At 42.0% G+C, this 248,720-nt stretch overlaps 5 protein-coding genes, 1 non-coding gene and 1 pseudogene across 9 annotated transcripts; 1 reads left to right on the top strand and 6 right to left on the bottom strand.

Moving 5' to 3' along the window:
• Window positions 1-13,843: 13,843 nt before the first annotated feature.
• NOXRED1 (NADP dependent oxidoreductase domain containing 1) lies at window positions 13,844-33,344 on the bottom strand. Of its 3 annotated transcripts, none has more exons than XM_041759487.1 (6): window positions 32,575-33,344; window positions 29,906-30,099; window positions 26,111-26,291; window positions 25,356-25,504; window positions 23,841-24,063; window positions 13,844-14,397 (listed from the first exon to the last, which is right to left on the bottom strand). In XM_041759487.1, the coding sequence occupies exons 1-6, from the start codon at window positions 32,727-32,729 to the stop codon at window positions 14,220-14,222; spliced, it is 1,080 nt and encodes a 359-aa protein (XP_041615421.1). In that variant the 5' UTR covers window positions 32,730-33,344; the 3' UTR covers window positions 13,844-14,219. The 3 variants fall into 3 exon arrangements, with proteins under 3 accessions (XP_041615421.1, XP_041615419.1, XP_041615420.1); XM_041759485.1 differs by having other exon boundaries at window positions 25,425-25,504; XM_041759486.1 differs by lacking the exon at window positions 32,575-33,344 and having other exon boundaries at window positions 25,425-25,504; window positions 29,906-30,201.
• A 2,439-nt stretch (window positions 33,345-35,783) lies between these two features.
• On the bottom strand, window positions 35,784-62,446 carry VIPAS39 (VPS33B interacting protein, apical-basolateral polarity regulator, spe-39 homolog). Its single transcript, XM_041759022.1, has 20 exons — window positions 62,315-62,446; window positions 58,758-58,850; window positions 57,996-58,098; window positions 55,928-56,074; window positions 55,072-55,110; window positions 54,659-54,723; window positions 53,893-53,949; window positions 52,323-52,415; window positions 51,392-51,425; window positions 50,786-50,888; window positions 49,229-49,256; window positions 46,412-46,485; window positions 44,199-44,274; window positions 43,617-43,751; window positions 42,534-42,575; window positions 41,904-41,993; window positions 40,579-40,665; window positions 39,903-39,992; window positions 39,386-39,490; window positions 35,784-38,647 (listed from the first exon to the last, which is right to left on the bottom strand). Exons 2-20 carry the CDS (start codon window positions 58,848-58,850, stop codon window positions 38,627-38,629), a joined length of 1,482 nt encoding a protein of 493 aa, XP_041614956.1. The 5' UTR covers window positions 62,315-62,446; the 3' UTR covers window positions 35,784-38,626.
• A 425-nt stretch (window positions 62,447-62,871) lies between these two features.
• Window positions 62,872-70,764, top strand: AHSA1 (activator of HSP90 ATPase activity 1). The gene is made up of 9 exons (XM_041759023.1): window positions 62,872-63,105; window positions 64,451-64,641; window positions 66,406-66,488; window positions 66,879-66,996; window positions 68,086-68,174; window positions 69,010-69,138; window positions 69,610-69,711; window positions 70,202-70,253; window positions 70,373-70,764. The coding sequence occupies exons 1-9, from the start codon at window positions 63,026-63,028 to the stop codon at window positions 70,543-70,545; spliced, it is 1,017 nt and encodes a 338-aa protein (XP_041614957.1). The 5' UTR covers window positions 62,872-63,025; the 3' UTR covers window positions 70,546-70,764.
• A 3,977-nt stretch (window positions 70,765-74,741) lies between these two features.
• Window positions 74,742-90,488, bottom strand: ISM2 (isthmin 2). The gene is made up of 4 exons (XM_041757984.1): window positions 90,302-90,488; window positions 81,432-81,674; window positions 79,389-79,743; window positions 74,742-76,321 (listed from the first exon to the last, which is right to left on the bottom strand). The coding sequence occupies exons 1-4, from the start codon at window positions 90,425-90,427 to the stop codon at window positions 75,804-75,806; spliced, it is 1,242 nt and encodes a 413-aa protein (XP_041613918.1). The 5' UTR covers window positions 90,428-90,488; the 3' UTR covers window positions 74,742-75,803.
• A 5,076-nt stretch (window positions 90,489-95,564) lies between these two features.
• LOC121493999 lies at window positions 95,565-95,666 on the bottom strand. The gene has a single exon (XR_005988647.1). It is a non-coding gene; the product is annotated as a U6 spliceosomal RNA (small nuclear RNA).
• Window positions 95,667-96,263: 597 nt separating this feature from the next.
• SPTLC2 (serine palmitoyltransferase long chain base subunit 2) lies at window positions 96,264-206,812 on the bottom strand. Of its 2 annotated transcripts, XM_041758800.1 has the most exons (12): window positions 206,598-206,812; window positions 181,599-181,793; window positions 170,030-170,184; window positions 168,017-168,165; window positions 165,999-166,123; window positions 160,064-160,157; window positions 156,451-156,556; window positions 155,484-155,703; window positions 152,609-152,735; window positions 110,758-110,893; window positions 107,156-107,285; window positions 96,264-101,810 (listed from the first exon to the last, which is right to left on the bottom strand). In XM_041758800.1, the coding sequence occupies exons 1-12, from the start codon at window positions 206,733-206,735 to the stop codon at window positions 101,691-101,693; spliced, it is 1,695 nt and encodes a 564-aa protein (XP_041614734.1). In that variant the 5' UTR covers window positions 206,736-206,812; the 3' UTR covers window positions 96,264-101,690. The 2 variants fall into 2 exon arrangements, with proteins under 2 accessions (XP_041614734.1, XP_041614735.1); XM_041758801.1 differs by lacking the exons at window positions 96,264-101,810; window positions 107,156-107,285; window positions 110,758-110,893 and adding an exon at window positions 142,637-143,379.
• LOC121493276 lies at window positions 125,792-128,104 on the bottom strand (annotated as a pseudogene).
• Window positions 206,813-248,720: the final 41,908 nt, after the last annotated feature.

The following is a 248,720-nucleotide window of genomic DNA, read 5'->3' as shown; positions in this document are numbered from 1 at the left end:
TCGGCGTGAACCTGGAGTCCTGGGATCCAGTCCCACATTGGGCTCCTTGCAGGGAGACTGCTTCTTCCTCTATGTCTCTGCCTCTCTCGGTGTGTCTCTCGTGAATAAATAAATAACATCTTTAAAAGGGGGGGTGGGGAATAGTCCAAGATGCCAGAGGAGTAGGAGACCTTAGTTTCATCTGGTCCCAGGAATTCAGCTAGACACCGGTGAACTCAACTGGAGATCTAAGAAAAGAACAGCTGTAACTCTACAAATAGAAAAGTGAGGGGATCCCTGGGTGGCTCAGCGGTTTAGCGCCTGCCTTCCGCCCAGGGCCTGGTGGTTCTGGACTCCCAGGATTGAGTCCCACATCAGGCTCCCTGCGTGGAGTCTGCTTCTCCCTCTGCCTGTGTCTCTTATGAATAAATAAATAAAATCTTAAAAAGGAAGGAAGGAAGGAAGGAAGGAAGGAAGGAAGGAAGGAAGGAAGGAAAAGAAAGAAAAAGAAAGGAAAGAAAGAAAGAAAAGAAAGAAGAAAGAAGAAAAAGAAGAAAGAAAGAAAGAAAAAAGAAAGAAAGAAAGAAAGAAAGAAAGAAAGAAAGAAGAGAAAGAAAAGAAGAAAGAAAGAAAGAAAGAAAGAAAGAAAGAAAGAAAGAAAGAAGAAAGAAAGAAAGAAAAAGAAAGAAAGAAAGAAAGAAAGAAAGAAAGAAAGAAAGAAGAAAGAAAGAAAGAAAGAAAGAGAAAGAAAAGCGACCACTCTCTGCAAGGTAGGAGGTGCGGCCACTCTCTGCAAGGTAGGCAAAGCAGGGGCAGAACCCTAGGTGGTTCGCCCGCGGTCTCAGGATCCCCAGGGTCACAGGAAGACCGACAGAGCTCCCAGGCATCAGAGGGAGGAAGCGAGCTGCCATCAGTGAGCCCAGGAGGGGGCTCTCAGCTCGGGTGGCCACAGGCCCGGAACAGCACAGTCTGCGCAGCTGCAGTCAGGCAGGGACCCCCCCCCCAAGCAGCGGGACCGCAGTGAGACCCCCACCCTCCCCCGGGAGGAGCGGCACGGGTGCGCAACGCAGGAGTCTGCAGGATTTGGGGACCTGAAACAGGGATGCGTGCCCGAGATAGAAATGCTCAATCACAGGCTGGGTGAGCTCGGAGTGCAGATGGGGACCAGGGAGACAGGAGGGATGGACCGCTTTTCCTGGAGGGCACACTGAGGAGTTGGGCGCCGAGCTTTCCGCTCCGGGGCTGGAGTTTGGGAGGCCACCATTTCCGCTGTCATCCTCTAAAGCTTCGAGGGAAGCCTCTAGGGGCAAAAGCCATCTAGAGCAATCTGGAGCAGATTACTTAGCCTGGACCCTGGCAAGGGTCATGCAATTCTCCCCGGGGGCAAGGATGCCTGAGAATCAGGACAACGGTCCCCTCTCCCAGAAGATCAGCAAGAACAGGCAGCCAAGAGGAAGTCTACTGAACATTGAGAACTGCAGAACTCCAGCGCTGCGGGAAAATAGTATATAGATTCATGCTTTTCCCCGTGATTCTTTAGTCAAGTTTTAATCTTTTTCTATTTCCTTTTTCAACCAATTTCTTATTTTATCAATTCTTTTTAAAATTTTTAATTTTCAAAAAAAATTAAAAAAATAAAATTTTTAATTTTCACTTTTACAGTTACATCCTATCCTTTCATTGTATTTAATTTTATTTTTGTACATATAAAAGTTTTCTTTCTTTACAATTTTGGGATCTAGTTTTCTAACAGACCAAAATACACACAAGATTCACTGTATTGCTCTGTTCTGTTCACCTCTCTGATTATATTCTCTTTTTTTCTTTAATTTTCTTTTTTTCAGTTTCAGGTCTCTTCTGACTTGTTTAGTGTATATTTCTCTGGGGTGGTTGTTGACATTTTGTTCTCTCATTCATCTATTCTTCGCTGGACAGAATGACAAGATGGAAAAACTCACTTCAAAAAAGAGAACAGAAGGCAGTACTGACTGCCAGGGACCTAAGCAGTGTGGATAAAAGTAAGATGTCAGAACTAGACTTCAGGACAGCCCCGGTGGCGCAGGGGTTTAGTGCCGCCTGCAGCCCAGGGCGTGATCCTGGAGACCCTGGATTGAGTCCCACATTGGGCTCCCTGCATGGAGCCTGCTTCTCCCTCTGCCTCTCATTCTCTCTCTGTGTTTCTATGAATAATAAATAAAATCTTTTTTAAAAAAAAAAGAACTAGAGTTCATAATAATGATTATAAAGATACAAACTGGGCTTGAAAAAAGAATAGAAGTTACTAGAGAATCCTTTTCTGGAGAAATAAAAGAACTAAAATCTAATCAAGTCAAAATAAAAAAGGCTATTAATGACATGCAATAAAAAATGGAGGCTCTAGCCATTAGGATAAATGAGGCAGAAGAGAGAATTAGTGATTTAGAAGACAAGATGATGGAGAATAAAGAAGCCAAGAAAAAGATAAACAACTACTGAATCATGAGAGGAAAAGTCAAGAGTTAAGTGACACCATGAAGCAAAACAATATTAGAACAATTGGGATCCTAGAAGAGGAAGGGAGGGGAGAGAAGGTATATTGGAGCAAAATATAACGGAGAATTTCCCTAATCTGGGGAAGGAAACAGGCATTCTAGTCCAGGAGGAACAGAGGACCCCTCTTAAAATCAATAAAAATGGGTCAACACCCAAAATATAATAGTGAAACTTGCAAATCTCAGAGACAAAGAAAATCCTGAAAGCAGCTCAGCACAAGCAGTCCATAATCTATAAGGGTGGAAACATTAGACTGGCAGCAGACCTATCCACAGAGACCTGGCTGGCTAGAAAGGACTGGGATGATATATTCAGGGTGCTAAATGAGAAGAAATATGCACCCAAGAATACTTTATCCAACTAGGATGTCATTCAAAATAGGAGAGAGAAAAATCTTCCGGGACAAATAGAAACTCAAAGAATTTGTGATCGCTAAACCAGCCCTGTATGGAATATTAAAAGGGATCCTTTAAGCAAAGAGAGAGCACAAAATTAACAAACCAGAAAGGAACACAGACAATATACAGAAACAGTGACTTTACAAGCAATACAATGGCAATAAATCCATATTTTTCAATAGTTACTTAGAATGTAAATAGGCTAAATGCGGTATCAGATTAGATAAAAAGCAAGTCCCATTGATACACTGTGTCCAAGAGATTTGTTTTAGATCCAAAGACACCTCCAGATTTAAAGTGAGGGGGTGGAAAACCATTTATCATGCTAAGGGACATCAAAAGAAAACTGGGGTAGCAATCCTTATATCAGATAAATTAGATTTTAAACCAAAGACTGTAATTAGAGATGAGGGAGGACACTATATCATAATTGAAGGGTCTATCTAACATGAAGATCTAACAATTGTGAATATTTATGCCCCTAACATGGGAATACCCAATTATATAAATCAATGAAAAAAATTAAAGAAACACATCAATGATAATACAATAATAGTAGGTGACTTTAACACCTCACTCACTGCAATGGACAGATCACATCTAAGCAGAAGATCAGCAGGGAAAACAAAGGTTTTAAAGGACACACTGGACCAGATGGACTTCACAAATATATTCAGAGCATTCCAACCTAAAGCAACAGAATACACATTCTTCTCGAGTGCACATAGAACATTCTCCAGAATAGATCACATATTGGGTCACATATCAGGTCTCAATTTGGTATCAAAAGATTGGGATCATTCCCTGCACACTTTTTTTTAAGATTTATTTGTTTATTTATTCAGAGAGAGCAAGAGAGAGGCAGAGACATAGGCAGAGGGAGAAGCAGGCTCCATGCAGGAAGCCCAATGTGGGACTCGATCCTGGGTCCCCAGGATCACACCCCGGGCTGCAGGCGGCCTAACCGCTGTGCCACCGAGGCTGCCCTCCCTGCACATTTTTAGACCATAGTGCTTTGAAAGTGGAACTCCATCACAACATTTGGAAAGAACTCAAATGTGGAGGCTAAAGAGCATCCTACTAAAGAATGAATGGGTCAGCCAGGAAATTAAAGGAAAATTTAGGGGTACCTGGGTGGCTCAGTCAGTTAAGTGTCTGCCTTCAGCTCAGGTCATGATCCCAGGATCAAGTCCCACATTGGGCTCCCTGCTCAGCGGGGAATCTGCTTCTCCTTCTCCCTCTGCCTGCCACTCCCCCTGCTTGTGCTCACTCTCTGTCAAATAAATTTTTTAAAAATATATTTTAAAAAAAGAATTTTAAAAATTCATGGAAACAAATGAAAATGAAAACACAGCTGTTTAAAACCCTTGGGACGCAGCAAAAGTGGTCCTAAGAGGGAAGTATATAGCAATACAAGCCTTTCTCAAGAAACAAGAAAGGTCTCAAATATACAACCTAATCTTACACCTAAAGGAGCTGGAGAAAGAACAGTAAATAAAGCCTAAATCCAGCAAAAGAAGAGAATTAATAAAGATTAGAGCAGAAATCAATGAAATATAAACCAAAAGAACAGTAGAATAGATCAATGAAACTAGGAGCTGGTTCTTTGAAAGAATTAATAAGATTAACAAACCCCTGGTCAGACTTATCAAAAAGGAAAGAGAAAGGGCCCAAATAAAATCATGAACGAAAGAGGAACAATCACAACCAACACTGAAGTTTTACAAAAAATTATAAGAACATATTATGAACAACTGTATGCCAAATTTGGCACTGCAATAAATTCCTAGAGATGTATAAATTACCAAAACAGGAAGAAATAGAAAACCTGAACAGACCCATAACCAGAAAGGAAATTGAAGCAATAATCAAAAATCTCCCAACAAACAGGAGTCCAGGGCCAGATGGCTTCCCAGGGGAATTCTACCAAACATTTAAAGAAGAATTACTATCTATTCTTCTGAAGCTGCTTCAAAAAATAGAAATGGAAGGAAAATATGCAAACTCTTTCTAGGAGGCCAGGATTACCTTGATCCCAAAACCAGACAAAGACCCAACCAAAAAAGGAGAATTACAGACCAATATCAGTGATGAATACAGATGCAAAAATTCTAAGATACTAGCCAATAGGACCCAACAGTACATTAGAAGGACTATTCACCATGACCAAGTGGGATTTTTTCTTGGGTTGCAAGGGTGGTTCATATCTGCAAATAAATCAATGTGATACACTACATTAATAAAAGAAAGGACAAGAACCATATGATCCTCAATAGATGCAGAAAAAGCATTTGACAAATTACAGCATCCTTTCTTGATTAAAACTCTTCACAGTGTTAAGGATAGAGGGAACATACCTCAATATCATAAACTCTCACTCTTCGCAGATGACATGATACAGCATGTGGAAAACCCAAAGGATTCCACCCCAAAATTGCTAGAACTCATACAGCATGCAATTCAGCCAAGTGGCAAGATATAAAATCAATGCACAGAAATCAGTTTGCATTTCTATATACAAACAATGAGAGAGAAGAAAGACAAATTGAGGAGTCAATTCCATTTACAATTGTACCAAAAACCATAAGATACCTAGGAATAAACCTAACAAAGAGGAAAGGGATCTAAACTCAGAAAACCATAGAACACTCATGAAAAAAATTGAGGAAGACACAAAGAAATGGGAAAACATTCCATGCTCATGGATTGGAGTAACAATTATTGTCAAAATATCTATGCTACCTAGAACAATCTATACATTCAATGCAATCCCTATCAAAATACCATCAGCTTTTCTCACAGAACTGGAATAAATAATCCTAAAATTTGTATGGAACCAGAAAAGACCCTGAGTATCCAAAAGAATGTTGAAAAAGAAAACCAAAGCTGGTGGCATCACAATTCTGGACTTCAAGTTCTATTGCATAAGCGATAATCAGAGACAGTACAGTACTGGCACAAAAATAGACACATAGATCAATGGAACAGAATAGGGAACCCAGAAGTGGACCTCAATTCCATGGTCAACTAATCTTTAACAATGCAGGAAAGAATATCCAATGGAAAAAAGACAGTCTCTTCAATAAGCAGTGTTGGGACAGCCACATGCAGAAGAATGAAATGGACCACTTCTTACACCACACACAAAAATAGACTAAAAATGGATGAAAGATCTATATGTGAGACATGAATCCATCAAAATCCTAGAGGAGAACACAAGCAGCAACTCCTATAACCTTGGCTGCAGCAACATCTCACTAGACACTTCTCCAAAGGCAAGGGAAACAAAGGTAAAAATGAACTATTGGGACTTAATCAAGATAGAAAGCTTTTGCACAGCCAAGGAAATAGTCAACAAAACCAAAAGATAAATGACAGAATGGGAAAAGGTATTTGAAAATGACATATCAGGGATCCCTGGGTGGCACAGCGGTTTGGCGCCTGCCTTTGGCCCAGGGCGTGATCCTGGAGACCCGGGATCGAATCCCATGTCAGGCTCCTGGTGCATGGAGCCTGCTTCTCCCTCTGCCTATGTCTCTGCCTCTCTCTGTGTGTGTGTGTGTGTGACTATCATAAATAAATTTTAAAAAAATTAAAAAAAAAACACCTTGAAAATGACATATCAGATAAAGGGCTAGTATCCAAGATCCATAAAGAACTTATCAAACTCAACACCCAAAGAACAAATAATCCAATCAAGAAATGGGCAGAAGACATTTCTCCAAAGAAGCCATACAATGGCCTACAGACACGTGAAAAAAATGCTCAATATCACTTGGCATCAGGGAAATACAAATCAAAAACACCATGAGATACCAGCTCATACTAGTCCGAATGGCTAAAAATAACGAGTCATGAAATGAAAATGTGGGTGAGGATGCAGAGAAAGGGGAACCCCCTTACACTGTTGGTGGGAATGCAAGCTGGTGCAGCCACTCTGGAAAACACTATGGAGGTTCCTCAAAAAGTTGAAAATAGAGCTACCCTACGACCCAGCAATTGCATTACTAGATATTCACCCCAAAGATACAAATGTACTGATCTGAAGTGACAACTCTACCCCAATGTTTATAGAGCAATGTCCACAATAGCTAAACCATGGAAAGAGCTCAGATATCCATTGACAGATGAATGGTAAAGAAGATGTGGTATATATATATACAATGGAATACTACTCAGCCATCAGAAAAAATGAAATCTTGCCATTTGCAACAACATGGATGGAACTAGAGGGTATTATGCTAAGTGAAATAAGTCAATCAGGGAAAGACAATTATCATATGACCTTACTCATACGTGGAATTGAAGAAATAACACAAAGGATCGTAGAGGAAGAGAGGAAAAATAAAACAAGATGAAATCAGAGAAGAAAACAAACTATGAGACTCTTAATCATAAGAAACAGCAGCCCTGGTGGCTCAGCGGTTTAGCGCCGCCTTCAGCAGGGTGTGATCCTGGAGACCCGGAATCGAGTCCCACGTCGGGCTCCCTGCATGGAGCCTGCTTCTCCCTCTGCCTGTGTCTCTGCCTCTCTCTCTATGTCTCTCATGCATAAATAAATAAAATCTTTAGAAAAAAAAAAGAAACAAACTGAGGGTCACTGGAGGGGAAGGGGGTAAGGGGATGGGGTAACTGGGTGATGGCCATTAAGGAGAGCACTTGATCTAAAGAGCACTGGATGTTATATAAGACTGATGAATCACTGACCTCTACCTCTGAAACCAATAATACATTATATGTTAATTGAATTTGAATAAAAAACTTTTAAATAAAAACTTTTAAATGGGAAGAGCTTTAAATAAGATAGTTCCAGAATAATCATATATAACTGAAATAAGCATGAAATGAGCCATAATTCACTTAAGATTGTTTACCACACATTTTATTTTTTTATCCAAAATGTTAGGAAAATCGAGCTGTATCATTTTTCAGTTACACATTGCTACAGGAAAACAAGCTGCAGTATGTACTGTCGAATAATAACATAACTTCTCAAATTTAGCTTTTAGAAGAAAGATCATTTATATTAACATGGCTTTCCTGGGGAAGCAGCTTAAGTGTGTCAGGTTATATAGTTTAATTTGGTTGCTTCCAAAAGCCAGACATACCCAAATATACTGATGGATAAGACCTCTTGCTTTATTTTATATTTCAAAGAACCATTAGTATGGTTTTCTAATTCCTTAATGCCCAAACATGTGGCAAACCCAGTGCAGTTACATGATTCCCAAAGTCAACTGTGATAATCTGGCTACAAGCATTGTGGAGGGGAAAAAAAAATCCGAGTTTCTGAGGTCTCTTCTCTTATTTTGAGGAAGAGCTTGTGGAAACCCCTGGCTGCTGCTCTTTGATTAAGGAGATACCAAACAAATCACAGTATAGATAGGTAAGGTGGTCCCTGAAAGCAGTACTGGTTGAGAAACGCTGAGTAAAGGGAGTTTCCTTGAGTTGCACAGCAGTCAAATCAAACCAGGGGAAAGGCCTGGAGTGGAAAAAAAAAATACTGTTACTTTTTTATATCTGTTTAACACATCTGATTTGGCTGTTAAACATTTAAAGAAAGTTTTCTGACAATTGGAAACACGGTTCTTTATTTTCTATATCAAATTAATTAAAATTCGTAAACATTCAGCTACAACTATTCACTATGTAGATTCAATTGTACTTATGCATTTTGTACATATGTATATTTTCTAAAACGATTTTATTTATTTATTCATGACAGACAGACAGAGAGGCAGAGACACAGGCAGAGTGAGAGAAGCAGGCTCCATGCAGGGAGCCTGAGGTGGGACTCGATCCCAGATCTCCAGGATCACACTCCAGTAGAAGGCGGCGCCAAACCGCTGGGCCACCAGGGCTGCCCATATGTACATTTTCTAAGTACATTTGGGATGGAATTCATAATTAAAGAATGATTATAATAATGACATTGACATCCTTTTCAGTATATTTTCCTTTGAATTTAGAAATAGAATATATAAGGGGTGCCTGGGTGGCTCAGTGGGTTAAGCATTAAACTCTTGATTTCAACTCAGATCATGATCTCAGGGTCATGAGATTGAAACCTGCATCGGCTCCGTGCTGGGTGTGGAACCTGCTTAAGATTCCCTCTCTCCTTCTCTCTCTGCCCCTCCCCCCCACTCATATGTGGGTGTGTGTGTCTATGTGTCTGTGTGTATACACATGCATATGCTCACTCTCTCTTAAAAAAAAAAAAAGAAAGAGAAAAAAGAAATAGACCCATAAGATAATGGACATTAGGAATAGAAAAGATCAGGGGCACCTAGTGGCTCACTTGGTTAAGCATCTGCCTTCAGCTTAGATCATGCTCCCTGGGTCCTTGGGCTTCCTGCTCAGCAGGGAATCATCTTCTTTGTCTCTTGTTCTCTCTCTCTCACCCAAATAAATAAATAAAATCTTTTTAAAAATTTAAAAGAATGGTAAAGATCTGGGTGGTATGGTCAGTTAAGCATCTGACTCTTGGTTTCCACTCAGGTTGTGATCTCAGGGTCATGAGATCAAGCCCTGCATTGGGCTCCATGCTCAGTGCAGAGTCTGCTTGAGAATCTCTCTCCCTTTCCCTCTGCCCCTTATCACCCTACTTCCTCACTAAAGTAAGTAAATAAATAAATCTTTTTTTTTTAAATAAATCTTTAAAAAATAGAAAAGATCTCATTTATTTTAAGATATCCCTTCAGGGGTGCCTGGTGGCTTCTTCCTTTCCCTCTGCCCTTTCCCCTGCCTCTTGCTCATGTTCTCTCTCTCTCTCTCTCTCTCAAATAAATAAATAAAATATAAAAAAGAAAAATAAAGATAACCTCTTCAATTGTATAACAAAAGTAGAAGGTAATACGCAAATAAAACAGAGCAACATTAAGTATTACTTTAGAGCAGAATTTAAGTTAAATAGTATTAAGATATAGGATCAGAGTAAAGGCAAGGATACCTATACTCACCCTTCTTATTTAACATAGTACTAGAAGTTGTAGACAATGCAATAAGGCAAGAAAAGGAAAAAAAAAGCATACGGACTGAAAAGACAAAATGAATCTGTCCCTACTTATAGGTAACATGATTGTTTATGTAGAAAATTCCAAAGAATCTATTTTTAAAAAGTCCCAGAACTGGGATCCCTGGGTGGCGCAGCGGTTTGGCGCTTGCCTTTGGCCCAGGGCGCGATCCTGGAGACCCGGGATCGAATCCCACATCGGGCTCCGGTGCATGGAGCCAGCTTCTCCCTCTGCCTATGTCTCTGCCTCTCTCTCTCTCTGTGACTATCATAAATAAAAAAAATAATAAAATAAAATAAAAAATTAAAAAAAAAAAAACAAAATTCCAACTTTAAAAAAAAAAAAAAAAAAAGTCCCAGAACTAATAAATGAGTTCAGCAAAGTCACGGGAAACAAACGATACAAAAACCTATTATATGTATATTATTATATATATAATATATATTATTTATATATATATGTAATGAACTCTTGGGCATCAAAATTAAAAATGCAATTCCATTCACATACACACAAAAGTAATACTTAGATGTAAATCTAACAAAACACGTATAAGAGTTGCATATGGGAGTGCCTGGGTGGCACAGTTTGTTAAATAGCCAACTCTTGGTTTTGGCTTAGATCATGGCAGGGTTGTGAGACTAAGCCCTGCAACCAGCTACAGGCTCAAGTGGAGTGTGCTTGAGATTCTTTTTCCCTCTCCCTCTGCCCCTCCTGTTCATGTTCATGCTCTGTCTCTCTCAAAGAAATCTTTCTTTAAAAAAAAAAAAAAAGGTTTTATTTATTTGTCTGAGACAGAAAAGTGAATTAGGGAGAGAGGGAGCATGAGCAGTGGTGGGGCAGAGGGAGAAAAAGACTTCCTGCTGAGCAAGGAGCTCAGTGTAGGGCTTCGATCCCAGGACCCTGAGATCATAACCTGAGCCGAAGGTAGATGCTTAACTGACTGAGCCACCCATGCAGCCCAATAAGTAAGTCTTTTAAAAAAAAGAAGAAGGGGATCCCTGGGTGGCTGAGCGGTTTGGCGCCTGCCTTTGGCCCAGGGCGTGATCCTGAAGACCCAGGATCGAATCCCACGTCGGGCTCCCGGTGCATGGAGCCTGCTTCTCCCTCTGCCTATATCTCTGCCTCTCTCTGTGTGTGTGACTATCATAAAAAAATAAATAAAATAAAATAAAATAAAATAAAATAAAATAAAATAAAATAAAATAAAATAAAATAAAATAAAATAAAATAAAAATAAAAAAAAGAAGAAGAAAAAAGACATACTGAAAACTACAAAATGCTGATGAACTAAAGAATATCTAAATAAATGGAGAAATACTGTGTTCGTGGATGGGAAAACTCAACATAATAAAGATGTCAATTCTAAAAAAATTTAAAAAATAAAGATGACAATTTTCCACAAATTGATCTACAGATGTAATGGTAAAACAAAAATTAGTGACAACACCAAATGCTGGTGAGGATACAGAAAAATTGGATCATACATTGCTAGTGATAATGTAAAATGGTACAATCATGCTGAAAAAGTTTGGCAGTGTCTTTTTTTTTAAGATCTTATTTATTCATGAGAGAGAGAGAGAGAGAGAGAGAGAAGGAGAGAGCAGAGACACAGGCAGAGGGAGAAGCAGGCTCCGTCCAGGGAGCCTGACATGGGACTCGATCCCCGGTCTCCAGGATCATGCCCTGGGCTGAAGGCAGCACTAAACCACTCTGCTACCCGGGCTGCCCTGGCAGTGTCTTAAAAAACAAACAAAAGCAAAAACCAAAACAAAACAAAAGCATGCAACTACCAAATGACCTAGGAATTGCAACCATGAGCATTTATCCCAGAGAAATGAAAATTTATCTTCCAAAAAGACCTGTGCATGAATGATCATAGCAACTTTATTCATAATAGCCAAAAACTGAACAAAAACAAAAACAAAACAAAACAGCCAAAACTTGGAAACCACTCAGGAGTCCTTCAACAGATGAATGATTAAAGTATGGTACATCCATGCTAAGAATACTACTCAGCAATATGAAGAAATAAACTATTAATATACATAGAAACTTGGAGAAATCTCCAGAGAATTATGCTGAATGAAAAAGGACAATCCCAAAAGGTCACATACTCTATGATTCCATTCATATAACATTCTAGAAATGACAAAATATGGAAATAGAAAACAGAATAACAACTGTGAAGTTGAGGAGGAGATGGTCACTCAAATGAAAGATCACTCAGTAGTAGACCTGTTCTAGATCTTGACTATATCAGAAATGCCTATCGCTCTAACAAATCATCTGATGAAAAGGAATGTAGAGCAGCATTTTTCCAACCTTGATGTGGTTATCACTTGGGATCTTGGAAAAATGCAGATTCTGATTCCATATAACTGGAGTGGGGCCGCAGATTCTGTGTTTCTAAACAAATTCCCAGATGATGGCACAGATCCCAACTAGTCTGAGTAGCAAGGATATAGTGGATTTGAATAACACAGGAACTTTGTGCCCAACAATGTCATTTTCATTTTGAAGACCACATAGCACATAGCTATTTGAACAGCACATAGCTAAAGAGGCTAGATGAGAATTCTTAGCTCTTACTATTTTTATAGTAATAGTGTAATTGAAATTAAATGAGCCATAAATATTCAAAAGCTAAGAAATAGAGCCACAAAATAATTCAAAAGAAAGGAGGAAGGAACTGATTAGTAAAGATAAAAGTGGAAATGCTTAAATTAAAAAATTGACCAGTCAGAATGCCTGGGTGTCTCTGTGGTTTAATGTCTGCCTTTGGCTCAGGTCATGATCCCGGGGTCCTGGGATCAAGTTCTGTATCAGGCTACCCGCAGGGAGGAAGGGAGTCTGCTTCTCCCTCTGCCTATGCCTCTGCCCCTCCCGCTGTGTCTCTCATGAATAAATAAATAAGTAAAATAAAATAAAAAATCTTCAAGAAATTTCTAATTTCTATGTTCTGTTCCAGAACATAAAGGCTTCCTAATTCTATAAGTTTAACACAATATTTTTTTAAAATTTTATTTATTTATTTATGATAGTCACAGAGAGAGAGAGAGAGAGAGAGAGAGGCAGAGACACAGGCAGAAGGAGAAGCAGGCTCCATGCACCAGGAGCCCGACGTGGGATTCGATCCCAGGTCTCCAGGATCATGCCCTGGGCCAAAGGCAAGCGCTAAACCGCTGCGCCACCCAGGGATCCCAAGTTTAACACAATATTAATACCATATTTGAAAACTACAGACCAATTTTATTTTTTTAGTATAGATGTAAATGTCTTAAATAAAATATAACCAAAACAGATCTGGAAGTATATTATTAAGTAGAGTTTATTTTAAGAATTCAATGAAAGCTTAATATTAGGAAATCTATTTATGTTGTTTACAATGTTAATTAAAGAAACAGCAGCCCTGGTGGCTCAGCGGTTTAGCGCGCCTTCAGCAGGGTGTGATCCTGGAGACCCGGAATCGAGTCCCACGTCGGGCTCCTGCATGGAGTCTGCTTCCTCCCTCTGCCTGTGTCTCTGCCTCTCTCTCTATGTCTCTCATGCATAAATAAATAAAATCTTTAGAAAAAAAAAGAAACAAACCTGAGGTCACTGGAGGGGAAGGGGTGAAGAGGAACGGGTAACTGGGTGATGGCCATTACAGGAGAGCACTTGATCTAAAGAGCACTGGATGTTATATAAGACTGATGAATCACTGACCTTACCTCTGAAACCAATAATACATTATAGTTAATGAATTTGAATAAAAACTTTTAAATAAAAACTTTTAAATGGGAAGAGCTTTAATAAGATAGTTCCAGAATAATCATATATACTGAAATAAGCATGAAATGAGCAATAATTCACTTAAGATTGTTTACACACATTTATTTTTTTATCCAAAATGTTAGGAAAATCGAGCTGTATCATTTTTCAGTTACACATTGCTACAGGAAAACAAGCTGCAGTATGTACTGTCGAATAATAACATAACTTCTCAAATTTAGCTTTTAGAAGAAAGATCATTTATATTAACATGGCTTTCCTGGGGAAGCAGCTTAAGTGTGTCAGGTTATATAGTTTAATTTGGTTGCTTCCAAAAGCCAGACATACCCAAATATACTGATGGATAAGACCTCTTGCTTTATTTTATATTTCAAAGAACCATTAGTATGGTTTTCTAATTCCTTAATGCCCAAACATGTGGCAAACCCAGTGCAGTTACATGATTCCCAAAGTCAACTGTGATAATCTGGCTACAAGCATTGTGGAGGGGAAAAAAAAATCTGAGTTTCTGAGGTCTCTTCTCTTATTTTGAGGAAGAGCTTGTGGAAACCCCTGGCTGCTGCTCTTTGATTAAGGAGATACCAAACAAATCACAGTATAGATAGGTAAGGTGGTCCCTGAAAGCAGTACTGGTTGAGAAATGCTGAGTAAAGGGAGTTTCCTTGAGTTGCACAGCAGTCAAATCAAACCAGGGGAAAGGCCTGGAGTGGAAAAAAAAAATACTGTTACTTTTTTATATCTGTTTAACACATCTGATTTGGCTGTTAAACATTTAAAGAAAGTTTTCTGACAATTGGAAACACGGTTCTTTATTTTCTATATCAAATTAATTAAAATTCGTAAACATTCAGCTACAACTATTCACTATGTAGATTTAATTGTACTTATGCATTTTGTACATATGTATATCTTCTAAAACGATTTTATTTATTTATTCATGACAGACAGAGAGGCAGAGACACAGGCAGAGTGAGAGAAGCAGGCTCCATGCAGGGAGACTGAGGTGGGACTCGATCCCAGATCTCCAGGATCACACTCCAGTAGAAGGCGGCGCCAAACCGCTGAGGCCACCAGGGCTGCCCATATATACATTTTCTAAGTACATCTGGGATGGAATTCATAATTAAAGAATGATTATAATAATGACATTGACATCCTTTTCAGTATATTTTCCTTTGAATTTAGAAATAGAATATATAAGGGGTGCCTGGGTGGCTCAGTGGGTTAAGCATTAAACTCTTGATTTCAACTCAGATCATGATCTCAGGGTCATGAGATTGAAACCTGCATCGGCTCCGTGCTGGGTGTGGAACCTGCTTAAGATTCCCTCTCTCCTTCTCTCTCTGCCCCTCCCCCCCACTCATATGTGGGTGTGTGTGTCTATGTGTCTGTGTGTATACACATGCATATGCTCACTCTCTCTTAAAAAAAAAAAAGAAAGAGAAAAAAGAAATAGACCCATAAGATAATGGACATTAGGAATAGAAAAGATCAGGGGCACCTAGTGGCTCACTTGGTTAAGCATCTGCCTTCAGCTTAGATCATGCTCCCTGGGTCCTTGGGCTTCCTGCTCAGCAGGGAATCATCTTCTTTGTCTCTTGTTCTCTCTCTCTCACCCAAATAAATAAATAAAATCTTTTTAAAAATTTAAAAGAATGGTAAAGATCTGGGTGGTATGGTCAGTTAAGCATCTGACTCTTGGTTCCCACTCAGGTTGTGATCTCAGGGTCATGAGATCAAGCCCTGCATTGGGCTCCATGCTCAGTGCAGAGTCTGCTTGAGAATCTCTCTCCCTTTCCCTCTGCCCCTTATCACCCTACTTCCTCACTAAAGTAAGTAAATAAATAAATCATTTTTTTTAAAATAAATCTTTAAAAAATAGAAAAGATCTCATTTATTTTAAGATATCCCTTCAGGGGTGCCTGGTGGCTTCTTCCTTTCCCTCTGCCCTTTCCCCTGCCTCTTGCTCATGTTCTCTCTCTCTCTCTCTCTCAAATAAATAAATAAAATATAAAAAAGAAAAATAAAGATAACCTCTTCAATTGTATAACAAAAGTAGAAGGTAATACGCAAATAAAACAGAGCAACATTAAGTATTACTTTAGAGCAGAATTTAAGTTAAATAGTATTAAGATATAGGATCAGAGTAAAGGCAAGGATACCTATACTCACCCTTCTTATTTAACATAGTACTAGAAGTTGCAGACAATGCAATAAGGCAAGAAAAGGGAAAAAAAAGCATACGGACTGAAAAGACAAAATGAATCTGTCCCTACTTATAGGTAACATGATTGTTTATGTAGAAAATTCCAAAGAATCTATTTTTAAAAAGTCCCAGAACTAATAAATGAGTTCAGCAAAGTCACGGGAAACAAACGATACAAAAAACCTATTATATGTATATTATTATATATATAATATATATTATTTATATATATATATGTAATGAACTCTTGGGCATCAAAATTAAAAATGCAATTCCATTCACATACACACAAAAGTAATACTTAGATGTAAATCTAACAAAACACGTATAAGAGTTGCATATGGGAGTGCCTGGGTGGCACAGTTTGTTAAATAGCCAACTCTTGGTTTTGGCTTAGATCATGGCAGGGTTGTGAGACTGAGCCCTGCAACCAGCTACAGGCTCAAGTGGAGTGTGCTTGAGATTCTTTTTCCCTCTCCCTCTGCCCCTCCTGTTCATGCTCATGCTCTGTCTCTCTCAAAGAAATCTTTCTTTAAAAAAAAAAAAAGGTTTTATTTATTTGTCTGAGACAGAAAAGTGAATTAGAGAGAGAGGGAGCATGAGCAGTGGTGGGGCAGAGGGAGAAAAAGACTTCCTGCTGAGCAAGGAGCTCAGTGTAGGGCTTCGATCCCAGGACCCTGAGATCATAACCTGAGCCGAAGGTAGATGCTTAACTGACTGAGCCACCCATGCAGCCCAATAAGTAAGTCTTTTAAAAAAAGAAGAAGGGGATCCCTGGGTGGCTGAGCGGTTTGGCGCCTGCCTTTGGCCCAGGGCGTGATCCTGAAGACCCAGGATCGAATCCCACGTCGGGCTCCCGGTGCATGGAGCCTGCTTCTCCCTCTGCCTATATCTCTGCCTCTGTGTGTGTGTGTGACTATCATAAAAAAATAAATAAATAAAATAAAATAAAATAAAATAAAATAAAATAAAATAAAATAAAATAAAATAAAATAAAAATAAAAATAAAAAAAGAAGAAGAAAAAAGACATACTGAAAACTACAAAATGCTGATGAACTAAAGAATATCTAAATAAATGGAGAAATACTGTGTTCGTGGATGGGAAAACTCAACATAATAAAGATGTCAATTCTAAAAAAATTAAAAAAAATAAAGATGTCAATTTTCCACAAATTGATCTACAGATGTAATGGTAAAACAAAAATTAGTGACAACACCAAATGCTGGTGAGGATACAGAAAAATTGGATCATACATTGCTAGTGATAATGTAAAATGGTACAATCATGCTGAAAAAGTTTGGCAGTGTCTTTTTTTTTAAGATCTTATTTATTCATGAGAGAGAGAGAGAGAGAGAGAGAGAGAGAAGGAGAGAGCAGAGACACAGGCAGAGGGAGAAGCAGGCTCCGTCCAGGGAGCCTGACATGGGACTCGATCCCTGGTCTCCAGGATCATGCCCTGGGCTGAAGGCAGCACTAAACCACTCTGCTACCCGGGCTGCCCTGGCAGTGTCTTAAAAAACAAACAAAAGCAAAAACCAAAACAAAACAAAAGCATGCAACTACCAAATGACCTAGAAATTGCAACCATGAGCATTTATCCCAGAGAAATGAAAATTTATCTTCCAAAAAGACCTGTGCATGAATGATCATAGCAACTTTATTCATAATAGCCAAAAACTGAACAAAAACAAAAACAAAACAAAACAGCCAAAACTTGGAAACCACTCAGGAGTCCTTCAACAGATGAATGATTAAAGTATGGTACATCCATGCTAAGAATACTACTCAGCAATATGAAGAAATAAACTATTAATATACATAGAAACTTAGAGAAATCTCCAGAGAATTATGCTGAATGAAAAAGGACAATCCCAAAAGGTCACATACTCTATGATTCCATTCATATAACATTCTAGAAATGACAAAATATGGAAATAGAAAACAGAATAACAACTGTGAAGTTGAGGAGGAGATGGTCACTCAAATGAAAGATCACTCAGTAGTAGACCTGTTCTAGATCTTGACTATATCAGAAATGCCTATCGCTCTAACAAATCATCTGATGAAAAGGAATGTAGAGCAGCATTTTTCCAACCTTGATGTGGTTATCACTTGGGATCTTGGAAAAATGCAGATTCTGATTCCATATAACTGGAGTGGGGCCGCAGATTCTGTGTTTCTAAACAAATTCCCAGATGATGGCACAGATCCCAACTAGTCTGAGTAGCAAGGATATAGTGGATTTGAATAACACAGGAACTTTGTGCCCAACAATGTCATTTTCATTTTGAAGATCACATAGCACATAGCTATTTGAATAGCACATAGCTAAAGAGGCTAGATGAGAATTCTTAGCTCTTACTATTTTTATAGTAATAGTGTAATTGAAATTAAATGAGCCATAAATATTCAAAAGCTAAGAAATAGAGCCACAAAATAATTCAAAAGAAAGGAGGAAGGAACTGATTAGTAAAGATAAAAGTGGAAATGCTTAAATTAAAAAATTGACCAGTCAGAATGCCTGGGTGTCTCTGTGGTTTAATGTCTGCCTTTGGCTCAGGTCATGATCCCGGGGTCCTGGGATCAAGTTCTGTATCAGGCTACCCGCAGGGAGGAAGGGAGTCTGCTTCTCCCTCTGCCTATGTCTCTGCCCCTCCCGCTGTGTCTCTCATGAATAAATAAATAAGTAAAATAAAATAAAAAATCTTCAAGAAATCTCTAATTTCTATGTTCTGTTCCAGAACATAAAGGCTTCCTAATTCTATAAGTTTAACACAATATTTTTTTAATTAATTAATTTATTTATTTATGATAGTCACAGAGAGAGAGAGAGAGAGAGAGAGAGAGAGAGGCAGAGACACAGGCAGAAGGAGAAGCAGGCTCCATGCACCAGGAGCCCGACGTGGGATTCGATCCCAGGTCTCCAGGATCGCGCCCTGGGCCAAAGGCAAGCGCTAAACCGCTGCGCCACCCAGGGATCCCAAGTTTAACACAATATTAATACCATATTTGAAAACTACAGACCAATTTTATTTTTTGAGTATAGATGTAAATGTCTTAAATAAAATATAACCAAAACAGATCTGGAAGTATATTATTAAGTAGAGTTTATTTTAAGAATTCAATGAAAGCTTAATATTAGGAAATCTATTTATGTTGTTTACAATGTTAATTAAAGGAAGGGAGAGGGCAGCCCAGGTGGCTCAGCGGTTTAGTGCCACCTTCAGCCCAGGGCCTGATCCTGGAGACCTGGGTTCAAGTCCCACATCAGGCTCCCTGCATGGAACCTGCTTCTCCTTCTGCCTGTGTCTCTGCCTCTCTCTCTGTGTGTATCTCTCATGCATAAATAAATAAAATCTTAAAAAAAAAAAAGGAAGGGAGAGATATGAAACCAAGTCTACACATACATTTTGGTTAATGTAACTTTTTTTTAAATAATTATTTATTGATCTGAGAAAGAGACAGCATGAGCAGGGGGAGGGGCAGAGGGACAAGCAGACTCACCACTGAGCAGGGAGCCCAACACTGGGGCTCCATCCCAGGATCCCAAGATCATGACCTGAGCTGCAGGCAGATGCTTAACCGACTGAGCCACCCACACACTCAGCTAATGTGACTTTTAAGTCCTTTTCTTTTTTATTTTATTTTTATTTTTTTTTTATTTTTTATTTATTATTTATGATAGTCACACAGAGAGAGAGAGGCAGAGACATAGGCAGAGGGAGAAACAGGCTCCATGCAGCGGGAGCCCGACGTGGGACTCGATCCCGGGTCTCCAGGATCGCGCCCTGGGCCAAAGGCAGGCGCCAAACCTCTGCGCCACCCAGGGATCCCGTCCTTTTCTTTTTTTTTTTTTCCGTCCTTTTCTTTTTTAATCTGTAAGTTCCCCTTCCTATTTTTTTTTTCTCTTGCAGTTCACTTGCTGAAGAAATTGGGTTGTTTATCCTCTAAAAATTCCCATATTCTGGATTTTGCTGATTATATCTCATGGTCATTTAACACTTTCCTAATTCTTGAATTTATGTCTATAGTTTTGCTTGAATTCAGGTTTGCCTTTTTTTTAAAATAAGACTATTTCATATGTGTCTATTTTTTAAAAATCTATGTCTATTTTTATTCAGAAACACAATGTCTCTCCCTCTGCAGTGTTAAGTCTGATTAATGGATTTCATCTGATCTATTAATTATAAAGTTCTCCTATCAACTTTTCACCTAATGTTGGCTAGATTCATTATTTCATTAGAGATTACAAAATGATGATATTCTATCACTCCTTCATTTTCAATTTGATAGACAATGCCAGAAGCCAAGAACAAACATCCTACTCAGTGATTTAACATTAAAAAAACAAAACAGCCTATTTTCAAGTTCATTTGTCACAGCAGATATTACTAGCAGTTACCTCTGGAGAATGGGATTTTAGGGAGGTGCTTTCACTTTGTTTGGTACATTTTAGTTGATATCTTATTTACTACAAACATGTTACTTTCTAATTTTTAAGGTCATTTTTTAAAAATTCACATGAAAGGGACCCTTGGATGACTCAGGCAGTTAAGCATCAGCCTTCAACTCAGGTCATGATCTCAGAGTCCTGGGGTCGAGCCCCAGAGTCAGGCTCCATGCTCAGTGGGGAGTCTGCTTGTCCCTCTGCCTCTCCCTCTGCCCCTCCCACTGCTGGTGCTCTGTCTCTCTCTCTCTCTCAAATCAATAAATAAATTTTTTTTAAAAATTCACATGAAGAATAAAAGTGTAATAAGGGGGCAGCTCCGATGGCCCAGCCGTTTAGCACTACCTTCAGCCCGGGATGTGATCCTGGAGACCCGGGATCGAGTCCCACACTGGGCTCCCTGCACGGAGCCTGCTTCTCCCTCTACCTGTGTCCCTGCCTCTCTCTCTCTCTCTCTCTCTCTCTCTCTGTCATTATTAAACAAATAAAATCTTTCAAAAAGTGCAAGAAGGATTAAGATTCTGGAAAATAATATGAAGAGGACTTGGTCTACCAGATACCAAAATATAGATACACATTATAGCAATTAATCATAGCATGGGAATAGAAAAATAGGTCTACAGTTCAGAATACCATCTAAAAATATATCCACAAATATCTTATAGTTTAGCAAATGATAAAAATCATATTTCAAATTGATAGAAAGAAGAATGGCTACTCTATAAATAATGTTAGGACAATTGGCTTTCCAAAATGAGTAGAAGATAAAATCCCAAACTGATTAAAGATTTAAATATTTAAAGAAATAAAATACGAGAAGAAAATATAGAATATTTTAGGATGAAGAGGTTCTTAATAAGTATGACTTGAAACTCTAAAGTCATAAAGAAAAGATTTGATAATTTTGACTACAAAAATTAGAATCCCTGAACAGCAAACGTTACCAAAAAGAAAAAGAAAGAAAACAAAACAAAAAGAAAACGAAATATGAAAACTGTTTCTAATATACATAACATATTCCTACTAAAAATCTTTCATAAAACAATAAATAAGAGCAAACAATCCAAAAGGAAAATAGGTGAAGAATAAAATAAGAGAGAACACAAGAAAAACAAGTTGAAAGCTGGAAAAAATATGGAAAAATAATCACACTGAGATGAATCTGAAGTCAGCAACAGGAAAAACCAAGACACTATCCATTTACATCATAGAACCCACAAAAGACTCAGGAAGTACATCAAGAAGTAGAAACGAAATGGGGCTAAAAGTAGGACGATGGGTTGAAATTTTTAAAAAAGGAGAGAAACCTTCACAGCACCCTACCCAATGCTGTACAGTCCTCCCCAACAGAAGATTTATTCTCTGGAAGGGTCAATGAGAGCATCTCTGAACAGGGGGACAAAAAAAGGATTTACCGAAAAAAGGGGAAATAAAGTAAAAAAAAAAATCTAGTGATAAGACCACCCTTCTTCTTACATACATATACAGGTTTCTTCCCCAATTTAGGCCCCAAATGCTTAGAGATACCAAAATTCAAGGTTTCCCAAGGAAACAGCTGATCAAATCACTCTGTAGTAAAGGCCACAGTAGCAAACACAGAGTTTCCAAAAGAGGGTATAGCTCAGGGGTACAGCATTTGACTGCAGTTTCCAAGCAACTTTCTAGTACCAGGATCTTAAATATGAGCAGTCAAAGTTCTCCATATACTTGTCTAAAGGTCAAATGAAGGATAGAGACCAAAACAAATGATCAGAAAATAGCCTAAAGGAAACAGGTTCCTCACACAAGAAAAAAAATTCTCTCATTTACATTCTCAAAGGGATAAGAGATAGTACTGCACAGTGAAATGACAATAGATGCTACATAAAAAAGAAATATTTAGAGACTTTTTAAAAATCACTGAAAATATTCAAAATAGGGGAACTCTGGGCAGTTCAGTTGGTTAGTTATCTGACTCTTGTTTTCAGCTTGAATCATAGTTTTGCGGTTGTGGGATTGAACCTTATGTTGGGCATGGAACCTGCTTGGGATTCGCCCCCACCCACCCTCCACCCCCTGCTCTGTGCTCTCTCTCTCTCTCTCTCAAAATAAAATCTTTAAATTAAATTAAATTAAGTGTCCAGTGAATTTAGTGGCATGGAAATTACTGGTAACAAAAGCAATAATTTTTCCCTTTTAGCTTATTAAAGATTAAAGAGATTGATTCTGGGCACCCCGGGTGGCTCAGCAGTTTAGCACCGCCTTCAGCCCAGGGTCTGATCCTGGAGACCGGCAGTCGAGTCCCATGTCGGGCTCCCTGCATGGAGCCTGCTTCTACCTCTGCCTGTGTCTCTGCCTCTCTCTCTCTCTCTGTCTCTCGTGAATAAGTAAATAAAATCTTAAAAAAAAAAAAAAAGATCTTATAGTAATCAAGCTATAGAGAAATGGCGCAATGGTGGAAACGTAAATAAGCACCATGTTTGTTTTTTTTTTTTTAATTTTTTAATTTATTTATGATAGTCATACAGAGAGAAAGAGAGAGAGGCAGAGACACAGGCAGAGGGAGAAGCAGGCTCCATGCGCCGGGAGCCTGATGTGGGATTCGATCTCGGGTCTCCAGGATCGCGCCCTGGGCCAAAGGCAGGCGCCAAACCGCTGCGCCACCCAGGGATCCCAAGCACCATGTTTTTGATAAGTAATTTGGGAATACCTATCAAACGGAAGATAGATATAAACTTTGACCCAGAAATATTCTTCTAGATATTCAGCCAACAGAAATATTGGTACAAGTTTGCAAAGTAAGTATGAGAATGCTCAGTTGCAGCCTCTTATTCAGAATTTAGGGCATGGGAAAACCACATTGCCATCAAGAAGAAATAAGATAGGGATGCCTGGGTGACTCAGTGGTTGAGTGTCTGCCTTTGGCTCAGGACATCATCCTGGGGTCCTGGAATCAAGCCCCGCATCGGGTTCCCCTGCATGGAGCCAGCTTCTCCCTCTGCCTGTGTCTCTGCCTCTCTCTCTGTGTCTCTCACGAATAAATAAATAAAATCTTTAAAGAAAAGGAGAAATAAGATAGATAAATTTGATAAAATAATGTATCTAATGGATACCTATGCAGTTGTTCATAAATGAAACAGTTATGATTGTACTGACATAGAATGGTGTCCACAACATAGCAAGTGAAAAATCAGTATCCATAGTCCCCATGTTTCTAAAATGTACGGATATGGATATGCATACGTGGTCAAATACCATCACAATATAAATATATGTTTGTAAATGCGTAGATTAAGAGACAAAACATAAAATCCATTGGAGGTAAAGTCTATGAAATGGTGTTTGGGGGGCAAAAGAGGGCTTTTACTTTTCTAGTAGTTGCATTTTTGACAAGAATGTAGTATTTTTATGAAATTTTAAAGGTAACATGAAAGGAAAAAAAGGAGGGAAAAAGCACCTGCTAAGACAAGTGTGGTAGAAGTTAGAATAGCCAGCCAGCTGATGCCTTACCTTTGCTGAGGCAGGTTCTTGGTATAGACCTGGTCAACAAAATCATGTAATTGAAATTTGGGGCAAGATGCTTCATCTTTCTCACAGTCTTCAAAGTGCACAGAGAGGAAGAGTTCATTCAGAAGCTGCAGCACTTGTAAGTGGGGCATGTCCTTTGCGGTGCAAATGTTTAGTACGGCATGAAACACTCCCTCCAACCACTTGATATTGAGGATTATTCCCCCTACATGTTAATGGGAAGGGAAATACCAATTAGCACCACCAAAAGGGTTTGCCTAGAACATAAGACAAACCCTAGACAGTGAACAGCTAAGTAACTTTTTTCCAAGACAGACTGGTCATATGAACTTGAAGGTAAGCAAACACTCCTCTTTGTAAGCCAAGAGCTCTAATCGTGCCCATTATAATAAATCATGTGTTAACCCTACCACAGTAGGACAGGTATGACCAATGTATTACATTAGTACATTGTACATTAGTACATGTACATGTCCATTAGTACATTAGTACATTAGTACATTGACATTGCTAATGGCAAAAGCATCTTTAGAAGTCTCTAGAATGATCATTCTAGCAAGGAGAAGAGACCACGGAAAAATGCAAGATTAGAGCAGGGAAAAGCCATTTGGTGCCAGACATCACATCCTACGTTTTTTTTTTTAAGATTTTATTTATTCATGAGAGAGAGAGAGAGAGAGTCAGAGACACAGGCAGAGGGAGAAGCAGGCTCCACGCAGGGAGCCTGACGTGGTACTCAATTCCGGGTCCCCAGGATCACGCCCTGGGCTGAAGGCAGGCACCTAACCACTGAGCCACCCAGGGATCCCACATCCTACTGTTTAAATCGGCTCTTACCTCTGGCTGTTTCTAGTTCAGCCTTAACCGGTCCAAATACTCTCAGATTTTTCTGCTTTCCCTGTAAGACATCTGCTTTTTGCCACCAAAACTGTTCTCATTCAAACGCTAAATAGCTGAGGGGTGCCTAGGTGGCTCAGTTGGTTGAGCATCTGCCTTTGGCTCAGGTCATGATCCCAGGGTCCTAAGATCAAGTTCCATGTCAGGCTTCCTGCTCAGCAGGGAGTCTGCTTCTCCCTCTGCCCCTCCCCCCACTTGTGTGCTCTGTCTCTCTCTCAAATAAAATCTTTAAAGACAAAGCAAAACAAAAAAACTTAAATAGCTGAGAACAGCTTGCACCCCCCCCCCATGCACATACCCAAGACACACACACACACATACACACACGCACACACTGGGATTATAAAACAGCTCCAGGCCGAAAGGAAAGGAACTTTCAAAAGAGTTCCAAAGGGATACCTGGGTGGCTCAGTGGTTGAGCGTCTGCCTTTGGCTCAGGTTGTGATCCTGGGGCACTGGGATTGAGTCCCCCATCAGGCTCCCTGCAGGGAGCCTGCTTCTCTATCTGCCTGTATCTCTGCCTCTCTGTGTGTCTGTCATGAATAGATAACTAAATAAATCTTTTTTTAAAAAAGTGCTAAAAACATGGCAAGCCATTACCAGCAGCACTGTAGGGGCAAGTAGCCTGAAGAATCACAGGATCTTGGAGGGCAGCTGTGATGTCCTTACCAGCCCCCCAGATGTTGACATTTTCAACACACTGATACTGAGGCCGCAAGATATTGGTGTGGTTCAGTAGGAGTTTCAACCTGAAAGGAAAGTCCCCAAGACATGGAGTGCAGAGCCAGGACTCCCATAAACCACTACAGGACCCACCGGGTTGGATCACATCCCACCCTGTGGACCTCCTGCCCTGCATAGCACCGCCCAGAGGCGAACGTGGGTGGAGGCAGGGCTGAGGGCACTACTTCTTAGCTGCCTTGTTCTGCATCTACCCAACTGACACTTAGTGAATGTTGTCTCTTGCCAGGCACTCTCCTGGACAGTAGAGGTACAAAAATAATATTTGACACATACTGTCAATCACTTTTCACATTGCTGATCTATGGTCTCCCTTTCCCTTGATGCACAAGAGGAATACTGGTCAGCGTGGAGTGGTGGGAAGCAATGCTCCATTGCAGTTCTAAACATTGTCACATCGAAGAGAATGTTCCACCCCATGAGAGCTGTTTATGGAGAAGTGGGGAAGACACGATCAGCAAGGCTGGCTGGCTGTTGCTGATGAAGCTGCTTCCACCTCATTACCGGGAACAACCAAATCCAAGGGGTGGGGAGCTGGGGGATGTGGGGGGGAGGAGCCAGGTATTAGGGGCCAGAGCAGTCCTGCCAGCGCTATGCTCACCCTAACAGGATACCTGGCTATCGGGACAGCAGCCACGAAGCTGTACACGATGCAACCTTTCTCTAGGTGGGTTTGAATTTCTACGCAGATATTGGGCAGCTGAGACGGCAGGCAGCAGAGGAATAGCACGTTGGCCCACTCCACCAGGTAAGGGTTGTGGTAAAAACACTGGATTCCCAGTTTCTGGAATTCATCTGGGAGGGGTAAAAGAAGAAAGAAAAAGATCACGGGACAAAGGAGTTTGATCTAAACATCAGCTGTGGGAAGAGGATGCCAAGGATTTTTTCTCAAGTCCTGTTTCCACATACATCAAAGATACATCCTCGAATCTTCTAAAAGACATGGGCCATGCCCTAACCCAATTATCAAAGAAACCAGTGCTCCTGCAGCAGCATTTCAGATTATAATTCATCCTTATCTTACTGTGAGACCAAATGCTAGACTTTTTCAGGTATGTGTGTTTGTTTTTTGGAACAAAAAAATATGGAAGAAGTCTTCCTACTCTATTTACTGAAGGTTTATCACATTCCAGGTAGTGTACAAAGTACTTTGCATATATTTTCTAAGGCAATCCTCACAAGGACCTTCTGAGGCAGAGACTACTATTATTCCTATATTATGGACGAGGAAACTGAAGTTTCAAGATATCATGTAGTTTGAGCTGGTAGGAAAGGCTGAGAGAGTGGAAGAGTATAGGGCAGAGGCTGGGAAGAGTCTGGAAAGATATACTTACAGTTTCCATAAAGTCTATGCAACTTACCATGAACAAGATAGTTTTAAATGTTCAGAGAAATGTAATGACTCATGTATTTCCATTCAGTCACTGGCAGTTAATCATTTAGATTTATTCGACATGGGTTTCAAAAGTAAAAATGTAAACTCACATAGGGTAGTGTGTTTTAAGGGTTTTTGGAAAACAGGATATTACAGACATTGGAAAAGTGAGTTCTTATTTCAACCACCAAGAGTACATGATATATTTGACACTGATGTTATCTGGGCACTCAAAAACCTGGGAGATGGATGGGACAAAGAGGAAGCTTAGAAAACATGCATGTTCATTCTTTCATGGATTGTTCTCAAAAGTGTATAGAATTTGATGCTAAGCATTTTGAATTCTTGCTTCCTTCCACAACATGCAGTGATATTCTTTTTTTTTTTTTTAAGATTTTTTATTTATTTATTCACGAGAGAGAGAGAGAGAGAGAGAGAGGCAGAGACACAGGCAGGGGGAGAAGCAGACTCCATGCAGGGAGTCCGACGTGGGACTCAATCCTAGGACTCCAGGATTCCGCCCTGGGCCAAAGGTGGCACTAAACCGCTGAGCCACCCGGGCTGCCCTTCAGTGATGTTCTAAAACTATAATTTTATTATTAATAAGCATAGTGCTTTCCAAAAAATATATGCAACTTTAAAAAAAAATATTTTATTTATCTGACAGAGAGAGAGAGAGCACAAGCAGGGGGAGTAGCAGGCAGAGGAAGAGGGAGAAGCAGATTCCCCACTGAGCAGGGAGCCTGCTGTGGGTGTTGATCCCAGGACCCTGGGGTAATGACCTGAGCCAAAGGTAGATGTTTAACCAACCAAACTACTCAGGCACCCAGAATATATGCATCTTATTGAAACATATATACTAGTCCTACTGATGAAATCTGAGAAATTTGACTTGTATGAGAAGGTTTTTTTAAAGTTTAATATGGAAAGCATGTTTACAAATTAGTAAGAAAAATTCAAGCACTCCAACAGTAAAACTAGAAAAAACGAACTCAAAAAAATGAAAGGGGGGTGCCTGGGTAGCTCAGTTGGTTAAGTGTCTGCTTTTGGCTCAGGTCATGATCCCCAGGTCCTGGGATTGAGCCCTGCACTGGGCTCCCTGCTCAGCAGGGAGTCTGCTGCTCCGCCTGCTTGTGCTGTCTCTCTGTCAGATAAATAAATAAAATCTTTTTTAAAAATGAAATAATAATAAAGTTATGAAAAAATTTAGATCTTCTAGTGATCAAGGGAAAATATATTAAAACAAGAGAAATTTAAAAGGCATATTAAATGGTGATTAAGGGACACCTGGTTAAGCATCCAACTCTTGATCTCCGATTGGGTCATGACCTCAAGGTAAAGAGACTGAGCCCCCAGGTCAGGTCCTGTGCTCAGCAGGGAGTCTGCTTGAGATTATTCCTCTCCCTCTGCCCCTCCCCATACTGCATGTGCTCTCTACCTCTCTCTAAAATAGATCAATCTTTTTAAAAAAACGATTAAAGAAAAAAAAGTGTTCCCCTGAAATAAAAAGAGTATAATGAAATGGATATTCGTCCACAATTTTGGTGAAAGTGTGCGTCTTTTTTGGAAGTTGATTCAAAAAATTATATTAGAAGTTTCTAAAAAAAAAAAGAAAAAAGTTTCTTTTTTTTTTTTTAGAAGTTTCTTTAAAAACAAAAACAAAAACAAAAACAAACTGACCATGGTACCCACCCATTCCACTTCCAGGTGTTTACCTAGGAGAAGTTGAAGCATTTGTCCACACTAATATTTGCACACAAATGTTCATCGTAGCTTTCTGTATAATAGCCAAAGCCAGGGAACCACCTGTTTGTCCACCAACAGATGAACTATGGAATACTCATGCAGTTAAATACTCAGAAATATAAACATTTTCATCTCCCTAGAAAGTCTGCTCAGGCCCCTCCTCAGTCAGTCTCCCCAGGAGCAACCACTGTTCTGATTTCTAGCACCGCAGACTAGTAAGTGGAATTATTATAAAACGTTTTTTAAATTTAGTAATTTTTATTTTTTAAAGATTTTATTTATTTATTTATTTAGAGAGCATGAGCAGGGTGAGGGGTAGAGGGAGAGGAAAAGGGAGAGCTTTTTTTTTTTTTTTTTTTGAAAAGGGAGAGCTTTAAGCAGACTTTGCATGGAACGCACAGCCCCACGTGGGGCTCGATCTCACATTCATGAGATCATGACCTGAGCTGAAATCAAGAGTTGGACACTCAACCAACTGAGCCACCCAGGTGCCCCAGTAATTGTTATTTTTAAAAACACAAGGTCAAGTGTTTGCAACTGGTTAATACCCATCAGACTCTAATTGATCCAGTTAGAAGATATGAACCCTGTTTGGAAAGCTTCTCTATATAAAAGACCTGAAAAGCTACCTTCTCACCAAGGGTGCAGGGAGGAGAGATGAATATAAAACATTTCTTTTTTTCTTTTTTCTTTTTTCTTTTTTTTTTTAGTAAAAAGAGGAAGATTTGTTTGATCTGAAGAGAAACTGGAGCATAAGAAAGTTGTTTTAAGGAACATCAAAAACCATTTTTCTATGAGTGCATGGCTGGCTCAGTTCATGGAGCTTGTAGCTCTTGATCTTGGGGTTGTGAGTTTGAGCCTCACATTTGAATGTAGAGATTACTTAAAAATAAAATCTTTAAAAAAAAATACACACTCGAGGTGCCTGGATGGCTCACTCCATTGAGCCTCTGACTCTTAATTTTGGCTTAGGTCACGATCTCAGGGTCATGAGATTGAGCCCTACATTGGGCTCCATGCTCAGCAGGGAGTCTGCTTGAGCTTCTCTCTCTCCACCACCCTCTGCCCCTCCACCCACTCCCATGCACACACTCTGTCTCTCAAATCAATCAGTCGACATTTGAAACACACACAAACACAAAAACTTCCTTCTTTTTTCTGGGCTAGCAAGCAGAGAACTCAGCATACTGCATGCAGGGATTCCTCTCTCAAGGGACCCTTCCAAAATGGCCTCACCAACATCTAAAGAGCACACTTGAGTCCCTCTCTGCCACGCGCTGCTCCTCACCCAGGACCTCTGGCCTCCGAGTGGAGATCCTCAGGTTCTCAGCAGGGATGGGGACAAGCTGAAGCAGTACACGAGCCAGCTGCTTCCCAAGGTTGCCACCGCCAATGATGCCCACCTTTAACTCATCATTGGGAATGGCAGCAAGCAATCCAGTCAAAACACATCTGGAAGTTTGCTTCTTATGTAATGTTTCTCTGGAGAATGAACACACAGATAGATAAATAAAGACACGTGAATTCTGTAGCACTTCTTGGCAGCCTCCCATGTGCTCTGCTTTAACTTCCTCAGGTGACAGCCTGGTGGCACTGTAAGTACTTCAGAGACAAGGCATTCCACTTACATGCCACTTATCCAGTATTGCTAGGGAGTGAAATGTTCCTCCTGAGCGAATTTTCCACGAGGAAAATTTTCCAAAGCATAAAGGTACCAAACTTGTTTAAGACATTTTTAAATAAACACACTTTGTTGTTGCTGTTACATGTACCAGGCACTTCCCTCCTTCTTACACACAAGGTCTGAATATTTAACTGTTTGACTCAGGACTCTCTTTTATAAATCATATGTTTGAAAACAGTTACCCGAGTTGTATGCAAAGGTAAAATAGCCAACTAGAAAGAGTAGGCATATGGTAGGAAAGGGGGATGCTTATCGTGATGGCAGTGAAACTGACAGCTGTCTGGCTGTCATTCTGGCCAAAACTTGGGTTTTGGGTACCAAACTTGTTTAAGACATTTTTAAATAAACACACTTTGTTGTTGCTGTTACATGTACCAGGCACTTCCCTCCTTCTTACACACAAGGTCTGAATATTTAACTGTTTGACTCAGGACTCTCATTATCAACGATCAACTGTTTATACATCATTCTGGAACACCGCTGGCCAGAATGACAGCCAGACAGCTGTCAGTTTCACTGCCATCACGATAAGCATCCCCCTTTCCTACCATATGCCTACTCTTTCTAGTTGGCTATTTTACCTTTGCATACAACTCGGGTAACTGTTTTCAAACATATGATTTATAAAAGTAAGTGGTATATAAGGGAAAACAAAACTGAGAAATTGAGGATTAAAAGTTTGAGGCCACTCTTTCTGGAGATTCACTTACTGTTGGTTCTAGACATGTTTCCTTGGCCCAAGGTCAACAAAGTCTAACCTCTGAATACATAAGGAATTGTTTTCTGTGTTATACGACAATCTTAAATTTGTTCCCTATTTCTGTTAAAAATTGGTCTGAAGCTCTGGAGTTTCCATATAAACATCACAAGCCACATTCTATTTAAGGCTTCTCTCTAGGTTGAAAGGAAAGCATTTTCTCTGTGCCTGATCCTTCCAAATATAAAATGCCTCCTGGAAATGTCATATTTTGGTTTCTCACCGCTCACCTGGGATGCAACCAGGTTTATGTATTCTTTTTTTTTTTTTTTTAAGATTTTATTTATTCATGAGAGACACAGAAAGAGAGAGAGAGAGAGAGAATGAGAGAGAGAGGCAGAGACACAGGCAAAGGGAGAAGCAGGCTCCATGCAGGGAGCCCAGTGTGGGACTCAATCCCGGGTCTCCAGGATCACGCCCTGGGCCAAAGGCGGCGCTAAACCACTGAGCCACCCGGGCTGCCCAAGGTTTATGTATCCTCTTTAGTCAACCAATCAGCAAACTCATTAAGCAGCCTGCCTCTTTGTGTATCTGCTGTATCTGTAACATGTTCAATTCATATCTGGTACCACCACCTAGGAGTTGATCTAATTTCAGAAAAAAATAGTCTGGGGGCAGGGGGCACTACCAGTGTTCCAGGAGTAACTTGCAGCATTACAGGAGTCTGGGCTTAGGTACCTGGCTCTCACATTTTAAGTGTCTGAAGCCACATCGTACAAAACATCAGAGATCAGGACTAGACTGGGAGCTTTTTTGCAAATCGTTATCCCTGGGTTTCATATGAGTCATCTGGCCTAAAGAATCCCCAAAGTCTCAGGTGGCTTTCCCGTTAAGCAGAATTCCACTGTTAGCTTAGCTCAGAAAGGAAGAACTAACCTCATTTCTGGCCCACAGCCATAGGATAGCTAGTCATTGATAGCTGTGGAAAACAAGCTGGTGGTCCCAGTGAGTGAATGAATGGGTGAATGAATGTACTGATCACTTAATCAATCCACCCACCAAAAGGAAATCACAAGCCATGCTTTGTTATGTAACCACAACCAAGGGACTCTGGTATTCATTTCCCAGTGCCTTCAGACCAGCAGTGATAGACTGTGGGTTGGAAAAGGTAAACGGATGCCTAGGTGGCTCATGGGATGTCTGGGTGGTTCAGTGGTTGAACATCTGCCTTCGGCTCAGGGCGTGACCCCAACGTCCTGGGATCGAGTCCCACATTGGGCTCTCTGCGAGGAGCCTGCTTTTCCCTCTGCCTGTGTCTCTGCCTCCTCTCTCTGTGTGTCTGATGAATAAATATATAAAATCTGAAAGAAGAAAGAAAGAAAGAAGAAAGAAAGAAAGAAAGAAAGAAAGAAAGAAAGAAAGAAAGAAAGAAGAAAGAAAGAAAGAAAAGAGAAAAAAAGAAAAAAATAGACAACCCCGCCTCCCAAAGTTATTCTCCAATATAAAAAGGTAAAGTCATTTGGATTATCCACAGGGAGGTCTTCTCCATCTGCCTGACCTTGGAAACCCAGCTTACCTCAAATTACAGAGCAGCTTGCAGAAGAAGGTTGCATGGGCACAGGCCTTGATCATCAGCCCTCGAGAACGGCCCTGCAAATACAGCCAGCTGTGGTCTTCCTTTTGAATCCCATACTCAAACTGCAAGGACTCAAGGTCCTCTAGCATGTTCATTTCTATGCCACTACCTCTGCAGTGACAGATACCAATCACTTTGGCTCCCCGTCTTGGAAGATGAGGGAGTCTATGCAGGAGGGCATGTGCCCAAGTCACAGGCTCTTGTGATGGTGGGATTCAGCACCTCTCTCCTCCCACATTCTGCACTCTCAGTGTGAGTCCTAGATTCTTAGACGCTGACTGCCCATGAATCAGGAATTCCTGGATTCATGAAAAACCTGAACAAAATCCCAAAGTGTTCCTCCACATAGGCTACACATACTTTTTTCAGCAGATGCCTTTACATTAGCAGTGAGTTTCACAGATGCTCGTTCGTTGGCCAGGACCTTCTCCCTTCAATTCCCTTTTAGGCTTTAGAAATAGGACTGACCGTGTACACCACACTTCAGAGGAACTCTTTTCACCAAACTCTGTGTTCCTCAAAGGATAGGAAAGAGCCCAAATTAAATAACATGGTCTTCGGTCTAGGGCAATGACATCTGAATTTTAGAAAATAAAGCCAGAGATATATAAGCCCGTTTATATATTTCTCTCACTAACCAAACTGAGATGGTGGCACTACTCAGTACTTCTGGCCCTGGAGAGTAAGAACTACATTTCCAGGGAGAATTACCCAAGAAAGTTATCATTGTGACTCCTTAGCTACCAGATTACTTCAGTCTCTGAGCCTTAAAGGGGCCAGCCTCACACAGAGGTTTTCAGACCTGCCTCATGAGGACAGGAACTCTTTCCACTACTTCATTAAAAAAACAAACAAACAAACAAACAAACAAACAAAAAAACCTATTTATTTGAGGTGGGGGGAGCACAGGGAGAGGGAGGTCTCAAGCAGACTCTCTGCTGTGTAGAGCCTGACCCGGGGCTTGATCTCACAACCCTGAGATCATGACCTGAGCCGAAATCAAGAGTCATTCAATCAACTGAGCTACTCAGGCGCCCCTTTCCACTATTTCTAGGAGGACTACAAACAGGGATGCATGAGATCCTCCTTTTCCTAACAGAAGGTTCTGGACTTCTAGATTTTTCCCAGACTAAAATATCATAGAGATCTCGGCACTACTTAAGGAGTTATTTTCCAAACTACTTCTTTTTGAATTCAAGACAACAATGAATAAGATGAGTAAGTTCTGGAGTTGTAATGTACACCATAGTGATGATAGTTAATTATACGATATACCTGTAATTTGCTAAGAGATGTACTCACCACATACACACATAAAAGGTAACTGTGTGACATGACAGACATGTTAATTAACTGTGGTAATCATTTCACAATATATATCAAATCATGTTATACACCTTAAATATATACAACTTTTATTTCACTTTTAATTTTATACAATTATAACTCAATAAAGTCGGGGAAAGAATCAGTGATATTCAGAACTTTATTTTATTATAGCAATGGCAAAATTGGTAACAGAAATCAAAACTACTGAAATCTACCTTTTTGGAAAGTAATCTCTACACTCCACATGGGGCTCGAACTCAGGACCCTGAGATCAAGAGTCACTCCATGGACTGAGCCAGCAAGGCAACACTCTAATCCACTTTTTAAATTAGAAAAAAAAAAAAAAATGAGGTCAAACTCACATAACTTAGCCATTTAGAAGTGAACAATTCAGTACATTCACAATATACTCATATCCACGACTTCTATCTCCAAAACATTTTTATCTTCCTGATCAAAGGAAACCCCATATGCATTAAGCAGTCACTCCCCACTTGCCCACCACCCTCCTCAGCCCCTGGCACCACAAATCTGCTTTTTGTCTCTGTCTCTGTGGATTTACCTTTTCTGGATGTTCCATGTACATGGAACCATATAATACGCAACATTTCATGTCTCTGGCTTCTCTAATCCCTTTCATAGCAGGGCTGCTTTTAATTTTATTTTTAACTTAAATTCAAATTAGCTAACATACAGGGCAGCACTGGTTTCAGGAGCAGAATCCAGTGATTCATCACCCACATATAAACCCAGTGCTCATCCCAACAAGTGCCCTCCTTAATGCCCATCATCCATTTAGTCCATCCTCCACCTACCTCCCCTCCAGCAACCCTCAGCTTGTTCCCTATAGTAAAGGTCTTTTATAGTTTGTCTCTCTCCATTTTTCTTATTTTTCCTTCCCTTTCCCTATGTTCATCTGTTCTGTTTCTTAAATTCCATATATGAGTGAAATCATTTGTCTTTCTCTGACTTATCTCAGTATAATACATTCTAGGTTCTACTCATGTTGTTGCAAATGGCAAGACTTCATTCTTTTTGATCACAGACTAATATTCCATTATATATGCACACCTTCTTCTTTATCCATTCATCAGCTGATAGACATTTGGGTTCTTTCTATAATTTGGCTACTGTTGATACTGCTGCCATAAACATTAGGGTGCATGTGCCCCCTCAAATGAGCATTTCTAACCCTCTGGATAAATATCTGGTAGTATAATTGCTGGGTCATAGGTTAGTTCTATTTTTAACTTTCTGGGTAATCTCCATAGTGTGTTCCGGAGTGGCTGCACCTGTTTGCATTTCCACCAACAGTGCACAAAGGTTCCCGTTTCTCCACATCCTTGCCAACACCTGTTGCTTCCTCAGTTGTTAATTTTAGGCATTCTGACAGGTATAAGGTGGTATCTCATTGTGGTTTTGATTTGTATTCCCCTGATGAATGACATTGAGCATATTTTCATGTGTCTGATAGCCATCTGGATGTCTTCTTTGGAAAGAGGTCTATTCATGTCTTCTGCTCATTTCTTAACTGGATTGTTTTTTGGGTGTTGAGTTTGATAAGTTCTTTATAGATTTAGGATACTAACCTGTTATCCAATATGTCATTTGCAGATATCTTCTTATTCCACTGGTTGCCTTTTGATTTAGTTTCCTTTGCTGTGCAGAAGCGTTTTCTCTTGATGAAGTCCCAATAGTTCATTTTTGCTTTTGTTTCCCTTGCCTCCAGAGATATGCCTAATCACATCTTGCTGTGGCCAAGGTCAAAGAGGTTGCTGCCTGTTTTCTCCTCTAGGATTTTGATGGTTTCCTGTCTTACATTTAGGTCGTTCATCCATTTTGAATTTATTTTTGTGCATGGTATTAGAAAGTGGCTCAGTTTCATTCTTCTGCACGTCACTGTCCAGTTTTCCCAATACTATTTGTTGAAGAGACTTTCTTTCTCCTGTTGGATATTTTCCGGCTTTGCCAAAGATTAGTTGACCATCAAAGGAGGGCTCTTATGCCACTCTCAATCTTAGCACTTGAAGTAAAGAGCATGGAAGTTCTTATCAAATCTGAGAAAACACTTCCTTTGATCACAACATTGAATAGGTAATCCTAATGTTGTATGTGATGTTATTGTTCTGAAGAAAAGAAAAGTTCAAAACCTCCCTGCTCAGCACGACCATGCAGCACCGGTTAACCTGTACAGGTGTGGACTCTAGGCTCATCCTTCACTAATATATTCTCAAAAATGCGGATCCAGTGGTTGTAGCTTTGTAACATGTCAAGTTGGCTAGGCTGAACTACATTTTCCAGAATACCCTTCCCTGAGTGTTTCCAGTAGGGTGTGCCGTAAGAGACTTTTGTGCAAGACCTGGAAGTTTGAATTGAAGCAGCATCCAGTTTGTGTTGATGCTTGCAAGGTCAGGGCAGGTACTCTGTCTGCTAGTGACCCTGTTGGTGTGTAGCAGCAGCTGGACCTACAATCGCTACAACTTCCCCCGGATCCTCCTACAGCTTCTCACACTCTTGGGCCAGGTTTGTGTTCAGTTCCTTGACAAAGGTCACCAGCTAGCTTTGCCTGCAGGACACCCACTTCCTTGACATTGAGGGTAGTGAGAACTGACATGGGCTCCTCTCCATCTTCCTGGGCTCCATCTTGTCCTTGCTTTCCCTCACATTTTATCTATCTTTCTTCCCCACTGCCCACCCTGTGGATAAGGGGCTCTACCACCAGTTATGAAGACAAACTTCCAGAGACTGTTTAACAAACAGCTATACTTGAGTAAGGGCAAATCCATGTAATGAATTCCACATATAGACAGATGACATACTCCTAGTGATTCTGCTTCTCTGAGTGATTTTGATACACTAATAAAATCACCATGGTTTGTTGGATGATCAGCCAATAACTTGAGCACAATTTAGCAAATTAAACTCCTGTTTCTTCAACAGCCAGAGGGATGCTTAAGGAAGGAACAACTATGAAGGTATCTGGAATTGCAAAGTGGAGGAGTAAGAGATGAAGTCTGATCACCTTAAAGCAGAGTTTCTCGGCATTTGCATTAATGAATATTCTCGACAGGATAATTCTTTGTTGGAGGGGGCTGTCCCACATTGTAGGATGTTTAGCAGCATTCCTTGCTTCTACTCACTAGATACTAGTAGAACCCACTGGTTGTAGCAGCAAAGTGTCTCCAGATTTTGACAGGGGTCTCCTGGGGGCAAAACTGTCCCCAGTCGAGAACCACATGCCTTAAAGCATGCTATGTGCCTCTATACATCTTTTCATCTACCACTTTATCCATCCACAGGAGTGTAAAATTCTATAAGCTCTCAGAGAAACATACCCTCCTATGACAACAGGTTAAGATAGTCCAGGAAGAGAGGGATTCACCCAACATCACACAGCTTATCAACAGTAGAGCTAGGACAAGAGGCCAGGTTTTTTGTTTCCCAGCTCAGTGCTCCCTGTTAACCGCACAGCCATACTTTGCCATAAACACCGTTACTCCATGACTTATGTTGACAGACTACTGAATGCAGTCACTGAGGCAGATTTGCAGTGGTCCCAAGAGACAGGGCAATTATTTCATTGTTCTTCACAAAACAACTAGGAGGGAAAGAGAAGGCACCAAGAAGGAAAAAACTTTATTATGAATCTAGGCATGTCAGGAAAACCCAGTTCAGTCACAGAAGAGAGGCTAATATTGGTAAAGGGCAGGAGGCTAGCACTAAAGAAGATCCTATTGAAAACCAAGTGTGAAATGAAAACTTCCATCTTAATATCCTGTCTGAAATGCTGTTGAGTTCAGCCCTGGTAAACCTTCTGGAAGCTCCTAGTGAAATGAGATTTGTGTATAAGGGAAGAGCACTCCAGCACTGCTGAATCTGAGCTTCATAAAAGTTTATGGGTCTGGGTAGGAGAAGTAGAGGAAAAGATAACGGGGAGGTCCTTATCTCCCACACCAGGCCATCTCGATGTGTAGGTGAGAGACGAACCACAAGTCTCAGTAGAGGCTAGACTAGGGCAGCAGAGGGACAGTGGTTAAAGAAACACAAACGTCTGGGCAATCTCTGTCATTACATGGAGGACTCTGCAGTCTGGTGTGAAGGCACCTCCAACAGGTCTCCGCTATACTGGCATCCTTTCCTGAGGTCCCTTGGGAGAGAGCCATTTTGGTTCTATTCTGACTTCAGAGCAGAACTGCCAAAGTCCAGCACCAAGTCCAGGGTCATAATTAGCTGAGAGGAATGGAGTGGCCACTCTATGACACCTGACCTCTTAGTCTAGGTAACTTCCTTTCTTTTTCTTTTCTTTTCTTTTTTTTTTTTTGGTAACTTCCTTTCTTGAGCAGTCATTTTTCCCAGACCAAGTGAGATCTTGCCCAATATGGGCCCAATCTAGAAATTATTCCCACCTTCATGTGAGCACCAGGTGGAGAGAATCTTCCTCATGAGTCAAATCTTTAGATCTTGGCCCTCTTGATGATGTTCCTTAGGTCAGTCTGAAGCTGTCTGTGCCCAGGCGCTGGTTTCTGCCCTAAGAGTAGCAGGCGCTGCCTGTTGCTGATGGGTCCAAGCGATGTGTGGTACTGTAACTCCCAATGAAGACACTCTCTACTTTCACAGACAGGAAAGGAAGAAATAAGGCAGGTTTCAGGGTAGCTAATGCCACTTAATTCTTCCATCGAATTTGCTGTGGAAAAGAACAAATATCCGTTTCTACTAACCCTTACAGAGAGGTAAGGGAATACAATAAAACAGAACAGCTAGATAAAGTAAGAATAAGAAGAATGGAGAGGGAAGTTGAAAAATGTTTTTCTAATATGTGGGGGAATTTGCTTATTCAAAGATGAATTGGACATCTTTTCTGTACCTTATAAGCCTGATTTATGGCATTTATTCTGGTTCTGCCCTCCACAGGACCAAGACTTACCTACCTTCCATGGTAGGTCCCAAAATATGTAACAGGGAGCTAAGCTCCGTATTGACAAAAAGCTCAGCAATTTCATGCTCTGAGAGGTGAGCCAGGTGTGTTGCTCAAATAGCTAAAGTCTGTTTTATCCACTTATTTCCAACAGGTAGGTCATACCTGGCCCCAGAAAACTACCACCTGGATATTATGAATCTGCAGCATTGTTTCCATACTCCCTGGACTAGTACCTCCTACCTGCTATGTTTAATGATCACCAGGATGCTATGTGAAGTCTCAGCCTAAGGTTCCCAGATTACCCCAGGATCATCACACATCTTAGGAGTAATTTCTGCTGTTCAAAGCAGTGCTTTAGATCCTTAGGCTCACAGAAGATTCTTGTATCCATGACACTCAACAAACTGTGACCCCATGCAGGCCTTGGGAATATATACTTGGTGATACTGTGAGTATGGGGACTGTCTCCTGGGACTACTGGAGGAGTAAGCTGTAGCTGCTCACCGAACTATTCAGAATGGCATCAATCTTCTCCTCCTCCGCAGATCCTTTATCCACCTTACTCCTGTACGCTAGCAACTGCTGACGATCCTTCAGGTCCCGGCAAGTCTGTACACCAACAGACACAATAAAACCTCCAATCAGCCTTCTCTACGAGGGCCTTTTTCTTTCTGCCACTTCCAACATTGGGTCAAGGTTCCAGGAGAGGCTGAGAGGTTATAGTGGGATGACAGTGGGGTAAAGCACCTACAGAACTTCTTACTGAAGAGAAATCTACAGAGCTTATGTGGCTGGATTCAGTTCTATAAATTTTGTGAGTACAACATATAAAAGCAAAGAGCTATCAGTCAAAGGGCTGGGAAAATAACACAAGAGAACTGGTCTCCAACTGATTCTTGCCAGATCATTTTGTCTATTAAGTCTAAATTGAAAGCACCTCAAGATCTAGGGCAGAGAATATCATAATCCCCCACTCTCCATTAAGGGTTTAACTCAGGGTTCTTATTTCTTAGGGACTCACATCAATGACGACATCATGGCATTTGAACTTGGTGGCTAAGTTCAACTTTGTGTCCACATCTTCCACCAGATTAACATACTCTTGTAATATCTATGGGAAAAGATACTTCTGAGTAATGACTCCCAGACCCATAAAACAAGGAGCTCTAAAAAGAAGACAACAAAAATCTTGAGGAAGGCAAAAGCTTCCTATCTCGTGTCTACAATTCTCATGATCAACCATAGGACTAGTTCTGCAATGGGAATGAGGTGGACTGTATGCAGTACTTCCACGCTCACCCAGAAGAGATGGGAAGAGCCCACCCCCACCTTACCCTACAGCTAGATACCCAGGCAAACAACAGATGTGCTCTAGATCTGATCCAGTGCTATGCTCATTGTTCCTCAATGTCCTTTCTCAATGAGCTCTCCTTTTCAATCATTTGAATAATATGTCAGTGCTTCACACAGGCTAACCACAGTAGATGCTCCTCAAAGAGGGGCAGTCTGGGATTGCTTCTGAAGGGCAGAGGAGAACTTCCCTCTCTGGCCTTTTCTATCTCAAGGTCAACTACAGCCTTTTTGTTATCTTGCAGCTAAGACCAGAGCAGGTCAAGTCTCCCACCACTGACCAATAAGAGTCTAAAAGGTAGGTCTCCTAGAGGATCCTGTACCCAATGCCCTTTAGGAGCTATTACCTGGACAGGGGCACTATTCTTGTGCAAAATTTCCACAACCCGATGGAAGCCAATGGGTGCTCTCTTCTTGGTGTAGCCCAGCCAGTTCTGAAAAGGGAAGATACGGCAGCAGAAGCTAGGCAAGACAGACTCAACACACTTTGTGGCCATTCGTTTTACGGTCTGACTAGAATAACATGGTGGTGAGTGTGGATGGATGGGAGGTGGAAGACTGAGAAGTGAAGAGAGAGAAGTTTTTCAGAAAAGTCAAGAAATTATGAGGGTAGAAAGAGTCAGACATGTGAAATAAGTTCTTAGATCCACAGGTAGAAAAAAGTCTGTGAAATATGGCTAGATGAAATAAGTAATTTATTTTATAATACTTATAGTATCAACTTAATCTGGGTAGAAAAAATCCTATCTTCTATGTGTTTATATTTACATAAGGATATTTGTATATCATGAGGAAAAGTCTGGAAAACTAACCATTGAACTTTTAAGAGTGTTTGCCTTGCAGAAAGACTGAGACAGGAGCAGGTGGGCAATGAACAAGGAAATTCATGTAATTTGACTACGCTCTCACATAGTGTTTTTGATTTTGACACAGACATGTATTGCTTTGGTAGTCAATGTAGCTAAGTAAATAATTAACAACCACCACCACCACCACCAAAAAACAGGTAGGGGGCACCTGGTGGGTTCAGTAGGTAGAGCTTGCAACTCTTAATCTCAGGGTCGTAGGTTTGAGCCTCATATTGGGTTTGGAGATTAAAAATAAAATTTAAAAAAAAAGCAAAACCCCAAACAACAACAAAAACCTAACAAAGGGTATAAACAAAACAAAAAAAAAATCAAACTCATAGAAGAAAGGATATTTAAAATATGACATGACAACCAATGCAAGATCCTTGATTAGATCCTGACAGCAAACAAACACAAAAATAAACAAAAAGCTCTAAGAGCTGATTTGAATACAGACTATATATACAATGATATTACAATATTAATGTTAAATATCCTGAAAATGATAATAATATTGTGGTTATAAATGAAATAACTGCTTAAGGAGAAGTATCATGATGTCTGCAACTTACTTGCAAATGGTTCAGCAAAAGAAAAAAGAGCAAATATGGCAAAAATGTTAATAAATCAATGAATTAAGACTATTGGTATGTTTATCATACTATTCTTTCAACTCTTCTTTCAGTTTGACATTTTGGAAAACAAAAAGTTGGAGGAAAAAATGTAAACCAGTAAATAGAATGTGAGATTCCCATGAAGTATGGGGTAAAAAGATGATTATCTCCAAGGCCCCCGGTAGCACCAAACAGTTCCAGGGCACCCACCTTCGTGGTAAAGAGGGCATCAACATCATGCCAGGCTCGAAGCTTGGCGCGAGCAGCCAGGGCTGTCAGTACATACTGTTTGTCTGGAATCTAAAAAGCAGAGACCAGGGGAATTAATGAGTAGAAATGCCTCAGGGGAGAATTCTGGAAAAGACAGGCAAAAATATTCCCTGGTGTTGATTATGCCCCTTAAAATGCACAAATTTCTCAAGTCATCAAGAACCTTTTCACTCCCAAGCCCCCAACACTGCTGCAGGCCATTCAGTTAGTCTTCCCTCACTTCCTACAAACTCATTTTTTCTATTTTTTTTTTTAAATATTTTAATTTATTATTCATGAGAGACACAGAGAGAGAGACAGAGAGAGAGAGAGAGAGAGAGGCAGAGACACAGGCAGAGGGAGAAGCAGGCGCCATGCAAGGAGCCCGACGCGGGACTTGATCCCAGGTCTCCAGGATCACGCCCCGGGCCGGAGGCAGCGCTAAACCGCTGAGCTACCTAGGCTGCCCTCGTTCTTTCTATTTCCAACCTTGAATATCAAGGGACTTCCCATGCAGGGTTATCAGGCAACATCCACTCCATGTAGTTACTCTCATACTACTTTACCAGACACTGACCAATTTATATCTACCTTAAATGTCTTCTTCAGGTTGACTGGACTGCTGAACGTCCCCTAGGATGAAGGTGGAGAAGGAATTTTACTGTTACTGACTTTCCCAAATACTACCCAACCTAACATTTTCTTTTTTTTTTTATTAAAGATTTTATTTATTTATTCATAACAGAGAGAGAAAGAGAGAGAGAGGCAGAGACACAGGCAGAGGGAGAGGGAGAGAAGCAGGCTCCATGCAGGGAGCCTGAGTGGGACTCAATCCCGGGTCTTCAGGCTCATACCCCGGGCTGAAGGCGGCGCCAAACCACTGGGCCACTGGGGCTGCCCCCAACCTAACAGTTTCTTTCCACTACCTAGACATTGTACATTTTTCTCTGTAGCCACTTAAACCCAGAAGTTAATTTTTTTTTAAGATTTTATTTATTTATTCATGAGACACACACACACACACACACACAGAGACAGAGGCAAAAGGAGAAGCAGGCTCCATGCAGGGAGCCCAATGCGGGACTCGATCCCAGGACTGTGGGATCATGCCCTGAGCTGAAGGCAGATGCTCAACCGCTGAGCCACCCAGGCATCCCGAGAAGTTAATTTAAGAGACAAATTCCACCAGGTCTAACTGGATATCACCACAACTTGGCAAACAAGACTGGATTAATATATACAGTGTATTTCTCAATTTTATGCTAATCTATCACAAGATTGATCACACATTATAATCATTCCCACTATGATCATTAAAACTTGAACCTTTTCGAAACAATTTTTAAGTACCCACAAACACTTAACACCTTGCTGCTCTTCTTTATACCATGTGAATCCATTTGAAATTATGGACCTTTGAGCAGAACTCTGCAGGACCAGTACTGGAGAGACAATGTGCTAATGCCAGCATGCCAGCTCACCAGAAGCCACACAAACCCTTTTAAATCTCTTTTTCCCTGATGGCTCATCCTTTCTGAGGGCCAGGAAAGCTTCCAGGTGGACTTCCCCAAGAACTATACATACCCATCGTTAAGAGCACATTGAAATAACTGGCTTCAACCTATATCCCTCTTGTGCAGTGAGTGTGTGGGGTCTTTCACGTTTTGCCTATACCTCAGCCTCCGTGTAATGGTAGAAGCACGAGTAGAAAAGCGTTGTCACTAATGGCATGTTGAGGATAGAAGCTTTGCGGGGGTGCTTCCGAAAGATCTCAGTCTGTCCTGCTGATTCCAGATGTCGATCATTTGCCTGTAGTGAATGAACCAAGTGAAAAAAACAACAATGTCTGCAGAGTAGAAGCAGGAGAGAAACATTAAATGCTATAGCAGTCGTGCTTCCTATGCTAGGGAAGAAGCAAAGAAGGGAAAAAGAAACTGCCCAGGATAGACCAGGGGAGTTTAAAATCTGTAAAATGATGACAGATTCATGTTGAATGGAGGAAAACTGGAGAAGTAAGGATGAAACGAGAGTTCTGGGAGGGAGAGAAAACACACTTCCAGGTTAACTGCAAGTGAGAAGAAAAAGGATGCCTGAGAACAATGAAGGGAAAAGTGCTAACATATAAAGAGGAAATGAAAGACTCTTAGAGAATGTAACAGGAAATGACATATACGGCAGAGCATAGAGGTCTCCTAGATGCTGAATGGCACTGAGCACTGATATCGAAGCAGAAAATGTAGAGACAAGGAGTCTAACCTCAATAATGATCTGGCGTTCCAGGAGGGTATAATGGTCTTGAATATGTGCAGAATCTTCTGCTGAAAATGGCAAACTGGTAAAGAGCCAGAAGGTTAGTACCTCTTTCTCTACTGAAACAACAAACCCAACTAAACCAAATCACCACTGTAAGCATAAAAGGCTCACGGCACTTCACAAATTTGATCCCAATGTACCTTTACAGCATCCCTGAAAGGCAGAGAGAGAGAAAGCAGAAAACAGAATAGACCTTTGGCTGGGATTTTGTATTTTAGGTTTTGCCAATTTAAGAGGGATCCTGAGAGGCATGGTGGGCTTAGTTGGTAGAGCATGGAACTCTTAATCTCAAGGCTAGGAGTTCCAGTCCCATGTCGGATGTAGAGATTACTTAAAAAAAAATAAATAAATAAATAAAATAAAATAAAATCTGGAGCACCTGGGTGGCTCAGGCAGTTGGGTGTCTGCCTTCAGCCAAGGTCATGATCCCAAGGTCCTGGGATCGAGCCTCACATCAGGCTCCCTGATCAGTGGGGTATCTGCTTCTCCCTCTACCCCTCACTCGCCCCACTTCCTGCTTGTGCTCTCTGCTCTCTCTCTCTCTCTCTCTAATAAATAAATGAAAATCTTTAAAAAAATTAAAATAAAATCTTTAAAAAAAAAAAAGAGGGATCCTGAAAGTCCACAAAATATATATAGTAATCAGTGGTTTTGCTGAGGAAGGAGTTAGAATCCTCTCACTGTGGGAGTTGGAATGTTTGACAAACACGTCACTTAGTGAGTGAATGAGCTTGGCTGACTGCCCATCATCCACAGTGAAGCACTGTGGTTCCTGTCCTGGCTTAATGTCAGTGCTTAACTCTACATAAGGGATACTTACATTTGTTAGTTATTTCTTTTTCTTAAAGCTTTTATCTATTTATTCATGAGAGACAGGCCGAGACATAGGCAGAGGGAGAAGCAGGCTCCATGCAGGGAGCCTGATGTGGGACTCAATCCCAAGACTCTGGGATCACGCCCTGGGCCAAAGGCAGAAGCTCAACCGCTGAGCCACCCAGATGTCCCTTGTTAGTCATTTCTTATTGCAGAGATATAAGGTAAAATTAAATTACCAGGCAGGGTGGTACATGTATAGATCGCTAAAGATCTCAGACATCTACACAGATATCAAGGATCCCATCTTCAACACTACATTTACACATGAAAAAGTTGAGGGACAAACAGTATCTTGCCTAAAACTCATACATGGTAAACCAAGATGTAAAGCTAGGAACCGAAGCCAGATTTTAGGCTTGCAGTTCACAGATCTCTCCTTTAAAAAGTGCTGCCTTAGTCCTGCACTCCAGTCACTCCTGGAAGATTTCTGAAACTCAGTTACACTATCCCAGATTAAGTGTGAGCCATAGCCAAGTTTTAGAAGAGATAAAGAGAAACAGCAATAGGTTTCAGTTACCTCACTAATCCAACTTTTCTCTTTTTCACCAGAGGCCACTATGACATAGCTCAGTATTTGGTAATGTTAAAATTAAGGATTACACGGACAAAGACAAATTTCTAAATATGAATCCTAGAATTCCTGTCCCATGAGGAATGACTAAAGCAACTGTGAATATTGAACTTGGATTAAGGCCTCCTGGGTAGATGCTCTGCATGTCTTGAAAGATAGAAGGAAGCAAGTTTCAGCTCAATATAACAAAGCATTTAACAATAATGAAGGTTGTCTGACAAAGAACAAGCTACTTCCAAGAGCAGTGAGTGCTCATCACTGGAGAATAGTATGTGGGGCTGTTTTTTACAGGGTCTTATATCCTGGATGAACACCTATGCTGAGTGAGTGGTTCTTGTGGTCTGGGGTCTCGAGGATCAGTAACCACTGAAAAGAACATGGAAGGTAAAGTGTTGCCAACCTTTTCAATATATAAAATCATAAAAAAAAAAAAGGGAGAGAGGGGAGGGGGAAAAAATCCCAGAACAAATGGCAGTCTTTCAAATTAAATTAACTGTAGAAAAAAACTCTTTAGATTGCCTTTATTTTTCTCAATTTACTACCCATCATTGAAAACGTATGCAATCACTGAATGAGACCATCTTTAATGATGTTTGTATGACCCACTGTTAGCCTTTCCCTTCAACTGCCTATCCACTCCACCCTCATTTAGTCTCCTCAGTTCTCTGTGTAAGATTTATACTTAAAAACATTTCTCTCCCATACTTACCCAACGCAGGTCTTAAGAAATTCTTTTCGTTTCTCAGGGTCCTGAATGTTCAAGTGCTCACGGTAATGAGAGAGCTACAAAAAGAAAGAAAGAAAAAGAGAAGGGGGGCGGGGTTGAACTATTTTGTCTCCTTAAGGGTGAGGTAGCTATGTAAGTAGACTTTCCATCCTTAAAAACGTAATTCTTCATTATCAGAGATTCCTGTGGGTGTGGATAGGTGTGCACGTAGAGAGAGAGAGTAAAGAGTAATTCAAAATTGCTTTTTGGGGATGCCTGGCTGGCTCAGTAATTACAGCGTGTGACACTTGATATCGGGGTTGTGAGTTCAAGCCCCACACTGGATGTATAGATGACAAAAAATTTTCAAGGGCACCTGGGTGGCTCAGTGGTTGAGTGTCTGCCTTTGGCTCAAGATGGGGTCCTGGGATTGAGTCCCACATCAAACTCCCTGCATGGAGCCTGCTTCTCCCTCTGCCTATGTCTCTGCCTCTCTCTCTGGGTCTCTCATGAATAAATAAATCCTAAAAAAAAAAATCTTCAAAATCACTCTTTGATTTATCTATAACTGCAATATCCAATACAGTAACTGATGCCCACATTTGGTTTACATTTACGTTTAAATTAAGTTAAACAATTCAGATCCTTAATTACAGTAGTCATTTTACCACATGACTAGTTGGACCATATCCAACAGCACAGATAAAGAATACTGCCATCATCGTGGGAAGTTCTATGGGAAGTTCAGTGCTGGCCTATAACAAAGCACTGAGTAGGCAAGCACCTAGCTTTACTTGGAAGCTTGGCTTTAGCCTCACTATTTAACTAAAACCAGCTTTTGCTTCACTAACCCTAACCTTAGCCTTTGAAAGGCCAAAGAATGAAATGCTTACTTCAACATTATTTTTGGCATCTTTGACCTTATAATCAATGATAGCATGGTCCTGTAAATATCTAGTAATTAACAACATCAGTAACATGAATAAGTCATGTCTTCTGATTCACTGTTGACACCTAAAGATTCACATTTAAATACTTACTATAGGTTCTACATATAACTCTGAAAGAAAATCTCCTTATGGGCTTTCTATTTTGGAATTCTAAAAAAAAACTGAGGTTTAAATCCTTATTTTTTTATTACAAGGGCTGACGAAATTAATGATGATCGTAAAAACTGCAATTTTATGTACAATTATTAAAAACTTGTCAAGAATTGAGGTGCCTTGGTGGCTTAGTCATTAAGCATCAACTCTTGGTTTTGACTCAGGTCATGATCTCAGGGTCCTGAGATCGAGCCCTGTGTTGGGCTCCATGTTCAGCACAGAATCTGCTTGTTCCTCTCCCTCTACTCCTCTTCCTCTCTCTCTCACATAAAGAAAATCTTAAAAAAAAAAAAAAAACTTCCGAAGAATTAAAAAATAAACAGATTGACAGTTAACATGAATATTAAGAGAATGAACTGGATTTAGGAAGGACACTATATCCTTTTAGAAACAAATGTATAAAAATGTAAATGATAATATAAAACAGAATAATAGAGATTATATCATAATCTAATCTAATCTTCATAAAATATCTGGCATATAACCAATCCTAGTATTAAAGTAATCTTTAGGAGCTATAATTAATTTTTATTGTTCAATTCCACTTTGGCCTTAAGTCTTTGAAGAAACTCCTACTTAGATAACCTTCCTGCTCTGAGGATAAACTGAAAACAGACTATTAGCTTTGACAATTCTGAAGTTTGTAAGGTTGGAAAACTCTATAAATTTATATACAACAACATGCATGATATATCACCTTCAATTAAAAAATAATAGAGAAAGGAATAAAATAAAAAGTTTTAGAGGAAAATGAGTTACCCAAAACACATTTATTTTCACTAATCAAGCTTCAAAACAACAAACTTTGTAAGAATGCTGTATGAAGAAAATTCCTTAGTTTCAAATCTATGGAGATTAAAAGTGTAAACAAAAACCTTTTCCCAATGACTGCTACAGACTGCCAATCATTTTCAGTAGATTATGATAAAGGATTTCTGAGATTTTCCCATGCTTCAAATATTAAGTACAAGTTCCTTTTACAAAATGTTACTGAAAAACATTTTCCTAATTATATTCTGCTGTGCAAAGGTTAGCAAGATTATTAGACGTGCCAGCTGAATGTGAGCACTGATCTCACCACAAACATGTGTGCAGTGACCAAAGGAACAATCCTGCCATTGATGGTGCTAAGGAATTCCAACCCCTGCACAATAATGGCAAATTTTTAAAAGTGGATTTCTATAGTTTTAATAATATAATGAAATTTTTGGTACGATTTCAGCTTATACTTGTATTCCAGGAGTTTATTCTAAAATGGTAAAAATCTGCCAAAAATCTGTTTTAACACTCAATCACTGAGCTCTCCACCGAAATGTGTATTGGGTGCATCATCAGCTTGACCTATCCTCCTTCTTGGCCTCTATCTGGTTTCTCATCCCTCTTAGCTTACATTTTCCAGTATTAGAAGCCAAAACCCAAAAGCTCCTACAAACCAGGAACTGAAACAATTAGAAAATAAAAAACAAATTACAAATTGATCAGGCCAGTTTTTAGTCATTCAAAGAAATATTTATTCATAAGCCCAATCAAAAGAGCATATAAAAAGAAATAGTACATCATTTGGATTAAGTTTGTAGGCTTTCCAGATGCCTTTCTCTTCTGGATGCAATCAATACCAAGGAAGAATACTGTTAACTAGTCTGGGATCTCGGAGGCTGGGTTTTGGCTTAGATTTCTGTTAAACAGGTCCCCAACTGAAACAAAGGGCCACACTTACCGCAAGCTCTTCTGTTCTATCTAGGAACCTGGGGAGAAGCAGAAGGGAGCAGGGCATTTTTATCTATTGGCGTGTGGCAATATAACCTCACAAAATAGGGTAGCTGCTCTAGGAAAAACACAATTCAAATTCATTTGCCCTCATACGTGAATAAGCCCTCCTCTTCTTAAAAAGAATTTCTTTTACCAGTAACCTCTTGAAAACACATGGTGGATCAGATATCACTGTTCCCCTGACCGCTCTAGCTGAGTGAAAAGCAAGGACAAGAAAGATAACAGGTCTGACAGAAAGGTTCAGAGCCTCCACAAAACCTTGGCCCACGCAATCTTATAGATTTGAAAAGATTAAAGCACTCTTCTGTCAGTACAATCTTGGAAACAGATTTTCTATATTGTTCTTCGTTGTTTTCATGCATGGTGTAGAAAAGGGTTCTGTCTCTCCCAAAGGTGGTAAGGCCTTGGAGAATAAAGACTTTATCTTCTAATTCCTTCTTATTCTGAATGGACCGCTATAATGAAATCACTGGTTTGGCCTAGAGGTGATGCTTAATAGTCTTGTTGATCGGGAAGGGAAGGAGGAAATAGCCTGCCTCAATGAACAGGTCTTCTGCAAATTCCTGGCTAACTCTCTGTAATCTTGGCCCTGATCAGGTGAACTGCTTTCCCCACCTTTGTCTTTGGGGCAGCTCATCACTGTGCTGGTCACTGGATAACTGGAGTTACCTTGGACCAGATATCAGCCTCAAGAGGGGTTCCAACCCCTTCCCTGACACTGAAGAAAAGACATACTAGATATACAATTTAATCTACTGGCAGGGGAAAGGGAAAGGGAAAGGGAAAGGGAAAGGGAAAGGGAAAGGGAAAGGGAAAGGGAAAGGGGACGGGGACGGGGACGGGGAAGGGGAAGGGGAAGGGAAGGAAAACATGGTAGAAGACACTCCCCTGTTCCAGGCCTCCAGCTGGTATGCCTACCTCTTGCCTTTCCACCTATTAGAAACCCTACCTAGTCTCAATTCCTAAACACTTCCATGAGCCTTTCCTTGCGTATCCAGACTGAAGATTTACTTGCTTATTCTGCTCTTCCATTGCATTTCTCACTAGCATCATTGGGAACCAAGTAATAAAAGATACCTTAATCTAGGTCTTTTTTTTTTTTTTTAATCTAGGTCTTTTATAATAAAATGCTTAAAAATATTAATAACACAGACTAGACATTAACTAAGTGCTTTCCCCACACTAACTCCTTATCTTCACAAGCTTTGAGGTAAGAATCCTCACTTCCATTGGAGAGGCTGGGTAACTTCCTCAACGTGACTCTATGAACTAAACGGTGGTGCCAGTATTCAATGCAATGCAGGTATGTTGGACCCCAGGGCCTGGTTCTTAACGATCTGCTACAGTATCATTTTATCACAGACTGAGCTGTATTATTAATTTTCCCATCATGTTTCATTATCTCACCTAACAGCAAAAATGGACCGTGTCTTCTCTCTTTGTATACTCCAGAGTGCTTTGAATAAAGTGTTCAGTAACTATAGACAAGATGATCAGTGCTTACCTGAAGAGGTCTAAAAGCAGCTTTTGATCCCCTATTTCTTTAAGGAAGTGAATGAGATGTCTCAAGGCAACCTGTCGCACTTCCAGCTCCCGGAAGAGGATCTCTGGCAGGCAGGCAGGAGTTAGGTGGGGAAAGATTAAAGCCTATTACTCAACTGTGAAATTGGTCTCACTCCTCATTATTCCAAACAACTCCTCAAAGCTAATCGCAAGTGAGAAACAGCTTTTTATGGTACCCGGTCCTATGGCTCAATCCACTGCCAGCACACTCCATGGTCCAGGGCAACCCCTGGCCATTCAGGTGGCCTTTGGTTCTTACCAATAGAATCAGTAGGCACCTAGCATGGACTCCGATGTAAGTCCTCAAACCAACACAGCCATCTATCTGTCTAGTATATAGGGAGTCTCCAGTTGATGTAGTTATCACCCTACAGAAGGAACAACTGCCCTCAGAAATGAGATGGATACTCTGAACTCTTAGGCCACCCCAGCTGTCTCTGAAACAGAGCTGATGACAGTGAATTCTGTAGGAAAGCCACCAAGCCATTCTCCCTTCAAATGTAGCAGGCATCTCATTGACTGAAGATTTCTCTAAACATATGCTCACCTTTGCTCAGTGTCCTCTTCAGGAAGATCAGAACCTAGAGGAAAACGGAACAAAGAATAAATTTGACCGCTCAAACACAAAGCCTTGCTCTGAGCTCCTGATGTTTAGGAATGAGGTCAGCGACTCGTTCGGAATCTTGGCACGTCCAGACAACAGATTTCCCTCTGTGACAGAAGGACAGGTGACAGACATCTAGAATTGAGCTATGTCTAAGAGGAGTCCACCTGCCCATTCCCATACTGGCAAGAGACACTTCCCTCTGAGAGAGACCATTCTCACATACATCTCCCTCAAAAGACTCTTGTTGTTTTTGTTTTATTTTTATTTTTTTAAAGATTTTTATTTATTCATTCATCAGAGATACAGAGAGAGGCAGAAATGTAGGCAGAGGGAGAAGCAGGCTCCCTAATGCAGGAGCCTAATGCAGGATCTGAGGTCAGGTCCCGGGATCACGCCCTGAGCCAAAAGCCGATGCTCAACCACTGAGCCATCCAGCGTCCCATGTTTTTATTTTTTTTAAAGATTCATTTACTTATTTGAGAGAGAGCATGTGCATGCACGCATTCATGCACAAGCAAAGAGAAAATCTCAAGCAGGCTCCCTGCTGAGTGCAGAGCCCAATGTGGGACCCTGAGATCATGACCTGAGCTGAAATCAAGAGTCGGTTGCTCAACCGAACCACCCAAGTGCACCTCAGATTAGTTTTTAGAACAGAGTGGCCAAGTTGCAGCTTCTTGATTATAATTAAGACGTCCACATACAATACACTTCCTGCCAGCTAAACCTCAGAGCATGTATTACTGAGAATCCTACACTTCAAGAAGAATTCAAGATCTCTACTAGACATTTAACTTGAAATGTTACAGTTCTATTCTGATTGGACTTTGAGAAACTACAATTAAGCAAACAACAAACAAAACCCACAACTTACTGCAGTAATTACGTTTCCATCATGCATGCTTACTGCTTCCTCCAGGAGCTGTAGCTTGTCCTGTAAGGAACGGAATCTTTCTAGTGAGCAGACCTGGGAGAAGAAGAACAGAATTAGTGTGCAAGGAAGTCCTAAGGTCCTGATGGAGTCTTGCCAAACCCAAAGGGCAGAGATCACTTCCCCTCTTTTTAATGAGGTATAATTTACATACAATAAAATCTACTAAGGGTAGAGTTCAGTGAGTTTGACAAGTACATATCAAATTCCATGCAACTACCACCACAATAAAGATATAGAACAACTCCATCATCCTTGTCAGCTTTGATGTCAACAGCCCCCTTCCATCCCTAGCTCCTAGCAACCACTCATCTTTCAGTCACTAAAGTTTTCCTTTTCTAGAATTTCAGGAATAGAATCATACAATACATACTCTTTTACATCTGACTTTTTTCTTAAGATTATTTATGAATTTATTCATGAGAGACACAGAGAGAGAGAGAGCTAGAGACACAGGCAGAGGGAGAAGCAGGTTCCTTGTGGGGAGCCTGATGTGGTACTCAATTCCAGGACCCCAGGATCACGCCCTGAGCCAAAGGCAGACCCCCAACCACTGAGTCACCCAGGCGTCCCTTTTACATCTGACTTCTTTCACTTAGTATCATATTTCTGAGAGGAATCTAGATGTTGTGGTGAGTACTACACTGATTCGCCGGTAAGTAGTTTTCATTGTATGGACATACCACCATTTATCCATTTACCTACTAAAGGATATTTGGGTTATTTCCACTTTGGGGGCTATTACGAATAGGGCTGTTGTGAATACTGTGTACAAAATTTTTTTTTTTTTTAGATTTTATTTCAGAGACAGAGCAAGAGCGAGTGAGCGAGCGAGAGAGCTCACGCATGTGAGCATGCACATGGGGGGGAAGGACAGAGGGAGAGGGACAAGCAGACTCCCACAAAGCACACGCCTGATGCAGGGCTCAATCCCAGGACACTGAGATCATGATCTGAGCTGAAACCAAAGTCAGACACTCAACCTACTGAGCTGAGCCATCCAGGTTGCCCCGGTGTATGAACGAGTCTTTGAGCATACGTTTTCACTTATCTTGGATTGTAAACGTCTAGCAATAAAATTAAGTGTATGTTTAACTTCGTAAGAAGCTGCCAGACTATTTTCCAGAGTAGTTTTCACATTTCACCTTTTGTACTTTCAGTGTATGAGAGGTCTAGCTCCTTTACAGCCTCCCAATGTTTGGAATGATATTTTTAAATTTAGCCATTCTAGTGGCTGTATAGTAGTATCTCACAGTTTTAATTCACATTTTCTTAATGACTATTGATGTAGAGCATCTTCCCAAGTGCTCTCTGGCTATTCATGAACTTCTTGTGATATAACTGGTTAAATCTTATGCCAAGTTTTTTATTTGGGTTACCTTCTTATTAAAGATAATCATTATTGTTTATGTATTCTGGATAAATATCCTTTATGATATATGTATTTTGCAAATAGATTTCTCCAGCCATAATGGTTTTTCCCCACAAGAACACTTTCTCTAAGTGGCCTTACCTTGCCCTTCCGAAGACGTCGCACTGTGTCACTGGGGCTCCAGTCATTGCTGTAATCCTGCAATATTAGCAACACATGAATCTCAGGAAGTTAAGGGATCAGAATTATCAGTATGCCAGCTTCTCACCTTAAACTCATTTTTATTCTCTGATGTGGAAATATTTTGTGAGAGAGAATGGAAGAAAAAAAAGTGAAGAACAGGAATGGTCTCATTCTGAGTTTCTGAAGGAATTAGAACAGGGACAATTCAGGCAAGAAGAGATGGATCAAAGAAGGAAAGAATTGAATGACAAAACCCTATGCCTCCTGATTCAGGACTTCATTCCCTAGATACAATTAGTCGCATCTGGGGATTCTAATTAATGGCTTTGCAGACAGAAGGAAGAGGAAGACGTGTTCCTCTTCTGGACTTATGATACAGTTTCTTCCTTAGGAATCAGCTTGCTTTGTTATGTGCTTCTTGGGAATACGAGCTCCACTGAGCTTCCAGACCACAGCAATGATCAAAAGTTTCAAAGTACTGCCTCCCAAAACCAGTACAATGGGTAAGGAAAGTGTGCTAAGACAGAATCAGAAAAATAGATTTTGAGTCCCACTTCTACCACTTCATAGCTATGAGACCCAGAGCAAGCACTGATATTTAGATATCCAGTATTCTTGTCTACAAAAAAGTTAAAACAATAGCTGCTCAAAAAGTTGGGAAGATCAAGCAAGATAATACAAGTCAAAGTGCTTTTAACTGTGTAAAGTGTAAGATATGACTCACCCTGTACTCCCCCTTGGGTCTGCCCAGCTCTGGAGCATAGCTTTTGGCAGGTGCATCTGACAAAGCTGAAAAAGAACAGGCAGCTGGCTCAGAAGGACCACCTTCATGTCAATCCTTTTCTCTACTGCTTCCTTCTCACACACACCTTTTTGACTTGTGAGGTTCCCAGGCATCTTTATGGCCCAAAGTAGACCTCAGCTCCTCCCCAAAGACAGCATCCCTAGAAATCACCCCTTGCTTCTATAGCCAGAATGATCTTGACCTCCTTCCTCAGTATCAGAAAATTTCTCTAATAATGTGCTAGATTCAGAAGAAATTTCATCTAATTACCACCTGTCCCCATGACTCCCCAGACTGTACCCCATATCAGTAACATCTCCCACAGCAATCAAGAGCAGAGGGTTAATGCTTACCATCAGAAAGGGACTGGAAACTTCCAGGTCTAGTTCTCCCTGAAGGTAAAGAACACATAAGGGAAGAACCATTTCAGAGCTGGTTCTATGCAGTATGTATAGAACCTTTTTTATGCAATATGGGAACTCGAGGCTTAAAAAAAAATTGCATTCAACTTTAGAAATTTGAGATGCCATGAAAAACATAGGGAGGAAAATTTTTTTAATTGTGGTAAAATATACGTGACATGCACTTTGACATTTTTTGCCATTCTTAAATGTGGTTCAGTGGTACTGAGTACATTCACACTGTATAATCATCACCAGTATACATCTCTGGAACTTTCTCATCATCCCAAACTGAGATTCCGTACCCATTAAACAGTAACTCCCCATTCCTCCTTACCTCCAGCCCCTGGTGACCACTATTTTATTCTCTTTATGAACCCGACTACTCTAGCTATCTTCTAGAAATGGAATCATACAGTATCTGTCCTTGTATGTCTGGCTTACTTTTTTGAAGGAACTGCCATCCTGTGCCCCACAGTGGCTGTATCATTTTATATTCTCACTGGCAGTGCACTGGGATTCCCAACAGCAATGCACGGGGGTAGGCAGGAATTCTGACCCAGGAAAATTTATTCAAAACTTGCCAACACAGCTAAAGTCAGTTTTGTTCACGTTCCTGAAACCCAGTCCCATCCCTCTGAATTTCTCTCTCATTGCTCCCACTTCTAATCCCCAACTGCCAGCTCCAAAGATAATTCTTTATCTGCCAATAATCTTTTTCTTCCAGAGTAAATAAAAATTATAGCCTGAGTGGTTTTTTGAAAAGAGAAAACAAGGACTCTCTGTCCCTTTAACCAGTGTTCTTTACCTCTAAAAAAGCTGCTCAGGGAGTAAGTAGAAGTAGGTTTGGGTAGTTGTGTATAGGTGGAGAAGCTATTTCGGCTCTTTAGCTGTTCACGCCCCTCCTGGCTTGACCCACTATTTCCAGCAGTCTCTTTGATGGACCATGAGATACCTGTGAGATAATAGGAACTAAATCAATGATTCTCATTCATAATAATTCTCGACATTCAGCATTCTGACAAACACTAAAAGTTTTTCACCAGAGGCCCTGGTCCCTTATTGCCTTGGACTTAAAAAATTGGGGCAGGGAGGAAGGATAAAATCAAATAGAATTAATCAACAGAAAAAAGAACAAAGGAAATCAATAAATGGATCACAGAAATTCAAGTGGCTGTTAAACATATAAAAAGATGCTCAAGCTCACACTTAATAAGAGAATTACACAAAGTAAAGTACATTGAGATACTACAGGCCCCTATAAGATCGGCAAAGATCTGAGGCTTCTGGGTGGCTCAGATCATGATCCCAGAGTGATGGGACTAAGCCTGCATTGGGCTCCTGCTCAGCAGGGAGCCGGCTTTTCCCTCTGTCCCTCCATCCCTCGCCCTCACCCTGGCCCTATCTCTCTTATGCTCTGTCTCTCTTACTCTACACTCTCTCTCCCACAAGTAAAATTAAAAAAAAAAAAAAAAAAAAAAAAAGAACTTAAAAAAAAAAAAAGATTGGCAAAGATCCAAAGTTTGGTAATACTCTGTTGGTAAGGCTGTGGGGAAATGGGAACACTCAAACATTGCTGGTGGGAGTACACTGGTGCAACTCTTGTGGAGAACAATTTGGCAATATCTACGCCATGCAGATGCAAATACCTCTGCCAGTGGTTCCACTCTAAAAATTGACTTTTCAAAAAAAATAAAAACAAAAATAAAAATTGACATTTCATGTACTCATATTGGACAAAAAACAAGGTTATTGATAGCAATATAAACAAGGAGAGATTGGAAACAATCTAAAGTTCATCAAAAGTGATAAAATAAGTTATGGGAAATCTACACAATGTAATGCTATGCTGCTGTTTTAAAAGAGAAAATGAGAAACTTCTTAATGTACTGATATAGAAAGATCTCCAAACTATATTGCCAAGTGAAAACAGCAGGGTATAAAGCATGCTACCACTGGTGTAAAAAAGGGAATAAGAATGCATATTCCTATATGCATTTCCAAATGTAAAAAGAATCTTTAGTTGAAACAGAAGAAGGAAACAACAGCAGTGTTTTGGGATAGAAGGGACTAAAAATAGTAGATGCAGGATAGTGTGGGAGGGAAACTACACCGTATGCCTAAAATATTTTATTTTTAAATCCTGATGGTATTTCCTATATTAAGAAAATTTTTTAAAATATTCTTAAAAATCAGATGGATTCTGCAAAGGTGTTAACTGGTATTATAAGACAGCTAGACAGCGAGATCCAGTGGCTAAGGAAGTCAGTCCTGCCAGCCAGTTAATTTTTTTTTTAAGATTTATTTATTTATTCACAAGAGATAGAGAGAGAGAGAGATAGGCAGAGACATAGGCAGAGGGAGAAGCAGGCTCCTCACAGGGAGCCCAATGTGGGACTCGATCCCAGATCCTGGGATCACTCCCTGAGCCAAAGGCAGACACTCAACCACTGAGCCACCCAGGCGTCCCCTGCCAGCCAGTTAAGAGCAATTAAGCCAGCAGTTCCAAATATGACTGACTATTAGAAGCACTTGCAGTACCTATTGCAAATTAAGACCCCACTCCACCCTTATCCCCAAGACCTACTGAATCATTCTCTGAAGTAAATCCTAGGAACCTAACAAGCACCCCAAGTGAGTCTGAAACAGCCAGCCAAGCATTAGCCTCAGGATGGCAGACCTAGAGAGCCATATGGAAACTACTGCTGTTTTTTCCTCATATTTCTTCTGGGGTTAAATTTCCAAATGTATGTTCATCTAAAAACAGTCTACCCTCCTTCCCCTTCCTGACAAGCACTGAGGAGACAAGCAAGTGGGGTCTTCATAGTGACAAGAACCCTGAATATCAATCCCTTCCTACAGCCTCCTCTACTTACTTCCCACAGGTTCCCCACTCCAGCTGACTCTCTCCAGGTCATCGTCATCCTCATCATCCACGAAGTCACGAAGACTATTCACTGCTCTCTTGGATTCCTTTAACTGCAGAGGGATATAAGGCAGGGCACTCAGGCAATCACTACTTCTCACCTCTCTGACAACCAAGAAGGCTGAGCAATTGAGATTTAAAGATGGCCAACATTTCACCCTCTGCAATTGAAAGCCTAGCCTGCTAGATATTTGCCAAGAAAAAAACATTGCTTTTTAGCCAACATTCCAGTCCAGTGGCAAGAGTTAGAAGGTATCAAAGCTGTTTTTAAGTTCTGATCATATACCTGGCAATGACTTGCTGTGTAAGCCTAAGTTTATCCATTTCTCCAAAAATAAATCCATTTCCCCATTTGTAAAACAGATGCAATAAAGAAGCAACTTTCAATCCAGTTCATCATTCAATCATTCAAAAATAACAAATTATATCACATAATAAAAGACTTGGGGTTCTGGGGAGAAAAAAGAAACTGAAAGGAATAAATCACCTTAAGCATAAAAGTAAGAAGAGCAGAGAGTTGGTTTTTACAATCCTTCTGACTCTTTTTCGAAGGCTCTTCTCTATGAAGATTTTTCTGAAGATCTGACCCAAAACAATAGAGCCCAATAGAGACACAGTCAAAAGCCAGGTTCCCAAGGATGTAAGGAGAAGGAATTTGAGAGTGGCACTGTGGCGGAGGTGTGATCTGCAGTAACTGTTCATGAAAACCTACCTGTGAGAGCTCATCATCTTCATCATCAAAGGTGAAAGCCTTGAACTTGGAGCTGTTCCAATACTCTTCTTCGTCACCCTTTGTCCGATTCATCTAGAGCGAGAATAAGACATGTATTTGTCCTTTCCTGGACTGCTTTCAAAAGAGCTCCAAAAGCTTTAGGTTCCTTCACCACAAACTCTGCCTCCCACCCCATCCTGCAGTAATTGGAGATATTTAAAAGAAGCTGAGAAAGCAAATACTAAATCTGTCTCATAAAATCAGATCATTGGGTCTCCAACTGATCAAACCAGAGTTCTGATCCTCTAATTACCCACAAGGAGTCATTCATTCCTAGAACACCTACTCTGTTCAAGACACTCTCTCAGGTGTTGAGGGATGTTTACAAAATGCAAGACACAGTCCCTCTTCTGAAGGACCCTACAACAGAACTGGAGTATTTAGCATCGATACATATAAGGGTAATAGCACAAAACAAGCATGAGTTATAACGACACATCACAAGTTTTGCTGAATATACAAGATCAATCAAAGCATCAACAAAACAGATGATAACTGCATTCATGTATTATTCAACATATATTGAGTGCCACCTTGGAGGCACTGTTCTAGGTTCCAGAAATACTGCAATGAATAAAACTGGCAAATATCACGCTCTCATCTCTCTCTGACTTGAGACTTAATCTCATGACCTGAACCGAAATCATTAGTCAGTCACTTAACCGACTAAGCCACCCAAGTGTCCCCATTGAAGCTTCCGATGGCCCTTAACATACTCTAGATATTCCTCCACCTGTAATGGGGTTAACATCCTAATAAATATAACATAAGTTGAAAATATCCTACCCGGAAAATGTTAAACGGCACAGCTTAGTCTATCCTACCTCAAACGTGCGCAGAACATTTACATCAGCCTATCGTTGGGCAAAATCATCTAATACAAAGCCTATTTCATAATAAAGTATTGAATATCTCATGTAATTTATTGACTGCTGCACTGAAAGTGAAAAACAGAATGACTGGGCAGCCCGAGTGGCTCAGCAGTTTAGCGCTGCCTTTAGCCCAGGGCCTGATCCTGGAGACCCAGGATGGAGTCCCATGTCAGGCTCCCTGCATGGAGCCTGCTTCTCCCTCTGCCTGTGTCTCTGCCTCTCTCTCTCTCATGAATAAATAAATAAAATCTTAAAAAAACAAAAAACAAAACAATGACTGCATGGGTGCAGAATAATTTAAATGTATCAGCTGTTTACCCTTGTGATCATGTGGCTGACTAGGAACTGTGGCTCACTGCTGCTGCCCAGCACTACAAGAGTATTGTGCTGTATATTGCCAGCCCAGAAAAAGATCCAAACTCAAAGTTCAAACTATGGTTTCTATTGAATGTGTATCACTTTTGGGGTCCCTGGATGGCTCAGTCGGTTAAGGGTCCATCTCTTGATCTCATCTCAGGGTCGTGAGTTCAAGCCCCGTGTTAGCTCCACACTGGGCCTGGAGACTACTTAAAAAAAAAAAAAAAAGTATATGTATATGTGTATCACTTTCTTATCATAAAATTGAAAAATTGTAAGTCGAATCACTGTAAGCCAGGGAATCATCTGTGCTCTCGCTTCCTGGCTCCTTTGTCTTCAGGAGATACAGGGATTGAAAGGTATGGTGGGAGTTTTCTGCTATCTGATCCCTTCGCATGGTAGACATCACTAATTGATTTCTACTGAACCCAGATGTAACTTAAAAATCCTTCTGTATATTTAAAGCCAAGTGAAGCTGGCAGATACAAGGAAATCATCCCTCATGGTGGGACAAGCACAAGCTTTATTTACAGCAGGTAGCTTTGAATTCAAATCTTGGTTTCCGGGATCCCTGGGTGGCGCAGTGGTTTGGCGCCTGCCTTTGGCCCAGGGCGTGATCCTGGAGACCCGGGATCGAATCCCACATCAGGCTCCCGGTGCATGGAGCCTGCTTCTCCCTCCGCCTGTGTCTCTGCCTCTCTCTCTCTCTCTCTCTCTCTATCATAAATAAATAAAAATTAAAAAAAAAAAATCTTGGTTTCCCAATTCTGAGCAAACTGCTTAAATAATTTTACTTCTAAACCTTGGAAAAAACGACATCCTACCTCACAGGACTGCAGTGAAGAAGAAAGAGGACTTAGGAAACACCTAGCAGAAAAGTAAATACTGAATGTCAATTCTTTCTGGTATGGGGAATTTTACTGACACCTTTCCATCTTGGTTTCCTTATCTGTAAAATGGGCATAACAATAGACACCTACCTTACAAAATTGTTTTAAGGCTTAAACTACTTAATATACGTAGAGCGTGTAGTGCCTGACACAAAATCAATGCTCAGTATTTTTAATAATAAAGTATCATGGTAATTAGAAAAAAGGTAATATTTATAAGCAATCCTAAAGATCTAAAAAAAAAAAAAAAATTAATCTGACACCAAAATACTGAGAGTGGCTATCACAAACACTCAAGACCTGCATGGAGCACAGAAAGGTCCCCGGCACAGATGCCAACTTCTAGAGCGCTCGGTCATCCTCACAACAGCTCTGCAAACGTGGGCCTGGCAGATTCCATCCCTATTTCACTGACGAGGAATACGAGGCACAAAAGGATTAGGTACCAGCACCACTTTGCTAATTGCTCCTATAACCCAGGTTTCCCGGCTGCCGGATCCCTTCCACTCTGACACGCTCGGCCCTTCTCTGTTTCACTCTAGGAAAAACTAACGCAGGTCATTGCTTCACTGCGGTAAACAAATATCTGTAAGTATCTACAAACCAGCACAGGATGTGTCTAACGAGCCCAGTAATCCACCAGAGAATTTCTGGAATCTTTTTAAATCAGGCAACCGCAGGGGTGACACTTGACACCAATGCGTACCGCGAAGGCCCCATCAGAACCTAGCTGGCTTTACCTGTGCCAAGGAAGGAGATAAAGATCTGACGGCTCTAGAAGTTACAACGACCGGGTGCGATTATAAGAGTGACTGAAAGAGGTGCTTCAACATGATCCCAAGTACGCGGCAGAGGCTTGTCCCTATCGTCACCTGTTTACTGGGAGCCCACGAGACGGGGTAGCAAATCCAAGCACACAACAAAGGAAAACAGGCAGCGGCAAAAAAAAAATCCGCGACCGACACGTTCGCTGCTTCACCAACCAGCTCCCGAGACTCAGATCCAATTATTAACTTCTGAGCCAGGCTTATCCCTGTGAGGCCATGAACCAAGCCCAGGGAATGTGGGTTAACCGAGGAGGAGCCTCCGGGCGACCGCCCGGGAAGCCACGGGTCTACGGCAGTAGCCGGAGCCCGGGGGATCGCTGGCAGAGTGAATGATCCTTCAAAATCCAGTGTCCATTGGATTGGATTGGATTGGAATCCGCTTACAGTCCCAACCCCGAGCGTACTCGGTCGCTCCGACTGGAAGGGTCAGGCCGGGGCGGCGGGTGGGGAGGCGTCTAGGGACGCCCCAGAGCATAGGGGGGAACGGACAAGTTTGCGGAGACTCTGGAATCAGCTAGACCCGCGGCCCAAACGGCTTGGGACACCCTCACCTCTTCCACACCGAGCCCACCCTTTCGGGACGGCGTCAGACTCTCCCGCCGCTGGACCACCCTTCCCAGCCAGACTGAGCGGCATAGAAAACAGGCGGAAGCGAGCAGTCGCGGGGTGGAGCGGAAGGAGGGAACGTGAGTCAAGGCTGAGGCCGCAGGGCATGCTGGAAATTGTAGTTTTTCCGTCTCCATCGTCACGCTCGGTTCTGGACGTGACACAGGGCTCCTTGACTACAACTCCCCAAACTCCCAGCGCTCCGCGCTTAAATCGTTTCCTTTACTTTTAGCGCGACCTTCCGCGGTTATCCAGCAGATTATTCAACAAGACTACAACTCCCATGAGGCTCAGGAGGGCCAATTCAGAGGCTCGGGGAACAATGGGACGTGTTCTTTGTGGCCTTTACGGGTGATGAATGGTTGTGTGAGCGGCTGCATTTCGGACCCCTTTCCAGGTGACCCGAGGGAGCTTGAAAGAACTCTCCAACAGGCACAAAGTAAAATCCGACGAGGTGAAACGGAAGTACCCGGTGGGAGTGAGGAGGAGCCGGAAGTTAAGGCGGGGAGGGGCGGGGGGTGGAGGGAAAAGCAAGCCAGGAGGTTCTGCGGCCGCTTCTAGTAGTTTCCAGGCGCTGCCGGGCGGCTGGGACCAGGCGGTCCGGAGGCTGTGGCTGCGGCTGCTCGGGCGCTGGTGGCGGTGCGACAGGAGAGCCGATGGCCAAGTGGGGTGAAGGCGACCCACGCTGGATCGTGGAGGAGCGGGCGGACGCCACCAACGTCAACAACTGGCACTGGTGAGGGCCAGCGAGCGGGCCAGGCCGCGGGAGGGCCCGGCCCAGCCGGGGGTGCGGGTCCCCGGAGCGTCGGTCGGAACAAAGCTGGGGCCCGGGGCAGCCCTGCGGGGACACGAGGGGAGGTCCTCGCCGCGGCACGGGGTCCGTGGCCCCGGGCCCCTCCACACACCACCGCCTGCCTCTGTTTCGCTCTTCGGAGGGCAAGGGGGCGACGCGGAGGGCTGCGCCCAGAGGAGGGCTTCCCGGAACACGAGAACGTAACCCCCTAGCCCATGCATGCCTCCGCCGCGAGCCGGGACGTGCTTCCCACACGTGGCCGGAGGAGTCGGGGAGACCCACGCCGCCCGGGACTGTGTCGGGGGCCGCCGTGTTAGGCTCGAGGCCGGTGGGCTGGAATCGCGGTCTTGCGGCTTATGCGTGAGCTTCGGAGTCAGCCGTAGGGGACCGCTGCCCGAGTCCAGAGGGCAAAGGTTCGGAGCGTGTGTTCCGTAGGTGCTGAGAGCTCAGGGATGCTGAGGATGCCACGGCCTCTCACCCGGAACTGTTCCATTTGGTTGTGTTGTAACTCCCGGGGCTGCCCCTGGTTGCCGGGCAATCGTGGTCTTATAATGTAACCAAAAGCCTATTCTCCGTTATGACATTAAAAGTACTATTTCCTGATCTTTTCACTCCCCTGAACTTTGTTCACACCGTCTTTACTGTATCTTTACCCTGTGGCGGCTCTTCTCGCTGCTGGTCTCTCTACTGTTAAGCACATGGGGAGGCAGAGTGTGATTTTTCTTCTCTGTATCCCAGCCTGCCTCCTCTCCTCTTAACGTACAAGGGTGCTGGACTTAACATTGCTTCCACGGCCACCTAGAGGACACGGAACGTGTAGGGGATTTTTAGCACCGCCTGAATTTGACAGGTCAGCCCGCTGCGCTAATGAGGTCAAGATTATGGGTTTATTACTTACTGGGCTTGTGAGTTAAATACTGCTTTCTACGCCCGCTCTTGTGCTCCTGACCTCAGCGAGATGGTCACAGTTTTCCATTTGGTCAAACGGGGGCGCCGTGTTGAAGTGTCACATACTGACCCTACAGCATCATGCTGAGGATGGAAGGCATCATTTTCCATTTGATTTGTAACCATTCCACGCAGCCGTGGTTGTCTTTGTTGACCATATGGGAGTCCTTGTCTTCCTAAAACGGGGGTAACACGCTTGTGGACGAACTAGAGTGGGACTGATTTTTTTTTTTTTTTCAAACTATTTGTCACGCCTCTTGTAGCCTTGAATTCTTTTGCACAGAGCAAGCAGTCTCTTCCATTTGGCTGCTGCTCCATAGCTTTATTTTCTGTTTTGCAGGACAGAGAGGGATGCCTCAAATTGGTCCACGGATAAGCTGAAAACACTGTTCCTGGCAGTGCAGGTGCAAAATGACGAAGGCAAATGTGAGGTGACCGAAGTAAATAAGCTTGATGGAGAGGCATCCATTAACAACCGCAAAGGCAAACTTATCTTCTTTTATGAGTGGAGCATCAAACTAAACTGGACAGGTAAGTCTATGCTGGACTGTTAGGACAAAAGTTAACTGCATTTTGCTTGACTTGCTAAGGAGCCAGGGAGAATGGTTTGGGGGGGAGTTGGGAACTCTTGAAGGGAGACAGTGCTGCTTTGGAGTCCTGAGGAAATCAGTATTGGGTGCCAAAATTTCTCTGCCCCTAGGGGATGAACACTAAATGCATTTTTCTCTCCGTGGGTCTCACAAGTCCCCATCAGTGAGGCAGTTGGGCCACTGAATTTTAGAGCTACAAATATGTTAGGACATTTTAAATGAGGTAACATTTCTCACACTAGTTAACTTTTTATCTCTTGGATGATTGATTTAAAGGTGGGAAAGGAAATTTTTGGGTATGGATTTTTTTTTTTTTTTTTTTTTTTTTGCTTTCTCCAGTGTGACTCTACCAGTGTAGACCATTATGCTAATGAAGTTTTTATGTGACTATAATTTGGGGCAGTTTTACTCTCTCGTTTATGTCCCTTCTGTGATGGCATTGGCAAAGAATTAGAGCCATGTGTGCGCCCCACCTGGATGGTCCTGAGAGTTGGGAGGCTGAATTTCAAAAGGCACTAAAGCTAAAGGAGTACATGTAGGGGGCAAAACATACAAGAGATTTGTGCTTCAATGAGCATTTCTTAAGTTAATGGTAATAAAGAGGGGAAAAGTAACTCTATCTGTTCATGACCTTTTAAAAAACTACTAAAATATAGTAGTGTGATAGGAACCTTTAGGTGTCCTCTTGCCCGGTCCTCTTTTTATAGATTGAGAAGCTGATGTCAAGAGAAGTGGACATAAATAAATGTCCTGTTGGTCAATTTTGAAATATAGTCAGTTCTGCTATAATGTCGCCCACGTGTTCTAAAAATCACCACACTGTGCAAAATTGCTCAACCAAAACCACAGGGCTTATAGGGAAGATAGGGTTAGGGACACGACACAACACCCAAAACCTTCATTGGTGACACGTTTTTAAAATTTAGGAATGTAAAAATTGATAGCACAGTTCTACATGTTATATGGGAAGAAATACATGAATAATATAGTAAACGTGCTGCTTTACTTTGCAAAAGATCTGAAGTTCACTTGTGAAAGCAGGCATCAGAAGGGTTGCAGCAGGTGGGTTATTGTGAATTGGTGCTTGGAGGGTCAGCTGATGAAATCAGAGGGAACATTACAGACCCCAGTGTGGGTGACATGGCTCGGAACACATGGGGAACTGAGGTTGCTGGGAGATAAGTGTTTGAGGAGATCCTGTCTTGTGTATTCCTGTCCGGCTCCTTTCAGCTGGGTGTAGTTCTGTGTGTGCGCCTAGTGTTTCTCATGGAAGAAGTCTCATGTTAGGAAGCGTGGAATTCATGCTGTGATCAGATTGTTCTCTAGTAAGTCAGTCGCATGGGAACAAGTTTGTATTTTCAGAACAAGGATCCTAGCAGAACTGACTGCCTTGATTTTTTTTTTTTTTTTTTTTTTTGACTGCCTTGATTATTGACCCGAATCCTCCTGGGCAGAATTCACACTAGTGCCACATCCGCAAAGCCCTTAGTCCCGTACGGTAATCACACAGCTGGCCCGCAGATCTAATGAGGGAAGACCTTTCTTCTGGGGAACTGGGGGAGGGTTGATTGTATCTGACATTCTCTAGAATAAAGAGGGTCAGTTCAGTAGTTCGAAAGAAATATAAGCAGAGGAGTAGTTAGGCGTCCAGAGCCGACTTTGTCTGCAGAGGGAGAGACTAATGCCATTGCATTGCTTTTGACAGGTACCTCTAAGTCTGGAGTGCAGTACAAGGGACATGTGGAGATCCCCAATTTATCTGATGAAAACAGTGTGGATGAAGTAGAGGTTTGTGCTTCTTAATTCTTCATCTGAGTCTTCCATATCCTCTTCTCAGATGAGAAAAATGATTTCAAGATTAAAGCCCAGGCTGGGTCCAACCATTCAGAACCTCATTCTGCAGATAATCTTCTAGGTCTGTGGTGCTGTTGGGAGCTTCCGGCACAGCTTGTGCTTATTTAATTACTTTGTTTCAGCTAGTAATGTGTTCTAACGTTAGCCACCTTGGCTTTGGCAGAGAGAACTGGAGAAGGAACACTCATGGGGATTGGAAAGATACCCCAACCCTCACACATTTCCTTTGGAAATGTCAGCAGTTATCTGATTGCTCAGCACCCACATTCCACATTGTGGGTGCCCCTCAAGTTATTTACCACCTACTTCTGATCTTTCACTCAGATTAGTGTGAGCCTTGCCAAAGATGAGCCTGACACAAATCTCGTGGCCTTAATGAAGGAAGAAGGGGTGAAACTTCTAAGAGAAGCAATGGGAATTTACATCAGCACCCTCAAAACAGGTATCCCTTGAGTAGTAATGTATGCCTTGAGGAGGTAGTTCCCCCCACCCCCGGTCATCAGACTCTGATTAAAGGATCCGATAGTCCTTTGTTTGCCAAATGAGTGAACATTTTGGGGGAGGGGGCTTATTCATCTCAAAGTCAGTCTTTAAACTCAATAAGGGAAAGATGTAGGGATGACTTGCCTGATAATCTGTTGACTGTTGAGCTCTTGAAATACGGCTAGTACAAATTGAGTTGTGCCATGAGTATAAAATACAGTGGGTTTTGAAAACTTGGTACAAAAAAAAACAATGTGAAATATCAACAGCTTTTTATAACGATAACCTTGACATATTTTGGATATATTGGATTAAGTATATTAATAAAATGAACTTCACTTGTTTGTTTGTTTTATGGCTATAATGTGGCTAGTAGAAAATGTAAAATTCTTTCTGAGGCTGACCTTGTATTTCTGTTGGACTGTGCTAATCTAAAGACTTGGCATCCCTAGACTCACTGCTCGAGCACAGTCCTAGACTATCTTTAATAGGCATTCTCCAGGGACGCTTAGGGGGTTTTTAGGTTGCAGGTAGTTGAGCTCTCCCTTAGAATTCCAGTTATGCCAGTGTGTTCTGGTCTTAGTGTTGGAGTGCATAGAGTGACTGTCAGGGGTGATCCCTCTTTTGGTGGGAACCAAAGTGCTCTGGTGCCAGAACTAGTTGTGGCTGTTTTGCAGAGGTGAGGCAGAATGGAGGAGGGGGACAGATCTGCATCCAAGGGTGTCTTGCCCTATTCTTGAAGTCATTGGAAGTGCCACTATGTTCATTCACTATTATCCATAGTAGACCTCATGTACATTTAACAAGTTGTAATGCTTCTAATAGAGTCGGGTTTTAAATGACCCTTAACATTCCATATTCTACAGCGTACACTCAGATACCTGTCTGGCATAGGCCGGAGGTAAAGGCCTGAAGTAGATAGACTCTTTCTTTCTTTGTCATTACCTCATTCTGGGGTAAGATGGCCATGTTTGTCAAACTCTAAAGAGGCCCCAAATCTCAGCAACTAAGAAATAACTTCCAGGAGCGGGGATTTTTATCTTTTCAGAGTTCACGCAGGGCATGATCTTGCCTACAATGAATGGAGAGTCAGTAGACCCAGCCGGGCAGCCAGCACTGAAAACTGAGGAGCGCAAGGTAAGTCAATGATATTTCCATGCGCGTGCTCGCTCTCGCTGACCTTAACCTCCAAGCCAGAGCGACATATGATCTGCCCATGGTGCTTTTTACAGAGTCCTCGATATGTAGTTACTTGGTCTGTCCTTCTGTAACCTGGTTTTCATTCATTTATAACAGACTCCTAGTGCAAATGGAAACTGTCAGGGGCTTCAGAGTTTGATTCTTCATTGCATTTCACCCCAGTTAGAGGAGTTTGTGAACACAGATGGGTTTTTATATATGTCTTCAGTATTATTCCTAACTGAGGTGTTGATATTTGCTCCTCTGATACCAGAGGTCTCAGGAAGGTATTGGGGTGAGATCACTACCTTCACCTGTCAGGAAATTGATTGATTTCACCACATTTACAGGGTGAGGAAATATTTTTTGTGGAGGTGGAATTTGTGTGGTTCAGGCTCAGCACTTGGTTTGCAGCTCTGTTGCCCTTTGTCAGCATAGTGAAGGGAATTCCGGAGGGGAGGTGGCTGCTTCCAGCTGTTTAAGCACCATTTTTTCCTGAAAATTAGACACAAGTACCTCAGAAATACCAAATGATGTGCCATGTCCTTTGGTCAGTGGGAGTGTTCAGTATCTCTCCTCCTTCACCGAGAATATTATTTCAGTGGGAATTGAGGACATTCTGGGCAAGTTCCCCTCATGACTGAAACATCCATACATATTCCCTCCAACCCCCTGGAAGAATTAGCCCTGGAGGCGAAGAAGTTTGTGAGGATGAATAACATGCCTGTCCTGGAAGCCACGTTAATGCAGGTTTCCCCATCACTCTAAACCTTTCTCACTGCCGCTTCCACAGGCTAAGTCTGCTCCTTCAAAAACCCAGGCCAGACCTGTTGGTGTCAAAATCCCCACTTGTAAGATCACCCTTAGAGAAACCTTCCTGACATCACCAGAGGAGCTCTATAGAGTCTTTACCACCCAAGAGGTAAGTATAATCTTGTCCTTCAGGCCTCAGGGCATCTGCTGTTCTAGGTGACTTGGGTTGTGGGCACATCCCCTCTGTGCAGAGCAGGTACTGAAAAGCGGAGCTGTGAGGTTTTCCTCGTAGAGGCAGAGGCAAAGGAAAAACCCTTCTGTTGGACCTCCTCATCAAAGTGAACATGCCTTCTTTTTCCTCCCATATACTGGTTTCGGGTGGTCTAAGTGGGCACCACTGGAAGCATTCTTGTTAGAAAAGTGAATGGATCTGAAGTAATGGCATCTTGGATTCACAAAGCATCACTCCAGTCAGAGCCTTGTGTAGGGGCTCTTCTTTGTAGTGGAACAGAATAGAACCTGGTAATTGGGCAAAGTGGTGCCTTTGGAAATGAGAGCCAAGGCGTGCAGGTATCTGCTGGCATTTGTCCCTGGGTCCCACTAAGAAGGACATCTTCGTACCTCCTTTTTCCCCCTACAGCTCGTTCAGGCCTTTACCCATGCTCCTGCGATGTTAGAAGCAGACAGAGGTGGGAAGTTTCACCTGGTAGATGGCAACGTCTCTGGGGAGTTCACCGATCTGGTGAGTGCCTGCTGGCGCCAGACCCCGGATGTAGTCTTTGGTCAGAAGAAATGTATCGTTCCTTCTTTTTTTTCAGCTCTGTAGGTAAAATTTAATCTCTCCGGTTAGTAAAAAAAAAAAACTCGTTTTTGATTTTCAAAAAAATGTTGTAGTTGAATTCTCTTGCTTGATTTTTTTCCCCTTAGTGGAGTAAAATTAGTTCTTCCTGAAGAAATTCTTTGTGGAAGAGGGTCCTATATGTTGGTGGCTAGTGATTTTCCATTTGCAGCACTGAAATATCACTTGGGCACAGCTGACCGGACCCAATTGGGGCGTAAGAGGAGAAGCCACAGCTGGTATTGGTGCAGAAGCCACCAGTAGTGGTCCGCTTTGTGCCTCTAAGTTGTAGAATTGCACAGAGGATAGACCGTACGGAAGGCAGGTGGCCACTCCCTACCAGGATGGGGTATGTTGTAGTCCACAGTACAGACCGATCTCTTTGATATTTTAGGTCCCTGAGAAACTTATTGTGATGAAATGGAGGTTTAAATCTTGGCCAGAAGGTAAGTACATTTATTTGCTTATTGCTAATACCCTCCAGAACTCTTCTCTTTTCCCCTGTCTCAAATCCCGATTGGAAACCATGGATCTGAAACCCCCCTTCCTCTCTGCCTTTCTCCAGGGCACTTTGCCACCATCACCTTGACCTTCCTTGACAAGAATGGAGAGACTGAGCTGTGCATGGAAGGCAGAGGCATCCCTGCCCCCGAGGAAGAGAGGACGCGGCAGGGCTGGCAGCGGTACTACTTTGAGGGCATCAAACAGACCTTTGGCTATGGCGCACGCTTATTTTAGGGCTGGCAGCAGCGGGGCTGCCCACTACTTCGGGCCAGCCCTCTCCTGACTGGGGCTTGGGACTCCCAGGATTGCACCATCCCAACCACTAACTTGGGGCTGGGGCCCCTTCCCTCCACATATACCTTGGGTTTGTGCATGTTTTCTGCTGGGTGGGATCAGAGGGCGATTTCTCTTTTATGTGTACATACGCTAAATAAACGTAATTTAAAAAACGTACATATCTGGAAACTGTTGATTGGGTGGCTGGTATTAATGAGTTCCCTTGAAGATACTGAATTCAAGGGGGGAAAAAAACAGGTTTTGTTTATATTCCAGGTAAGTGTAGAGGCATGAAGGAATCCCTGCCTCTCAGCAGCATTCCTGATCTAGTCTCCTTTCTGCAGACTGGTACAAAGCTGCCACTCCCCTCACTGATGGAAGACGAGGTGGGGATGGCTCTGGGATAAACAATGCCAAGAAACCTTATTGCTGGCAGAAATGGCATCCTGGGCTTTCCCCTCTCTGTGGCTTCTCCTATCCTCTTGTGAGAACAGATAAGCACCAGGTGCTGCTCTGAGATGTGGAAAGCTGCCCCCTCATGGCAGGGGAACTGTGGGCCTCAGGTTCACAGCTTCCGCTTACTGAGCAATGACTATGTACTGGACGCTAAGTAGCCCCCTTGCGTTAGCTCATTTAACCATCACAGTAGCCTTGTGAAAGAGATAACTGCCAGCATTTCTGTTTTATAAGAATCTAAGTCTTGCTTTTCTTCAGTAATATGCCCAGACCCTGCAGCTGCCATTTAGCAGAGTTGAGATTTAGAATGAGGACTATAACTTGTAGAGCCAATGCTTCAGTCTAAACCACTGTGTCCACTGCCCTGTCATTGGGTTCATCCCCTGAGAAGCTGCTGTATTTCTAGTGTGTCAGGCATCCCTCCTGGAATAAGAAGTTCCAGGCCTCTCACAATTCACAGAGGAAGAAATGAATGTTCTTGTTAAGCGTATTTTTTAAATACCTGGTTCTATTAAACAGGTTTACCGAGCACTGACCAAGTACTGGGGATATGTTCAAATGAGGTTCTGATTGCCACGTGGCAGGAGAGGCAACCACCTGAGCAGGGAGGGTCCCTTTCCCAGACCAGCCCTACCCTGGCATCCTGCATCCTGAGGAAGTCTGTGCCTTCTAACCCAGACACTCGGCCTCCTGCAGGCACAGCTATTTCCTTAATCTATTTTTGCCTCTTTTATTAGGTGGCAGCGAGGCCTGCAGGCTAATCCTACCAGCGTGACTTGGCCAAAACACTAGTTAAAGCAGAAAACCAGTACTGATCTGGATAATTTAGACCCCAGAGAGCCACTTTTGGTTTGAATTAAAGGAATGGTGGACTGAACTAATTTGCATCTAATTCGGCATTAGATCTGCCTCCTGGGGGTCCAAAAAGATGTCTTTTTTGATAAAGAACCTGGACTGTTAGCTTGAATCAGATCTAGGGGCTCCTCCTAACTGACTCCTCCTCCTCCTCACACAGAGACCAGTGACAAAAAAAAGGAGCCCCTTCATGCCTGGCTGGAGAGTTCACCAATTCTAGAGTTCTTGAAAAAATCCCCAAAGCAGAGATTACAAAAACCTTAATAAAAACCAAAACACTAGGGAAATTATCTGTCACATGACCTACCCAATAACGGTTCACATCCCAAGTATTCACAATGGTTGTACCAGTTTTTATCATTTTACTTATAGCATTTTTTAGCCTAACAAGCAGAGCGACATAGCTAAAAACAATACTCTGGACTTGCGTGGACTTGGGTTGAATTTTGCCACTTCCTAACACATGGGGCAAATTTTCTCACCTGTATAATGGGTATAATAGGTACCTTATCAGAGCATTAGAGATGACAAGCACTGGCACCTGGTAGTATCTGGCAAACATCACCTAACTTCTGGACTCAGGAGCCCGAGTGTTTTGCTTTAAGCAGGAATATTTTGAAAACCTAGTTAATTGGCCAAATTGCAAATTATAGGCCAAGGACTCCCCTTACTCAGAATCACCTGAGGGAACTTGTTAAATTAAGAAAATTTTCTAGACTCTGCCCCTAATTAATTCTTACTCATTGTGGGGTATGGCCCATGAACTTATAGTTTAATAAATATCCCAGGTGATACTAAGGTCAGGAAGCAATTTGAGAAGCACCTCAACCTGTTACGAAAATCTATGTGTAGTAGAGGAGCCAAAGAAGCACATTTGGAAAAAAATAAAAACAAAAAAATAAAAATAAACTAAAAAAAAAAAAAAAGAAGCACATTTGGGATCTTTTGGTGATTAACAGGACAAAGGCCCTGAAACATTCTGTGTTCCGACAAACAAGGGAAGTCAGCAGGACCTGGCAGGGTTCGTACCACTGGTTGTTTTATTTTTTTTATTTTATTTATTTATTTATTTATTTATTTTTTACCACTGGTTGTTTTAAACCCTTGTAAGAATTTAATTGAACTGGTCTTGCCTAGCCTAGGACCCTTTATGAGACACACCAGACAGAGAAAAATCAGGCAAAACCATTCTGGTGACTGGGGCAGCTAAACTAGAAACAGTGATGGTGGGCAGCCCCGGTGGCTCAGCAGTTTAGCGCTGCCTTCAGCCCCGGGGCATGATCCTGTAGACCCAGGATCAAGTCCTATGTCAGGCTCCCTGCATGGAGCCTGCTTCTCTCTCTGCCTCTCTCTCTCTCTCTCTCTCTGTCATAAGTAAATAAAATCTTAAAGAAAGAGTGATGGTGATTGTGCTGGATGCATGGCCACCGAGGGCTGTTTGGGAGAGGAAGAACAGCTAGTCAAGACGGTGACCTCACCAACACTGGGCCCAAACAGGGTGACGCCCCTCTGCCCCGCCCCCGGGGCTCTGGTACTGACAGCTCCTAAAATCCTCCTTTTAGCAGGGTCAGTGACCCCTCCATCACTGTTTCTCCCCCCACACACCTGTGCCCTGAGCCCGCAGCCACCTGCACAGTGCCTCTTTCTCCTTTGTAGACTTTGAATAAACACCATTTTAGAGGTGACCTGCTCTCCAGCCCCTTTATCTTCTGTCATCTATGGCCTGACATAGTAGCAGTTTCATCTGTCACTTACAGATCAAAAATGTGGCCGGCCCAACTCAATTTGGGTAATCGACAGACACTAGGTACAGATTTAATTTAGACAATGTGTTTAAGTGTCAAGGTAAGTTATATTAGAAAGGAGGGAATGAGCAGATGCCTATGAAAACAGGCTCTAGGATGTCTTTATCTTCCTATTTAATAAAAAGTTTCTGCTGGGGCACTTGGGTGGCTCAGTCGGTTGGGTGGCCAATTCTTGATTTCAGCTCTGGTCATGATCTCAGGGTCCTGGAACGGAGCCCCCTCTCAGGCTCTGCACTCAGCATAGAGTCTGCTTGGGATTCCTTCTCTCCTTCTCCCTCTGCTCCTCCTCCCACTCATTCTTTCTCTCAAATAAATTTTTAAAAAATTTCTGCTAAAGGATAATTAAAATACCTTGATTTCCCCAGATGAGAGAAAGGGAATGAATTTGGATCCCATCTGGTGACTTGATCCAGCGTCTCTGGCCCTGTAATATTTTAGTTGTGCCACAGTATTTTTAGACTGTGGTCCAGGACCAGACTAATAAACTTACCTCCAGGTGCGATGGTTATGGAAACATCTGGCTCTCTGAGCATCTCTAGGCGATGGCTCTGGACACACCTTGTCTCATCCTACTTTCTGATGTGTCTCTGTTCTTCCCCAAATGCCAGGAGTGACAGTGCAGGGTCTGTTAAGGGGAGCAACCAAGGCAGGGTATAGGTCCACTTCCGTCATCTTCCCGGTGTAATCCTTTGGCAACTCTGTGTCAGACCACATCCGCTGGAGTGCATGCAACTTACCTCTGACTTGGAAGTCCTCCTGTCCCCAAGAACTAGTGAAGGTGCCCCTGAGGTCCAGCCAGCTCCTCCCTGCCTCCCAGGCAACTCTGTAGAAGTGTGAGTAGGGATAACTCACATCTACATCTAACCTCTGCACTTTGGGAGCTCTGCCCGCCCAGCTGGGTTAGGGAGTCACAACGCTGGGGGGCTTGGCTTGGGCTGCAAACAGGGCTCCCTATACCTCTACTGAGGCTCCACATTCTTCATCAAACAGAATTTGAAAATAAAGTGCTTTATTGCTGAGGATCACAAAGAGCTTCAGGGCAGCTATCTAGGAGCTGAGGTCCCCACCTTTTGGATCTTTTGTGAACAGGACAGTTGGGACTTCAGCATTTCAACCCCACAGAAGGCAAGAAAGTATGGTTGGGGGGGGGCAGTGGTGGTGAGAGGGGCAGGGAAGAAGCACAAGGTGTGCTAGGAGAACTGCTTATGTGCAGCTCTGAGCTCGGGGCATGCAATCACATCCACTTGGGAGCATGAAGTGGGCTGTGGTGGGAGTATTGACACCACAGAAATGACCCGAATCTGGGCTTCCCTGCCACCACGCCTGACCAGAGAACTGTTTTACCAGTTCCCCATGGTGCACACCCCCCAAGTCAGTTGTGAGCGCACCCCAAGCCTGCTGGCTGTGCCCATTCAGGGCAGCACCATCTCCCAGGCCCTCACACTCCTACAACCCAGACAGAACAGAGGTGCTGGACAAAGAAAGGGACCCAAATGGGTTGACCCATTCCCTGCCTGGAGCCAGCCCTTGTCTAGGTCGCCTCAGCCTGTCTGTCCTCATTCAGCCCCACTGGTTGACTTCCACCCTACACCAAAGTGGTGTCCACCAAAAGGCATCTCGGAGCAGAGGATAACCTCTAACAGGGACCCGGTCTTGGTGTGCGATGGCTCCCAGCAGGTGGGGGACAAGGACCTCTAACAATCACCCAGAGAGGAGGGCTGCTCACTAGGCTGGCTGTCCACCTCCCAGCACAGGTCAGGGTGTGCGTGGAGAGCCCGGCTCTCACCTGTGCCCAGAGCCACTGATGGCAGAAGAGCCCAGCCCAGGGGCAGAGGGAGGAATGAGGGGCGAGGCTGGGACAGCGCTCCCAGGGGTCAGGAGAGGGCAGCCCCCGCGGACACACATTTCCCCGTCCACCCAGTGACCTCAGGGGGCTGAGCTCCCTCCCGCACCCCGGGCCCTGTACGCCCCTCGACCACGTCCCCAACCCCGCACGGACACCGGGCTGCTGACCTGCCCTGGGTTCCCAGGCAGAGGGCCTGTCGGGGTCGGGCAGAGGCAGGGGCAGAGGCAGGGTGAGGGCCGCGCCTGCGGGCCCTGCTAGTACTCCTTGGCCTCCTGCAGCTGCGCCAGGTACTCCTCCTCGGGAGGGTTGTCGGCGCAGGCCCGGCCGTTGTTGGGGGGCCGCGCGGCGTGGTAGCGGCTCCAGTCCCCCTTGCAGAGGATCCAGGGCAGCGTGTCCACCTTGAAGTGCAGCTCCGGCGAGAAGTCGGTGCTGACCAGGTCGGGGGCGCCTGCGCCCTTGCCCCGCGTCAGCAGCCGGCTGCCCGCGTCGTAGCAGCAGTGCTGGGCGGCCAGGGTGCTGCTCTCCACCGACCGCAGCGAGCGCAGGCAGAAGCGCGCCGTGGGCTGGTACACGTCCAGGTGCTCCCGCGGGCCGCTGGCGTCCCTCCAGCGGAAGCTGCGGCCCCGGCGCTCGTCCTGCAGGCTCACGGCGCGGGCCTCGGCCTCCAGCGGGTACGCGCACGGGCAGCTGGGCAGGTCCTGCAGCACCCGGCGCAGGTACTCGGCCAGGAAGTCGCTCTTGCAGTTCAGCCACTTCTCGCAGCTGTCCACATCTGCAGGGGGGGTGGGGGGACGGGTCAGCCCCCTGGTGGAGGGGGCAGCTGATCGAGGGCCGAGGCCTGATGCCTGGACAGAGTAGGCCCCACCGCTGAGCTGGGTGCGGCCGGCCAGGCCTCCCCCGAACGACAGAGAGGGGCTCCCGCCAGCCACCCAGGAAGCGAGAGGAAGCCACTCAAGGGATGCTGGCCCAGGGGCCTGGGCGCTGAGTGCAGCCAGGGCGTCTCCCTTCACCCCCTGGATGGTGGGAAAGATCTGGGATCTTGGGGAAGGAGCTGGGGTGATGGGGGCGGCATAGATAGCTGTCTTAAGCCAGTGGTAAGAAAGCGTTGCACTGTCTTCACCATTGATCCACTCTTGTTCTTACCTCCTTCTCAGGCTCACTCTGTGTCACTCTGTGTCCCATTGTGGCCCCCTCTGTCTGTGCTGTCCTCCTCCCTTCTCTCTCTTGGACATGTGGCCTCTGACTCTGGCCACACAGAACAAATTGCTCCTTCGTCTCTGCCCCAGAACTTCTGGGCACACTTTGCATGGCACAGTGCTGAAGTTGGTCATGTGTGCCTCTCCTCCTAGGACCCGAGCTCCTCGAGGGCAGATCCCCAGCCTCAGCCTTCCAGGAATCCCCTGCCCTACACAGCACCAGGCACGCCACCCCAGCTCAGGATGCTTCTCGGTATTGAGCACAGGCAGCTGCCTATCTCCTTGTGGGGTGCAAGTGACCTCAAGAGATGCAGAGGCTGAATATCCTAGTCAAAGCACAGCCTGCTTCCAAGCTGCTGGAAGGAGCGGTTCTAAACTCCTGGCCCCTGACCTGTTTCTGCCCCTTCCCACACAGAGCCTGCCCGGGTACCCCCGAGTGATCAGTTGTGGAAGCCGGGATATCCCCCTCCCATCCTGCAGCCAGGCAGAAGGAGCCCCACAGCGTGATCTCCAGGTTCTGTGGCTCCCATCAGGACCCTCTTCCAAGCAGGAATATCAGGCTGAGAAAGGTCAGTGGCCTGGTTAGGGGGACCTAGAAATCCTAGGGCCCCTTTGCTGGGGAGGCTAATCTTCCAGCTGGAACATGTACTTTGTCTCTGTAGATGGAAGTGAGATTGTCTGTGCAATGATACTCCGCCCTCCCCATGAGGTTCTCCCCCAACCCCAGGAGCAGGGCCTAGCTCCTCACTGACCTGGGCCGAGCATGTCCGTAGCATTGTGGGCCAGGGGCTGCTACCCCTCACTGGGGAAGCCCAAGGGGTCCTTCTCCTCGGTGCCTTTGGGAAGACAGGAGGCCAGACTGGCGGGGCCCTGGGGCACCTCTGTGCTCCCAGTGGGGAAGCCCAGCCCTCACCAGGCTCTTGGTGGCCACAGCATCCGAGACGGCCCTGGGCCGAGGCAGGACCACCACATTTGTGGGTTTCCTGCATCTCCTCTCTCAGCACCCCTCAAACAAGGCCCGCAGCAGTGTAAGCCGCTGCCTCTGCAGGCTCCAGGGCGCGGCTCCTCTCACCAGGACAAGGGGGCAGGTCGCAGACTGGGGACTCGGCGGCAGTGCAGGCCTAGCCGCAGGGACGAGTCCTCCTCTGGCTGCCGCTGCTGCAGCTCCCACTGCAGGGAAACCAGGGGTTCCACTCCTCTGGAAGCTCATCATCTGGGTCAAGGCAGGGAGCCAGGGGTTAGTGGGCACTGGTGCCAATTAGCAGAAGGTGCCCCGACCACAGGAGGACGCCGCCCACGCCAGGGCTCCCAGCCTAGTGGACAAAGCGTGGGCTGGATCTCAGCCCCCACCTGTCCCTCAGCTGGGGGCCCCTGTAGAGTGGACCCCCGTGCGAATCATGTCAGTCAAAACCATGGCCAACAAGACTGCCCTGGCACTGGGATATAAAGGAAGTTCCTGACTTCCCACATTAGGGGCCCCGTCCTGGTCTGAGGAACCTGATATACACCATGACTGCATGTACAGCCCTCTGGCTGCACAGGGTTGAGACCTGGGGGGTAGGGGGTGTCTGTGGAACCCCCAAAGTACTGACATGGCCAACTCTCTTCTCACTTCCCAGGCAGGTCTGAGCAGGCAGGTACCAAGAGTTTAAAGAAAATTAATGGGAGAAAAGTTGAAAAGGCATGAAAATTCTTCTAGTTTACATTATTTGGTGAATGGGGGAAAGTCTGCTGTGCCTTAGTCTTAATCATGGCACCACCGTCCAAGGACGAAACACCAGGGGCTCTGGGGAGAATGGCTGCAACTGCACATGAAACAGGTCCATGCCCAGGGAAACCTGAAGTGAAGGGAAACCTGAAGCATAAAAAAAAAAGAACTGGGGAGTCACCTGGGTGGCTCAGCGGTTGAGCTCAAGGCGTGATCCTGGGATCCCAGGATCAAGTCCTACATCAGGCTCCCCATGGGGAGCCTGCTTCTCCCTCTGCCTGTGTCTCTGCCTCTCTGTGTCTCTCATGAATGAATAAATAAAATCTTAAAAAAAAAAAAAAAAGAACTGGGGGCTGGCCAGGCATGAGGCAGCATTTTCTAGACTGTTTGTGCTGTTCTGTTGTTTTCCAACAAAAACAACCAATATTTAGTTTACTATATGCTGGCACTTTACGTGTATTAACTCACTTAATACCCTCTACCCCCAGTCTCCATTTTAGAGAGGCAGGAAATGAGGCACAGAGAGGTTAAGTAACTCGTCCAAGGCCACTCAGCTGGAAGCGGCAGAGCCAAGATTCAAACCGACACAGTCTGAAAACAAGGTCAGTTGTGACTGGTGGGGTTTATAATATTTCCTGATTTGTTGGCAACTGATAGCTAGGAATATATATATAAAATTAACAAGTGTCCGTTTTGTTTAGGGTGTCTCAGGGCCGTTGCGAAGGTCAAATGTTTGGGAAAAAAAACCCTCCAAATTTTGCAAGCTATGGGTGATGTTGCTACTTAGGGGGTGATGGTGTTTCTACAAGCCTAAACTCCGGGTTTCCACAGCTGTCCCTGCTCAGGAAGCTCTCAGGACTCTCTCAAGCCCCATTTCCACTCAGGATCTCCAGATGCAGCTGCCCGGGATGCCAAGATGGGGGAGGGGTGCTCACCATAGCCATCCGGCTCCTTGAAGGCCCAGTCCCCAGGGGCCAGCCAGCCCTGCTCCCAGCTGCCTGTGGCCCCACTGAACCCAAGCTCCTCCTCGTCATCGCTGTCCTCCTGGTCCTCACTCTCGCTGTACTCTACAGGGTAATCCTCCTCCGCCTCCTCTTCCTCCTCCTCTTCTTCCCCTGGGGCTCTGCCCTTGAGATCAGTCCTTCCCTCCTCGCCCTCTAGGTACCCCCAGAATAGGGGCCAGAAGAGCTCCTTGGTGGGTAGCCAGCTTGAGGCATCCTGTGGCCAGCGATTGCTGGGTAGGTCCATCTCCACCTCGGCCTGCGGATCCTCCACCACCTCGATGGTCACCTGCAGAGGGTCAGACACAGGCTTGCCAGTGAAGGAGGGCTCAGAGCAAGACTCCAAGGGGAGGAGAGGTGACAAGCAAGGGGGGTCAAGGGTAGAGGTCCCACCCTCCCTCCAAACCACCTCATTCTCTTCACCAAACTTCCTGGCTTCCCAGGGCCCATGAGGTCACAATTTAAGACTTGGCTGTGCATCAGAATCACCTCGATATTTCAGACTCCCTGACCCAACTATAAACATGTTTTTAACTAACTGGGGCCAGGCATGGTGGCTTTAACACATGCCAGGCTAGAGACCCACTAGTTTAAGAGAAGCTGGCTGTGAACTGTGACTCCAGCAGCCTGCAGGCTGCCCACCCTCAGGAGCCATTAACAGCCCTGGGGCTCACCGTAGGACTGGAAACTAATGCGAAGATAGCAAACTTCCATAGTGGCCCCTGGTCAGGGGAGGTGGTGGTAGGGGGCATGTAAGGGGGGGCAGGGAGGGTCCCCCCACTTGCCACACTGTGGCCGGAAAATAAGGAACATAAAATCATTTATGTGAAAGTGAACTTTGCAGACATTATCTTGGGCTATTATAAAATAATATGAGGTACAGGGACACCTGGGTGGCTCAGCGGTTGGGGGTCTGCCTTCAGCTCAGGGCATGATCCTGGGGTCCCAGGATCGAGTCCCACATCGGGCTCCTTGCATGGAGCCTGCTTCTCCCTCTGCCTGTGTCTCTGCCTCTCTCTCTCTCTCTGTCATGAATAAGTAAATTAAATCTTTATAAAATAAAATAAAATAGTATGAGGTTACTGAACAAAATTGGGGGGAAAATCAGCAAAATATAATGAAAAAAATTAAAATCACCCACACTCCATCTCTGACAGATAACATTTTGATGATTAAACTTCCAGGTTTTACACACACACACACACACACACACACACACACACTTTTTTTTTTTTTTAAAGATTTATTTATTTATTTATTCATGATAGAGAGAGAGAGGGAGAGAGGCAGAGAGACACAGGCAGAGGGAGAAGCAGGCTCCATGCCGGGAGCCCGATGTGGGACTCGATCCCAGGACTCCAGGATCGTGCCCTGGGCCAAAAGTAGGGGCTAAACCGCTGAGCCACCCAGGGATTCCCACACACACACTTTTAAACAATTTTAGAATATTAGATTTTACACTTTTTTGTGGCCTTTTCTCTTTTCATGAAAGTGTTTGGCAAACTGTAGATGCTGCTACCATCCAGGATTGAGGCCTGGTGTGGAAAACATAAACTAGAATCCCACTGGCCCCATAGAGCCCCTCGGGGGCAGCCCCCCACTACCAGCCCATCCTATTGTGCACTCAACCAACCCTGCAGTAAGGGTTGGGCCTGGGGGAAGGCCACAGGTCCCTCCCCACCCCATATTCCCGGAAGCCTCTGCTGCTCATGAAGCTTCTCTATTCGTTTGGTCCCCATGACGGCCCTGTCAGGGCTGTTTGTCCCTTGCCGTGGACTAGAAAACCCAGGCTCAGGGGCCAGGCGCCCTGCTCAGTCTGAAGCTGGGAAGTGGAGGAGGGGTACTCCCACGACTCCATCTTCTGTGACCCAAACAGGACCCCTGCCCTCCAAGGAAGGATGGGGACACCTGACCTCAGGGTGGAGCCCTTCAGCCTAGCTCCTCTCTGGATGTCCAGGGTCCTCCTGTAGCTCTCACCTGGATGTTGGGGTTTGGGGCACTCAAGTCTGTGTTGGCCAATCCTGGCAGCTTCTGCAGCTCAAGCAGCAAGGGAGCATCCTCCAGGGTCCTGGGAGGGGTCGCCTTGTCTGGGCTCAGAGCTGCTGGCTCACTGAGAGCCCGGCGCCTGTGCCGGCGTGGCCCTGCCTGGAAGCGGGTTCTGGGGAGCAGTGGGATCCCCTCTTCTTCCCTAGGAGAGCTGCGATCTGGGGAGGCTGGTACCTGAAGGAGAGAGGTGGGAGGGAGGGGTGACTGGGCAGTTAATAGACCACATGCCTCAGAGTCCCCCAGGGCCCCTGCCCCGGAACAGACAGGGGGCCTCCTGTCAGTAGGAAGCCCCAGAAAGGCCGGCAGGGAAGTGAGGGGCAGACCTGGGCCTTTCCCCAGCAGGCCACTGGCCCTCCCAAGCTGTCCACATGGGGGGGGGGGCTGTATTCCTTAGCATCTCCACCCACTGCTACCCTCCTCCACCCGCCCACCTGGGGCCTGGCACCTTTGCCCACTCCAGGTGCTGGTCCAGCTGCCTATCTGCCAGTTAATTCCCCACACCGACCAGCCCCGTAGGGTCCACACTGGGACCATCCCTGCTTCTGCTCAGATAGTAAGTGAAAGACTCTGGTTGTCTCCGACTCTGCTCAGACAGTGGGACACTGGGGAGTCCATCCACCTACTTCCGGGCTGCAGCCATTGCTCAGGTCTCTACCACAGGACGGGAAGAGCACTGTCCAGAGCTGCCTTTCTGAGTCTCAGGGGCTGGGAGCCTCTGGATTCCGCTCTGCTCGGTCCACAGCCTTGACCCCATCTCCCACCTCATATCTGAAGTGGTGTGAAAAGACACAGGTCTGGACAATCAGATCAGCTTGGGCTCAAGTCCCAGCTCTGCCTCTTACTAGCTCATTCAACTTGATGTACAAAATGAGGATAATTCTTACCTGGAAGGACTGTCATAATTATTAACCATTTCCACAGCATCTGTGTGCCAGGCATTATTATTTTTTTAAGATTTTATTTATTTATTAGAGAGAGAGAGAGAGAGAGAGAGAGAGAGACAGGCAGAGGGAGAAGCAGGCTCTATGCAGGAAGCCCGATGTGGGACTCGATCCCAGGTCTCCAGGATCATGGCCTGGGCTGAAGGCGGCACTAAACTGCTGAGCCACCCGGGCTGCCTGCTGGGCATTATTCTAAACACTTAATCACTCATTTCATCCTCCCAACAACCCTCAGAAGTAGGTGCTAGCTGTCATCTCCACATGGACAATTGAAACTAAAACAGAGAAGGCAAGTAACTTGCGCAAGGTCACACAGACATTTAGTGATAAACCAGGATTGGAACCAGAGAGTCTGGGCCTACAGCCCACATTCTTTTTCTTTTTTTTTTCTTTTTAAGGGTTTACTTTTAAGTGATCTCTACACCCAACATGGGGCGCAAAGCCACAACCCTGAGATCGAGAATCACACGCTCTACCAGCTGAGCCAGCCAGGCGCCTCAGAGCCCACACTCCTAACCGTTACCCTCTGACACTACAGGCAGGAGTGTGGAGAGTCTACTTCACATCTCAGAGGCTTACTCAGCCTAGTTTCTCACTATGACTTTCTTTCCTTGGGTTGGAAAAGAGAATCAGAACCTTCAGTTTCTCCCTTTTAGCCCCCTCCCTTCAGTCTTCCGCAGACACCTGGCTCCAAGGCTTCTGCATTAATCACTGTGGGCCCTTCTGAGCCTGGCCCTGGTGTCTGCTGCTGAGTCTATGTGCTCTGGTCTAAACAGCCGGGCTGGATGAGCAGAGGATGGACAGATGAGTAATAGAACGACTCGGCCCCTTCGCTGACCAGTCTGGGAGGCCTGGCACATCCTCATATCCTTCCTTCCTAGCAGCTCCTACCCACAATGCCACCAAAGCCCTAACTGTCCCCATGACTTGGTTCAGTGGCTCCTCTGTCACCTCTGGGATATGAAGACAGGCAGTCTCAGGACATCAGGACTTCAGAGTCTGCAGCCTTCCTGGCTGATGTGGATGTTGCTGCCTTGTGAGCAAATAGGGCAGTGGTTCTCATCTGAGGACACCTGGCAATGTCTGGAGACATTTGAGATTGTCACAATCAGAGAGGAATGCTACTGGCCCTGGTGGGTGAGGCCAGAGATCCCACGACACACAGGACAGCCCCCACAAAAATTACCCAGCCCAGAATGTCAACAATGCTGTGGTTAAGAAGTTCTGCTCCTGGGGGGCCTGGCTGGGTCAGTCAGAAGGGCATGTGATTCTTGATCTCAGGATCATGGATTTGAGTCCCTCCCTGGGTATAGAGATTACTTAAATATATACATACATGGATAAATAAACTTTAAAAAAGAAAGAAAGAAACCCTGCCCTGAAGTCAGGCTGCTTAGGTCTAAATCCCTGAATAGCCTGCTTCTGACCTGTGGGACCCTGACAGGGGACATAACCTCTGTGAGCATCCTTATCTGTAAAACGGGAACAGTGATGGGAAAGACCTGGTACCCGGCAGGTGCTCAGAATGTTTGTTTCCAGCCCTCTTTAACCTCGCCACTCCTTGGCCCAGGTGGACCAGATGAAGAGCAAAGGCCATAGGAAGCCATGGCTAAACATCACAGCCACACACTCCACCCTCCTCCGGAGCCACTCTTGGAGCCTCCTGCCTGTGTTTCAGGCCCGAGGGAAACCCAGGAATGGAGCAGAGGGGGCACATCCACAACCAGCACAAAAGTTTGGGTTTCTTCAGAAGCCAACCCTGACAAAGAATTCAAGGGCAACCTGTTCCTCTGGAAGGTGATTCCAAGAGACACCAGCAGAGAGCAGGGGCTTGAGTCAGGGACAGGAGGCAGCTAATAAAGAATGCTCCATCAAGATAGTGACCGTGGTGGACAAGTGGAGCTCAGCTCCCACTTAGGAGCTTCAGTCACTCCCCCAGAAGCGAGGACCTGGGCCACATACCTACAGATCCCACCAGTCATTGGTTGAGGGCTGCCCGGTGGAGGAGAGGATGTGTTCCCCAGGCACCTCAGGCTTGCCAAGTATAGCTCAGAACAGGCCCTCTGGCAGCTGGACACTGGCAATCGGAAGTAAGGCCTGTAGGGATATGGGCAGAGTCCCCAGAGCTCTGAGCTGTATTGTCTGAGCACATCTTCCCTACCAGCCCTGGGCTAGGCCATTTATGCACCTCCTATCACCCCAGCTAGAGCACAGGTAGGACTCTTTGCTCTCAACAGGTAGGATTCCTGCTGTATCCTGTGCCTAGCACAGTGCCTGGTACACAGGAGGAGCTCAATAAATCATTGCTGAGTGACTGGATGAAGGCGAGCAACCCCGAGAGCTGAATGTGACTGTCTCTAGGTTAATGATGAGGCTATGGAGGCTCAGACAGGGGAAGGGATTTGTGTGAGGTCACCATAGCCACAGTATTGGAGCTTGGGTTCGAACTCAGCTCAGCCTGATGTCAACACCCATGCACGGGTGCACGCATGGCGACAGCCCTTCGTGTGCACCACCTCTGTACTCACAAAGCACTTCCACTTTTGTCATCTTGCTGGCGGCTGAATGTAGTGGTAATGAGTATAGGCTGGAGGCCACACGGCCTAGGTTCAAATCCCAACTTGCACATTTACTAGCTGTGACCTCGGGCAGGTTAACCCAACCTGTGCTTGCCCTACATCCTCCCTCCATAAATTAAGGACAGGGCAGTCTCTGCCTCGTATGGTTGCTGAGGTAGAACGACGGTTGCCTCAAACATGGCAAGTGTGTGGTGAGCCTTACCTAGAGTGATTTTTAGGGAGACAGGAGACTAGCCCTCTCACCAGGCACCATTAGTTCTTCACATCTTAATTGGTCTGAAGTCCCCAGCACCGCCACTGACGCAGGAACTCGGAGGGGGTGTGTATTCCTGTGGCCTGAATTCCGAGGCTCCGGCACACTCAAGAACACCTGTCCTATCCCACAGGACCACCTCCCCCATCTGCTATGCTGGCACGTACGCTTGTACAAATACCCAAGTCTTTTCTTTTGGGGAAAGGTGTCAATGCCCAGATAGACAGGAGATGTATAGATATATGCCAAGATCTATCCCCACCGTTCTCTCTCTCTCTCTCTCTCTCTCTCATACACACACACACACACACACACACACACACACAGAGGCCCATGTGTATCTCCCCAGGCTTGGCCCAGCAGCCCTGCCCCATGTGTTTCCAGTTAACAGAAAGCCCCCGTGCGTACAGGCCTCCCCATGCCGCATGGACCTGCCCGCTCACCTGCTTCAGCACCCGCACCATTCCCCTGACCTCCCTTCCCTCCGCCTCAGGGGTCAGGAACTGTTCTGGACGATGAAACCCAGTGGCCAGGTGCAGCCCAGCACCTCCGTCCCTGCAGCACCAGCTCCTGAGGCCCACGCCCACCGGTACAGAGCCAGGTCGCACACACGGTCACCCCAGCCTCCCGGGGGGCTGGAGACCTAAGCACTCAACAGCAGCTGCCCCTTTAGGTAGGCCAGAGGACCAGAGGCAGAGGAGGGGCTGGACTTCGCGCCCCCCACCCCCACTGGCACGCACTAATCCAGCCCACCTTGCACCCAGCGGAGACCTCAGAGCTCCTCGCTCTAATAAGAGTAGGACCAAGAGCGCACCCTGCAAGCATCAGGCCTGGCTTCATGCCGTGTGCCCTGGGGACTGGCACAGGCTCTGCAGCTGATTTATTTTATTTTTTATTTTTTTTTAAGATTTTATTTATTTACTCATAGAGACACACACACACACACAGAGAGAGAGAGGCAGAGACAGGCAGAGAGAGACACAAGCAGGCTCCATGCAGGGAACCTGACGCGGGATTCGATCCCGGGTCTCCAGGACCATACCCCAGGCTGCAGGCGGCGCTAAACCGCTGCGCCATGGGGGCTGCCCTCTGCAGCTGATTTAACGCTCTGCTGCTGCCATCTTGAAACGCTTAGAGGCCCCAAGTTCTCATTCTGCCCTGGGCCCCTCCAACTCTAGTCAGCGCTGCCACGCAGGCTCTGTGTACTGACTCACTGACGTCTCACGACCCTTTGGGCAGGTGCTAGCATCATCCTCACTTCATAGATGGGGCAGCCAAGGCTCAGGGAGGTAAGGGAACTTGGCTGGGGCCACACAGGGGGCTGGCAGTACAGGACTCGAGGCCGATGGTCTGGCTGGGGGGTCTGTGTGCTTATGCCCTGGCCTTGACCAACTCCAGGCAAGGGCTGAACCTTCCGGTTCGCCGACTGCCACTCAGGTGCAGAATGTGCCCAATGCCCAAAACGGGAGAGCAGGATGTTCTACTTTTCACATCCACCTTTCCCTCTGATCTTCATAACCACCAAGTGAGAGGCAAAGGGGAGGACAAGCTTAGGACACCGAGGGCCAGTGAGGAGAGGACTTGCCCAGGACTCCCCAGCAGCCCAGCCTCTTGGCCCCCGTTCCTATTCTTCCCTTTCTCCCTCAACCAGCTTTCCAGTAGTTCCGAATTCTAAGCAGAAAGAACGGTCTGCAGGGAGGGTGATGGTCATGATCAGGGTCAAGGAGGTAGCTGGTTGCGGGCAAAGCCACAAGCTTGGCATCACGCACACCTGGGTGCCAGCCCCCTGGTGACACTCACTGGGCTAGAAAGTGGGTGCCCCAACCAAAGAAGACCAACCTGCAGGAAAATACCTGCTTCTTGGTGCCAGGGCCTGGCAGTGGGACCTTTCAACCCACCCTTCCTGCGACCCAACCCTTGATGCCAGGCAAGTGGCTGCACGATGACCAGGACCGAAGTGATGACTCAGCACCCTGACCCATGTGTGTGATGCTGCCCCAGGCCGGCAGGCTCCCTCCCCTGTGCCTGAGCTCTTCACTCTCCACCCCTACCCTCATACATGCATCTGTCCATCCGCCCCTGGAGACCAAACCCCTGTGGCTACAGCAGGATCTCCTGCAGCTTTGCCCCATGTGGGACCCTTCATGAGGGACAGTCCGTGCAGCCCGGAGGAGCTGTCCTTTCTCACTTCTCTCTTCCCTAATTCCCCTCTCCATCATCCTCTTGTGGTCTCAAGTCACCAACCCTGTTCTTCCCCACCTGAGTCCATAGGTATTCCCTTGCCTGCCCAGGAGGTGGTGGGTGCCAGAGCAAGGTGTCCAGAGGCCCTGGAATAAAGCCAAGCTGGGTTTCAATCCTGGCTCACCACTTACTAGCTGCAGAAGTGCGGGCTAGTTATTAGACCCACTGTCAGTTTCGTCATCCCTAAAATGAGGAGAACAAGACAAAGGACACAACATGCCAGGCGCTGTGGCCGTTTGGGTGGTGTTCTCACCTTAACTAGAGCAGAAGACACCCAAGGCAGAGCTCTGTCATTCTTTGCTCGACTAGCACCCACCAGCCCCTTGTAACGACGATGCCACACATGTGTATGGTGCTTTCTCACCCAGCAGGCGGTTCTCTCATTCGATTGTGGGGGTAAACTGAGGCTCAGCAACAGGCCTGCCCAGAGAGAGGGTGGCACATTTCGTTCATGATGCTGATGATTTTAAGACTTTTCAAGACTTTGGATGACCAGGCTGGGAAGATGCACCATAAGACCCCTGGTATAGTTCTTGAAACAACAAACCTGGCTCCTAATCTCAGGCTTACTGGCTCTGTGCCTTGATTTTCCCCTCTGGAAAATGGGAATAACACCCAGATCAGAGTGATGTGACAATGAAATAGCATCACGTAAAGTACTTTGCACTGACCCTGCAAGGCCCAGGGAAGGCTCATGTCCCTGCAGTCATCCTGTACTTTTAGATTGAGGCCGGTTTATGTTCTTCAGCTTCTTAAAAGTCTTTGGATTGTCAGTTATTTCTGACATATTACCTCAGGCCCCAGAGTAGCAGTCTGTCTTATCTCACTGTGATTTCTTAACTAACACCTTGATGTGGAAGAGCTTTAATACACATCTGAAGCGATGTTTGAGCTGGATGGGATCATGGAGATGACTTAGCCCCTTATTTTAAATGTCAGGAAATCAGAGACACGTGGGTGGCTCAGTGGTTGAGCTTTTGTCTTCGGCTCAGGGCATGATCCCAGGGTCCTGGGATCGAGTCCCGCATTGGGCTCCCTTTATGGAGCCCGCTTCTCCCTCTGCATGTGTCTCTGCCTCTCTGTATCTCTACTGAATAAATAAATAAATTAAATCTTTAAAAAAAAAAGTCAGGAAATCATCCAAGGAGAATCATACATGAGTTAACAACCCACTGGGAATAGAACCCCAGGCCCTGGGCTCCACACTGTTTTTCCTTCATGGCACTGATTTGCTTTAACAAGTTTTTGAGGGTTCCACTAGGCCCTAAATTAGGGCTGAGGATATGCCTTTGGCTCTGAAATAACTCATCCTCGAGGCTGGTCTTGGGGGAAAAATTGGCAAATCAAAAATAAAAAATAATCACAATACAAAGCAGTAAGTATGAAGATAGAAAATATATCAAATGAGTAGGAAAAAATGCCAACTCAATTAATTTTATGGCCGCTGTCATCTCCAGCTAGGAGGTGGGACTGGCTGTTCAGTTCCCCTGGATTTGTCTACAACACTGGTTGCCAACAATGGGGGGGGGGGGTCGCTCAGGAAACACTGGGCAATGTCTGGGTCTGTCCAGAAGTGGGTGCTACAGGCATCCAGTGGGTCAAGGCCAGGGATGCTGCTAAATACCCTAGGATGCACAACAAAGAATTTTACAACCCCAAATGACAGGAGTGTGGAGGTTGAGAGACTCTGCTCTATAGGATATACTCTCAACAAGGGGCAAAAAAAAATCTTGGATATTACAATGGTTTGTAACACATCAAAGTACCATAGAACATAGAATCTCTATGATATTAAAATTTCAGTGGGAAAAGCACTTAGGGGAAAAAATACCCAAAAGTCTCCTTAGCAGGGCAGCATTGAAAAAAAGGTGGATAAAAAGAAAAGAAAAGAAAAGAAAAGAAAAGAAAAGAAAAGAAAAGAAAAGAAAAGAAAAGAAAAGAAAAGAAAAGAAAAGAAAAAAGGTGGATAAACACCAGTCCACAGAGACCCCACGTGCAGGCCGTTGCTTCCCACCGCCTCTGGAGGGCCTCAGCAGTGTGCGCAGACTAGCCCCCCTAGCTCGGGACTCCTGCACCGCCGGACCTCCGTGTCCCCATCTGGAAAATATGAAGAACGGGTCTGTCCGCCTCCTAGAACAGCTCGGTGCCTGGGAAGAGCCAGGACCCCTGCCACACCAGCCTGCATACCCTGGAGCAGGTCTGGAGGGTTCTGTCCCCAAGGGATGAGTGTCCCCTGCAGTCCACGCAGGAGCGGCTGGACTGTCGACCCCTGGTGAAAGGAGGCAGGTTTTGACGGACCCGGGTCCCTCTCCACGTGTCAACCGCTTCCAGCTCGCTCCTGTTTTCAGCTGCATCTCCAAATCCCACTCGCAGACCACCCAGGAAGTAGCCCCCTCCCCCACGACGTAGCGACCTCTTCTGCTCTTCCAAGTACGTAGGAGTATCAAGCTTCCCGGCTGATGTTACCCCCCCGCAAGTCGGAAGACCCCACTCACTACCTCATCTCATCTCAATTCACACCCAAAGGGGCTCAGATCCTTTGCAGGTTTGACTGGAGGCGGCACCGGTGGGTTATTCCGACGGTCGAACCTCGGCAACTCCGCGCGGCGCCGCGTTCCCCCGTCCCCCGTCCCCCGTCCAAGCTCCTCTGGGAGCGCGGCCCCCGACAGGAGGGCTGCAGGACAGGTTCGCTCCGGGCGCGGCCCTGGCCCCCCTGCCCCGCCCCCTGCCCCGCGCCCGCCCTCGGGGGTCGGGGGTCGCCGCTCGCGCCCCCGCCCCGCCGCTCACCTCCGCCAGCCTCGCGGGGCCCCGGGGCCGCGGCTTCCTCAGGGGGAGCGCCCGGCCCGCGGCCAGCAGCGCCGCCAGCAGCCCCACGCCGAGCAGCAGCCCCGCGCGGCCCGGCAGTCGGGGCATCGTCTCCCTCTCGGCGCCGCTCCCACCGCACCTCCCGAGCGGCTCCCGCGCGGCCGTTCGCGCCGGGCCTCGCCTCCTCCAGGGCCCGGGGCCCGGGGCGCGCGGGGCGGGGGGCGGGGCCGCCGGGCTGGGGGGCGGGGCCTGGCGCGGGGGCGCGCGGGGCCGTGTTGCGAGGGGCGCGCGGGGAGGGGGCGGGGCCTGCTCGGGGGCGGGGCCTGTCGCCGGAGCGCGCGGGGCAGGGGCGGGGGCGCGCGGGGCCGTGTTGCGAGGGGCGCGCGGGGAGGGGGCGGGGCCTGTCGCCGGGGCGCGCGGGGCAGGGGCGGGGGCGCGCGGGGCAGGGGCGGAGGCGCGCGGGGCCGTGTTGCGAGGGGCGCGCGGGGAGGGGGCGGGGCCTGCTCGGGGGCGGGGCCTGTCGCCGGAGCGCGCGGGGCAGGGGCGGGGGCGCGCGGGGCCGTGTTGCGAGGGGCGCGCGGGGCGGGGGCGGGGCCTGGCGCGGGGGCGCGCGGGGCCGTGTTGCGAGGGGCGCGCGGGGAGGGGGCGGGGCCTGTCGCCGGGGCGCGCGGGGCAGGGGCGGGGGCGCGCGGGGCAGGGGCGGAGGCGCGCGGGGCCGTGTTGCGGGGGGCGCGGGCCTCCCTGGGGTGAGCGCCCGGATGTCCCCCGCCCGCGGGCGCTGCGGCTCCTCGGGGCGCCCCGGCCGTCCGGGCCGGGCGGGCGTCCCTTAGATCTGGCCGCCCTCCGCGCTCTGTCGCCGCCGCCGACCGCGGGGGGTCGCAGGACGGGCGATGGAGCGAAGGTGTGCAGGGACCCCGAGGTGGCTGCGCGGTAGCAGGGCCACGAAGTAACTCCTCCCGGGCTCCTCGGCTCCCCTGCTGGAGGCGCGGCCCGGAGCGGCGCCTGCCCCCGCCGGGCGCCACTTGCTCGGGCGGTCTCAGAGCTCCACCGACGCGGAGGCACCGACGTCCCGGGACGGCCAGCAGCCAGACACGGTGGAGGGAGCGGCCAGAAGACCCTGCCCCGCCAGCGCGTCATCCACTTTTATCCTGGATAAGGCCGTGGGACCACCCACCCTTCTAGGGAGGCGCCGGTGCAGGATCCTCACACGCTGGGGCACCCGGGTCGTGAAATAAAACCTCGGCCCGTGATGAAGATCGGGAACTCTGAGGGGCGGCGATGATGCTAGGGGGCCTGATGGGGACTGCAGGGGGTGTAAGCACGTGACACGGGGCAGGTGCGGAGGATGGCCCGGAAAGCCAGGTAGTGGCAGTACTTGGGATCCGGGCTTCGCCAAAGTGAAACTCTGGGGGACTGGGCACAGTTCGGAGAAACCACTCCTGTCCCCAACAGCTCAGGACTCTGCAGGGTTTTGAGTAGCGCATCACGGGGATTATCGTCTGGGTCTGGAGTTGGCCACGGGGGTTTGCATCTTGCTTTAACCATTTGCTAAGAAGTTGGTATTGATTGGACAAGTTCTTTGACCTCTTGGTGCTTTTGTCATTTATAAAAGTGGGTGGGGGTTTGTGTGGGTGGGGGAGTACCTACCGCACAGGTGTAAGGAATAAATAAGAATCTACGTTAAAGATTTTCATTAGGCTGAAGCTGCCATGTTTTGGTCAAATGAGTCAAACATTGGCAGCTTCATGTGGTTCAACCTAGTAAGATGCTCGGTACATGGCAAGGACTCAGATGTTAGCCTTTGAGCACCTGCTACACCATATTGCTTTTGTGAGACAAAAGGTGAGGCTACCTTGTTCTTTTTTAGGATATATGTACTTTTTTCACACCCAGCCTATTTTGTCCTTCGAAGTCAGAGCTCAAGTTCATTTATTTGGTCTTCAAAGGAAAACAAGGCATCGTCTATGCACGATACATCTTTCTGAGTTCATCTGATTCTAGTCTTTCATTCTTTGAGCTATTTTACAACTCTGGAGGTTGCTGGTAAGAATAGTGACGTGAAATCATTATTGTCTTTAAGAAATGCAAGTGATGGGGGCACCTGGGTGGCTCAGCAGTTTCGCACCTGCCTTTGGCCCAGGGCGCGATCCTGAAGTCCCAGGATCGAGTCCCGCGTCAGCTCCTGGCATGGAGCCTGCTTCTCCCTCTGCCTGTGTCTCTGCCTCTCTCTCTCCCTCTCTCTCTCTCTCTCTGTGTCTATCATAAATAAAAATAAATCTTACAAAAAATTTCAAAAAAAAATTTAAAAATAGAAAGAAAGTAAGAAAGAAAATCTTAAAAACAAAAAACAAACAAACAAAAAAGAAATGCAAGTGATATCCTGTCCTCTAGAGGTTCATTTGACCTCCCAGTGTGGAAGAAACCAGTTCTACCTTTATTTGCATGTTCGTTTCAATATTCCTGATCTATAAATGTTCTTGTTTTTTAGTATCTCCTTTGGTTGGTTGTCGTATCCTTATCAGTTTCCTTATTCATGAGTCAAATAAAATCTTTGACTTATGTTCATTTTTATATCTGTAATGGAGTCATGATTTTTTGAGAATTATGTTCTAACAGTCTTGTCATACCCAGTTAATTCCTGCCTCCCCAATCTTGGCTCCCAGCAACCACTTCTCCACTCTATCACTGTAGGTTAGTTTTGCCTTTCTGGATTTCCATATTAATAGAATTATACTTATGGATTCTTTTGTGTTTGGCTTCTTTATTTGAGCATGTTAAGATTCATTCATATGGTTGTAGGTACCAGCCATTCCTTCTTCACTGCTGAGTAATTCCATCAACATACTACAGCTTGCTTATCCATGCACAGTGGTTGCATTTGGGTTGTTCCTAGTTAAGGATTATTATGAATAAAGCATCTGTGAGTATTCAAGTGCCAGTGTGCACATGCTTTCAGTTCTCTTAGGTGAGTGAAACTGCTGCCAAAAAACTGCCAAATTGTTTTCTCAAATGGCTGTGCACTCTGCATTCCCACATCTTTGTCAACACTTGGTATTGTAATTCTTTTTATTTTTATTTATTTTTACTTTTCATTTATTTTTTTTGTAATTCTTTTTAAATGTAGCCATTCTAGTGGGTGGATGAGTGGTGGAGTCTTATTGTAGTTTTAATTTGCATTCCCCGACAACCAGAGATGTTGAACATTTTTCTATGTACTTTTTTGGCCATTAGTGTATCTTCCTTTGTGAGGAGCTTGTTCAAATCTTCTGGGTCGGGACACCTGGATGGCTCAGCGGTTTAGCGCCTGCCTTCAGCCCAGGGCATGATCCTGGAGACCGGGGATCGAGTCCCACGTCCAGCTCCCTGCATGGAGCCTGCTTCTCCCTCTGCTTGTGTCTCTGCCTCTCTGTGTTTCTCATGAATAAATAAATAAAATATAAAAAAAAAATCTTCTGGGTCACCTGGCTGGCTCAGAGTGCCCGACTATTGATCTAACGGTTGTGAATTCAAGTCCCATGTTGGGAGTAGAGATTACTTAAAAATTAAATCTTTGCAAGCGCCTGGGTGGCTCAGTTCGTTGAGCATCTGACTCAGTTTAGGCTCAGGTCATGGTCTCAGGGTCCTGGGATTGAAGTTCCACATCAGGCTCTCTGCTCAGCACATTCTGCTTGTCCCTCTCCCTCCCCCTCTGCTCTTCTCCTGGCACGTGTGCGCATGTACGCCCTCTCAGATAGATACAATCTTTTAAAAATACAAAATTAAGAAATTTTAAAGGTTTTGTTTATTTGAGAGAGAGCACAAGCATGAATGGGGGGGGGTGCGTAGGGGCAGAGGGAGAGGGAGAAACAGACCCCCAGCTGAGCAGGAGCCCAGTGCTACTTGGGACTCGATCCCAGGACCCTGGGATCATGACCTGAGCTGAAGGGAGACATTTCACTGACTGAGCCACCCGGGCACCTCCACTCCCCACCAAAAAATATCTTTAAAAAAGATTCAAATCTTTTTTTTTTTAAATTTTTTTTTAATTTTTATTTATTTATGATAGTCAGAGAGACAGAGAGAGAGGCAGAGACACAGGTAGAGGGAGAAGCAGGCTCCATGCACCGGGAGCCCGACGTGGGATTCGATCCCGGGTCTCCAGGATCGCGCCCTGAGCCAAAGGCAAGCGCCAAACCACTGCGCCACCCAGGGATCCCAGATTCAAATCTTCTGCTTATTTTTTTAGTGAATAGTCTTGCTTTACTGAGTTTAAAGGGTTCTTTCTATACTCTGGATAGGAAGCCTTTGCTAGATATATACTGTGGATGTTTTATCCTAGTCTGGAGTTTGCATTTTCCTTTTATTGAGTCTTAAAGTTTTAATTTTGATAAAGTACAGCTTATCAATAGTTTTGAGCCATGTTTTTTTTTTTTAAGGTTTTATTTATTTATGAGACACACAGAGAGAGGCAGAGATACAGGCAGAGGGAGGAGAAGCAGGCTCCATGCAAGGAGCCCAATGTGGGACTCAAACCCAGGAATCCGGGATCACGCCCTGAGCCAAAGGCAGGTAGGTGCTCAACCGCTGAGCCACCCAGGCATCCCTTGAGCCATGCTTTTTGTGTTCTAAGAAATTGTTTCCTAATCCAAAGAAACAGATTTTCTTTTATATTTTTCTCTTGGAAGTTTTATCATTTTCATGTTCAGATCTATGGTTTGAATTACTGTACATGATGTTAGGTAAAGATTGAAGCTCATTTGAAGCTCAGTACTTTCCCTGCTGAATTAACTTGGCACTTTGTCAAAAATCAACTAACCAAGGACACCTGGGTGGCTCAGATGGTTGAGTGTCTGCCTTCGGCTCTGGTCATGATCACCTCCAGGTCCTGGGATCAAGACCCATGGGGGGCTCCCCACTCGGTGGAGTCTGCTTCTCCTGCCTCTCCTCCTGCTTGTGCTCTCTCTTCCAAATAAATTAAAAAAGAAAAATCAGGGATCCTTGGGTGGCTCAAAGGTTTAGCCCCTGCCTTCGGCCCAGGGCGTGATCCTGGAGTCCTGGGATTGAGTCTGGCATGGAGCCTGCTTCTCCCTCTGCTGCGCTCTCTCATAAATAAATAAAATCCTTAAAAAAAAAAAAAAAAGCGGCTAACCATATACATGTGGTGGGTCTATTTCTGGACTATTTTTGTGTTTATTCTAGTATGTTAACATACAGTGTTACATTAGTTTCAGGTGTACAATATAGTGGTTCAACAATTCTGTTTCTCAGAAATATGGAACGCTTCATGAATTTGCGTGTCATCCTTGCATAGGGGCCATGCTTCTCTGTATGATTCTAATTTTAGAACATGTGCTGCTGAAGCGAGCATTATTTCTGGACTATGATGTCTTATTTGTTCTGTATGTCTTATTATGTTCTATTTGTTCTAATGACAAATGCAGTCTTGGTAGAAAGCTTTGAAATCAGGTAGTACAGTTTCTCTTTCAAAATGGTTTTGGCTATTCTAGGTCCTTTGCATTTCCATATACCTTTTACCAATTTGCCATCGTCTACCATAAAAGCGCACTAGGGATCTTTTTCAATACTTGCAATCCTTCACTGGTTTTCTCCACTCTGTAAGACAACTCCTCACGCCGACAGCCCAGAGAAGTAAGCCTCTGCCCCCTCCTCGCCAGCCCCCTTTCTCATCTTCCCCTTTGTTCAGAGGATTAGCCACATTTTCTTTTGGATCCTCCATGCCTTAGAAAAGTTTTCTCTGTCACCTCTGTCTAAACCACATACTAGTTACACGTTTTTATCATGTTCTTTATTTTTCCTTCACAGCACTCACCAGTTTGTAAAATGACATGTGTCCATATGCTTATTTGTTTACTGTTTGTTTCTTGCTGGTATTGGTAATGCTCAGTTCAGAGCCCGGCATGGAAACAGCACTCAATATTTACTGGTTGAATGAATAAAGGCAGAGTTAGCTTTCTGAATAGTTTATTTGGGGCAAAACAATATATTTGCATGGGATGATTCTTAAGTCATCTAGAGAAGTTCCCCTTCAGTTCTTAACATGTGGTCGCAAACTGATACACCTAGCCCATCCCATTATTTGTAGATTCACAGTCATCCAACAAGGTAAAAAAAAAAATAAATCATCTGGCAAAGAAGGAAAGCGAGGGTAAGGGAGAAAGAGAGAAGGTGACATTTTAACACATGACTAAAATTTAAGATTTTTAAATTTACATTCCCCCCTCTCACTTTCTCAGATTATAAGCATCACAGCAATGGAGAGGGATTATCACTGCACCTCTTGCAAAGTCCAGTTTACAGGCAAATTGGTCAATGTAAAAATAAAGGCCAACAAAATAAGATCTCAACTCCCCATACACAATTTCTCTATACTTATTATCTTTCCCCCTTCTCTTAACATTTGCTACCATTATACAGAGAGGGATCATCAAGACTGTGTGGGCATGCTGGCTGATGCTGGTTGAACTTACACAGTGATTTCACCAAGGATCCTGTAAAGAACCACCAAGGATGCTTTTTATCAACCCAACCATTGGTTTAACATCACTGAGGTGACATGACCTAATGTGAAGGGTGAAGACAATTCAGGGAAGACTCCACCTCAGTCAGGAGTATGTCCCATATTCCCTTAGCAGGCCCACGCAGGGAGATGGAGCTTCACACAAGAAACCTGAGGAACTGTTGGGAAAAGCAGACTTTGAATGGACTCAAGGTTCCTGGTGCACGGAGGGATCACTTATCCATGGAGATGGCAACAAGGCAGATCACCTAGCACATCAGGGTGCTATTTCGTCTTTACCTTTCACTCAGTTTCCCCACAACTTCAAAGGAACAAAACTTTGGTTATTGCTTCATCAAAAACGCATAACCGCAGCGTAAGAACCATTGCATTCTTTAGGGTCAGTTTACTAGAACTCATCATACACAAAGAGTCATAGTTCAAGGCCATCCATTGTGTGTACTATGTAGTAAACAAGACATTGCCCACAACTCTCCCATCCAGCCACTCCCAAGGGTGGGCTGGGAATATCTCCAGACTCACAGAACTAGAATATACTTCAGTAAGTCCATCCACAAGCTAACTCCTTTGCACCGCCACCCCTTCTCCCCCAAAAGACTCAATCTATAGCAAAAGGTGCTTGGAAGACAGAAGTCACTGGAAATGACAAAAGGGGCAACGTTTTCCATACAGTTAAAAGCAAAAGGATCACTGGCTAGTCCTAGCATTTCTTCTGTATGGTAAGGCAGGAAGCCAGCCTTCTAATTAGGATATCTGGGCACATGGTAATTGGGTAGGACCCTAAACACTACATTTCCTGTGGATAAAGCTGAGAGAGTAAGATCTGCTTTTCTCCCTGTGGGAGGTATTTTGATTAACTGACTTAATAGATTAAGATGCCTGCTGGGCACTGAGCTTCCATGTTAAGCAGGTAGCAGCATCTCTTTAGGTTCTGAGGCTGCATTGAAGCAAGTAGCAGCTCAATAGCCAAGAAGAATCATTTGATTTTCCTAACTTCCTCTTCATGGCCCCTCTGGTCTATGCTGAGTTTACCTGTGTGAAAGGCTTAACAGTTCTGATCTTTACAAAGATAGACATTCAGAAGGAAAAGCACTACGCTCTTTCCCCTTTGCTAACCACACGGGTTGGAGTCAGGCGAGATTAAAGCCCATCTTGGCTTATCTAGAACACCAGGAAAAACATCCTGGGAATTAGGTCACAGCAGTTCTTTATACAAGGGAACCGAGAGCCAGTCAGTTGTATTTAATCATCTGTAGGTAGCTTTGCCTCATCCCTACAAATTCTTACAAGAATTACCCAAATTCTTCTTCATTGCCTATGGCACGACTAGCAGTCCTGTGCTATTTCCCAATCCAGCATGAATAGGGGCCAGAGAGCCTCATCAATTAGGAAAGGGAACAGGGTAGGCGGAGAAACAGGGAGATAGTGGGAGATGGCATCTCTTTTTTTCCCTTCCCTGAGGAGCCAGGAAATCTCTCCATGTGAGCCATTTTTCCTCCTGGTTTTCACTAGCAGAAATGAAGCAAAGCATACTACAAAATTCAGCTAGACTGTACTAGTCATAACAAACTCAGATAAAGGCTCCCTCAAGTAGGGAAGAAAGAAGTTTCCTGACTCCTGAAATGTAAGGCTGAGTGTCCAAAGACAGGGTATCTGATCTAGTGATCCTCCAAACAGCACCACCATATAGGTTTTCTCTGGAGTTGAAATTCTAAAAATCAAGAATTGGAAGTTACAGAAAGAAAGGCCGAATACCCTTAGATGGAGGGATTATGACGAGAGACAAAGCATTGGCACAATATTCCATTCCTGGGCTTCTGAAAGGGCATTAAGCAAACACACAGCCCTTAGCAGTCATAGGATATTTCTATTCCTTCTGACTGCTTCAGGAAGAAGCATGTTTTGACCACCTGAAGTACTCACCGTATCAAGAAAGTTTAAGACAGTAACCATAGGACTAAGATGCCAAGTTCCTCAAACAAGCAAGCAGTATGGTGAGAGGTTCTGGAAACTAAGATGATTTTTAAAGGGAAGAAATTTTCCAGAGCAAAGCAAAAAGTGAAAGTGCTCCAAAGACTCCATCCCTGAATATACTCTTTCAATATTTACTTGCTGTAGAGTGTATGCCATGTTCTAGGGTAAAACTTCTAAAATAAAGGTGGGAGGAGAATCTGCCAATGCCTCTTGATCCATTCTTTGTGATTCTGATGTCTCCTGGGTATAAACGTCCTGGTTTCTGATGTGATCTGCAGAAACAGGTCTTATAAACCTGAAATGGATAAAGGCAATGCTAAATAGAAAGAGGGATGAGAAAAAAATGGTAAGGATTAGTCACATCTCTGTTGACTCTGATTATCACCTTTGGTAGTAACCGTTAGCTGACTCCTGTTTGCATCCCATCAGATTTGTGAATCAGGCTGTGTTAAACCATGCACTAAACAACACTTAAGTCTACTCATTGCCAATAACTGTATTTATGTACACCTGTATTTCCCCAAGTGCTTGGTTAAATAATGATACTTGTGATATGACTGGACTCTAGATTTATTTACAGTTTCCAAGAAGAGACAACCAGCATGTATAACATTTTGTCCTCTAGAAAGCAGAGGTCCTGGGTGGATCATAGTTTTGTCTCTTCAAAATAAATTTGTAACTTAACATCTATTCTGACATAACTTTGCACCAGCAAAGTAATATATATATATATACACATATGTATGTATGTGTACATATATATGTGTACATATATATGTACACATATGTATGTATTTAAATGCCCATACTGACATTTTAAATTGCAGCGACTTCATGCAAGTCAAAATAAAAAGAGTAGCAGGTAAGTTCATTGCTTGAAGTTTGTGACTTTTGCAAACCCTACACCATTTGACAAATAACTGCAATGCGAAAGCTATCTGATGTTCTAGTGAGGTTCTATGGTGAGGAACTAGATGTAAAGGTTAGCAATGTATTTCTTCTACAGGACTACTTAGTTACCACAATCTCTTTTTTACTTCAACTTGTGTATGCTAAATAATAGTCCCTGAATTTCTACTTGCTTCTTTTATTCACTCTTTTCTATTCTTTAAAAAAGCAAAACACAACCTTGGAATATTTCAAAGGCTGAAAGCTCTCAGATGCTGAGAGTGACCAAAGGTGACTTAAGACATGAAAGCAAAACTTCACCAACAATCCTATTGCTTCCATCCTCCACTACATGTGTCTGCACAAACACCACAGCTGATGACAAGAAGCCCAGGAGAATTTGGACTGATAATTTCTACCAATACAAGGAGTGATCTCAAAAACAGAGACATGCAAAACTACTTTCACACAGTGTTGTTCCATTTTTTGCCCGATCCTTCCCCCATATTGCTCGATAACTACTAGAAGACAAGTTGATCTTGGGTATAATAAAGTCAAAAGTTCTCTTCATTTAAGCTTTGGTCAACAGAAAAAAGGAAGAGCTTTAACATGGTGGTTTTCAGATTTGTTCTTTGGTCAAGCAGTATAAAGCTCTCTGAAAGAAGTCCCCTTACCTGGCATGAAAAGAGTCAAACTAGAGGATCCCAGTTTGGCAAAGACATAGGTATTCAAAATTTCTCAGGGGGAGAGAAAAAAGAAAAAGAAACCCTAAACCCCAGATGCCAGATTAGAATCGTTTTAGGATGTTAAGAGTAAAAGAGAACTAGCACTCAGAAGAATAATATTTAAATGGGTCAGCTTCTAAAAAGGGTAAGTTAATATCTTTAATCCTTAAATAGGAACATGGCAAATGATTTCTGAGCAGAGGATTTACCAACATTTTCCTTTATCAGTTTAAATCCTAATCTGGACCCAGACCCAGGCTGAGGCTGTCATAATTTTGAAAAGCAGGGAACAGTAAGAACCAAGCATGGACATCCTGCCAGTTCTATGCACACTGCCCCAACCCTCTCACCCCTGCAGGACTGCAGGTCACCCTGCTAAGCAGCTGTGGACACAGGACATGCAGTGAGGTGTGAGTCAGCTTCACCACGAAGGTCTGACCAAGGTGGGATGTGGGTGCTTTATGAACAACTTAGGTGTTTTAAATGGCAGGTGGAAGTGTTAATTTAGAGCTTGGAGAGAACTCAGAAATTGGGCATTCCCCTCAGACAGTGATCATCATAGATATTTGATGGGGAAGGAAGAAATCACCTGGTGACCAGAACAAGACCAAACCTTGGTCAGCTCCTGGCCAGGGGAAGTTCCATGATGAGGGGCAGTTTTTAGCAATGCTAGTATTTACTGTTTTCCTTCAACAGCTAAACTTCAAACGAAAGGGAGAACACTTTGGTTGACTGGTTTAGTTAAGGATTCCAAGGTTGATAGCCTCTGAGATCTGGATTGGAAGTAAGTGGAAGGCACTTGCTCCTTGGGGAGGAGGGCTGTATGAGTCTCAAGGCTGCAGTGCCGGGGCCAGTGGGAGCTTTGGAGGGGCCAAGTCTGCAGGCAGCAGGGAGAAGGTAATGGCCCACGTGGTTAGCCAGGGCCAGGCTAGGGTCAGTGTGATTTCACAAGGAGAAGAGTTAAAAAATAAAACATTTTTAATGGACAAAAAAGTAGACTGGGTCACCTTTTTTTTTTTTTTTTCTTTTTAAGGTGAAATGTAGCAAAGGAAGAATGTGAAGCAGTTTTTGTTTTTTGTTTTTTTGTTTTTTTTTTGTTTTTTTACTATTTACAAAATGCCATTTAGAGCGAGGTGGCCACCATCAGTAGTTGAGGAAATGTCTTTCATGTGAGATGGCCACAGAAGTTGGTTCCTGGAACTGGCTCAGAAAGGCCACACACTGTACTGAGTGAGGGTGAGTTCCTCCAAGGGAGCACCAAAAAGGCTCAGTCTTCTGTTTCTTCATACGTAGTCTCATCAAAAGGCCTGTCTAGTAGAGGCACCAACCGATGACGGGAATACTTCAGTTGCAATAGGTCCCCAACTTCGTCTATCTCCTTTAAAGCCTAAAATATATAAAAGCAGAGGTCAGTCAGAGCCAAGAGGATACAGGCATGCCTGGTGCTTTATTTTCCTAAAAATGTTCACGGCAAGATTATCCTCTGGTGGAACTGTTTGTGTCTAGTGCATTAACTCTGATCTAACTACAGGACAGCTGCGGAAAGACCCGCTTTTTGAGCAAGAAAGTCAGGCTGGTCATGAATAATGGGTTGTGAATAGCAGTGATGCAGGATAAAGGGTATAAATCATCAAAGTACATCACGCTTGGTAGAGGAGTATCCACCCTGAACTTGCCAGGCTGGCTACCACTGTCACTTGTCCCCTCATACTGCAGTACTTGCTGATTCTATCATCATGCTACAAGAAAACCAATGGGAAGTGTGCGCTGAGATGCTTCCTAAATGCAAGATGAAGAGAGCTCCAAAGTGAACTGCTGATCAGACTTAGTAAGAAAAAGGGGAAGCCGTTAGGAGACTCTGGGTAGGTAATGTACAGAGAGTAGATGAGGCAGCAAGAATGGACAGAGCCAGGACTTAAACTCAGGCATGAGTTTGAACTCTAAAATCCTAATCTTGAAGAGATCTTTTCTTCCCATCAAAACTATCTCAATTTAACTTTTTCTTTTAAAAAATTTGCTCTTTTGTTTTTCATAAAAAATTCAAACATTAAAACAAGTTATGAAAAGTCTCTTCCTGATTGCTACATCAATCAGTTCACAGTTAACCTTTCCAAAAAATGGCACAGAGAGTCAGTACAGAGGACCCTAATATGGGAAGTGGATATGTGTTTGTGATTTCTTAGGAACACTCTAACAGAAGGATATGGAAGCTTGAAGCCCCAGATACTTCTCAGAGAAATCCAAAGAAGACTACAAAAATTCTGTAATCCTAGGCTCTGGGCTTTTCACTAAAACCACCTCAGGCATGTCACAGAATGCTCTCTAGCCCTCGTATTCTCTCCCCAAGTGCCTGTGAATGGTAGGTACCCAGTGGATCCAGTAACAAACTTGGGGTGAAGGGCCTTAGCTTTGCAGACAGGACGTCTCATTAGACCAGGAAATGGTAAGGTGGGCAGTAGCTGCCAAAGTGTGACTCTCCAAATTCCCATCACGCCGCACACATCTTCTGTCCACTATTACAGTTAAAATTTCATATGAAAATATACACCTTCTACTTCATAAAAGGGAGTCAGCTAAATATTAGTAAAAGGTATATTTACTTGTTCTTAAATTTATATTTTTAAAAAGATTGTATTTTTATTTATTTCAGAGAGAAAGAGAGAGTATGAGCAGGAAGAGGGGCAGGGAGAGAGAGAATCCCAAGCAGACTCCCCACTGAATGTGGAGCCAGATGTGGGGCTCAATCTCACAACCCTGAGATCAAGACCTGAGCCAAAATCAAGAGTTGGATGCTTAACTGACTGAGCTACCAAGTGCCCCTAAATTTAACTTAAAAATCAGTGTTTGTAGAGAGAAAAATCCCACGAATAAATAGTATCCCTTATTTATTCTAGCAGAAGAAAAAAAAAGTCTTCATTCCAAATGTGGAAAATAGAGAAAGCAAATTAAGAGCTGGACCTCAGTCCTCAGCTTTCAGAACAGTGGTATCTTGAGAAAACTGAAACAATTTAAGATTGAATTTCAGCTAGGAGAACCCATTAGTCATTTATCCCCCTGACCTCTGATATAGGATTTGTTAATTTAAAACAACATGACTTACTAAGATCACCAAGTAAAAGACATTTATGAATTCTGACTTCAGAATATTTTTTTCATCAATGTAAAACAGAAAAGGAATAGACAGAAAAAAACTCCCAGTAGCCCAAAGGGATCTAAATTCCATGATTTCCTCTGATCCTACACCAAACATTTCAGATAAATAGGTTTTATTTACATAAAACTGTAACTAGAAACTGCTAGTTTGCCATTACGTAGGTCACCTGTTAGGGGAGGAATAAGGGACAGTTATAAGTATCACCATCCGTTAGCAAATCATCTATACTCAACTGCTGGATCATAGGGTGAGATGGGTTCTTAGGGAAAAACATATAAATCATAGAGTTGAGTTTGGTCCTTGAATAAAAGAATATTCTAGGACAGCTGTCCCTGGAGCTGATTGGTAACCCTGCCTTTCTCATTTTAAAAAATAAGTTTTATTTGATACAATTCATATGCCATTAAAATCACCTTTTTATTTTTTATTTTATTTTATTTTTTTAAAAGATTTTTTATTTACTTATTTATTCATAGAGACACAGCTAGAGAGAGAGAGAGAGGCAGAGACACAGGCAGAGGGAGAAGCAGGCACCATGCAGGGAGCCCGACGTGGGACTTGATCCCGGGTCTCCAGGATCACGCCCTGGGCTGCAGGCAGCACTAAACCGCTGCGCCACCCGGGCTGTCCCATATTTTATTTTTTTTTAAAGTCACCTTTTTAAAGTGTACAATTCAGTGCTTCTTATCTAATCTTAAAGTATTATCACCTCAAAAAAGAAACCCCACGCTCACATCCTCATCCCTGCCTTCCCCAGGCCCTGACAACCATCAATCTAGTTTCTGACCCTATGGATTTGCCTATTCTGGACATTTCATAATGTGGTTTTTCATGCCTGGCTTCTTTTACTTAGCATAATGTCCTCAAGATTCATCTGGGTTGTAGGGGTCCAACTTCATTCCTTTTCCTGTGGTGATCCAGTTGTCTGGTACCATTTGTTGAAGAGACTATTCTTTCCTCATTAACTAGTCTGGGCTCTCTTGTAGAAAATCAATTAGCCATAGATGCTTGGGTGTATTTATGGACTCGCAATCCTCTTCCACCATTACTTTAATTGCCGTATCTTTGGGTTTGTTTAAGATTTTATTTATTTATTCAGGAGAGACACAGAGAGGGAGAGAGGCAGAGACACAGGCAGAGGGAGAAGCAGGCTCCCTGCAAGGAGCACGATGTGGGACTCGATCCTGGATCCCAGGATCACGCCTTGAGCAGAAGGCAGACGCTCAACTGCTGAGCCACCCAGGCATCCCAATTGCCGTAGCTTTGTTGTAATTTTCGATCCTGGGGAGTCTGACTCCTCCAACTTAGACTTTCTCTCTCTGAACTATTTTGGCTATTTGGGGTCCCTTACAGTTCCATATGAACTCAAGGATCAGCTTTTCCATTTCTGCTAAAAAGGCCACTGGAATTTTGATAGGCATTGCACTAGATCTACATAGTTTTATAGTTTTCAGTGTACAAGTCTTTCATCTCCTTGGTTAAATTTATTCCTGGGTATTTTATTCTTTTGAATGCTAGCACAAATTAAATTTTCTTAATTCTTGTTTCTTCACTGCTGGCATATAGAAACGTACTAATTTTTGTATTGATCTTTAACCCTGAAACTTTGCTAATTATGTTTATTTATTAGCTCTAGCAGATTGGTTTTGGTTTTTGTGTGTGAATTTTCATTTCTATGTAATCATGTCACATGGTTCATTACTAAACAAAAACTCATTTGTACTTCATAATGCTCATGTTTACCTCCATAAAACAGTGCAGGACAAAATGACTTCAAGAAATCTATGCTTTCAAAAAAATGTACTTTATGCTTCTTCAAGAAAAACTAAATGGGAAGCAAAAGCAAACAATTCCGTAAGTGGATCTTACAAAAATGATGAGAACTCTCAATTGGCAAACATATTTATTGGCAACAGAAATCTACTTCAATATCTTGGTTAAATTCTTTCATGAATGTGTATAGTCCTCCAGAGTCAAAGCTGTTATCAGAAGACACAGTGTATCACTATAGCCATTGCTTATAATGACACAGATGTTTTTTCAAAGACAAGTCAAACTTTAAACATAAATAGAAGAGAATGGAAGAAAAGCTGTTATCAGTAGGGTTAAAAAAAGAATCAATGCAGAAATTCGGCAGTAAGATTTCTGAGGAATGGGAAAATCTATTGAAAAAATCTGAAAAGAACAATCAAAATAAAGAAAAAAGAAGACACAGTATCAATAATAAACGGAACCCAATTTCCCAGTATTGGAATTTGATTAAAAATATACTTGTGGAAATTTTGTTATAGAAATAGGGAAGAAGAATTAGTCTTCAGCTGCTCAGAAATTTAAAAATTTCAAATAAATTGCTACAAAGAACTCTTAAAAACATGTACTCATAATATTCAAGATTAGCTTTCCAATGAATTAATGGAATACTTCTAGCAACTGAAGCTGACCCGTGAACGACAAGGGTTTGAACTGTGTGTGGGTCCACTTATACGTGATTTTTTTTCAATAAATACAGTACTATAAATGTCTTTTCCTTACGATCTTAATAACATTTTCTTTATTTTAGCTTTATTGTAAGAATATAATACATAATACATATAACTTACAAAATACATGTTAAGTGCCAGTTTGTGTTATCAGTGAGGCTTCCAGTTGACAGCAGTATTTAAGTTTTGGGGGAGGCAAAAGTTACATGTGGATTTTTGACCCTGGGATGGGGGTGTGTGTTAGTGCCCCTAACCACCCTGCACCCCGTTCTGGGTATTGTTCAAGATCAACCATAATTTTATGTAAATATTATGTTCTAGAGTTCAATAAACTCCCAGAAAGAATTACTTATTTCATGTCTGAAGTCTTAGATATGAAATAATAGCATGTTAACAGAATATCACAAGATAAGAATAAATTAAGACCATAATTTGATTCTGTAATTATGAGCTGTTATCATGTGCCTTATTATTACTATGAGCCGTTATTACAAGGTAGGTTCTGGAGATATAGAAAAGCAAAAGAGACTTAGTCCCTGCTCTCAAGCTTTATACAATGGAGAAGACTGCCATTAAATAATTCCAGGTAGGAAGGATTTACTAAGGGGGAATCTTAAGATTCCAAGGAAATACCAAGCAAGACGATTGAGGAATTCCCTTGGGCAAGTTTCCTTTGAATGGAGATGTGAAGAATCAGTAGGAGTCAGGCAGGCAAAAGAGAGAGGGGGTTCAAAAGAGAATATTCTACAGAGAGACAGGACAACATACAAGAAGGCTTACAGTAGAAACAGCTAGAGAACAAGGAGAGTTATACAGTTGTAGAGGCCATAATAAGGGAGAGAGTGGAACAAGATAAAGCCAGAAACTCCTCAGAACCCTAATAACACAAGGTCTAGTGGGCAATGCTAATGGCTTTGCAATTTTTTTGTAAACAGCAATGATTTAAGCAGCATTGTATACTCTGTCCTCTATTTAACCAGTTAATATCTTAGATGCTCAAAGAACTTCAGGATCAACAGATGATCAATTTCATTTGATATTTATATAAATGTATATTTATACAGGTATATTTATATCAAGGTGAACGTATCTACTTACAGTATCAAGGATTTCTTTGGTATGAGCTGCTGACAGGCAAAACCTGGCTCTGGACTCAATAATTGGAGTAGCAGGAAATCCCACCACAACTACACCGATATTCCGCTTCAGCATCTCCCGTCCAAAGGCGCTGTGAGGGGAAAACAGGGTAAAGAAACCCGGAAGAGGGATCCCTGGGTGGCGCAGTAGTTTAGCGCCTGCCTTTGGCCCAGGGCGCGATCCTGGAGACCCGGGATCAAATCCCACGTCGGGCTCCCGGTGAGTGGAGCCTGCTTCTCCCTTTGCCTATGTCTCTGCCTCTCCCTCTCTCTCTCTGTGTGACTATCATAAATAAATAAAAATTTAAAAAAAAAAAAGAAAAAAAAGAAACCCGGAAGAGTAATAAACCACAGCATGAAGGTCTTGTGTCTCTGAATGATTTAAACTCTTAGGTGATAAGACATTGGGGACTTCTATTAGGAATTTCCTCTAACTTCTTTTCAAGTTAAAATTGCCAGAGTGGCTCAGTCAGTTAGGCAACTGACTCTTGATTTGGGCTCAGGTCATGATCTCAAGGTCCTGGGATGAGCCCAGCATTGCAGTGGGCTTTGTGCTCAGTGGGGAGTCTGCTCATCTCCCTCTCCCTCTGCTCCCCTGCCCCTTCCCCCAGCCCACTTGCTCTCATTCATTCTAAAATGGATAAATCAATCTTAAAAAAAAAACCAAAAAACCCCAAATAACTGCCAGGTTATGAATAACTTCAATTCAGTCCTAAAGTGATCTTCTCCCAAATGGTTTCCTTCACAAAGATAAAGAATATAGTTGTCAGAGACTGCTTTTTAATAGGGCTTGTCTAAACTAATTTACAGTTATAGCCTTAAAGTTTTCCTGATACATAAGAGTGGTTCAGAGGCTTCAAAATGAATTGAGTTTAAAACTCTGTCTTTGAAAGTATTAGGTTTGGCAGTTTAAACAATTCTTAAGATGAAGAATGCAGAGGATCTGCTGTAACATGGATATCTTTCTACTGGCAGAATGGCCAACTAGTTTTAGCCCTCCAGACCAGGCACTTCTTTTCTTTCTCCTAAGTTTATGTATTTATTTAGGTGATCTCTACACCCAATGTGGGACTTGAACTCACCATCCTGAGATCAACAGTCACACACTCCTCTGAGCCAGCCAGGTATCCCAAAGGCTATTTATTTCTTCGATCAGCTTGAGTGTTAAGCTGCCTTTGGTACTTAGGATTTTCTTTAGTGTCTGTGAAGCAAACTCATTCCCAGGCTTCAGGTGATGGCCCAGACTACACAAATCTTGTTTAACTCTTCACCCCAAGCCAAACTGTGGCACATGACCTTATACTCCACATCTGTATCTTGTCTAAATAACACAATTCTAACTTTCACGTAAATTTCATTTGCTAATTATGTTGGGACCTACCATATTCCTTTCTTGATTATTCCCTTAGCATTTTAACTTTTAGTTTATTTAATCTCTACACTCAACACGGGGCTTGAACTCAACCATGAGATCAAGAGTCGCATGCTCTTCTGACTGAGCCAGCCAGGTACCCACCCCTTCCTTTAGCATTTTAAAGCATTTGTTTGAGAATAAGAAATACCCCATGTTTTGGTTATCCCAGTAACTAATTACATAAGTGCCAGCCTTTCCCCACTCTTTCTAGTACTTCCTCTGGCCTTGAGGAAGGTCTGTGTCTTCAGGACACCCTCCCAAATGGTCTAGTTAGTTCTTTATTCCTGTTCACCTTAACCTCTCTAAATCTTTATTATAATGTATACAGTCAGTTTCACCTGTGTAGAATTGGTTAGACACAGTCCCCTCCAAAGAAATAGTTCTAGATTAAGTCCTCCAGAGCAGACAACTCTTTGTTTATTTATGATAATTACATTTAAAGAAGAGTGAGAAAATCCTACACCTCTGCTTTGGTTCATTTTTTCCACTCCCTCTGAAGGCTATGATGCCAAATACACATATGACTTCCTATTGAAAACTCAACTCTTTTTCTCTCAGTGTCCACCTTTTCCCCATTTTCTGCCTTCTTACTACTTCTAGGTTCCCTGCTTTAATATTCTCTCCTATATATCCATTTTAATAAACATTTACTGAGTGCTAAGTGCCAGGGACTGTGGTAGGCACTGGGAATTCAAAGATGAATAAAAATATTTGCTCCTTTAATGAGTGATTTGATAACATCATATCATGATTTGATAACAATCCTTATCCAATTTTATATTTTATATTTAGATCCAGTCAAAAAAAAAAAAAAAGAAAAAAGATCCAGTCAAAATTCACAAATCTGAAAAGATGTGTTTTTGTTGTTGTTGTAGTTTTACTGAGTCTACACTAAGCAGATAACTCCTTTTTTTTTTTTAAGATTTTATTTATTTGATAGAGAACACAAGCAGGGCGAGTGGGAGAGGGAAAAAGCATGTTTCCTGTCAAGCAGGGAGCTGGAAGTGGGGCTCAATCCCATGATCAAGACCTGAGCTGAAGGTAGATGCTTAACTGATTGAGCCACCCAGGCGCCCCTATTTTACATTTTTTTATTTTTTTAAATATTTATTTATTTACTTACTTACTTACTTATTTTTAAGATTTATTTAGTATATTTATTCATGAGAGACAAAGAGAGAGGGGCAGAGACATAGGCAGAAGGAGAAGCAGGCTCTCTGCAGTGAGCCTGACACAGGACTTGGCCCCAGGACCCAGGATCACACCCTGAACCAAAGGCAGACACTCAACCACTGAGCCACCCAGGTGCCCCTTTTTGACATTTCTGATGCAGTTTTCATACAATTATTTTGCAAAGAACTGTATTTGCTCACTTCATATTACTTTTCAAATGTCTTCTGGTTCCATTATACATCTGGACTTCTCAAATACATTGGAAGCTATTCTAGGGCAAAGTTTTCCATTATACAGTAGTTGCACAAACCAAAGAAACTGGTGTAATCTGCACCTTGGGAAGCCATGCAATAACATACCCTAACCTTAGAGCTCACTACTCTCCCTCGGGCACTGCATTTCAGCTCCACTCGCCTTCTTGCTATTCCTCAATCAGCTAAGTATGTTCCTGTGTTATGGCCTTTGCACAGAACTTCTTTCTCCATATGGCTAACTCTGCTCCTTCAAGCTCAGATGTTACCTTCCCTTTCCATAGGCTCACCCCCCCACCCCATTTAATACTGTCATCTGCCTGCCCATGGGGCCCTCTCAATCCCCCATAACCTGCTCTACTTCTCCCCATAACATGTAATGTCTTCTAGCAAATACATAACTTATTTATTATGTTTGTCTGACTCCTGCCTCATTAGAACATAAGCTCCATAGGGACCGGTATTTTTACTGTGCTCTGTCCACTGATCTATCACAATCTCCTAGAAGAGAGCATTAAACTCAATGTTTGTTTAATGAAAGACTAACAAGCTAACATATTTTAAATACTGGAATCCACTATTTAATCTATGGAATTTCTAGCAAATGAAGGTTAACATAATGAGGCCAAGACACTTTTTCCTAACAAAATACATAAGCCTGAGTCTAATATCACAGGAACCTTAAGACTAATCAGAGGACAGTCTGTAATCTGCAATAGAACATACCCAATTTTGGCTGGCATGTAGAGCATTAATGGCACCACTGGAGAATCTTCATTTCCATAGATGATGAAGCCCATCTCTTTCAGACGTCTCCTGAAATACCTGGTGTTTTCAGCTAACTGCTGTATACACTGTTTGCCTGGAAAATCATGAGGAGGAAAATAAAAATAATATTAAGACAAAAGGAGTGGGGCAGCCCCAGTGGCACAGCGGTTTAGCGCCGCATGCTGCCTGGGGTGTGATCCTGGAGACCCGGGATTGAGTCCTGCGTCGGGCTCCCTGCATGGAGCCTGCTTCTCCCTCTGCCTGTGTCTCTGCCTCTCTCTCTCTCTGAGTAAATAAATAAAATCTTAAAAAAAAAAAAAAAAAAAAAAAAAGGAGTGGAAAAAAGCAATCTCCTCGATCTCCATTCTATCAGCCAGTCCTATGTTTGGTTCTGCATGTCTTTTTTTTTTTTTTAAGCTTTTATTTATTTATTCATGAGAGAGAGACACACACACACAGAAGCAGAGACACAGAAAGAGGGAGAAGCAGGCTCTATGCAGGAAGCCTGACATGGGACTCGATCCCAGGTCCCCAGGATCAGGCCCTGGACTGAAGGCGGGGCTAAACCGCTAAGCTACCCCTGCTGCCCTGGTTATGCATTTCTAACATAAAATATTTTCACAGAACAAACTGTATGAAATATAAAAATAAATCTTGCTTTGTATTCTGTCACAGTAGGTATTATTGGCAGATTTTGTAATAATGTACAAAGTGAAGTTTAACTATTAGTATTTTCGTGACACACTAGCATCTTCAAACATTCTCATCAATACACCTCATTTAACATTCTACCATTCCTTCACAGTAGGTAGAATATTCACTGTTCTCTTTATTTGATTAGGCAACTCTCATAAAGGTGGTGACAGCTGAGACTAGAACCTAGGTTTCTGGACTTCAATATTCATTCCAATGAACTGCACTGCAAATAATTTTACAAATAAGATCAGATCTAGAGCCATTTAGAGCTTCAAATTCTCCTCTTCAGAGTTTGATTTTATGTCACCATTTCCCTGAAACTTCTATCAGACAACAACAGTGTATCCATAATAATGTAAAATCATATTTTTAATCCTAATTTGTTCATCGTCCCTAAAATACAAATGGATTAAAACAAACATTTCTCGGGGTGCCTGGGTAGCTTAGTCAGTTTGGCATCTGCCTCTGGCTCAGGTCCTGATGCCAGGGTCCTGGAATCGAGCTCCCTGCTCAGAAAGGAGTCTGCTTCTCCCTCTCGCTCTGCCCCTCCCCCTGCTTTGCTCTCTCTCATGTGGTCTCAAATAAATAAGATCTTAAACAAAATTTTCTGAAACTGCTGACTAAATATTTGGACTGGTTTTTGACATTATGGTAGGTCAGTCTATGAACAGAGGTCCAAACAATTGTTCTGTTCTAAAGATAAACCTAAATTCAAAACATCAGCTTGCAAAGGACTAACAACTGTTACAGGGTCTTTTCAGCCACGAATACTCACAAACAAGAAAAGTTGTTTTTTCACATACATTAGAGAGTCAAGAAATTCACATTTTAAAAAATACATATATCATACAATTCAAAAGATAAGTTAATCCCATCGATCAGAAATACAGGTGGTTAACAAATGTCCTTAGAATACCAACCCATCAAAAAAAAAAAAAAAAAGAATACCAACCCATCCATCCATTCATTGATGAAAAGTTACCCTAGATAAGTCTGTTACAAATAACCCCAAGTTAATACTTTGTGCAAATAATTTCAAGTGGACCAGAGAATAACACTCAAGTTTAGACTGGCTTACTGTGAATGCTGAAGAATGCCACTTCAGTTATGACACGTGTCTTAAAATAACAAAGCAGACATTAAAGTATGTTACTTTTAGGTACACTGAGAACTGATGAGCCCCTGTGCCCAAGTTTTTCTCCACAAATACCAGTACATGCTTATTCTACATTTAGAAAGTGAGACTTCTACTTCTGGCCAGGATAGACTACCCAGGACCAGATTTACCTTTCTGCTGTAATCAACAGAAAACTAGACAAAGCACATAAAAGAAAATGTACATAAAATGGTTTTCAAACACCAGGTCATTGGCAGCACAGAACTGTGCTGCTGGAGATGAGGAAGACCAGACATGAGCCTCTGGATTGCTCCGTGACTGGCTAGAGGCAGGTCCCAGGCTTCTGCCCAGGGATAGGAACCTAGCCTGGTCAGGTGAGGATACCGGAGATGGGAGCTGAGGATGCTAAGGTGGCTAGGATTTGTTGGGAGCAAACAGGAGAGGAGAGAGGTGCAAAGGGAGAGGTGGGGGGGCAGGGGGCGGGGAGGCTCTGAGGAAGGGTCCTCTTGAGCCTTTGGCAAAGTGTCATCTGCCCTGCATGAGAGCCACCAGAAAGCAGTGGAGTGAACAGTTTCTGGTGCTCATGTGGAGCTGACCATATTTTCACCTCCCCAAATTAAAGACCTCAGAATCACACTTAGCTGGGGAGTGTAATTAGCCCTAGACTAAAAGTTGCTGTGGATCCACTCTAACAAACCTTAAAAGCAAGTCTGGAAAGGATCCAACTGATTCTTATTTATTTTTTTTAAAAGATTTTGTTTATTTATTGAGACACAGAGAGAGAGAAGCAGAGACACAGGGAGAGGGAGAAGCAGGCTCCATGCAGGGAACCCGAAATGGGACTCGATACCGGGTCTCCAGGATCACACCCCGGGCTGCAGGCGGTGCCAAACCACTGCGCCACCAGGGCCGCCCCATAATCCAATTGATTCTTTTTTTTTTCTTTCTTTTTTTGATCCAACTGATACTAATAACAAAGTCCAACACTACCTAAATAAAGGAATACGACAAAGTGCAGGCCCCTGATAATGTAAAATTTACATCTGGCATACAATAAAGAATTCTAAGCATTCAAAGAAACAGGAAAATACGACCCACCAATCAGGAGATAAGTCAATCAACAGAAACAGACCAGAAATAACAGAGTATTGGCAGACAAGGAGGCACAAAATGCTAATTATCCTCCATACACTAGAAAGGTGGAGGAAACATGATAAAGGGAGAAAGGAAATAAAGAGGAACAAACAATTGATACATGCAACAATGCTGATGAATCTCAAAAGCATTATGTTACATGAAATAAGCCTGCCACAGAAGACTACAGACTGCGCACATTTGTTTGTAGGATATTCTAAAAAAAGACATAGGTATAGATACAGGAAATAGATGAGTGATTGCCAGGGAGTGGAGAGAGGACTGACAACAAAGGGGTACCAGGGAACTTTTAGGGGGTGACAAAAACATTCTATCCTTCGGTTGTGGTATCATTACCAGACTGCATACATTTGTCAAAACTCATGGAATTGGGCAGCCCCAGTGGCTCAGCGGTTTAGCTTCACCTTTCGCCTGGGGTGTGATCCTGGATACCCGGGATCGAGTCCCACCTCAGGCTCCCTGCATGGAGCCTGCTTCTCCCTCTGCCTGTGTCTCTGCCTCTCTCTTTCTCTGTGTCTCTCATGAATAAAAAAAATTAAAATAATAAAAATAATAAAAAAACCAAACTCATGGGATTATACACTTAAAATTGGTGAATTATACTGTATACAATTGATAACTCATTAAAGATCATTTTTAGAACACTGATACACCTGCATATTAGTATATCTTACTTTTTTCTGCACCCACTTTATTATTTTGCAACTTGTGACCTTTTTCTCATCACAAACCAATTAAAAAATTTTTTTTTCTCATTCGAAGAACATCAAGAAAAATTAAGGAGGAATCACGGAAAAGAAGAAATCTTAAGGAGGTAGACCTTAACTTTTCCAATTACTATATCATTCTAACCAAGTTTTCTTTAATGAGAGGAAGTGAATAGTCTCAGTCTCCCTATTCATCACCACCTGCTCCTTGACAAGAAGAGTCCTGGAAGAAAATAATCTAAGATGACTCTTGCGTAGCACAACCTGAAGACAGTGGGAACGGGCATTTAAAATCTCCAACTTATACATCCCCATTCTTGCTGAACAGTTTTCCTTTCAGTTAAACCGCTGAGCCACCCAGGCTGCCCTCTTTTTCTTTTTTTAAAGTAATCTTTACACCAACATCAGGCTCAAACTCAGGACTCCAAGATCAAGAATCACATGTTCCATCAAGTGAGCCAGCCAGGTACCCCTCTAATAGGGATTTAAAACAAGTGTAGGGACACCTGGGTGGCTCAGTGGTTAGTGGTTAAGTGGCTGCCTTCAGCCCAGGGCGTGATCCTGGAGTCCCGAGATCGAGTCCCACATCGGGCTCCCTGCATGGAGCCTGCTTCTCCCTCTGCCTATGCCTCTCTCCGTGTCTCTAATGAATAAATAAATAAAATCTTAAAAAAAAAAAAAAAAAAGCAAAGTGTAAAAAGAAGGCTTAGTCTTGTTCACAAAAATATCCCCTAACTTAAAATGTCCTTATCCTTTTACGAACACAGATGGTAATAGGTCAGGATCCTTCTCTACTTCTTAAACGTAAATCTTTTTTTTTTAAAGATTTATTTATTTATTCATTTATGATAGACAGAGAGAGAGAGAGAGAGAGAGAGAGAGGCAGAGACACAGGCAGAGGGAGAAGCAGGCTCCATGCCAGGAGCCCGACGCAGGACTTGATCCTGGATCTCAATCCCGGGTCTCCAGGATCGCGCCCTGGGCCAAAGGCAGGAGCCAAACCGCTGAGCCACCTGGGGATCCCCAACATAAATCTTTACTTTTAAGGATGATAAAAAGCATCAAAGCAATTTTGAGAAAACCTCTATACTGATTCTCTTGACCCTTACAACTAAACCTCACTCTATGGCTGTGTGTTTGTGGAGTTCTTCAATATGGTTAGAATGAAACCATTTTTACAATCTCTTCAAAAAAATCTATAGCTTGGCATAAAAGAGAGAAAGAAAAGGAAGCAGGAGTACATAATTTATTTCTCAGAAAATGTAAAAGATAACTTTAATAGGTCATTTTTAGTCCTCAACTTGTTTGCAATAAATTTTATGCTTATGAAGTAATGAAGGATCAATAGATTGCGATGGCATCATTAGATCTAATACTTCTAAGAAAACAGAAAACCTAAAAACAAGGGGCATCATAATTACCTATTGACAACCTATTATTAATAACTTTGAATCACTTTTACAAAATAGATTAGATTTGGGGCTATATTCATTAACCAATGTCAAATATGTGAAGCTGAACCAATTGCATTTCAGATATTCTCCAAGACGTACGTTTTTATCAAGTCTTAATCCACATTCCTCAGGATTCTCAGCCATGTAAGCTTAACATATGAAGGAACTACTGGATAATTACTCAAAATTTCATTAGCCCTCCCAGACAGGTTATCAATCAGAACAGATAGTGTTCTATGAGCTACATATTTTCTAAGGTCCTAGGACTAGTTAAAAAAAAACAGGATAAGACCTATGTACAAACTAAAGGGATGCAAAGGACAGCAGATATTTTGTCTTAAATGGCATTCGTGCTAACTACTCAGAACTTATGCTCCAAAAAATACAGCATGTACTTATGTACTTAAATAGCAATTGTCAATTTAGCTGATGAGATTTTATATAATTTATAACATAATCAACAAAATGTGTTTGAATGTGCAACTTCAAAAATAACATTTCCAGTGTTAAATGAAATCTTTCAAAAGAAAGGACACAAACATAAATGATGTTCAGCCAGAGCTGATCCCCTAACTCACATCATACTCCATTATACAGCTCCTAATCTTCTTAGATTTCCTGGATATGCTGATATAATCTGCTTTCCTGGGAAAAATGAAATAAAATTACTGCTACTCTTCAGACTTAACTTTCCAATTAATTATAATGAGCTGGAAGAATTTGAAATTCAAGAACTTCTCTCCCCCCTCTTCTTGTTAAAGGTCATAATCTCAAAGCAGATACAGGCCTTCTTTACTGAGGGTCCCCCAAACAAAACAGGTAGCCCTAAGAATGGTTTCAATTAGTTTTCAGCATTAACCATGAAGTAAGGGCCATAAGGCAGGATAAAAAATGGAAAAATACTACCCATGACCTTGTTCTTTTTTTTTTTTTTCCATGACCTTGTTCTAATTTATACTTTCAAACACATTACACTGTGGATATCTCACATATCTCTTTAATTCTATATGTCTAAGAAGTGAACTTAACAATCTTTTAGCTTAATCATCTGTCCAAATGTCTCATTTTTGCTATTGGAAAGTTAGTTTTTCTAACATTTTACTTTGGTTAGATTATACTTCAGAGTAGGAAGGAACTATGTTTCATGCTAGTGGTTTTTCTCTTCAAAAGCTTTTTCAAAAAAATGGAATAAACTCAGACATTCTGTGTTTGCTTTGCCTATGTTAAGCATGTGTCTCCACTGAAATCTACAATGAGACTGTATCTTAAAGATTTTTTTTAAAGATTTTATTTATTTATTCATGAGAGACACAGAGAGAGAGGCAAAGACATAGGCAGAGGGAGAAGCAGGCTCCTCGCAAGGAACCCGATGTGAGACTTGATCCCAGGACCTGGGATCACGCCCTAAGCTGAAGGCAGGTGATCAATGGCTGAGCCACCCAGGTGTCTCTATCTTAAAGATCTCTTAAACAAGTGTTTATATAGTATCAGGTAAATGGGATCACATACAAACTATGTTTTCAAAGACTATCCTGATAGTAATTATAGAAGCTCTCAGTACTGATTCCCTTCAAGGCACAGAAAGTATGTAGTACAGTGAGCACAGTGCCAGGTTCAGTAAATGCTTCTTTCCTTTCCTTTTCGTTTCAGTTATTATATCTCTAAATATTACCAAGTCGACTACCAGCCAGCCTTATCTCCTGATAAGATACTACTATATATAATCTACTGTAACTGAATGGAAGATTATGTTGATTCATATTAATCTAAATTAACGTGGCATTCTCTCAAGCTAGTGGTGCTATATCTGAACCACTGTTAGGACAATATCTCAATCTCTTGCTCACCTGGAAGTATTTGGGGCTGAGGTGAAGACAGAGTCAAGGTCTGCCTTAACTATTCCTATCACAGCAGTTCTGAAAACTGTCAATTATTTGCACGGTAGAAAAATCTCAGATGCAAAATCACGATGACACTTTCAAAAGAGACAAAGAAGGCAAATTTAAAAGTTATTTCACAGCTGAGGAAACTAAACCAGTGCCCAGGAAGGCTAAATAACTCCGATGGAGGAACCAGGACTTGAACTCCCTGGTTCTTCTAGTTTCTGTTTTTAAAGATTTATTTATTCGTTTTAGAGGGGCAGGGAGGAGCAGAGGAAGAGGGAGAGAGAAACTCAGGCAGACTCTGTGCTGAGCACAGAGCCAGACACGGAGCTCGATGTCATGACCCTGAGCTCACGACCTGACCACAAACCAAGAGTTGGAGGTTTAACCAAAAGAGCCATCCAGGCACCCCACTGGTTCTTCTTCTAGTTTCTAAGGCTGTGCCCTTAACCACTGCTCACTGATTCACTTTAGCTTCTATATTAAGTAGGACTTAAAGGGAATATAGCTAACAGAAATGTAAGAGGAAAACTGAGTAATTGTCTCATTGAAGTCACTGACGGTGCTGCTTGGGCATCCCCTGGAGACTCACTTGCCTCTTAGGATCTTTCACTAACCCTGCCTCCACCACCCAGCCCAGTAGGTCACACGGCTCTTTGATTCTTAGGCCCTGATCTATCTGCTCCTAGGGAAAGTGTGGGGCCCAGAGACTTCCTTTCATCCTGTACCCTCCTTCATAACAACACTCAGTTGGTCTTAAGAATTAAATTGCTTCAAGCTTAGATACTCTTTGCTTCCTGACCTAAGCCCCTTGATCTGAGCAGACTTGACTTTCTTTGAGATTTGCAGACCACTGGCCTTGAGGCACGAGAGATTCAACTTTCTCAGAAGATAAGGCCTGACTACATTCAAAAACAGCTGCCCCGATGCCAGCACATTTGTTCAAGCTCATGTTGACTCAGGAGTACCTGCTGGGCACTGGCTCCTCCTGCATGCAAGCCCCCTCCCCATTCCTATGCCTTCCCTTTTAAAATCCTCCAGTTTCCCCTGAATAGGGAAGATGATCTTTGAGACATACTAGTCCACCATCTTCCCAGGCTGCCAGCTTCCTGAATAAAGCAATTTTTCCTTTCCCAGCATCACTTGTCTCTCCAATATCGATTTTTGTGCAGCAAGGAGCCAAATCTGAGTTTGGAACTGGTTCTCTTGTCCAGTAGCACTTCTAAATTACCATTCTAAGATTTCTATCACTGCTCCATCTTCCAAAGGGGGACATTCTGCAAAATTTCAGTCAACCATTGCCAGTGTTTCTTAGGAAGACTGCTATTGGCATTTGTAGACAATTCTTGGGTTAAAGCTGTCCAGTGCCGTGAAGAGCATTTGGAATCACTGGCCCCTTGGTGATAAACGCCAATACCACTTCCCCACAGCCCAGTCTGGGACAACCAAATATGCCCCTAGATGTTTCCCAATGTGTCTTAGGAAGGCAGCACAACTCCTGGTTAGTTGAGAACTACTATTGGCCCTAAAGTTATTTCTGCACAGGGACCGTGGGTTTCTTTTCTCTTTACCCTTAAGCTTGAGTTGGAGACACATTAGCTTTATATAGAACGTGGGCATGTTTTTACCTCCCTTAAACTCAATTACCCATTATCTAAAGGAAGATATAAAGGTGGGGCAGCTGGTATACCTACAGTATAAAAAAAAAAAATCACACATGGGAAAACCCAATTAGTTTATATAAAATATAAACTGATTAAAAGTATATCAAAAGGCAATACTTTATGATCAGGTAGGGCCTTTCTTTAGCAGGCCCTTTCCTTACCATTCTGGAATTTTATTTCTGTTCTATTAACTTGACTGTTACAAGTTATTACAGCTTATATAGCAAATTGTATTCCCCCTACTACTCTACTCTTTTCAGTTTTTTCCCTTCTTCTATCAAGATATAATTCATATCCTGTAAAATTCACCCCTTTAAAATATACAAGTCAGTGGTTTTTATTTTTTTTTAAATTTTTTTTTTAATTTTTATTTATTTATGATAGTCACACACAGAGAGAGAGAGAGAGAGAGGCAGAGACACAGAGGGAGAAGCAGGCTCCATGCACTGGGAGCCCGACGTGGGATTCGATCCCGGGTCTCCAGGATCGCGCCCTGGGCCAAAGGCAGGCGCTAAACTGCTGTGCCACCCAGGGATCCCCTCCAGTGGTTTTTAGTATAGTCACAAAGTTGTGCACCATCACCAGTATGTAATTCATCACCTTTATCATCTCCAAAGAAATTCCATACCTGTTAGCAATCACTCCTCATTTCCTCTCCCCACTGCCCTGAGCAATCATTAATCTACTTTCTGTCTCTATGAATTTGCCTACTCTGGATGTTTCATATAAATGGAATCATATAATATGTAGCCTTTTGTGTCTTCCTTCTTTCACTTAACATGGTGTTTTCAAGGTTTATCAGTGTTGTAGCATGTGTCATGTTATAGCATGTGTCGGTACTTGACTCTTTTTTGTCTTTGCATGGATACACCACATTTTGTTATTCACTCATCAGCTTATGCACATTGGATTGTTTTCACTTTTTGGCTGTCACGAATAATGCTGCTAGAAACATCCATGTACAAATTATGGGGACACGTTTTCAATGTGGTTGGGAATATACCCAGGAAGAGAATTTCTGGGTAATATGCTAACTCTATGGTGTCTGCTTTTTGAGGAACTAGAAACTGTTTCCAAGGTGGCTGGGCAATTTTACATTCCCACCAGTGATATGGGAGCATTCCAATTTCTTGGATCCTCACTAACAATGTTACAGTCTTTTTTAGTAACGTTAGTGTATGTAAAGTGGTTTCCTGTGGTTTTCATTGCATATACCTAATGTCTAACAGGTCTGAATAGCTTCTTTTTCTTATTGGCCATTTGTATCCTTTGCCCATTTTATAATTGGGCCATTTTACTTGGGTTGAGTTGTAAAAGTTCTTTTTATATTCTGAATACTTGATAGAGTCTTATCAGACATGATTTGCAAAATTTCCTCCTATTCTGAGGACTGTATTTTCACTTTCGAACAAAAACTTTGATGAAGTAAAACTTATTTTTCTTGGTTGCTTGTTCTTTTGGGTGTCATAACTAAGATACTGCCCGGGTGCCTGGGTGGTGCAGTTGGTTGAGCATCCAACTCCTGGTTTTGGCTCAGGTTGTGATCTTAGAGTCATGAGATTGAGCCCTGAGTTAGGCTCTGCACACAGCATGGCATCTGCTTAAGACTCGCTCTCTCTCTCTCCCCCCCCCTCTCCATCTGTTCCTCCCCACCCTCACTCACTTGCTCTCACACACACAAACAAATCTTAAAAAAGAAAGAAGAAAGAAAGAAAGAAAGAAAGAAAGAAAGAAAGAAAGAAAGAAAGAAAGAAAGAAAAGGAAATCACTGCTGAATCCCACAATCATAAAGATTTAGATCTATATTTTCTTCTAGAGTTTTGTAAATTTAGCTCTTACATTTAGGCCTTTGATCCATTTTGAGTTATTTTTATATATGGTGGGAGGTAGGGACCCAACTTCATTATTTTGCATGTAGATATCCAGTTGTCTCAGAGTCATTCGTTAAAAGAGACTGTGATTGTCTTGTTGAATGCCAACTAATCATAAATTAAAAAGTTTACTTCTGGACTCTCAGCTGTGTTTTTTTAAGACATATTTTTTTGAGAGAAGGGCAGAGAGCATCCTGAAGCAAATTCCCCAGTGAGTGCAGAACCTGACGTGGGGCTCAATCCCAGGACCCCAAGATCACATCCTGAGCCAAAATCAAGAGTTGGCCGCTCAACTGACTGAGCCACCCAGGCGCCCCTGGGCTCTCAGTTGTATTTCATGGTCTGTGTAACTATACTTATGCCAATATGACACTATCTTGATACTACAGCTTTGGGACATGTGACTTTTTTTCCCTTAAGTTTGACTGTTCTAGGCCCCTTGCATTTCTATACAAATATTAGGATCCACTTGCCAATTTCTACAAAAAAGGCATCTGAGGTTTTCACAGGGATATTGTTTACTCCATAGATCAACTTGGGAAGTACTGTCATCTTAACAATAAGCATGGATATCTTTCCATCATGTTAGGTCTTCTTCCTGCTTATTTTTGCACATTTTTTTTTCTTGGGTAGGATTTATTAAATATTGCCAAAATATTGAGAGCAAGGCAAAGGAAGAAATTAATAAAAATATTTAATAAAAACTATGTAGTTCCTTTTTGTTGTAGTTAGATTTTATTCATTTATTCATGAGAGACATAGAGAGAGAGAGGCAGGGAGAAACAGGCTCCTTGTAGGGAACCTAATGTGGGACTCAATCCCAGGACCCCAGGATCATGATCTAAGCCAAAGGCAGATGCTCAACCACTAAGTCACCCAGGTGCTCTAAAATGATACAGTTCCTAATTAAGAATAAATAATGTTTCTTCTTCTTTTCTCCATTTTCATCTCTAATTCCCCCTAATGCAAATATGTTTTTAAATATATTAAAATGTGTTGCCCAGGTTGGGGTACCTGGGTGGCACAGCCCATTAAGCATCTGCCTTTGGCCCAGGTTATGATCTTAGGGTCCTGGGATCGAGCACCATGTTGGGCTCCCTGTTCGGCAGGGAGTCTGCTTCTCTGTCTCCTTCTCCCCCTCCCTGCCTGCTGGTGCATGCTCTTGCTCTTTCTCTCTCTCTCAAATGAATGAATAAAATCCTTTAAAAAATGTGTTGGAAAGGCTATACCAAGTGTTGACAAAAACAAGGAACTCTCAGGCTTTGCTAATGAGATTGTGAACTGGGACTTTGTAAAAATGGCAATATATGCTGAACCTAAATATAGGCCTATTCTATGATCTGGCAATTTCATTCCTAGGTATATACACCCAATAGAATTGTATACCAAAAAACATGTACAAGAATGCTACTTTTAGTAACATTCCAAATCTGGAAGCCACCAAAACGTCCATCAGTAGAATGGATAACTGGTAATACATTCAAACAATATGTATGGTTTGGTACTAGGCAGCAATGCAAATGAACTATACTGTTCCACCCAAATATGCAGATGAATCTCAAAAGACATAATTCATAATTCATTCATTCATTCATAATGATGAATAAAATACACCAGATTCAAAAGTTCAAGGCAAAACTAATATATAGTGATAGAAGTCAAAACAGTGTCAAAATTATCTTTAGCAAGGAATGCAGGCTGGAAAGAGGCACAAGACAGCCTTCTGGGATACTGGAAATGTTCTAGGTCATGATCTGGGTGTGTATTCGCTGAACTAGGTGTATATTCACTGTTAGTGTTCAGTGTATCCCTAAGATTTATGCACTTTATTGTATGAATCTTAATACTTAAATAAATTAAAAATAAACATTTATATACTTGGAAAATCAAATGAAGTTAAAAAAAACTGCAATGTGATCAAATTTCTGATCCTTCAATTTATACTATTAAATATATCCAACTACTATTTAATAATGACCTTTTTTAAAAAACCACTCTTTTACTTAAAAAACAAAACCAAAAAAACCATCTAGATATTATGAGGTGGTCTCAGGCATTCTCTTGCCAGCCTTTGTTATTTAAAACAAACCTGGAAAAATATTGAAATTTTCCATGCTGGGTGTTCTACAAACTTCTAAGGCAGGGAAGTGTTATGAAAACAATACTTATGGAGTTAAACCTTGCCCTGAGGCGCAAAATGAAAGCATAAAGGGCCTGGCCCTTCCTTTCTTTCCTCCTTTCTCTTTTTAAATGACTATATGAATAAAAGCACAAATCAGACAATACTAACCATTAAAGTATTTATTTTTCCACCTGTGCATCTGCTTTCATTCTCATACAGTCATTTTTCCCTAGATGTTTTAGTATTAGGCTTTTCTTCTACATACTTTGCAAAAGGGAGCAGCTGAGGAAAGGCTGCCACTAAGTAATGTCAACAAGTCTGGTTCCCACTGCCTAGAATGGACGATTGCCTTTCATAGGGCTATGGGGCATTCATTACAACTGGAATTACCAGCGTGCGATGTGGGATACAGAACTACTCAGCAGAGAACACGTTAAAATGATGTTCTGTAGGGCTGCAGCAGGAACAAGGGTTTGCCAGAGAGGTCAATTTGGGATTAAAAAAGCTTAAACGCTTCTGGGTGAGCATAATATTATCAATGCATGTAAAACAGGTTCTCTTCAGACTGTGGTTTCTAAGAAAGACTTAAATCTGAAATTCTGACCATCAAATATGGTAATGTTGGCAAAATATTAATTTCTTAGAACTAATGCTTTTGATAAATTAGAAGGATGGATTCTTTTGGAAAGTAGAGGGTTTGACTTCTATTTTAAAAGGGGTAAAGCTGGGATCCCTGGGTGGCGCAGCGGTTTGGCGCCTGCCTTTGGTCCAGGGCGCGATCCTGGAGACCCGGGATCGAATCCCACTTCGGGCTCCTGGTGCATGGAGCCTGCTTCTCCCTCTGCCTATGTCTCTGCCTCTCTCTCTCTGACTATCACAAATAAATAAAAAAATTTAAAACAAAATAAAGCCTTTAAAAAAAAATAAATAAAAGGGGTAAAGCTGAGCAGAGGGAGTAGATGCAGACAGTTTAGGGAAGGCTGGACTTGTCCCAGGACTTAAGATATTCCTGAACTAAATAAACCCTAGGCAAATAGAACATTCCTTACATGTACAAGCAGATCCTTTAATAGAGAGAATTGCTGGGATTCCTGACTCCACCTAATCAGGAAATCAGGGTTCTAAAAATAACTTTTACTTCTTTGAAGAAAGAGGAAGTGGGTTGGCAAGTGAACATTTAGATTTGATAACCAACAGTAACAAAAAATATTCTGAAGTCTCTGGTGTTTTGGGGAGCCCAAAGGAAAACAAATGAATTTGAATCCCCATTAAAACTGCTACTTATTTTTAATATATACATCCACAAAAGTCTCAACAAAACATGTAAGTTTGTTTCACACCATATTTTTTACTCCGCATAAATGATGAACTATTTCATCAAATTCAATACTGTTAATTAATTAAATCAATTAAAACAAAAGAGCTCAGGGGCACCTGGGTGGCTTAGTTGTTGAGTGTCTGCCTTTGGCTCAGGTCGTGATCCAGGGGTCTTGGGATCAAACCCAGAATCAGGCTCCTGCAGGGAGCCTGCTTCTCCCTCTGCCTATGTCTTTGCCTCTCTCTGTCTCTCATGAGTAAATAAATAAAATCTTTAAAAATAAATAAATAAAAGAGCTCAGATTTGAGAAAAATGACCAATTTATAGTAAGTTCACCAAGTAACAGTTAAAAATAACTGTGCATATCTATAAGCTGTCAATATGCTTTAGGTTTCTTTTTTAAGTCTGCTAAAATAAAATTGGGATGTTTATTATGTTCTCTACTGGCAGCAGTTGAAAATCACTAGAAACTATACTTCTTTTTCAAGTGAGCATTAAAACCATATCTTCTCAAGATAAAACTCAGTTTCAAAATCCTCAAAATGTTTAGATATCAAAGACAAATACTGTTTTTCATCATTGATGAGGAGAAAGAGATCCAGTTTAATCAAGAACTCACATTTTAAGCATGCAACTGAGCTAAAAGATTGAGAGATTAATCATAACAATTAAAGGTAGAGAATATCATTTGTACAATTTCTAGGTTCATTATGATAGTATATACCCAGAGAACCATCAGAAGTTCTCAGATCCAATGTCAAGTAATGGAATTGGACAAGCATTTTTTTTTTTAATATTTTATTTATTTGAGAGAGAGGAGCACTATCAGGAGGAGGGGCAGAGGAAGAGAGAGAAGTAGACTCCTTGCTGGGCAGTGGGCCTGATTCAGCTCCATCCCAGGACCCTGGGATCACAACCTAAGGCGAAGGCAGATGCTTAATTGACTGAGCCACCCAGGCACCCTGGACAAGCACTCTTAATATCACTTTTACTTCATATGCACTACATGCACACAATACAGGTAGGGAAAGAATCCATGCATTAATGACAAGACAGATTGGTACTATTGCCAAACAGGCAGTCAGTTGGGATGTTGCTCAAAGTTCTTTATACTTAATGGTTTCCTGTGCTTCCTTTGCATTGTTTTTCTTTTGCCTTTTCTACTAGTGGTTTACCTGCTGGTATTCTTCTACTAAAGTGTTTAATGATTCCATAATGAAAGGCAGATAATTATGCTGCCTTCTGATATTTTCAAATCTCTTTAGTTTCTGTACTACTTCTTCAATAAGCATCTAACTTTTGGGTAACCTCTGACTGAATAGCATTTAACCTATTACCCTGATCTGTATCCATGGGTTTCTCAATAAGTTGTCTCGTCTCTCCTTGTCTTTGTAACTGCTATCCTCTCTTCATATATCGTTTTTCTATCAGACACAATGGCCATTAAGTTAAATCGAATTTCACCTTCACTGTACTTTTGTTTCCTTTGTTCCTATGACTGGTCTCACTGATGCCATTTTGATGGCAGGCACCGAAACTAGTCGGTCCTTCTCTTATTCCATCTAATTGATGCAATCTTCCATTTACAGGAACATAACTGACAAAGTGAAAAGCATCTTCTTTTGCTGATGTCTTGAATGTTTCAAACATTTGCTGTCTGACAAAACTGTTGTGCACTTGTTGAATCACATCTGAACTGCTGAGTGCCAAGCCTTTTATTGCTGCATCAAAACTTTGTGAAAATTCTTTAAACTTTGATAACATCTCTCCTGAGTGGACATCTTGATGATACAATTCAATAACACACTTACTACGGCCTGAGTAGCACAAACATTATTAATTACCTGCTTAGCAAAAAAAAAAAAAAAAAAAAAAAAACTGTGTCAAGTCTGCGATCCTGAACTACAGAGCTTGCTGGTTCTTCTCCTTGCTGCCTCTTGAAAAGAAAACCTAACCCATCAAGTGGTTTTAACTTTTCAAAATTCTCAGGTTCTAAACTTCGTATTTCTTCTACTTGGGCTCCTTGGCAACCAAATCCTTTAATGAGTTCAGTGAAGACCCTTGGGTTGCTTTTCAGGAAGCACCACTCCCCAAGTTGCCTGTGATGGCCCAGGCCACACAAGGCCTGGGCTGCTACCTCAGGCTCTGCCTCTCACTCCCCCAACTGCCACCTATATCTCAGTGATCTCAGAAAACCTGTAGCTGAGCTCATCGGCCCCATGTCACCCGGCTTCAGGATTTCTTTTTTCTTTTTTAGGATTCTCATTTAAAAAAAAATTTTTTTTAATTGGAGTTCAATTTGCCAACATATAGCATAACACCCAGTGCTCATCCCGCCAAGTGCCCCCCTCAGTGCCCATCACCCAGTCACCTCAACCCCCCTCCCACCTCCCCTTTCACTACCCCTTGTTCGTTTCCCAGAGTTAGGTGTCTCTCATGTTTTGTTACCCTCACTGATATTTTTGCTCATTTTCTCTCCTTTCCCTTTATTCCCTTTCACTAATTTTTATATTCCCCAAATGAATGAGACCATATGTTTGTCCTTCTCCGATTGATTTACTTCACTCAGCATAATACCCTCCAGGTCCCTCCACATCAAAGCAAATGGTGGGTATTTGTCGTTTCTAATGGCTGAGTAATATTCCATTGTATACACAGACCACATCTTCTTTATCCATTCATCTTTCGGTGGACACTGAGGCTCCTTCCACAGTTTGGCTATTGTGGTCATTGCTGCTATAACCATCGGGGTGCAGGTGTCCCTGCGTTTCACTGCATCTGTGTCTTTGGGGTAAATTCCCAGCAGTGCAATTGCTGGGTCGTAGGGTAGTTCTATTTTTAACTCTTTGAGGAACCTCCACACAGTTTTCCAGAGTGGCTACACCATTTCACATTCCCACCAACAGTGCAAGAGTGTTCCCCTTTCTCTACATCCTCTCCAACATTTATGGATTCCTGTCTTGTTAATTTTCACCATTCTCACTGGTGTGAGGTGGTATCTCATTGTGGTTTTGTATCATGATTTCTTAAATAAAAGTAAGCACCTAAAGAAGTTGAATTTGAGGACTACTAACATTTTTGAAGCCTTCTCTAACTTTAAGATATAAAACTTAAAAAAAAATCTAGTACATGAAAATAAAGATTTATCTTAGCATATATTTTTTTTTAGAAATACAGGAGATACAAAAGTAGCATCATAATCTTTACACCAAAGATAAAAATCTCACCAGGAAGACTACACAAAAAGGAAAGGATGTATTTCATGCTAGGAAAACAGACAAATGGATCCTGAGTATCTACCCAGTATGTGCCAGCCATCTAGGCCCTGGATATATTGTCTGGAATAAAAGAGACAAAACTCCTGCCTGTGTGGAGCATACATTCTGATGTGGGAGATGGACAAACAAGATAAATATCTCACTCAAGTGATGTTTGAGCCATGACCTGGATGAGCTAAGTACTATCTCCATAGAGTGTCAAGGCCCAGAAGCAAAAAGCACACCTGGCATTTCCTAGGGCACAGTGAACCAGAATGGTTGGAACCTAGGCAGTTGAGGGAGTCTGGGATATACATTGTCCAGAGGGGGCCAGATTACAAGGCCATCTTCACCCTAAGAAAGGCTCTGACTCTGACTTTGACTTTGAGAAGCAGAAGGCCCCAGGAGAGTTCTTAACCAGAAGATTGATAAGATCTCCTATGTTTCAACAATATCACCCTGAAAACAAACAAAAAAACCCCCCAAAAAACCAATATCACCCTGAGTGTTGTATTTATTTATTTATTTATTTATTTATTTATTTATTTATATTTATTTTTAAGATTTTATTTATTCATAGACACAGAGAGAGAGAGAGGCGCAAAGACACAGAGGGAGAAGCAGGCTCCATGCAGGGAGCCTGATGTGGGACTCGATCCCGGGTCTCCAGGATCACATCCCAGGCTGCAGGCGGCGCCAAACTGCTGCGCCACCGGGGCTGCCCTGAGTGTTGCATTTAAATGGAGGTGAGGACAGAAACAGAGAGGGCATGGGAGAGAATGGTGGCTCAGACTAGGGTGACAGCAATAGGTATGAAAGGTAGATGGGGATATATTTTGAAGTAAACAGAAGTGTTACAAATCTTTAAAGCATAGAGAAGGTACCAAATAAATATTTAATGAAGGAATGAATCTTGGATAGGAAGGAAACCAATATGCTCAGAGAAGGAATCTAAGAGTCATCACACTGCACTGGAACTTACTGCATGGAAGTTTCCTATTCCTGATTTTTCAGCATTCTTTATTTATCTTAATTCTTCCAAATCATTTTTGATTGACCAATCCGTCTATGACCATTAAATCCATGTGAAAGTAGACAGAAGTCTAAGTCAAGTCAGTATTAGTGGGGATACAGAGTAATGGACAGGTTCAAAGATATTCAGAACACACAATCTAAAGGCTCAAGCAAAGAAAATACAACAGTGATTTCTTGTTTGGACAACTTCGTAAATAGTGACACTATTATCTGAGGGAACACAACAGAAAAAGCATGTGTGAAGGGAAGCAAATGAAAAGAGCTAAAAATCTTAGAGAAACAAAACTCAATTTGGGGGGGAGCAAGTATTTTTAAAGTCTAAAGGTTTAAAATTGGGTAGGTCAGGCAGCCCCGGTGGCCCAGCGGTTTAGTACCACCTTCAGCCCGGGGTATGATCCTAGAGACCCAGGATCGAGTCCCACATCAGGCTCCCTGTACAGAGCCTGCTTCTCCCTCTGCCTGTCTCTCTCTCTGTCATGAATAAATAAAATCTTAAAAAAAAAAAAAAAACACTTTATATATACATTTAAAAAAAATTTTTTTTAAATAAAATTGAGTAGGTCAAGACTACTGCTTCCAAACTTGGACTGGCATATCAAAAGTTAATTACTATTTGGAAAATAATGAGAAGACTCTGGAAATGGACAGTGATAATGGCTGCACAAAACTGTAAAAGGTACTTAATGCCAGTGAATTACAGACCCCCAAATTAGTTAAAATGTTAACTTTTATGTTATGTATATTTTACCACAATATTCATTCACTAGAGATCAAGTTTTTTTTCATGAGATATAATTCATGTTCTATACAGTTCACCCATTTAAAACATGTAATTCAATATTTTTATATTTATCGAATTATGCAACCACCATAATAATTAATTTTAGAACATTTTTATTGCCCCCCTGCCAAAGAAACCAGCACATATTAGCAGTCAATCATTCCCTTTTCACCCCAATCTTCCAGCCTGTATGTCAGGTGTAAACAATACTTTTTTTTTTGTTTCTGAAGAATGTAATATAATTTATCCCAAAGTCACTTTTTTCAATGTAAACAGGACTTAAGGGATAACTTCTGAAAAAAGTCCACACCTTTTAACACCCTAAGTCTTTCAAATACACAGCTCTACTAACAGAAATTCCTGGACAATTTTTCTGCAGTGTAGATGAAATTCATACAAATCAGTAAATACGAGCAATTTATTTTTGTTATTTTCTACCAATGTTTTATGTACTTCTGAGCTTGAACAACTCCCAAAGAAATCGAGGGCACTATGAAAGATGAAGGACAGAAGTGGAAAAAAAAAATTAGGTTACGGAAAAATTCCTGGCACCTCTGAAGACATACCTCTACTTTGTATGTCATTAATTTGTTCTTTTTATATATTTCTGTTTTGTTTTTACACCTTTCATGTGTGGTCTCCTGCCCTTAAAAACAAACTGCAAACTCTGAGGGCAAATACAGTTTTCCCACCAGCACCTCCCTCAAGAATATACAAACATTCGAGTTGGAATATTCTGAGAAAATGGAAACCCTTTTATGTGTTCAAACTAATTTGGATTCCACAGCAGAATTACCTATATTCAATGACACTAAGGCAAACAAATGAAATATGTTTGAAATATGAAGTATGTATTATATCTATGTACATATATATACATATATATACATACATATATATGTATTATATGTATGAAATATGAAGTATTTCATACACAAAAAGCATTCTGACATTTGAACCTGGGTGTCCAGGTCAAATTCTGTCTCTACCATTTGGTAACTCTTTGACCTCGGGTAAGCAACTTAACTTCTCTGCTGCCTCATTTTATAAAAGAAGGAGAACTGTGTCTAATACTTGTTCTGAGAATTTATTTACAAACTCAGAGCAGTGCTCAGTACACAGTAAACACAATAACATGTTCACTATTATTACTTCCCTCTACTCAAGTATTTTTCCCTTAAAATTATGCCATTTATATCTTCCGCAGTACTTCACGATCTGACCCTGTAGCTTAGCCTTAGCTTTCAAAGATGAAATGAAGGATCCTCTTGCTTTCCCTCACTGTTTCTAGTTCTTCACTTTTTAATCCCTTAGCATGCTCTTAACACATAACACAGGACACAGATGACATTACCAATATATAAACACATAACACACAAAGGTTTACAATTAATAAATATACCTCATATGTTACATCATTGACCATACTATTGACTTTCCAAAGCTAGTTTTAGCCAGTGTTCCCCTACCTCTGCTATCACATCATCCGTTACCATCCTGATGAGGCAAATTACCTGTGCAATTGGAGTATTCAAGATGGCAAGCAGATGCTCTTATTTTCTAAAAAGCACGCCTCACCGTAACAGGGATGGAACTAGGTCTCTAGTTCCAGATTTTCTCCCATAATTTGGAACAGGCATACAGAGTTGACTGTGCTGACATTTTAAAATCTGAAACCATTAGGCGGCCATTTTGAAGCAAGACATCAAAGCAGTAAAAGCAGGTCTGAGAAAGACAGGAAGTAATAATTCTACTGTCTCCTAAATTTCAATCTTGAGCTTTAGTTTGGTTCTTTGGCGGCATGGACACTTCTGAAGTCAGACTATTTGGGTTTGTGTTCTGGCTCCACCATCCACTAGCTGTAAGGTCACCTAACCTCTCTGAGTCCAATTTCCTCATCTCCAAAATGGAATTGATGATGACAATGATGACTGCATCTACTTTTGTAAGGTTGTTTCAAGGATTAAATGAATACAGGTAAACTGCTTAATAAAATGTCTTGTACGTGGTGTTTAAAAACTATTTCAATTATTTTATGTTTATTGTATAAGAATCTATTTTTATTATTTTACCTATAACAATATTTTTTTTGGTCTTGTAAACACACTTTAATTTAAAATTAAGATTTCTGAAACAACTATACTAAGAGTGGTATTATAGGTCTGCAGCTAAATAAGACATAGCACTAAAGTAATTATGTTAGTTTTAATTTTTGAGGGTTCTTGTAAAAGCACCACTTAAAACTTATATATTCCCCAAAACCTATAACAATATTTTAAGGCTTTATTCTTTCTTCAACTCAGAAAAAAGCTAGAAATAGATGAGTATATATACTTTGTGTTCTAAGGAGATACTAAAGATCTTGAGTAAAAAGAGAAAAAGCAAGCCAACTGACTCTTCTAACTACACAACGTAATCAGACACCAAAAAGGACAGAATAAAAATCAATAAAATAAAACATAGAAGGGGTTAGGAGGTAGAAATACTGAGAAAATGTTGCTTATTTTGAGAATTAAAACAAACTGAATGCTTTGCCTTTAGAAGTTTCTGAAGCTACTATGTCATTTTTCATGGCTGGCACACAGGAAGTAGTCAAAAAGTGATTGATGGGTGAATGAAACCTTGTGTCTTAAACTAATGAAAAAAAGCCAAAACCAAATAAATAGAGGAGGTAGTAAGAAGCTCCCTCTAGATGTGTTAAAGATCAGGTATCAATTAGAGGAATAATATGCATTAAAGACTATAAAAGATAAAAATGTAACAGACACAGCTCTTCTCTGCTAATAAAATTAATTTAACATATTATCAATTAACTGTGCAGGTGGGGGAAGAGTGATGTACAGCAGCAATGGTATCAGATAACCAAGAAAGTCTCCATTTGAATTTGAAATATATTTTATTATCTTAAAAGCAGACTTACCTTATTGCTAACATTTAATTTTGGTTTAAGTCCACATATGGCAGTTCCACCAAGAGGGGAAATGAGTAACACGAATTTAGGGGAAATGATACACACATTTAGCTGTGGAGGTGGCTTATGATGACAAATGTGCTACAGATAATCTGTTTGTAAAACCAAAAATATATAAGACATGCAAAATCCAAGAATAAGCAAAAATTAACCAAGAAGGTCTGTTTGTAATCACTTTACAGAACGAACAAGTTCAATCCAAAGCAGCACTTTGATCTGTCAAAGGTAACTTTTCCCAAGCAATGCCTTATCATGGCCTATTTTTCATTTCAAGTATTTTGCGCTTAGAAATGCAAAAATTCTAGGTATAGAGATTACATGATCTGGACATAATAACCCCTTTCAGGAGGAGTGAGGGACCTATAGAAGCAAATGTGTTCCAGCATAATCCTATGGAGATGTACTTTCAGATAGGAACAGAGACTCTTTCTGCTCCTGGATCCCCTGTAATTGTGGCAGGTTCCTGGCAATTACACTGTTTCTTCTACTCTTTTCACAATTACTGGTCAATACTCCCAGGCTGCAGTGACATCTGTGATGCTTTATACCGCATCAAAGGCCTTCACTAATTAATCCTATTTCTTGCTGATCATTACTGAGTTCTCAACCAATGCCTTGAGGAAACCCTCCAGAAGTCATGAAATGCACATATGAACACCTGGCATAATCTGTGGCTTACTTGTGTGTTAGCTCTATCACTTGTACACATTTGTTGGCCATCACATATAGGTCAAAACTGTTTTTCAGAACACAAAACAGAAAAAGATAACACCACCAATGTTCAAGTCAAGACAGATAAAGAGCCTCTTGCCCAAGAGTCACCTGTGTTCTGCCAAGACACAGGGCAATTCTCGCTGGTTTAAAGCTGAGGAAGGCAATTGGTTAGACTCCTCTCTCACCAATTCTTAAACTATGGGGAGGAATTAACAAAGAAAAGAATGGCTTATTTCATTTTGTTTCATTTTTAAAATACTTCAGAGAATTAACATTGTAATCCATTAGCCTTATATGGGGTGCTGTCAGATGAAGGGACCCACATGAAATGGTGGAACAAATGGAACACTTCACTTACCATAATGATAAGATTCTAACATTCAAGCCAACTTAGATATGGTCACTTGTTTAGGCATTTTTAGTGCCCCCATTTACGGAGAACTCACAAGCTGACAGCCCTCACAATGAGATTTCTTTCTCTTTTGTTATTCTTAAGCACTAGTAAATACATAGGGTATGGGAGGTATCCTAGCAGGATTCATCTGTTTTTTTTTTTTTTTTGTTCTGCCAAAATTATGGAGTAAAGTCTAACAACCCTAGAACAAAACTGTCATCAGTAACTGCTAAAAAAGCAGTTAAGTATTCTCATTTTCTTCCCTCCCATAACTACCAAACTCTTCTAATCAAGTGGTGTTATTTATCTGCTATTGCTAAAAAGGAGTAACAGTAATAAATCTGTAAACTATATTCTAAACAATTGACATGGATTATCCAAGGACATATGATCATAGGGACTGTACTTTCTGTGACATACATGTAATTACCTGGGTTTTGAAAATAAGCATGTATTAGTCTTGTAAACAATATAATGAATGGATGAGTACATTTAAATTGGTATTAAAAACCTTGTATTTTGGATCCTTAAGACTGATCCCTGAGCTGCATATGTTCATTCATGTTATTGATGATCTACTTTCTAGCAAACTGCCCAGGGTATAAGTACCATTAATGGGACCAACTAAAATCAGCTGACAAACAGAAACTAAAATATAAAGTTAACTAACTTAATATTGTAAAAACTGTTTACATCTATAGAGAACCAGAGTTTAGAACCGAAAACTGAGTCTTCACTACAGAGCACAAAATGGAGGGGGAAAAAACTGTCAGGCCTAGAAGAGAGTTTATTTACTTATTTACTTCCACTGAGCCTCGAAAATTTGGCTGGCAAATTTTAGTATTCAAAAAAGTGGGGTAATCAACTGAGGATGCTGTGATAGCTAATTTTATGTGTCAACTTGACTGGGCCACAGTGTCCAGATACTTGGTCAGACATAAATTTGAGTGTACTTCTTTGTGAGAATGTTTGGGATGAGATTAACATTTGAATTGATTGAGAAAAACTGAGTAGACTGTCCTCCCAGGGTGTCTGGATGGTGCAGTTGGTTAAGCGTCTGACTCTTGGGGTTCATGATCTCAGGGTTGTGAGACTGAGCCCTGCGTCAGGCTCCATGCTTAGTATGGTTTTTGCTTAAGACCCTCTTCTCCTTTTCCCTCTGTCCTCTTCCTCCATGCTTGTTCTCCCTCTCTACAATAAATAAATCTTAAAAAAAAAAAAAAAAAAAAGAATTGTCCTCCCTAATGTGGGTCAACCATATCTAATCATTTGAAGGCTTCAAAAGAAAAAATGGGTGCTTCCCAATAAAAAGGAATTCTTCCTGCCAGTCATGCTGGCACATCAGGGTTTTTTCTGCCTTCATACTTGAACTAATAAGATTCAGCTCTCCCTGGGTCTCAAGACTAATGGCATTTGGACTAGAATTATATCAGCTCTTCTGGGTCTCCAGCTTGCCAAATTCAGATCTTAAGACTTGTAAGCCTCTATAACTATGTGAGCCAATTTCTTATAATATCTCTCTTTTCCATTCTCCTTCCTCCTCTCTATAAAAATACCAAATAGAGAAAGTCCAGCAAATGCTTTATGATGATGATTTCAACTTTGATGCCTCAGGAAGCTTGGGATCCTGTCTAAGAAAGAGCCATCTATTTATCTGATCAAGTTATCCCAACCCAAGGAAACTCAGATGATACTTAATAGAACATTTTCTCAAATAATGGCCACACTTTTACTTAGATGTTTAAAATAATCTCTAGGGATGCCTGGGTGGTTCAGCAGTTTAGTGCCTGCCTTTGGCCCAGGGCGTGATCCTGGAGTCCTGGGATCGAGTCCCACACCCGGCTCCCTGCATTGAGCCTGCTTCTCCCTCTGCCTATGTCTCTGCATCTCTCTCTGTCTCTCATGAATAAATAAATAAAATCTTAAAAAAAAAAATCTCTAACTGCTGTTTTTTTTTTTTTCTAACTGCTGTTAAAGCCAGTCATCTTCTACTATCTTTTTTCTACTTCTTTCCCCATATGGTCACCATCCCCATTGGCTTTTTATTTTTATTTATTCATTCATGAGACACAGAGATAGAGGCAGAAAGAGAGGCAGGCTCCTTCCACGGAGCCTAATGTGAGACTTGATCCCAGGACCCTGGGACCATGACCTGAGACAAAAGCAGATGCTCAACCACTGAGCAACCCAGGTGCCCACCATCCCCACTGTTAACATTAAAGAAAAAGCACAGAATTGGAAAGAGTACTAATCCATACAAGTATTGTACTTCATTTAAATAGTTTTATTATAAACAAGAGATAAGACCCTCTCCCCATACCAAATATAAAAACGACTAGGTATCTCCTTTACTCTTCATCAATGGCAAAAAAAAAAAAAAAAAAGCACTCTAGATCTCCAGGGAAGATGACACCCTGCTATTGACAAGGTGTTGTTTACAAACCACTGAATAGTACGTATTACTCAAATCACCCATAGCAGCAAGTATCTTAGAACAAAAAATCTTGTGGCCATACTTTCCGTATATTCCTCCAAGAACACAGTATGCTGAAGAATTAAAAACTGAATAAGTTTAGTGAAGCTAAAGATCCATTAATGGAAAAAAAGAAAACCTTTCTATAAATAGAGGCAAATGCTTGGTACTTGTTAAAATTTTGATAACTTTTGCTTATCTTATGAATCTTATGAGTATGTAGGTTCCCAAGTTGATTTCCATGTCAACGGAAATATATTGATAGTTAACAAGGTTAAACCATGAAGGAGTTTCCACTTCATATTTTTATTTTTTCACATTTAGATGATACCTTAAGTGCAGAGGCTGGCAAAACAAGAATGAATTCTTAACTAAGTCATCCAAGTTTCCTTCCTAAAGAAGCAGCAATCTCTCCTTCATTCATGTTTCTTAATTATCAATGGTTACCTTCTATGGACAGTTCTAAAGTGGGTGGAGAAGGCAGCAGACCACACTTTCCACTCATCACAGCACTTTCTAGATCAATAAATTGTACATTTGTCACAAGTACCCAGGCGGGATGTACCAGGAAAAGCAGGCTCTCATAGCTCATTAGAAAGGGACAAAAGAATGCCTAAACACACAAATCAACCATCATTAAAGGTCCTCCTTTGTTCTTTAACTTCTACATAGCACCTGCAGAATTTCAACTTGTAGACTAAAATTAAGATCACTATGCCTAAAAATATCTTAAAGTACCCAATAGGACTAGAAAAAGAAGTAAGGGTGAGAGAGAGAGGAGAGCATGGGATGTGTAAAGAAAAAAACCAACAGTGATGCTATTTTTAAAACCACACTGTTGGAATTTGAATTTAAGTTCAGGTTTTTCACATGCTTTCAGAGAAAGAAGGATAAAGTATCTTATCTAGAAATGTTACCTAAAATAAATAAAAAAGATATTAGCTAAAAGGCAGAGCAGACTGATTTGAGTAACACGTCTTCCTTAAGTACCAGTTAAATTGCACTAGAACATTTTTAAGGTCTTTAAGAGACCCAAGGAATAGGAAAACAAATGTTATCTGCAACTCATTCTTTACAAGCTATTTTCATGCTCCAGTTTAGTCTTCTAAAAGGGATATTTATAAAGGACTTCCAGAAAGCAGGAGCTCAGTAACTTTGTTTACCACTGAAGCAAAATGAGTCGGAGCTTGGTTCACCATCTCCTAAAAGCAGCCTCTATTTTGCTAGACTGGCAACAGATAATGTGCTCAGCTTGGGCAATTGTCAGGCTAATGAACATCAAAGCAGCCTGCCTCTCCCTCTCCTAGAGACACTGTTTCAAAGACTACTTTGTTTTGTCTCCCTACAAGAATGTGGCCAAGTATGTGACTTTACTCTCCTATATTACCACTGCTATTTCTCTCATCTACAACTAGAGCAGTTTTTGTGAACACCAAGTACTGCACAGTGAGTGACTCTCAAGTACCGTTTATCACCCTCTCACTAGTCTTAGCTTAATCCTTTAAATTAGTTTCAATGCCAAAAACTAGGATTTCCTGAGCACTGCCACAGGATGTGTATCAAGCAGCAACAGCCAAGGCTTAAAGTTGTTGATTCAATGAAATCAAGACTTTAAAAGAATGGTTGCTAACGCACAGCCAGAAACAGAGGGCTCTAAACTAAAGGAAGAAAGGAGGCCAAGTGCCTTTGAAAAATTAAGGAATTGAGTTTTAAAGGGTGCCAGCTCACTGTCAGGACAGAAAGTCTTCATTTGTCCAAAGACTATCCTATCCTACTGTTCTCTGGGGCTGGAACACATAACAAGCTACTTTCAGGCAGAACTACAAGGATGAGAGGACGCCTGGATGGCTCCCTATTCAGTGAGGAGTCTGCTTCTCTCTCTGACCCTCCCCCTGCTCATGTGCTCTCTCTTTTGAATAAACAAACAAAATCTTAAAAAAAAAAAAAAAAAAAAAAACTACAGGGATGAGGAAACCCATGTACTATGCTCAAGCACCCATCTTCAGATGAGGAGGGTCAGCAAATAAGACAATCACTGGTAAAGTCTAGGCTTTGAATTAACTGAACAGTTGCAGAGGTGGAAGACAAGGCCATAATAAGTTTCACAAGCTAATTGGTATTGAACTTTTAAAAGTTTATAATGGGCAAGGCCATTTGTAGGTTATGTACTAAAAATTTTGATCCTGAATTAGTAAGCCATTAAAAAAAAGTGAAACAAAAATAAATGCAACCAGACTTAAAGAGCCAACCATGGGTCTCTGAATTCTTAGTTATCTTTCTCCCTTCCTAATTGGTTTCTGCCTTCTCCACCTATGCCACTGATTCATTCAGCAAAGATCATCAGCTCTCTAGGAGAAAGCATCAAGGCATCCAGATTTCCAAAAATGATGAAAACTGGCAACACAGTTTTACCACAAAGTTTCTGTTTCACAAGCCAACATGTCCCTTATTTTTCTTTCAAAAGAAAGAGACCATATATCTGGCTTTCAATTTCCTTTCCTTCCCAAATTACCACCTCTCAGTAGAGTAGTTCTTGGTTCTCTTCTGTGTAAACAAACTCAAACAAATAAACAAAAAGGTAGCCTTTAAAAATTAGTTTAAGTTTTCCTTAAAATGCACATTTTAGGCCTTGTCCACTAAGACTCAGTATGGTCCGGTAGAGTGGACTAGAATTCTCATTTCAAGAAAGCTCTATAACAGTGGTGCTCAACCCTGGCTACATGTTAAAATCTGGGATGCTTTAAGTAACACCCTGCAGGGGCCTCATTCCCAGATAGTCACAGGGTGTGCAAGGGGCCTTGACATAAGCATTCTGACTAATTTTGAAGCAAGGTCAGGAATCACCACACTAAAAGTACCTCTGATACAACATGGTCTATGGACAAAGTTTGAGAACAGGGGCTTACAAGAGTACACCTGAACGAGGTCCTTCTGAACCTTGCTCCACATTCCACCACCAAAGTAGATAGCAGGCAGAGTAAAATATTTAGACAATTTAAAAAAACATAGGTGCCTTTTTTTCCCTTCCAAACCAATTCTTCTTCAGAAAGCTCTCAAATCTGGCAAGTCTTTAGTAATTAAGAACAGAGTCCATATATCTTACTTGTCTACACATATTAAGTATTCATATAGCAATAAATAGCAAAACTGATGAAAAACTAGGCTCAAGTCTCCTAGACAAGATCCTCCGAAATAATTCTGGGGGAAATCAATTCTAATCATGTTAAAGTTTAGAAAGTTATTCTTCTTCAAACAAAACAGAACCTGGGTGATAAGGTTCACAAATTGCAAGTCATAAGAAGAATAGATTGCAGTAATGGTTATAAGTCTCAGCTACACAGTAACTGAGTAAACCAAATAATGGGAGAAAAAAAATCTTCAAAGTAAATTCGATTATGAAATAAAACTAAGGTAAAATTCATCCACTTCAATCCTAAAAAAACAAACTCTGAATCACAGTACTTTAATTAAGAATTAGTTTCCTTATAACATCTTACTAAATCTTCACAATCAGGGACATCTAGTACAGGTCTCCTTTTCTGTCCTAGGGCAACAACCTCAAACTTCTTATTTATGTTTTGTATTAAGAACAATATTCTACTAAATGAACAAGTCTACATTTGTTCAAAGGTTAGCTGCCAGGCCTGCTTGCTTGTGGACATCTTAATAGCTAGTTTTAAACAAACTCTGAAATAAGACACAAAAAGAGACACCACTCTTGTGGTGAGAAACTTTTATTAGCATTTGGATTTGGAAGAAAGAAAGAGACCAGGAGTAGAAGAAACAGACCTGCGCAACAGAAGCTCCTGAGTATTCTAAACAGATTTCTGAAGCAGAGAGGGAGGCTACAGGGGTTACTGATCCATAGAGAGGGAAGGCAGGTAAATGCCCTCAAAGGGCTTTCATTTATTTGTATGGCTGATTACTTACAACTAAATTTAGCTGTGTTTTGGAAAATTAGCAGACCAGAAATCAGAAAATCAGGAAGAGGTTGTAATAAAATGTCTTAATAAAATGCTAAATATCACTAATGCAACTTCAGAAGAAGGAGATGGAGTTCAAGAAGGCCATGTTCCTTCTATTCAGAGACAAGATATTGAGAAAACTTGTACCATTTGCAGGCTCAAACTTCCTCAACTATGAAGTGGTCATGGGACGCCTGGATAGCTCAGCAGTTGAGCGCCTGCCTTCAGTCCCAGAGCGCAATCCTGGAGTCCCAGGATAGAGTCTCACATCAGGCTCCCTTGCATGGAGCCTGCTTCTCTCTCTCTGCCTCTGTCTCTGCCTCTGTCTCTCATGAATAAATAAATAAAATTTAAAAAATAAATAAAGTGGTCATAGTGCTTGCTGATTTTAGAAGGCTTAAGCCATTGGTTAAAAAGCCCTTTGGGCTAGATAATGACGAAGCTAACTGACAAAAGGAAAGTCTTTTTCTTTGATTGCCGTAATTTACTAAAGTGATACGCTTCCTTTTTTTTTCTTTTTAGAGTGATAAGCCTCTAAAGAAAAAAATCTGCTTAGAGAGACTGATAAGGAATGTAAAATTAATAAAATCTGAATTTGCTTCAAGTAATTAGCTGGCTTTAAGGAAGTAAAAGATTGGGGGGCGGGTAAGTGGTGAGGAAGGAGCTTTTTGGAGAGGAGACAGAAGGAGGAACCTGAGAAAAGAAGTTGAACAAAGGAAGAATATGCCTATGTATCTGACACGAGTCCTTCTCTGGAATCCTATCTTTACCACTAGACTGTAAGTTTTTTCAAAGGCCAAGATTATGTATTGTTCAACCTTGCACTGCTCAACTGCAAACCCACCACAGGATACAGACTAGATACTTGATAAATGTTTTATAAATGTAGAATCCATTATTTTTTTAACGGCATCCTAGGCAGTGAGTTATGAGAAAGGTAATCTAGTCTGACTTTTGGTGTCAGATACACTGCTAAGCTATACTCTAAGAAGAAAACTGTTTATTAGAAAACTTGATTTTTATTTACATGCATTTCTAAGAGTGAAATAAACAAATTAGATAAATAGTAATAAAAAAAATGTAACCCTCACAGTCCTGAGCTCAGAAAGCACAGGATGTGGAGAGGGGTGTCCAGGCTCAGCCCACCCACCAGACATAAGCAAATGTAAAAGCCATCAGCCTCCGGCAGAAAAGCAGGAGATTCTCCCCATGCCCACCCCACCTCCCCAAAAAGACTCTGTTTTCTTTAACAGTTCTGCTTCAACATGGGACTCCTGGAATGTTTTTTCTTTTTTTTTTTTAAGTTTCTCAGTTCTCCTAAATTAATTTCTGACAGTTCCTGGGATTCTCAAGATGATCATTTAACACCTCATTAACAAGTCTATTATAGGAATTAATACAAATGAGCTAAAACTAATTTTAATTAAACCTCAATCTGCCCAGGGTATTCCTTTTCTCTCCTCCACCAACAGCCACCTAAATAGGCCCACTTCTTTCAAAATTAAAAAGTACAAAAAGTATAGTTTTCTGGAAAATTAGATGTCATTTTTAAAAATTTATTTATTTATTTATTTATTTATTTATTTATTTATTTATTTATTTATGAGCAAAAGAGAGCGTGCACTTGTGTGAGAGATAGCATGAGCAGGAGGGAGGGGCAGAGGGAGAAGCAGACTCCCCACTGAGCAGGGAGCCTGAGGACAACATAGGGCTCCTCCATCCCAGGACCCCAGGAGATCATGACATGAGTGGAAGGCTTACTAAGCCACCCACACACCCTACTTGTCATTATTTTTAAATTTACCTAGTAGAGGGCACAGTCACTTAAGCCTTTACCTTTGGCTTATAGGTCATTATCCCAGGGTCCTGGGATTGAGCCCCAAGACAGGAGCCCTGCTCAGCAGGGGAATTCTGCTTCTCCCTTCTTCCTCTTCCTCCCTGTCCCTGGCTTGTGTGTGCACACGTGCGCGCGCGCTCTCTCTCTTTTTCTAATTAATTAATTAATTAAAAATTAATAAAATTTTTTGAGAATAAAGAAAATTTTTGTAGTAAAACACTTATCTATATTGTTCCACCATTTGGCCATTTGGTTTAACATTCATCTATTCAAGCAACATACTTTAAGAACCTACTCATTTTGCTTCTTTTCTTTTAAGATCGTATTTATTCATTTTTGAGAGACAGAGAGTGTGTGCGAGTGAGTGCACAAGCACGGGGAGGGAGAGGGGTAAGGAGAGAGAGAGAGAAGCAGACTCCCCACTGAGCAGGGAGCCCAATGTGAGGCTCCATTCCAGGACCCTGGGATCAGGACCTGAGCTAAAGGCAGATGCTTAACTGACTGAGCCACCCAGGCGCCCTAAGAACCCACTCATTTTCTAATAGTTATGGCTCATGTGTACATTCATTCATCTGGCAAATTTATCCAAAGGTTACTGGGCATTAGACACTAAGCTGGGTGTTATGCATGTTATTAACTTCATCTTTGGCCAGAAATAAAATACAGTCAAGCACAGCTCTGGAAAATGGAAAAGCATAATTTTAGTGGTTTTGCTCAGACATAGTTTGCCTTGACTCATAAATAGATCTTACAGTTAAATTTCCGTTAACTGTTTGGACGTGTGTGTATGTGTGTGAGAAGTGAAAGCTAGAATTTCAAATGTCTAGTGGAATTTGTCAGAATTTCCTGATGTTATTTTTTTCTACTCGTCAGCCTGTTCTAACTCAGTATGCCCATTTACGGTACAATCACCCTGGCAGCACACATGCCATCACTATTCCATCACTCACTTCAGTTCTGAGGTCAGATGCCTTTGAATGTCTACTCATCAATCTAATGGCATGTCCTTTTCTTCTGGAAAAGGATAGGGACTGGAGGGAGGATGTGGGAAAGGTCAGGAGGAAGAAGAAGGCTTACAAAGTAGGGCAGGGAATGGATCTCCACTTCCTTTACGTGCTGCAGCTTTTTTGAAGGCTCTACACCCTGGTCACCACAAAGCAACACATCTTCCCTCAAAAGAGATGAGAACGAAAAAAAAAGAGAGATGAGAACGTTTCTTATCAATCAGCCCTGTAATATTTGTGTATATGTTTAATAAGTCTTACTTTTAACTGTATTGTAAGCAAGATTTTTCCATATAAGTTATTCATGTAGTGTGGAATCTAATAACAAAAGTTTTACTCTCAGAGAAGTAACATATTTATACGGTAAAATAAAATTCTAGCAGTACATAATATTAAATACAAAATACAGAAGCCCTCCCTTCCCCACCTCCATTCTCATCCCAGGAAGCAGTGCCAAGTTCTCCTTTCGCCTTGACAAGCTAGCCCCACAGTGCTGAATACACTTACACCTCTGCTTCTTGTTCCTGCACCCCTACATGGTGGTGTGGTGGGACAGCTGTGCTCTTGCAACTTTCCATGTTTCCTCGACTAATCACCACCAAGTTTTGTCATATTACTGTTTTTAATTCTAGTGGCCAGTCACCTTCATAAACCTTAACTTCAAAATGTGCTGATTTATAAACAAGATAGTACCTATTAACCTTCCACCAAGTACGTAACAGAAACTGATACACTTCCATGTCCCTCACCTCTCTTTATCAAAGAATATAGTAAAGGACTAAATCATAGGTCATTAACTCTTATAATGCCTCTTTTCAAGGTAACAAATTATTATTTATTTAACCATCAACCAAGCATTTATTGCATGTGCCAAACATGGTTTTAAACAGAAGGAATAAAATGAACAAGATGGTCAAAACTCCATGTTTTCATGGACTTTATATTCTACTTTAGGAAGATAAATTAACAATTTTGTGAGTAAGCGAGTCAAACAACTACTGACTCTAAGTTCCTAATACAGGCACCTAAAATTTAAGATGGAAAGGAGGAACAAGACAAGGGTCCTAATGGGGAAATGATATGTATATGGAAAAACTACATAAAGGGTTAGTGAGCTTTCACACATTATACAGTGACATTCCTAAGCTACTGGTTGATGATCTGTATAACAAGCTTTCAGAGTTACTGCACAATAATACTGTGTATTAACTGAAAGTTCGTTTTTGGGAAAGTCTCCCTCTTTCTGTAACAGCATTATTCAAATAGTTTATTACGTTTCATCTTTGAATTATCAAACATGTTTGCTAAAGGGACAAAATAAAGTATGAATACTAATAAGACAGTACAGGACCCAAGGGCGCCTCTGTGGTGCAGTTGGTTATATTTTTAACTCTTGATTTCAGTTCAGGTCATGATCTCAGGGTCCTGAGATAGAGCCCTGAGTTAGGCTTGGTACTCAGCATGGAATCTGCTTGGATTCTTTCTCCTTCACCTCAACCCCTCTCTCCCCACACTCCCACTCCCACCACGCACTCTCTCTCTCTTTCAATGAATGAATGAATGAATGAATAAATAAATATTAAAAAGATCACACAGGACTCAAAATTCATTTGAGACAAAACCAGTAATTATTCGATGTATTGAATGTGGCAATAATAAACTTTATATGCTCATTGGAATTGTGCTGTAGCTACCAATTATGAAGAAATAATTAAAATCAAATAACAAAATACTTGAGACAGTAAAAGTTATAATGAAAAGGTAAGGCTTAATGATTTCATTATATGTTCAGTATTTTAGGACTGGACACCAGTTGTAATATCTAGCTGTTAAGTCTACTGATTGACTTGCATATATACTTTAAAGAAAACATTGTGTTCAAACATTAAACACTGACTCTGAGACAAAATTATAAAAATTTGTGATATTATGAAGTTGTGAAATATGGATTTTGAGAGAAAAGGGTATTAGTACAAAGGTGCTGTAAAAGACACAACCTTCCTTCCTTCTTTCCCTTCCTTCTTTCCTTTCCTTCTTTCCCTTTCTCTTTCTTTTCTTTTCTTCTTTCTTTCTTTCTTTCTTTCCTTCTTTCTTTCCTTCTTTCCTTATTTCTATTTTATTTACTCATGAGACACAGAGAGAGAGGCAGAGACACAGGAAGAGGGAGAAGCAGGCTCCATACAGGGAGCCTGACGTGGGACTCGATCCCAGGTCCCCAGGATCACGCCCTGGACTGAAGGCGGCGCAAAATTGCTGAGCCACCTGGGCTGCCCAAGACACCACTTTTCAGTTGGCCCCGAAGAATGAACAGAATGAAGAATTTGGGAGGACGGGAGGATAAGAATTCTGTCAGAGGAATCAAACTGGTTTAAATAAGGATAGGTGAGAGGATGCAGAAAAAGATGACGTAAGCTACAAACTGTGGAAGATCTTAAGCATCACATAAAGGATTCGGACTTCATTCTGCGAACTGGGAGGTATCAAAGACTGCTATTTTCTATTTCTGCATCTTTAAGCTGACGCTCACAAACAGAGCTGTATGTTGGGAAGAGCAATGAATGGTTATATACAGGAAAGACTGGAGCCAAAAAAAAGGCAGTTACAGGTGGGGGCAATAGTTTGAGCAACAGGTAATCAGGGCCTGAAACAGAAATGTGGCCATGGGAATAAGAAGTGAGAGGCATAATCAAAAAAATCTGACTTTGATATGGAGAAAGTTGACCAGGGCCTGAATAACCTGAAGATAGTTACATATTTAGTTGAGAAGACAGAGAGAGGATTCAGGGAGTAAAATGCAGCATAACTTCTGTGCCCTTCCTATTCAAGATATCTTAATCTTAATCACAAGAAAAGAGGGAGTGAACCCAAACTGAGGAATATTCTGAAGCATAAGTGGCTTGTAATCATTCATGGTGTCAAAGTCATGAAAGTCAAAGAAAGATTGAGGAACTATGACAAGAGAAGACTAAAGAGATAGGACCACTAAATGCAACATGTGATCCTGAACCGTGTCCACATCACTGGGACACTGGCAAAGCCTGAAAAGGACCTGAGAAATAGATATAGTAATACCATACCAGTATTAGTTAAAGAAATAATATCACGCTATATTGCCTAGTTGATAATATATTAGTGTCAGTTCCTTGCTTTGGATGGTTGTACCGTGGTTATATAGGAAAATGACTTTGTAGGAAGTACTCACTATAGCATTTGGGATGATGAAGCGTCACATCAACAACTTACTTTCATACGGTTCAGGAAAAAAAGTTCTTTGTGCTGTACTTCCAGCTTTTCTGTAAGTTTGTTTCTATAGTTTTATTGTAAAAGGGTTTACAAATGTCAGTCAGAAATGTTAACTCTACCATATGACTATAGCTAGCTCTACGCCATGGAATTTAGGGACAGACATGTCAAATTACTGTGATTTTTTTTTTTTTTTGGTAACTTTTAGTTCTCCCTGCAGTCCCTTAAAGCCAGTAAGAAAAGCAAGAACACCCAGCTATATAAGAGTGCTCAAATCTCTCCCTACATTTTTCATTTTTCTTACATAAGTTGCACAAAGTTAAAAAAACAATGAAACAACATGTACACTTAAAAATAAAAGATATGGGAATGATGATCTTTGCATGGCAATGAGAGATTTGTACCACAAATCAACAAGACTCCATACTGGGCCAGGAAATAAGAAAATAAAGACTACTTTAGCACAAGTAATACATGAATTCCTTAACTTCCTAAATCAGTCTCAATAGTGACATTCTGAATAAAAACCTCAAACTTACAAGTGCATATAAAATGCTAAAAACTCTATTAGACTAGTTTAGAGAAATGTAAATTTATGATTAAAAAAAAAAACAAAAACCAAAACACATCTTTTGAATACAGCATGTCCAGAAAAATGAATCAGTACCAAATAGGGTAGATTGTGTGGTAATAAGACTGGATTCAATTCTATGGTAGTGTAAGTGGTCAAGTGTAAACACAAAAACAAAAATAATGCCATGCTAACTGCAGCTTTTTAAAACCATAGTCCTATAGTTCTTTGAATTATCTGACACTGACATGAGAAAAAACAAGGTTCCCAGGGATTCTGGACCACCTTTAACCTACAATAGAATTTCACTGGTTTAGCACCCTGTTTGGAGTGACCACACAGGTCAAGGCCTGTTTATAGTGAAATAACTTACACAACAGAGAGACTGAAAACATGCAAATAAACAGAACTCTTACATCTTATAGAAAGGACAAAACAGTATGCCAAAAATGAGTTTACCTAGAACCATGCTTTGGTATCTGTATGTCCAGTAACAGCAACCAGAAAGTTAGAGTTGTAAGAGCATGAAAAGAAAGCCAGCTTCTTAGTCTAACACTGCCTTAAACTAATATCAAAGCCAAGACCAAACATTTACATGGTCTTTCTTTCTCTTTCCTAGACAGAAATTGCCCAGGAGATATTCACCACAAAGTAAGGAAAGGGCTCTACAATTTGTAATTTCTATTCTCATGTAACAGACTCTTCTGTTCACATATGGGTTACCTTCAGCTCCCCTCATTTCCAAGTCAGAGTACTACAGAGATCTAACGAGAGACAAATATTGATGGAGCTTTGATATAAACCTGATCTTCCAGGCAAATCTATTCAAAATACAAAAACTGAGAAACAGTGCAGTATGAAAATTTATGGTTTTAGAAAGCCTAGATAATCCAAGATGAAACTGAAGAATACCCCTAAAATAAATCATGCCCACAAACATATAACTATACAGAAACCCATACCACCAATTAAGTAATACAAAATAGGAGAAGAAAGCAATAAATACTTACAGAAGACATATTTGACGGTGAAAAGATTATTTAAGGCACAAAAACATTGTCCATAAGGGAAAAAACTCAGAAATTCTACCATATCAAAAAGGAGAATGTTTATAAAGCATAATATTATTATTATTTCTTTAATTTATTTATTTTTTTTATTTTTATTTTTTTAAATTTATTTATTTATGATAGAGAGAGAGAGAGAGAGAGGCAGAGACACAGGCAGAGGGAGAAGCAGGCTCCATGCACCAGGAGCCCGATGTGGGATTCGATCCCGGGTCTCCAGGATCGCGCCCTGGGCCAAAGGCAGGCGCCAAACCGCTGCGCCACCCAGGGATCCCTATAAAGCATAATATTATAAACAATATTTAAAGAAAAGCCATTTTTCTCAGTTTGAAACACAACAGTCATAAAGAGTTATTATCCAGAATATATGACGACCTCCTAAAAGTATAATGGACTTCGTGTTGCGCAGCATCACTGAGCGATGCACACAAGAGTACTTCAGTTGTCTTAGGGTTCAAGTAGGTCACTGATATTTTAGATGTTTTCTATTTTATAGAAATTCTTGGTAGGTTATTATGTAGATATTCAAGAGTGTTTCGTGGCTTGGGAAAAAAATGTTGGAGTTTTGGATGAGCTAGGAACACGTGATTTTTCCTGTTTTTGAATAATATGTAGACTCTGCTACCTGAAAGTTCACACTGTAACACACTTCTAGGAACAAACTGGATCCCAATATTCAGGACTGTCTGTGTTGTTTTGTGTGTGGGTTTTTTTGTTTGTTTGTTTTTAAGATTTTATTTATTTGAGAAAGAGCATGCATGAGTACATGAGCAGGGAGCCCAACATGGGGCTCCATCCCAGGACCCCAGGATCATAACCTGCACTAAAGTCAGACACTTAAACTGAGCCACCAGGCACCCCTTGAAGTGCACTCCACAGCCTCTTCCCCAGATTCATGCACAACTGAAAACATCTTGGTGTGTGCATGACGATTTATTATAGTGGGTTTTTATTCAGACAGTTAAATCTCATAAACATTTCTGCAAGTCATCATAAGCAAATAGCCTTCAAACACTGGGGCATACTGATAATATATAGATATGGTAAAAATAGTAAAAGCATTAACGTACAGAAAGACAATTTCAGAATAGTGGTATCTCTGGGGAAGGAGTGAGAGAAAAAGAATCAAGAAGGGAAACAAAACCAAGTTTTAGCTATCTTTTTCTTTTTAAAGAGTGAGATAAATGGGGTGAGATATTAACATTAAAATATGGGATCACAGGTACATTTTTTCTGTATTTTTTCATAAAATCTGAAGGACCAATAACATTTTTAACCTGTCTGACTCATGCCAGAGGCCTCCTAACATTAAGCAGCCCACAGATTCACAAGAATCTGAATTCGATACTAAGCAAGAATCTGAACTTGATTTTAGGACAAGAGAACCAGCGTATCTGCTTTTTCCTGTCACCCTGACATCCTTCACGAGGTAAGTCTACCTCCTGTCAGAACTGCCACCCTTCCCACCTCTATCCTCAACCACTTGCTCACCCACAATCCCTCTACCTGTCCTATTATGCTCAGATCACAGTGGTCTTGCTGTTCCTGAACACAGAATGGCCTCCATCACTGGGCCTTTTATAAATCCTGGATTTTCAGGGCCAAATCTTCACCTTCTTCAAATTCTTGCTAAAATCTTACCTCTCAATGACCGCCTTATTTAAAATTGTAAAGTGGGTCCCCAGAATCTCTGATCACCCACCTTCTCTACTTCCCTTTTTCCTGAAGTACTTCTCATTTTCTAGCACACTGTTTAATTAACTTGCTTAACTAGAAACCCCATTATGCAAAAACCTTGGGGTGTTTCATTCTTGATAAATCACGAGTGCCTAGCACAGAGCAGGCAAATATTTGGTAAAATGACTAATTTCGATTTTTCTATGTTATAGTACTCTCTGGGATTAATACAGCAAGACACTATCCTCTACATCTCCAATACTCCCCAAAGTATATACTCCTCTCAAATGATCTGCTTGTCTACCCATTTCCTGTGGATTCAGATTCACAGAGTCTAATAGAGGGAGATACTTGATATTTGTGGAATGAATGAAATTTAATGTCTTGAATGTTAAAGATTAAGTTTCAGTGAGGGCAGGCTGCTTCTATTATAAACTCACACTCAAGTAATTGCAGATACCTCTTTGTAAAGGTCACCTTAAGGCATAGTCAAAGGGCTGCTACTTAATTTACACTTTCTTTCTACTACACAGGCAATAAAAAGATGCATTCAATTATGCCATAAAAATAAGCATTACCTTACACGCTCAAATCTGAAAGAAATCAGGTCAAATTTAATTAAGATCAGGTAGCCAGATTTAAGAAAGATGGTACTTATCGTTACCTTTTTATTATCCTCTATTTTGGCATAGAAGCAGTGTAGCCAAAAGAAGTTTGCCCATACTAATTAAAAGTTTCAGAGAGGGGATCCCTGGGTGGCGCAGCGGTTTGGCGCCTGCCTTTGGCCCAGGGCGCGATCCTGGAGACCCGGGATCGAATCCCACATCAGGCTCCCGGTGCATGGAGCCTGCTTCTCCCTCCGCCTGTGTCTCTGCCTCTCTCTCTCTCTCTGTGACTATCATAAAAAAAAAAAAAAAAAAAAAAAAAAAGTTTCAGAGAGCAATTTTTAAAATACATAAAAGCTGGTAGTAGCAAGTTGTAAAAATGGCCACAAATTCTTGGACCCATTCCCATTTGAAGTGGAGTCTGATTTCCCATGCCCTGCAATCTGGACTGGCCTTAGCGCCCTGCTTGTTAACAACAAACTGGAAAAGGTCATAGGGTTACAGCAGGTTTTTTTGGGAACACTTGTTCTGAAGCATTCCCTCTGGATCACCAGTCGCTGTTCTATGAGGAGCCCATTCCTCACAGGGAGGACATGTGAAAGTGCTCTGGTCAAGAGCCTAAGCTGAGCCCCACTGTTCAAGTCACTTAGGCCCAAGTGACCTGGGATGGAAGAAGCCTCCAGATGATCCCAGCCCCCAGCCATCTGAGTCTTCCCCAGTGGCTTGGGTCTTCAACCTCAAGCCCCGGATACTACAGAGCAAAGACAAGCCATCCCTGCTGTGCCCTGACCGAATTCCTGACCTACAGAATCTGTGAGCATAATAAGATGGCTGTTGTCTCACATCACTAAGCTTAGGGGGTGGTCAGAGAGGCAATAAATAAACTGGAAAATGAGTGCTAACCTAGAGCCTGTAACTAATTACCACATTTCATTTTATCATCACCAGCAGAGCCTAGATTTCATTCCTTAGTACAGATAAGTCATTTATGCAGAGGTCACACATCACACAGATTCATGCTCTACAACAGGGCAAAGAAATCATCCAAAACTCTGATAGCTGTTAGCTATTCATTTTAGTCACCTACGTATGCTGAATCAATAGGGTTGATGCACCTCGATGAAATAACTAGATAATTGCTAGCTATATAAATATATATCTCAAATCAAAACACACTATTTCTAATAACACCATAAGGGAAAGAGAGAAGATAATGTAGTTACTGTAAACAGGGGGTTACTCTCAAGGCTCCATGCTGTGTGTTTACAACATGAATGAAATATTTTCTTCCCTACGGAATCAATTCATGAAACTGAAAATGATCAACACTTTGAAAATCCAAAAATCTCTCACTACAGATAATAAGGAATATACTGCACATTAGAAAAAAAAAATATTAAGGTAAAATTCTGATTTAAGAAAACTGGCTTACATCAATCAAAATCAAATATACTACTTCCTTCCTGTTTTTCAAAGCAAATCAAATCAATCTTACCACAAAAATATATAAATGAAGAGTGGAGAGCTCAAGGCAGATAATATAAAATTCATTTTAGAAGCACTTAAAAAGCAACAAGTAAAATTAATGTATGTCTCATATTCACAATGGAAATATTTCTAGAAGTGAAAAAACAAAATTCCCAATTGTTCTAACTTTTCTGCAACCAACACTGCCCTCTAGTGATGCAGAAGAAAAGTAAAATAGAAACCAAGTATATGTTCATTTCAGTGTGTCAAGTTTAGACTAATTATTTCACCAAAGACAGAATAAACAAATTCAGGATGACTTTTATTACCTATTGTTAAACTAGAAGCTCTTTTAAAAGGCACTAAGTCAAGGACACTAATATATGCAAAGAGTGGCTTTTAAATACAATGGGAATGAAACATCTCAACACACAGTAAGTTACATCCCCATATAAAATTGTGCAATTTAAGAAAGACCCTGCAGCTTATCACCTAAGACTTATGAAGACAGGTAGGATAATAAGATTAAAGCGTCACCATCTGTAAACAAGAAAATTCAACAGGAAGCAAGCCAGGCTAGTTCTCACAGCTTTTGTGTACCGAATACACTGAAAAGCTGTCCTTAGCAACCAAGGCCTCACCACCTGCCAGCCCTGCCCAGCAGTAGACTCCTCATTTTAGGAAACTAGTTCAAGAAAAAGAGTTCATTTGGCTAAGTATTTACTGAGCATTGGAAATTTTCCAAGAAAACAAAGACTTACCAAGGGTGGTGCCATCCTGCCCCATGATACACTTCATCGAGGTGACAATCTGTTCCACAACAGGTGCGGACAGTGACGTGGCATATACTGCGCTATGAGAATGTGTTCGCAGATAGTCTATCAGCTCCTGGGAAGTTCACAGAAGCAAGTCATTAGAGGTAAAACTTGAACTCTCTGCAGTTTCACTGCCTTCCTTCCAGATGAAAGCAGCCTCTTCCTTCCTTCAACAGCATTGGAACAGAGACATTAATCTGAGATGCAAGGTCACCATGCTCAAAGTATACTATCAGCAACAACTAGGTCCAACACAGGGCAACATCCTCAAGCTTCATCTGGTTATTTAAACATGCCATGACATGAAAGAAAGAAAAACTAGTCTTAAAGAAGACCTCCAGCGATGCCTGGGTGGCTCAGTGATTTAGCGCCTGCCTTTAGCTCAGGGCATGATCCTGAAGTCCCGGGATCGAGTCCCACACATCGGGCTCCCTGCATGGAGCCTGCTTCTCCCTCTGCCTATGTCTCTGCACCTCTCTCTGTATGTCTCTCATGAATAAATAAAATCTTTAAAAGAAAAAAAAAAAAAGAAGAACTCTAAATTTGGAGAGCCTATCACTTAATGTTATAAACAGATCTACAGGGCAGCCCTAGTTGTGCAGCAATTTAGTGCTGCCTGCAGCCCAGGGCGTGATCCTGGAGACCCAGGATCGGGTCCCACATCAGGCTCCCTGCATGGAGCCTGCTTCTCCCTCTGCCTGTGTCTCTGCCTCTGACTCTCTCTCTCTCTCTCTCTGTCTCCATGAATAAAAAAATAAAATAAAATAAAAAATAAACAGATCTACAATGCTGAATTAAAGTGTTTGGATTGCCTTTTTTAAAAAAAATATCCGGGATCCCTGGGTGGCGCAGCAGTTTGGCGCCTGCCTTTGGCCCAGGGCGCGATCCTGGAGACCCGGGATCGAATCCCACATCAGGCTCCCGGTGCATGGAGCCTGCTTCTCCCTCCACCTGTGTCTCTGCCTCTCTCTCTCTCTCTGTGACTATCATAAATAAATAAAAGAAAAAAATTAAAAAAAAATATCCTCCAGATACACAGAGATTCACAGAGATTCATAAAATGTTATAAATATGGCAGAAATTAAATAGAAGAAATTCATTGGGTCTTTCATGAGAAGAAAGTCATCCACTGAATAAAAAAAACTCCGTCAGTTACAAGGAGTTCAAAACAATCAATTGTATAACCCTATTCTTTCCTTTTAACTTCACTAAATCTTCAAATAAAATGTGCAAAGTAGGTTATGTACCAGGACCCAACAAGGAAACATAAAATAGGACTATACAACAGTGTATCACTTCAAAAATACTAAAAACTGTACAAAGGCCATAAAGCCAAAGATATACCATACCTATATGATTTCCCAGAGTATTCTGTTAAGTCCTTTGGTTTTGTAATAAATCTTACCAAAAAGCAATCAACTCTCCAAAGTGAGCCTGGTTCCATTAACAAAAATTTGAGGTAAAAATCTATCAAACTTGACTAAAACCACTAATGAGTTTTCTCTAAAAGGCAATCAATTATTAAGAGAAAGTCCAGGCTTTAAGCCTCCCAATGTCAAGTTTTAAAAAGGAATTACAGATGTTTATAAGCTCCTAATACATGCTACATACAAATACTTGACAATGTGCTTTTCTTAGTATTATGGAGAGGTTTTTTTTACAATAAGTTTTATTGAAATGCTTTTCCAAAGCATACAGTTCAGTGGCTTTTAGTATATTCACAGAGCTGTGTGATTTTCATCACTAATTTTTAAAATTAATTAATTATTATTTTTTAATTATTTTTAAGTAGGCTCCAGACCCTGTTGAATTTTCTTGTCTACAGATGGTACTTGAACTCATGACCCCAGGATCAAGAGTCGTATGCTCTACCAATTGAGCCAGCCAGGAGCCCCAGTCTAATTTTAGAACATTTCATTATCTCAGAAAGGAACCTCATATCTATTGGCAGTCACCTTCCACTCCCCCCATGCCCTCAGCCCTTGGCAACCACTAACCTACATCCTATCCTGATTTGTCTGTTATGAATATAACACAAAAGAAATAATACAACGTGACGTTTTATGACTGACTTCTTTAACATAATGCTTTCTAGTTCATCCAGGCTGTAGCACAGACATACACTATTTTTTCAACCCTTACTACAATCTTTTAAGCCAGGCATATTTATCTCTGTTTTACTGATAAGGAAATGAGAAGGTTAAATGCTTTGCTGCAGGGCTTACAAAGTTAGGGAAATATTCAAACCTAGGTCTCCTTCTCATGGTTCAACCATTTCCACCACATTGATTCTCAAATGCCTTATAGTTCATTACATAATTTTTAAATTCAAAAATACAATGCCTTATAATAAACCAGAGCAGGCAAAGTAATTTTTCTTCCTGTCTTTACGCTCACCCAAGATGCATTTGAGGCCATGGGCAGGGAAACTGATCCTCTATTCCCACTGGCTCTCATTATAAACTCACTACTTTTGAAATTGTGGGCACAACTCAAACCCAGTAGAAGACTGTGGCAAACAGGCAGCACCACTGTGCATCCTTTCATACAAGAGGGTGTTCTGTATCTCAGACCAGCATGTAGTTGAGAACGAAGCTCAAATAAGAAAACAACAAACAATGAACAGAACCAGCCTTTCGTTCATCAGAGTCACTCACTGAGCAGCTGAAGTATGAAGCCTGCTGGTGCTGTAAGCCTAAGCCACAAACAAATTAAGGATCTCCACATCCCAGTTCAGGACACTTATCTGCTACACGTAAGTTACCAAATCGGGTAACCAGAACCTCTACCCTAAACTGCTCAATTTGCATGGCCCATTTACCTTCTTGCCTCCAATGTATCCTCCAGAAGCACCAAAGCTCTTTGTGAATGTTCCCATCATAACGTCCACATCCTCAGGATCCAGGCCAAAGTAATCTACCACACCTCGACCTGAAGGGCCCAGAGCCCCAATGCTGTGAGCTTCATCTAGATACAAGTATGCCTTGTATTTCTTCTTAAGAGCAATCACTTCAGGAAGGCGAACAATAGATCCCTCCATGCTGGCAAAACAGAAAAAAACAAATACACTGAGACTTTTCAACTCTCAAAATTAGGAGTTGGCCACCTTACTGTTACTATTAATTTTTTTCAGTTTATTGCTTTTTAAAAATGGCTTGACAACTCTGCCTGTGATTTTAAACTGACAAAGTCAGATGATGCCGTGGCTAGGTAGATGTCTAGGGGAAAGGAAATGGGATCTTTTCAAATAAGTACCAGAACAGAATTAATCTTACTTCACCACAGATGGATAAAGGTCATAGCAGATTCTTCTAACACTTGCAGTTACAGGCTACATTAGATTTTGCATTACACTGCATATATAATTTAAAAAACAGAATAAAATAAAAGAATAAAGAAGACAGGAGGTAAGAGAGTAAGTGCAAGAACCCAAATAAATCAGAATAAAATCTTTCTTAAAATGAAATTATGTATAATTTGTTTTGATACATTAGGAAACATATTCTACTTTTTGCCCCTATATATACATTCCCTCTACAAACTGTAGAAAAATAGGGGATGCAAAAACAAAGGGTATTTGAAGACCATTAGCACAATGGAAAGAAAAAGAAAAGCCAGATAAAAAGACTTCTATCCTAGTGCTAACTCTGCTTTTAGGTATTTTAACAAGTCATAAACACTGTCTCCTTAGTTTCCAGAGGGGTCCAGATTACTGTTCTCTTCTGCTTAAAAATTCTAAAACTTCACGAAGCCACATCAGAAAGATAAGAATAAGAAAGCAGGATTACCTATAGATTCCTTCCACAAGGATTAGAATTTTCTTCCAGGGCCTTCGTGTCCGAGGCTGACCATAAACAATGGCATCTTTCAACAGCTTCTCTAGGCTTTGCATATCTGTACCACACAAAAAAGAATTTCAGCACAAAGTACCTTCCTCTTTCTGACCTTTATTTCAGAAATGCAAATATACATTTCTTATTCAGGGAGTGTCTCTCAGATAGTAAAAGACATTAACGTAATCAGAACTGAGCAGAAAAGATAAGGCAAAATGGGTGAGCTACTGCTAACTTGAATTGAATGACAATCTCCTCTAAAATGTAATGAATGTTCAAAATCACAGAAACTCCACTAAATGACTGTGGCACAGGTGATTCCATTCATTAGCATCCTTGTGAAATGACTGATGTTTCATGTTAAATACCCTGGCCTTTCAGTTAGCGCCTTTTTTTTTTTTTAATAGAATCAACTGTATCTTTAATCCTAGTGAGTCATTCAGAAATAGATGCATAATGAAGGCTGAGAAAGAGAGTACAAATAAACTACAACAAATATATACACCTCCTAAAAAGCAAATACGGGGAAAATTTAAAGTGCATGCATCGTTCCCTTTCATCTAGGATACACTCAATAAACACCTGTTAAATAGCTTTATCTTAGTAGCTCAAGGTACACCAGTTTGGGCATACATCAGACTACGTGATAAGAAAGCTTGGCAATCAGTTCAAACTGTTCCATGTTTGACTTGATCAGTTGCCTGTACATAATCAAGCTCTCGTGGCTCTTTTGGTCCTTAACGATGGTTAACAGGCCCAAAAGCAACTTGGCTGGTACTACCATTAATGAGGATCATAATTTGCCTGTTAAAGACAAATGCTTTGAAGACCACTGTTACCACTACAACAGACTTTATACTTAAAATACCTGCCCTGAAATAATAGCCTTAAGAAACTTCCCCCCAGAATCTATGCAATATTAAGTCTGGGGAACATTTAACAGGCATCCTATCATAAAATGTGATTTTATATTCCTTATTGCTCAGGACTGAAGGAGGGGGTTACAAAAATACACGATTTTGCTCTTTCCATGAAAGGATTTTGGTTAGGAAAGAGAACTAAGGTAATAAAAACACATACCACAAATAAGATGGCAAAGGTTGTGACTGTTTATATCTTCAGTTATTCATAACAAAACAATCTGCTACCTAACCAAATCTGCCAACACAGAAGTATGTATGTCTGTTGTGAAGCTGCTACTTCTGCTACAGAGACCAGTGTGTGGCGATCACCAGGAGACAAATAAAAATGCACTCATTGTTTTAGTTTCCTCTGTTTACATACAGAAAGGAAGAGAAAGATACTGACTCAAAAATTTTAGATGAAAGGAAGTACCTATAGTGGAATGCCTGACTGTATCACCTACTTAAGAAAAAAAATTCAGTTATCTCTCTCACATTATGCTCCCTAGATCCCAAGGAAATTAAAGATTTAAATAAAAAATATACCACAAAATCATAAAAAGAAAATACAAGAGAATAACTTTATGATCTTAGGAGAAAGGCATTATGCAAATCTAAAATTCATAAGACAATAAATGTGCCAAATTCAACATTTTAATAAGTCTAAAGCAAGACACTAAAAAAGTTAAAAATGAAATTAAAAATATTGCAACAGGGCAGCCCCGGTGGCGCAGTGGTTTGGTGCCGCCTGCAGCCTGGGGTGTGATCCTGGAGACCCGGGACTCTGGGCTTCCTGCCTGGGGCCTGCTTCCCCTCTGCCTGTCTCTGCCTCTCTCTCTCGCTCTCTCTGAATGAATAAATAAATAAATCTTTAAAAAAATTTTTTTTAAAAATTGCAACATACAAGAAAGAATAATATAAAGGGCTCTTATACTCAGTGAAAAACAAACAGTTTGAAAATGGCCAATTCACAAAGAAATACAAACAAGATTAACTGTATAAAGAAGTTGCTTGGGACACCTGGGTAGCTCAGCGGTTGAGTGTCTACCTTTGGCTCAGGGCATGATCCCGGGATCCGGGATCAAGTCCCACATCGGGCTCCTTGCATGGAGCCTGCTTCTCCCTCTGCCTGTGTCTCTGCCTCTCTCTCATTGTCTCTCATGAATAAATAAATAAAATCTTAAAAAAAAAAAAGAAAAAGAAGTTGCTTAACACCTAATAATCAAAGAAACAGAAATTAACCTGTTATTGACTTATTAGATTAGAAAGTATTTTAAATGATTCCTAATGCCCTATGTTGGCCTGTGAGTGGTCACCATCATGTTGTTGAGTAAAAATTTGTACCATACTTGGAGGCAATTTGAAAAAGTACAACACTTTTTATAACCTTTTAACCAGGAATCCTAAGCCTGCTAGGAATTTATCCTAAGGCACGAATCAGACCACTGAGCAAAAATGTGAGTGTAGGTAGTACTGTTTCTAGTAGAAACATTTAGAAACAACCCTATTGTCCAAACTGAGGGATGGATTGGGAAGGGCAACTGCAGATGCTGCCTGGCACTCTGGCATTAGGGGAGGAGAGTCACATGTACTGTCAAACAAAGTTCACAATGCATTGTAAGGAAATAGGTTACACAACTGTGATTAATAATGCCATGTACTGGGATCCCTGGGTGGCGCAGCGGTTTGGCGCCTGCCTTTGGCCCAGGGCGCGATCCTGGAGACCCAGGATCGAATCCCACATCAGGCTCCCGGTGCATGGAGCCTGCTTCTCCCTCTGCCTATGTCTCTGCCTCTCTCTCTCTCTCTCTCTCTGTGACTATCATAAATAAATAAAAATTAAAAAAAAAAAATAATGCCATGTACTTTATAAAACAAAATACTATCATTCTCATTATAAAACATTTTAGACAAGACAAAGACAGAAGGAAGAGAGTTATTATCATCCGTAAACTTCGATCCAGAGTACAGATCTAACATTTGGGTGTTTATTCTTCCAGACTTTTGTCTGTACGTGTACACATTGTGGCAAAAAATGACATTAGATGTGCAGTTTTGTAGTCTTTCTTCCCTATATGTGAGTATTTTAACTACAAAAGTTACTTTTTATTGTAAATATTTTAATAATACACAAGATACTTCTACTTAGGGAGAAAGTTCTGGCAGTGCCACCTTCCTCTGTGCCTTTGCAGCATCTGTTCATATGTGTATTCTAGTACCTGTTCCGTATCTAGTACCTGTTCCGTTCTGTTTGTCTATAGTCTTTTCATTAGCCAGTCAGAGATCCTTAAGATGAGACCCTGCTTTATTCATCCCAATAGCCCTGGTGTTATGGCAAATTACACCACAGGCATCTAGTAAATACATATTGAATAAATAGCTTGTAAACAAGGAAGATGAAAAAGTTGAAAGCTAAATAAAAGGAGAGTGTGGTATTTTGTACCAAAAGGCTTCCTTCAGCCTCTATTTCTAATGAGGAAGAGAATAATTTTTTTTTAGGAGAGAATAATTTTTAAAAGATTGGACCAGAAGGACATTTTAAATGTTGTATATGCTTTATTTATAGCTTTTTTTTTATTTATAGCTTTATTAATGTAACTAATTAACTACTGCCATTAATCCAAAAAATAACATTAAGGCTGTAATGAATTCCAAATCAAACTCACTGTTGTGTTTGAAGATTCGAATGGTTGCTCCTGAGAGTCTGGCTCCTAGAACCAGCGATGCATGGTTCAGTTCATCACTCAGAATCAGGCAACCCTGCAAAATCACAAGCATAGGAAAATAAGAAGTTAGGTGGAAAGGTTTAGTTACACAAATTACAAAATGCTAAAATAATAATGCTATCTTATTAAGGAAAGCTTACACAACAACAAAATTATCAATTTCAAGAAGAAGAAAAGAATGCACATTTTTGCTTTGCAAAATTAACTTAGAAGTCAATAAAAAAAAAACTCTCACCTTTTAATTTCTTCAGTTCTGTGACTGACTTAAATATTCAGATATACAGCAACAGGCTTTTATTTACATCTAAAATCTGCTATATGAGATAGTCTTCATAGGGTTTCAATTTCACTGGTCTGATGGCATGCCGTATGAGTTTTAGTATGATGTCCTTTATTATTTGTGGGGAAAAGTGGGGGACAAGGGAGCTGAGGGAGTAAAGCCTGTGGAGACAGTGCATCCTTCCTCTCACTCCTAATCATAGCCTGAGTTCAATGAGGGTTCCACTTACCAATGTTTTCCTCACTGACTGAAGTGTAGGCCTCAGTTTTGCCTTCAAAATCTCTCCATAAGCTCTACTTTAACATGTAAACATGAGTTTCTACTAAGGCAACAAGAAAAGGCTGAAGTTCTCAGGGACTTTATTCCTTCTCACATTCTTACTCTTCAACCTGTAAGATCTGAGCTCAGAAACAGGTTTTTCTGTCAACAGTGGCCTCAAAATATCCAATTATGACTTTAAGAGTGAGGTGCAGAAAGTATCAGCATGTTCCCAGGAGAACAAGAGAGAAGACACATATACACACACACCGATTCATAACAGAATATTCTTAGAGGGATACTTAAACTTGTATAGCAGATGTCTGCAATTTTTACTGTGTGCAAGTTATTATAAGGATAAAAAGCTACCTAGTTACAAACACATACATTTAAAAAGGAAAAGTAGAGTTGCAGATTTACCAATATGGGCTGATGGGTTTTTTTTTTTTTGGGGGGGGGGGGTTAATTTATATGTAATGTGTATACATGCACACAGACGTGCGTATGCATCAGTCAATACATGTGCATCTATTTTTCTAGTTCTATGCACTGAGGGACAAGAAGTAGTGACACCCAACTAGCCATAAACACAACAGACCTTGATTTCTAAATACCATCCTCCAGTAAAAGGAACCAGGGCTCAATGGTGAATTCATGGATCCCAAGGCTAAAATAGGTTTGGAAGAAATTTAAAAATTTAAAAAGCCCAGAGCCTCTTATGCTACAAAGTAAGAAAAGTGCTCCTTAGAGGGGGAAAAAAAAAGCACAAGCACATATTCAAATGGCACAGGAGCCCTCCTGAGAGATCTCCTAACGGCCAAAACTGGAACAAAAATAATATTTTGAGCGATGTTGGATTCAAATAATAAAATATTCACAAATCTAGACCACTGTAAATGAATAGGGGAGAAGCAATAACTCTTCAGAAGAGTCATGGTAATGAAAGACAAGGAAAGACAGGAATTGTTACACACTGGAGAGTAAGGAGATATCATGCAGAGATTCTATAGAAAATCTGGTAAAGTTGAAATGAGTTCTGTACTTTAGTAATTAGCATTGTATCAAGGTTAATCTCTTGGGTTTGGTAAATTTCACTGTTATGAAAGATACTAATATAAAAGGAAGCTAATATAAAAGGAAGCTGAGTGAAGGGTACACAGGAACGCTGTATTCTTTTACAACTCTTCTGTAGCTTTAAATTAATCTTTGAAAAAAATTGTGAAAATTTTTTTTAAAAATAAGAGACACTAGGGAAGAAAATGATGAGATACTGAATTTCTCTTCTGCAAGTCTTCAAACCCTTTACTTACCATTCTAGGCATCCCGCTATACCTTAAAAAGATCCCACTCCTTTCCACTCTATACAATTTTATCTTCTTCTCTTTCTAGTTAATTTTTTTTCCTGACAAAAGCTGCAACATAACTTGCTATTTACTAGCCTTATTCACCATTTCTATGTATCAATCTACTATGAGGCTCTATCATACCCTTAGTTCAAAAATAAAATAAAACTTAAATATTAGCATTTAAGAGCTAAGTGCTAAATATGTTCCGGGCATTCAGTATGTTAAGGGTTTTAAAGACATTATTACTTCTAATCCCCATTAAAAAAAAATCTAAGAGGCAGGTACTATTATTATCCCCACTTTACATATGAGGAAACTCCCTTTCAGGAGTTACAAATCTTGCCCAAGGTCACAAACTTAGTGAGTGACTCATTACGAGGTACTGCTGCCAGAACACATGCTCTTAATCTGTAATATACCGTCTCCCCCGCCTTCAAGCTGCATAATCAACCACCTCACATAGAAAATTTAGTATCAGATTCAAAGAAATATTAAAACTGGATTAGTTCCTGCCTTTAATGGATTAAATGATACTTAATAACATTCAACTATAATGTTTGATTTGAAAGATAAATCTTTAAGGTAGTATCTTCCAACTCTGTATATAAAATCTCTAATTCTACATAATTAGTTTCTGAACATACAGGGAAGAGCAGGATGAGATAATTTAATCCCCTAGTGTGAAAAACTCAGAGAAATTCCAAATAAGAATCTCAAGATTTATACTGCTAAAATGTAGGACAGGAATGTATTATAACCAATATGAGGTCGAAGAACCACGCATTTCTGTGTCAAGGGATCTGCCCATTGTTAGATATCTAAGTTGATCTAAGGATCCCTACACATCCTTTTAATGTCTGCAGGATGTGTAGTGATGTACCCTTGTTCATTCCTGCTATTGGTGTCTTTTTATCCTCACCAGCCTGACTAGAGATTTATCAATTTTATTCATTTCCTCAAAGAATCACCTTTGGTTTCACTCATTTTTCCTCATTTCTGATTCGTTATTTCTGAATTTATCTTTATCTTATCCTTCCTCTGTTTGGAATTTTTGGGTTTAATTTGCTCTCCCTTTTTGAAGTTCTTGTTTAGATGGCTGATTCAAAACTTTTCCTTTTTTTAATACAAGCCTTAAAGCTATAAATTCCATCTGAGTACTGCTCTAGCTTCATCTCACAAACTGTAATACACTACATTTCCATTTAGCTCAAAGTATTTTCTATTTTTCCTTTCTTCTTTATTTATGGGTTATTTGGAAGTATGCTAATTTTCAAATATTTGAGGATTTGCCAGGTATCTTTGTGTTACTGATTTATAATTTAACTCCATTATCATCAGAGAACATACTTTGAATTCATTTAAATTTTTAAAAATTTGTCAAGGTTCATTTAATGGCCCAGAAAATGGTTTATCTTGGTAAATGTTTTGCTGTTGTTGGGTGAAGTGTTTCATAAATGTCAATTAGGTCCAGTTTGTTGATAATGTTTTTCAAATGTTCTATAACTTACTGATTTTCTGTCTAGTTCTTCTATCAATTATTGAAAGAGGGGAATGGAGATCTCTAATAACAATTATGTATTTGTCTATTTCTCCTTTCAATCTCATCAATTTTTCCTTCATGTATTTTGAAGCTCTATTACTAGAGCTATGCTAGAGATCAATGTACCTATACATTTAAATTGTTATATGTCTTTTTGGGGTCCCTGGGTGGCTCATTTGGTTAAGTGTCCAACTCTTGATTTCAGCTTAGGTCCGGTCTCAGGGTTGTGGGATGGAGCCCCACATTGGGCTCTGGGCTCAGCGCAGTCTGCTTGGGATTCTCTCTCTCCTTGATCACATGTGCTCTTTTTTTCTCTCTCAAATACATAAATAAAATCTTAATGGGGGGGGGGCACCTGGGTGGCTCAGTCAGGCACTGGACTCTTGATTTCAGCTCAGGTCATGATCTCAGAGTTGTGAGATCAAGCCCCACATTGGGCTCCCCACTCAGTGGAGAGTCTGCTCAAGATTCTGTCTGCCTCTACCCAACCCCCACCCTGCTCACTCATGCTCTTTCTCAAATACATAGATCTAATGAATAAATAAATAGAACAAAATAAAATTGTTATGTCTTTTCAATGAATTAACTGCTTTTATCATTATACAATGTTCCTCTTTACCCACAGAAATAACTGCTTGCGGGATGCCTGGGTGGCTCAGTGGTTGAGCATCTGCCTTTGGCTCAGGGCGTAATTCCAGGGTCCTGGGATCAAGTCCTGCAATGGGCTCCACACAGGGAGCCTGCTTCTCCCTCTGCCTATGTCTCTGCCTCTCTCTGTCTCTCTCATGAATAAATAAATAAAATCTTTAAAAAAATTTTTAAAAAAATATTCCTTGCTCTGAAATCTTTGTTCATATTAATATAGTCACTTCAACTTTCTTTTTGATTATTGTTTGCATGCTGTTATCTTCTTCCGTCCTTTTATTTTTACCTGTGTCTTTTTTATTTTTTTAGACTTTTTTTTTTTTTAGACTAGTCAAGTGCAGTAGTGAGAAGGGGGGAAAAGTAGAACAAGGAGTTCGATCTGTAACTGACTGTGAACAATCAATTGAGATAACTCACTACCTTCGGACAAGCCTACCTGTGTCTTTAAAGTAGGTTTCTCGCAGAAATCTGCTTACTTTATTGAATCTGACAACATGTTTTCTAATTAGAATGTATAAGCCATTTACATTTAATATGGTATCAATATAATTAGGCTTAAATCTCTTCTCTTGTTGTTTTCTATTTATCCCATCTGTTCCTTGAAACTGTGTTTATATAATTGAGAAGGTCTTTACAGTTAGCCTCGTCCAAATACTTCATTTTACAAAGGAAAATTTGAGGCTTAGAAAGGCTGGCAGGGCTGGTTCAGTTGGAAGAGCATACAGTTCTTGATTTTGGGGTTATGAGTCTGAGCCCCACATTGGGTGCAGAGCTCACTTAAATAAAACTTAAAAGAAAGACTGTGACATGCTCATAGTCATACAGCTAAATTTGAACATATAAAAAGAAATAAATTTAAACATATAACCAACCAAACAAAAACCCACGTCTTCTGACTCATTAATCCACTGATTTTTTTTTTTTTCAGTATGTCATTCCTAGATACCAATATTAAAATGAGAGTAAAAAATCTGCGGGTCCTTTAGGGACACTTGAGTGGCTCAGTTGCTTAAGTGTCCCACTTCTGATTTCATCTCAGGTCATGATTTCAGGGTTGTGAGATCGAGCCCTCTGTTGTGCATACTCTCTAAAAAGAATCAAAAATCAAAAATGAAATAAAAACCTTGAGGGCCCCTTGAAGCTGACGGTGCCAGTCTGCTAGAATCTGATTTACAAAGTCTATTTCTTCTCTCCTTAACTGCCCCCATACAAACTCTACCCACAGGGCCTAAAAATTGCACATACTCATTTTTATTATTGTTGTTGTTATTACTACTACTTTTAACCTTCATTATTATTCATCTATATTATTACTTTTAACCTATATTACCTGTATTTTACATATATACATATCATTTGCCCATATATCTCTAAGCAACAGACATTATGATAAGAATAGGCATTAGGGTACCTATGTATTTTCTTATTTTTCTACCAGGAAAAACCACCTGTTAAATAACCTTCCAAACTAAACATTGTTTCTTTCAAAATTTTTAGCCTTTTATGAGGCTTTAATTAGAATCCCTTTCAAAATTATATGAAATAAAAAAGGCAAGAATCATCTAATGGAAGAGAAAGAATCATGGGTTCTAGCAAGAAAGCTTCAACTGATATAAGTCTCCATGGAATATAATTATCCAAAAAAAAAAAAAAAGGAATATAATTATCCAAAAATTTGTGATAGAAATATCTTTGGGTAGATCATGTGTAGCCTGAAGTTTACAATAGCCTTTGGCTTGTTCTGAATGCTTTACAAACAAAAGATACATACAACAGAGTTTTCATAAATGACAGACTAAGTCTTACTTTGCCAACAAGAGCAGGAATGTTCATTGAATTTGTTGCAAATCCCATGCCATATGCCATAGCAGCTTCTACTCCCAAGAAACTTGCAACAAGCTTCTCTAGCTCTTCATGCTTATCCAGGTTTCCTGTGTGGAGAAGTTAATGAAATTAATACCTCCAAATCCCAAATTTAAGAATTCCTCATTACTTCCTAAAAAGAAATCATAGTCCACATGTGACAACCTTTTCAGAATAAGCTCCATGGAAGAGCATTATGAAGAGAAATGGCTGATAAAGGACACAGTAGTTGAATACATTCTGATTTGGCACCTGTGATGGAATTCCTGTAAAGAAGATTGCCAACAGGGGATCCCTGGATGGCTCAGTGGTTTAGTGCCTGCCTTCGGCCCAGGGCGTGGTCCTGGAGGCCAGGGATCAAGTCCCGCATCTGGCACCCTGCATGGAGCCTGCTTCTCTCTCTGCCTATGTCTCTGCCTCTCTCTCTCTGTGCCTCTCATGAATAAATAAATAAAATCTTTAAAAAAAAAAAAAAAAAAGAAGATTGCCAACAATTTCTCCCATTCCTGCTGACACATGCCAGTTCCAAGTCTAGGACTTAAAGAAGCCTGGCAAGATCTGCTTTTATACTTCTGGAGTCAGTCGCCATGTAAAACAGTCTAACTAGTTGAAAAGAGAGGCTACATAGAGAGGGAGAGGCTCTGGAGGATAAGAGACTATATGGAAGGAGAATGCAGGGCTCAGGTAGCCCTCACCTAATCCCACTACCCAGCTGACATGCCAAACATAGAAGTAAAGCCATCCTGGACATTCTCTCGTCAGCCATAATGCCCCACCCAATAGTATATGGAGTTAAAATAAATGTCAAGCACTTCCCAAACTGAAGAATCACAAGCAAATAAATGTATGTTTCTGTTTTAAGTCACTAAGTTTTGGAATGATTTGTTATGTAGCAAAAGACAAGTTAAAAAGCATCCTCCCTCACTTTGTATTGTGATCTTCTATCAATACTCAAATCCTTAAAAACTGAACAAGACTGATCAATGATACTAACTAAATGCAAAAGATCAGAGAAAAAGACTGCTGAACTTGGGTGCTACCTGTCCTCAAAGCTTTACACAGTCATTTAACCTCTCGGGGCTTTAGTTCCTTATCTGTTGAATACCAATAATAATATTTGCTCTATCTACCTCATATTGTTGTGAGGATCAAAAAAGCGAATAGGTTCAAGAAAGTTATGAAGTGCCATAAAGATGTAAAGTCTGATTACTATATGTTGTCACTGCACACCGCTGCCTTAACCACATCATTAAGGATCTTGAGTATAAATGACCCCGCTATATTTGCCAGTCTTGAGACTCACAAGAAATAATGAGAAATTATTGTTTTAATCTCCTAAATTTTGGGGTTATTCAGAGTAATAAATATCCAGGACATTGCCTTATAACCTCTATAGTTATCTGTTCTCTGGAACAAAATGGAAGAATTTGGAATTTTCCTTTGAACAAAATTTAATTCTTTTTATATAAATCTGTTCACCTTTATATTCTATAGACTTGTAATAATAATAATAAATAGCTAACATTTACTGAGTGTTTACCATGACACAAGCACTTTACATGAATTAGCTTATTTAATTCTTCAAACAGCCCTGTATGATAGGAATTATTATCACCCCTCAATTACTGGTATGGAAACACATTAACCCTCATATGCCCATGGGGTCAGTACTAGTAAGTGGCACCCTTAACCACTATCATTTGTAAATGCCAACAAGGTCAACATTAAAGTTACAAATGAATCAAATATTTATGGAACCCTTCTAGATATATTTTGTAATATAATGAAAAAGATAAATACATCTCAAAATGTGTTGATAGCATTAATATCATCCATTACTTCAGAAACAATATGGCGAAGTATGTATTTGGATGCTTACTACTCTGGGTCTGTATCAGCATTATTCCCTCCTGAGTAGCACAGTTAAGAATATGAGTTGGCCAAACAGATCCTATGCTTACCGATTTCCTGCCGAGTGCTACACACTCCAACTCCATACTCCTCTAAGACTTTCGCAGCTGCTTCTTGACATGCTCCTGTATTCCGTGCAAATCCAAGATAGTTGTAGGAACCCATGTTTATAACACCTTTAATTACATTCCCTGTGTACCTGTATTTCAAAAGCATAAAAGTTCATGAAACTCATGAGCAAATCAAATACTTACATGTGATAATAAACATAGAGTAATACAAAAGGAAGCACAATATACAGGAAATAGGAAGAATATGGCTTAGATGAAAAGCAGCTCAAACTCACTACCAATTAAGAAAATGAAAGGCAGGGATCCCTGGATGGCGCAGCGGTTTGGCGCCTGCCTTTGGCCCAGGGCGTGATCCTGGAGACCCGGGATCGAATCCCACATCAGGCTCCCAGTGCATGGATCCTGCTTCTCCCTCTGACTATCTCTCTCTGCCTCTCTCTCTCTCTGTGACTATCATAAAATTAAAAAAAAAAAAGAAAAAAAAAAAAAGAAAATGAAAGGCAAAATACTAATTTTCACTTATCAATAATGATAATAATTTAAAAACTGATCATATGCAGTGTTTGCCAGGAAAGTCTCACATACTGCACATAAGAATATCAGTTAGTACTTTTTTTTTTGGAGGGCAGTTTGGTAGTAATTATCCATTTAAAAGATAAACATACTCTGACTCAGCAATTGCCATACACATATGAAAAAATATATGCATAAAGATCCTTTAAGAGTCACTAGACAATGGGGTGCCTGGGTGGCTCAGTCAGTTGAGCATCTGACTCTTAGTTTCAGATCAAGTCATGATCTCAGGGTTGTGGGATTAAGCCCCAAGTGGGGCTCAGTGTTCAGCACAGAAATCTGCTTGAGATTCTCTCCTTCTCCCCATGCTCCTCCCCCTGCTCACTCACTCTCTCTAAAATAAAATAAAATCTTTTTTAAAAAGCAAAGAAAAAAGAGAGTCACTACACAATTTATCTACTAAGTCCCTTCCCCAGACCAGTGACATTCTACATGGTGGGAGCTCAGTCAGCCTGGGCCGACAAGCAAGAACATGGTTCAGAGGCTCCACTAACTTAAGGCAGACACAAAGCGTGGACAAGAAATAAACTGTTGCTGTTTGAACTCTGATTTTTTTTTTTTTTTTGGAGATTTTGGGGTTTTTAACGAAGAATGATGCAGTCCAACCTGCTAGACACTATCTATGGCTATATTATAGGATACTCAGTACCCAGTACTAATAATAATCTTGCTGTGAAAATAGATAAGCAGGATATTACCAATGAGTTAGCAAGTAAGAAAAGCAAGATATAAAATGATTTCTATAGTATGATCCTATTCTTATAAATCAAAACCTACCTCTATGTAACCCCAGTAGATTGATTACATGCATACCCCACAGAAAACATCTGGAGGAATCATACACAACAGACAACAACGGTTACTTCTAGGGAGTGAAGATTTGTGGAGAAGTGGGTTTGCAGAAGGGATAGTGGCTAGTTGTCATGGGAGAACATTTATCTGTATTATTTGCCTTTTTTTTTCTTAATAATAATGCAATGTGTACATCTACGATAAAATTTTATGAATATGAAAAGATTTCTAAAAAACTATTCCATCTATTTAAGTAAAAACATTCTATATATCCTTAAATCATTTGAGAAATCAAAATATGCAGAAGTAAATTCAGACACTTGATTCTGAGAAGTGGCATAACAGAAAGGACAGTTTATCTTTGTTTTTTTGTTTTTTCTAATAAGTCGAATTTTGTATTCAATTATAATCCAACACAGTATCAAATGTAATAGAAAAATGCATTTTAAAAATCTAGATAACAAAGAACAATATGCGAAGCATATTGCAAGGTAACTAATTATGTTGTACTGTACTCTCAGCTTCTGTTCTTATTTTTATAGATTACTCAATCTACAATAGAATATATTCTGAAGTGAAGAAATTCTTTTTCTCTTGCTGTCAAATAATTTCCCAACTGAGACTCACTTGAACGACCAGTTATAATCATGAGATTGCCTCTCCATGATATCCACCCTGGCTCCAGGCACACTGCAGATTGGTCGATTCCAGTTGTCTCTGATCCTCATGTAGAGGTTCCTTGTATAGAAGTTTTCGAAATCCTGATATAACGACACAAAGTCCTGCCAACAAATGGTGAAATACCATGAATTTAACTGAATGACTTTAGAAAATTTTTACAACTTCCCTTACCGTGTTGCAAGAGTGCTTGGGAACGAGAGATCAATTACACTGAATTAACTGATAAGGAAAACATTTGTAAAGGCATCAATTCTCTATGTTAAAACAACTTGGGGCAATGGCTGGCTCAATCAGTAGAGTATGCAACTCTTGATCTCAGGGTTGTGAGTTCAAGCCCCATACTGAGCACAGAAATCATTAAAAAAAAAAAAAAGGTAAAAGGACTCTTAATCAGGTAAACATCACTTGGCCCTGACAGTTAACCTATATGAAATGGTTGTAAATAACTATCTGACTACATGAATATAAAACCAAAAAAATTAACTTAAAAAGTGGGCCTCATAAAAATAAAACTTAGTTGTACAATTCTGTCATTTAAATGATTTTCCTTCCCAATAACCTCAAAAGGACTTCTCTTCTGCCTCCCAAGTAATATATTGGGAAATGCCATTAAAAAACACTGTAATTCCAGTTTCAAATAAGAAAAATAATTCTGAAATTAAAATTCCATCTACTGCATATTTTTAAAGATCAAAGTGAAAAACATCCAGAGAAAAATGATAAACAAGAAATACTAAAAGACAGCTTATATAGAAAGACACCTATCTCAGGTTTCTTTCCTTGGATGGGAGTTAAAAAAAAAAAAAATTCTTATGATGAATTCTCATGACTAGGGACTTAAAGCCCTCTCTTCTTCTGTGAAATAAGTTACACTAAATTTAAGTCTATAAAAAAGCCTGGGTGGAGCTAAAATGAATGCATAATGTCATGTCCCATGTAATATGACCACTGCTCAGAACACGATCAGACCACATTAGAACTCGACTCCTGAAGATAAGGGGTAAACCAAACAAAAAGAAAACTACTATAGTTTTACTATAGTTAGCAAACTGCCAAACTTCTAGCCCTGAGATCTGGACTTACGTTAAATAAGCTAATCAGAAACATTCAAGTTTAAGCCTTATTTTGAAAGACTTTCATTGCTAAATAAGACTTCATAAAATTTTATAATTAATAACATTCTATGTCATTGGACTCTACTAAATAAGCCTCACAGTAGATAAAATCTTACATCAAGCTGAGCAAAGTCAGAAAGTACTCTTAGGAATGTGCAGCACCTGACACCCTCTTCTCACAACTGATTCTAACATTTACATTTCCTTAAGAGAAATTATCCATAAATAATATGTCTATCAACTGGAAACTTACTACTTAACTGGTGTGTCCTTTTTGATAGTCTCCACTTCTAACAAGAATATCAAATGAATGAAAACTAGAACAAAGACATCTAAATTCTAATTTGGGACTTTTCCTTAGCTACTATTCACCATGCATTTCTTTGCCTAAAGGAAAAAAGCAAACAAAAACAAAAACAAAAAAAACCCAAAACAGTTGTCACCAATCCTTTTTTATTAATATCAAATAGGGTAAAGAGTACTAACTCTTCTTAATTTTATTTCTTTATAACTTTTCTAATACTGCACATTAATATTAAAGGTATTAACTTAAACCCCCAAGAGAAAGGCTCCATCACAAATTTTTCGTAGCAACAAAGAGTATTATTTTTGTATACATTATATAAACATCAGAAAACACGAGTCTGGTCCCACCTACCAGAAGTCTTACCAAACCCCAATATCGAAAAAAGGCTGCAGGCTAAAGTTAGGTAGAGTTCTGGGGAACCAGTGACCTAGTGGTGTGGCTGGGAAGGGAGAGAGGGGCTCCAGTCTTTGCAAGAGACTGCCAACATCAGGGAGCTGGCAGCTCAACTCATCAGCTCAGCTCATTGTTACAATGGGAGAACAAGGAAGTTCCTGAGATGGGAACAGACTTGCACAGAGTGATGGAGAAGTTGCCACAGTGAGCAATGTTAGAGATCAAAAAGCAGGTGGGATGGAATGGCAGAAGAGAGGGACTCATGGCCAGGGTACCAGTATGACTGCAGTTAGAAGGTTTGGTGGAGAGAGCTGAAAGGCAGCTATCCAAACTCCCTGCTGCTTATTAGCAATGAAGTAAGAATGGGGATGGAAAGGGATCACTATTCAGGGTTCCAGTTCTATGCAACAAGGGTGAGTGTCTTTTTCCAAAAATATACAGTTTAAATTTTCAAGGACTTAGGGTTATACTAGAGGACTTGTCTCTTCATTTATTTCATTCAAATATTCTTTTCTAAATACTTCTACCAGACCTGGGATATAATGAAGAACACGAGGGTTCTCTCTGCAAACTGTGACACCCCCGCTACTGCTACCCTCCCCCTTCCCACCCTGACCCCCATCCCACTCCACATACCCACCCCCCTCCTCCTCCTCCACAGTTTAGTCACTGCAAACTGGTTTCAGTCAAGGCCAACCTACTACTTGTTTGCTCAGTCACTGAACAAACATTTACTGAGCTGTCCTTTCCAGGCACTGGGGATAAAAATGAGTGAGACACAACCTCTACACTCCCAAGATCTCTTAGTGGAGTGGAGTGGCACACAAATGAAGTTACAATACAATGTAACAAGCACTCTAAAGGGATACTTGCCCAGGCAAAATATACTTAACTGGTGGGTCAGTGGCAATGATAGAGTCAAATACAAATAACTTTCATGCACTGTTTGAACCTGATGTACTCCTCATGCACATGTTTCCTGAAGACCTTGTCCACAAACCCCATATACTAGCAGATATATATGATAAATAGAAAATAATACCTAGTTGAAACTATACCCTGGACTGCTGAGTGTGAAGTCCCTAGGTAAGTAACTTCTACCAGTAGCCTCAAACAGAAAAATTCAAATTCATGAATTTGTTAATTCAGGATCATTGAAGACCTTACCAAAAGTAGTCTGGAGCTTAATAATTAGCCAATAAATATGCTTTATTGGTTGAGGTTGAGTCTTTTAAAAAACATTCTATACTATTTAAAATAAATAGGTACCACCTATTCTAGTGCCAATCTACACTTAAGGATCACAGTGGAAAAGGCTGAGTGCTACCACTTTGAGAAGTTGACTTTATTATAACAATTGTCCATGGTTGTTAAGAGCAATTCTGGCCCAACATAGATGTGTAAATATGATGATAATCACAACAGCAGCAAGAGTTCCCATTTGAGTACTTATGATACTTATGTCCAGCATTACATATATCTGCTCATAAATATCCCTGCACCTTCTTAACAGAAGATACTATTCCCACTCCAGAAAGGCAAAATGGCTTTCCCAGTTAAGGAACAAGCCAGGGGCAGAGCCAGGAACTGATCGAGGCCTTTTCATTCCAAAGTCTATGCCCATACATTTCCATGACTTACAATTTCTTCCGAAAGGTTTATGTGCCACAGCTTGTTGAGTGCCTGACTCAACAATATGAATCCCATTTACTTAGCGTAAAGATCTGATCACAAGAAAATCTACTTTGTCTGATGGTGCTAAGGTACTTATGTATCTGGCAAAGATCAGGATGCTTCAAAACTCTCAATCACTGAAACTGAAGACATGTAATGACATTTCAAAATTAAAGACAGCTGTTTTCTTAGATTTTTTTTTTTAAGATTTATTTATTTATTCATGATAGACACAGGGAGAGAGAGAGAGAGAGAGAGAGAGAAAGGCAGAGACACAGGCAGAGGGAGAAGCAGGCTCCACGCCGGGAGCCCGACGTGGGATTCAATCCCGGGACTTCAGAATCGCGCCCTGGGTCAAAGGCAGGCGCCAAACCGCCAAGCCACCCAGGGATCCCCTGTTTTCTTAGATCTTAAACTGAGTCATCTGTGTGTATGTGCATATGTGTACACACATACACAATGCTATGAATACTTAAATTCAAAAGACTCAACACTCATTGTTATTACCACCACTCCTCATATTATTAACTTAAACATTTACTGAAAGTCTAATAAATGCAAAGCACTGTTCTAGGCACTTGGCATATAACAGTAAACAAAAAGATAACAATAATCTCTGCCCTTGTGGAATTTATATTTTGGTGGAAGAGACAGATATTACATGAGACAAATATATAAAATATAAGGTATGTTAAACAGTGAAAAATGCTAATGGAAACAAAAATCAAATAAGGAAGGGGGAGATAAACTGCCGGAGCCATACTAAAATTTAGCTAGGGTGGCCAGAGTAGAATAAAGGAAAAGGAAGGGAGAGAACTTTCCATTTGACCATCTGACAGGTAAACAGTGCAACAGCAGTGGGGCAAGAGTGTACTTGTGTTCAAGGATCGGCAAAAGGCCAGTGTGACAGGAGCAGATGAGCAAGACACTAAGCAGGAGATGATGTCTAGGTGATAATGGAGGTTGATAAGTAGCTGAATCTTGATTTCCTGATGGGTTACACATGGTGTGTGACAGAAAGAAGAGTCAATGATATCACTATGGTTTTCAGCCTAAGCAACGGCAGAAAAGAATTGTCATCCATAGAGATCAGGAAGCTAGCCAGCTGGTCAGGAGGCAATGAACGTCAGCTTAGTTTTGGACATGTAAAGTTTGAGATGCCTGTGTGGAGATGTCAAATGGGCAGTTATGTAGAATTCAATGAGGAAGTCAGTGCTAAAGATATAAATTTGGAACTTATCAGCATACAGAGGTACCAAAAGCCACGATAATGGATGAAATCCCCAAAGGAATGCGTATACACGAAATGAGGACTAAGGATGAAGCCAATGTCACATCCATATCAACATTTAGAAGTTGGGCTGATGAGAAGGATCTAGCAAGAGGGAATGAAAGAAAACAGAGGCAGGACAAAAACCAGGCAATTACAATGCCTGAAAACTAAGTAAGCAAAGTGCTTCCAGAAGGAGAATGATCGATTGTGTCAAATGCTGCTGGCAGGCTAAACAAAGTAAAGACCAAGTAAGGAATATGAGATTTTGCAACACAGGTGTCAGGGGTGATCCTGAGAAAAATTGTTTTAGTTGAAGTGGTAGGGGCAAAATCCTGACTGGAGTGAGTTCAATAAAGAATGGGGTGCAAGACACCAGAAGCAGCTCTATCAGAGAATTTTACTCTAGGAGGAAGAAAGAGGGGTTCCTGGCTGGTTCAGTCGGTAGAACATGGGACCTCTGATCTTGGGGTTGGGAGTTCAAGCCCACAGTGGGTATAGACCTTACTTTAAAAAAAAAAAAAAAGTTAGAAAAAAACAGAGCAGTAGATGGAGGAGAAAGGATCAAGAGAAAGCTCGTTTTCAAGATGGGAAAAAAAAAAAAAAACATGTCTATGTTACTGGGAATGATCTGGTACAGGACAGATGGATGCAAAACTGATTTACCAGACTCCCAATGGTCAAAACTGAATGTGTAGTAAGTAAGAGCAAGAGTACGGACCAGTCATCACATGCTGTCTCTAACAAGCTCCACCGGATGGCCAGATTTAAGTAGAGCGAATTGCTCTTTTTTACATTTTCAGTTATTTACTACCAAAGTTGTCATGGTATTTTCAAAATGCTTTCATAAGAAACATATATAAAAACAAAAGATAGCTTGTAAGGAAACATCAATAAAATTTCTTAACCTGGGGTCTAAGAACTGTTTTTTTTTTTGGGGGGGGGGGTCTAAAAACTGTTGAGGGTTTATGGGTAGCCTTTAAGAATCCATAAATTCAGGGATCCCTGGGTGGCTCAGCGGTTTAGCATCTGCCTTTGGCCCAGGGCGCAATCCTGGAGTCCCGGGATCGAGTCCCACGTCAGGCTCCCAGCATGGGCCTACTTCTCTCTCCTCCTGTGTCTCTGCCTCTCTATGTCTATCATAAGTAAATAAATCTTTTTTTTTAAAGAACCTATAAATTCTATTATTTTTTTAAACTTTATTTCTTCATTTTGATAAACATTTTATTTTTTTAATAAATTTCTATTTTTTTTAAAGATTTTATTTATTTACTCATGAGAGACACACACACACACAGAGAGAGAGAGAGAGAGAGAGAGAGACAGGCAGAAACATAGCAGAGGGAGAAGCAGGCTCTCTGCGAGGACCCCGATGTGGGACTCGATCCCAGATCCTAGAATCATGCCCTGGGCCAAAGGCAGCCGCTCAACCGCTGAGCCACCCAGGCGTCCCTTGATAAATATTTTAAATCAGTTTACCAGTTTAGGACCCTAATGGTACTCAATTTAAACTTGGAATGACTTAGGATATCAGACAGAGCACCACATCTTTAAACTTACATATTCTCAGTAGTAAAAATAATAATAATAACAACAATAATAATAATAACCCAAATTGCTAAATGCATAGAAAAGCTGAAAAGATAGAAGCCTAAAGATTTAAAAGCCCCTCCCCGCCCAAAACAAAGTCTTGCTAAAAATAAGCTACACGGTTGCTCCAAACAAAAAAAGCCCCAAAGCCCCATAGATGACAGGGAAACTTTTGCAGATCTACTTATGTCACCAGTGCAAAAGGATATAGTTGTTATCTACTATAAAACTCTTTAAAAAGGTTTATTTGGGATACAACTTTGTACCAGTAAGAACTCACTAGAGTAAATAAAAATAGGGACGCCTGGGTGGCTCAGCAGTTGAGCGTCTGCCTTTGGCTCAGGGTGTGATCTCAGTTTGGAGATCGAGTCCCACATCGGGTTCCATGTGAGGAGCCTGCTTCTCCCTCTGCCTGTGTCTCTGCCTCTCTCTGTGTCTCTCATGAATACATAAATGAAATCTTAAAAAAAAAAAAAAAAACAACAGATGACTGTTCTATGCAATGGAATATGATTCAGCACTAAGAAGGAATGAATTACTGAAATCTACTATAACGCGGACAAACCTCAAAACATTATGCCAAATTAGAAGTATCAGACACAAAAGATCACACTCTGTATGATCCCGTTTATATGAAACATCTAGAGACAGAGAGTAGAGTAGTAGTTGCCTAGGGTGATGAGGGGGAGTAATGACTGACTGATAATGGGTATAGGGTTTCTTTTTCAGGTGATATAAATGTTATAAAATTAGATTATGGTGCTGGTTGTACACACTCGTGAAAATATTGTTGACCCGGGGTGTCTGGGTGGCTCAGTTGGTTAAGCATCTGCCTTATACTCAGGTCATGATCCTGGGGTCCTGGGATGCAGCCCCATATGGGTAGGGTGGAGTGGGGGTGAGGGTGGGAGGTGGTGTCCTGCTCAGTGGGAAACGTGCTTCTGTCCCTCACCATGCTCCTGCTCTGTCTCTCAAACTCTCTCTCAAATAAAATCTTCAAAAAAACAAAAACAAAAAAAGAAAATACAGTTGACCCTGAACATATGTTTGAACTGTGCAGATCCACCTACATATAGATTTTTTTCCAATAACTACAGTTACATTATTATACATGTATTTTCCTTATAATTTTCTCAATAACATTTTCTTTTCTCTAGCTTGCTTTATTGTAAGAATACAGTATATAATATATATAACTTAAAAAATATGTGTTGTTTATGTTATCAGCAAGGCTTCAGGTCAATCAGGATGTTAGTTAAGTTTTAGGGGAGTCAAAACTTATATACAAATTTTCAACAGCATGGGGGAAGGGGTCAGCACCCCTAACCTCCACATTTTTCAAGGGCCAACTGTAACACTAAAAACAATTGAATTATACATTTTAAACAGGTGACCTTTATGATATATAAATTATATCTCAATGAGGCTATTAAAAAAATAGAGGTCTGCTGTCCAGGTCTCCAAACACACCACAAAACAATGGTAAATAGAGCTCTTTGTAAATCCCCAGAACTAAAAAAGACAAACCAACTGATAATCCATCAGCTTCTGTATCAAGTAACTGTACTACATTAATAGTTTCCAAAGATATTGCTAAAATGACAATTAATCAGAATATTCTTAGACTACTTTTTGAAGGAGATTAAGAATAAAATCCTTCCAGAAATTCCTATTAATATACTTCAGTTTCCTTCTTTTGTATCTTGAAAATTAAACATATCAGGAGATGGATAAAATAATGTCCCTTCCCAATAACCTACCCCTCCCATTTTTGAATATGGGACCATGAACAAACCTGTAGAGGCAAAACTTTAAGCTTAGTAAGTGCATGCTAACTACATACCATAATTTGCTCCTTAGACTTCTAGTTATTTCCTATCTAGATTAGAACATTTTAAATTCAACCTTTTGCTTTATCTAATCACATACATGTTTCTGGAGTACTAGTTTCACCTCACATAAAAAAGAAACAGACCACAGACTGGAAAAAACAACATTCTCATCCAAAACAACATTAATAACAGAGGATCAAGTAGTAAAAAATTCAAAGAATTTTTTGCAATTTACATAGAACTCAGGCTAATTCATCTTTATTTTTTAAGTTTTTAAATTTTTTGCTAACTTATTGTTAGCTTTATTTTCTTAAAAGATTTTATTTGAGAGAGAGCGCAAGTGCTGGAGTTGGGGGGAGGGGCAGAGGGAGAGAGAGAAGCAGACCCCCTGCAGAACAGGGAGCCCAATGTGATGGGGTGGGGGGGTTCAGGACCCCAGGACCATGAACAAAGCCAAAGGCAGGCACTTAAACTGAGCCACCAGGCACTCCTAATTTATCTTTATAGTGGGACCATGGGATTCAGTTCTACCCAAATCAACATATGAAGAACCAGCATAAATAGTTAAAATGGACTCTCTTTTATAATGGAATGAGGAAGAAAGTAAGGATGTGGTTATAAACACCATTCATTCAGTGAAATGAGGAAGTGGCAACATTATATTTGCATTTTATGATCCTAAGCAAGCACTTTCCCTCATCTCTCCCAGTGTAACACCTTAAAATTTGCATATTCCTCTCACTACATTTAATCCAGCAACAGAAAACAAACATGCTCTATCACAAGACTGAGTGAGCTTCCTTCCCTCTGAAAGCTGAATTTTTATAAGAAAATGGTAGAATTCAGCTGGCTTAACTGTTAATGTTATCTACTGTGAAAATCCTATTGAAATGAATTTGAATAAAATAGTCTTCTAAACAAACTGTAGAAGCAAATATCCCCCAATATCCCACATATTTCCTCCTATTACTTCCTCCGAGAATTATTTCCTGATTAACTAGATGCTACTCAGTTCTGTATCTGCCACAATTCAAACACTATTTACCTGTAGAGAGCTTTGCAAAGACCTGTTAGATTTGAAGAGTTATGTTTTCTCAACAACTTTAGAAGCTACTTAAGAATAAAATCCATGTTCCATACTTGAACACAAAAGTCAAGAACACAGGCAGCCCCAATAACTCAGGAATCAATTCACCTTCTGGAAGCATAAAACAAGTTCCGACATAACATACTCTTTAATAAAGTAATTTGGATGCAACTCCATTGTTTCATTCATTCTTCATCCCACTTTGACAGAACACCAGCTATGAAAACTCTCCTGTCACACCCCTGCTCAAAAACTGCCCAGACTCCTCACTGCCTGCCAAACTTCTTCATCTGACATTCAAAACACAATCTTTCATACACCTACATTCCAGGTTCTCCCAAACATCCCTAATGCCTTTGCCTACACTATCCCCTCAGCCAGGAATGCTCTCCACATCACAATTAGCACCCCTGGCTCCCACCTTCCCATGTTAGTAGGTCTCTACAGTGTGTCCACACTAGGAGAGGTCCCTATAAATAAGGATTTTCTAATTTGAATATGTGAATAAAATTTTAGTTCCCATCAGTCACAACCACCATCAACTCAGTCTGACAGGAAGACTGGCCTGTAAACCAGTAACTGTAATTCCATACAACCCCATAAGCATACAGTAACCTATAACTTATAATAAGTAAGCCATACCTGAGAGATGACAAAATCAACATACTGTTGATACACTCTAGCCACAGAGTCTATTTGGGATGTACAAGGGTAGAAAAATAAGAGAAGCAAAAAATTTCAATGATGAAAACTAGTTTGGCCTACTGGACCAAGTTCTGAATACAGGGCTTTGCTTGCGTTTGGTATTCAAGAAATACCTTCTTGATGAGACAGCTTGTAGGTATTTCAGGGCAATAAGAAAGAGGACCAACTTGTGGTGCTGGGGCTGGGGCTGGGGCTGGAAAGGGTACAGAATGGCTGAGATGAGAGAGAAGAGAGCCTGGATTCTGGGTTCTCCAAGAACCAGAATCTTTGATTCCCACACTGACTGGTTTTGGCTTTCTAGCAAAGGACCTTGAACAAGGTCTTTTCTTTCCCCATGTTTTCTAGATGCTCCCTTCTCTCCCATAGGACCACCATCCATTCCAGTATCTAATGGCTCCTCTCTCAGTGGTGACCTTACTGCCACCAAGCCTGCCTCTCTAACACCCCACAAAAATGAGAGGTATTATGGACCAAAAAAACTTCTGAAGCCCTTCTTTAGTGTATTCCTTGGGCTAAAAGATAACCTCTCCATACTTCACATGCCAAGAACAAACAAGTTTGTTTTTAGAAAAACCAGGCATTTCACTATAATTTTATTTATTCTTGAGAACAGAATGTATACTGTACAGACTCTAGAGGTGCAAAGGAGTATACAGAAAAAAGCGAAGTGAGGTTCCACGCCCCCCCACCCCAAGACAACTATTACCATCTCTGTTTATAATTACTAAAACAAGACTGATTTTTGCCTTTTTTTTTTTTTTCCATGAACAGAGAGCTCAGCCATATTTTGTTTTCAGGCTTGTTTGGGGAAAGGAGCTGATCTGTGAGCCAAACATCTATATATCATGCGTCTATAATAAAACACATCATGAGTTCTCCAGAACTTTTTTTATCTTCTCAGAAGATCAGAGCCAGAACTTAGGATATAGCACAATACCACAAAATAAAGAACATGGCTTCTGGCATTTGACAGACCCATGTCTGTATCCCAGCTCTGACACTAAGCAACTCAGGAAATGTTATTTTAACTTGTGAATTTTCGCTTTCTCATTCATCAAACAGGAATAGACTCTTGTGACAATTAAATTAGAAATATGTTCAATGTGGGGGCATCGGGGTGGCTCAGTTGGGCTCAGCCCAACTCTTAGTTTTGGCTCAGGTCATGACCTCCAGGTCCTGGGACAGAGTCCAATAACCCCCACAAAGGGCTCTGTGCTCAGCAGGGGGTCTGCTTGAGATTCTCTTCCTCCCTCTCCCTCTGCCCCTCCTCTCCTCAGTGCACATGCATGAGCACACAATAAATAAATCTTTAAAATAAATAAATCTTTAAAAAATAAAAAAATAAAGAAGTATGTTAAATGCTTTGATTTCTCCATGCCTTAATCTTGTTTTCCACTTTCTTTGTGAAATGCTTTCATTTAACTGCATCTGGAATATTTTTATTTTAAGATGTATCCAAATTTCTAAAAAAAAAAAAAGAGAGAATACCAGAATGTCTATAAAAGGCTTCCGTTTACAGAATCAAAGACTCTTAATAATTACCTGTTGTTCTTTTCTTTCTGTTGCATGATGACACTTTTCAATTCTCCAATGCCTTAAGAAATCTCGAAGATATCCAAAGAGAGTGAGTACACCATATCCCACATAAGTAAGCACAGCGACCAGCATTGGTGTTTCTTCAAAAGCTTCATTAAATGGTCTCTTGTAAAGTCCTCCATTTTGTGTAACATGATGGATCTAAAAAGGAAGTTAAAAACATTTATTCCGATCCCAAGAAAAAGGTTACTACTTAAAATCTAATTCCTAACAGATGTATATAACTTCAGAATTCTCTAATAGTCAAAAAAATCCACTAAGATCTAAACAAGGCATAATTAAAAAAAAAAAAAACAGAAATCTTATATAAAACAAAACAAAAACACAGAAATCTTTTAAGTTAGGGATGCCTGGGCTCAGTGGTGAGTGTCTGCCTTCGGCTAAGAAGGCTAAGGGTGTGATCCCGGAGTTCCCCATCAGGCTCTCTACAGGGAGCCTGCTTCTCCCTCTGCCTCTGTCTCTGCCGTTGTGTCTCTCATGAATAAATAAATACATAATCTTAAAAAGGAAAAAGAAATATTATAAGTTATATCTATACTTTATATAAACTGCAAAGAAAAACAGAAGGAAATACCTAAGAACAATGCTTAACATTCATTTCTATCATTATTTGGTTTTATGAAACAGATCCTGAAACACTATAGTTGGAGAATATATAATTTCCTTTGTTCTAATAAAGCAAATAAAAAAATGAATGAAGAAAAAAAAAAAAAATGAATGAAGAAAAGCCAAAAAAAAAAAAATTTTAAAAAAAGGGGGGGTGCAGCCTGGGTGGCTCAGCAGTTTAGTGCAGCCTTCAACCCAGGGTGTGATCCTGGAGTCCCAGGATCAAGTCCCACGTCGTCGGGCTCCCTGCGTGGAGCCTGCTTCTCCCTCTGCCTGTGTCTCTGCCTCTCTCTCTCTCTCTCTCTCTCTCTCTCTCTGGCTCTCATGAATGAATAAATTTTAAAAATCTTAAAAAAAAAAATAGAATTAAAAAAAAAAGCCTATCTTGAGAAGTATTAAATTAGCTTACAAATGAAGTAGCAAAAGTGAATCAGTCCTAGGATAAACTAAAATATTTGTTTTGCTATACAGTTTTTTTTTTCCTGCTCTATAGTCTTAAAGCTACCAGCCCTTGTATGCCAAATAATAACCAGCACCAGGCCCCATGGAAATATGTGGTTTATTAACAGCCTTTGTTGTGGTAACACAAATAAATTATGCGCAAAAGTAAAATGCTTGCGTAAGAGTGGTCCAGCACTCTACAGAAGTAGAAAGTGGCATGCAACATAAGAAGAAAAACAGTTAAGAGTGATCAGTAACTGTCATGAAATCGTTCTGTCCCCCTTCATCTTGCCTTAAGTATCCATTTCCACTCTAAGATTATCCCTGATTTCATCCTTCGGATACCTGAATATACAGCCATACTGCACTTTTGATCTCATAGTTTAAAGCTCTCTATGTTTTGGCCAATCTTAATGGAAATCTTGTTTTATAGAAAAATCTCATCAGAGAAGTTTGTGTAATAACTTTAATCTTAACTTTGAAACAGCCAACTGCAGTGAGGATGCTCATTCACAATTTACTAGGAATACATTTTCAATTTGAGCACTGCACTAGAGTTATGAAAAGCCCCAAAAGAATAAGATTCCTTCCTGGCCTCTCAGACAACTTGATCCAAAAGTTAAATATATTTTTTAATATTATATCCCAATAATATTACTTTTGGGAAAGCTACCTGAATACTGCAAGTTAGAACAGCTGGAAAAGAAAGTTATTCTTGACAAAGGAAAGGGTTTCTTTCAGATAGGCATGATACTTGGAATCTGTTGGCACTGCTTCAATTTGATGAGCTAAAGAACTCCTGAAAACTATTTGTAAAATTGATGTAGGTCTTCAACAATTTCTTACTCAAAGGAATAGAAGTCTGTATCAATGTTTACTACTTAAACTTTTATGCATGAGCAAGGCTGCAATGTGTTTAGAACAGAATAGCTAGAAATGAGCCAATAACTGAAGATGAGAGATTGTTTAAAAATTAGCAATACAGCATATACACAAGCTATTAAGCTGGACAAAACAAAATCAGACACTAAAAACACAACAAAAATAATATTCTGATCATCTCTTTAAAACACTATTATAAAAAAAAAACATTATCTAAAAGAACACTGTATTTAATTCCAGTAACCAACTCTCTTTAGCTCTGAAATTGTTTTCTCTCAATAGAACATACTAATAAAAAGGCAATTTTCAGAGCTCTAAGTTTCTAACAAACGTGTGACAGATTTATATGTCAGGAATGCTGTGGGTGGATCTCTTTAAAAGATATCCGCCTTGATCTGAGACACACCCAAACCAGCACAACCAAGTATTTTCATATAGTTGGCTGGACTGTCTAGGAAGGAGGAAGTTAAATCATTAGTTTGCTTTTAAATATTGTGATTCTTTCGCAGTGTCACTCTAAATTAATTGCATTTTAAGGAACTGAGACTCAACTATGAAATAACTTTTGGAAAAGAGTCTCAGTCAAAACACAGGTGACTCTGATCATTCAGGGTGAGAAATGTATAGGCCAACTGATATGCAAATCTGATAGTTGACAAAGTCTTAGAATTCAGAGAGAAGAAAATCACTTGTTACTCAACCACTGATGCCAAATTTTATTTCTGACATGATTCAAATAAAAATAATAGTATCACCATCTTATACATGTATAATGTTCCAGAAGGGAAAGCACCAGGCTTACTTTGCTCATTATCCTACACCTAGCACTCAGGATAGTATTAAGTGCTAACAGATAGTAAATACTCATAATGTTTCCTTTTAATACTATTAGTATCACAGAAAGCGGTACCTTATAGGAGCTCAATAAGTATTTGTTGAATGAATGAAAATACACAGTATGCTTTTTGCTCTTTCAACAGTAAGTACCCTGTAACAGAGGGCTTAAACAAGTTAGAGTAATTACACAATTAATAGTAGGACATTTCTAGAACCCACATCTAATACCTTTGACCCAAAAGTAATAATAATAATACCTTTGACTCAACTACATTGGAGATCTAATTAACACTAAACAAAACATAGGCTACAAACTCTTTCAGTGTATTTCATATCTTGGATTCACCGAGCAAGAGGGCTCTTAAGAGGCCTTTCATTCATTCTAAGAATTAGTGTCAACCAGGCAATCAAGAAAAATATTAGCTTATCATTCTCTCCAAGTTAAAAAAAAGTTGTCAGTTTGCTCACATTAAACAGACAAGAGTGTAATGGTGCTAGTATTATTAATCAAGGGAATATTTAAATACTCCAAAGACCAAGATATGTTAGCTTGAAAAGTAATTTTTTTTTCAAGAAAATGCAAAAGAGGGGATCCCCGGGTGGCGCAGCGGTTTGGCGCCTGCCTTTGGCCCAGGGTGCGATCCTGGAGACCTGGGATTGAATCCCACATCGGGCTCCCGGTGCATGGAGCCTGCTTCTCCCTCTGCCTATGTCTCTGCCTCTCTCTTTCTCTCTCTGTGACTATCATAAATAAATAAAAATTTTTAAAAAATGCAAAAGAAAAAAAGGCTAAAGAAATTTTTTTGCAGTCAAGATTAAAAAGCACATCAGCACAAAACACATTACAAGAAGGGGGGGGCGGTAATCAAACTAATAAGACATTCGGTTCACATGCCTGTAGGCTGTCCACCATACATGAAACATCCAGAAAAAAAGACTCTTAACTAAAGCAATAATGGAAAGGTATAATCAAGAAAACCATAAACATAACACATATGTACTAAAAATCATCTGGAAGGAGACACAAAGATCAGAGTGGGGAGCAGAATGGAGGTAGAATGCCTACTTCTTACTTATAACCCTCTGAACCAATTTGATTTTTCATTTTTAAAAGAGCACACATTACTGAATTTTCATTTATCATTTTGTTTTAAAAATGTTTAAACTGAATTTTCTCACTGATTTTATTCACTATTTGGACTAAAACACAGTTAATAAAAGCAACATATGCCTCTTATCATAACCTCAGGTCTCTACAGCCTCTCTAGAGAATTTTTTCATCTATTTGCTAGCTCTCAAACAGACTGTAAATGCTGGTAAGTGTGTACAGATCTACACGTCAATTCCAAATTTTCCTCAGAACTCCAAATTTACGTTTCTGCTTGCCACCTATAAGTTCCATTTGGACATCCCAAATCAACAAGTCTAAAGCTGACCTTCTCTCACCATCTTAACTCCTCCCTTAATTAAAACCAGATTATCTTCCTGTATTACCCACCTGGTTGGCAACATCATCACCCAGTCTACCCAGTCTCCCAAGTTTGGAGTCATCTTTAACCCCACCTCATTTTTGGACTTCATTCTAGAACCAGTAATGAATTTCTGTGCCTTAGTTCAAGACCTCATTTTGGGGCACCAGGAATTTATTTTTTATTTTATTTTTTATTTTTTGGCACCAGGAATTTAAAGGAGGCTGGAAATGTTCTACATCTTGAGACAGGTACTGGAGACATAGTACACACACAGGTAAAAAGTCACGGAGCATGATATATTTTATGCACTTACCTGAATATGTTACTCATCAATTTTTAAAAAAAAACCTCTCAGTGCCTCTTCCTTCATTGGACCATTGCAATACCCTCCTCTTCCTGCCTGGTCTCCCTGCCACCAAGACACTCCCCACACCCGTTATATTTCTAGTCACATCAAACTTCTTGCCACAATCTTTCCAACAAGAATCCTCTCCTAGAAGGAGTGCAAATCTTCTAACAGTAATAAGGCAATAATAAATAATGTCCACTGTGAAAAGTCAAGAAAAAATAAACACTTTAGAATGTGGAGGTAAACACCAAAAAGAAGATGGAAAAAAGAGTAGAAGAGAGCAAGAGATTACTATATATTTCATAACAAGTCTTGTAGAACCACCTGATGCTTGAAACTGTGTGCTACATACAGGCTATTAGGAATTCTTAGATCCTACAAGGCTAGACCACAGAGCTATTTGGCTGTGAATGTGTGTTATTTTCAAGATAAGAAAGAGTAATTCCAAAGACAATCTAGAGATCATCAGGATACCCTTCTCACTTTCAAAGGTGGCAGGACCATCACTTCAGATAGAATCAATAGACAGGTGCCTTGGAAAGGCAGCCTGAAGCATAGAGGGTGGAGGAAAGCGATCCCCATCCCAAAGGATCCAGACGGCATAGCATCAAACCAAAAAGGATTATTCTTGAGCCTTAAGAGCTCACGGAATTTGCCGTGTTAAATTTTGGACTTGGTTGGGACCCATCACCCCTTTCTTCTTTCTGATTTCTCCCTTTTGGAATGGGAATATCTGTCCTCTGCCTGTCCCACCATAATATTTTGGATGCACAAAACTTACATGGCTTCACAAGCTCACAGCTGGAGAGGAACTGTCTCAGGCTATATTGTATCTTGAGTTTCACTCGTATCAGATGTAGATGATATTTATTTTTTTTTTTTAATTTTTTATTTATTTATGATAGTCACAGAGAGAGAGAGAGGCAGAGACACAGGCAGAGGGAGAAGCAGGCTCCATGCACCGGGAGCCCGACGTGGGATTCGATCCCAGGTCTCCAGGATCGCGCCCTGGGCCAAAGGCAAGCGCCGAACCACTGCGCCACCCAGGGATCCCCTGTAGATGATATTTAAATAAGACTTCAGACTATATAGACTTTATAGAGCTGATGCCAGAATGAGTTAAGACTTTTGAAGTCATTAAGGTAGACTGAATGTATTTTGTGTCCAAGAAGAGCATGATTTTAGGGGGATCATGGGCAGAATGTTATAGGCTGAATGTTTGTCTCCCCACCCCCCCGCCCCCAATCATTCATTTATTGAAGCTCTAAAGTTCCAGTGTGATGGTATTTCAAAGCAGGGCCTTTGGGAGGTAATTAGATTTACATTAGGTCATGAGGGTGGGCCCCATAAAGTGATTAGTGCCCATAAGAGAAGGCAGAGATCTCCACTGAAGAATGGCCCTGTGAACACACTATGAGAAAGTGGCTATCTATAAGCCAGGAAGAATGCCCTCACCAAGAACTCAATCTTCCAGCAAAGTGATCTTGGACTTCCCGAACTGTGACAAATATTGGTTGTTTATGCCACCTCATCTGTGGTTATTTTGTTATAGCAGCCCAAACTGACTAAGACAAAAGGTAAAGGGAAATCATGTATACAACCTATTCTCAATTGGTTAAGGAAAAAGTAATTGTGTGTGTGTGTGTGTGTGTGTGTGTGTGTGTGTAGAAACAATGATAGAGAATTTTCTTCATGAACCATTTGAATCAGGGGCAGTTATGATATATCTTTATACTTCAGTATGTTTCTCTTAACTATGAAACAATTATCAAAATCAGGAAACTGAGAGAATACTAATATTTAGAATACTAATATTTACCAACTTGCCAATTGTCCTAATAATGTCTTTATAGCAAAAAAAAAAAAAAAAAAAAAGTCCTAGATCATGTGTTGCACTTTCTACTTTCAGAACAGAAAAAAGGGTAAGTTTTGATTACACTGTAAACTGACATATATGGAATGATCCTGAGCAGAGGTTTTGAGAATTCCATGAAAGAACATAAGTATCTATGTAACGATGCAATAATGGGGAAGTAAGTGCAAAACAAAAGCACACACTTCTGATAGGAATACAAAAATCACATAAACATGATTTTATAAGCAAATAGACATTTCCACTCAATGTGACCATAGTGTGACAGAACCTGTCCACCTGGTGGTTAGTTTGGAACATTTAAAAAAAAGTTATTGTCCAGTATGACCACCCATTATTCTTTGGCAAATCAAAGGACTGTCATCACGCCATTTCTGTTAAATGAACCCCATTCACTTCCAGTGGTATATTCTGTTGTTCCTTAAACTTAGTTCTGCTGAAAGGCTTTTTCTTGGAATTTTACTGAAATGTACTAGTCTCTCCCTACTACATACCACACATACTAAAGAAAATAGCTTGGAGCTTTGCCCCAGTCACAGAAGCTATTCCACACCTGAACATATAGTTGGCCGAGCATGGTTTATCTTACTCTGTTAAGCCACTGGATTTGGCAGTTCAGAAATCACTGGTAACATTTGAGGAGTTTAAATTAGATACACCTTATGCCACACTCTGAACGTGTTATTTCCAGAAGTGTCCTCTTTGTTCCCACAGGCAACTTTTGAAAAATAGGGAGTCCTCCCCCCTTTTGCAATCAGGATAAATTCTCCAGTTTGGTCAATAAGCATCTCATATGGGATGGACTGAAAAGTGCTTCCAAAGCTAGTTGTAAAGCAAACATATTTTCCTAATTACTATTTTCCTAATTGAAAACTCAAAACTGGAGATGCCCAAGCATATACACACTGGCACATTTTCAGTTCAGTGGCCTCCCGTGCACTCAGGCAGTAAGATTCTGCCCCAGAGTTACCGTTCTCCCTTGCCACCCACATCTCCTCTGCAGCACTTCCCGATCTCCAGATAAGCATCATGGCATAACAGACAGATGTAATAGTCAAGAGATCTGAGTATGAGAGCAGCTCTGCCACACATGCTTCTCCTTTATCTGCGCTCTCTTCCACCTCTGACGTGTTCTGGGCCTGCAACACCATGCCCTCCACACTGCTTCTGTAGTGGACACCAACTGAGAAGCAACCTGATTTGCATCAATTTCCCTTCTCTGTGGATAATCTCTGATACATGGGGTGGGTAGGCTCCTGGTGGTCACATATGTGCAGTAGGACTCTATTCCTGGATCCTGGCTGACTGACACAGGGATAAGCACCTATGTTAAAATGAACCTAACAACCCCATCTCATGGGGCTTTATGATTTCAATAGGTTAAGAGTCTGAAGCACATGCAACCTCTAATATCCCAGAGAAAAGGTCCGTGAACTCCTGTTGCTGAGGTCCCAAGTACTGTGCTATTTCCTGTCTGACTCTCCTAAACTGTTCATCATTTCCACCCCACTCTCTCCTTTATTTTTTGCATGCCTATCATCCTTGCAATAATTCACCTTTTTGTTTAGTTAGAATCAGTTTCTGTTGCTATCAACTGAAAGAAATTTATTTCTTTTTTCTTTAAAGATTTTATGTATTTATTTGAGAGACAGAGAGAGCACAAGTTGGGGGAAGTACAAAGGGACAAGCAGATTCCCTGCTGAGCACAAAGCCCTGTCTTGGGGCTCCATCCCAGGACCCTAAGGATCATGACTAAGCTGAAGTCAGATGTTTAAATGAATGAGCCACCTAGGAGCCCCTCAAATGAAAGAAATTTAACAGATACATATTCCATGTTAAAATCTCTTAGAACTTCTTTTGTTCACTTACTAACTGGGTATTTATGTTAACAGGGCCTATAGACTTTTAGAGCTTCAGTAAAACTTTTAAATATGGTTCCCAACTCTGCCAAGTTAGTGCATTTGGGATATTTTTCACTTTTATTCTAGGATAAGGGTTGCCTAGTTCAAAATTATAAGGTGGTACTTCCTTATACTGAAGGACATGAGATTCTCACTGCTTACTATAACTAAGTTCCTTCCAGGTTCTCATTAATACACATGATTATAGGCCAAAAAAGGAAAACAAAAATCAGAACTAGTATTATTTAAAAGGGCAACAGAAGACCACAGATCAAAATTCAGACAATATTTGTCTGCTAACTTTGCCTAACTGTGGAGAACATGCTCATCACCATTAAACAAGACTCTTCTATGGTAGAAAAATCATAAACCAAGGGGGGTGACAGATTATTTAATACAAGAGTTTTAAAAAATGAATTATTGAGAAAAAAAAAAAACAACCTCTGGTTAGAGCTTTTCCTCACACCATACTATGACAGAGACTGCTAACTGGCTCTCTGTGGACATTCTATCACCCCTTTAGTAATAGAATCCCTCAGTTTTAGCTAGGTCCATGCTAGAGTCTACATTTCCCAATCTCTCCAGCATCTAGGTAGCCAGCTACATGATGCAATTCTGGCCAATAGAAAGTGAACAGAAGGGACAGGTACTGAGGCTGAATTACAGCCTTTAAAACAGCAATTGCACTCTTTCTGCTTCTCTTTCTGCTTCTCTTTCTGCCAGTGGCTTGGAATGGAGCTGTGGCTGAAGACTGAAATGTGAATAAAAACAACATCCTAAAAGATTACAAAACAAAGATGATAGCTCATAACCTATCAAGTGCAACCAGTCAACCTTCAGACTTCATGGAGAGAAATAATTTCTATACCATCTGAACAACTTTATTTTTATGTCACAATTACAGCAATAAAAACAAAAAAAATTAAACACTTTTAGGTTAAAATTAATAGGTAGAGGCAAGCCATCAATTTTACAGAAGTAGATAAAACAACATAGATCACTCAAAATAAGAAATAATTTTAAAGACACTGAAGAGGGGCAGCCCCGGTGGCTCAGCGGTTTGGTGCTGCCTTCAGCCCAGGGCGTGATCCTGGAGACCCAGGATCAAGTCCCACATCGGGCTCCCTGCATGGGGCCTGCTTCTCCCTCTGCCTGTGTCTCTGCCTCTCTCTCTCTCTGTCTCTCATGAATAAATAAATAAAATATTTTTAAAAATAAAATAAAATAAAGACACTGAAGAACTGTCTTCCATGCAAAGCAAAGAAGGCAAGATAAACTAAAATCCCAGAGAGGGAAGAAACTTTTCTTAGGGAGCTGAAATTACTACTCATTTTCTCTCCTGGTCATATTTGGAGAATGTGAGCATGAATGATCATAACTGGGCTTGCCACAGGCAAGAGAACTCTGCCAAGGGATGCCTGGATGGCTCAGCGGTCGAGCGTCTGCCTTTGGCTCCGGGACTGACCCTGGAGTTCCAGGATCGAGTCCCACGTCGGGATCCCTACACGGAGCCTGCTTCTCCCTCTGCCTATGTCTCTGCCTCTCTTTCTGTGTCACTCATGGATAAATAAATAAAATCTTAAAAAGAAGAAGAAAGAAAAAAGAAGAAAGAAGAAGAAGAACTCTGCAAGAAAAAGAAAAACCAGTGGAACTTATGATAGCTCTATAGGATGGTGTGATAGATTAAATTCTAGCAGAGGCCTAGGTGCATGGCCAGTTTTCTGCACAGGACGCTTACAAAACGCTAGAGTAGCTGCAGAGCTGGACTAGAAGGTGACTTGAAATCAACCACAATCTTAAAATGCTTAGGAGATAAAGTCATACTAGAGGGAACTGCCTGCAATAAATGCTTGGATCCCATAAATTAGACAATCCTCCCCAGAGTGGATTGAATCTACTCAAAGCTTTAGCCCAGTCCCCACCCAGCTCCATTCCCAGTTAGATGGCAGGTGCTCAGCTCCACACAGTACCTAAGAACAAAAAGGTGAAAACAACATGGAATGGAGTCTCTGCAGATCTGTTATACATAGCGTCTAGTAATCAATCAAAAATGTCTGGACATTCCCTCCCTGCCCCCTGGTAACATGAGCATGATTGAAAACGAGAAAAGGCAAAGGACACAGCAGTCTACACATTTCCCTCTCATTACTGCAGTACTGCGAGCCCTAGGAAATCGCTTACAACTTGACCCCTCCCTCCACTTAATTTCACATGTCCAGAAATGGACATTCTTCCTGTTTAGTTTTTTAACATTCCAAAACAGCACAAATAACTTTCAGACATCAAAGCTGCCCCCAGGGGGATGCCTGGGTGGCTTAGTGGTTGAGCATCTGCCTTTGGCTCAGGGCATGATCCTGGGGTCCTGGGATCGCATCTCACATCGGGCTCCCCAAAGGGAGCCTGCTTCTCCCTCTGCCTATGTCTCTACCTCTCTCTGTGTCTCTCAAGAATGAATATATAAACTCTTAAAAAAAAAAAAAAAAGCTGCTCTTAGGAACCCAGAGCCCCCTTTCTACCAAGGACCTCAAAATCAGCATAATCATCTCATTCTTTTCAACAAATATTCCATCCCTATATGTCAAGGACTATACTCTGTATTTGAAAATACAAATAGGACAGGTGCCTAGGTATCTGAGTTGGTTAAGCATCTGCCTTCGGCTCAGGTCATGATCCTAGGGTCCTGGGATGGAGACCCATGTCAGGCTTCCTGCTCATGGAGAGCCTGCTTCTCCCTCTCCTCCCCACTCATGCTCTCTTTTCTCTAATAAATAAAATCTTAAAAAAGAAAATACAAATAAGAAAATCTGGGGGGCCTGGCTGGCTGAATCAGTGGAGTGTATGACTCTTGATCTTGGAGTTGAGTCTGAGTCCCATGTTGGGTGTAGAGATTACTGAAAAATAAAATCTTTAAAAAAAAAAAAAAAGATAATCCTTGTATTCAAGAATTCTTCAGGGTTTTGTCTTGTTTTTGTTTTTTAGTGAAAAAGGATGCAAAGATCAGCAAGTTTTTTAGATAAAAGAGAATAAGGAAACTATTTTAAATAACACTATCAAAGGGATTTATATTTAAATATGCAGGATAAAAAATACACACAAAGTGAGAAGCATTTCTTTTACAAGTGATTCTTACTCTTCCTCTTCACATGACTAAATGACAACACCAAAGAAAGAAGATTATGCAATTTCCTGTCATAAGAAAACTAAATTCAAAATTGGGATTAGAATCTAAGCCCTTACATTTTCCATTTATTGCCATTTCTTATAGTCATATTTCTAAGGGTTTTTTTTTTTTTAAGATTTTATTTATGTATTCATGAGAGGCAGAGACAGAGGCAGAGGGCAAACCAGGCTCCATGCAGGGAGCCCCATGCGGGACTCAAGGCTGGGTCTCCAGGATCATGCACCAGGCTAAAGACAGGTGCCAAACCACTCAGCCACCCAGGCATCCCTCCTTCACTGCTTTTAATTTATAGTAACTTAAACTAGTGAGGATGCACATATTCATATATTTATTTTCCTACCAAGTTCATTTTTTCCTATGAATTGACAGTTCCTATCTTTGGCCCATTTTCTCCTGGAGTACACACTTTCTTCTAATTTATCTCACTGATTTATACTAATCCTTTGTCAGTGATATGTAGCAAGTGTCTCCTCCTAGTCCGTGGCTTGTTTTTTCACTTTTGGCATCATTTTGCTCATGACATCATATGGTGCACAAGGTTCTGTTTTTTAAATAATAGTTTTATTGAAATATAATTAACAAATCATTAAATTTGTCCTTTCCAAGCATACAATTAAGTGGTTTTTATTATATTCACATAGTGCAACAATCACCACAACTTTAGAACACTTTCATCACCCCAAAAACAAACTCTACCCCTAGCCCTGGCAAACTCCTAGTCTACTTTGTGTCTCTATAGATTTATCTATCCTGGACATTTCATGTTAGTGGAATCATACAATATGAAGTCTTTTATATCTGGCTTTTTACACAACACGCAATGTTTCTTTCATCCATCTTGTAACATGTATCAGTACTTCATTCCTTTTTATTGCCAAATAATATTCCATGGTAAGCTTATACTGTATTTTATCTGTTCATCAATTTATGGACATTTGGATTGTTTCCACTTTTTGACTATTAGGAATAATGCTATCAACATTCATGTAGAAGTTTTTGTGTGTAGGTATGTTTCATTTCTCCAGGGAGTAGAAATACTCATACGGTAGCTTTAGGTTTAGCATTTTAGAAACTGTTTTCCAAAGTGCTATATCATTATATGATCCCACTAGCAATGTATAAGGGTTCCAATTTCTCCACATCCCCACCAACACTTGTTAATGGCTTTTTATCTTAACTATCCCAGTGGGTATGATGTGGTATCTCACTCACTGTGGTTTTGATTTGCATTTCCCTAATTGACTAATGACGCAGAGCATTCGTGGGCTTATTAGCCATCTGTGTATCTTCTTTGGAGAAATGTCTATTCAAATCCTTTGCTTGCAAATTGGATTGTCCTTTTTGTTGAGTTGTAAGAGTGCTTTATGTATTCTAGATAACAAGTCCCTTATCTCCTATATGATTTTCAAGTATTTTCTCCCATACTGTAGATTATCTTTTCATTCTCTTGATGGTATCCTTGAAATACGAAAGTACAGAAAATTACAAAAGTTCGTTGTGACCTACTCCAATTTTTTTTTAGTTGCTTATAGTTTTAGAGTCAGATCTAAAAAGCCACTATCTAATCAAAATTCAAAGATTTATACTTACATATTTTTCTAAAACTCTGACAGTTGTTAACTCTTACATTTAGGTCTTTGGTCCATTTTGAGTTAATTCCTTGTATATGATATGAGGTAGAGATACAAATCAGGTCTTTTGCATGTGGATATCCAGTTATTCCCATACTATTTGTTGAAAAGGTCATTCTTTACCCCCTTAAATTGTCTTGGCACTCACACTCTTGTAGAAAAATTAACTGACCATAAATGTAAGGGTTTATTTCTGGACTCTCAATTACATTCCATTGACCTATATGTTTATCTTTATGGCAGTACCACACTATCTTGATTACCACGGTTTTATAGTGAATTCTGAAATCAGGAAGGGTGAGTCCTCCAACTTATTTCCTCTCTTTCAAGATTGTGTCTGTTCAGGATCTCTTGTATTTCCATATAAATTTTAGGATCACTTTGTCAATGTTTCCAAAAAAGTCACCTGGGATTTTGATAACGGTTGCAATGAATTTAGAGTATTTCTATTTTAACAATATTAAGTCTTTTTCTTTTATTATTAAGCTCTATGTCCAAAATGGGGCTTGAACTCATGACCCCAAGATCAAGAGTCCCATGCTCTACCGACTGAGCCAGCCAGGCACCTGAATATTAAGTCTTTCAATTCCTGAATGTTGGCTGTCTTTGCATTTACTTAGATCTTCTTTAATTTCTTTCAAAATGTTTTGTAGGTTCCAGTATGCAAGACTTGTACTATTTGTTAATTTTTTTCCTAAACATTTTATTCTTTTTGATGCTATAGTGTGCCAAAGTTTTAAACAATCAAATTTATCAACCTTTACTTTATAATTTGTCATTCTATACTTTAAGGTCATAAATATTTTTTCCTCTATGCTAGAGTTTTGTATTTCTTTTTAATTTCACATTTGAGGGCAGCCCCGGTGGCACAGCGGTTTAGCACCGCCTGCAGCCCAGGGCATGATCCTGGAGACCCTGGATCGAGTCCTATGTCAGGCTCTCTGCATGGTGCCTGCTTCTCTCTCTGCCTGTGTCTCTGCCTCTCTCTCTGTGTGTCTCCATGAATAAATAAAGTCTTTAAGAAAAAAAATTCACATCTGAATATCTAACAACCTGGAATTGATTTTTGCAGATTGGTGTGTTTGGTTTTTCTTTTTAAGATTTTATTATTTGACAGCGAGAGAGCACAAGCAGGGTGAGCAGCAGATGGAGAGGAAGAAGCAGACTCCTCACTGAGCAGGGAGCCCAATGCAGGGCTCGATCCAGGACCCTGGGATCATGACCTAAGCCAAAGGCAGCCGCTTAACAGATTGAGCCACCCAGGTGCCCCAAGGTTTTTCGCTTTTTCTTCTTTTTCCACATAGAAAGCCACCTGTCTATTCCCCACTGATATGAAATGCCAACACCATTATCTATCAAACTCCATATTCTTAGTGTGCTCTTTCTAGATTTTCTACTCCATCAAAATCATACTGTCAATATTACTATAGCGTTATGCTAAGTCTTATTATCTAGTATCTATTATTAATTAGGTAGAGGATTCCTTCTACCTAATTTCCCCTCAAAACTGCCTTGGCGCTTCCTGATCCTTTGCTTTTTCACATGAATTTTAGAATCAATTTGTCATGCAAAAAAAGAATGAGAAAGAGACAGAAGAAAAAACATTTAGAGGGTAGGATTGTGCACTGGAACTGCTCTGACTTAAAGATCAATTTGAGGAAAGTGACTTGTGCCACACTGTTGCCAATGCATTTTGGGAAACTGAGATGACTGTTACATTATATTTTGAGATAGTGGTTTAATTCATTTAAAGATGAGGTTTGGATCACTTAAATTGTGGTCAATTGTGGTCTGATTTAGAAATCAGAAATCTTTAAACAATATCTCTAAAACTTCCTTTAAATTCATTTTAAAATGATATTCTGATCAGAATCCTGTATATATATATATACACACATACACATTTTGAGTCACAATCTCATTTCTAGTAATTTATCCTTATGAAAAAAATCAAAGGTGTGAGATGTATAAAGTATTCATATATTGAAAATAGTGGGGAAAGTCTACACATTATGCACAGGGATTGGTTAAATAAATTATACTATATATTCACATTATGGAATTTATGTACCCCTTAAAAGAATGATGTTTGTCTTACTGACTGGTGATGGAATATATTAATGATGTTAAGCAAAAAAGCAGACAATATCAAGCAATTTTTTTGCAATTTTTAATGTAAAATTGTATCCCCATCTATTACACACATATATAGACATATATTTATATATATTTGTGTGTGTGTGTATTTGTCTGGTAGACTATACATCAAAATGTTACAGTGGATATCTCTGGGTTGTGGAATTTCAGGAGATATTTTCTTTATACTTTAATGTATTGGTTTAGTATTTTGCATGTATAGTGTTTTTCCAACTCCAGTATTTTCAGATAAAACTGCATGTAAAGTATGTTGGCTTTACAAGAGAAACACTACAAGGGTGCCTGGGTGGTTCAATCAGTTAAACATCTGACTTCAGCTCAGGTCATGATCTCAGGGTCCTGGGATCCAATCCGGCAGGCACCCCACTTGGTGGATAATGTGCTTGATTCTCTCCCTCTACCTCTCCCCTAATTTGTACTCTCTCTCAAATACATAAAATATTTTTTTAAAGGGAGAAACACTATATATGTCCTTTTTAAATTTTATTGAAAAATCTGCAGATGTTCAAGAAATACTTGTTAAAACTGAAAACATGGGATCCCTGGGTGGTGCAGCGGTTTGGCGCCTGCCTTTGGCCCAGGGCGCGATCCTGGAGACCCGGGATCGAGTCCCACATCGGGCTCCCGGTGCATGGAGCCTGCTTCTCCCTCTGCCTGTGTCTCTGCCTCTATCTCTCTGTGACTATCATAAATAAATAAAAAATTTAAAAAAAAAACTGAAAACATGTAAAACTTTCCAGATATGTAAACTCTAATGTGGAGTATAATAGAGATACTATTCTCCTTAAGGACAAACTCTCCCCACTGAAATTCTAAATCCCCATGAGAGGGTTGCTGGGTTCACTATAGCACTGGTGCCTACACCTGTGTCAGTCAGCCAGGATCCAGGAATAGAGTCCTACTGCACATATGTGACCACCAGGAGCCTACCCACCCCATGTATCAGAGATTATCCACAGAGAAGGGAAATTGATGCAAATCAGGTTGCTTCTCAGTTGGTGTCCACTACAGAAGCAGTGTGGAGGGCATGGTGTTGCAGGCCCAGAACACGTCAGAGGTGGAAGAGAGCGCAGATAAAGGAGAAGCATGTGTGGCAGAGCTGCTCTCATACTCAGATCTCTTGACTATTACATCTGTCTGTTATGCCATGATGCTTATCTGGAGATCGGGAAGTGCTGCAGAGGAGATGTGGGTGGCAAGGGAGAACGGTAACTCTGGGGCAGAATCTTACTGCCTGAGTGCACGGGAGGCCACTGAACTGAAAATGTGCCAGTGTGTATATGCTTGGGCATCTCCAGTTTTGAGTTTTCAATTAGGAAAATAGTAATTAGGAAAATATGTTTGCTTTACAACTAGCTTTGGAAGCACTTTTCAGTCCATCCCATATGAGATGCTTATTGACCAAACTGGAGAATTTATCCTGATTGCAAAAGGGGGGAGGACTCCCTATTTTTCAAAAGTTGCCTGTGGGAACAAAGAGGACACTTCTGGAAATAACACGTTCAGAGTGTGGCATAACTTGTGGCATATTTATTATTTTTTAAAAGATTTTTATTTATGTATTCATTCATGAGAGACAGAGAGAGAGGCAGAGACATAGGCAGAAGGAGAAGCAGGCTCCCTGAAGGACTGCTCGATCCCAGGACCCCGGGATCATGCCCTGGGTTGAAGGCAGACGCTTAACCACTGAGTCACCCAGGAGTTCTGGGCATATTTAAATTCCTCAAATGTTACCAGTGATTTCTGAACTGCCAAATCCAGTGGCTTAATAGAGTAAGATAAACCAGGCTCCGCCAACTAACGATAATATTTGCCTCACAAGGCCCTTGTGAAGATCAAATAGGTGAAGAAGCTGGGTGAGGTGCTGGTCACAGTAAAGGGTATCAACTATAATTACATCTTTGGTTTCCCACCACCAATATGTTGCCTACCCCTCCTAACAGAAAAAGTCTCCCTTCCTTTTCTTGGGCTTTCTCATACCACTTCCTAACACTTCTGTTCTGTCACAACCAACCTTCCTCAGCATTGTGTAGGTCTTCCAGTAACATTATGATTTCCTAATATTACATCCTCCGTGCCTCTTCTCCCTTAATGCCATTTTCTATCTACTTCACCAACTTGCATGGCTCCAACTATCACCCATCCATTCCTTCAGCTAAGATTTCCGGAGTTCCTGTTACATACTAGGTAACGCAAATATAGTAGTCCCCGCCTCCCCACCCACATTTTCAGTTACCCACAATCTGAAAGCAGATGATCCTCCTCCTGACATATCATCAGAAGCTCAAAAGTAGGCTTAATGCTATGTCAAAATGCCTACATTATTCCCTCACTTCATCTCATCATGTAGCCACATTATCATCTCACATTATCACAAGAAGAATAAGTACAGTAGGATAAGGTATTTTGAGAGACTGCATTCAAAAGATTTTCATTATAATTTTCTATCTTATTATTAATTATTGTTGTTACTCTTTCTGTGCCTAGTTTATAAATTAACCTTTATCATGGGTATATATGTACAGGAAAGCCATCACATTTGAGGTTAGTACTTTATCTACACAATAATTTCCAAACGTTTCCAGATAACAAAAATTGTTGAATATTCTCCCCAACCTCAGTATCTGTTATTTGGAGTAAGGCTGACTCATACCCAAGTCTCAGTACAACTGCATATTTCATACTCTTAGAAATTATCAGAAAGCAGCAGACTGGTAAAACAGACCACATTAAAAAATTAACCTCAAAAAAAAAAAATTTTAACCTCCAACAACGGGGATTATCCCAACCCTTTAGGGTCCTGTGGTACACATGTATTATTTCTATAATCAGAAGCAAAAAATTTTAAAACAAATGGAAAAATAGCAACCTTAACCTTTAAAATGGGTCTTAAAGGTAGCCTTAAAGACAATAAAAGTTAAAATAGATATTCTGAGACTAAATATGTGAAGAGCAAGGACTTACTTGCTTAATCAGTCACAAACTACAAATTATATTATGGAAGCCTTCTTAGAAGCTATTCAGAAGGCAACTGACTTTTGAGGCCACAAACCATGTATTTAATCAAGTAAGGCACACCCACTCAGAATGCAAACAGTCTCTACCCATCCCTCTCAATTGCCTATTCTGCCAATAAACACTACTTCTTTCAAAAATTGAATCTAATTGAATCTCAACCAATTAACTATCTTGCCCAGAGCACTACGATGTTTCTAGAGCACCTAGGCCAACCCTAAAAAGTGGGTAAGTGTGCTTTCCCTGAATATCCAAGTTTTAAAATACTATCTTAAGAACACAGAGGTTTGTATATTAAATATTGATCTTGTTTCCCAAAAATTTTTATTAAAAAGAATTCCTGAGTACCTCAAATGACTCTGGAATCTTTCAGATCCAGCCAATAAGATCTGTTTTTCTTGAAACAAAAAGCACTCAAAACAAAAATCTAGTCCCACAGCTGTAGTTACAACATTATTTTTGCAAAGCATTGAAGTCTTCAGATGTCTCATCAGGCCTGCGAAACCTGAACAGGTAATCCAGGCCATTCTAGATACTCCTCCCAGTCTTGTCTCATAACTAACTTCTTTTCAGTTACTGTTTCCTTTAAGTGGAAACAAAAGCTAGTAGCTATTTAGTAGACCACCCTTCATTAGTTACTCATTTGCCTTCTTAGAAGTAGCAGGACCATCTCTTTGTTCCTTCTACTTCGCCTTAAAGAACAGGACTTGTGCTCCAAGTCTTCCTTAAACTCTTATTCTGGCAGCTAAAAGGCTATCATCATCCTAATATCTCATTAAAACTCCTTTTAAAGGAAGAAAAGTGAAGCTCAAAACGGTCTCAAAGGCAATTTCTTTCCTTCAATACTTGTTAACTAATTAATGAAGATAAAATGCATGTCTAAATCTCAAAGGTTCTATAAAGAAATGGAAGATTTAAAGAGTGCTGTGATCAAGTTGCTCTAAAAGTAAAAACAAACAGTATTATATTTCTAGTGCAACCAAAATATGGCATTTATTTAATCAAACGTTAAACCCACAGTAAAAAAAACTCTTGTAATTAAAATCATTGACTGCTGCAACATGAGGCTGAAAAAATTTCCTGCAAATCCTCTAGGTCTTTAAAAATAGGATAGAATCATCTATCAAGATTAGTTTTAATAAAGTCCTACAAAGAGATAAAGGGACTGAATTACATAAACCTCTAAAGGTTTCTTCCAGCTCTAATTCTGCCAAAGTTTCCAATTCTAACTCTTTCAAAGTTTCCCTAGTGCTAACTGCCACCCTTTACTTCCTATAAAGGCTGACCCTCCTCTCCTGTGAATGACAAAAAGAGGAAAAAGTACTGTTTTATTGCTCCTCTTCCCTGTGAAAACTCTGTATCTGCTGTCATCATTAAAAACCAGTAATGTCTGGGGCGCCTGGGGGGCTCAGTTAAGCATCTGCTTTCGGCTTGGGTTGTGATCCTGGGGTCCTGGTATCAAGCCCCAATTCGGGCTTCCCGCTCAGTGAGTCTGCTTCGTCCTCTCCCCATTCCCTGCCTGTGTTCTCTCTCCCTCAAATAAATAAAATCTAAAAAAAAAAAAAAAAAAAACACCTCAAACACCAACCAAAAAACCTCAAAAGCAACAAAAAAAAACTCCAGTAATGTCTACATATAGCTGCCATAAAGAACAAAACCCAAGTCTTGTGATGTTTCTCCTATGCTCTCTCAGAGATACCACACTCAGCACTTCTGACACCTGATTGGGGGGGTGGGGGGGAAGGGCAGTTTCCACTCCACCAAGCACTTCTGTGACACCAGCTGGTGTCAATTTAACTCAGTTCTGACACTCCCTACCTGGAGATAGTGTCAGATCCCTGAGGTGACGCGCCTGGTCCCTCAAGACTGCTCCCTGCTTCCCCCACCCCAGATGCCTGTTCCAAGTCCAGGTTGTCCCGTGCTTCTAACCCATAAGCTATAAATCAGGTTCCAAAGGAAAAAAAAAAAAATCAGATTCCCACCACTTCCTCCTCTGGTTGATAATTTGCAGGAATGGCTCACAGGACTCAGGACAACTGTTTATTTACTGTTACCTAGTTTACTATAAAAAGATATGATAAAGGATACAGATGAAAGATGGAAGAGATGCATAGGGGGCAAGGTGTGTGGGAAGGGGCATGATACTCTCCTAGCATCTCCACATGTTCAGCAACCCAGAAGCTCTCTGAACCTGGTACTTTAGGGATTTTTATAGAGGCTTCACCAAGTCAGCATGAGCAATCATTAACTTCATTTCCACCCCTCTCTGGAGAATGATGGGTGTGGGGCTGACAATTCCAAGCTTCTAATCATGGCTTGGTCTTTCTGGTGAGCAGCCCCCCTCCAGGAGATCATCCAGTGTCACCTCATTAGAACAAAAAACTCTGCTATCACTGGGGAAAATTCCAAGTGATTTAGGAACCCGGTGTCAGGAATAAGGGTCAAAGACTAAATATTAGAACAAATTATGCTCCTACTATTCCTATCACTTAGGAAATTACACAGATTTCAGGCGCTCTGTGCCAGGAACTGGAAGCAGAAACATATATGCATTTTTTCCCCTATTATCTCACAGCTACTATGCAAAAAAAAAAAAAAAAAAAAAGCAAAAAACAAAATAGAAAATAACAAGTGTTGGTGGGAATGTGGGGACTCTGGAAGCCTTGTGCAATGTTGATGGGAATGTTTTTTTTTTTTTTTAATTTTTATTTATTTATGTATTATAGTCACAGAGAGAGAGAGGCAGAGACACAGGCAGAGGGAGAAGCAGGCTCCATGCACTGGGAGCCCGATGTGGGATTCGATCCCGGGTCTCCAGGATCGCGCCCCGGGCCAAAGGCAGGCGCTAAACCGCTGCGCCACCCAGGGATCCCATGTTGATGGGAATGTAAAACGGTTTAGCTGCTGTGGAAAACAAGATGGCATTTCCTCAAAAAATTAAAAATAGAATTATCATATGATCCAGCAATTCCACTTCTGGGTATATATCCAAAAAAACTGAAAGCAGGTCTTGAGGAGATATCTGTACACCCATGCTCGCAGCAGCATTACCTAAACCCTGAAAGCAATCCAACTGTCCACTGACAAATAGCTAAGCAAAATGTGGTATGTACATACAATGGAATATTATTCAGCCTTAAAAAGGAAGGAAATTCTGATACACACTGATACATGGATGAATGAGGACATTTATGCTACATGAAATAAGCCAGACACAAAAAGAAAAATACTGTATGATTCCATTTATATGAGGTACTTAGAGCAGTCAAATTCATAAAGAAAGAAAGTAGAATGGTGATTGCCAAGCACTGGGAGGAGAGAATGGGGAGTTAGTGTTTAATGGGTACAGAGTTTTTTAGTTTTACAAGACGAAAAAAGTTGTGGCAGTGGATGGTGGTGATGGTTCCACAACATGATGAATGTATTTAATGTCACTGAATTGCACGCTTACAAACGGTTAAGATACTAAATTTTACATTACATGTATTTTATCACAATAAGAAAAAAGTAGAGGATAAACGAGAAAATAAAAACAAACAGCAACGTTTGTTTTATATGCCCTTTCTACTACAGGATCTATGTACTCAAACTCTAAACCCAAATCCAACAAAGGGAAAGCATATACATTCATTCCTTCAAACACAGAAACTCTTGAGAGTGTAAAGGAATCCCAGGAATTTCTTTTTTTTTTTTTTTTTTAATTTTCATTTATTTATGATAGTCACACAGAGAGAGAGAGAGAGAGAGAGGCAGAGACACAGGCAGAGGGAGAAGCAGGCTCCATGCACCAGGAGCCCGACGTGGGACTCGATCCCGGATCTCCAGGATCGCGCCCTGGGCCAAAGGCAGGTGCCAAACCGCTGCGCCACCCAGGGATCCCGAATCCCAGGAATTTCTAACTTCTCTCCTGTTCATTCAAAGACAAGAATGCTGGGATACGTAAGGAAATGAATGTGTATCTCGGGTTTAAAAACTCTGAATTTATACTTTCATAATTAAAAGATGACACACACTTGCACACTTAACATCTTACATGTATTTTTATGGCATAATTGGCAACATTTCCCCCAGAAAGTGGGGGAAAATAAATAGGGGGTTGGTGCACTAACATACCACTTTAATTAAAACAAAAACAACTTATAATATTTTAAAGATATTCTTGCTCTCATGAAGTTACCAAAAACCTCTCCTTTGCTTAAGGAAAAAAAAAAAAAAACCCTAATAGACAATATTCCTCATATTCATGTACAAAGCTATATCCCTAAAGTCTTTGATTTAAAAAGACTAGTGACAAAGAGTTTTCTTTCAGGTGTTTCCACTAAACCAGTCTTCCAGATGCCACCATAGTGTCTTGAGTGGAATTTTTCACTAAAATACACTAGAAAAAGTCAGCCAGAATTTAGAGTCATACAGATTTTTAAATTTCACTTGTGCAACCTGATATGTCTTCATCTTATTATCAGTCCACAATCTCTGAAGAAATATCATGCCTACAAATGCTAGATTGTTAGAGATTATGGGAGGAATTCACTATTAAATCATACTATAACTCCTACGTTAAGTGAAAAGCGCACCAAAACACAAAACACCTCTGAAGTGTGAGCACCTTTCTCTTGACTTCCTTTTCCCTCTTAAAAATCATAATCCACTCATTCATCTGCAACGTATTTTCTGACTCCCACCTGCTAAGTTTCCCTGTTACATTCTCTACCACAGCAATTTTTGTTGCTAAAAAAAAAAAAAAAAAGCCTTACACTGTCAATAATGAGAGTGTTCTTATCACTTCCTCCCTCACTCAATCATTCCTTTAAAAATGAAAATAGGGATGCCTGGGTGGCTCAGTGGTTGAGCATCTGCCTTTGGCTCAGGGCGTGATCCCAGGGTCTTGGGATCGAGTCCCACGTCGGGCTTCATGCATGGAGCCTGCTTCTCCCTCTGCCTGTGTCTCCGCCTCTCTCTCTTTCATGAATAAATAAAATCTTTTTTAAAAAATGAAAATAAATCTTTGGAATCTGTGCATTACAGTGCTTCCAACTTCAGGGGGAGGTCAAGTCTCTTTTATGTGTTTTCCCTCCAACTGTCATAGTCTTACTATGTCAACATGACCTGGAGGAGTTCTTTATTTTCTGTTCCACAGCAAACAGTAACAGGCCCATCTATCCCATCTACTTGACTGGGGGGGGGGGGGGGGGGGGGGGGGGGGGGGGGGGGTGCGGGGAGGAGGCTGCTAGATATTTACATTAAAGCCAAATTAAATCACAATAGTCACACTACTGCTCTTGGGAAAAGAGAACTTTGGGGCAAGAAAATGTTTGCCTTAATATCTAAATGGGGGCAGCCCAGGTGCCGCCTTCAGCCCAGGGCCTGGTCCTGGAGACCCAGGATCGAGTCCCATGTCGGGCTCCCTGCATGGAGCCTGCTTCTCCCTCTGCCTGTGTCTCTACCTCTCTGTCTCTATCTCTCATGAATAAATAAATAAATAAAATTTTTTAAAAATATCTAAATGGGGGCAGCCCAGGTGCCGCCTTCAGCCCAGGGCCTGGTCCTGGAGAACCAGGATCGAGTCCCACTGTCGGGCTCCCTGCATGGAGCCTGCTTCTCCCTCTGCCTGTGTCTCTACCTCTCTGTCTCTATCTCTCATGAATAAATAAATAAATAAAATTTTTTAAAAATATCTAAATGGGATTTATAAGTATTAAAGTCAACTGAAATCTCATAACACTCTTCCAACAACACTGATCTTTTTTTTTTTTTTTTTAATTTTTTTAAGCGGCTCATTTTTAAAAGACCCATTTCAGGAGAATCTGTCAATCCAGAGAATTGGAAGGCTGTCACTGATTACAGTCTTCAATTCAAAACTCCCCCCCCCCCCAAAAAATTTTTTTTCCCCCAGAACTCTGGACTTGGCTGCTGATTCAGCCTTGGTTCACCGGAATGGAGACTCATCCCAAGCCCCCACCTGGGTTCAACAAGCCCCTGGTGTGGCAGCCCTCCTGCCCACGGGGACCACCGACCACGGGGACCACCGGCCCGACCTAGAGCCCGGGGCCGCGGAGCGCGTAAGGCTCGAGGGGCACCGGCCGGGGGGTCACGGCCCGACCTGTGCTCCCACGCCTCACCTGCAGGACGGGTGGGCATCCTGGAGAAGGAGACTGGGACCACCTCCTAACTTTCTCTGCCTCCTGGTTTTCCGCGGAGTTTCAGGGCTCTGCAAGGAAGCCAGCCCCTCGAGGACGCGAGGAGGGCGCCTCGAGAGGAAGAACCAAGCCCTCCAGGGGCCCTCCCGGGGGCCCGCGGGGCCAGCCCGTACCTCTGCCAGCGCAGGAGCAGCAAGGCACTGGGGCTCGGAGCAGAGGAAACGAGGGAGACCGCGGGCGCGGAGACACGCGGGAGCCCCTCCGCCGCCCTCCAGCCCTCGCTCGGGCCAGGCCGGGTCCGCGCCAGGACGCCGCCGCCCGCACACCTGAGCCCGGCCCGCGCCCGCGCCCGCCCCCGCGACCTCGCCCCGCCGGGCCGCCCCCCGCCAGGTCCGCACGGGCGCGGCTCGCGGGCCCCGGCCCCCCACGTCCGGCTCAGCCCGGCCGCCCGCTCCCACCATACCTGGCCGGCGGCGGCGGCGGCGGCGGCGGCGGCGGCGGCGCTGCTCCTCACATACCCGTTCCGCACCTCCCCGTTCGCCACACAGCCGTTCGCCCGCAGCGGGCGACGACAGCAGCAGCCTCCGGGCCCCGGCCGCATCGTCCCGGCAGCACCAGGCGCAAGGCAGGCTCTGTAGGCGGCGGCCCAGGCGGCGGCGGCTCCAGCCCGCTCCGCACCCCACCCACCTCCCGAAACCGGAAATGGCTGCACGCCGCCGCCAATTACCCGCCCGGCCGTCACGGGGGGCGGGGCCGGGCCCGCGGGGGCGGTCGCTCGCTCCGGGCCCCGCAGCCTCGGGGAACGGGGCGGGGCCGGGCAGGACTGCTGGCCAATCCGCGGGGGGAGGGGGCGGGCCCATGCTGCTGTCTGGCCAATCACGGGCGACGGCAAGGCGGCTCGCCGGTGTCGAGGAGGGGGCGGGGCTGGCGGCCTCTCGGTCCACGCAGAGGAGGCGGGGCCCAGGGAGAACGGGGCCAATCAGACTGTGAGGAAAGGAAGGGGGCTGAGCCCGAGCGTCCCGAGCGGGTCCCGGGCTCTCCCGGGCTCTCCCGGACAGGTGGCGCCCTCTCTGCCCTTGCCTGCGGGGAAGTTCTGGGGTACGAATCCCCGGCGGAGACAAAGCTCCTTTATTTGATTAGCTAATTCCTCTGTGGGTGTCTGTAGAATAGCATTTTTATCATTCTGTCACTGTTCTTCAGCATGCACCTTACAGTAACACGTTTCTTAGTAAGTCCGATGTCTCTTTGCCCTTCACATCTGCCCCTAATCGGGGTTTTCTGTACGACTTCCTTTAAAGAGTACTTCCGTAAGAGTCAGGAAACCTGAATATTTAGCTACTTTTGGAGCCAAAGTCTTTTTTTTTTTTCTTTAAGATTTTATTTATTTATTCATGAGAAACACACAGAGAGAGGGAGGGACATAGGCAGAGGGAGAAGCAGGCTCCATGCAGGGAGCCTGATGCAGGACTCGACCCCAGGACCCCAGGGTCACGACCTGAACCAAAGGCAGAAGATGCTCAACCACTGAGCCACCCAGGTGCCCATAAATTCTTTAAAATAGAATTAACACTTCCTGTTTCATAGGCTCATTGCAAGAAATATGTTAATAAAACATTGTGCACCTGTCATACTGCCTGGGCCATTGTAGGAGCATAATAAATATCATTTTTTGCACCCCTTGAGTTCTCTCTTCCCACAGGGGTTAGTAAGGAAATGGATCTACATCATAACAAGAGACTTTTGGGTTACCCATAAAGAATTTGGTATCATAGTAAAGAATACTGACTCTGGAAGTGGTCTGGGTTTGAATCCTGACTGTGTGACTTACTAGCTGCATGACTGCTATGTATTTTCATCTGTCCAGTGGAAGTGATAATAGTTGTCCTGAGGATTTCAATTAATACATGTAGTATGTTTTGTATAAGACCTTGACATTACTAAAAAAAAATCATTAAGTGTTGGTTATTTTTTTAATTAATTAATTTATTTATGGGGGGGCAGAGAAGGGGGAGAGAGAATCCTCAAGCTGACTCCCTGCTGAGTCCCAACGTGGGGCTCAATCTCAGGCCCTTGAGATCATGACCTGAGCCTAAATCAAAAGTCAGATGCTTAAGAGTGAGCCACCCAGGCACCTCAAATGTTGGTTATTTTTTAATTGCTGAATAGGCCTATGAGAGCCCCTGCATTCTTCCCCCTACCCCATCTTTAGGAAAGAGATTGACAAGCTATCAGTTTTGCATGGCTTAGGAGCTAAACAATTTAACAGCAAGTGGACAGAGCAGATATCTTTTTTGAATCAACAAACACTATGATTCCCAAAGAGCAGAACATAGTTTGGATAGAAGTATGAGGCTAAAAGAAAAACACGTGGCTTACATCTCATGGAGCTTATATTCTAGTGAGAGAAAAGATGCACATGTATAATGCAAACAGCAATAAAAGACCTACAGGAGGCTGAAGTTCTGATGAGGAAGGCTGGACCACAGTGACAAATCTAGACTTTCCATGTAGAAAGTCTTCAGGGCAGGAATCTGATTGGAAGCAGGGCTAAGGGATTTAATTGAAGGTTAGACAGAAAGTCAAATGAATTTGGAAAAGACCTGGGAAGAAGATGTAAGATGAGCTTAATATTGAAGGATGAGTAGTATTTGGAGAACTGGGAATGAGAAGTAAGGGGAGGGTATTCCCAGAAGGCAGAACCTTCAGAAGCTCAGGTGCAGAGTCTAGAACAAGCACGGCCTTAAACTAGAGCCTAAGAGTGAGGACCGTGGCTAGATTAGAGGAATTCTGTTAGCCAGTCCCTCTCTCCAGAGGGTAGAACACAGGTCCTTGTCTTGTTCTGCCACTTACTCACCATGTGTTGTCTTGAATGAATCATGCAAACATCAGCCTTGGTTTCCTCGCCCATCTTACAAAATTAATACCTGTACTACTGACCTTGCAGGGCTTTTGTGAGCGTCAATGATATAACACACAAAGGATCTGATAACCTTGCACACCATTGCTAAATCACAAAAGTGATGCCATGGAAGGCGGCAGGTAACACCCCAGGCTCCATGCAAACAGGAAAACAACTCCTTCCTGATGTGTAAGCCACCTCATCACCATTTTACAGAGTTCACATGCAAAGTTTTGGGCTAGGCACTGGGGTTACAAGTCTTCCTTCAAGATTGCTCAAACCACTTCAACTGTCAAACTTTTCTTAAACTCCAACCTCCTCACAAAATTAGTCTCTTTCTACACTGTGAACTTTATACACACCTGTGTAAGTAATCATGTGTCACATTACTTTGGGATTCTTTTTTTATTTTTTATTTTTTACTTTTTTGAGAGGGAGATTATACAGTGGTTCAAAGCAAGAGCTCCATGGTCATACAGACCTGGAGACCCAGCGCCAGCCCTGAAAAGTCTTGTGACTTTGGCAAAGCTGCTTGACTACCCTGTGACTCAGTTCCTTCATCTGTAAAATGAAACACACTTCATAGAGTTGTTGTGAGAATTAAAAAAAAAAAAAAAAGGCATTTAGTACCAGGACCCATCACGTAATAGTCAATAAGTGCTGGCAATCATCTGCTGAGTAAATAAATTATTTGTTAAATGAATGAATGAATGAATGAATCCATTTATACCCTCAACTAGACAGAAAGCAAGCTCCTTGAGGTCAGGGCATTGTATAATTTACCTTTGGGTTCCCAGCACCAAGCACAGTGCCTGGCACATAATAAATGCTCAATAAGTGTCTGATAAATAATACATGGACAAATGAATTAAAAGCTGGCCTTGCCTCCAAGGAGCCTCCTATCTCATAGCAACTGTGTTGAGAGTCTTGTGATTGCAGCTAATGTAGGTCAATATCAGAAAACCTCATCAAGAAAGGTAGAATTACTGGAACTATCCTCAGAAGTATGGGGACTCAAAATCCCAACCTCAGCAACAGAAAATTATAGGCCTTTATCCTAGCATGAACCCACTTGGGGGTTGAGGCTTAGCTCTCAGCCACCTACCACTTTCACATTCCCTAGGTCAAATTTATAAATCCCTAGGAAAGAGAGATCTGATTGGCCCAGCTTATGGTGAGATGTCTAATGCTCGACCAATCCATGATGGCCAAAGCACAAGGTCAAGCTGCTGGAGGTAAGAAATCAGTTACAGAGAAGAAAGGACAACCCTATCATTGTCTGGTACTGAGAGATAGAACCTGGGAATGAAAGGAACAAATAACAATCTCTTGAAAAAAGTGTTGATGGAGGAGGCTTCCAATTTTTTTTTTAAGATTTTATTTATTTATTCATCAGAGACACAGAGAAAGAGGCAGAGACATAGGCAAAGGGGGAGAACCAGGCTCCATGCAGGAAGCCTGATGTGGAACTCAATCCTGGGACTCCGGGATCATGCCCTGAGCCAAAGGCAGATGCTCAACTACTGAGCCACCCAGGTGTCCCGGAAGAGGCTTCTAGTATAGCATTTTCATTTTATTAATTTTTTAAAAAAGTAAGCTCTATGCCAACATGAGGCTTGACCTCATGACCCTGATCAAGAGTCACCGGCTTTATGAATTGAGCCAGACAGGTGCCCACAGTATAGCATTTTTAAATATTTTATTTATTTATTTATTTATTTATTTATTTATTTATTTATTTATGAAAAAAAGAGAGAGTATAAGCTGGCGGAGGGGAGGGAAGGGGCAGAGGGAGAGGGAGAAGCAGACTCCCTAATGAGCAGGGAGCCCCATGTGGGGCTCCATCCCAGGACCCCTGAGATTACCACCTGAGCTGAAGGGAGACACTCAACCATCTGAGCTGGCCAGGCACCGCCAGTATCGCGTTTTTAAAGGGCCATGCAAGACTGCTGCCTAGGAAGAGAAACAAAGTGAGAGAAGGCAGGCTATTTAGTGGCAGGAGCAGGGAGCCTACACTGTCAGAGGTCTTGGATGCACACATGCGGGTTAATGCTGGCTGACTTACACAGGACAGGATCCATTGGAAGGTTATTAGCAGCTCAGTGACATAGAAGGCTGGAGGACCAGGATTCGAAAAGGTCAGGAGGAAGGGGATCTCGGAGGGCTGCGCAGTGAGGCCATCAGAAGGGCTTGTGGCAGGAACTATTTGAAAAGTGTACCACCACCAAAATAAACAACCTCCAGCCACTTTTATTGTCTTGGGTCACTTGCCCAAGAGTCAAAGTCCCAGGAGAGAGCACCTGACTGGCTGAGTTTAGGACACATGGGTCCATACAGGGAGGGGCTGAAGGGGGGCAAACAGAAGGATGTGGTCCCTCCTACTCACGGTGGGAGTCGCTTACTAAAATTCACTCTCCCAAAAAACGGACACGGCACATCCCGGGTGGCTCAGCCCAGGGTGTGGCCCTGGAGACCCCGGATCGAGTCCCATGTCGGGCTCCCTGCATGGAGCCTGCTTCTCCCTTTGCCTGTGTCTCTGCCTCTCTCTCTCTCTCTCTCTCTCTCTCTGTCTCTCATGAATAAGTAAATAAAATCTTAAAAAAAAAAAAAAAGGACGCAAAATGAAGATTGGGGACCTCATAGAAAAAGGGAGTGTACACCAGGCAGGCAGAAATAATGAATACCACTTACGACTGCAGAAGAATCATAAGGGAGAAAGGGCCCTTGAGAGATACTCTGCTTCAGTACAAAACTGGGGCTGGACAACTCAGAGCTATGCTGATCCTGACCCTGAGATCGTCACTTAGTCTTCCCAAACTTCTCATGTTCATTCATTTTTGTATTTGGCCAGTTGTTCGACAAATATTTTTTTCTGGACATCATATTATTATGTCAGGTACTACAAGTGCAATGATAGGGGTACCGGGCTGGCTCAGTTGGTAGAACATGTGACTCTTGATCTTAGGTTGTGAATTCAAGCCCCATGTTGGGGATAGAGTTTACTCAAATAATAATAATAATAATAATAATAATAATAATACAACGAAGTCAGTAGCCATGAATTTTGGGCCCAAGAGCTTCCTGCTGTGGCCTGGGAAAGGGCACTTTCCCGCTGGATCACTTTGGTGAACATAAAAGCTTTAAAGAGAAATTCTTGAAGTGTCTTCCTGACAATAAATTCAAAAATACTTTGTGCAGAAATGAGTCAAAAGACTATTTAGAGGGACGCCTGGGTGGCTCAGAGGTTTGCTAATTCCCTTTTTACTACTCCTAACCTAATACAGTGAGTGAAAGAGTCTGATTGTCTCCCTGAGTTTCTGGCCTCCCTTTTGCCAGAAAATCTTGGATAACACTTTTGGACCATATTCAGTGGCAATATTCGCATCCACAAAAACTGAATAGGCCCTAGGACAAGAGCTTAGAAATGCATTATTAGTTTGAGGCCTGGGCTGTTTAAAGGAATGAGTGCATGCAAATATGAAGGTTTAATAGGAATGGTGGTTCCTGATTGGCTCAGGGTACTTGTGAAGTACCCAGTAGAGTGATTTTAATCTGTGTCTAATAAGATATTTGCAGTTGCAGCTGAGAGATAAGGCAGATGAGTGCTCCAGGTACAGGCAGCTAGAGCCTATGTCTCAGTGGTAGCTCTGTGCATGTGTTTCCTCTGTCCTAGAAGCACCTCTGAGCCTCCTACTCAACCACCACACCCCACACTGCCACTCTGGACTTCCTGTGGATATTCACTCAGTTAACTGTTGCAATCATCTGAGGTTCTGCTTCAGGAAGTGGACTTTTGCTTCTGGCTCCAGGAAGAAGGAGTGGTGCTGCAGATAACCATTATGATAATAGTGGTGCTATTAGTCAAAGCTTTGCAAGTTGGAAGTTTTGAAACTGAATTCAAATTGGATTAAGTATAAAGGAGATTTATTGGCGCACATAACCAAAAAGAGTAGGGATAGATCTGATTGGATTCATGTGCTCAAACGATGTCATCAGGAATCCATCTCCATCCTTGGCTTGGCATTCCTCTGAGTTGACTTCATTCATATATTAGGGGTTACCATGTCATGGTAAAGATGTCTCATGGCTGGCAAGCTTGCACTCGACCAACTTTAGAGTCTCAGCTGAAAGAGAGTGCTTCCTCTCTGGACTCTCAGTGAGAGTCCTACCAAATTCCCAATGGCCCAGCTCAGGTCACATGCCTCAGGTGGATGTTGAATTGATTGGCCAGGACTGACTCTCGTGGCCACCCACCGCCTCAATTCTGGGCTCTTAGAAGGGGAGACCAATGGTTTCTAAAGTGGAAAAGCTAAGTGCTGTTTCTAGAAAAATGGGTGCTGGGCAGGTATAAGCAACAGATAAATTGCCCCTGTTGGATATGATGATACCAACAAGAAGCAGGAGGTAAGGGGACACCTGAGTGGCTCAGTGGTTGAGTGTCTGCCTTTGGCTCAAGGCATGATCCCGGTCCTGGGATTGAGTCTCGCATCGGGCTCCCTGAGAGGAGCCTGTTTCTCCCTCTGCCTGAGTCTGTGCCTCTCTCTCTGTATATCTCTCATGAATAAATAAATAAAATCTTAAAAACAAAAAAGAAGCAGGAGGTAAGAATGCCTAGGAGATTCTCAATACTTTTAGAAGATATAATTAAGAAATACTGGTTTTAGACTTTCCCCCCCTACCTAAATCCAACCTCCTAAATTTACCCCAAATTTATGTTTATTTAAACTGATTAAAGTGATTGGTATCTTATCATTTTCATCTTCATTAAATCATCATCCCAAAGCAATTAGTAAACAACCTCTGTGTATGTAGTTGGGTCAAAAAAATAGAAATATCATCTCTAAAAAAAAATCTCTACAAACATAATTTATTTTTTTTAAAGACCTATTTATTCATGAGAGACACAGAGAGAGCGAGAGAGAGGCAGAGACATAGGCAGAGGGAGAAGCAAGCTCCATGCAGGGAGCCCGATGTGGGACTCAATCCTGGGACCCCAGGATCACGCCCTGGGCCAAAGGCAGGCACTAAATCACTGAGCCACCCAGGGATCACCACTATAAACAGAGTTTACTTTCACAGAGAGCATTAATGATGACACAGGACTCATAGACAACCATAGTAGCTCTAATATGTTATGTGTTGTCCGTTTAAATGATATAAATTGAATTGTATATGTAAAGGATACCTCAATAAAAAAAAAAAGTTAAAAGAAAAATGACATAAATTTGAAGGTTCATTCTTTCCTAGGCAGGGTGGCATATGCACTCTGTGGAGTGAAGAGATTTGCATATCTATTTATTTTTTTAAAGTAGGTTCCATGCCCAACATGGAGCTTGAACTTGCCATCCTGAGACCAAGAGTCTATTGACTGAGCCAGCCAGGAGCCCTGTGATTTTAAGCAGGTTTAAGGCAAGGGTGCCATTTCCCTTCCACTTCATTATAGAACACTTTAAAGATTTTGTTGTCTTCCTCATCACTTTCTTTATATTTACTTGGCAGTGCTACATATTCTTGGACAAAATAATTTCCTTTAAAATGGCCTTCTGAGGCTCTTGCCCATATCCTCAATATTTCCTAATGTTTTCTCACATATTTTCCTATCTTGTACCATCCCCAAACCAATAATTTCTGGTGTCTGCTATCTGGGAGAGCCATTTTTAAGAGAGTGCTATTCTGTTGCGTATGCTCCCAGGGTATCGCCAAAGTCAAGTGACAAGCTTTCTCACTAGGTGTCCTGAAAAGCACAGGAATTAAAACAGGCAGGGAGGATGCTTCAAGGGTGTCTAAACAGTTGAAAGGGAAGAGGAGCTTTTTTTCATCCACTTTAAGACCCTGACACTTTAACATTTCAAAATACAGTACATCGTATTGTACTGTTCTGTACATTGTATAGTACATCTTGTTTTTTTTTTTTTTTTTTATCAAGAACACCTTTTAGGACATAAACGATAGCTTTCAAGTTGCCTTGCATTTCAAGCCAATCTTGACTTTCCCCATGCTGACCATTCCATACTGATTTGCCAATCCATATCTCACCTTTCAATGGGTTGCTTCTCTATCATCTGTTCTACTCTTCCTCCACTGGTTAGTAGTCATATACTTAGAGTAGAGCTAACTGCTGCCCAGACCCTTGCCACAATGACAGATTTAGGGACAGACACAGCTTAGTCAATTCAATTATGGTAAGACTGGAGATTTGCATTCAATCACTGGGGGAAGGAAACCTATCTATTCTCCTGGAAGGTGTGCTATATGAATGTGAAGCTTGCAACGGCTGCAACCATTTAGCTACCAGAAAGAAAGCCCATGTAAGGATGAAACCAACATTAGGAAGTGAGCAGAATGGCTCACAGACATATGGGGAGGAGGTGCTCTGATCAAACCATGCCTGAAGCCTACATCTAGAAATTTTAGTTATACTGAATCAAGAAATTTTCTTTAATTGTTTATGCCAGTGGAATCTTTTTAAATTAGAACTTAAGGCACCCTAACTATCACAGTCCCTCAGGAAAATCTTCTTTTTTACAAGATTATTGATGTATAATTGACATCATGTAAACTATATATATTTAAGTGTAAGATATTATGAGTTTTGACATATGTACACACCTGTGAATCATCTCCACAATCCAAATAATGAAACTATTCATCAGTTTAGGGCACCTGGGTGGCTCAGTGGTTGAGCGTCTGCCTTTGGCTTAGGGCATGATCCCAGGGTGCTGGGATCGAGTCCCACATGGGCTCCTCGCAGGGAGCCTGCTTCTCCCTCTGCCTATGTTTCTGCCTCTTTCTGTGTTTTTCATGAATAAATAAATAGAATCTTAAAGAAAAGAAAAGATTCATCAGCCTCAAAAGATTCCCAGTACCTTTTGGAATCCCTCCCTCTTTCACTACCTTTCTCCATCCCTTTCTATCAATAGACTGGTTTGGATTATCTAAATTTTATATAAATGGAAGAATAGGGTGCCATACACTAAATATCTGTGTCCCTCCAACTCCCAAATTCATAGGTTAAAATCCAAATCCCTAAACTGATGGTATTAGGAGGTGGGGTCTTTGGGAGGTGATTGGGTCATGCAGGTAAACATTTCATGAATGGGATTAGTATCTTTATAAAGAGAGGCCCAGGGACACTTGAGTGGCTCAGCGGTTGAGCGCCTGCCTTTGGCCCAGGACATGATCCTGGGGTCTCGGAATCGAGTCCCACATCGGGCTCCCTGCGTGGAGCCTGCTTCTCCCTCTGCCTGTGTCTCTGCCTCTGTCTCTGTGTCTCTCATGAATAAATAAATAAAATATTTAAATAAATAAATAAACAAACAAACAAATAAATAAATAAAAAGAGAGGCCCAGAGAGATCCCTCATCTCTTCAGTCATGTGAGGCTACAGTGAAAAGACATGTTCTCATCAGGCAGTAAATCTGCCAGTGCCTTGATCTTGGACTTTCCACTGTGAGAAATAAATTTCTGTTCTTTATGAGCCACTCAGTTTACGGAATTTTGTTAGAGAAGCTTCAATTGACTAAGACAGAAAATCAGTACTGAGAAGTGGGGTGCTGGTATAACAAATCTAAATTGTGAAAGTGGCTATGGATATGGGTAATGGGTAGAGGCTGTAAAATTTTCAGGTGCCTGATAAAAAAATTCTAATTGTTGTTAACAGACCTTTAAGAGTTATTCTGGTGAGAGCCCAGGGAATAAAGAGAACTGTAAAAAAAGTCTCAGTGTTTTTAGAGAATGCCCCAGTAATTCTAACCAAACTGTGGATTAAAACACTGGTCATTCCAATGAGATCTCAGACAGAAATGAGGAGCATGCCTTTGGATGATGGCAGAAAGGCCATCCTTGGGGGATCCCTGGGTGGCTCAGTGGTTTAGTGCCTGCCTTCGGCCCAGGGCATGATTCTGGAATCCCAGGATCAAGTCCCACATCAGGCTCCTTGCATGGAGCCTGCTTCTCCCTCTGCCTGTGTCTCTGCCTCTCTCTCTCTCTCTCCCTCTCTCTCTCTCTATGTGTGTGTCTCTCATGAATAAATAAATAAAATCTAAAAAAAAAAAGAAAGAAAGAAAGAAAAAGAAAGGTCATCCTTGCTATAAAGTGACAAAGAACTTGGCTGAATAGTGTTTATATCCTAGTGTTTCGTGGAAGGTATAACTTGTATGTGATGATATTAGATATTTAGCTAAGAAAATATCTAAGCAAAGTCTTGAAGAAGTGGACTGCTTCCTCTTGACTGTTTATGGTAAAATGCATGAAAATAGAAATGATTTTAAGATGAAATTGTTAATCAAAAAGGAAGCAGAACTTAAAGATTTTGCACATTCTCAGCCTACCTTTACTGTAAAGAATGAGAAGAGATGCTTGGGAGAGAACACAATAGTGGCCAAGTAGCCATTTGGTAAGATTAGCCAGCCATCTCTACAGAACCCCTGAGCTGTTGTTTAAGACAATAAAAGAGGGGCACCTGGCTGGCTCAGTCAGTAGGGCGTGCAACTCTTGATCTTGGGGTTGTGAACTTCAGTTCCACATTGAGTGTAGGGATTACTTAAAAATAAAATCTTAAAAAATAAAAAATAAAATAAAATAAAGACAGTGGAAGAGCGCAAAAGAGGAGCCACCGGGGTGTATGATTCACCAGTGCACTGTTTTGTCTCAAGTCATAGGTTCTGCTTCCTGCATTCTGGCACCTAGCTCTGGGTACTCCAGGTGCAGCTCTCATGGACCTTTAGGTGGAGTCTTTTTTTTTTTTTAAGGTAATATTTGTTTCTATTACAAAAGCAACATATATTTAACATAGGCAAGTTAGAATATAATATAAGCAAAAGAAAAGGGGAAGAAATTAAAAACCACTCATAATATATATTGGTATATGACCTTCCAAGAATAATGAGCAAAAGAAAAAAATGGTGAAAGAAAGATGGGAAGAAAATCTGGGGCAAAATGAGCAGCATGGAAAGCCACCAAGATACGAAATAGCATAGAATGTGGGCAAACAACACAGCCACTTGTTATTTCTGGAGCAGAGTCTTAGAGGAGTAGTTTCCTTGCTACAGTCCCACAATGAAATATAGCATTCAACATGAGCCATTTTATACTCAAAGTATTTATGTACCCACTTGTGCTTGTTTTCTCATCCACTGGAGAAACTAGTGAAACATATTCAGTTAGTTTGTGGGGTTACTTATGTATATTTTGTTTGCATGCATTTGTAGCCCAAAGAATCAGACCCAAGAATTCTGTGTTCAGGCTGTGGATGAAAAAATGTATTCCTACTTTTCAGTTTCTTTCTTTCTTTCTTCTTTCTTTCTTTCTTTCTTTCTTTCTTTCTTTCTTTCTTTCTTTTTTTTTTAGTTTTCTACTTTTCAGTTTTTAAAAATGAATCTATTTATAATTACAACAATTAAAATCACAGTGATAGAGTGGGACCCAGAGTTGGTCCAACATTCAAAAAGTTAACATAATTCATTATTTAAATAGAATAAAGGACAGGGGTGTCTGGGTGGTTCAGTTGGGTGAGCATCTGACTCTTGATTTCAGCTAAGGTCATGATCTCAGGGTCGTGAGATTGAGTCCCAAGTGGGGCTCTGCACTCAATGTGGAGTCTGTTTGAGATTCTCTCCTTCTGTCCTTCCCTCCACATGTGCATACTCTCTCTTCCCCTAAAATAAATTTTAAAAAATCTTAAAAATTAACTAATTAATTAATTAATTAACATACTAGGGGCACCTGGGTGGCTTAATCAGTTAAGCCTCTGACTTCAACTCAGATCATGATCTCAGGGTCCTGGGATCAAGTCCCACATCAGGCTCTGAGGTCAATAGGAAATCTATTTCTCCCTCTCTCTTTGCCCCTCCCATGCTCATGCTCATGTGTGCATGTGCTCTCTCTCAATCTTTTTTTTTTCTCAATCTTTTAAAAAATTAACATACTACATTATTTTAATAGGATAAAAGATGAAAACCACGTGGTCATTTTCATAGATGCTAAAAATTTTTGACAAAAATCTAACACTTTCATGATAAAAACACTAGGAATAAAATAGGAAAAACAAACTAGGAATAGAACAGAACTACCTCAACCTGATAAACGGCATTTGCAAAAACCCTACAGTTAACCACATTAACATTACTGTAAATGATGAAAGACTGACTGCTTTCTTTCTAAGACCAAGAACAAGAAAAGAATGTCCACTTTTCATCACTTCTATTTAACATGTACTGGAGCTTTTTTAGCCAGAGCAATTTAAAAAAAAAAATTTTTTTTTTTTTAAAGACCATGGCAAAGAGTTTGTATTTTTTTTTTAAATTTATTATAGTCACAGAGAGAGAGAGAGAGAGAGGCAGAGACACAGGCAGAGGGAGAAGCAGGCTCCATGCACCGGGAGCCTGACGTGGGACTCGATCCCGGGTCTCCAGGATCGCGCCCTGGGCCAGAGGCAGGCGCCAAACCGCTGCGCCACCCAGGGATCCCTAAAAAAAAATTTTTTTATTGGAGTTCAATTTGCCAACATATAGCATAACACCCAGTGCTCATCCCGCCAAGTGCCCCCCTCAGTGCTCATCACACAGTCACCCCAACCCCCCACCCACCTCCCCTTCCATACCCGTTGTTCATTTCCCAGAGTTAGGTGTCTCTCATGTTTTGTCACCCTCATTGATATTTTCACCCATTTTCTCTCCTTTCCCTTTATTCCCTTTCACTAATTTTTATATTCCCCAAATGAATGAGACCACATAATGTTTGTCCTTCTCCGATTGATTTACTTCACTCAGCATAATACCCTCCAGGTCCCTTCACATGGAAGCAAATGGTGGGTATTTGTCATTTCTAATTAGCCAGAGCAATTAAGCAAGAAAGTGCGATTAAAGTCATCCAGATTAGAAAGGAAGAAGTAAAATAATCTCTATTTGCAGTTGACACAATCTTATACATAGAAAATACCAAGGAGTACACTAACAAATGATCAGAATAGACAAGTTAGGGACGCCTGGGTGGCTCAACAGCTGAGCGGCTGCCTTTGGCTCAGGACATGATCCCAGAGTCCGGGGATCAAGTCCCTCGTTGGGCTTCCTGCATGGAGCCTGCTTCTTCCTCTGCCTGTGTCTCTGCCTCTGTTTCTCTGTGTCTCTCATGAATAAATAAATAAAATCTTAAAATAAAAAAAAGAACTAATGACAAGTTAAATGCAAAGGTTGCCGGGTATAATAAACAAAGATCAACAGTATTTCTATATTCTAGCAATAAACATTCTGAAAATGAAATTCTGAAAACAATTCCATTAAACAATAGTCTGCAAAAGACTAGTATACAGAAAAAAATAGCAAAAAATTACAAGATTTATACATTGAAAACTACAAAATATTATTGAAAAAAATATAATCTACATAATAGAAAATTAGCCCATGTTCAGGGATTGAAAGACTTAAAGATGACACCACTGTTTCAATGCCATCTCTACCCAAATCCCAGCTATGTTTTTTGGAGACATTTATAAGCTGATCCTAAAACACATAAGGAATTGCAAGGCACCCAGAATAGTCAAAATAATCTTGATAAAAAAAAAATTAGAGGATTTTCACTTCCTGATTTCAAAACTTTACTATACAGCTGCAATAATCAAGACAATGTGTAGCATAAGGATAGGCATAAACAATGGAATAGAATTCAGAATCCAGAAATAAACCTGAATATTGATGATCAATTAATTTTCAACAACAGTGCCTAGACAACTCAAAGACAGAAAGAATGATCTTTTCAACAAATGGTGCTGGTATAACTAAGTATCCCCATGCAAAATAATGAAGTTGGACCCCTAACCATATACAAAAAATAAATCAAAATATATCAAGGATCTAAATGTAAGCACTAAAACTATAAAATCCTTTGAAGAAAATATAGGTATAAATTTTCATGACCACTGATTAGGCAATGGTTTTAGATATGACACCAAAAACATAAGCAACCAAAATAGATAGATTGGATTTCATCAAATTTAAGAACTTTTATTCTTCAAAGGATACCATGAAAGTGAAAAATGGGGTACTTGGGTGACTCAGTGGATTAAGCACCCCAGTCTTGATCTCAGCTCAGGTCTTGATCTCAGAGCTGTGAATTCAAGCCCTGTGTTTGGCTCCATGCTGGGTGTGGAGCATGCTTTAAAAAAAAAAAGTGAGAGCCTGGGTGGCTCAGTCAGTTAAGCGTCTGCCTTCAGTTCAGGTCATGATCCCAAGGTCCTGGGATTGAGCCCCATGTTGGGCTCCGTGCTCAGTGCAGAGTCTGCTTGAGAATTCACTCTTTCTCCCTCTGCCCTCCCCCCATGCTCTTATGCTCTCTCTCTATCTCTAAAAATAAATAAATAAATCTTTTTAAAAAATTCCAGAACCAAGAAAATAAATGGATCAAAAGAAAAAAAGAAGAATAGCAAATGTCTAATAAGCAAATGGAAACATGCTCAACTTCATTCGTTGTTTATGAAATGTTAATCAAAACCAGAGTGAGATACCAGGTCATACCTACTAGGATAGCTAAAATTAAAAGCCACACAACAAATGTCAGTGAGTATGTGGAGGAATTGGAATCCTCATACGCTGCTGGTGGAAATGTAAAATGGTGCAGCAGCTTTGTAAAAAAGCTTTGTAATTTGGCAGGCCCTCAAAATGTTAAATATAGAGTCAGCATATGACTATGACATATGACATATGACAACTGTACTCCTCTAGGTACCTACCCAGGAGAGATGAAAACATTTCCCAACATAAAAACTTGTATACAAATCTTCATAGCAGCATTATGCATAGTATCTAAAATGTAGAAATGACTCATATGTACATCATCTGATGAATGGATAAACAAAGGGTCATCTATCCATACAATGGGATAAAAAGGAATGAAATACATGTGCCGCAACATACATGAAGCTTGAAAACTTGATGCTCAGTGAGAAAAGCCAGATAAAAATACTGTATGTTGGTCCCAAATAGGCAAATCAGAGACAGAAAATAAATTAGTAATTGTCAGGCTGACATATGTGTAGAGAAGGTAAGGGGAGGAAGGTGGGATTGGGACTAACTATTAATGAATATGAGGTTTCTGTTTGGGACCATGAAGGTGTTCTAAAATTATGGTCATGGCTGTGCAACTCTGTACATGTACTAAAACTTCTGCATTGTATACTATAGATGTTGAAGTTTAAGGCATATAAACTACATCTCAATAAAGCTTTAAAAAACAAAACCTGGGCAGCCCGGGTGGCTCAGCGGTTTAGCGCCCAGGGCCTGATCTTGGAGACCCAGGATCGAGTCCCACGTCGGGCTCCCTGCATGGAGCCTGCTTCTCCCTCTGCCTGTGTCTCTGCTGTGTCTCTCATCAATAAATAAATAAAATCTTTAAAAAAAAAAAACTAAGATACTTTATTTAAAAAAAAACCCAAAACCTCTTGGGGCACCTGTATGACTCAGTTGGTTGGGTGTCTGCCTTTGGCTCAGGGTCCTGGGATCGAGACCCACATAGGGTTCCCTGTTCGGCAGGGAGTGTGCTTCTCCCTCTCCCTCGGCCACTCCCTCTGCTTGTGCTTGCTCTCTCTCTCTCTCTCTCTGTCAAATAAATAAATAAAATATTTAACAATAATAAAAATAAAATAAAATAAAAACTTCTCACAGGGAAAATGTCCTCTCCCTTGATGGTGAAGGGATTGTGTTTTATAAATTGTGTAATTTCAACACTTACCTCAGTGCATAGCCCATGGAGGACTTGATGACAGTTTAATAAAAGGAAGGAAGGAAGGTGGAAGAGGTGGATGGATATGACTATGAAATTCCTTCAAAAAATATTCATTTTCTATAGTGTGCCAAGAACCTAACATACATTGTCATTGGCCACCTTGCAAATCAGGAAACTGGATCTCTTTGGAGGATCAGAAGCTGATTCAAATCCTTATGCTAGTGAACAGTGGAGGGAAAAATCAGAACCCAAGTCTATATACGCCAAAGCCAATATTCTGTATATTCATTTCTGTAATTTTGATGAAGGTTTGAAACTATAGGGGTGATTGGAAGCTATGTTGATATGAGCTGGAGAACTGTATAGGCAAGTGCATGAGGGCAGTGACGGATGAACAAGGGAAGGAAAAGGGTAGCTCCTGAAAATTCATATTCGGTGTTGTTGGGATTCGAAGGGGCCCAATAAATAATACTCTTGCTCATATCATCAAGTCCTGAAACTGATAAATAAGACAAAAGGGTGAGAGATGCACAAAGTGCAGGATTGGATTGGTGAGTCGCACTTGGTTTAATGCTCTGACATCTTGTCTTAGAGTTTTTGGTCCTTTCCATTTTATACTAGGTCTCACAATTATGTAACGGACAAAAATGTCATCTGACAAAATATCACATTTATGACTGTTTTATTTTTTTATTTTATTTTTTTAAAGATGTATTTATTCATGAGAGACACAGAGAGAGAGAGAGAGGCAGAGACACAGGCAGAGGGAGAAGCAGGCTCCATGTCGGGAGCCTGATGTGGGACTCGATCCTGGATCCTGGGATCATGACCTGAGCCAAAGACAGCCACCCAACCCAGGCGTCCCTATTACTGTTTTAAGGGGTCTGGGAGCATGTGGCTTGAGTGTGATAACCAACTTTTTTTTTTTTTTTGATTTTATTTATTAGAGAGTGCACACTTAAGAGCAGGGGAGGGGGAGAGGGAAAGAAGGAGGCAGACTCCCCACTGAGCAGGGAGCTGGATCCCAGGACCCTGAGATCATGACTTGAGCCAAGGCAGATGCTTAACTGACTGAGCACCCAGGCACCCCATGACAGCCAACTTCTAACCTCCAATCTAGGCCGTGGGCAGCCCACCTAAGGGAAAGTTTGAGTCTGCAATGTGTATTCATTCCCACTGGTTCAAGTGAAAAGGTGAAAGAAAGAGACCAGATCCTCCAAGCCAGGACCATTGATAAATCCCTCCCATCCAGTGGAGAAATCTATCCCACGCCAACCAGGTGCTGACTCCACCTCCCTGGGGAGGGGTACAGGATGGGGCAGGAGGCCAAGAATGATTAGATAAATCAGAGAAATGGGGAAACATTCCCTTAACCAGAGCAGTCAAGTAACAACAGATACAACTGACAGATACAATCAAATTAGCTTAAATGGAACAGGACGTGTTGAAAAGGTGCTGCCAATAGTGTTTGTTTCAAAGCAACACCAAGGGGTGCCCAGGGCTGGCTCAGTTGGAGGAGTGTGTCTCTTGATCTTGGGGTCATGAGTTCAAGCTCCATGCTGGGTGTAGAGGTTACCTAAATAAATAGATAATTTTTAAAATAAAAATAGGGATGCCTGGGTGGCTCAGTGGTTGAGCCTTTGCCTTCAGCTCAGGATGTGATCCTAGTCCGGGGATCAAGTCCCACATAGGGCTCCCTGAGAGGAGCCTGCTTCTCCCTCTGCCTATGTCTCTGCCTCTCTGTGTGTCTCTCATGAGTAAATAAATTAAAGCTTTAAAAATAATAGAAAATAAAAATAAAGAAGCACTGAATACTTTTCCCCTGCTAATTTTGTTCAGGTACAGGGAGGAAATCCCTTGATCTCAGAGAAGCAGATGTCCTGCCAGCCCCATGCATCATAATCATGGAAATCCAATTCCCTTTTCCTTGCCAGGCACTCACTTTTCCAGCCCGTCTTGCAGGTAGGGTTAATACATGAAACAGCTCTAGCCAGTAGGATGTAAGAGGGAGACTTCTCTGGAGACTCTAAGAAAGAGGGGCTTTTCATTATTAACAAAAATTAAGCCTCTTTCTCTCCTCTTTTCCTTCCTTCTTACTGGATACAATAGTGTGAGAATGTGACATCTGGAGCCACGGAAACCATATTGAGACCATGAAGCGACACGCACAGAATGAAAAGTGGACGTGCTGAGTAGCATAGCCAAAAGATGGAGAGTCTGGGTCCTTGATGACACAGCTGCACTGAACACACCGTGGTTTTACGTCTGCCCCCAGACTTCTTAAGGAAGCAAAGTGTCTTGGTGGTTCAAGCCACAGTCACTCCGGTTACCTCTTGTGGTCAAAGACAATCTAACTCCTGCACACTTACCCCACACTCGGAGTGATTAGTATCAGGGAAGCCCAGGGCAGCTGCTCTCAAACAGGAAGCAGGAACTGGAAAGTTGTCACACTCCCGGGCAGTTATCTCTCATCCAGCCTCCTCTCGTCTTCTCCCTGAGAACTTGTCTTACAGACCGGTTTTCACTGGCTCGGCATTCACATTCACAGGCAATGCCATCCCTGTCTGCATCGCCTGCATCTAAGAGACCAGCTCGGGCTGCAACAGCATCTCAAGCTCAATTCCAAAGCCTTTAGGAGAGAGAGGAGGCTTGACCTGGTTGGGGGTCCTGTACTTGTCGGACACCCTAGGGGCAAAGTCACACGCTGGAACACAGCTGCCAAGGACGCACCCATGTGTGTGTGAGATTCTCAAAGAAGGGGAGGCATGGGCTAAAAGGCACCCCTAACTAGGGACACCTGGGTGGCTCAGTGGTTGAGCCTCGGCCTTCTACTCAGGGTGTGATCCTGGGGTCCTGGGATCCAGTACCTCACCTGGCTCCCGGCATGGAGCCTGCTTCTCCCTCTGCCTGTGTCTCTCATGAATAAATAAATAAAATCTTAAAAAAAAAAAAAAATCCAAACCACATATCCCTAACCACCTACCTTATGAGCCGAGCAAAAGAGGAAAGGAGATAAACGCCAGGTTAGGGATGTGAGAGAGTGGGTGGGAAGGGAGAGAGAGAGAGAGAGAGAGAGAGATGGAAAGATTTTGGCAGCAAGAGGAAAACTGGGGGAGGGATACACTGTTTCCAGGGGTGGCTGAGAAATTCCTTAGAAGCCAAAAGAGGGGGATCCCTGGGTGGCGCAGCGGTTTGGCGCCTGCCTTTGGCCCAGGGCGCGATCTTGGAGACCCGGGATCGAATCCCACATCAGGCTCCCTGCATGGAGCCTGCTTCTCCCTCTGCCTGTGTCTCTGCCTCTCTCTCTCTCTCTCTCCTCTGTGTGTGTGACTTCCATGAATAAATAAAAATTTAAAAAAAAAAAAAAAAAAAAAAAAGAAGCCAAAAGAGGGACTTTCCTTGAATGAGGGAGGAAAAGGGGAGGGGGAGCAGAGAAATAAGGAAGAGAAGGAGTGGCCCTGGGGCAGGGCGAGCTTGTCAGTGGACGCGCCCCCCCCGCCCCCCAGGAGGGAAAGCCCGGGCCTGCGTCTTTCAGGCCGAAGTCCCGCCGCCGCCGCGGGGTGCGGAGACGAGGTCCCTGGAGCAGACTGGGGGCAGCCTCCGAGCCCCCCACCCCAGAGATGAGAAGTGTGCGTGGGGGCCGGAGCGCTGCCCCGAGGGTCACCGGCTCCCCACGTGGAGGCGACAGCCCGGGGGCCCGCGGGAGGGGGTGCAGGGCGCCCGGGTCACAGGGCGCGGCCCCGAGCCCATCCCCTCGGCGCCGGGCGCGGGGCAGGGGCCGGGAGGACGGTGTGCGCAGGCGCAGTTGCCGGCCCGGCCCCGGCCCCGGGGAAGGCCCCAGGGAAGGCCCCAGGGAAGGCCCCAGCGAGCGGGGAGACGTGCGCCCGGAAAGCGCAGGAAGGAAGGCAGGGCGGCCGGATAGCGAGGGCTGTGCAGTCACCCTGGACAATTCTGGGAACAGAGGCTGGGGTCGACTTGCATCCAACCCCCCTTCCTCCCTCCCTCCCTCCTTCTCTGCATTCCTGCATGATTTATCGTGCACGGCCGCGGGCCCCTGGCACGCACTTTCCGCTGGGCCACGGGGAGGGATCGGTCCTGCTGGGTTCACTACAGGTCATCCCGTGCGTGCTCTGCACACAGGAGGTGCTGGGCAAAATATTTCCTTCATGAGTAAGTGCGTGGGACTTTGTCACCGGGAGAAAGGACTCAAGACATAAGCAGATGTGTTGGTTGTCTAATAAGGGGGCGCTCCCTTACTAGGGTAACCTTTACACCATTTTTTGGCTACACCCTCTGACTTGTTACTGATGGATTGGTTTTGTGCTGGTAGACGGAGGAGGCTGGAGAAAAGGTTTGGAACCACTGGACCAATTAGTGATTTCCCAAACTAATTCGTATTTTTGTTTACAAGATTTTTTTTTTTTTTAAAGATTTTATTTATTTATTCATGGAGACACACACACACACACACACACAGGCAGAGACACAGGCAGAGGGAGAAGCAGGCTCCATGCAGGGAGCCCGATGTCCCGGACCCCAGGATCATGCCCAAAGGCAGGCGCTGAACCTCTGAGCCACCCAGGCATCCCCGTTTACTTGAAATTTCACCTGGAAGCCTAAACAAATAACAGAGATTAGCAACTATAACAAAACCAATAGTTGCTCTCCTGCCCCCATCTTCAGTGAAGAGCTGGTTTTCAAAAACATTCATCCGGTGCCTGGCTGTTTAGGTCCATAGAGCATGGGACTCTTGAACTCATAATATACACATGTCAAGGTGTGCCTGGGTGGCTCAGTCTGTTGAACCTCTGCCTTTAGCTCAGGTCCTGATCCTGGGATCCTGGAATGGAGCCCCACAGTTGGCTGGCTCCCTGCTCAGGGGGAAGCCTGCTCTGCTCTGTGTTGACACTCTGCACCCCCCCCCCCACTCATGTGCTCTCTCTCTCTGCACACTCTCTCAAATAAATAAATGCAATCTTAGAAAAATATGAGTGTCAAGTCACTATGCTGTACATCTTAAATGTATACAGTGTTGTATGTCAACTATATCTTAAAGAAACTGAAAAAAGCAAGTAAAAAATTTAATTTAAAAAAAAAAAAGAGAGAGAGAGAGAGAGAGAACTAGGGCAGCGCAGGTGGCTCAGCAGTTTAGCACCACCTTCAGCCCAGGGCCTGATCCTGGAGACCCGGGATCCAGTCCCACATCGGGCTTGTGCATGGAGCCTGCTTCTCCCTCTGTCTCTGCCTCTCTCTCTCTCTCTCTCTCTCTGTGTCTCATGAATAAATAAATAAAATCTTAAAAAGCAAAAAAAAAAAAGAAAAAAAGTTAAAAATAAAAGAGAACTGAAGCCCAGAGAGGCTAAGTGACTTACTCAGTGTCATATGGCAAAGAAGGAAAGAAAGAAGGCAACAACTAAAAAACCACAGGAACTTGAATAGAAGCCAAGAGAAAATGATAGCTTGCAGTCCAGATCTATTTATTGCCTGTTTTTGTACAACTCGAGATTGAAGAATGTTTTTTACAGTTTTAGATGATTAAAAAAATCAAAAATATTATTTTGTGACTTGTGATTATATGAAACTCACTTGTCAGGGTCCACAAATAAAGTTTTATTGGCACACAGCCATGCCCATTCACTTACTGCTGCTTTCAGCACTACAAAGGCAGAACTGAGTAGTTAGTACACAAACTGTAAGTGGCCTGAAATATTTGCCATCTGGCCCTTTACAAAGAAAGTTTGTTTACTTCAGGTATGGAATTCTGTGGCTCCTTAGGTTTTCAACTACTTCAGAAAGCTTTAGATGCTGGGGTCTGGGTGGAATATGTGACAGTGAGTGGTGAGAAGAGGGAGGACTGCAGATATTGGGGTCCTTTGATTAGAGGCCTAGAAAACCAGCTGTAGGCAGCACAGGAAAGAGAGCAGGCCTAACCTGAACTAGGTAATTATGATATCAGGGGCAACCTGACTTTCTGTGACTCTCCCATGTTCTGTTCTGTGCATTGTAGGGTTTATAAACAGTTCCTAGGATGCTACACAGGAGGCTCACAGTGCTGTTCGAAGACTGTCTACACATCATGAGTTGGAAGGACACTCTAGTAATGATGGTGTACAATGTCAGCTTCTCACCAGGCTCTATCCTTCCTCCTATATATTAGCTAGTACTTATTGAACACTTTCTGTGCCAGGCACTATGCTAAGTACCTTTCAAACATTACTTATTTTATAGGGTACACTAGTATTTTTTTAAAGATTTTATTTATTTGTTTGAATGAGAGAGAGAGAACACAGATGTCGAAGCGGGGCAGGGGCAGAGGGAGAGGGAGAAGCAGGCTTTTTGCTGAGCAGGGAGCCCAGGACCCCAGGACCATGACCTGAGCTGAAGGCGTCTAACCAACTGAGCCACCCAGCTGCCCAAGACTTTATATTTTTATCTCCATTTTGCAGATGAGGAAACTAAGGCTTAGTGAGACTAACATCCCACTGTGGAGACTGAACAAGGAAGTGGAAGGGGTCAGGATCCAAATACAGATCAGCCTAATTTTATAGTGTATTTCTTCTTTTTTATTTTTATTTTTTTTCTTCTTCTTTTTTAAAAGATTTATTTATTTTAGAAAGAGTGCCTGTATGTAAGGAGAGGGATGGACAGAGGGAGAGGAAGAGAAGCAGACTCCCCACTGAGCACGGGGCTTGATCCTATGACCCCAAGATCATGACCTGAGCTGAAATCAAGAGTGGGACACCCAGCCAACTGAGCCACCCCGGCACCCTGATGGTGTATTACTTAAGTAGCATGCTGTATGGCCAGTGACAGGAGTTGGGTACATCCTAGTCTATGTAATGCCCCCTGAGACCCAGTGAATCATCCAGGGTCTGATTGGAAGAAGGGGAACCACTCTGAGCACTTGAAATAGAGGGGAGTGGGATGCAGAGAACTGGTGAGAGAAAAGCTGAGAAGCCTGTGGGAGACAATAAGACAGCCCAGAATTAGCAAAACCAGAAAGCTACCAGCACTCATAAGCTGAAAAGGTGTCTTAGGCTGTTCAGGTTGCCATAATGAAACACCACAGACTGGGTGGCTTAAACAACAGGAATTTATTTCTTAGAGTTCTGGGGCCTGGGAAGTCTGAGATCAAGGTGCTGGCAAGGTAAAATTCATCCTGAGGCCTCTCCTCTTGGCTTGTAGGGGGTTGCCACCTCACCCTGTACTTCCATGACCTCTTCTCTGTGTTTGAGCAGAGGGACAACAAACTCTCTGGTGTCTCTTCTTATTAGGGTACTAATGCCATTGGATCTGGACCATCATCCTGATGGTCTCATCTAACCTTAATTACCTCCCTAAAGGCTCCTATCTGTAAATACAGTCACTTGAGGATTAGGGCTTTAACATAAGAATCTGAGGTGGGGTGACGCAAACATTCTGTCCATAACAGGTAAAGAATGGAGGTGATGTTACAGAGCCCAGGGATGGGCTCAGTTGGTTTCAGACTGAACGGTGGTGGGCCTGACTGGCAGGAGCCAGAGGCACAGAAAAGGTTCAGCAGCTGCTGAAGATGCTGCCCATGGCAGACAGAGAAGGGGGAAATACCTGGCTTTTCCCTCTCTTGTGCCTTTTTGTCTCCTGTCTCTAGTCAAACTGAGCAGGAAGCCAGTTGACTCAGAAAGTCCTGGGAAATGTGAGAAATGCAGTCAGTCTGTAGGAGTCAGTCCCACTGTGACACAGAGCAGGGGAAGGGGGAAGATAGATTTGGGTGCTTGGACTGGCCCAAAGAGCTTCAGAGAAATTCTCTTGCTCCTGGTTGGGGAGCCTTGAGCCACCGTATTTAAAAAGGAGCAAACCTATGCTTGTTTATGCCTAACAATGTTTCTGGCAGGATACATAGGAAGCAGCACGAGTGACATAATTTGGAGGCCCAGGGAAAAATAGAAATGTTAGGCCTCTTGTTAAAAAAATTATGAAAAATTTCAAGATGGCCATGGCAGAGGAGTAAGTGTCCTTCTAAGCGTGAGGGCCTGGGTGACTGCAGAGATCCTTCGCCCATGACGTCAGCCCTGATAAGAAACTCCTAACATGATTACTTCTGTAACGTGGTACTGAGGGTTGGGGAAGGAAGGAAGGATTTACTTATATCATATGCTGGTGTGTATTTAATATACGTGTCACTACAATTAATTAAAACTATTTCACTCATAATGAATTTGAGCCAAGATATGCACAACTACCTTAAGGACACAGAGTGCCTTCAGGATTAGCAAAACTTGACGCGGTAGCCTGATCCAAACCATTTATCTAATGGGGCACCTGGCTGGCTCAGTTGGAGGAGCACGTGACTTTTAATCTCGGCATTGAGTTTGAGCCCTACTGGATGTAGAGATTACTTAAACAAGTAGACTTTAAAAAATGCTTAAAAATGGGATCCCTGGGTGGCGCAGCGGTTTGGCGCCTGCCTTTGGCCCAGGGCGCGATCCTGGAGACCTGGGATCGAATCCCACGTCGGGCTCCCGGTGCATGGAGCCTGCTTCTCCCTGCCTGTGTCTCTGCCTCTTTCTCTCTCTCTCTGTGTGTGACTATCATAATTAAAAAAAATAATAATAAAAAATGCTTAAAAAAACCCATAACCCATTGATATATCTTAAGAAAGAATATGTCTGTTAGAAAGGGGTTACTATATATATATTTTTTCATGTGACATATAAAATTATATTAGAATATAATAATTATTATTTTTAAAGATTTTATTTATTTATTCATGAGAGACACACACAGAGAGAGGCAGAGACACAGGCAGAGGGAGAAGTAGGCTCCATGCAGGGAGCCGGACGTGGGACTTGATCCCTGGACTCCAGGATCAGGCCCTGGGCCAAACCGCTGAGCCACCCAGGGATCCCAGAATATAATTATTTTGTAAGTTTAAATTTATGGCATTTACTTCTCAGTGAGAAAAAAAATATATTTTTATAAATAGAAAAATGGAGATTATTGCCATCTATTGTGCTATCAGCTTCAGCATCAGAGTTAGTGTTTTTTGGTTTGTTTACACATGTCTTGGTCAGGATATGCTAGGTTTTTTTTAAATTTTTTTTAAAGATTTATTTATGATAGAGAGAGAGAGAGAGGCAGAGACACAGGAGGAGGGAGAAGCAGGCTCCATGCCGGGAGCCCGATGCGGGACTCAATCCCGGGACTCCAGGATCACACCCTGGGCCAAAGGCAGGCGCTAAACCGCTGAGCCACCCAGGGATCCCCCTGTTAGTTTTTTTCTTTTTTTTTGATTTTATTTATTTATTTGAGAGAGAGAGAGAGAGCACAAGCAGTGGGGAGGGATAGAGGGAGAGGGAGAAGCAGACTCCCCACTGAGCAGGGGCTTAATTCCCAGGACCCCCAGCACCTGAGCTGAAGGCAGATGCTTAACCAACTGAGCTACCCAGGTGCCCCAGGATAGGTTAGGTTATGCTGCTATAACAGATGACCCCAATATTTCAGTAGCACATAACAAAGGTTTATTTCTCACTCAGGCTCAGTGTCTAGCAAGCACAGGTTCTGCACTGTGTTGCCTTCCCTCCAGTGCATGCCCATCCTCATCGTGGCCAAGAGAAGAAAGAACCATGGTGAATATCTTCTAGCTTTTAGAGCTCTGTTTCTGAAGTGGCATTACTTCCACTCACATTTTATTGGCCCAAAGAAATCACATAGTGAAGCCTCAGATCAATAAGGCAAGGAAATATAATCCCATCCAAGGGGGAAGCAGTGAATACTTGTCAGCAACAATACCATTTATCACAGCAAAACACTGCAGAAATCTGGATTAACAGAAAAATCCTTAGAATTGATAAGAACTCACCTGGCAATCTTGAGCTCTCTAATTACATGATACTCCAAGCTAGAAACAAAAATGAGAAAATTTGTTTCAAAGTAGACTCACTAAGCACTGAGCTTATTACTCCTCCTAAATACAAAAGTGAGACTAGAAGCATCCATCTGAAACCAAGCATTAAAGTATTTACATTTTGTCACTCTCACCATGTGATGGGTTAAGCATTCACTTTTTACTGCCCAACTGATTCTTAGCCCTGTGATAAAAGTATGTCTCTAGGAGATACACCTGACCTGACCTTTGCTCAGCATTCAGTAGGGTACAGAGAGCATGTGCTCTAGGGGTGCATCCACTTGGATAATTCACCTGAGCAGCCATGCCCAGGCCTGGAATTTTCAATAAGAACCAGTACTGAACAACTGAACCAGTGTTCCTAATCAGTAGGCCATTTACAAGGCGTTCAAATATAGTCATAGACATAGGCAGGAGAATTCACCCTCAGGAGCACTCCGAAGTACGGTGGTTATCATGTTGTGGTATCCAAATAAAGAAACAGAGAGGTCTTGAAAATTCCAATACCTGGAGGGGCCAGGCTGATAACTTAGGTGGCCAAAGGATAAGAAAGAGCACTGACACTCCAACACATTGTCAGCAGGCTGTGGAAAGAAAGGAGACCGATGAAGTGGAGACCCTGCCTGTACTTTTAAGAGAAACAACTACTGTTCAGCTCTAGCCAGTTGTTGCTATAGAGAAAACTCTCCCCCTCCTTTAAGTTGGAAATCAAATTTCTATGCGAAATCTGCTGGTTTTAAATATTGGCAGTCATTCAAAATTGTAAAATACAGCGTAGGCCAAATAAGCATCTTCGCAGGCTATGTTTGGGGGCTGTAACTCTGCTATCCCTGAGGCAGGTGACTGAGGTATAGATCTTGTGGGAAGGAGAAATCTGGAGAGCAGATTCCCCCAAAGGGGAAATGTGAGATGGAGCAGAGAGCCAGGAGGACAAGCATGTGGTTAGTCCCTGGATGGCAGGGACCTAGGGGAAAAGACAGATGTTGAGACAGGGAATTCAGAAAGTTTTGTGACTTTGTGGAACCTCATTACTCTCCTTTTCATAAAACTTTTAGGAAAACAGGCTCTCAGCATTGGTTGCTCTGGGAGTCGGATGTGTGTTTTCTTTGTGGTGCATCATTGCACTGCGACTGGCTGCAAAGAGGCCCAGTTACACCTGCCCTTTGTTTGAGTCTCCACCAAATGCTCCTTGCTTGGAGTCCAGATTGCAGTCTGGTTTCCCAGGTGGTTGGAGAAGCAGGAGAGAGGCGGCCAATTCAGAGCGTGGGTCCTGCAGGCAGGCAGAATGGGGTTTGGATCCTGGATCCCCCACTTATTTGCTCTAAACTCTAAATCTCTGAAACCTATGGCAAAGAGGGGATAAAGTAGTCCGCCGCATAGCCGTACAGACTTACATGAGAAGATGAACACAACGTGCTCAGGACCGTCTGTTCTCATAGTACAAGTATGCAACAAAGAGCAACCGTACCTGTCATTAGTGTTATTTGTATGCGATTACTTTCATATGTGATCACATGCCCACAGGGAGAGAAGGTGCTGATCATCAAACACAAGTAATTGCCCTGTAAAAGCCAAGCAATCCATTTAAAACTTTTATTTCACATTAGAAAACAATTAAACCGCTCTCCTGGTCTTTATGCATCAATCTCTTGTGAGTTTGGTCGTGTGATTCAGTCAAGTGGAGCATAATTTCTGCTTTCCCCCTGTCTGGCTTCTTACTTTTGCCAGAAAGCACCAGTGTGCTTTCCCGGTGGTGTCTCCGCCTCTCTGAGGGGAAGAGGGCTGGTTCCCACGGATGGAGAGGGAACCGAGGGAACCATGTGTGTTAGCTCCTCAGCCAATGCTTTGTGCAATGAGTGAACCTGCTGCCTGCTGAAGTGACCCCCCTCCTTCTCCCTCCTCCAGCACTGTGCCATCCTCCACGTGGCTCCCAGGGAGAAGAGCAAATTATCTGAGAGCAGTGTTTCATTATTATAGGTGAAATATCATGCCAGTGGCCTCCCTTCATTTTGGTTATATGAGCAAGTTAGGAGCCTTGCTCTGAGGAAATGGTGTAGGAAGGCTTCCCCTGGCTTGGTAAAGGCCACTTTATTTATTTATTTTTAAAAATGTATTTAAAAAAAAGTATTTATTTTAGAGAGAGAAGGGGAGGGGTGGGTGCAGAGGGAGAGAAAGAGAATCTCAAGAAGACTCCCCACTGAGCATGGAGCCCCACCCGGTGCTCAATCTCAGGATCCTGAGATCATGACCTGAGCTGAAATCAAGAATCAGTTGCTCAACTGACTGGAGCCACCCAGGTGCCCCAGTAAAGGCCACTGTATACCTTGACCTTTTATGACCAGGTTTAAGGATCCCAGGAATCTTGAATGAAAGGTTCCAGTATCCCCTATTCTTAGTCCTTTCCAGCGGAAGTTAGAGAATTCTGTTGGGAGTGAATCTAGATGGCTCTTGACCAGGACCTTACAGCAGCATTATCACTTCAACCTAGGACTGCTGGAATAAAATTACCAGGAGAGATAATTCTTTATTTATGATTCAGATTAAAGTGAAATGAAAACACACGCACGCAAATGTGGAATGCTATAAACCAAATTGAAAACAGTGGTTATAGGGCAGCCCTGGTGGCTCAGTGGTTTATTGCCGCCTTCAGCCCAGGGCCTGATCCTGGAGACCCAGGATCGAGTCCCACATCGGGCTCCCTGCATGGGGCCTGCTTCTCCCTCTGCCTGTGCCTCTGCCTCTCTCTCTCCCTCTCTGTGTCTCTCATGCATAAATAAATAAAAATCTTAAAAAAAAAAAAGGAAAAGAAAACAGTGGTTATCTTGTAGTGGGATGGCTGGCAACTTTTACTTTCTGCTTTAAATATTTGTGCTTTTTTTTTTTTTTTAATATAACAGGACTATTACTTTCATAATCAGGAAGAAAAAAAAGTCCTGTATTTCCATTTTGAAGAAGAGAAGAAACAGATGCCAGTAGCTAGAATACTGCAGGTGGATGAAAAAGTGTCTATTTAATGCTGATTGCTGGATTAGAGACCAGAGTAGAGAAGGCAGGCAGGAAGGCCAGGAGGAAGGACAGAGGGAGGAGCTGAGAAGGAGGACGGCAGGCAGTCCTCTGGGAGTGGCTGGGTGTGTCTGGGCAAACCCTAAGTGTGCTGGCCTGTCTGGGGCGAATTAATTTAGAGATGGGGGGATTAAGGATCAGTGTTTTGGCAACCAGCCCCAAGTTAGACACTATTTCTTATCCTCAGTAAATCTTTATGCTTCGAGCTCTGCGCACTGCTTCTGCCCTCACTTATCTAGAATGTTCGACTGACTGGCTCTGAGTCCAGAACAAGATTTTGAGCCTGAGGTGGGAGATTTACTGAGAAAAAGTGTAGCAGGCAAAGCCAACCCTTCCTGTCTGCAGTTCGGTTCAGGTAATCACTTGAATGCTTTCCAGGCACTGAGGTCTTTGGGGTCCATGCTGGGGATGCAGAGACAAGAGAACAGGCCTCTCTTCAGAGGAGCTCAGAGGCAGGAAACAAGGACATCCGTCTATGAGCTGCGATGGAGGAGGTGGCTTGGAGGTGGAGAGGGCACTCGTGAGGACAGGGCTCTTTCACTTGCTGTCTATGTCTATATGACCTGGGGCACATGACCTGACCCCTCTCTTCTCAGTTTCCTCACCTGTAAAACAGGGATGGTCATAGTGCCTGGTTTTTAGGGTTATTGTGAGGATTAGAGAGATAATGCCTCTGGAACCCTTAGCACAGGGCCTGGCATTAAATATTCAGTGTAAGCTATTGTTCAGTGCATAAATGCTCAGGGGAACTCTGTGAGGGCCAGGGATTCCCCCACAGGGGGCCAAGGAAGCCACAGAGGCACGAAGGGGGTCTTTATGAAGGAGTAAGTGTTTGTTTGATGGACAAAGGTGGGCAACCTATTGCCAGCAAAAGAAATGAGACACGGAAATATATGGCGGGTTTGTTGAAGATGGTGGCTGTGTGTGTGTGTGTCTATGTGTGTGTGACAGAGACAGAGACAGAGACAGAGAGACAGAGAGAGGCTGCTCTTGAGAGGCTAAACTTGAGAAAGACCTTGTAAACCAGGCTAACGGCCTTGGGCTTTATCTTTCCCTTGAAGGCACAGGGGGTGTGGAGTGAGGAGGTGGAAGAGCATTGGTTGTATTTTTGAGGTTTATTAAGCAAAGAATAGTAGAAACTGATATAAGTTCTGAAAAGTTGGTTCTGGAAGAAGTGTCCATTCTGTAGAGAGGCCAGGAGCCTCTGGCTGTTGTCCCCAGACTGGTCACTAGAGGGAGGCCTGGGCTCAGTAGTGGCACCACACCTAGTCACACCTAGTGCTGTTGAGGGGCTTGCAGGTCCCTGGTGGGAGAGTAGGGGCTCCACGGAGGCAGCCAGATCTCGACTCACAATAGCACCTCACCTGCACTGAGGTAGACTTGCCATATCACAGACAAGGGCACTGGCAAGTTTGGAAGAAAAGACAGGATGTGCTGTGGGAATCTTGATTTCCATGCATCTAACAACTAACTGGGCTTTTCATCTCCCTCCCAGTTCATTCTCCCCCTCTTCCTATTCCTGGCTCTGGCCCACCCCAAGTATGTGGACACCCCATCCACATGACCAAGCTTTGCCCATAAGTCTACCATTAGCCCCGGGGTGCACCTGAGGATGAGGCCTGTGTAGACCCGGGGAGAGACGTGGGCCATTATGGGAGAGAATTCTGGGGTCCTGGGTGATCAGGGCACAGTCTAGAAAGGGGTGAAGGGCTCTAGGTATAGGCACTTTCTTTTGGCCAGTGAATGAGTCTCCTCTAGGGGAGGGACGTGGTTAAAGGAGGGACCCAAGGCTGTGTCCTCTTTCAGCCAGATCTTGAGTGAAAGTATCTTGTGTTATTTCTGCCTTTACACACAACATTTGGCAAGGAGCCTAGCAGCTACTGGGTTTTCAATAAAAGCTGTTTGAATGAATGACTTCTCCTTCTCCGGCTCTTGACTGGCTTCGTATGTGAGAGAGCCCAGTTGCTTTTCCTTTGTAGAGAGTTCTGGGGTTGGAAAGATCCACGAGTCCTCCGACACCCTCCAGAAGAAATGGGGCCTAATTCCCCTTCTGGGCCAGCCTAGCAGCGACTTGAGAGGGTGGACATGCTACTTTGGGAACTAAGTCATAAAGGCACTGAGACTTTCTCCCCTTTATCACTTAGCCTGCGCTCAGGAGAAACAGCTGCTGTGTCAAGAGAACACTCGGGTAGCCAAGTTGCTTAGCTAAGTTGAGCAACAGTGTGAGAGAATACATATTTATCACTTTCTGTCATTACATTGAGGGTGATTTGTTATGAAGCAATAAGTTACCACCACAGGCTTCAAGAGGACTCTAAAAAATAGCACTCCTATTTCTTGCTTAGGTTTCCTATATGTCAAAAAATAAATCAAAAGCAAATGTGAAAGGTGAAGTGTCGCCTATTTATTAGTGGCAAGAGGCCGGGCTTTGACCAGCTGAGGCAGCTCATGCTGAATGGAGAATTTAGGCAGACTTCCTCACCCAGTCCAAAGAAACACTTGGTGGAGACATGCCTCCCTTCACAGAAGGTTCCAGAGGGGAAATAAAAGCATGAAGGGGAGAATTTCTACTTGGCCAAGAGAGAGACAAAGTGTGGGTCTGAGTCAAGGATGCTCACATGTTCTTGCCAAAATTGACAGTAAATCACTGCTCATACTGTCCCCCACCAGGGCAGGAGAAGTGGGGCAAAGAGAGTTCTAGAAGTCTCGATAAAGATGCTTCCCTTCTTGTCAAAAGTGGGGAAGAAGTCTCCCATGGCAAACCCTCCCCTTCCATCTGTCTCTGGGCCTTTCCCATGCATGTGACCTCTTTCTTCCCCACAGGGTCAACATCTCATGGTGGGGGGTGGGGGGTGACTCTGCCATCCTTGGAATCTGGCTACTGCTTTCATTCTTCTGCCTCTCCCCATCATGTCCTGGGATGTCCTCGTTAACTTGGGCCTTTGTCTGTCACTCTGGACATAACAGGGAATCATGATGCTTCCAACTTGTCATTTTGAAAGGGAGGATTTTCTTGTCATCTGGGCCTCTTTCCCCCAGCTTTTGGGGGTACTGTTCTGTTAAATCGCTGATGGACCAAACCAGCTCTGCAGGAACACTGTATACATGTGGAATCATGACTTTTTTTCATTGGGTGGGAATGTGGTTCTGGGAAAGCATTTAATGACCAGCAAGCAGTGGCAGAGAGCCAGGAGAGAATGGAAAATCCCATCATCCTTTTGCATAGCTCAGTAATAATACGTACTGTTTCATAGGCACAGCTACTTCAGGGTCTGATCACATTTATTTCTTAGTGTCGGGAATCTAAGAATATTGCTACTTCCTTCCTTTGCTCTTTCTCTAAGGGTCACATTTTTTTAAAAGATTTTATTTATTTATTCATGAGAGACACGGAGAGAGAGAGAGAGAGAGAGAGGCAGAGTCGTAGGCAGAGGGAGAAGCAGGCTCCATGCAGGGAGCCCGATGTGGGACTCAATCCCAGGACCTCAGGATCATGACCTGGGCCAAAGGCAGACGCTCAACCGCTGAGCCACCCAGGAGCCCCAAGGGCCACACTTCTCACTAGTCAACACATCGCATCTCTGGACTCGGCTATGCCAAGCTCCATTTTCTCACAGTTGTGTTAAAAAACAAACAAACAACAACAACAAAAAACAAGACACAAACAAACTTGCCGGGCATTTGGCTGCTACGTCAGTGGGGTATGCGACTCTTCTTGATTGTGGGGTCGTGAGTTTGAACCCCATGCTGGGCATAGAGATTACTTAAAAAAAAAAAACCAACTTTGCCTCTAACCTTGAGGTCATCTTTGACTTTTCCAACCGAATTATGTGTCAACAAAGTCCTCATTGCCCTTGGATAGGTCTCTTAGATTTGCCCTCTTGTGTGTTTCAGTTTACCTGAGTCACACAGGAACACGGAGTCTGGAATCTTCGAGTAAAAGGTGAGAGGTGCCCGTGGCTGTTTGTTGACAAGTTCTTCCCATCCCACTACAGCTGCCCGTTGGCACTGTCACTCTGTCATTCCCGTCATCAGGAGGTGGGTACTTTCCTCGGCCCTCGAACTGGGCCGCCCTTGGACCTGCTTGGACCCGAGCGTGGCAGTGGCCAGCGTGCTGCTCCCTGTGTGGCTCGCCACAGGGAGAGGCCACTGAGGCTGAGGAGGCCGGGCTGGTGGCTGTCACCCATCACTGCAGCCGGGTCAGAGCTCAGGGGGGCCCAGCGCAGGAGCGACCTAGCCCACCCACCGAGTCAGGAAGGAGAGTAGGGCTCTGGGTGTCTTGAATCTCCAGCTCTGGGCGGGGGTTGTCGGGCTCCCCCTTCCCTGTTGGGGCACACCGTAAGGCCCCCGTGCCAGAACTACACGGCCCCAAACACAGGAGTGTGATGACACTTTACACACGGACACATTCTCCCGGGGAGACCGATGATTAGGTGCCTCCTAGACCTCGACAGAGCGCTTTGTTGCGCGAGGTGCTGCCGTCCGTCCGTGTGCCTAGGCCTTGCTCACGGACCGTGACGCTGTTTCTGACTTTTTGCTGCTACAAGAGCATCCGGTGAACGTCCTGGGGCCCTCATGTCTCCCTGCTCTGACTCACCCTGTCCCCCACCCGGAGGCAAGGGTGGGCAGAGACAGGACGTCAGGGGGTGCTTAGGTACCTGCCAGGTTTTGGCCTAACCCCTCTCCTCTCAAGAAAACAGAGAAGCATGTCTGCCCCAGGGCCACCTCCCTCCCTCTCCCCGTCCCTGTCCCCTGGGGCCTGATTAACGGATTGGACATGACACACCAAGGAGATTTATAAAGGCCATGGAGATGGGGCTGTGTGCTAGGGGCGTCAGGGAGCATATGGACCCCAGCAGGCTCTGGCGCCCCGCGTTCCCTCTCTCCTGTCCGGGGGTGCTTTCGGACCTGCGTGATTGGCCCAGGTGCTGCAGGAAAGGAAGGGTGAGTGTGGGTGTCCAGAGCGGGAGGGGGCCTGCAGAGAGGGAGGGCTGCCAGGGGAATGTGTGTGCAAGTCGCGGGGGCTGGTGACAGGGCGCCCCATGTGCCTGAATGTGGATGTGACCAAACTCGGGGATATGCTGCTGTTAAATGAAGCGAGGCATCGCCATGGCAACACAGCTCTCTGCTCCCAGCCAGATGCCAAAGCCCTTAAATTATATTTTTCTGGCTGAAAGCACCTCAATTGCCTCTGGTCTCCAAAGCAATGGGACTGTGGGGGCGCCAGATGCCTCACCCTCATCTCCAAAGCCCGAGAGGTGATAAGGGGAAGGGGGAGAGGTGGATGGGGCACTAATGAATTTTGTCTGGGGGAGGGCCTGGGAGTAGCCTCTGGCGAAGGAGGTTGCGGGGAGCCATGGACACACCCCACTTCTATTATTTCCTGGTCCAGTGATCAGGGCTCAACATTCTCCAGCACTTCATTCTAGAAGGCAAATTGCACAATGAATGTCAGTAGAGATACCAATCATCTCTTCTACTAGTCATTTCCTTGCCTTCCGTCCATTGTCTTCTCTTTGAAGGGGAAAGTATCTCTGCCTCCCTTGGCCACAGCGGACTGGACTGGGGTAGGCAACCGACCCGAAGAATAGCAAGCTGATTCTCTTCCAGCACCTTGGATTTGGGTTAATATGCAACCAACCTGGAGGGGCAGGGACTGAGGGCGCCACTTGGGGGCAGCCCTGTGTTAGTAAAGTCAGCACAGAGGGTCTGCCAACAGAAGCAGACAGGCAGAGGGCAGCCAAGATCCTGGGAGGGCCGAGGGCGGGAGAGGTGGAGGAGGGAAATAGGGCAGTTGCTGTGGTCCTGATGTCTTTCCTGATTCCAGTTCTCAGGGAGGCGGGGTGCACTTCCTGCCTTTACTTGCTTTTTGTCATCTGATGGGTTTGTGTCTTAGAGCGGACTGATCCCTGATTAAGGCATTAGGAGTACTTGGGTAGAGCTTGGCTGATGATTCTGGAAGCACTTTTTTTTTTTTTTTTTAATAGGTTTTATTTTTTTATTTTTATTTTTTTATTTTTATTTTTATTTTTTTTTATTTATGATAGTCACAGAGAGAGAGAGAGAGGCAGAGACACAGGCGGAGGGAGAAGCAGGCTCCATGCACCGGGAGCCCGATGTGGGATTCGATCCCGGGTCTCCAGGATCGCGCCCTGGGCCAAAGGCAGGCGCCAAACTGCTGCGCCACCCAGGGATCCCTGGAAGCACTTTTCTAGCCACATTTCTACTCAGGATAAGGAGTGACTCTCTTTAAAAAGGCTCTTTTGTATATATATATATATATACATATATATATATATATATGCAAAGGAGTATGTTTTTTATATATGTATATATATGTATATATACACAAAATGTGGCTGCTACCTTTCTGCAGCCAATTATTTGCAAAGAACCTTCGTGATACACAATGTCACATGAAGAGTATGACGAAGGGGAGCCTGGGTGACTCAGTTGGTGAGGCTCCAACTCTTGGTTTTGGCTCAGGTTGTGATCTCATGGGCTGTGTTGGGCTCCGTGCTCTGCAGGGAGTCTGCTTGAAGATTCTCTCCCTCTGCTCCTCTCCCTGCTTGTGATCTCTCTCTCTCTCTAAAATAAATTTTGAAAAAAAATATGACCAAGAAAATTTTCTTCAATCATCAATGATATTTTATTGAGCAGCTGCTATGTACCAGGCAGTATTCTAGGTGTCAGGGAAATGTCAGTGAACATGACAGGAAAAAAGCCTGCCCTGAAGGAGCTTTTCTTTGGAGGACACAGATCATAGAGTGAACAAAGGATATATATATAACAGCAGACATTGCTAAAGGCTATGAACAAAATAAATCTCTCAATGTGAGTTGCTCAGCATCCACTATTAGGGTTTGAAAAAAATCCTCAAAAGTTTCCAGATGAAACCAAAGAGATAATAAATGGCCTTTAGCCAAAGAGGAGGGTAGTGAAGCTAACTCTAGCTGATTCTTTGTTGGCTTTTATGTTACTTCCTACAGGGAGCCTTTCCCTACCACCTCTGCATTAAGTGCCTCTCCCACTGCACCTTATTCAGCCCATCATGGCATACTTTATGGTGACGCCTGCTTATGTGGGTGTTTTGGCCACTCACTGTGGGACCTGAGGGCAGAAACGATGCCTGTCACATTCACATCACACAGTGACTCACACTTCACAGATGCTCAATAAATAGTTGCTGGATGAATAAATGAAAGGGCTGGTGCCTGGCCACCAGCATCAATGCTGATGTTTCTTTTACTTCTGTAGGGGATTCTCCCACCGTGTGACCCCTCCAAAAGCAGACGTAGTTGGTTAATGACACAGACATGGCATGACTCTCTTCAGAAATAAGAGAAAAATATTCCACAGCCAGAAACCCAAGAGAGGTGGTTTGTTCACTCTTTTCCAGCTGTTGAGATAGGAACCTTTGGGCTGAGCACCTCTGAAAGATGAAGAAGCAAAGGCCTCTACAGGGCCTGTATTTGGGGGCTTTCAGGAGGTGCTAGGAGCAAGGAAAGTAGCCAGCCATTGGTGGGGGGACACTGGTAGGCCTAATCCCAAGTTGGGGACAGGACCATTGACGTGTTAACAAAAGGAAACACACAAGGCACCCAGGCAATGTACAAGTACACGCACCCACCAGCGTGTCCAAATCGGCAGATTTTACCTCTCCTCTATCTTGTTCTCATCATGGAGCTAACAGAAATAATACACCACTGACACTATCTGCCCAGCTGTGGCCCGAGAATATGGTCATCCTCTCCAGGGGAGAGAGCTGTGGCCCTCACAAAGCAGCTCAGTGTTGACTGCTCATTGCCTTTGTAACCAAAGCCAGCTGGTATTTTCATCACAGAGGCAGGACAAGGTGTGTAGCCATAACAGACAACTGGAGATTAGGATAGACAAAACCATGACGGAGGTTGCTTCTCTAGCCGGCCCAAGGAGAACCCAACCCAGGAATCACAACTAAAGCCTTGGCGGGAGCAGCTGAAACTGGCTTCCTGCTGCATTGCTTGACGCAATACCAGATCTTATCTATAAAGTTATCTCCAGAGTCTGGGGAAAGACGAATTTCCTCCGTTTCTTATTACTGAACGATTCTTTCTAGGGTCTGCTATGCATAACTTAAAGGATTTATATAGGTAATGCATACATATGCTCTTAGCATACAAAGAATCCCCCTACTGCTTTCCACTCTCCTTCCCCCTATTACATGTGGATGTATCTTTCCTGCTATGTATCTACCAACCAGTATGTGCATATGCAGATAATAGTCTTAGTTTTTACAAAGTACTCTTTATATGTACATTTACATATACATAATAGCTTTATACCTTGGTTTTTACTGTATGTACAATTTCACAATTTCTTATTTTTCAAATAACCATGTATCTTAGAGTCCTTTTCTATCACCCGTTCTTGTGAAGCGGGTAGTCTTAATATCCCAAAGTATATAGGAGCCATTACTCAGTGAACTCTTTTCCTACTAACATTTGAGTTGGGTCCAGTTTTCTACTGTTACGAACAACACTGTAATGAACATCTTTTTACACATACCATTGTGTCCCCGCATAAGCATTTCTTTTTTTCTTTTTTAAAAATTTATTTGAGAGAGAGACAGTGAGTGAACAAGCACAAGTGTGGCAGGGAGGTGCAGAGGGAGAGGGAGAAAGAGTCTCAGGCAGACTCTTTGCTGAACGGGGAGCCCAACTCGGGGCTCGATCCCATGACCCTGAGATCATGACCTGAGCCAAAACCAAAGGTTAGATGTTTAACCGATAGCACCACCCAGGCACCTCCCTGCATAGGCATTTCTATTGGGAAGATACCTGGAAGTAGAATTGCCAGGTCAAAGTTTCGCTAAACACTGATAATGGCTTGATCAATTTACATTCTCACTATAGTGTAAAGTGCCCATTTTCACAGGTACCATTGACCACATCTATCCATCCATTCTACAAATATATAATGAGCAATTATTATGGGCCAGGCACTGTCCCGGAAAATTAGGGCACATCTCTGCCTTGTGGCCCTTACAGTAGTAAGGAGGGAAATACTTTTTTTTATCATGTCAGATTTTCTTAAAAAGTATGATTTCCTTTCTTAGTAAATTATATAGAATGTTATGTCATAAATGTTAGAACAAAACAGAGTACGGTAAAGAAAATCTGGAATGCCTTTGGGGTTGAGATTTTGAATAGCCGAGAAGGCATCCTCAGGGTGATATTTGAGCCTTTGAAGTAAAGGAGAGTGAATTTTCTGCAAAGGGAGAAGCCCATGACCAAGGCTCAGAGCAAGGATGTGCTAAGTCTAGGTCTGTCTAAAGGTGCAGAAAGGAGGTCAGTGTGACCTGAAGAGAGTGGATGAGAAAATCAAGAGGAAATGGGGGCCAGGTTGGGTAGGGACTTGCAGGCAATGGAGTGAGATTAGAAATTTTTTTTTAAGATTTTATTTATTCATGAGAGACACAGAGACATAGGCAGAGGGAAAAGCGGGGTCCCTCCCACCTTGGGAGCCCAATGTGGGACTGGATCTCAGGACCCTGGCATCACACCCTGAGCCAAAGGCATACACTCAACCACTGAGCCACCCAGGCGCCCCAGATTAGAAAGTTTTGAGCACAAGAGTGATATGATCTGCTTTGGTGCAATGGCCTCACCCTGGCTGCTCTGTTAGTAAACTATGGAGTCAGGGGTGAGTGCGAGCATAGGAGTCAGTTGGGAGGTTGCCACAATAATCCATTTGAGAGTTGAGAGAGCCTTGGGCAGGGCAGTAGCAGTGAGGTGAAGAAAAGTGGTTAGATTCTGGATACTATGAAAGTAGAGCCAACAGTTATTTGGGAATAGAAATTGGTGTGAGTGAGGAGTCAGGAGATTATAATCTTGATTTTGCCACGTGGACAGCTACATCTCCTGCTTTAATTTGCATTTCCCTATCTTTTAGCAAGGTTAGCTTCTTTCCACATGTTTATTGGCTACTTGAATTATTTCCTTGAGAAGTTCCAGTTTTCCTGTCCTTTCCTCTGGTTAATGCATAATTTCCTTAACAAAAATCTTGTCTTGGGGGCAGTTTTGCTTGCTGTTTATCCAAACTCTGAGGTTAATTTCTCATTTTAGAAATACAGTAGGGCGCCTGGGTGGTTCAGTCTGTTAAGCGTCTGCCTTCGGCTCAGGTCATGATCCCAGGTCTTGGGATGGAGCCCTGCACTGGACTCCCTCCTCAGCGGGGAGCCTGCTTCTCCCTCTCCTCCCTCTCATGCTATCTCTCTCTCTCTCAAATAAATAAAATCTTAAAAAAAAAAAATTACAGCATTGCTGAGCTGGCAGGTAACCCAGGATTACTTGGTCAAGTCTCTATAGAGGAGAAAACTGGGGTTCAGTTGGGTGATTTATTCAAGGTCACACAGTTCAGTGTGGGAACCATTACTAAAATTTAGCTTTCCTGATCACACCTCTATTTCACTTTCCATCTACTATACCATCTTATTAAGAAATCTTTTTTTTTACCAATAAAACTAATGAGAGCCAATAAACTCATCTCCACGAGGGTTCACATTTGGATAGGACAGTTGATCAAAAGGAATGTTAATCAAAATGTACTCCCCAGGCTGAGCCACCGGATTTGCATCGCTTTTTTTTCACTCTAACCTTTGAAAAAGGAGAGAAGGGGCGGGGTGTCTTTCCTGCCCAGCCCTCAGGCCCCTGAGCCATGCTGAGATCAATAATCATTCGGCTTCTTTCCGCCTCATTACCGTTCTAATTTGCCTTAGTAGAATTCACCGAAGGTGTGAGTATAATTTTTTTCCTACTCTAATAAACCAACCTTTTAGATTAAGGGAAAAGAGAAAAGGGATAAGACTAGCTTATCTTAGTGAAAAGGAATTGGGAAAATTAGAACCTGGCAAGCCAACTCTTGCTGAGTTGGGCTTGTTCAGCAACAAAGCTGTCTCACTGAAGGCTTGGGGTCCTTCTAGGAAAAACCTGATGGAGGGTGCTGGAAACAGGGAAGGGGCTCTACTGATGTAATAAGCAAAGAGTCACCAGAGGATCCACCTTAGCCAGACATTTGTTTTTTAAAGTTCTATGCCCAGCTTGACCTCATGACCCTGGGATCTGGAGCCCCATGCTCTGCTGACTGACCAGCCATATTTTAAAGATCAGAAAGACTGAAATAGCCCAGACTGGACTGGAAGTGATGATGCACATACTTGGGGAGGTGAACGGAGCCTTGGTAAAGCTACTGCTGTTGAGCCCTGTGCATACCAGAGCTGCCCCCTTTCAAAGAGGATCACAAAGACCTTCTTCAAAAGAGCAGTTATGCTAGCTACAGAGCACTTAGGAGATACAAAAATACCAGAGCCCTCTAGCCTTTTCTGTGCTATATACTCTGTGCATACAAAAAAACCCTGGCAAAAGGCTAAGCCTACTAGTTTTAAGCTGTTTTTCTCAGTTAACAATATTAAGCATTTTCTCCATGTACTTAATATGTCTCTACATGATTGATAGTGACCACAAAGTATTTTATTACATAAAACTTTCCCTCAAACAAGCCTCTTTTGTTAGACTATGTTGATGTTTCTAGATTTGGAGACTCACAAATTTCAGGTAGAGGTAGAATTACCAGGTCAGAGTGTTTTTTAATTTATTATTTTTATTTTTAAAAATGTATTTATTCATGAGAAACAAGAAAGAGAGGCAGAGACACAGGCAGAGGGAGAAGTAGGCTCCAGGCAAGAAACTGATGCGGGGCTTGACCCCAGACCCTGGGATCACGCCCTGAGCCGAAGGCAGATGCTCAACTGCTGAGCCACCCAGCCGTTCCAGGTCATAGTGTTTCTTAAAGAAAAAACAAAACAAAACAACAAAACAACCAAAAACCCCATAAACATTTACTCTTTAAAAAAGAGAGATTTCAAAAGATTTTCAATGTGGAAAAAAAAAAAGATCAGAAATACAGAAAAAGAATAAAATAAACATCAACTACAATCGCACCATCATTCACATTTTGGTATATGCCTATCCTTTTAGTTTTAAAAAAAACACCTGTAAATATTCCATACAAAATTATACATGGTTTTGTAAGAGAATTTTCTCATTAGATATAGTATGAGTATTTTCTCAAATCTCTATTCTTCCAAAACAGAACTTTAAATGGCTACAGATTTCCATTGTATGGTGATGTCACACTCACTAGGATAGAACCAGAAAGGCAGGTACTTTGTGGTCAAAGAACAGTGCCTCTTGGGCAGCCCCGGTGGCTTAGCGGTTTAACGCTGCCTTCAGCTCAGGGCGTGATCCTGGGGACCCGGGATAGAGTCCCATGTCAGGCTCCCTGCATGGAGCCTGCTTCTCCCTCTGCCTGTATCTCTCTCTCTCTCTCTGTTTCTAATTAAAAAAAAAAAAGAGAGAGAGAGAGAGAGAACAGTGCCTCTTGATAAAGAACAGTGCTCAATAATCACTTCTCGAATAAATAAATACATGAACTTAATCAACCAATTCCCTGTTGCTGGATATTGAGCTTATTTTGGACTTTCACTATTACATTCTTACACAAAAATCTTATGGACAGCTCTAATGACTTCTTTAGACTCAACTCCTTTAAGTGACATTGGGTCAGATGATAAACACTTTAAAACAAAATGGAGATGACCATCTAGTTTATCATTAAACCATATCACTTCTGAGAGGACAAGGGGACAGAATTTAGGACTGCAATTACATTCCTCCTGGCAGAGTGTCATCTGAGTATTGTTTGCTCCAGGTCTAACACTGTGACTCTACTCTTCATACTGCATATATCCTACATCGTACTGAGTATCTACTTGGGCATTTTTGGTACAAAATAATGGAGGAAAAAAAAGATCTTCCCCTTGGCCCCTTCCTCTAGTTTCAGGTTCCTACTTAGGTGTCTAGTTTCCTTTCTGAGCATCCCACAAACACCTTCTGTGCAGGGCCAGATCACCTAGGCTCTATGGTCTCCCCTGCTTCCACTTTAATGGTCATGCTAGCATGAGGAAGCAACCACAGGGCATC

Source organism: Vulpes lagopus, chromosome 6 (assembly GCF_018345385.1).
Source record: "Vulpes lagopus strain Blue_001 chromosome 6, ASM1834538v1, whole genome shotgun sequence".
NCBI classification, from domain to species: Eukaryota; Metazoa; Chordata; class Mammalia; order Carnivora; family Canidae; genus Vulpes; species Vulpes lagopus.
Note: the sequence above shows the minus strand (reverse complement) of the source record. Positions and strands in the feature narration are given on the sequence as shown.

What these genes read in the sequence shown, in the direction of transcription:
- NOXRED1 (XM_041759487.1), bottom strand. Translation starts at nt 32,729, where the DNA reads ATGAACATGCTAGAGGACCTTGAGTCCTTGCAGTTTGAGTATGGGATT. An exon ending in TCGGAGGCCAGAGGTCCTGG is followed by an intron (nt 26,292 to 29,905) that starts GTGAGGAGCAGC and finishes TACCCCTCCCAG; the next exon opens with ATGAATTCCAGAAACTGGGA. An exon ending in GCTGCTGTCCCGATAGCCAG is followed by an intron (nt 25,505 to 26,110) that starts GTATCCTGTTAG and finishes CTTTCCTTTCAG; the next exon opens with GTTGAAACTCCTACTGAACC.
- VIPAS39 (XM_041759022.1), bottom strand. Translation starts at nt 58,850, where the DNA reads ATGAATCGGACAAAGGGTGACGAAGAAGAGTATTGGAACAGCTCCAAG. An exon ending in CCTGAGCAGCTTTTTTAGAG is followed by an intron (nt 55,111 to 55,927) that starts GTAAAGAACACT and finishes CTTTACCTTCAG; the next exon opens with GGAGAACTAGACCTGGAAGT. An exon ending in GACGTCTTCGGAAGGGCAAG is followed by an intron (nt 52,416 to 53,892) that starts GTAAGGCCACTT and finishes TTCTTCTCCCAG; the next exon opens with GTCTGCTCACTAGAAAGATT.
- AHSA1 (XM_041759023.1), top strand. Translation starts at nt 63,026, where the DNA reads ATGGCCAAGTGGGGTGAAGGCGACCCACGCTGGATCGTGGAGGAGCGG. An exon ending in AACGTCAACAACTGGCACTG is followed by an intron (nt 63,106 to 64,450) that starts GTGAGGGCCAGC and finishes TCTGTTTTGCAG; the next exon opens with GACAGAGAGGGATGCCTCAA. An exon ending in CATCAGCACCCTCAAAACAG is followed by an intron (nt 66,997 to 68,085) that starts GTATCCCTTGAG and finishes TTATCTTTTCAG; the next exon opens with AGTTCACGCAGGGCATGATC.
- ISM2 (XM_041757984.1), bottom strand. Translation starts at nt 90,427, where the DNA reads ATGCCCCGACTGCCGGGCCGCGCGGGGCTGCTGCTCGGCGTGGGGCTG. An exon ending in CCCCAAACCCCAACATCCAG is followed by an intron (nt 79,744 to 81,431) that starts GTGAGAGCTACA and finishes GACCCTCTGCAG; the next exon opens with GTGACCATCGAGGTGGTGGA. An exon ending in CAAGGAGCCGGATGGCTATG is followed by an intron (nt 76,322 to 79,388) that starts GTGAGCACCCCT and finishes CCCCCCCTGCAG; the next exon opens with ATGTGGACAGCTGCGAGAAG.
- SPTLC2 (XM_041758800.1), bottom strand. Translation starts at nt 206,735, where the DNA reads ATGCGGCCGGGGCCCGGAGGCTGCTGCTGTCGTCGCCCGCTGCGGGCG. An exon ending in CAGAAAGAAAAGAACAACAG is followed by an intron (nt 170,185 to 181,598) that starts GTAATTATTAAG and finishes ATTTGTTGGCAG; the next exon opens with GACTTTGTGTCGTTATATCA. An exon ending in GATTATAACTGGTCGTTCAA is followed by an intron (nt 168,166 to 170,029) that starts GTGAGTCTCAGT and finishes TTTGAAATACAG; the next exon opens with GTACACAGGGAATGTAATTA.